Source organism: Camelus dromedarius, chromosome 4 (assembly GCF_036321535.1).
Source record: "Camelus dromedarius isolate mCamDro1 chromosome 4, mCamDro1.pat, whole genome shotgun sequence".
Taxonomy (NCBI): Eukaryota; Metazoa; Chordata; class Mammalia; order Artiodactyla; family Camelidae; genus Camelus; species Camelus dromedarius.
The window spans coordinates 89,331,276-89,575,068 of record NC_087439.1 but is presented as its reverse complement, the minus strand read 5'-3'; the positions used below and the strand labels follow the sequence as shown (position 1 = coordinate 89,575,068).

At 41.0% G+C, this 243,793-nt stretch overlaps 1 protein-coding gene across 2 annotated transcripts; it reads left to right on the top strand.

Annotated features, from left to right (window-relative positions):
• The first annotated feature begins 248 nt into the window (after positions 1–248).
• PID1 (phosphotyrosine interaction domain containing 1) lies at positions 249–205,093 on the top strand. 2 transcript variants are annotated; one of them, XM_031452325.2, is made up of 3 exons: positions 249–531; positions 98,831–98,977; positions 204,337–205,093. In XM_031452325.2, the coding sequence occupies exons 1-3, from the start codon at positions 502–504 to the stop codon at positions 204,811–204,813; spliced, it is 654 nt and encodes a 217-aa protein (XP_031308185.2). In that variant the 5' UTR covers positions 249–501; the 3' UTR covers positions 204,814–205,093. The 2 variants fall into 2 exon arrangements, with proteins under 2 accessions (XP_031308185.2, XP_064341309.1); XM_064485239.1 differs by lacking the exon at positions 249–531 and adding an exon at positions 16,815–16,894.
• Positions 205,094–243,793: the final 38,700 nt, after the last annotated feature.

Sequence of the window (243,793 nt, the reverse complement as noted above, 5' to 3'; positions counted from 1 at the left end):
TCTCTCGGGTAGCAGGGCCGCGGGTTCTGGCCTTCCCCACGCTCCCCTCGCGGGGATTCGGGGCTTGCCGCCGTGCGCCCCCAACCCTCGTGGCCCGGGATGCAGGCTCCCGGGCGGGCGCCGGCCCCGGGCATGCTCAGAGCGCGCAGGTCCGGGCGGCGGCGGCGGCGGCGGGGGAGGAGGAGGAGGGAGCGGTCGCCGCCGCCGCCGCCGCCGCCGCCACCGTGCGCTCGCGGCCCCGGGCGGAGCTGCGCAGTCCTCTCGCAGCTGCGCCAGGACAGCCGGCTCACGGCCGTGCCCACAAGTTGCCGGCAGCCGAGCGCCGCGCCGCCGCCTCCCGCTCGCAGCCTCCTGCGCCCACCCCGCGGCCGTCGCGGGCTCCAGGACGCCCACCCCGCGGACCCCGACCCCAGATGTGAAGCGGGACCGCAGCACCTCGCCCCCCGGCGCGAACGACAGAGTCCCGCCGGCGTCTCCTCTACCAAACCCCGCGGCTGGAAGATGTGGCAGCCGGCCACGGAGCGCCTGCAGGTGAGGAGCACAGGGAGGCCGGGGGCCAGCCTGGAGGAGGAGGTGCGCGAACCCGAGGAGCAGAGCTGACGCCTCTGACCACTTGCAAGCATTTGCCCAAAGCGATCGTGTAAAACAGAAGGATTAGAACCTGATGCTGTCGGCATAGCCCAGCGCCGGGCACCCGGCCGGGGTGAGGGGGTGATGAAATTGACGAATGCATTGCTTCAGGCTTCACAACTTTTGGCTTGGGGGTTAGTGTGCTTGTTAGTATATACAAGGCTAGACTTTCTGACCAGCAATTTAAATTGCATTCCACACAGTTTACTGGTCTGGGGTTAGGATTTTTGCATCCAGATTATTTTTTTCTTTTTTGTCTCCAGGAAGGACAGAACAAATGATTTGTGAAAGCATCTGATGGCCAATATAATTTGGAAATATCAGGCTTGGTTTGGCTTGGTCATACTATGCCACTTATTTTATTTTTTCCTATTCGTTGGCTCTCTCCCCTCATCTCCCCTGAACCCCAAGTTCCCCCAGGTATTTGAAAATCAAAAGTTCAGTGCAGCCAGGAATAGTTATGCCCTGGGTCATCCCATCTGAAGTTTTTCACTGCTGTCTACTGAAATGCCAGACTGCCTTTAATTTGGATTCTGAAGCTAGCAAGATGGGAAGGGGGTCAAAGTAAGAAACGGGCGTTTTCAGAGAGGGGCTCATTCAGTGACAGTTGGGACCCTGGAATCACCCTGACTGCAGGATTTGCTGACTGCCTTCTCTCAGAAATATTCTAAGGAGGGAGGGCAGCTACTCTGCCAGATAAAATCCACGGAATCCTGCAGTTAAACTTTTGGCAGGCTCAGAGCCACATTGTTTCGTAGTAAACTTTGAAGAAGTGTTTAAGTAGTAAAATACAGCACTGTTGGAGGCTGAGTGCGTCTGAAGACTCAGGACTGTGGAGGCCAGGAGCCCTGGCTGGCTTGGGAGGTTTGTCAATGAAAATTCAAAGGGCCAAACACAGATTGTATCTCATGCTGGGAGAGGCTAACCTTTGCCCATGAGTTTTCATACTGAGAACTAACCTACAGAGGGCATTGCTTTTAGCAGAAATAGACGCTCTACAGTCCCTTTCCAAGCCTCCCTGGGCCTGCAGTTCTGGGAAGTGGGTTCATAGTAAGAGCTTGAGACTCTAGGCCTATCCCTTAGGGTCTCAAACAGACTGATCAAGAAAAGAGATCTTTGGCTCTGAAGATAAGGAGGTGGGTGACCAGCCTCCCAACTCCCTCCTTTTCTTATTCAGAGGATCAACATCGGGCTCTGGATGATTGGCCACAAGTGATGTAAATGCATTTCAACAGTGGCATCCCATACCAGTCGTCCATGTGCATTTTTCCTTCAGTTCACGGCGTGAATTTATTCTAAAGGAAGGACTAACTGAGCGGTGGGTAGAGAGTTCCTCGAACCAAGAGAAGGGGAGCTCTTGAGGTCCTTAGAGAGATGAGGCCAGAATTCCTGGCTGTGGCTTTTATGGCCTGGGAATCCGTGCCTCTGCAGAGTTTGTGGATTTTTGTCTCTTGAAGTTATTTCTACCGGCCTGTTTTACGTAGGGACTCCTGTGTGCTCCAGAGCACGTGACCCGTGGCAGGAGCTCGCTCTGGCTTGTGTTCAGCATGGCGATCGTTTCTTGCTAGAAACGTCTTCCTGGCTCTTCTGTGAAATGTGCACATGTGCATTTGGCATGCGCCTGGTTTATTACTGTATGCCTTTGCAATGCATTTTTAAAAATTTTTATTTAGCAATGTCATATTGAAAGAGCTGGGGTTTTTGGCTTTTGAAAGCTCAGGTAAACATGGCTTATCGTTGACTACCAGCCAAGTCACCGTTAGAAGGTACTTATCGACACAGGGCATAACTTCTTGCTCCCCAAATTTAAATTAGCAGACAGGCCTGGTTCTCTTTTAAAAGTATGCTTCGAGCTTTGTGATTTTAAAAGTGAGCCACAGGGAGAAAAATCTTCGTAGTCATGGCTTCTTCCCCAGTAATCAGTCGGCTCTTCTTTGAAACACAGTTTGTATGTTTTTACTTTTTTGCCCCTAAAGGAGCGAGTTGTTGAGGGTGAGGTGGTGAGTGAGTTGCTTGTAATAATATTTTATTTACATTCCTTGTGGTTGTTTTTGTCACGGGCTCTGTTTGCTGTCTGGGATTTTTTCCTTCCCTTTTTTGCCCTCAAGGCACCACCGTATAGGAAAGCTGTTTCCGACTCCTCCGTGAGTGAGGTGCTTTCCTGTGCCCAGATGCTGTGGCCATGGAGACGGGATGGAAAGGGTGTTCTGTGCGAAATAGTGATGACCTGCACACTTTAACTGAGTCCAGCCCCACCCTCCTCCTCACACAAATCCTTTTAACCTTCTCCTACAACCTCATTCATATTTTTTTCTCATTAACTTTTAATGCAGACATTCTAATTTAAATGAGCTTGAGTGAAGACAGTGCTTCAGGGAAATGTTCCCAGAGCTTCGTAACAGGACTAAGGAGTCAATTTGTTGTACACATACCTAGAAACAAAACGGATGAGGGAAGAAAAGGACATTTTTCCTGAACTGACTTTATTTGTTCTAATTAGATGACACCCATTCAAAGGGTATGGGGCCCAGGGAGTGGGGCCGAAATTTGTTTAGACCCAGCAGTCACCCTCAAACTACTTTGAGTCCAGGGAACAGTTCTCTTGCTCCGGAAATGGTACCTTTGATCAGGTTGGATGACCGGTATCAAAACCCACTTCTTTGCCAAACAAAATGATGCAGATATTTTCCGATTTGAAGTTTTGCTGTTTGACCCAAATCCAGTACAGGCGAAGCGACCTGTTGCCCTGAGCAGGGCTGAGCTGGGTCATTTCTCATTCAGTCACACAAACCGCGGCAAGTTCCTCTGCTCCCCTGAATGTTAAAACTTCTGTGGCATCCCACTCAAGCCCTCGCCGGGAGCTTCTGCCATTAAAAATATAATAGGATCAAAAAGGGTGTGAAGATTTAAATTACCACTCCAACTTTTAGAAATGAATAAATATGAATTCTTTCCTTTTTCCTTCTCCTTTGCACAGCAGATTTTTTTTTTTTTTTCCTTAGAGGGGCTCCGGGGAATTACACATTTTTAAAGAAGCAGATTTGAAACATGCTCTTCTCAGAAAAGTGAAAGGGGACTCTTCAGTAGAAAAGAGGCTAAGTATTGGTTTTTTAAAATAGAGATGAGCTTACTTCTGGCCTTGATAGTTTACAATTTGCATGGGTCGCCCAGTTGTCTGAATTATTGGTGCTGTACTAGAAGGGAAGGTTGATTCATGAGAAGTGCATTCCCCCAGCGTGTGTCTCAGGTGAGCTACCAGATACACTTTTCTGGAAACCTGGAAAGGAAGAGAGCAGGAGAAAGATGACTGGAGACTGAATTTGGAACAAAGGATCCAAATGCATCCTGGTGTGTGGTGTAGTTATTAGGAAAACGGAGGGGAATGTGGTGGTAGAAAGGTAAGGGAAACAAGTTCTAGAAAGTTCTAACCGTGGAGTCTGTGTGTAACCATCTTCTCATGAGGCTGTCTATAAAGGTTCCAGTCATTTGCCCATTTTCCCTGAGATTACAGTATCTCTGTGGCAGATCCAGAAAACAGAACTTTTATGCATAAAGCTGGCTTCTGGCTTCTCAGCCTGGACCATGCGTTCTCCCTCATCATTTTCTTTTTCACTTGCATTTTGGTCAATGGCTGAACATTAGAACCTCTAAGAGGGGAGGGAGGAAGGGTAGAGAGGAAACCAGGTCCTGAAGAATCTTCTTTCGGTTTCTTGTTAAACTTTTGGCTGATAAATAGATTGACGTTTTTCATTAATTAATATTTGGAGATTTTAGGAGGTAAGAGTTCTTCTTCCTCTGAGACTCTCTTGCCCTTTCTCTGCCTGGTCACATCGGTCTGATCTTGCCTTGGCTTGGAGGGTGAACTGCTCTCGACTTATTCCTCTATTATTATCCACGTCTACTTTTCCCTTGGGAAGGGAGGTGGAAGAACCTTGTACAAGATTGGCTGGAGACTGTTAGACCAGACCCATGAGGCAGAGAGAAAACCTTGGCAAATCTGACACTTTTCCAGGCAGACAAAATTGATGGAAGGAAAACAGCCAGGCAGATCATGACAGTGGTGGCTTCACATGTGACCTGCGCTCGGAAGTCCTATTTGAATTGTCTAGCTCATGTACCACCCGTGACCATTTTTATCCCCATTTTATAGATGAAGAAACTGAAAGCCGGAGACTTTAATCTGGCCAGGGTCCAGCCGCCAGACGTGAACGGAGCTGGAGTTTGAACCAGGCGGTTTGGCTTCAGGTCCTCTTCACCCCTGTTCTGCCATTTGGAAGGGTCAGGGATGCAGGATGCTCCACAAGTTTTGGGTGATGTTGTTTCTAATAAAGAGAAGGGGGACAGTGCTGTGCTCATCAGCTCAGAGAGGCCACTGTCATATTGCTTGTTGAAGTGGTGTGGTTGCCTGTGCTGACTGAGGGCTACCCAGCTTTTGGTGGCCCGGATCTCTGGGGGAAGTGAGCTGCTCAGTCATCCTCAAGCTGAGATTCCCAAGAGCCATTTATTTGTCTTTTCGACTAAAGCGCATGACATTTATCCAAACTAGAGACCTTGAAAGCTGGCTGTACAGCCCGATCACATCTGCAGTCATTCCCCATTGAGACCAAAAATGAGGGGAAGGGAGGGAGGAGGTTGGAGAGTCCAAGAGCAATTGCTTAGAAATAAGCAATAGCTGCTCTTACAGACACACAGGTCTCTCACTCAGCCAGTTCTGCATTTTGCTGTTCTGTTCATGCCCCATAGTAGGTAAGCACAAAGTGTTAGGCCTTGGCCTTCATGAAGAAAATTTGCACTTCATCATTAATTTGAGGTCTCGTGGAAGCAAAATGCTATCTTACCCCATTGGTTCTCTCTCCGAGTTTGTCAGCAAAATCTCTACCAAATGACTTGCAAAATGCTAGCCTTCGGCCAGGACTCCCTGCCCCTTGGTTATCCATTGCCTAATGGGGCCGTTTCATGTTGACTGTACTAGCTTATCTTGGAGCATTAGGCAACATCTGCATTTTGTTTGATGTTCCAGGTTAGCTCCCCTCCCCACCCCGCACTGACTCCATTCCATCATATAAATCTGTCCCAAAAATTGGATCCTGGAGCAGCTGGCCCTAGGCTGCCCCACGGCTACTGGATCGGGCTCCCTCGTGCAGGGCCATTTGAGTCCTCGAATAGCCGCAGTTCCGGGACTCGTTAGCGGTCAGCAAATAAAGCCAGTCTAGAAACACTCAATGGCTGCAGTGTGCTTCGCTCAGCCCCCTTGGGCACAAATCTAAACGGCGGCTTTGTATGAGTAGAGCAAGAAGAAATAGCTGAGAGTTTGTCTAAGGACCTCCTTAGAGTCTAGTGGAATTAGTTACTATCATTTAATGTTAACTTAAAAAAAAAGTTTTGATCCCAGTTTAGCTGCTATCCAGTGATAAAGCATCAGAATATTCACCAGGTTCCAACTCTCAGGCCAAGAACTGGAAAAGGGTGGTGTCAAGGATAAAGCACAGACTTGCTTTGTGCCTGTGGCATATTTCAAGGCTACCAATGAGTCAGCGAGTTCTCTCACCTATTACTGACGCCATGTGGGTCCCTCATCTTGCTGAGGTATTCTTTCCCACGTCTGATGGCCCAGGCCTCCTCCTCCTTGCCTCATTTGTTGTAACTGAGGTCTTAATTTGATAAGGGAGCTTCCAGCAGTGAGAAAAATATCACCTCCTTCTGCTCTTTGAAGCCTGTGCGTGAGTTGACTCTTATTATTTGTACTTCTTTTGGCTTTCCTAACTGGCGTGGCTCTGAAGGGACTAAGATTCAGATTCAACAGATTCAAACCCTGGTCTCTGTGTTACTCATTGCTGTGGGTTGAGTTGTTTCCTCCCAAAGATGTGTGGAACTCCTAACCCCGGGACCTATGAATGTAGCCTTATTTGGAAATTGGGTCTGTGCAGATGTGAGTGAGTTAAGGTGAGGTCATACTGACTAAGGGGAGCCCTAAGTTCAATGACTCCCGTCCTTATAAAGAGAGACTTGAAGACACAAAGGAGACATGTGAAGACACAGGGAGAGAATGGAGAGAGGCTACCACAAGGTAAGGGAAGCCAAGAATTGCAACCACCAGGAGCTGGAAGAGTCTAGAACCTTTAGGGGGAGGATGGCCCTACCGGCACCTTGGTTTTGGAAGCCCCGCCTCCAGAACTCTCAGAGAATCTGTTTCTCTTGTCGTAAGCCACCCCATCTGTGGTGATGCATTAGAGCAGCCCTTGGAAGCTAACACGCTGTGTGCACTCGTGACACCTGTGGCCTTTGACTGTTCTGTCACTGTACTTCCAAAGGCTGGGTGTGCCTGGCTCTCCTGTCCTGGGACTAAATCAGTGTGTCTATGTGGTATGCTTTTTTTGTGCTGAGTGTTTGGTTTATGGTGGATTTAAAAAAAAAAAAATGAAAACAGACTTTAGAGAACAATTAAATAGCTTCTTCTTTCTCCCTCGTTGAGTTGACTTCTGGTCAACTTCCTGGGAAAACAGAGCAAAGGCCCAGAGGAACGTATGCCCTGTGGCCAAGGGACGGCCTCTGGAAAACGCAGTAAATGGGCAGGCTGGTAGTTAAAACTATGGGCTGGGATGTAGAGGACAGTCACTGAGGGCAGATCTTAGTGCCACTTCTCCTGACAGGCAGGACCGAGGGAGGCCCAGGGTTCTGTTCTCAAACCAACCGGGGTTGCCAGCCTCTGGGATTTGCCTTTTCCCAGTTAGGACCGCGTGTAGAATGATGCTAAAATCCATTTCCAGTCAGCCTCCAGGACAGCTTCAGAGTATGTCTGGTTGATTATTTGTAGCTGGTTGGGTATTTTGTTTGGTTTTTGTTTTTCACTTGGTAACTGTAGGAATTATTTTAATAAAGTACCTATTCCTATTCAGGAACTCAGTTTTAAGACAAAGCGTAAGTGTCATTAGGAGTCATAAGGCTCACTTTCCTGGGCCAGTTCTTCTTTTTATTTTATAAAGTAAAAATTTAAAAAACCTTTTTATTGAAAGTATAGTTGATTTCCAATGTTGTGTTAGTTTCAAGTGTACAGCAAAGTGATTCAGTTACAGAGATGCATATGTAGATATTCTTTTCAGATTCTTTTCCATGATAGGTCATTACGAGATATTGAATGTAGCTCCCTGTGCTATTCTTGTTGTCCTTGTTGAAGCTCCTCTGTTTGATACAGTAGCCAGGCTGGCACAGAAGTTTCCTCTCCTGGGGAAGGTAAGGAGGCTGGATCACTGCACAGCTGCTCTTGGCGTTTGCACTTCTTTGAGTGAAGAGTCACTCAAGGTTTGCAATGCTGTTTGACTTTTTCCTCTCTTCCTCAGTAGGGAGAGATGCTGCCTGGGCAGGGAAGGGGGGTGGAAAGTTGCCAGGAGAAAGGGGCTCCTTAATTGTTATCCTTTCTTAAGAGCAGATCCACCCTAAGCCTTTCATGACAAGCCCTTCCTCGTGGTTTCTCAGTAATTGTGGGTCTGAGGATAAACAGGCAGATTCCGTAGCCCCTCCTGCCCAGCACACGCTTTGATGCCTTTACATCAGGAACTGGCCTTTCTGCAGGTGTGCGCGACATCCTGGTGTTCGAGCCACCTACCGTGTGGGACAGTAGAAGCTGCTGTTTACTCTCTTTGTCTTCCAAGGATGTTCCCTCGGTGCTGAGCTGGGGCTGTGGGACCAGGTACTGATGAGTGGCTATGTGGCTTTGAACTTAACTTCTCGGTAGCTTAGTGTATTAGTTTCCTGGGGCTGTCGTGACAAAGGACAAGCAGGGAGGTGTACAAGCTGGAAGGCGTCAGTAACAGAAATGTATTGTCTCACAGTTCCGGAGGATGGACGTCTCCAATCGAGGTGTTGGCAGGGTTGAATCCTTCCGAGGGCTGTGGGGGAGAATCTCTTCCAGCCTCCCTCCTCGCCTCCAGAGGTTGGCTGGCCATCTTTGACATTTCCTTGGCTTGTGGTAGCATCACTGCAGGCTTTGCATGGCGTTCTCCCTGTGGGTTTGTCTCTCTGTGTCCAAATTTCCTTTTTCCTAAGGACACCACTGGTCATCTCAGACTAGAGGTCCACTCTAGTCCAATATCATCTCTTTCTAACTTAACTGATTATATCTGCAATGACCTGTTTCCAAATAAGGTCACATCCTGAAGTGCTAGGGGTTAGGACTTCTACATATGAAGTTTTGTGGGACACGATTCAACCTATAACACTTCGTGTGGGAGTTTAAAATTTTTTTAGTATCCTTCATATATCAAAATAAATCTCTCTACCTGAATCAACTGCCAAAAGGAAAAAAAAATGTATTTTCCAAGTGGTGGCCTAGATGTGTACTGGAGTGGAGTGGAGGTCTTCCACATGTCAATGTCATGGCTACTATTTTAGACTTGATTTGATTAAAAAAATTACCAAATAATTTCTGCTTAGGTAACAAACTAACACATTAGATAGTTTAAAAGTGTACAAAGAAGTTAATAATCTTGTCTCTCCCCTCATTCTCAATTCTGCCCTCGAAGGAACTTTCCCTAGGTTTTTTGCAAACACATAAAAATATATATATATACACACACTTAGGTTTTTCTCATGTATTTAAATCATATAATCATTATATGATTTTTTCTTCACTTTACAAAATGTTTCTTAGGTTATGTCTTCTGGTCAGTACATGTTGCTCCAACTCATTCCCTACTCCCTGCGTAGAATTCTGTGATGGAGCTGGATGGTAATTTATTCAGTCCTTTCTCTGAATATTTGGGCTGCATCCATCTTTTGTTTGTTTGTTTTTCTCCTGTAAATAATACTGCTATAAGGATCTGAGCACTGTCCTTGTGCTTGTATTTCTTTAGACAGAACTGGTAAAACTGGTGTTGCTGCCTCAAAGAGGATGCATGTTTTAAATTTTAGTGGCTGTCAATGAGGGCATTTTTGAGAGTTCATTAACGTGATCAAATGTTAATGTGGTTTTGACAAAAGTGCGAAGAAGAGTTTGCTGGAGAAAGGGTAGTCCTTTCAACAAAATGATGCTGGAACAATCTATTTGCAAAACAACAGAATCAACAGCATCAACAACAAACCCCAAACTTCAGCCCCTGCCTCGTACGTGTCCTACACAGAGATTCCCCCGAGATGCATCCTAGACCCGCGTGCGCCATGAAACCATGAAACTTCTAGACAGAAACAGCAGAAAGTCTTTGTGACTTTGTATACATCTCTGTAAACATTACTACAATCAAAACTTTCTTTGGGTTGGGCAAAGATTTCTTAGAACAATGACAAAAACACATACAAAAAATAAAAATTGGGTAAATTGGACTTTATTGAAAATTGATAACTTCTGCTCTTTAAAAGATATTTATAAGAGAATGAAAAGATAAGACAGACTGGGAGTAAAATACATGCAGATTAGGTATTTATAATAAAGGACCTGTATCGAAAATTGATAACTTCTGCTCTTTAAAAGATATTTATAAGAGAATGAAAAGATAAGACAGACTGGGAGTAAAATACATGCAGATTAGGTATTTATAATAAAGGACTTGTATCTAGGGTATATAAAGGACTCTCAAAACTCAATAATAAGATAAACAACTGGATTAAAAAAACAAGCAAATGATTTGAACAAAGAAGTTATATGGAGAGGAAATAAACACATGAAAAGATGTTCAACATCATTAGTCATCAGGAAAATGTAAATTAAAAGCACAATGAGGTACAGAAGAGCTAAAATTAAAAAGGCTTCCACCATATCAAGTGTTGGTGAGGATGTGGAGAAACTGGAACTGTCATACGCTGCTGGTGGGGATATAAAATGATTCAGAGCAGAATTGTAGCTGCCTGAGCCTGGAATAAAAAGAAGGGAGTTGAAAAAGGCTTGAGGAAACTTGGGGGATGATGGATGTGTTCAGCGTCTTGATTATGGTGATGGTTTCATGGGCTTACATATATGTCAAAACTTACGGAATTGTGCTGTGTATTGCATGCCAACATACCTATATAAAGCTGTTACAGTGCACGTGAGATTTTCACTGCATGCTGCACACAGTACTAGGTTTTGGGGAATTAAGTGATACATAGTTTTTTCTCTCATTTTTGCAGATTCTCTGTAGCTTTCATTTTCTTTTAACTGGAAATTAAAATTCTAACCCAGAATGTAAATAATAAACTCTTATGTTTTTCTTAGACTTGCATTCTCTCCTTTTCACACATTTCTTCATTTAGTTCTTGAGATAACATTTTCCATCAATCTCAGTTTTCCCATGGATCTGAGTGAAGCTAGTAGTTGAGCAAGGGAAGAAATCTAAACCGAAAGATGGAACATTCAAGGTGATCCTTTGCTGATTCTTCCTCGTTCAGGTTGACCCTTCCTCCCATCCTCCCATCCGCCACCTCTTTCTAGCATGTTGGTTTTCCAACTGACGTTCCTAGTTGGCCCAGTCCTCTGTGGTTCTTTTTAGCTCTGTATCTCAGCTCCTGGCTCCTGCCCTAGTGGCTGGTCGATTCAAGAGATTTTGCTGTTGAAAAGGTGAATTTCTGGGATTGTGACCCCTGTGGCTGGCCGGGCCATCTTCCTGCCATTTTTCTTTCCCTGGTAGAAAACACAGAAAGGATACAGGTTGCAAAACTGGTAGTGGGTCTTGACTCTAGTTTGTGGGTGTAACATGCCTAGCAGATATAGGGTCTGGGGTTCTTATAAACAATTCCTTTTCTCAAAAAAATGGCAACTACAAAATTTAGATAAGATGGAACAACTTTACCAATGGCCACTGAACCTTAGTAAAAAGCTACTGAGAAACATTCATGAAAATAACTTCAGTTTAGAGAATGTTTTTTCCCTCGCAGGGAGGAAAACTTGAGGAATTTGACTTAATCTCTTTTAAAGTAAAGAGCAAGGAATATAAGACTTTGTTCAATAAATACATAATGAGATCATGTGACCTATTTTCCAATCTGAGGTCCTGTTGGGGTGATGAGGACACTATTAATAATTAACTGGAACAGCAGGTGTGAACTGTGATTCAGTCTCCTGGCAAACCAGGATGCGTGGTCACCCCTAAGTGTGGCATGTGAAAATGCTAGACTTCTGTTCCTATGTTCACTTTGGGGGTGGCAGAAAGAAATGAAATGGATTGAGGTGTGAGGGATGGCAGATGGGCAAGAAAGCTAGGAAAAGGGGACACGGGGGAGTTGAGGGGGTAAAAGATGTGCAGACACAAAAAGAGGAAGAAAGGGGAGAAAGGAGGAAGTCACATGGGCACCTAGCGCCGTCCCTGGCGGGTATGCCTGCTCCAGAGAAGTTAGCTGTCTGTCGTGTGCTCAGTGCAGCTGCTGGCTATTGGCTCCTGATACATGATTCCTTTGAGCAGAGACATCAGATGCTCACACCTGCTCAGTGATGCTGAGTGCTTTAGTGGATTATTTGGCTCTATCGGAAAAACAATGCTTTTCAGATGAGCCTGGAAACTTCGCCGGGGGCTGGGGCGGGAAGGTAGATCCAAAGCCACAGGGGCGGGCAGTTAGGGAGAAATGGGAGGTGATGGGAGAATGCAGTGGGAGGGGGCATTTGTTCCAGGACCCACCGTGGACACCAAAATCCGCGGATGCTCAAGTCCCTAATATAAAATGGCACAGTACAGTCGGCCCTGTGTATCTGCTTATGCGGAACCTGCGGATACGGAACCCGCGGACATGGATGGATGGCCGACTGCCTTTAGGCTACAAGTCAGGCTGCCCGTGGCCCATAGAGGCTACTGAATAGTGGAAAGACCAGGGGTTTTTCAATCAAGTGCCTGTGGATACAAATCTTGGCTGCTTCACTTATTAGGGTTTACTGCAGGGCCTCTGATTTTTTGGTTTTTTTTTTTTCAACTTTAAAGTGGGGATAATAACATTTAGCTCCTGACCATCTGTTGAGATGTGGAATACAGAGAGCCTAGCAGGTTGTTGGCAAATTACTGGGAGTCAGTAAAGACTAATTTCTTCCCCAACTTCAGATCCAAAGGCAAACTGAGAACAGCAGCATAGCATTTTGGAACCAGGAGGATGAGGAAGGTTTGATGTTTCCCAAAGTGTGTTCCGTGAAACACAGGCTCAGCGAGATGCTCACTGGAGTCTTGCCACAAAAGGTTCAGTCTTTGGATGGGTTTGGGAAGTGCTTGGTGAAGCCAGTGCTTCAGTTTGTCAGCTTTACGTTCAAGTTCTGTACTGAAGCACCCTGACAGCAGGTGCTCCTTTACAAAGGGACAGGGTTTACTTCCTCCCCTCGGTAGAAATGTATGGGGCATTGGCATCTTAAAGGTTACAAGCAGCCAGTGACTCAGACTCTCTTTGCTCGATACAGAACTTGAACTTAAAGTTGACAAATTGTGGGCCTGAGGTTTGGCTCTAGCCTGTAAAAATGTTTCCTTTGGCCCCTGTGGTGTATATAAAACTTTACAAATTAGTCTCCAGGATTGAAAAATTAGAGGAATTTATAATGAAAGCTGGACTTTTCTCTCAAAAACTGGGAGGGTCAAACCACAGGGGGCCTGGATTCTCACAGTGACCAAACCCATCCAAAGACTGAACCCTTTGTGGCAAGACTCCATTGAGCATCTCACTGAGCCTGTGCTTCACGGAACACACTCTGGGAAACATCAACCCTCCCTCATCTGCCGGGTTCCAAAATACTATGCAGCTGTTCCCCGTTTGCCCTTGGGGACCCCAGTCTAGTTCAGCTCCTTCATTTGGCTGATGGGAGAACTGAATCCCAAGTTCACTTAGGATTGGAATCAGGACCAGATCCTTGGTCTCCTGATTCTTAAAGGCCAAGGCAATAAATATGTATGTGGCTAAGTTTATTGTTTTAGCACTGTCCAGGCTCTCCAGAGCTCACTCTGGGAGCCTGCCCTCAGCCCCAGAAGCATCCTTGCGCATCCCGTCTTCTGCCCTTGAGCACGTGGGAGGGCTTCCAAGAGGAGGTGGGAGGCTTTGTCGACTTTTTAACCAAAAGCAGATCATTGTTTCCTATGTACCCCACGCCAAGCAGCTAAAATTTCTCATTGTTACGGTGTTGGCTCTTTTGGGGCATTTTCACTGCCAAATATTGGAACAGATTGCCTCCAACAAAAGGGGTAAATTTAGAAGGTGGAGAGTAGTTTTAAATTGAATGGATTTCCACATTTCCCTCACAGATTATAGATCTACGAAGAACCATTCAAACACTAGTTTAGGAATCCCAAACTGAAAGGCATCCGTAATGGTGGCAACGCTTTTATGATTGAAGATCCCTGTTTCCACCCAGAACACACTCAAAAGCTTCTGGCAGGTGTTTTCTGATCATCCTGGAAGCAGATTGGCTGCTGCTGACAGATAACCTTTCCAGGTAGGGCACCGTTCTACTTAACTCTACCCATTTCCTGTAGAGTTACGGGATTCTGATGATTTTCATATGGAAAGTTCTTGGAATGAACTCAGACAGTGGCTTGAGCTATACACAATGAATTAGACCTCCCACCCTCCACGATCTACTGGGTTCATGAAAGCAGAAATGCTGTGTGCTTTCTGGTTCCCCAGATTTCCTTCATCCCTCAGAGTTAGGGTATAGGTTTGACACAGTTCTCTAGTACTCTTGCATTTGACCCCCTTCCAATAAAAGTTTATGAAGTTTATTGATAACTACTCTAATAATTATTACACACTCTAATCAGAGCCAGAGTTAGGTCTGTCTGTCTGTCTGTCTGTCTATCGATCTATCCATACATCCATCCTTCAAATTTATTCTAATAGAATCTAGGAAAAAAGGAAAGGATGAGGTTGACTGCAGAATACAAAAGTCCTGGCCCATCTACGAGCTCAGAAAATATAATTACATGTTAAATACTTATATAGTCTTGAAAAAGGTTGACTTTTGGTTAGCAAGGAAGACAGTTCAAATGCTTTCAAAGTACTTTTCGATGAAAGCTACTTATACCTTTGAAACATTAAAATAAGACTGAAGTAAAAGCCCTCAGATACTAGTCATATCATGAAGAGAGAGATTTAGTTGTATCTGAAAACCTAGACTATGGATAGCTACTGCTGAGCCTAAAACTCTTAGCTCTGAGCTTCCTGGCAGCCTGAATGAGAAGAGAAACATGATGAGTTACTTGGCCCTCATTACTTAATAGAAGAACATCAACTCATCTGGAGCCCCAAACTTTTTTCTAAATTGAAGACCCTGGACATTACCATGTGGGACATCATAACACAGACTATTGAGCAATAACATTTTTTTTGCCAAAGTCGCCCTTAGAAGTTGAAGAAATAAACAATTCAGTAGGAATACAAAGACTGTTTATGTGAGTTAATCTCTGTGTCTTTTCCTGCCTGTCTTCATTTCTCATCTTCTGGAATCAGCGCCCCGATTCTGCCTTTGGGAACTCTTCTACCTCCTGTGCAGTGGAGGGACTCCACTCAGTTCAGAGGGGACAGTCAATCAATGTCTTTCTTTAGCTGTGAAGTTGAGGTGTACCCCAGATGTCCAGATTAATCAGACAATTTCTCCCAGGAGTGGGGATCCTGAGCAGGGTGGCAGAAAGGCTGAAAGTAGCCCCATACTAGTAATTCTGCTCCCCACGAGCTGAAGGACTCTAGTTCTCCTGCATTGACCCGGGAGCAAAGGGATCCCTGTCCTTTCTGAGCTTGGTTCTTCTGCCCTCCTTTTAATCCAGCATCACCACAATCACTTATTATTATTTCTTTTTCTGCCTGAATGAGCCATAGTTGGTGCCAATTTCTTGCAGCCACAAAATGCTGATTGATACACAGGTGGATTTTTGTTTTTCTTGAGCGCATTGGTATTCAGTCTTCAAATTCTGTTTCACAAACTGTGATGTATGGAGCAGAGTGAGGGATCCATGCTTGAAGGATCTCCAGGATACCAGCTGGAAACCCACGGATGCACTCAGGTCCCTCCTTATGGGGACACCTTATAAAAGGTGTGCCTGCTTAGTGAAGAAAGGATGCAAACATTTTGCCCCCTGGGATTTCTTCTGGACACACCCTTTCTTTAGTAAGCGCCACTGAACAAAAATACTCCTAATTATCCTGTAGTCCTGGCCCACCTCGTCCATGTTCTGGTCCATCGCTGGAGAAGAATTTTTGTCCTCATTGTTTATAAGGGCGTAGCCCTGCTATTTGGCATCCGCTATAAATCTGAAGGTTTTTTATAACTTGGATGTCATTTTCATCTTCCTGCCAAATCTCTGCACTGAAAAAGCGAAGTGTCATGTTAAGTAATGATCCTTTTGCTGCATCCAAAACAAATAAAGTAATTTTGGTACACATCGTAAAGTGAACCCCTCTTGTCTCTGAGTCTGGGGTAGAAATGGTGTCAGGGACGCAAACAGCTGTTTGGGCCAAAAGAACCAAAAAGAAATGGTCTCAGGCTGTCTGAACCTCAGTTCTTGAGAAACATTTGTAATCGTTGGTGAAAAATGTGAATGGCTCTGCTAAGTTCACTCTAGGACAATGTGGATTCTTTAGTGCAGAGAGTTAAATACCTCCAACTTTGACAGTCCTGACCTTCTGATCAGAGAACGTAATTCCCTAGTTTTCAAGACCTGCTTTGCCGCTTTGATTTAATACAAGGCGGAAATCTTCAAAACAAAGCGCTCTGGATGCAGGAAAAGTTCATCTGACATCAGTTAGCTTGGGCCTCCCCCGCCCCCTTCCCCAGCCCAAGCCCACCCCCTGGTCTTTTCTCTAAGAGCTTGATGCTTTGTAGAAAATGAATGGCTTTGCAAAAGTGCAAATTTGGGAGAGTGTTTTACAACCAAAGAACATTCAAATCAGGATCCCCCCTGTGGGAATCCTCTTGGGGAAACTGAAATTATATTTTAAATACTCATTAAAGAGCCAATATCTGTTTTAGGGTGTTGAGAGACTGTCTGAATGGTACAGCTCAGTGGTTTTCTGGAAGGAGGGCAGTCTAGAGAATGAAGAATACGGAATCTAAAAAGACTTCTAATTGATGTGTCCCGCTCTCTGCTCTGTGACTGGTAAACAGCACGGGCTCAGTGCCGATTTCGTTACTCCTTGGCCCAGAGAACTGGCGTTTTCCTTCCTGATGTAATTGAATGTCCTCGTTGAACAGAGGCTGACCTGTGAGATATGTGTGTGCTCTGAGGGGAGGGGATGCGTGCTGGCAGGGCACCCACGGACAGGGCAAGCATTCAGTGAAAACTTGGAGGGAGTGTTTGGGAAATAAAACTCGATTTGCAGGGACCTCCACTGTACCCGTGAGGTAGGCTTGCTCTGCGATTCGGGGCCACGTCTGTGTTTTCTCTCTTCTTCTCTTATTTCTCTCCTCCTCCTTTCCCTACAATTAATGAGAGTGGAGTTCTTTCAATTCCTGCGTTTCTTTGAACTCTTTGCTAACTGCTGAGTCTTTTAGACAGTTTTTTATAGCTTTCCCAAGGGGCGATCATCACCTGTCCTTTCTCCTATTTTCCTGTTTCAGCGATGATGGGCTTCTGATTGGCAGGAAGTCACAGCTGAAATGGACAGAACCAACTTTGGCTGTGGCTTCAATGCCATTATTTTGGGGGGTTCTTTTTTTTTTTCTTACTTTTCTTTCTTTTTTTTTTGCTTATGGTTAAGGGGCATTATCTTTGCATTAGATAGTCATCCAAATCCATGTCTTGGATTGTGGCTGAAGAGGACAAATGGGTTCATTTTGATATGAAAACAGGAAGAAATGGATATATTGTTGATTTCTTGTAAAATGCATTAAAAGTTCTCTCTTGGAACTCAGAAGATGCCTGCCTTCATCATGTTAAAGAACTGATGCTGTTGATATGTATATTTTTATTTCAACTCTTGGCCCCTCTTAATAGGAAATTTAACGTTGACATGAAGCTCTTAATGCATAATGGTAAATAAGAAAATGTGTGCCAGAGAAAATTATTCTTTATCTCTTGGATTTCTGTGGGCCTGTCAGACTCCGGAGAAATTTTATGTAGCATAACAATTTCATAAGTGTTAACATTTTTTTAACTTCACATAAATAGGAGCAGAAGCCTGCTTCAGGAATTTAAAACTAGATTAAGGTTGGTCAAAGCAGAAGGCGAAGCCATGGTTCCGTTATAACTCATATCCTTGGGGTTCTGAGCAGCGGGCTTAATAGTGGAATAAACTCAACAAAAATACTCTTTCTGTGGATGAATAATTCTTGACCTGTGGATCTTGGAGCTCCAGAGGGTCATGGAATTATTTCAAGATATCTATGAACCTGATGTGAATTATGTGTTTCCTATAGACTCCAAAAATACACCGTGCCAAAAATCAACTACTTTTAATATCCTGCATGCTTTATTTAAAGCAATATTTATTTGAAATCATTATTGATTCGTAGTGGCTTGGCTTTTGGACTTTATGCATATTTTCAGTTAGTGGGTACACCAGAGTCAGTGCGAGTTAACAGCATGTTGGATTTCAAAAGGATAATGATATTTGAAAGAGTTGGGTACTGTAGATTTGATGAATACCAAATACAGGGGTGAAAAATAGGCCGAGTGTCTGAGACTTGTCACCGTGCTTCTCTTCATGTCCCTTTCTTCCAGGTTTTACTTTCAACAAGTGTTTATTGACCTTTTATTTTGGGGTGAGGAGCCACATTAAGTTCTAAGGTGGATCTAAAAAGAGGGGCTCAAGAAGGTTGCAGTCAGTTAAATACTAATGAGACGGTTGTTATCACAGAGGAGACGTCCATCCTCCGATGCTGTGAGAGACAAAAGATGAGGGCCTTTGTTTCTTTTTTTTTTTTTTTAAGATAGATCCATCTGTTTTTATTGAGTATAGTTGATATACAATGTTACATACATTACAGGTGTACAATACAGTGACTCACACTTTTAAAGGTTATACTCCACTTATAGTTATTATAAAATATTGGCTCTACTCCCCGTGTTGTACGGTACATCCTTGTAGCTTATTTTATGCTTAATAGTTTGTACCTCTGACTCTCCTACCCGCTCCCTCTCCCCACTGGTAACCACTAGTTTGTTCTCGCTATCTGTGAATCTGCTTCTTTTTTGTTATATTCACTAGTCTGTTGTATTTTTTTAGGTTCCACATGTAAGTGATATCACCCAGTATTTGTCTTTCTCTGCCTGACTTATTTCACTTAGCATAATGTCCTCCAAGTCCATCATGTTGCTGCGGATGGCAAAAGTTTGTTCCTTTCTCTGGCTGAGTAGTATTCCATTGTATATGTATACATAGTCTTGATCCATTCATCTGTTGATGGGCACTTAGGTTGAGGGCCTTTGTAATGAGTCCTTTTTAAGGAATGTAAGCGCTTTCACTCAAGTTTTACTCAGGAGGATTCTGACATCTCAGGGACGAGGACTGTGGCACGTGGTCACACATTGCCAAGGGAAGAGCAGATATTTTAACTCGGCACATTTTTGCCCCAAACTGAGTTGGAGTTCTGTTGCTATGGCCAGAGGGAAGAATGGCAGGCAATGCGTCATCTCTACCACAGGTGCTAAATTCAAAATAACAGCGGACATGAACGATCTGGTACCCCAGGCTCTGACTCTGTGCATTTCTTTATTTGCCTTAGAACATTCATGCTTTTCCTCCCTGTGGTTTGATGTAATCACACTGAAATCCGTGTAGCTCTCTGGCTTGAACACTCAGTTGCTGCTGGTCTAATACAGTATGAGATGGTTTTCTAGCCCATCTTTCAGTGAAAGCATTTTGTCCAATGGCTTGTGTTGAGAATTGCCAAGATACTAAGAAAGGAATGTGATTACAATGAAAATCACATCTGAGTGTTTCGAAGTTTAAAAGTTTTATGTTTGTTTGGACAGAAGCTATTTGGCTAATTTTATTTGGGAAAATGTCATTTGGTTGACATTGCATATCCTTTTTTTTTCCCTCCTCTTTCTACACACTGGTTGTGAAAAAATTGTATGGAATGTGGCCAAATGAACTCAGGTGTCAGGGATTAGGCAGAGCCTTTTCCTCCTTCCCTTCTGTGGTTAGTGTTTGAAAAGAAGTGTCCTTATCAGATGGTAAGGAGCTGCTTGGAGTCTTTGGTTCAAGTTCATATATGATCTTCATCTCTCTCTGCATCTTTTGATGCATCCTGGACCATTTTCCACAGTTTTGTATGTTTTGGTATCTGATGTCTTTGCTAATGTTGTTTCCTTAGTTTGAAATATCCTTCCCTGCCTCACCTTCTCGCTCTGCCTGGGGGATCACACTCCTGCGGTACAGATGAAACGGACTCTCTCCTGCCTCCCCTGATCTCCAGTTGCCATGAATCTCTCTCTTCTGGGTGTCCACAGTTTGTTCTTGTGTCTCAGTTATCCTCCTTACCTCATTCTGGCTTTTCTTTTTATTAGATTTATGTGTGGACTTCCATCCTCTCAAAGCCTCCAAGCTCTAGAGGATGGGGACTAGGTCTTTGTTCCTCAGTCTGTGTCTGATTGTACCTGGTGTAACGCTTGGAATATGAATCTGGGAATACAGTACAAGCTCAGTAGGTATAATTTATTAAACAGTGCTTCAGTGAATTAAAGATATTTTGTAATTTACTTGCCATCTCTCTTAATTTCTGTGGGAGGAGAAGAGAGAGGTAGTATGTTACGTGTATCACTGTAAGTCAGTGAGGATCCTAAGGGTAGAGCCTGTCTTTTGTATTGAAAGAAGGGGGGGGTGGAGAGACTCTCTCTTGTGTTTATCTTTACTGCCAGCTATTAATGGGGAGGCACGCGATTCTGTGTGCCTGTATTAAGCTCTTTGGAAAATGTCCTGGATCTCCTTGACATTTGAGTCAAAATGTCATACATACATTGTATCTCTCTTGTGACTAAGTTCTTGCCTGCTTACTGCCGGGATATTGTCTTTGTTATATTTAATCTCAGGAATGCAGGAGATGTCAGCAATCAGGGCTGTTCATAATAACCGATAATTAGTTGAAAATATAAAGAGTAGAACCTGCCTTGTTTAGAGTTCCGTCTGTTTCTTGGTAATCGACTTGGTGGAGGGTTAGATGGTAGGAATTTTCAGGTTGCTTTTCCTTAAGTAAGATACAGTGGACTCCAGTTGGGCATCTACATCGGGAAAATTGGAGGCATCTGGGCATGCGAAACACGTTATTTGTTGTGCTAGAAAATTCTCAAAGATAGTTATTTCCAAAGGATACGGAAGTGCAGAAACCAGCTTGGCTTCCATTGGCCAAATATGGTACCATGTTGAGCCTCAAAATAAATAACAGTTTCTGCGGATCATATATTCGTAAATAAAATTAGAATCTATGAAGCCATACTGATAGAAACAAACCAAAAAACAAAGAAAGAAATAGGTGATGAAAGAAAGTTCTTCCTTATAATAAAATACCAACTAATAAATAAAGCAGGAATGATAGAGTTGGAAAATCAAGATTTTGGAACCATGATAGTAATAATCAGTCCAGGCAAGAATTGTTAGTGAATACCAAAACTAGCTGATGAAACAGGATATTTACATACTCTCAAAAATGTATCTCTCAACATTTATCAATTGAAAAAGAGAAACGAGTAACTTTTCAGCAGAGAAATAGGGGCGGGGAGGTATCACCTTAAACAAATAATCAAAGTTAGCGTCACCCAGAACGGGGCAAACCGTTACCACTTGCCTCTCGTGCGGTGCTCTGAGGAGGACCGCTTGCACACTCACTCTTCCTGTCCCAGGGGCATGTATTCTGCAAAATAACTGGCTTGCCCTCTTCAAAACTATCAATGCCAAGAAAGGCAAAGACAGACCAAGGTACTGTTGCAGATGTGACAACCAAATGCAGGGTGTGATCTTGAATTGGATCCTGAACCAGGAAAAAAAAATTTCTATGAAGGATTTCATTGAGATGGTGATACATAATTTTCCTATGGTCAGACAAGAGAATATTGTTGTTCTTGGGAACTATAACCTGAGGTTTTTGGAGGTGAAGGGGGAACGACTTCTGTGGTCTGTATCGTATTCTCAAATGCATGTGAGGGGGGGGGATGGGAGGAGGTAGGGAAGAGGGAGAGATAGAGAGAAAAGGGGGGAGAGGCAGAGTAGGAGGGAGAGAGAGGGAGGGAGAGAGGCAGGAGGACGTGGAGAAGGGGAAAAAGAAAGGAAGGAGGAATTGAATGAATGAAAATGAGAATATATTATACAGCAAATGTGGTTAAGTGTTGATGGTTGGGAGATCTGGTAAAATTTTTCCCCCTGGCTTTATTGAGCTATAACTGACACATAAACATTGCATAAGTTTAAGGTGGTAAAAACATGTTGATTTGACACATTTATAAATTGCAAAATTGTATTGCTGCCACCTCCATCCCTTCACATAGTGACCATTCCTTTCTTGTGGTGAGAGCATTTACGGTCTGCGCTCCCAGCGACATTCAAGCATGTGATACAGCATTGTTAGCTATCATCACCATGCTTGAATTAGCTCCCCAGACTTGTTAATCTCACCATTGAAAGTTTGACCTTGGACCACCAATCTCTCCCATTTCCCCCACCCCTCATCCCCTGGTAACCTCCACTCTACTCTCTGAAGGTGTGACTGATCTTGCTACGTCTAGCAAATTTGAAATGATTTTAATGTAAAATATTAAAGGAAAATGCATCTGTATATGTGCCCACGCATGTGGTTCCCAGTGGTTTTGGGGAGCAGGGGTCCCTGGACTGTCCAAGCACGAGGGCGGGGACTGTTCTGCTTTGCTTCTCACTGCGTATCCTGCGCAGAGCTGGGCAAAAGCAGGCAGCTCAGAAATATTTGTTCGATGGTTGCTTGTACCCAAGGGCCTCGAAGTCCCTCAGGCTGTGCAATATTGATCTTTGCATAATTGCAAATGCCAGTTGCAAATGCTTTTTTTTTCTTCTATTTTCGGGTTCTTTTGGTTATATAGTTATATAGAGTTATGGTTATATATAGTCAGTCATGGCCATGGAACAAGTTAGTTATAGCCAGAGGGATGTAAGCAAAATGGATCGTAAAGGGAGGATTCCTCCTTCTCTGCCCCTTCTTCCTCTACTCTTGTGGGAATATGGATGTAATGGCCGCAGATTGGGAGGCCCTTTTGGATCATGTGAGGGGATCCCTGGGCTGAGGATGGGAGAAAGATAAGGGGCTGGATCCTTGATGCTGTGCTGGCCCGAGGCTGTTTCCTCCAGACCTCATTTCTGTGAGACAGAAGTAACGTCTGTCTTCTTGAAACCACTGCTGTTTTGCTTTTTCGTTCATTTGCAGCTGAAGCGAATCCTAAATGACACACTGTACTTTCTAAAAACCATCACTATGGAGTTTTTGTTCCTCTGTGGAGGTTCGTATTCAGTTCGTCCCATATATACATTCACTATGGAAATTCTCTGGCTTTCTTCTTCTCCTCCCCTTCTTTTCCTTTCTGTTTTCCCTGAGTGGGCTTTTTCTCATTGTGAAAAGGATTCTCTTTCTGACTGAGTGGGTGGGTTAGTGTCTGTGGTTTGGGGCACTTTTCTGGCTGAGGGTGTCCTCCTTCTTCCTCAGTCATGACAAACCTTCTCCGTTTTGCAAATTGCTAACTGGGTCTGAGAAGATTGTGAGGACTGGCTTTCCTAGGAGATTTTTTGCCCCAGCAGACCCAGCTGGAGCCCCGATGTACAGAGGTAAGCACTTGGAATAATCAGAAAAAAAGAGGAAATTTTAACTATTTCCAGTTGCCAAAAACATTTTACTTCAGTTGAAGGATTCGGAGCAGGATTTTAAAATGCTCCTTCTGTCTGGTGAGTTTTGTTTAGCAAATCTTTGTCCTTTTTGGAATCCACTCATGTTTTGACTTGTTCAGTGGAGAGTTCTTCCTTTGAAACTGTTTATTGCCACTAAGGTTTGTGGTGTACTCATTCCCGCAGATAATAGTTGGGTGTGTGTACCCACAGCACAACGTGAACTGACGAGCTGACTTTCAGCTTGTTTTCTGTTAGACTGGTGTGTAAGCAGTGGGGCTTCACTCCTCAATTCCATGTAGGTGTTTCTGTGCACTGAAATTCAGGAACTTGAAAATGAACCTTGCAGGGATATTGCACAGTGTTCAGTTACTTCCTTTGAAGTATTTATTTTTTAAATCTTACATGAATGATGATTGTATTTACTTGCATAATTCCCATAATGTTATTTCATGACCTGGCGGCTCAGCTCTGTAGCTGGAAGCATACTCTCCTTCTGGTGGATGGTATTGACTGCAGGTGCCCTGGCTAATATAAATCTGAAAGATAATTGACAATCGCTTGAATGTGAAGGATTCTATTTGGCATTGCCACAGGAGAGGTTTTCCAGCTCCTTGAACTTCAGCTAGCCTGGGCAGGAATCAGTGATTGCTACTGTATGCAAATTTTTATTTTATTCCTAAAGAATAAAGGGAACATATCACTTACTTCTGTTACTCACATTTTGGTCTGCAGAACAAAACAAACAAAACAGCAAAGGAAATAACAACTAAACAAACTAAAAGCAAAATGCAGAGGGAGGCATGATAAAAATGACTTCAATACTCCCCCGGCTTAAGTGAGCCCAGTGTAATGGGAACATGGCAGGACTAGGAATTAGAACATTCTCATGTAGATTTCAGCCCCACTGGGTACTCGCTATATGACCTTGGGGAAGGACATGAACTTCTGAGGCTCAGTTTCCCCATTCAGTAAAATGAGTCCAATAATAGAATTCTTCTGAAGGTGAAATTAGATCACATATGTAGAAGTGTTTTGTAACCTGCGATATATTCCAGGACATTTCAGCAGTCAGCTAATTAAAGGAGGGGTTTACTTTTACCCAGACCTCCAAGGCTGATTTTCTTGGTCTGGAGTACCCTAATTTGTGCTCCAGGTAATAGTAACTATTAAGAATTCATCAGAATTTTTATGCAATGTGCAAAAATATACTCAGATTAAAATGAGTAGCATTTCCGTACCTTCAGGGTTATTACTGTTAGTGAAAACTTATGGGAGGGAAATTCGGCAAATAAAATAAGCCTCCTTTTCCTCTTGCATTTAAGCGCATGGAGACAACTCTGGCATTTGCCAAAAGGCTTGGGGTGTCACAGGAAGCATCACTTCACCTTGGCCCTGCTTGGAATAGAGAGGCATTTGTCCAAGAGAGAAGCTTTACTAAGTGGTGTGTTCAGACAACACAGAGAAAGGTAGTGCGAGAGACTTGAGCAACCGGTGGATTTTCAAGTGTGTCCTGGAGAAGATGCAAATGCCATAATTAATCTGGACACCTCTTTTAAGGGTAAAGGAAAACATGCCTATTGGCAAAGATGGGCTTTGATACATGGCAGATCTATATGTGGGACCTTGATCATAGACAATTGAAAACAAGTAATGAACCAATTAAATTAACTGAAGCTTCCGGGTATAGAGCCTTGGAATTTGCCAGGACAGTTTCCCTGTTTCTCTAAGCGCCACAGTGGCTCATGGCCATGGCAGGTGTCATACCTCATACTCCCAGAAGCAAAGCATGGGTTGGGGAGGACGTTGCAGGAAAGCTCTGATGGGAATTCAGAGAGCGAAGTTTGGGAGAGGAGGCTCTTCTGAAGAAGTGAGAAAGGACGAGTACGTGATTTCACTTTTAAAAGAATGGAAATTGCTTTTGCTGATTAGACAGTACGTCGAGATTACGAGGATGGAAAGGGGTATTTTGTGTTTGTTATAAACACAGTATTTGGGGAATACAAACTGCAAACCAAAAGGAGGAGGAGATAATTGATCTTCTTAGGAGAGATTACATAATTTTGACTGACTTAAAATAAAGAAAAATGAAAGAATTTTGAGGGATTGACCTTTTTTTAATGAGGTGTTCTGCGGAGTTTGAATTTTGGGAAAGAGGGTCATGAATATTTGTTGATGAAAACAGTCACGCGTGGTAGTTTTGAGGGGCTCCCTACAGACAGACTTCATCCCCAGTTGTAGTTTTCACAGCTGGTTGCAGTTGTTTGGATGATGGTAAGTCAGGGATACTTGGTTCTGTATCTGGAAAAAATGATGCCGGACTGCTTACGCATGTGATTGGAAAACGGCGACCGAGACTGAGGCTCCTTTGGGCTAGGCTGAACACGTGACAAGGAATTCCGATTCCCCTGACTTATATTAAAATCCCAAGTCTCACTGAAACAGTGGTTAAATGAAGTTGCACTGATTTTCTGTGGAGACCTAAAAAGTAACATATTTTGTTTACACATTGCTGGTTTTTGCTTTACTTTTATGTTTGTATTAGAAATGAGCAATTCAGTCCCAGAGAAAGTACACGTGGGGCTTTCTGCCAAGTTCCAGTGCCAAACGTGCGTTTTGTGATTGAAGTATCCAGTGTTCATCTTTGCTTGACAAAAACCAAGTTAAGATTTTTTGTTTTAAACTTTACATGATCTGAGAAGAAAGCATTGTAAGTAAAATGTGTAAGACCCAGGACAAGGTGAGAGGTACTAAACTAGGCTTTGACCAGCATAGCCATAACTTTGATCTTGTAAAGAAAAGATTTTCATTCCTTTTGGTACTGGAGGAAGGCAGATAAAAAATGATTGTGATTAATACGAAATTCCCTTGTTTCTTATTTACTTCGATTGTTGTCCTGAGGTGGTGGGATTTGCTGTGAGGAAAATATTTTGTTCCATTCTTGTTTTTCGTCTCTGGGTTTTAATATTCAAACGCTACACATCTGTAGAATGCTAGCTACAGAAATGAAAAGATGATATTCATTGATTAGTAAACCAATGTTTATTGAGCACCTACTATGAGCCAGATACTATGCTGAGCTCAGAGTCTTGAGGATGTAACAGACATACAAATATGTCAATTATGGTACAGCACATACGTGCTGTAATGCAGACAGAGGGCAGTTATGAACCTTGTGCTAGATGGGAGCCCTACCCAGAGGAGGGGATGCAAGCTATTCAAGGATGAATAGGCATTTGCTAGGTTGAGAAGATTACCCTAGGCATAGGAAGGAATGTGCACAGAGCTGGAACTCAGGCTTGTCCAGACAAGGGAGAACACGGTAGGTGAGGCTGGTGGGGGGTGGGAGAGGGGCTAGGGTAAAAGAATGAAGAAGCCAAAAAGTAGCTGAGGCATGTTTGGAAAGGGTCTTATAAGGGATATTTATGAGCATAGACTTCATCTATTAGGCATTGGGGAACCCCTGATGGCATACAGGAGACTAAGGACTCAGATATGTTGGTCTTAGGAAGATTATTCTGTGTGTGGCATAGAAAATGAATCAAGAGCAGGGAAACGAAGACACTGTTGGAAATGGTGCAGAAAAAAAGGGGATGAAGATGTCAGTGACTGCCGGGGGTGAGCAGGTGGCAGAGGGTTTGAGGGAGAGTTAGGAGGTTGGATTGATAGCAGATTAGGGAGGAGAGGAAATGTGCTATTCAGGTACCTAGCCTGGGCAGCTGAGTGGAATGTCATGCTGCACGTGGAGCCCGCCAGGTCTTGTAGTGGAAGGAGCAGATTTCAGGCGGCGGTGGGATAGCATGGGGGTGGAATCACGAGTTTTTCTTCCAGACCTATAACCATTTTAGCATGTGGGTATGCACTTCCAGTTGTTATGTGCAGTATGCTGAGTCATAGCAAGTGGTGTGAGTTTTGATTTTAGCTGGTCTCTAATTAGGCAGAACAGAAAAACTGTATTTTAGTGGTTGGGTTAAAGTTTTTTTCCACCTCATGATCTAAAGGCAGAAGTCTGTGCCTTCAAAAATAACTACTGAGCAGTAGCTGTGTCTGCCGTTGTGCTTCAGAGGTTCCTGTTGTGAATTTTCACAGGCGAGGAAATGCAGAGGTTAAGAAGCATGCAAAAAGCAGTGAAGGTGGAATCTAATTGGGTGCGTATTACAGGCAAGCATGTTCTTATATTTGATTCCTGAACAATGATAACTTTTGGAAAATTTGTTCAAAAATAAAAAAAAGACTCTATTTGAACTGCAGCAGGTAAATTGTAAGGCATTTTGGTTCTTATATGGTCATTTAGGCTAGTCATTGAAACTTTTCTGCCCATGTGGTGAGAATAAAGCTTGACTTATGCCTGCCATGATTTGTGTTTTACTTAAAAGCTCACCAACTCTTTAGAAAAAAATATAGTTGGAATACCTTTCAGGATTATAATGGAAGAACTGGACACCTTGAAAACCTGTGCTCACATGAAGAATGCTCTCTTTCTGTTTTCCTTGTGCAACACTCAGTTTTCCTTTGACTAGGTAAACAGTATTTTGTAGATTTTTTTTTCTTCTAGGTAAAATAATTTTTTTTTCTCTTGGATTGACGGCAAAACTGAAACAGATCCAACATACCAAAGTGTAAAAACCAAGCCTCCACAAGTTCAAGGCTATCAGCTAGTAACTTCACTGCTTTTTACAGCAAACATCAACATTCTTGTTACGACAGAATGACAACAGAATCCAGAGTCTTAAAATGTGTCATCCACCGTGTTCAGTGTAGAATAAAAAAATTCTGTCAGGAAAATGTAACAGATAGCCAAGGGAAATAGGAGTCAATAAAAACAGACCTCAAGAAGACACAGATGTTGGAATAGCAGGAAAAGACTTTAAAGCAGTTACTATAAATATGTTTAAGGAACTCAAGTTTTTGTTACAAGGAGTGAACAGATGGAATATCTCGATAGAGAAATGGAAACTTACCAAAAAAAAAAAAAAAAAAAAAAAAAAAAAAAAAAGGAAACCCTAGCACTAAAAAGCAAAATATCTAAAATGGAAAATTTTGCCCTATGGACTTAATGGCAGTTGAAAAAGGAAGAGGAAAGGGCTGGTGAACTTGAAAACCGACCAACAGAAGTGACTCCACCTGAAAAACACAGAAGAAAAACATGACTGAAAAAAAAACTAACAGAGCCTCAGCAACTTGCGAGAGACATCAAGCAGTAAAAGATACATGTAATTGCAGTCCCAGGAAGAAGGAAGAAATAGACTGGGACAGAAAAAAAAATTTAACACATAATGTTTTAAAATTTCCCAATTTTAGTGAAAGATACTGACTTATGGATCCAAGAACCTTAGCAAATCCCAAGGAGGAGAAACTCAAAGAAAACGACACTCAGGCAGACTGACTACAAAGCGTTTCATAGTCAAAATGCTGGAAAAAACAAAGATGAGAGCAGTCATGAAAACTGCATACGTACATACAGAGGAACAGCGGTAGGAGTCATCACTTGACGTCTCATCAGAAATATTGGAGAGGAGACAGCGAGAGTGACTTCTTTTAAGGACGGAAGGGAAAGAACAGCCTGTCAAACCAGAGCTCTGTATTTGGAGGAGATGACACCCTGTACCTGAAAACAGGAGTTTATGCTTCCTTGCTTAGTTTGGGAACTTTTGAATCAAAGTTAGACAGGTTTCAGTACTATATGACTTCTCAGTAAGTTGAGAATTCCCACAAAAAGCATAGCATCTTTGCCACCGTTTCCAAACTTTTTTTTTTTTAACCATAAATCATTAATTCACAGAATGTCTCAGGGGATTAGTTTTATTTGTGAAACACTTTGAGAAATACTAAACTTTGGGAATGGAATTTGATATTATTTACTCTTCATTTTTATAATCGTGATCTCTCTAGGATGAAGTGATCTGGGGAAGTAATTGGCAGTGTATCTGTTTGTGTCTCTAATAGTGAAAATGTGACATTTTACCCACCTTGCAAATTTTCTTCCTTCTAATAACACATTTTTGGGCGATTGAGTGGCTTGGGGCTGTTGCCAGGTGAAATATTTTCCAGCAGGGCTGAATTGTTCAGTGTTGCCTCCTTAGACTATTTAGCTATAGCTGCAAATCGAACTCCCCCTGGAGTTCTCCATGCATATTCTATGAGTATAACCGTGCCAGGAATATAGGTTGAGTTGGGGTGCAATGAAGTTGTCATCTTTCATGTCTCTGATGCGTATTTATGTGTAGTCTCATGTGGAGTTTAAACATTAAGTGTTGTAAACGAATGCTTCCAGAAAAGCAAGTTGTAAAGGAGATCCAGAACTACACTGTAAATGACTTAAGCCTTCTAGCTAAAATAAAGTTTCAGTTTCTTGAAATTATTCATTGAAAGACTAAGTGACAAATTTTGTTGCTGCTGAGTGACATGAACTTCTCTTTTAGGATAACTAGGAAATGGAGCTGAAGAGATCAGTCAAAAGGTGTGTTGTGAATTTGGTTGCTGTCCTCATCTTCCCTTCCTAAGCCTAGTCACAGCGACCCTAGAACTCGAACGTGTTCCCTGTCCATGGCTGACTCTGAGATCTCCACTTGGACCACTTGGAGGCTCCCATTGCATTGACATTGATTGACATGTGGGATTTTGCTTGTCTTCTTGCTTGTGGCTGTCCAGGATGTGATGGAAATTTGTCTCTCTCTGGTTTCTCATTTCTTCCAGGAATTTGTGAATCTCAGTCTCTTTTCTTTCCAAATCAAAGAATCCTAACCAAAGACTATAAATTCTTCTTATACCAGTGATTCTCTCATGGGTGATCCCCAGATCTTAAGCATCAATCACTTGGAAACCTGTTAGAAATACAAATTCTTTCTTTCCCCTTCCACTATGTACTAAGTCTGAAACTCTGGGAGTGGGACCCAGCAATCTGTGCTTTAACAAGCTCTTCTGGTGAGTAGGTTTTCCATCCTGTTAGTTATTCAACAACAAAGGTAAAACAGAACTCAAATGTTCTTGGTGGTGGTTGTGGCAGGGTGTTGGCTGAACCTCTTTCAAATCAAGTGAAATATTTTAAACAGTAACAATAATAACAATTAGCAGTCATCAGAAAGAAATAACAGAACCTAATATTTACCGAATATTTTCAGTGTAGGTCAGACCCTCTGCGTGCCTTATCTCCATTAATTCTCATAATTTTTCTGAGGTCAGTACTCATGTGATTGCTGTTTTACAGTGAGGAAACAATTTAGGGAAAAGGTTGGCCAAGGTCAAGATGTTTAGTAGGACAGCCAGGATTATGATGCTGGCCAGACTAGTACTAGCAATAATGTCATGACCTGCTTGGTAAAGCTATCTGAGACTTCAGACAATGCCCGTCTCCTTCCATCCCTGCCCATACGTCCCATGTGATGCTAGAAACCTATTTGTAAACGCAAGAAGTGGAACCAACGTTCAAGTCTTTGCAAGCTTGTGTCTGTCTTGCTCATTTCTGACTTACCCCTTCTCCCAAGTTCATAGCCAAAGCTACTTTGGTCAAGTAGAGTCAATGTTATACTTTATTCCCTGTGCAAACAAATTTTTATAGCCTGTTTTCTTTCAGAAGTTTATCTCCTTCTGGAAGTAACCAATTCACTGACTTTTTATCTTTGGGCTCTAGTTTGTGGTTTTTGAAGCTTTCCAAGATCAACTGAGCAATGATGTGGTTTGGCAATTTAAACAGTTAATACAGTATCAAGCTGGATGATTTTGAAAGCAATTAATGCTTGAATGAAGTCCTTATCCTTCTGAGTTATGGTCCCCGCCCCCTCCCTTAAAAAAAACTTTATTGGATGATTGGAGGCAGGTTTTCAAATTCCATTCCTGGTAATTGAGGGGTTTATTTTACCTCCAAGATATTTTTGCTTTCTGGATCAACAAGGAAATAGAATGTTTTAAAGAAGTAAGACAAACCATATTAAATGGAGAGAAAAGGGCTCTCTAAGATTGAAATTTAATGTCACCGTTTTTAAACATGAAAGTAGAAACAAATGAACCTTCAAAGGTACTAATTAATTTGATGCTGGCTCCCACCCCTCCCACCGTGTGGATTCCATTTAGTTGAGGACTCTAAAAGAAGGACATTAATTAAAATTGGAATGATTAATTTTATTATGTGTAAGTCAGAATAAATTAATTCCAATGTCAGTATAAATTAACTCCAGTGTTGATAATTCCATAGACTTCCTTTCCATGCTTTGCTTCAGTGATTGAGAGTTTGTCAGACATTCCTAAGAATTCAGAAATACTTGTGTGTTTGGCAGGGGTGGGAGGGGGAGGGGATGAAGGGCATAAAAATGCATAGTTACTCAAGAAATGTCAACTTACACTCCAGATTTTATTCATGTTAGGGTAGCCTTTAATTTTAAGCAAAAACATTTATTGGGAGTGAGCAAAGTTTCCCCTCATCCTCTTCCTCTGTGCCTGGATCCATTTCCCTCTCTTTTTTTTTTCACGTACTACATACAGGTTGAAACACATGAACAGCTTTGTACTTGCCTGAGATTCAAAGAATGTTCTTTTTTTCTGTTGCGCAGTGGGTCATTGCAAATTGTTGTTACCTCTCCAATCAAAACTGTGTGCTTTCTAGAGAATAATGCTTTCAACAGGCACTTTGCCAATATGTTTAGGGGGCACTCTTAAATGAACATAAATGGTAAGTGGAAGTGTTCATATGACATTTGTTTACTTTGTTCTTCTTTTCCGTCCAAGTCATTCAGACCTCAAGTGCTGATTTTATGGGTCGATTACATTCTGCAGCCCTGACTGGTGTTAATGACTTCCTGTTTTCTCCTAAGTCCTTCAGTGTAGTCACAGAATGAGTAAACATTTGGGTCAGATTTCCTTTTTCGTTCTCTGGATGTAAAAGGATTCCTTAGTTTCCGCTGAGGGTAATTCTCCTTGTACATGACCTGCCAGCGATTCTTCTGTTTGTTTTAATGTATTCATATTAGGTGAGATTTTAATAATATGCTAAAAACATTTAGATCATCATCTCTGTTGGGGGCAGCAGTTCGTGTGTGTGTTTGCAAAGGGTCAGGCAGTTAGTCTTCGGGGCTTTGTGGCCCACACTCTGCTGTAACTCTGCTCTGAGGCTGCGGGATGGAAACAGCTATAGACAATACGTGAACAAATGGACAGGATTGTGTTTTAATAAAACTTTATGCATAACAACAGTTGGTGGGTTGGTTTGCTCTGGACTGTAGTTTGCTGACCCCTGCTCCGTACTTGCAGCTGCAATTCATCCGTCCTCTGCCACTTGCCTCCCTTCCCGTTCAGCCTCTTGACTCTTTCCTTCTATTCACAGAGGATCCTGTATTTCCTTCCCTTCTTCCCTTTCTTTGCTCAAGCTCTTCCCCTCACCTTAGCCTGCCTTCTTATCTGCTCAAGGGGATTGCTGCTCCTTCAAGGTTCCTAGGATGTGACGGGGACCTGGCTGCATCCTCTCTTCCCCACTGATGACCAGGGTTTATTTAGTTGCTCTGACCATCAAGACCGGCTTCTCCTTCCTCCGTTACCATTCCAGGAGGGCCCCTCTGGAAGCTGCAGTCCCAGTGGAGAAGGGTGACCTTCTCAGATAAAGGCGACCGTTTCTTGGGAAGGGGGAGGGCAGTGGTTTTGCTCCCTGACACAGTGGGGCTTATGGGAGAACTCCCTCCAGGAAGCCCTGACTAACCGCTTCATCTGGAAGTGGCCTTTCCTGCCCCTCCGAATCCCCTAGAAGTTTTTGGACCTATCATCATGGGTGCCTCCTGCCTCCTTCCTCTACTTTCTGTTACTTGCTTTTCTTTGGGGTGAGTTTATGTTACAGAGACTCTGTTCTTAGAAGACGGCCTCTTTCTTAGGAGTTTGCACCTGAATTGACCCCGTCAGTGACTACCTACACGTATGTCATTTTCTTCAAGGTGGACACACATCACGAATATGCTGATAAAGTAAATTGTTTGCAGCCTTGTACAGGTCACCTTTGGGGTAATATATTGTCCCCAGCTGTCATGGAGTCTTGTTGTGAGATGCTATTCAGACTTTTCCTCCAAAATACAGACTTTGGCTTCTACTCCACTGAAGAATTATGAAGAACTGTCTTCATGCATTTTTCCTAGTTTGCTGTGAACTGCCTCTTGCGTCCAGCTGAGCTTGAGTTCCTTTCCCTCTTGCGCTGCAGATGCCTGGACACCATCACGTTGACTCTTTCTTCGTGGCGGTCCTTCTGGCCTAGGTTTCCCCACTGCAGTGACAATTACCCAGTTTCCTTGAATGGTTCTAATCCCGCATCCGTCTGGGCCATCCATTTGACGTACCTGATAGGATTACAGTGTCACTGTCACGACCTCACGACCTCACGACCTTATCCCCTTGCTCAAGAACAATGCTAATACTGGTCAGTTACCACAACAGTGGAGGAAGGGGACAATGCCAGTGTTCTAATGGCTATTTCAAGGAGTAACATCAGCATTAAAAAAAGAAGTGTTCAGAAGCCAGGAAAAAAATCAGTGAAAATAAATCTTAAATGTCAAGTGAAAAAATTCTGAACGTATTAGAAAACATCCATGTGGCCACCGTTGGCCTTGCTGCCTCCCTCCCTCCTACCCGGTCTCCGTGGAAGCTGCCGCCTGCAGACGTCTTGGGCGGCAGACTTCAGGACTTCCTGCAGAGCTGCTCCCCTGCGTGTGACTTTCAGAACCACAACCTCTGGGCAGCTCCTCCGCTCTGCCTGCTGCTCCGAGTGGGGCAGTGGCAGTTTTGATTTATTTGTCTTCCTGAACTCGGTCTTTTCCTTTAATCCAGTGGGAGACACACTGCTTCCAAGGGCTGCTCCTGCCACCAGTGTCAGTCTTTTGAGGACAAGGGGCTGGGGTTGGTGAAATGCACGTGTGAGCTGAGTGGTAAAGAGGAGCAGAGAAAGCTTAGAGGGGGCGTTGAGGATGGGAGGGAGGGCGAAAGCCTGGGGAGGGTCAGGTGTGTGTGGGAAGCTGTTGATCAGAGTATGAAATAACAGTATCATGACAGGCATTTCAGTACTTAAAGCATGGTGTCCTGGACGAGCAGGGTGCAGAAAGCTGGCTTGCAATCACTACTAATGTAAAAATAACCGTTAATGTTTATTGAGGGTTGTTATACATCAGTCCTGTGGTAGGTACTCAAGATACCTAATCTGTTATAATAAAATGGCTTTTCAAAATAGGTCCAGTAATGTGGCCATCAGAGATTCCAGGCTTGCCTACCTGGTCCTGTTCGTTTGCTACTCAGTAAAAGAGATAAACACACACCTGTCGAAGACCAAACGCTCCTCCTCCCCGAAATTCTACACCTTAGTACCTGAAACTTGATAATGTTGGATATGTTAGTTTCCTCTTATTGCTGTAATAAATTATTACACTAGTGGCTTAAAAGAACGAAGAGTTACTATCTTACCGTTCGAGATATCTGAAGTCCAAAATGGGTCTCAAAGTCACGTGTTTGCAAGGTTGACTTCCTTCTGGAGGCTCCAGGGGAGAATCTGTTTCCTTCTCTTTTGTGGCTTCTTGAGACTGCCTGCACCCCTTGGCTCGTGGCTCCTTGCTGCCTTCAGAGCTGGTCAAGACCTCCTCCTATCGCACCCCTCTGACACTGACTCTTCTTCCTCTCTCTTCCATGTTTAAAAGACCCTTGTGATTACTTTGAGCCCACCCGGATAACCCAGGCTACTCTTTCTGTCTTAAGGTCAGCTGATTAGCAACCTTCAGTCCACCTGCCACTTTAATTCCCCCTCGCACTGTAATACGATGTATCCACAGGTTCCGGGGACTAGGACATGGACACCTTGCGGGGGTTGGGGGACATTATTCTGCCTGTCACATTGCGAAAAAAGAACTTCGCAGATGTAATTAAGGTTATGACTCTTAAAACAGGGAGACTATTCTGGATGATCCAGATGGGGCCAGCTGAATCAAATGAGACCTTAAAAGCAGAGGACTTTCTCTAGCGGAGTCAGGAAGATGTGGTGTTAAATGACAAACACAGCTTCTGATTCAGCTCACACAGTGCTGCTGGATGGATCTTTCTGAGTTTTTAAAAATTCCGTCTCTTTTTTGTCCAAGAGCTGCCGTGGCTCTCTTTCATCCTTCCTGAAAGCTCAAAGTTCAGCTTCAAAACCTAGCAGTCAGAGCTCACCTATCCAGCTTTGGATTCTGTGCCTGTGGTCCAGCCAGCCTCCTCGTGGTGTTTCTTTTGGGGCTCTCATGGCTGTGTGCCCTTGCTGTGTTCCCTTGATTACCTACAAGATTGCCTGTCTTGTCTCAATGTCTCAAATTTTCTTTCAAAGTTAAATTCAAGTCATACCTTTCCCATGGCAGCTCCAGGCCATAGGCTCATTTCTCCTTGTAGCATTTATAATCGTTGACATCCAGTGTTCAGCTTCTTTATTAGGCACCATGCATTATTTTCTGGTCATTTCTTGCAGAAGTCTTAACCCTGCAAAGTATATGCTTCTTGAGAGTAAAGACATTTTTCTGGGTCTTCCAGCACCATGTGCCATAGCTAACACGAACTATGTGTTTGCTGATTGACTTAACTGTAAGTGATTCTGTAAAAATAATTGAGACATACGCTTGGTACTAGAGGTTTCCTCATTGCACAGTAGCCACCGCAAATCTCGCACCAGGGGTACTTTTGGTTCCCAAGACTTGAAGACCTTCCATTTCTAAGACTGTTTCTCATCTTGGTCCCCATGTCCATTGCCCCCCACCCATTTTGCCCATGTACCTCCAGTAGCAGTAAGTGATTCAAAAGCCTTGTGATGGCAGGCTGGCTGGCTGGCCTGTCACCCTGCGAATTTTCCCATATTACACAATTTATGATTCTTATCCTCTCGCTCTTCCTGCACATCTAAAACGCCTCATTCTAGCTTCAAACAAGCAATCTGAGTAGGATAATTCCTATTATATTATGAACAACTGATAGGCAATTTTAATTCTGGTTTTTTTAATAACAAAAATTTTGTTTTAAAAATTTAAACTGAGGGATTGTGGCTTGTGACGAAATCCGCTGTCCCTCTTACCCTTCTTGTTCGTGAGAGTGTCCTGGCCTTTCCCCTCTTACAGCTCTGCCTTATTGACAAACGGAGCACACATTTGTTTTAGTGGCCCTCTGAGGCTATTACAAAGTGGACTTGTAAAACGCATCCTCCAGTCTCAGTTCAGAGTGATTTTCTGCTGCGTTGGTTTGTGTTTCGTATTTCACATACATTTCTCAGCAATTTCTTTCCTATAAGCGTGAGTAGAGGAATATACACACGTGTGTATGCATATATTTCTGTTTTTTTGGTGGAGTGGGGGTGGGTGAGGTTGAGCGTGGGTGGGAGAGGGTGGGAGGGACTAAGTTCTGACTTCCACCCCCACGCGCATGGTTAAAGAGGGTTAAAGAAGAGCTGTGGGAAGCGGGTTATGTAACATGACACCCCGCATCTGGAACACTGAGATGCCTCGGTGTCAGTCTGCATCATGAAAACACTATGCTGGGGGAGAACTGACACAGGTCTGGGGACTCCTCTACAGCTGACGGTGTGCTGCTTGGAGCCACACACATCTGGGTTCATTCCTGGCTCTGCTGTTGACCAGCCGCATGACCTTGAGCTGGTGTCTCAGGGCACCTGGGCTCCTTGCCCTCACCCGACAGCCACAGCAATGCTTGCCTTGAAGGGTTAGAGAGCCCACAGGTTACACGCCTGCTGCATGGTGGATTTTAAGTCACTGGCAGGCATTGCTTTGTCTTGAAGGCCGATGTGATGTTTTTGTGTGAGCATCTATCCCAGGATGACTTAACGTGCAGAAGGGTCTGCGTGAAGGAGGACAGGAGCATCAGAATGCGAACATCACATAAGGTGGCCAAATACGGGGCGTGGAGGGCAGTTCTCCACAGACCAGAGGGGCAGGCTGAGCCTGTTTTTTGGGTCTGGGGCTGTGTGCTTTGTTTGAATGGCTCTGGTCTGCTCACGATTCAGCCTCACTGGCTGCCCATGGACTGTGGGAGTTTGCCACAGTCCCCTGAGCCCTCTAATCCGCTCTCGAGCCAGACGGGTGAACGAGGGTGCGGATGTCTCGTGCTGTTCCTGACATATGGGGTTTGGGTTTCTGCAGGAACGTTGATGAGGGTAAGAACACAGTGCCTGGCACGGCTGTGATCCCCCACTGCCCGGCAGCCCTCGTAGCTAAAAAGAGAAGAGGAGTTGACTCATTTCCACAACTGTCTGATGAGACGGTATTGATGAGACTTTTCAGTTTAAGAAACATTGCTAAGTGTTACATAAAACAGAGGAACGGATCAAGGGAATTGACAGCACATGGCATATATGTATCTATACACAAGAGGGCCTGCATAGGTATTTATTTATGTTTGTAGAGTGTATATATTTGTGCAAGCAAAATACATCCCTTCGGAAATTATAGTGTGCTATATTTTGAAAAGTATTTGATTTGATATAAAAAATGAAAGAAATTCACTTTTTTCCTCCCCGGTAACTCCCACAAGCCTTCACAAGCAGATATTACAAAAGCCCCGAAGGCAGCAATAAATTCTTCTTGTTAATTGAAATCCCATTAGGGTCCAGGCTTGTGAAACAAATGTTGAAATCGTCCAGCTGACAAGCCAGACGACTTAAGGGGGCTTTAGACCAAAGGGGCTTATAGAAGTTATTCACAGAAAAACTGCCATTTGTGAAAGAGATAAACAAGCTTTGGATCTGAGTGGTGTTTAATCTGAGTGCGCAGTCGGGGCCAAGGAGGGTTCGTACTGCCAAACACAGGCCTTACTGAAGAATTTCAGCACTTTAAACCCCTAGTGGTCTCTGCTTCACTGACCGAGGTTTATTATTTTTGTCTTTCTCCCTTCTGTCCCTCTCTCTCTCTCTCCTTTCTTTCTAATGCTGGCGTGCATATAGTACCTGCTTTTAGCACCAAATTACAATTCCAAACATCTTTAGTTTACCTGCGGATATATCTAAAACTCCTCTACCATGTATTGGAAATAATTATTCTCTTTTAGTTTGACACCTTTCCCAGGCCAGGGTTAAACGTTGCAATTACTCAGAGAAGTGTATAAACAATGAATTAAGGTGTCAGAAAAATATCAAACGGTCGGGGGCATGGAGTTGTTTTCCTTCATAAAGTCCTAGAAGAACCTTCTCCCAGCAGCCCCATGTCTTTATAAAAGTCTTAGTATGTACTGTATGTGTAAATTGAAGAGCTAAATAAAACTGAATAGATCACCTGGGTCAAGTTATTGACTAAAGCATCTGCTTGAAGCCGAGTTCAGATGTGCTCTGTGTGGAATCAGCATATCGTGATGTAGGGCACCCGAAGCAAAGAGGGCCTCTTCCTTATGAAATTCTGGAGGTTAGATGAACTCCTCCCGGAAAGAAGGCACCCGTGGGAGAAGTCAGATGGATGACAAGAGATGCCCGCCTGAAAATCTGTGGGTCTTGATCTGTAGGTATACATTTGATTCTACAGTGGAACATTTTGATATGAGGAAGATGCTACAGTAATTTATTTATCACCAGATATTGTCCTTAACATTGCTTTAAAATATTCCTTTTGTTTAGGACAATGCAAGGGCATGCGATCAACTTGTGAGTTGGGATAAAGTAAACATGATGCCGAGCTGCAGAGAGCGCAGTGTGACGCCTCAGAGACAGTGGCGCCTTCAAGGTTAGCTTGCTGGCAGCCTTCTGAGGCCAGGGGATACTGTTGGAGGAATTTTGTGTTTATTGCTGGTCATTCATTCGTTTATTCATTCACTCACCAATCGTTACTTAGCTCCCACCATGAGCCACAGTTTTACCACCCCCAGAAACTTAGTGATGGCCCTCGGCTGTACTAGGGCACACTGGAGACACTGGGACTAGGTCGACAAGGAACTCAGTCAACCGTTTCTCCAGCATTCCATGTCGATGAGACTCCATGCCATTGCTTCCAGAGCGATATTCTGCTATTTCTTTGAGATAAGGTATATTTCCTACACCAAGTAATGTAAAACACCAATGAGGGATACGTTCTCTCCTAAAAGAAAATTATATTTTTAACAGGCTTCAAAGCTCCTGTTTTGCTTAAAGCCAAAGGTATTAGTGATGATGAGATTTAAGGCACCAACACATGGTATTTCTGTTAATAAAGGGACCATCCCATTAATCCCTAAGCTCATTTCGGGAAAACACTACCAACATGGCTTTTACAGATACCTTTTTGTTTAAATATGACAGAGTGTGAGAATCTCTATCCACATATGTTTCCTGAGTGTTTATAAACTGCACATATATACACACACAAGAAGAGTATGTGCTCATTAAAGAACATTTTTAAAACAGCAGACTTAGCCATATGCTTGCACTCAAAGAATTTGCAAAAACTCTTCAGGGTATTGCTATTTGATCTATAATTTCTCCTACTTTAAAAATAGGTCTACATATTTGCTATATATATGCACATATTAAATAGTAGTGTAGATTTTAATTAATCAAATTTTTGGTGATCATGTTATCTGCTGAAATTGATGTATGCCTTAACATGGAAGTAAATATAAACATTGTTATTAGCAGTTAGACTGCTCCAGACTTAATGATTCCAGCGACTTCGATGGTCTTAGACCTCAGGATACTTAGTTGACTGGACCTCATCACTGTAGACTGGTGACTGTGATAGGAATATGACTGCTTCTACTAGAAATGCTTCTAACAGTGGCTTAAACAAATAGGGATACAATTCCTCACATAACAAGTGTGGAGACGAGTGATTGGTGGTGGTGTTTTGATTAGCTCCTCAACTATGCCATGACAATTGCAGGTTCTTTCTGCCTTTCCATTCTCTTGAATTTGGTGTGTTGCCCTTTATCCTTATGCATTTGCCTTTTGGTTGCAAAATGGCTGCTGCAACTCCAGTCATCATATTGGTGTTCAAAGATGAAGAAGGAGCAAGTTACTGATCTGCCAGCATTAAAAATGTAGTTGTGCTTCGTGCATAGGATGAGGTCGTTTGACTCAGTGATGTCAGCAGAACCTCCTGTGATGATGAAAATGTTTAATAACCTGTGCTGTTCAGTGTGGTAGCTTCTGGCCACATGTGGCTGTCGAGCACTTGAAATGTGGCTCTTGCGATGGAAAGACTGGTTTTTAAATTGTGTTGAACTCTAATACGTTTAAATATAAATAGTCATATGTGGCTAGGCCAGTGGCTACCACGTTGGGTAACACAGTTTGTCCATTAAACCTATTCGAATAATTTTGAGGAGCAATGCTTACATTTGAAAGATCAAGCCCTTTTGTGGTTAAGTGTGTTTTTATAAAATTACATATTTCAAAAGGATTATTTCCTCGTGTGTCTGTATTTCGTATTTATTTTTGCTTTATAAAGGTAGCTCAATGATCGGTTTCTCTGATCTAGCACAGATTTCTTTAAAGGAAATTTCTATTCTGGAGATTGCTTTTTTATAGTTAAAAAAGTATGACACCGTTGCAAATTAAAAGCCAAAATCTGAACACCCCACTTTTGTCCACATCAGCACGATGGCAGTAACAGCAGAACAAAATAACCCTTAAAGGGGGTCATTGTAACAGTTTAGCTCCTTGCCGTCTGCTGTTGTATGACCTGTAAATGTATTCCCCTTCCACCGTGAAGTGGTCCCAACTTATGAAACATGTGAGTTTACTTTGGACTGAATTTTTCTCCTGGCGAGTTTCATGAGAAAGAAATGTTGAAGACCAGGGAGTTTTCAGGATTGGGAGTCCTCCCGGCTCTGGTTTCCTTGCACACATGGGTGTTGGTGGAGGTTCTGGCAGTGCTCTTTGGCCAGAGTTCCGGTGGAGTGAAAGTGTCCAAGCTGGAAGACCTCATGTGTGCCAGTGGGAAACGTCACGGGGGCTCGGAGGTCTGGAATCCTGGGTGAGTCACGTGGAATGGGGGGTGCCATCCATGCTAAGTCTGGTCAGGAGATGCAACAGCAGCTTGTCTGTTTAGCCTCCAGGTTAGAAGGTTCATGTGACTGCGGTTCAACAGCAACACGTCCTTTGCTTTCTGTGACATTCACAAGTGATGACATTCTCTGACATGACATTCTATACCCTTAAAACTATCATTAAACTAATTCTAGATAGTTGGGAAGCAGAAGAAGTGCTTGCTTTTTGACTGGGCCACACACTTCTCTGGGATGCGGACACTGCCGTGGACATGTCAGGCCTGCGGTACTGGAAGGGCTGTGACAAGCTTGCTCATCAGTGAAGATAAGGACTAAGATTTGTATCGGTGTCCTGGCTGAGAAAAAGACAGAGTACTCAAAGGATTCACTGTGGTGACATTAAGAACAGACTGTCTCCAGAAGGGCGGACCGGGTTAAGGGGATGTGGAGGAGATAATGAAGCACCAGAGACCACATCAGTGGGATGCTGGAAAGGGCCTTGTGGAGCCCGGGCTGCAGAAGAGCAGCTTGTCCCTGGGAGGACCAGCAGCCACTGCACAAAGCCTGCCCTGGAAGAGGGTGAGAGAAGCAGTAACACACTGGATCTCTCTCCAGCTGCCTCGCATCCCCTTCCGATGCTCCTCTGGGCCTGGCACCCCTCAGAAGCCTGAGGGCAAGTGAAGAACACAGTCCTGGGAGGGTGGAAAATGGCTCTTCAGGGTCAAGAAGAAGAACCAGCACTTGCCTATCATGCAGCCGGGGCTGCACACACCTTAGCCAGCTCCATCCCCTACAGTCTCCTCTTTACTAAGAAGACTGAAGCTCAGGGAAGCGAGGAGAATTTCCTCAAACCCAACAGTGGGTTAATGACCAAGTCAGGAGTCCAAGCTCTTTAACTCCTCTGCCGTGGGCGGGGCCGTGGAGATGTAGCAGGAGGTGAAAAAATACGGAAACCAAACCTTCGGGTGACGGTCATAATCATAAAAGTGGCAGGAATGTCCCTGCTTTGTATTTCCAGACGTCATGGCATCTGACCCTCTTACTAATATTCTTGGGAGTTTAAAAGGTTAGGTATTATCATCCTGACTTTCCTAATGAAACATAGCAAAGGCTCAGCCAGATGACTTGCCACAAAACAGCAGCTCAGTCCTGGCACCTGAATATAGGTGTTTTTGATTCTGAATCCATGGGTGAGGCAAGTAGACAGCATTGCTAATTAGAACTTGCTGGCAACAGGACAGTTTAATTAAATTCAGTCAAAAAAAAAAAAAAAGCCCTCAAATGAAAGCCATGTTATATAGACTTTTTGCTTAAATATTAGTCTCCATTTTGCCTTATGGGTCACTAGTTAATTTTGCCTATATTGAAAAGCTCACAGTGAGGGGCCATTATAAAAAAAAGTAGGGAAAATAACTAATGTGTGAATCAAAAACAAGAGGGAGAAAAATAATATTTGAATGATAAAGTAGCAATTTCTAAAAAAATTAAATTCATATTACATTCCAAATATCAAATTTAATTCCAGACATGCTCCAGAGTCTGATATAAATGTTTAACGTGGAGCGACGGCCAGGGGATGATGTGGTGGGAGTGGGTACTGCTGTTGGGTGCTGTGCTTACTGGATGCCAGGTGCAGTGTAGGGACTTTCAAAGTGTTACTCCCCACTTCACAGTTGAGAAAAATGAGGCCCAGAAACCTGCATGTGACCCCTGGCAGACAGCATTGCAGCCCAGCGCCTTCCTCATTCTGACTCAGGTTCAGTGCAGTTAAACACCATGGGGGTCTTAGCATCACTTCCGTCCTCCCCACTAGGGTTTCGTGAAGGAAGGCATTAGCGGTTTCTTTTCCAGAAAACCTGTTAGATTTCCATGAAATGAACAACAATGTAGCTGAAAGCAAACAGTTAAAAGCAGCCGGGAAAATATCTGCATCATTTATGACAGTCAGAGGGTTATATTTTATAACAAAGAGTTTAACTGGTGCATAAAAAAACACTAGGCAGATAAATGGACTAGGGCTATGAATTAGAATTCGCACATTAGAATGTGCTTATGTAGACAAATTTGCAAAAAATTAAGCTTATTAATAATAAAAGAAGTGCAAATTAAAATGATAATGAAGTGGTATTTTACATGCTTCACATGAATAATAGTTTTTGTCTGTTTGTTTTTGTTTTTTAAGACCGAAGCTGGGGAAATAATGAGGTCACGGGTGTCATGGTGGTGGGTTTGATGGCCTCTTTGAAAAAGCAATTTGGCGACAATTATAAAGAATCATAAAATTTCCACACCCTTTGACCCAGCCATCCCACTCCTGGGGATTTATCTTGAGGCAGTTACTAAAAGGACAATGAAAGCCATGTGTGAAAAGGTATTCCTTGCAGTCATGTTTGTAATAGCAAAACATTAGAAGCCACCTAAAGGTCCCAAGGTTCAGTAAACTGTGGGTCTGCAGAGCCATCAAATTAACTATGGAAGCTATACAGTAATATCAGGACACTAATGATGTTAATTGAAGAAGGAATTGAAGAAGGAATGCCTTTAACTGCAGCAGATAGAGTCCATCTAGGGATCGGCATTCAGAGTAAATACAGAAAAAGAAAAATAGCAGCTGTAACACGATGGGGAGGTTAGAGGCTCATCTGAGCGCCTGAACGCGTGAGATGCTTGTGGCGCTGGTGCGTGGGGTTCTGGGTGTGTGCAGGGGAGTGTCCCAAGACCCGGCTGCGTGGGTGTGTTGAAACCAAGCTGGGGACGGTTTCAGACACCATCATAAGGAGCTCGAAATTTGTCCTTCGAGGCACTGAAAAGCCACTGAAAATGCCCTAACTCTGTGTTTTTGGGAGCTCTGACAGCACCGAGGGCTTCCAAGTGGTCAGGAGAGCCTCAGGGCAGAGCAGGATGAGAGGAGCAGAGGGAGCATCCTGAGAGCGTCTGTCAGCTGCTCGGACGCGGGAAAGTGGGAGAGAGAGGAGAGGCAGAGGATGCTGCTTTCCTAGCTTGGATGGGGATGCTGTTGAGAGGAGTGGGCAGAAGGGCAAGATGCCGGCTCCACTTTGAACATGTTGGGAATCTGGTCATTCTGAGGGGTCCTGTTGGGCAGTCCGGGGATACAGGTCTTGTCCTCAGTAGAGAGGGAAGGGTTGACAGTGGAACTTGGGCATGTTGGCTTGTGAGTGCAGTTGCAGTTGGAAGAGTGAAGGGTGCCCAGGGGACATTGGTCCCACGAGAAAAAGGGGTGGCTGAGGGCAGAACCCTGGGCAGGTCCGAGGTCTAGAGATGGATGAAGAGAGGAATGGAGGAAGCAGCTGGAGAAGGAGTAGTTGAAGAGACAGGTGGAAATGGAAAGAGGAGAGGGTCTTAAGAAGGAGGGAGAGGGTGGCGGAGCTGAGTGGGACTGGGAATCCAAAAGGCTGAAGTCTCGTTGGAGGCCTTTGCTTGGGTTATTGGACCTTGCAGTTCAGGTTACAGTGGAACGTGGATGGTGAGGGACGGGGAAGAACCCAGATAACAGAGGTGAGAACTCAAGGGAGGTGACTTAGAAGTGTGACTCTAAGTTACGCAAGACTTTAAAAGGCTCAAAGGTAGAGTTTTCCTAGAGCTTGGAGCATTCTCGGGATGCAGAACTTTCAATGTCCCCATCGGGAAAGTCCCTGGGCCAACCGGGACAGGCTGGCCACCCAACTTACCCCAAAATGTGTAAGCTAAAACCTCTGTTCTCTGAGAGCAATTAGAGCTGGACAAGGGTGCCAGAGGGACGTACACAACGCAGTTAAGGAGCAACACCAGGGAACAAGGCTACACCGAGCTGCCAATTTAGTGGGATGGAGAGTTTGGGAATATTTTTGAAAATATTTTTGGGTTGAAGCAATCTGGTGCGATTCGAGGAAAAAGCAGTTGCTTTTCTTTTAAATTTTTAGTTCAGGACAGAAAGAAAAACAAACAAACAAACAAGTCAGAATGGCACAATAAACCCGTAGACAGTAAAGCACAGGCGTAAACATTGACAGTTTTACCCTAAATGGCTTCCTCATTTTCCAATTACCGTTTTATTTATTTAGTTTTGATTTTACACCAAGGGGAAGAAAAAAACCTATAAGCACGCCTCATTGATTTGCATTCATGGGGAAGTGGTGTGCTGTTTGGTAAGAGAAAGCACTGAGTTTAACAGCCCCTCAGTCCTAAGAAAGACCAGGTTGTCTAGTGGAGCTGACGGTACATGTGGATTTGCTGTTCCCCGGGCTGCGCCCTGACTGCTGCCACCTCCTGGGTGTTGGAGTCCCAGACCCCTGGTTCAGCTCCCAACGTCACTGCCTGCTGGTTCCCTGGAGAACATGGGCCATTGGAGTCCTGGCTTCCAAGCCCTGGGGGCTTGGGATCAACTTCTGGTTCTCTGTGACTCCTTTTCCTCATTCGTTGTACAATCTTTTTGTTAGAATTAGATACAGTGTTTGTGAAGCAAAGCTGCTGCTCCGTCTGGGGTTCTTTCGCCCGGCTCCTTGCCATTTGCCAGGGCTGTACGTGTCACCCGACATTTCTGGGCCTCAGCTTTCTCTGTACAAGAGGTTTCAAGACGCCGCGTGGGCAGTTCAATGCCGATCACGTGTACAGAGTGGCCCCTGCCTGGGCCAATTATCATCATTAGTTGTGTGCCAATCACTTGTTACCCACGTGGCCTGCGACAGTTCTCTCACCCTCCATTTCCTTTTCTACAAAAACAAGGTCTGAACTGGTGATCTCTGAGGTCCTGTCCAGTTCTTGAAGTCATTCATTTTTCCGAGTGTTGTTTGAAGCTTGGACTGAGATGAAGAATTGTGTTGTTTATGTGGTGACTTGAGAGACTGACTTTAAGAGAAGGTTTCAGTTGAACACATCCTGACGCTTGAAAATGAGAACTGAGTCGAGGGAAAGAGACTTGAAGAAGGCTGCGGAGAAGGGAGGGTGGATCCGATAAGTTAGTCAAACTGGAGGAAGATCTGTACAGCAAATCAATAAATCAGGCAAATGTGGGGCTTTTGGCCTGCGTCCCTGCTACCCACATTTCTGTCTGTTACTGTGGCTCCTTCGCCCCCACTTCTCAGTCTGGCCTGTGCTTTGAACCTTGGCTGCCTGTCCACTCCTCTCTTCTCCCCAGAAGCTCAGGGCCTCAAACCTGGAATCTGCTTCCAGACGGGGCCCTTCCAGTCTGTCCCAAAGCCTGACTGTGCAGTCTGTCTGCTCCTCTGTCCTCCAAGAGCCGTCTGCACTCTCCCGCCTTTGGGTGACATCTCTGCCCTCTAGGTCATTAAGGACCCTGACCTTGGCCTTTATGCTGCCCTGATCTGTCACTGCCTAAGCTGCTTTCTGTAATTGATTTTTAAAAGTATGTGCAGCCAGAGTTACCCTGTGAGTATAACTCACACCACTTAATCGTGTGTGGACGTGGGAACAAAAGGAAATGAAACAGGGGAAGACCATCAGTGATTTCTGTTCTATTTTTCTGTTCTTGTTATGATTTCCCACCCCCCGCCCCGCCCCCTCCCCTCAGGGAGTTCATTGCCAGTATCAGCATTTTTGGATCAGAATCTATACAAGCGTATGTCATGAACTGTTGTATTCATTCATTTCTTTAAAAAATGAAATATAGTCAATTACAATGTGTCAATTTCTAGTGTACAGCACAATGTCCCGGTCATGCATATACATACATATATTCGTTTTCATATTTTTTTCATTAAAGGTTATTACAAGATATTGAACATAGTTCCCTGTGCTATACAAAAGAAACTTTTAAAAATTATTTTTATATCTAGTGGCTAACATTTGTAAATCTCAAACTCCCAAATGTTTTCCTTCCCACCCCTTTTCCCCAGTAACCATAAGATTGTTTGCTAAGTCTGAGTCTGTTTCTGTTTTGTAGATGAGTTCATGGTGTTAATCGTTTGTTTTTCAAGCATCTGCTCTATCCCAGATGTCTCAGGCCCCTTTTTGGCCACAGAGAAGGAATTAGGACTTGAGTGGAGGAGAGAATAATAATCAGGTAATGAAAATAAAGGGATATGACAGAGGTGTGGACAAAGATTTTGGAGTGCGCAGCAGAGGAGACAGCCAGCTGTCTGTAGTGAGGCTTGGGGAATATTCCCAGAGGGAGTGACATTGAGACCAAATCTTGAAGGACATTCTAGCTGCAGGAAACAGTATGGCCAACAGCTTGGAGGATTAAAAGCCTCCTTGGCATCTTAAGGAAATGGCCTGGCTTGGGGTGACTGCAGGGCTTGTGAGGAGCCGTGGGAGAGGAGGCGGTGGGGACAGAGCTGGACCAGGCTGAGAAGGGCCTGGGGATGCTGGGGTAAGGGCGGGTCTGGGGATGACCCAGCCTTATTGCAAAATCCGAACGAGTTAAGTCTAAAGTAATGAGAGTTGACTGTGAGGAGCTTGCGAAATAACTACTGAGAGGTTCACGTTGGATATTTCAGTCTGATTTGAAGCTTTCAGAGGTCTCGTTTATAAGCCCATTCATCCGGCTCTTCTGCACAAGCCACAAGCTGCGACCGTGTCTTGACCTTCTCCGCCCTGCCCTGCGCTCAGGCTGGGTTTCATCGTTTCTTTGGCGGCCTCCCTGTCTCCAGGTGGCCTCACCTGCTGCCTCCTCCCTCACTTCTTTGACTCCCAGGGAGATGAACGAATCTTGTTCACATCAGAGCCAGGGCCGAAGGAGAGACTTTGGACAGATCAGTTCTGACTGTATTTCTTCTCTGTGCTGGTTTTCTCTCCAGAAAGGCCCTATAGTTTAATTAATTAGAGCAAAACAAACAAAGCTAATCCTAAACAGCTGAGCTTCATATTTTCAAAGACCCATAAACCTCATCAGCATAAAATAGATTAAATTTGGAGCTTAGCTGGTGCAGACGTTCATTTTGACGGAGTGCTCCCTGCTTTGCCTTCCTGTCTGGAACAGAGTTTTCTGGAGTCATCTCAGAGCTCTGATGGGTCACCCCGTAGATCCTGGGTAGAAATGGGCTCTGTCCCCAGAAGGCTGCTCCAGCAGAGAGGCTAATGGAAAGTGAAGGACACTTGTGACCAGCCTGTCCCAGGAGACTGGGGTATAGACCTCTGGGCTGTGGTTGAATCATGATTTTTATCTATTTGTCTGTTTAAAAGTTAAATCTGTTTGTACATTTCACTGTATGTAAATTATACCTCAATACAAATTCTAAGTAAAAAAAAAGTGTCTGTTTATTTAAAAAAAACTTCTTTTCTTTAATAAGAAATTTGAAGTGTCTTTTTCAGGAGAGGATCTTGAAAATCAAAGGGACAGTGACAATAATAATATTATTTGTGGCTTTGGATCAATTTCTTTTATTTTTTGTGTATCAGTTTCCTCCTTTGAATAGTTGCATGCTAGGTTTTTGGTTTTACTTCCAGGTCTTGTTTCTGGTTTATTTTTCCTCCATAGTGGAAATCATGTTTAATAAATACTTTGTAAGAAAAAGTTTGCGATGTCACAGCAGCAAGAGTTATAGTTATTTGTGTTGAAAGATTTGCCTGAGGATTACTCCCACATTTTTTGAAAGGTCAAAATTGAAGAGCTTCATCCTTAATTCATAGCATATCTGTCAGTTTTCTGTTCTCTTCTCCGGGTGATCATTTAGATGCTGGCCATCTTGATGGTGGGATAGTCTTCCACCCTGTGTTGCTTTCTTATCCACTCATTTTGGAGCTAAAGCCATAGAACCCATAAGCAACAAGGATGCTAAATGTTGGGGTTGAGAAGCAGACTGGCAGTATCACGCTTTGAACTTGGAGGAGGAACCCTCAGAAGAGCGTGAGCACCTGCTTCTCCTGCACAGGACCGTGCATGGCCCCTGGGAATGGGAGCACATGACAGGCAGCATATTTGCTGTTAGCCGTTTTTAAAAGTTATCTTTGTATTTTGTTCTTTTGCTGCTTAGGATCTTGCAAGCAGGGTCACAAGGCCAAGCTTTAAAGATTTCACCTTTTGAGAGCTGTCAGCCGAGGAGGGCTGACTTGGGGTTCTAGAAGGTGAGCGGCCCAAATGAAAAAATGCTCAAGGAGTTGCCATACTGCTGGACAGACTTCTGCAGGAGAAACCATGGGGTTAACAACACTTTATTCTATTGCCACAGGGTGGAGCGTGCACCTGTGTTACACCTGTCCTGCTTTTATCTGTTCTCTGCCAGCACATGCGCATTGTGAACTTCTTTGTTCGTGAGGCTTACAAAATATCTCTAGCACATGTGTACTTCTATTTTCTTTGTTCTAAATCTTATATAATTGATGCATGCGTACAGTCATTATTTACTGCATACTACAAACATGCTCTGATCGTGGCCTTGGGTCCCACTGCCTTAACTCACCTCAAGGCCAGCTCACAAGAGCTCTTTTTATTAAAGCCACGTGTCTGGCTGTCAAAACTGAGAGACAACTGGTTATGGAGGCACACATCCTCTTCCACAGGAAAAGGGGTGTTCTGCTGGCTTCTTCCTGGTGTTCAGTGATTTCCAAACCACATTCAGCAGAGGTGATTCAGGGTTTATTTCCACTGCTTAGAAACCGAAGTAACAAGGCAGTACAAATGGTCGACTGTGTTACTGATTACATTTTAACAGGTTGGAGACCACGAGTCTGTTGATTGGAGATCATGAATATAAGTTCAACTTTTTAATTTAATTTTTTTCTGTTTTTACAATAAAATTTCTCCTGTTGTGTCTATGTACACATTTAGATTTAGGATAAAACTGCCCCTAGTTAGAAGTTAGCTCCACACAGTTCATTTTGGAACTCAATCCTGCGCCTGTCCAGACTCATGACCTTGTCATGAGAACACCTGATGGTGACATGATTGAGTGCTCAATTCATGCCAGGAGGGCCCAGATGCCCCTGCTTGGTCCACACTTTGCTCACAGTCAGGTGGTTTTGTGAGAATAAAGAGACATGCTGTAATCTAGAGTATTGATTAAGTATTTCAGACTTTAAGGCGGAATTACCCTAAACATCACCAAAAGATAAATAACTCACTGGGGAAAAATGTGTGCAAAACATTTGACCAACAGTCTGTTTTATTAATTTCAAAGCACTTTCACGATCAATAAGGAAAAGAGGAGCAATGCAGTAGAAAAATGGACAAAAGACTAATAAATAGGGTCGCAGAAAGGAAGTATAATTTCCAATAAACATGCAAGAAGATGGTCAGCCTCATTCAGTTAAAGAACTGGACAATGTAGCGGTAGTCAGAGTCTGTCTGCCCAAGAGTCAGGTTAGTGGTTTCAAAGTAAGATAAATCCCAGTGTATTTGGAGCAAGCTTAATCGTCTCTTTCATACCTCATTTCTGTTTGTAGGTCTGTAAATTGCTGCTGTGAGCTTTTTGTGGGGAGGGTTTGGGTGATGTGTCCAGAAAAGTAAGGCACGTTCTTTTGACAATAGCCATTTCCCATTTCCTTTCTATAAATTTAGTTCGCAGTTGCCCCAGATATGTGTACTTTTCTATGTTGTTTGTACACTGTTTGTAATAGTAACAACAATGTACCCAAACTGGGAGAAACAGCCTAAATCTCCATATGAGATTAGTGAAATTATGGTGCCATGATTTGATGTAATGGAACACTATAGAGCTTAGAGAAATGAGAGAGAGAGAGAGAAGGAGGACGGGAGAGGAGAGTGGGAGAGAAAGATAGAGACGGATTAGATGTGCTATGTGCTGCTGTTGGGGATATGTTCAATATATAGTAAGAGAAAAAAGTAAGCTATAAAATAATAATACAGTAAAATAAATAAGATTTTTACTTATATGAAAAAAGGAAACAGAAAAGAAAAAAATCTTCTTACGCTTATAACTGCATTGAAAACTGGAAAGAGATGCAGAAGAAAAATGAAAAGTGAAACAACAATAAAATTCTGATAGTGATTGACTCCAGGATTTGACACTGAAATTCAGAGACGGAGGTGGGGTCTTTCATGGTTCACTGTCTTCCCTTCTGTGTGAATTCAATTTCCTTTTTCATCCTGAGCGTGTGGATCTTTAGTGATAGGGAAACAACTTAATAAAAAAGCCCTCCATTCTTTCTCTGTCATTCTCTGGTAATGCCCTAATCCTTCCCCATATTTGGTTCTAGAATTCTTTCTTTTTAGAATCTGAATATTTGTAGATTTTTTTAATTGACCAAGGCTTCCATAGCCTTCAGATACACTTATTTATTATATTATTTAATTATTTTACTTTGATGGAGAGGAAGTTAATTAGGGTTATTTATTTTTAGAGGAGGTACTGGGGATTGAAACCAGGACCTCATGCATACTAAGCATATGCTCTACCGCTTGAGCTATACCGTCCCCCCTCAGATATACTTGTTTCTTAAGAAGTGATTACGTTTTGACTGACTTGTCCCAGCAGCTCGCTGGCTCTGCAGGTGGACTGGGCCAGGTGTAAGAACACCAGGCTTACTCCCTGGTGAGGGAATCCACGCCACAGGTTCTCAGTCAAGAGGAAGGTCATGGAAGTGGACTCCAAGTCAGATGACTTGGGTTTGTCTTGGCCTAGCCGGCTGCTAGAGACATGCCATTGGGCCAACTCTTTAGCTTCTGTTCTGCATCTGTAAAATGGGGCTATTAATAATACCAACTGCATTGGGTTAAATGAATGAAAAGGCGTACCACCTACAAAACACTGAGAAGGGAGTCTGGAACATAGTCATAATCACATCAGCTATTATTCTTTCATTTTATGTTTAGAGGCATGTTCACCTCTATGTTTCAGTTTTCTTATCTTTAATTTTAAGCTGGTTGGACAGAATAAAATGGAACAACTTTCCAGTTAAAAATTTGATGATTTAACACCTGCATTTCTGGTTTACCCCTTATGAAGGCCTACATGTCTTTCAGTTGTATATAGTTGTCGCCGTGTTTGATAGTAAATTTACTGGCTGGATTTTTTTTCATCAAGAGTCTTTGGCTAGCTTAAGTGATGCCACATTATATGATTTCTGGTTTTTTTTTTTCCACTGATAAAAATCATATATGTTCTGTACCTAGTAGGGTCCAGAATTTGTTGTGCTGAGGACTAAGAATGGAGAGAAGACATAATGTCTGCCTTTGAGAGGCATGAGGGCGTGTGACTTGGAGAATCTGGAGGAGGGGCTGCCCATAAAATGGAGTTTGTCAGCTAACATGTTATTGGCTGAGAAGGTGATTGGAGGAAAATTGTGAGCAATTTGTTATTCTTTCGAGGGGCCCTAAGAGCTTAAGATGGGAAATTGCCCTTCCCTGAATCAACATGTTCTCTCCCTTTTTGGATTCTAAGTTTTGCCTTTGTGTTTGGCTCAGATGCTCTGAATTTAATTCTCCTAAGTGAAAAAAGCCAACTCTTGAGGCAGATGGATGGTGGGGACAGATGATCCCTTGAGAGCAATGAGCCCTGAAATGGTGAGAGAGCCTGATGAGTTGCAGGAGGGCTGTGGTTGGGTGGGGTGTTGAGGATGGAGAGGGGCTGCCCTCTGCATTCTGGGCACCCCAACTTGGCCTATTCATCTCACAGATCCCTTGGAAGCTGGGCATTTTACCCATGAAGAGTGGAGGCTTGGAGGGGTTAACTTGCTTGCCCACAGTTACAAAGTTGGAAAGTCACAGGACCTGGATTGGATGGGGTCCAGGTCTTATCTGCTTAACTCATATATATTTTTTTCTCTCTCCCTCTAGTCTCCTTGGTTTATTTTATTTCAAGAAGCACAGAGTAGGTACTTAATCTCTTCCCCTGGCGTCATTAATTTGTGTTGTTGGTTACAAAGGGGATTGGATTTGAGAGTGTTTGGAACAGGAGCTCAGGGTCACGAGGCCAGGGTGAGGGGAGAGCTTGTGTTTGCCGGTGGGTCAGCTGGGAAGCCCAGGTGAGGAGGATGACTGTGATCTGGGGGTTGGATACCCGGCTTCTGATTCTGTCTCTAACACTTGCCTTGCTGTGCTTTGGGTAAGTAACTAAGTCTCAGTTTTCTCATTTGTAAAAGGAAATTACATTACCTGTCTAGCAGGGTTTATGTGAACAGTAAATGGCAAAAGCCTATAAAATGCCCTACGTAGTTTTGGCTGATTGCATGTGCCCCTCCTCTACTTAATAGACCTTCAATGGCAGCAATAACCATGTGGTCCAGCCCTTGGAAGAGAAAGCTTCTGGAATATCTTTGTGGCCTCTTCCTATTAGCGTTTTTACGAGATCATCTTTGCATGGAAATAGCACATTGGAAAGCACCCCTCCCTGAATCGAGCCCCTTTTCCAGCTACGGGAGGCACAAGGAGTGCTGCTTAAGGCCCATCTCCAGTTCTTAGTCACATTCTCAAAGGAGCTTCTGCCATTTGGGGATCCGGGCCGTATTTCCTTTGACAGAGGAGGAAAAAATAAAGAAGTCATATAACATGTGACAGCTATACAACATCCCTCTGACGGCTCACTGCTTAATCTCTAGGTGAACTTCAAAAAGCTGTCCTTTGAAAGGGAATTATACATTTCTCCAGAAGAAACATTTGGACACCTGAGTCAAGGGTACTGAGGTCGAGTCTATTTTAAACATAACCTAGGAAGCACGCTGGTATAGGAAAGAAGAAACCAAATAGGTAGAACTCTTAACCAGGTATTTCTTCTTTGCTTTCTATTTTCCCCCCATAAAATACAAATTCTAAAAATAAAGAGGCCACGATAAAGGCTGGACTTTAAAACACAGACTTAGTGGGTCTGGGGTGGTGATGCACTTAACTAGTCTGGCACCTTCTATCCTTGAAAACCTGTAAAATTAAAATTGATTTCCAAAAGGAGACCCTGAGACCCACTAAGTTTCTTATTCATTAGAGAAATCATCAGTTACTTTCAGAATTGTATTCAACTTCAAGCTGACTAAAATTTTCATTTAATTAAAATGTATAATTTTCTTAAAATTCATATTAGCAAAAATGTGGTAATAGCGTCAACCACTGTGTGACCTTGCTGTTGGAGGGTGTGTATAAAACTGCACTGTGATGCTCTCTCTCTCTCAAAAAGTTACTTTTCTGATAACCTCATCCATCCAGAACACATCCAGAGTCTGGCCCTCAGGCATTACAGCCCAGGCATCATATTCTGTGGACGTGACAGAGCGCTCACAACTGTTTGTGGAAAATATAAATGTGGTACAATGTGCCTTAGGGACAGAGAATCGTACATTTCCCAATGGCCCATGGGAGCATTTCTCCCCTTTAGCCAAGCAGTATAATTTATGTCCACATCAGAAGTAAACGTTATCAATAAAGAACTGCATTTTACTTACACTTTGTTTAAGAAAACCACAAGCATGCAACTAAAGATGTTTTGTACATCACAGTCATCTAAAGATTTGGCACTTAGAGGCATCACTTTGGTATTTGGACCACTTTCCTCAGAGCAGTTCCCACCCATGAATGTAAGGAATGAGTAAATGGGTGCAAGACATAAGGAGTATCTCGATTATGCAGAAACTGCATTTCTCAGATGAAGGGTTACGGAATTTCGAATCTAGTAAATGCTCCTTTGCTCAACCCTCTGGTTTGTGGATTTCTACCCCCTCACCAACCAACCTGCCATATTTGTTCACATATCTCGTTGTGTCATCTCTTTTATGTAATCACGTCACCATCCCCTGCCTTGTCTCCTTCCCCAGCTTTTGAGGAGGGAATACAACATCACCGCCCTAAGTATTCCTTCTTTGTTAGGCAGCTTTATTTGCAAAGGGGTTTTAGAAAACCCTAGTTAATGAAATTTTCAGCAGGGGCTGTCTGCAGCCACAAAAAGCATGATTTAATTTTAATTAAAATATACTAATTAAATCCTATTGGCTGAAAGTGCATGGAAAAAGTGATTAACCCTCTTTAACTGTTTTTGCCAAGCTTTTAGGTGCCCTGCCTGGAGGGGACTGCCTAGTAGCAACAAAGCCTGTCTGGAAGGATGGACCTTTCTCCCTGGCCTGCCGTGGTTCACTGCTGGCTTCTAGTGCCATATTGGCCCATGGCCTTCAGCCTTTTTCTCACTTTCCCGACAAATTATCTGCACATAAAGAAATACAGTTATAACACCAAAAGCTCCATTCTTTGAATTTTATTTCTACCTGTGTAGCAAAAGGTATTGGAAACAGTGCCTTGATGTCTTCTAGCTTCTCCCACTTCGAGTTTTTGTGGCGAACTCTTCCTTCTAATCTAGAATGCCCATCTTCCCAATGTCCTTCCATATTTTAACCATATTTCTTCCCTTAGTGATACTAAACTTTCTGGTGGGGTGGGTGGGCATCTCAATTGGAAGAAAGGGCAATAAGCAAAAATTTAGGGAAGGGGACTCTATAAAAGGTATTGGGAGATATTTTGTGGTTCAAAAGAAGTGTTTATTTGAGAAAATTTTCAAGGTGTTTGTACATTTCCATCTGTAGTAACCTTTCCTTAATAGAAATGTTAAGATAATCCTATTTCTGAATCTGATCCTAAGAAATGTCGTGATAATCTTGTTTCTGAATTTGATCTGATTCTGCGGGCTCTGGAAAATCATAATTTCTGCCCTTAAGCAATTGGTCAGTAAAAATTCAACTAATCTTAATAGTCATGGAGGACCTAATGCAATCAGAATTAAAGACAAGCATGTCTATGAGAGAAAAATGAAAGCATTCCACTCACATTTGAAGTGAGGACATCTCAGGGATGACGAAGGCTCACTATTTTTCCAAGTTAAAGGTGAGACATCCCGGAGTCTGTGTTAAATCAGTCAGGCCTGGCTGCAGTACCAGAGTCCCTAGAATAGAAAGTGCGTAAAACACTGTAGATGTTTGTTTTTCTAACCCACAATCGAAAGCCGGGCTCCTGGACAGTGGGTGGCTCCCTTCCACATGGTGATTCAGGGACCCCTGCCTCTTCCCTGTTTTGGTTCCACTGCCCTTTGGGCTGGCTTATTGTTGTTCGTGTGAAGTGGGAAGGTAGCATGAGGAGGCACAGCTGCCTCTTTATGGTCTCTGCTCATGAGAGGCACATACATTTCTGCTTAGATTCTATTGGCTAGAGCTCAGCCATCAGTTCATCCCTAATTCCAAGGAAGGCGGAGAAGTGTGGTCCAGTTTAGTCCCCAGGAAGGAGGGAAAAAACAGATTCTGGTGGCCAGCCAGCAACCCTGCCACAGAGACCATCTAGGTGGAGGTTTGCAAGTGGCTGGCCAGCAAGCCACCCTGGCCTCGCTGGTGTATCTCCCTTGGCCAACACAGTGCTTGTAGAAGTTTTAAATTGCAGCAAATGCCAAAAGATAAGGAGATTTCATATAAATATCTTGCCTTCTGGCTTCTCTTGGAAAATTTGACTCTTAGGCAGTGTTTACCTCCTCTTCTTGCTTCATTCTTGTCCAGAGTCGAGTGGGGGCTCTGCATTTACAGCGGGCATGTGTCCTTTTGTTGCCGCAGTTCTTGCCACTCCCTGTTGTCCCCCAGAGGATGCTCAGCATCAGTTGCCTGCTTCTCCAATTCCTGCACAACTCTCTGGGATTGGAAACCAGAACACCGATTCACAGCCCCGATCTCTCTCTCTCTTTTTTAACCACTTACTTGTCTGTCTGTCTATGTATCTAATCGTCTACCTCTATTTCTCTATCTCTCTGATTGTATCTGTATTGTATCTGATTGTATCTGATCAGGCACTGTATTGTATCTGATTGTAAGAGACACTCACCCGTAATTTAGATAGGTCTAATAATATTATGTTTGGTGAGGAGTGGCTTCAGCGAGTTCATAGAATTGCAGATGCTGCAGAGAGGAAGGAAGACGGGGTTGGGGGAGGGAGGATGAGAAATGAATGAAACAGTGAAGGGGATGATTTCTATGATCTTGAAAAACAAAAAGCCAAATTCTAATTCTCTGCATAAAACTCAGCCGCCTTCTGCATAAATATGTTCTATTAGCTTTATTCTATCCTACCTGAGATTTGTAATTGGAAATGGAATCTTTATCCTCTAAAACTGGAGCGGAGGGGTATATGTTTCTTTTTGTGATATTGTTACTAGGATCACTTACAAGCACAGATGGGAAGTGGGCAAAGAGACAAGACACAGCCGTGAGCTGCGAGAAGATCCTTCTCTTCTGACTGAGAAGGTTCTTCGTGGGAATTCACGAGGCCACGCCCCAGGGATGCCAGTGGCTGGGTAGTGATGGGGCGTTTGTCGTTCTGCTTTACAAAGTCATGTTGGAGGAAGCCTGAGTCCGGAGGCCACCTGGCAGGGCTCACTCACTGAACTCAACAGGCAGGAAGACTCAGTGAAGGTATCTCCATCACAACCCAGTTTGTGGTGGTGATTAAAAGAGAAGAACACCAGGAACTGAAGCCTGCAATTGCTTTTGATCCAGATACAACTAGAGCTGTGAAACGGGGGCGCATGCAGGGAAGAGATGCTTACAGCCGAGGAGAGTCACTGTGAGTTCATTCTTTGAGCCTGTATATGAGGGTAGAAATGACAACCCGGACTTATACCTGGTAGCAGTTGGCTATTTACTAAGTAAGCTTTGTTTAAAAAACCCCAGCGATAGGTGGTCCGGCATCGTAATCCAGGTATCTGAGGCTCTGAAGATGAAGACTGTGGTTTCTAGTCCCTGCTATAGAGCAGAATCACTATAGAAGATTCTAAGTTTTTATCTCAGACTTGTCTGAAAACAGCTCTGCCTAGCTGGCAGGCAGAGGACTCTGAATTTTTATCAAGTGATTATTATACAGCCAACTTGGTGCGGGTCTGACAATCCACATCTGAGGACCGCTGGGTAAAGTGATTTGCCTGAGGATGGATAGCTCATAAAGAGCAGATCCAGGTCCAAATCCAGCTGCATCTTTTCCTCAAGACTGAGCTCATCTGCTGGAGCCAGCATTAAGCTGTTTGATGTGTTTGGTAATGTTTGATAATAATCGAAGGCAGCAAGAAGAGACACTCACATTGGCAAAGATCTCCTGTGCTCAGGCAGTATTCATGTGTTTTTATTTCATCCTGGGCTAAGACTACAAGGTGAATATTTTTCACTCACATTTTGCTGATCAGGAAACTGAGGCCAAGAGAAGTTCAGTTCTGCATTTATGGCCCCATGGTTTTGTTTAATGAAAGAGTGGAATAAAATTCAAATCCAGGTCATCAGCAGGGCAACCCCAGTCCAATGCTATATAAGTATTTCTATAGATTTCTGCACTTTAAATCTTACTGTAAATTAAACCATGGTTTTAAATTTTATATTTATTAATTTAGTTTAAGTTAATATATTAGTAACAGGAAAAGCAAAATTAAACAGAAGAGTTTCCATTTCATGTCTAAAAGAGGACCAAGCTATTGATCTCCCAAGCCATAGTCAAACATGGTCATCTCCCACCTTGCTTCTCCAAGGATGGGCCAAGGATGCAGTATTAGCATCACCTGGGAGCGCAACAGAAATGCAGACTATTATTAGGTGCCGCCCCACACCTGTTGATCCAACATCTGCATTTGAACAAAATCTCCAAGTGATTCTTCTACACATAAAGTTTAAGAAATTCTGAACAGTTGTTGGAAACCAGATACCTCGTGGAGACATGGTTAGACTCATGTCTTGTCCTTGCCAGTGCAAATGTGAGAAGTGATGGTTGACAGGGCACTAGATGGTCGGTAGGTTGAACTATGGGTACCAGTACGGACAGGAAAATGTTGGATTTGGTTGCTTTGGTAGAGTTGTCAGCATATTTATTTAACTTACAGTGTCAGGGTTAAAGAGCTAGAGTTGGATCCATTTACCCTAAAACATAAAAACATACAGCAGAGTACTCCTTATGTATGAGTGCGTATCCAATGCTTTTTGACCGTGAAGAGGTTTCTTGTTGAAATTCTGCTGGGATGTTGTATAGACTGAATTTAAGAGACTTGTCAGGACATGGGGGCTATTTAACTCAAATACATTTTTTATGCCCTGATTATCATTTTCTGTTACTCATATTCCTTTCCTGACTACTCTTGTATCGAATAGATGGAATATTGAAACACTAAAAAGCCGTATCAATCATTGCTATTATAGTTCTTAGGACCTTTGGTATTTTTTTTATAGTTGTACAAGCTATGACTTATCAACAATAATTGTTTCTTTAGGCAGTAATTTTTAATTTGTTTTTTATAAGGACTGTCCCCAGAGTGTGGCTTGCAGTGGAATCTAAGCAGTAAAAATCACCTTGGCAAATAATTTTGTATATACTTGTATTTTTCGGTCTGAGTAAGAAAAATCTACTTTTTACCCAAAGCACACAGGATCTATTTCGGCATGAGCCTGATAATGAGACAGTAATTGGTGTGTAAGCCGTTCATTCTCCAAGTTTTCTCACGGGGCATAATTTGTCTCTTATTTGTCAGGGATGGGTTCTGGGAAACAACAGTCCCATTCATGATGGGCAAAGCAAATGGACTAAAACATTATCATAGCTGGAATTAATGGGCCACTATGGATTTATGTCAAGAATGTTAATGATTTGTTTATGAATAATTGGGCCTGTCGCATGGTGAAACAGGAGCCTGCAGAACTGCTGAGTGGACAGTTTGCTTGCAGGGGATTCTTGGAGGAAATAAACGCTCTTGCCAGGCCCTTTGCATCTCTGAAATCACTGCTGTGAATTGACTTTGGGGTTTGAAATGGTGGCATTTACCTTACACGATCCCGGGCTCGCTGTTGCTGGTCTTGTGACTCTAAATTTTCCTGAAACAGCATGGAGAAGGATTACCTTCTTAGGATTGAACATAATTTGTTTCTGGTAAAATATTGTGAGAAAATAATGATTTAATTAAATCTCTCATTGAGTAAAATCTCTCCACTCCCCCTCTACCAGATTATGTGTTCTTTTTCGAAAAGCACGTTAATCTGGAAGACATGAATTTGCGGTAGATTTTAATTGGCAGATGAAAGTCAATGATTGCTAGGTAGAGTTTAGGAAATGAAAAATAAGCCAAGATTATATAGTGATTTGTATACACTCATATGTGTGTTTTCGTGTGTATAGTATGTGTGTGTGATGGGTGTGTGTGTGGCTTGCGGTGCAAGTGTTTATGATGTAATTTGATGATGTGTATGTTGGCTGCTTTTTAAACATCCGCCTTTTTACAAATGATGATATTGGCTTTCTCTTAAGAATAAATTTAAAGTTAACTGTTATTCTATTTATGTTAAAGAGATTCATTTTTTTTTTCTTTTTGCTTTGGGATAGAATTAGTATAGTCAAAATTTTCTTGACTTACGTTCAAAGAGTCTTAATAACTTAAGTACCAAAGTAACCGTATATACACTTCTAATTGCAATCTGAGAAGTTTCATACCCCAAATATGACCTAAAGGGTATTAACATACAGACTTCTATATCATTAGAAAAAAATGTGTAATATTTGTCTCATGAAAGTGCCTTCTGCATTTTCTAGCCAGAGGGCACCCATAATGGTTAATTTGCTTGATCCTTACAGCAGTCTTGGCTGTTCTGTGGTTATAAAGCCACGGAGTCAAGTCTCAAGTCAAAATTACTTGTGTCCAGGTCTCAGGTTCTTTCTGCTGTATGATATCGCAGAATCAAAACCCATGTGACCTCACTTCTTGTATCCCCTCTCCCTTCTGTGTTACCGTCGTGATTGTCTAGGTAGGCGGACGAACGTACCAAATACTGTTGAAACAAGATGGTGGGCACAGATGGGCTTCCAGGGATCAGAGGACCCCTTGACACAGTGGGGAAGTTCTGTCTACATCTTGTGCTTCTTGGATTTTCTCTGACTCCTCAAGTGCTCCATGATCTCTCAAAAGATAATTTTTTTTCTTCTAGAAAATTATTAACTTAGCCCATGTCTAACTGGAGAGCCCATGTCTAACTGTAGACCCCATGTCTAATGGGTTGGATGAACATGGGTTGTTTCTCATTCTCATTATCATTTTTTGTATAGTGAACGTGATTTGGAAATTAAGAAACTGGTCTTCCTAAGTACTCACTTATAAGTTGTTCTCATTCTTCTCTAATAGTAATAATACTCTATGTGAATTATACTCCACTCCTAACTGGCAGCTTTGGCAATAAGCAGCAGATACATAGCTTTGACCTCTTCCAACCATTGGAAGGTCCATCTTAGAATGGACTGAGTGTAGACAAGTGTGTATTGATCAGGGCTCTTCCAGAATTAAGAGAAGAACAAGTACGGTTTGTCAAATTTCCAGCTTTATTCAATTCTATTTTAATATTATGATGGGCCTCCATGAAGTCTTTTATCATTAGGCACATGGTGGATGTGGAATAGAGTTGTTAGCAAAGACAGGGCAGACTTAAATTCAAAGGGTACTGTTGAACAGCCATTGTAAACAAGGCATTATTTTCCATGCTTGGGGATGAGAAGATGTGTGAGGGCTGGGCTGGATGCTGAAGGAGCTGGGTGTGTCCATCCACGTGTAGACTGTGGTCATGATTCACTCATGTGCAGGCTCCTTTGTGTTCCACTGCTCACATTTGCATCCGTTGACCGTTAGCATGTTAACCATTTCAAGGAAAGAACCCTTTACTGGAAATGCTACAGTATAGTTGTTTAGCATAGTATTTCCGGTATAGAAAGCATATGTAGTTACATGATTTATTTTTCTTATATGTGTACATCTTGGATTTAGGATTTCCTCCCTCATCCCCTCCACAGATGTGATGATAGTAAGACTGATTCTGCAGACAGCTAAAAACCCATCCCATTACCTTGCAGTCCCGCCTTCTCCATCTGGAATTTTTCACCTGGCTCTGTCAACTTCAAGGTCTGTCATCCTCTAGGACGCTGGCTCTCAAGTCCTCGTATTCATTACAATCACAAGGGCTTTTGTTAAAAATGGAGACGCCTTTCTCCTACTCAGAAATCTCCTACTATAACCAGCATTGCAAAGGATTCTGACGTAGGAAGGACTCTGTACATGGGCTTTCTAGAGGGATCATCAACAACCCTCTGAAACTATTTTCCACATTTGGATTCTGTCATTTTTCTGGGGACAAGATGCAAAATTTTGTGTAGATTTTCAAAAGGGTCTGAAATCCAAAAAGAGTTTGTAAGACATTCTTGGGGCTGAAATGAGGACATTAATTGTAACCATACAGTTGTTACTTTTTAATTTTAATTCTCCCTTTCTGTGGGTGTGGGCTGTCTTTTCACTTTCTTAATGATGTCCTTCTTTATTGAACTATAGTTGATGTATAATATTATACTTTTTAAAAAAATCTTTTTTCCCCTTAATGGAGGCACTGGGGATTGAACCCAGGACCTCACGCACACCACGCACATGCTCTGCCACTGAGCTGTATTCCCCCTCCCCTACTTGTAACCTTTGAGCTTGGCAGGTAAATGGATTGAATTCATAGGCAGTGTGATGGAATCATATTATAATGAGAAAACTATTAGAATAATTCATTTTTATTTTCAAACTAAAAAAGTACTACTTCTGGAATACAGTTTTCTGTACTTTGTCAATAACACTTAAAACGCAATACTAGCTTTGATCAGGTGACTTTTATGGAAAGATAAAACTGATGTTTATAGGTGCAGAAGTACATTACTTACACCTTACCTGAGCCTAGTGTGATGGACTGCAGACACCTGACATTCTTTTAGTAGAACAGGCAACCTGAAACCCACTTCAATTAGCCATCCCAGCCCAGTACCCCTGGAAGTTCTGCAGTTACGCTGAACACCTCATCTACCATTCATTTTCACAAGGATGTGGTGGTAAGAAGGCATTAATAACTCAGAGCAGACGTGGTGTAGATGAAATAATCATGTTATCAAAGTAATTAACTTGAACTCCAAGAAAAGTCCCACTTTGAGGTTCAGAGAGAGATGTGAATAAAAGCCAAATTGATGCCTGCCCTGGATTCAGAGCTTCGTCAGTTCTCTGAAACTTCTGGGTAATGAGGACTCTTTGCAGAGTAGTGTTAAGAACCTCGTATTCTTCAGGCATGTTTCCTATGCTTCCAGACAGTCAAATTAATAGGTAGTTTTTCTTCAGGGATTAGATGTACTTTTCTTTTGAAGAAATATTTGACAATTATTCCCTGGGATTGTCAGGGTACTCTCTGTGAGTGAAGATACAAATAATTTAACTACCAGCTTCACTTCTCTGTCTCTTCACATAATAGCAGGTGGCAGAGAAGGAGCCCAGCTGAAAAATACCGTGGGAACTGGAGTGGTGTGGCTTTGGCTGGTTAAGACAGGAAAGATTTTTCATCTTCAGAGTCAGAAAAAAATGCTTCTGAAGCAAAAATATCATTAGGGAAATGCAAATCCAAACGATGAGATACCTAACCCCTCAAACCCATAAGGATGGCTACTGTCAAAAAGAAGAGAAAAGGACAAGTGTTGGTGAGAAGGTGGAGAAATTGGAACACTCGTGCACTGTTTGTGGGACTGTCAAATGATACAACTGCTGTGGACGGCAGTAGAGCTGTTCCTCAGAAAATTAAAAATAGAATTGGTAATTATTATCCAGCAAATCCACTTCTGAGCCCATACCCAGTAGAACTGAAAGGAGAGTCTTGAAGAGATATTTGTGCATGCATTTTTATTGCAATGTAGTTTACAATAGCTAAAACGTGGATGCAACCCAAGTGTCCATCAACCCATGAGAGGATAAACAAAATGTGGCATGTACATATGGAATGACATTCAGCCTTAAAAAGGAAGGAAATTCTGTACATACTACAACAGAATGGATGGACCTTTAGGACAGCCTATGAAGTGGAGAAAGTCAGTCACACAAAGACAAATACTGTATGATTCCATCTACATGAAGTACTTGGAGTAGTTGAAATCACAGAGGCAAAACGTGGAAATGCTGGGGACAGGGAGCAGTGGAGGAGTTAGTGAAAGGTCACAGAGCTTCAGTTGTGCGGGATGGCAGGAGTTCTGGGGATGCGTGGTGGTGGTGACGGCACAACAATGAGAATGTACTTAACACCCCCGCACTGCATACTTAAAAGTGGTTGAGATATTACGTTTTATGTCACTATGTGGATTTTACTAGGATAAAAACGATTGGAAAAAAAAGAAAATGATTTAAAGATGTTTTCAAACAATTAAAAACTAAGAAAGATATTCTTTCTTAGTTGTCTGTCTCTTGTGGGCTGGAGACTAGTTTTATTTTTATTTTTTCAACATTTAATTAAATGTATTGTGGCAATCATTTTGCAAATATAGACATATTTCAAGTCATTACGCCGTACACCTTAAACTGGTACAGTGTTGTGGTATGCCAATTATATCTCAATACTGATGGAAAAAAATTCACTCCTTTTTATGGTGAAATAGTATGTGGAGACTAGTTTGAAGTGAAAATGCCAAGTGCAGAGATTTGGGTCAGGCTGAGGTCTGCCGGTGGAGACGCCTCAGTGAGCATTCGACATCGGGAAATGGTTAGCCCATTTATTTAACAAATGTTTGTTCAGGGTCCCTCCACGCAGGGTGTCGGGTGATGTGCGGAAGATGGAGCAGCGCTCACACGCACGTTTATTTCTTCTTCTTTTTGAACCTGATGGTTCTCCCAGGTTAAATATGCCTTTACCCAAATAATTGAAATAGTCTAAACATTTGTTTTTTGGTGGTTTTTTTTTGTTTTTTTTGCTTTGACAACTGGTATTTTCATAGTAAGAAATTTATTTCATGGTATAGAAAAGTATGGAAAAGAGAGCCAGGTTCTTAAAGACTCTGCTGTTAATGCTTTGGCATCTGCTCTACATTCCTTTTTCTATATATACGTACTTAGGCGCACACATGTGCTTGCAAAACAGGAAACAGGTGATACATTCTGCTTTGTGACCCTCTCGTTTGGCTTAATATATGTCCTTTGACACGATTCCATGATGGTATGGTAAGTTTTCTGTTTGTATTTTCAATGGCCAGGAAGAAATTTAAGAGATTTTTGGATGTTTTGGTGAACATCATGTCATTATAATGGCGGAGGTAAAGTAAGTCATGAAAAAATACCAGCGTGGTTGACAGTCCTGAATGCAAGGAGATGTGGGTGCTGGACAGTCACCAGCAGAGTGGGAGCTGCGTGGTGGGTGTTGGAACTGAGACTGGTCATAGAGGCAGTGGCAGGTGATGACCACGGGAAGTTTGGGGCCAGGAGACATTTCAGCAGAAGCCTTGTGTTCTTCTTAGATGCTGAGCCTGGCAGAGTCTGATTCGGAATTGTTTATTCACTCCATAAGCATGCCTTGAGTGCCTTCCCTGGGCTAAAATGTGCTGGTTCCTGGTAATCTTGGGTTGAAAGGACCTATTCCTTTTCTCTGAGGAGCTGCTGGTGTGGTGGGGGAGGCAGATGCAGCCAGGCTACAGTGAGGGGTACAACATGTAGAGATTTGGACGAGCTTCTCAACAGGTAAACTCAACAGCCACCAGGCCTCAGAGAGGGGAGTGTTCCTTGACGGCGCCTTTGTGGGCGGGGACCATACTGATGTTACTTCAGCCATCTCCTCTTTTCTCAGAGCCTTTTTGGTAAAAAGAAAAAAGATTAAGTATCTTTGGGCTACACGTCCCTGGAGCAGCTCTCTGTATGTATGCAAGTGATTGTCTGGCCCCAGTAAAGCAGGGAGGTGCGGGCTGATGCTTGCCTGAGGAGTTACAATGGCTTCACCGGTGGCCGTGGCCTCTTTTCCCGCTGGACCCGGCATGAGGTGAGGGACTGAAGCCGCAGGGTTACCGCTCAGTTAATTAAATAACTTCACAAGTGAATCAATTTCCCTTCTCCAAGGTCTCCCTAGTGGTGGAATCCTTCCAGAATGAGGACAGGTGGGCATGAGTTTCAAGCTGACTTCCTAAAAGTGTTGATGGAAATTATGTTAGTGTGTAAATGAATGTGTGTGTAGTGTATGCAGGAACGTTTTGCTATTTGATTTCAAAATTACATTTCTTTGATTATGATATGTGTTTCATTATACAGTCAAGCTCTGACTTGCAAAATACTGAGATACTGTTGGAATACTGCTTAGAATTGATTGGCTTTGATAGAGAGACATCCTTATTTTTATATTAATTTTTTTTAATTTGAAATTTTCCATTCATTTTAAAGAGATATATTCCATACAACCTTAGAGCAGCTTTTGAAAACTCAGTGATGGAAATAGCTTATAGATTTGATAAATCTAAAACTTCCCTGCTGAAGGAAGCTTACCCTAATTAACCTCAGGTGTACTTAATTTTATTATCTGTCTTTATTACTTGAAGAAATTAATTTCATTGTTTTGTTATAATCAACCACAAAAATGCATATTTATTAAAAGTCTTCTATGAGCCAGGCACTGTTCTTGGTACCAGAACAATGCTATCAATACAACTGTGATGGAAAACGAGAGAGTTCCTGCTTTCCAGGGGCTGCTGTTACCATGGTGGGAGACATACAATGCACCTGCCAACAAACAATGAAAATCTCAAATAACATAGTACAATAATATAATGTAACCCAATGTCAGGCCGTGCTAGTGCCGCACAGAGGATGAAGCGAAGTAATGTGATACTTGGCGGAGAGCTGCGTTAGCTCAGGGGGAGGAAGCCTCTCTGAGAAACTGCTCTTTGTAACTTGAATAGTGAAAAGGCAGTTGTCTCATGAATGTCTGGGGAGGGTATATCGTAGGCAGAAGCAACGGCACCTGCAAGGGCTTTAGGTTGGAAACAACCTTCGTCACAGTGGCTAGAACAATGTGAGGGAACAGGACAGAAGAGGACAATGAGATTGGAAAAGTAGTCAGGAGTTAGACCTTATAAGCCATGGTAGGGAGTTTGGAATGTCATCCTATGAGTGATGGGAAGCTGGTGGTGGACCTTAAACAGAGAGTTGACAGGTGATCTATTCTTAAAGAAAGAGGATGTCTGATGGTTGTTTTTTTGGAGGATAGATTTGCAGCAAACAAAAGTGGAGGCAGGGAGGCCAGTTATGAGGCTGTTGTACTAAGTCTAGAGAAAAGATAGTGCTGTATCAGTGGGGGTGAGCAATGGTCGGATTTGGGATCTATTTTGAGTAGACAATAGAATTATCAATAAGTAAGGTGTAGACTTTCAGAGAAAGAGAGAAATCAAGAGTGTCTCCTAGGGTTTTAGCTTAAATAAATAGGTGAATTCACTGGGATGTGAGGGAGGAGAAGGTAGAAAATTTCTTTTTGGGGAAAGAGCTGTGTATTCTGTTTTGACCATAATAATTTTGAGATACGTTCAGACATCAAAGATACTAAGAAGGTAAGTGTATATATAAATCTAGATTACAGAGGAGCGGTCTCGTCTACGCATATGTTTGAGAGTTACTGGGTATAGCTGGGATGGAAAACCACAGAGCAGAGTGAGCTTGCCCAGGAGAGAATGCGGGGAGACACGGTTTGAGAGCAGAGCTCCTCTTCTGGCTTCTTCTGTACTAGACCTTGAAATGTTGTACTACCATATCAACTGCTGCTGAGGACAGATGTTGAGAACAGATTATTGCCATACACTCTGTGAATATTTGAAAGCTATTTATGTTGCATAAATGATCCTCTAATAAATTATGAAATTTTCATGGAAAAAAATCTCATGTGTTTTGCTTTGTATCTTTGTAGTACAATGGAAAGGATGATAGATTTGGAGAGGATTTGTGCAATAGTTTCCAAGAAATATTTGAAAATCTGAGATTGCTTTCTTAGTGTTCCAACATTTTATAGCCTTCTGTTACTTTAAAACCTGAAAGCTATCAGGATTTTTTATTTGTAATTGGTTGGGTTTGCACCAAGAACTCAGAAAAATTTCATTTCAGCTGTTCAGTGCTACCAACTCTTTATAACCTTGGATCTTAAGCCAGAGTACTAGAGGTTGAACTGAGTTTTTCAGAGTCGTCTTTTTGTTTTTTCAATAAAAGAAGGAAATGAACTTGAAATGGTAGTAAAACAGTCATAAAGGGAAAAACGATGATCCAATAAATATCAGTATTCCATTATTTGAAGAATTACAAAGAAAATATTCAGCTTGTGAGTCTCAGAAATCAAAGCAAGGTGAATTTTATTAGCTGTCCTCTGTTACAGGTAAGAAATTTTTACCGTGTCATGGTACCACGGTGTAACTGTTTACCATTCAATACTACATATTTACCATTAAATGTGCACTGTTTCTATAATTTTAATTATGTTGTATTTGACATGTCTAACGGCAAATTTTGTTTCATCTGTACATTAAAACATGATTTATAGTATGCAGTTACATAAGACAGGGTAAAGTGTAACTCCTAATTACTGTTGTTAAGTGGTGCCACATGCTTATAAATTATTTTTGAGTTTTTTAGAGTTGGATTAGTATATTAATGCCTAATAATTTTTCACTGGATAACGGGTATAATTTCTAGGAGGCTTTAAAACAAAAAATAATATCCAAAAAGTTTTTCCTTTCCTTAGTAATTTTATTATATATACTTTGCAAAGTTTCCATGTACCATGGAAAAATACCAATTCTGATTTATATCAATTAAATCAACATTATTATTGTTATTTTTTTAACTTTTTTTATTGAGTTATAGTCATTTTACAATGTTGTGTCAAATCAACGTTATTATTTATATAATTGAAATTCTTTGTGTGCCTTTTTTTTCTGCCTTGATTCCTCCATTTCTGAAATTGGATTGTTAAAGTCTCATAGTATTATTTGTCTGTCATTTTTCTTTTGCATTCTAATGTATTTTGTGTTACATCTTTGGATTGTATATTATTTGACACATAAACGTATGTGATCATTCATTTAAAAACGGTGCTCTTTGTCAATATATAATAATAGCTTTTATGTTGTGTTCTACAGTTGATATTGTCTTACATTTTGTCTACTTGCCCATCCTCTTTATTTTTAACCCATTTGTATAAGAGTATATCAATGTTACTCAAAGTAAGGATTCAATAAAAGATCTTTGTCAGCCTTAAGAAAGAAAGCTTTTCCAATCCTCACAGAAACTTTGGGAGGTAGGTAGTCCATTGTAAGGGTGGAGGAAGTGGAACCTAAAGCATAAACATGACTTGCATGGTACTAAATAATTAATAATGGTAGAGCTGAGGTTTTAAACCTGGTCTGTGTGACCTAAAGTTTGCCTTGTATTGCCTGCAGGCAGTTTTATGAGCAGTATGACACTGCATTGTATGTAGCACAGTCTGAGAAACTGTAATAAGATAATTTGATTCATTTACATTTATCGTTATAACTGATCTACTCATGACCATTTTGATCATCTTGCTGGAGCTTTGTTTTTCATATGTTTCCGTACCCTACATGTTTTACTTAATTTTGCTTAATTTTGTTTTCTCTAGTGATTTAGAAATGATAGATAGTTTTTTTTTTTTATCTTTGAAGGTATATATCCTTTGGCTATGTTTGAAGAATGTTTTTGAAAAGCTTAACCTATACTTTTTTCTTATTAGCATTAACAGTGAAATCGTATGATTTTACTCCAAGGACAAAATAGAATTCAGCAAAATTCTATTTTCTTCTCTCCTTCTACTTTCCAGTCTTTGCAAATACAACCTAAAGGTTTTATACTCAGACTATTATTATTGAATTCTTATTTTTTACATTATTCACCTTCACTTTTGAGAAATAATTTTGACTTTTGTCTTCAGTGTTGTATCAATACATCAATAACTTTTTAGATTCTCCTTAATATTTTTAATTGTTTTAGTGATCAGTCTTCCTATATCACACCTTTACTATCCTTGGATTCTTAAGTTTGGTGTTTCTCTCACTTTGCATCTTTCAGTACATTTATAAGAAAAGAAGGAAATCGGGGTATATTCCAAGCACTTGCAATCTATATAATTGACTTATTGAATGGATTCTTGTTTTATCAAAATTCTGTATTGCTCTGGCTGAAAATATAAATTGCATAATCCCAGGGCTGTACATTGCAAGACTGTATTAGCAAAAGCCTGGAAATATCTCAAAATCCATAAGGAGGGGACCAGTTTAATAAACTATAGAACACACATGCTCTGAATACTATTCAGTTATGAAAAGAAGTTAAGAATTATCTCTAGGACATATTGCTAAGCTAAAAAAAGTGGGGAAGATTGTGTGTAGTATCCTATTATTTAAGGAAGGAATGGAGAAATATGAATATATATGTATATATATGTAGTATATATTTATGTGTTTATATATATGTGTTGTGTGTACATATATACATGATAAATCAAAGAACTACAAAATGGGGTTATTATAGAGGAAGCAAGGACAGGATAGAGGGGCTAGATACAGAAACTAGAATTTTCTAAATATAGAAAAAAGTTGCAGAACTATATAAATATAGGTATAATAATACATAATTATACATAAAATTAAAGCAGATCAAAATCTGTATTCTCTAAAAACTGAGGGCAAAATATAAACAATGAAGGTTACTCTGTATCAAGTTGGTGATTTAACTTCATGGAGAAGAATTACTTCAAATGATTGTAAAACATTTTCATCTGTCCCCCCATCACTGGTGAGATATAATCTAAAAACAAAGGAAAAATTTGCAAAGATATATTAAAATGTTTTTGTTAATCGTTTGTTTTACTGACCTTTTTAATGGTAATAATATTGGTATTGTTATTCTGATGCGATTACATGTATATATGTATATATGTGTATGTATGATATATACATGTATTTTATGCATAGTATATATGTATATGCATATATTTATAACACATATATAAATATGTATCTTATTTGCACAGTATCCTATACTGTATAACTAATTTACTTTATCCCATGTGTTCATACCCTCACACTCACATATGCTAACACACAAATAGTAGGGTATGTATTATATTTTGTTATATATATTCTATATACATCATAAAATGAACCAAATAAGTGATTATGTTCATGTCACTAAGGAACCAAGATTTTAGTAAATATACATTCCAAGAATTAAGCATAGACCCTATAATTTAAAATTTGAATTGGAAATACCTCTGTATTTAATGTAATCTTATTTTTATTTTATTTTAAAAATTCATATTTTTCTTAGTTTTTAAAATCCTTTGTTTCTTAGGGGTGATGTCATTTTATATACTATTGAACTTGCAAAATGGTTTTCTAAAATTTTCTTCAAGTTTCTATAGTAAACAGTATGTGAAAGCCTGCCTCTTCATCATACTTTTTAGAATGACATCTTCTTTCTCTTGTTCTGGGATGTCTTTCAAAGGTTCTGTGTGGGTTTCTTCCTTTTTTAAGGGAAATGCCTAAATTCATAAAGATTGAGTTAGTAATAAATCTTAGGTCTTCTCTTGCTTTAATCCAATTATTTAAGTTTTTGTGTGTGTCTTTTTTTTTTTTTTTAAACTTCTTCTGAACTTGAGATTAACTAGTCATTTCAAAATAATTATTTGAAGACTCAGAAAGTTCAGTATACCCTTGGAATAGCTGTGGGTCTGCTCAAAGCCCAGAACAACAAATTAAATTTAATTCCCTCTTAGAATTTTCCTTAGGTTTTCTGGACCATCTCTCGGTGGCGAGGGACTGGGGATTATGCTTCTTATGCATGGAGGTGATAAGTCCTCTTTGACAGTGTCTTTCCATTTTGCAGCTTCAATGCCTCTCCGCAACATTGCCTGCCCTCTTGGGAAGCCATTTTGAAAATAACATATGGCTCCCCTTTCACTTTGTGAAACCCAGTGTTTAATTTGGCTGGGAGCAAAATTGTACTTGACATCAATGTTACTTGTTTTTATTTCTGGAAAAATGACTCTGAAAGGTCATTTTCCAATGAGGCTACAATATAATTTTATTAAGTGCATCGTATTTATTTATGACATGTTAAGTTCTTCACACACACATGCACACACATTCACATGACATGAGACGTAACAGGACAGAGCCCTTGTTTGTAATACCCCAGAGACCTGACTCACAAGAGCAGTAATGTCATCAATTGTATTTACACGAGGTCTGTGTGGTGGACGAACAATGGCTGCACATTTGTTCCTATTTCTCCCATGGGAACGAGGAGTCTAATTTCGCCGCCTTTGAATCTGAGTCGGCTTTAGTAATGTCACCAACAGGATGTGGCAGCAGTGGCTTTCGGAGACTTCTGAGGCTGGGTCAGAAGAAGCCTTACTGCGGCAGCTTCCGCCCTGGCCTTTCAGAACATGCTTTCTGGGAGCTCTGAGCCACCAGCTAAGAAGTCTACCATGAGTTCATCCTGGAGAAGCCACATGCAAGGGTCTGGTCAACGGTCCCACTTGAACCCCGCCTTCTAAGCCATCCCTCCCAAGACACCAGACGAGTGAGTGAAGCCTTCCTGACCGACCTGTCCACCAGCTGAATGTCACTAAGCCACCCTACTCAGCAGCTTGTGGAGCCAGAGAATCACCCAGCTGAACCCTGCCCAGATTTCTGATCAACTAAATTATGAGATTTGCTTTAAAAATGACATTGTTTTAAACCACTAAATTTTGGACTAATTTGTTATGCAGTAAGAACAAGAGAACCAGAGTAGAATATATACACTGATCTCTTAAATGCAGTTTGAATATAGTGAATAAACAGCACATGGAGGAAACAGCAAGGACAGAATGGAAGATGTCTCGGTTCCAGTTTCTTCCTAATAACCTATGAGCAAATCGACTGATCTCTTTGAGCTTTATTTCTTTTTTTCAGATATGAAACAATTACAATAAGAATAATAAATCTCAACATAATAAAAGCAAGCACTTACTGAATGCTATTGTACAAGACACTGAACTGAGTGTTTTAATGCATTGTTTCATTCAATTCCCACTCCAACCCTGTAAATTATAGTATTATTATTAGTATTTTATCATGAATACCATCTTACAGATGGAAAAAAGGGCTTAGAGAAATCAGGGAACTGCTCATATATGCTCTATAAAATGTATTTTTAACCCTAGTTTTCTATTATTCTGTTTCTAAGGTTCTTGTGAATTAGTTTCCCACTTGTTAGAGCTCAAGAATTTCTTTTTTATTGTACTGAAAGAAATTTCATAGTTTTAAAGTCAAATCAGTTATGAAAGGAGATTGCCAGAGTCTAGTGAGATTTCTCCCCATACTGTTTGTATATTGGGACAATGGAAAGAACTAGAAACGTCAAAAAGTTCCTCTTCTGGTCTTCGGTTGTGTTGTAAGGAAGTCACACTAGAAGGTAGGGGTGCTCCTTAGAAGTGGAAATACACACTGGTCACAGCAGTTGCCACAATCATATTACTTAGCGATGGATCTTGGCAGAGAGCATGAAAAAGTTTCTTCAGTGAGAACTGGTGAGCTGTCTTGTGTATAAGGGACTATGTCTTCATCTTAATTATTAGCAAAATATCAATTACCCCTACATTTTTAATATTTTTTCTAGTTTTTGGTCTTCCATTTTCTTCCAGTAATTTTCTCTTTATTTTTATACTTGTTATAAAGAGTATGTGTTCATGCTCATTGAAAGAAGGAAGGAGGGAAAGAAGGAAGGAGATGAGTAACATCACTGGTCCCCGTTGGGTAACTGTGATTTGTTAGGCATTCTGCCGGGTGCCAGCATTTGTGCTGTTAGCGTAGCGCACACGTGCTATTTCAGATTTAAATTTTTAAACATTCAACATTTAAATTTTGGGGATTGATTGGGTTGTTCAAAGCCACATGGCTAGTGAAAAGATGGAACTGGGTTTTGTATCCATCTCCTAAATCCCTGTTTCTGATACATAATATGTCTCACTATCTCTCCTCAGCCTACTCTTTAGTTGATGAGATTTATTTTACTTACGTTTGATTTACCAATTCTTATAAAAATCCTAATCCAATTTAGGAGTGCTGATTCCCATAGTGCCTAGCGTTTCCTGGTGCTCTGAACCTATTAATTTTGGTTGAAGTGTTAAAAGTGTCTAACTATAAGCTCATGAATGAACTTGCTGAGTGGATTGAAAAAATACGTCTAAACCTTTTCGGTCTTAGTTGCAGGGTGTGTATTAGCTGCTGGACTCCCATGTGTTCATGGTGAAGCCCTCTTTGGGGCACTGATGGCTGTGTCATTTTGTGTGATTCAGTGAGAATTGCTGGGCTCTGCACCACGCCCAGTGAGCCCTGGGAGAGGAACCTGGACACATACAAATTTCCTTCCATTCTCTTGAGAGAGGATCTTCACATCCTTGGAAGCTCACACTTCTCAGAGCCCAGGGCCAGGTGTCTGAGTTGCTGGCTACTTGCATTTGATACCTGTCAACAGTTTCCTCTAGCCCAGCTGTTCAGTAATGGGGGCAGGTTTTGCCCTCCTCCCAGGAGATATTTGGCAAAGTTTGAAGACAGCTGGGAGATGCAACAATCATCTAGCGGGTGGAGGTCAGAGATGCTGCTAAACACCCAGCATCTCCAGGACAGCCCCCACGGCAAAGAATGAGGTGGTCCACATATCAGTAGTGCCGAGGTTGCAAAAGTGGAGTAGGGTTTCCCCACACTGTTTTTCATCATTGCCCCTCAGGAGCCTTTGTAGACATTTTCTTTGAATAACACCCTCCCCAGTGAATTTTAATATACTGTACTATGTAATGGTTTATATACTGTAGTTACATCTGAGCTTTATACATAAAATGTGTTATTTTTAGCCATCAAAACCAGTTTTTGCCCTCAGTTTTTGCAATGTGGCTCCCCATGAGAGTGCATGGCTCAGTGGACTACCTCAGGACGTGAAAGGCTTGTAAAGCACCCAGTTCACAATTCCTGAATGAGACAGGACAGAACAAAGCAAAACAAAAGACAAGCAAACCAAAAAGCCAGAAAGTCTTCGAATTGTTAGGAATGCTTGGAAGCAAAATGTCTGCTCAACGCGGTGTCATCAACAGTCAACTATGAATTGTAAATAGGTGGGCAAAACAGAACCTTAGTTTCTCTTTCCGAGACCTCTCGGTGGGCAGAAAAGCCCTCAAATTTTCCCTCCACACAAACAATCTACAGAAAACTCCATGTTCATAGCCTCTCAGGATGTGCCCATCTCCCCTGTAGTAGTTGGGGGATGAGTGAGCATCTCTGTTGTCCTTCGCTCGTCCTAGCAGGACCCAGCGACATCGGTTTTGTGTCTGCCAGTGTGCCAGATGCTGAGAGTGCCCTGGGGACAGACAGACGTGGGCCCATTGCTCCTGCAGCCTGGGCTGGAGCAGTGCTTGCCCAACTCTTGTTATTTGCATAGTACAATTAACGGCATTTTGATACCTTATGCCACCTCCATAATTTTTACATAGCTATGCTAACTGAAGTATATACTCTCTGTTGTCATTAAACTGACACACCTTATTAGGTGATCCATTTAGCTTAAAAGAAATATTTATGTCATTGCCTTACATGGGAAACCAATAGCATTGCCATAAACAGACGGGGACAATAAAAATAAAGTGGGAAAAATCCTTGAGCTGTTATGTTGCTTCCTGAAGTCTCTGAGCTTGGATCCGGTATCCTTTGGGCTAAAAAGGAAGATTGGTGTGGAAGAAAAAAGGTGTTCAAGATACACCCACACCGAACTGAGACTTTCTCCCTGACGTCGTTTGAAAGAGAACTCAAGTGGGTACAACTTTCTCACGCGGTGATTGAATGCCGTGCAGTGCTGTATCCGTGTACTACCTAAAATCATCTCATCTCCTGTACGTCAGGGGTCTCACCTACATTTTGGTCACAGTGGTCAGGCTAAGCCCAGTTCATTTTCTGTCTTTCCCTTTTCTGCCCCTTGACTGTCCTGCCCCGTGCAGTATCATCAACAGCCAACTGGAACCATTTGAGGTTTCTCATTTCCCGTTGTGTTCTAGTGCCTCCACGCAGAGCAGCAGCTCCATCTTTCTCTGCCACTTGCAGGATGGAATGAAGATGTGTCCCCATTGCCTGTGCACGGCCCCAGGTAGTCCACAGGTCAAGTCTGTGTGAAGCAGGGTTGGGTCCAGCTTCCTGGGTGTGTACCCGGTGAGCAGAGCTGCCAGTGGATTTCTGCCTCCGCCCGTCCTTGGCTAAAGGCTGTTCTTGTATTCTTAGGCAACCACACCCAGCTGCTCTGTCTAAAGGGAAAGGAGATGCTGGTTGCTAGCTATGGAGAAGACTTCTGCAGGTTCTCTTCAAGACTTAGGGGTGAGCAGAGAAGCTCAGTTTTGTCAGGTGTGCCTTTGATGCTGTTCTCTGATCTGAGGAGCACTTGAGGAACAGTTACCAGTCATTGTCATGGAGGGAAATTTAAAATAGAAGAAAAATAGTCTTCACATAAATATTTAAAAGCGTGCTTACTAAAGTCCGAGGGGATTTAAAGAGCAGTTATTTCCTATGATCATCTTGTGTTCAAGGATATACAAATGACTATTTCTTTAGCAGAAGAGTGTTCTGAGTGGGGCTGCTTTCCTTCCTTCCCTTCTTTATTCCCTCCCCTTCTCTCTCCCCAACTCTTCCCTTCCTTCTCGTTTCTTTCAGGGGAGAAATAAATGCACCCCAAAATCTCCAATCGTGGAAATGTTTTCCTCATGGGTGAGGAACTGGGAGACCATAGCCAACCACCAGGGAATGAATGGAGGACGCTCATAGAACATTAAGTCAAGAAGGGTTCCGAGTCAAGTCTTAGCATCTCTGTTTGAAAGATGAAGAAACCTGGAGAGAATGAATGACTTACCTGAGGCACACTGCTTGGGGGTCGTGAGCACGTGTGTTTCATGACATGTAACGTGTGCTGTGTCTGAGGTCACATCCACAGGTCCCAGACATTAGGACTTCGCATCTCTTTTTGAGGGATGCAATTCAACCCATAGTAGGAACCAAGACCCTCAGCTGAGGATGAGGATGGTCAAGAGGAGAGATGGGGTCATATAAGAGAGTAGGAAAGTTGATGATTGATGAATTGCAGAGAGTGTTTTGCAGGCTGAAGTGCCTGCTTGTGGTTTGTGGTCATGAGCTGCGCGTGAGACCAGCCTGCTTGGATGTGTGGACTTTTCCAGCTGTGTGCTCTCTGTGTGTGTAACTTTGGTTTGAGCACAAAATTGACATTCTATCAGTGTTGGGTTTCCAAGGGAGTTTGATGAAGTTGTCATTAAGGTGTATGAATGGGAATTATTATAATGTATGACCTTGGATATTAAGCTGGGGAAGGAAGGCAGGGAGGACATGAGATGTGGGTTTTGGGGAACAGGTGACAGATGAGTGTGTTGAAGTCCCTGTCTCACTGAAGATGGTGGGAGTCACAGGGACTAATAAGAGATCATGGTCAGAGGTTAGGTTGCTTAAAATGGAGCTGCGGGCTAGTGGCCTTTAAATACCTAAGATCTGAACTACGTTTCCTAAAAATCACCTAACTCTTGTTCTAAGGAGTGTCTTTTACTACTTTTAACTATGGCACTCAGTCTCCTTGCCCTTGGCAAATTCAGCGGGTTATTAATTTTCATTATGCAAAAGCAATCTATTCATACAGGTGATGCTTGCTATAATTCTTGCCTTCATCATGTAGGTGAGAAGTATCTCTGGTAATGTCTACCAGGAGAAGTCAGAGCATCATTTCTGAGCTGATCTATTATGGTTCAATGATCCAGGACTTCTAAATGCAAAATTAAGATGCTAAGGATACCGTAATTTATGAATTGGAATCCTTTGATTATCAATGGAGGTGTCTTCCTCAGAAGAATATTTGGAGTAAGTTAATGTCAGTGGAAGTTCTTGGCTTCACTGTCATCTTTTGTTGTTTTATAATGTGGTAGCAAATCTGACTTCCGCAGATATTTACTGAAGGGTAGCTTTGATCTTGTTATCCCCTCCCATCGGATTCTCATTGATGTCTCGTGGACAGCAGTATTTAATATAGTCTTTCCTGACATGACCCGTATCTATTTTTTGCAGTATCTTCTGCTGTTCACCTTTTTGGACCATATCTGTCGGCCAAAACAGACCATCTGCTAGTTCCCAGATACAAGATCTCCTTCCTTTGGGTTCTTTTTCATCCTGTCCTTGGGTCTGTTAACATCCTATTATCTCATCTGATATTCAAAGCCCTGATCAGAGGATGCCTCTGAGGAGGCTTCCCTTTAGTGTTGTAATTCTCAAACATTAGTGCCTATCAGGATCCCCTGGAGAAGTTGCTCAAAGGCAGATTACCCATCCCCATCCCCAGAGTTGGTGGCTCGACAACCCGCGATTCCAGTGACTTTCCAAGTGATGCCAATTCCAAATGAGTCTGGAATCTACACTTTGAGAACTGCCATGCTAAAGGTTTAAAGTCTGTTTCTTAGTAACATCGACATTTTCCCCCCTAACCATTTGTTCTGTCACACTGCAAACATAATATTAGCACATAGTTATTGAGCAATAATTATTTACCCCATGTCTTCCCTCACACAGATCATGCACGTTGGCTAGATCACTCATTTCCAATAAACCACAATATTTACAATACTTGAAATGATATTGAACATGATTTAATCTTGGACGAATCAACCGGCACCTCTGTTTTGTGCATTGCGTAAGGTGTATCATTGTAAATGTCAGTCATAATTCTGTGGTCCTCTGGGAGAAATTAGGTCACTTAAACTTTCTGCAAAAGCTGATAAAGCAGAAATTTAAAAGAGGAAGGAGACTTCAGATTTGGAGCTCGTATGCTCAGTGCATGTGGATGTAATTACGGCCTTTGTGGGCGCTACAGGAGATTTCGCCAGACCCTTGGACCTCGCTCTTGTGTTTGGTGCAGATCTAGGCTTGTGCTCGGCTGGCAGGTGGGCGGGGCGTGTCCTGTGAGGGGCGCTCTTGAGGAGAAGAGGGACAGGGTGAGTCTGGGCAGGGCAGATGGGGCTGCTTCTGAGCAAAGGTCCTTGTAGTCAAGAAGGGGTCAGCTGCTTTTGTAGCTTTGTGCTGCTCCGTTCAGGGCTGAGTCCAGGACAAACAAATGACTTCCACGCAGCTGCCTTTGCTTAAATCCGCTCAGCTCACTGTGTTCTCCTACAGCCAGATCAAATCTGGCATTTATTTTGTATTTAGCAACCTTTGCTTTTAGGAGAGTTAAAGAAAAAAAAAAAAAAAGAAGCTGGACTCTTGCATGATTTTTTATAATAATGTCACATTAAAGGGAAACTATCATTTTTAGTAGATGAGTCACGAGAATGGTTCCGTTTTTTAAAAGGGATTCTGCCACCCGTGTATAAACGGTGTAAGGATGTCTTCCGCTTACAACTTCCTTTTGAGTCATTTTCTCCCCCAACTTCTCTCTTTGGTGGTTCCTCGTCATCACTCCGTTCGAACAGTTGGGCTTCATACTTTTGAATGAGACGCGTTTTCCTAATGGGGCATAAGATCAGCAGCGTGGGGAGCCCAGCCTTCTGCTAATGCCATAGAAGGGGGGGTGGACGTGAATTTGTTCCATTTCTCAAGGCCAGATGTAGTGCTATCAGTGTTAAGTAAAGATTTTGCAACTTGCGGGAATATAGGCTTTTGAATTTGTGGACCTGGTTGCCTAATAGAAACTGCGCATAGTACAAGCTGCATTGGGAATATGGGCTGAATCCAGAAGCCAAAGGTCATATGTCCCCAGACCAGAGTCTGCTGGGTGTGCGCCTGTAAGCTGAAGGGAACTCTGAGCCAAATGGAACCAATTAATATATGCTTGGGTGTGGACCTAGGTTGTTTACCAAGCCCATTCATTGGTGGAAGTCGAGTTTCTTTATCCTTCTTGTTTATAATTTAACTTGCTAATTGTCTTTAAGAAAAAAAAAAGGTTGTGGGAACTTTGGACGGCACTGCAAAAATCCAGATTCTATGAACATGTTGAAGGCAACTTAAGAAATACAAACTTACATGTTAAATACATACCTGCTTTGAATTTGTAGCTTTCATAGCTATTATTTTTTGGAAGAGGTACAGGGAGCTGTGTTGTAATTGAGGTGGCGGATGGAAGGCAGGGGGCACGGGGATAGTAAAAGCCATCTTAAGCAATCACAGAATTCCCTGTTCCCCCTCAAAGTCCAGTTGGCATCAGCAGGGGATTTTATGGGAAAAACTGCACCCAACTTTCCCAAACTTACGTCTGGCAGCAAAAAATACAAAAGCCTAACTGAGTTTGTTTCCTGAGAGAGGAGATGAATGGAACGTGTGTCATTTGTATCTTGAGGTTATGAGACTGTGATTATTCACGTTAGTGCTGTAAAAATATCTTTTCTGATTAACTCTGAATCATAGTATTGAGTGGCGCATGTTTAGGTCATTTTTTTGTGTGTATATGTATATATTTATTGAAGTGCAGTCAGTTTACAATGTTGTGTTAATTTCTGGTGTACAGCATAATGCTTCAGTCATACATGAACGTACGTATATTCATTTTCATATTGCTTTTTACCATAAGTTATTATAAGGTATTGAATATAGTTCCCTGTGCTATACAGTATAAACTTGTTGTTTATCTATTTTATATATATTAGTTAGTATCCGCAAATCTCTAACTCCCAATTTGTCCCTTCCCACCCTCTCTCCCCTCTGGTAGCCATAAGTTTGTTTTCTATGTCAGTGGGTCTGTTTCTGGTTTATAAATAAATTCATTTGTGTGTCATTTTTTAAGATTCCACATATAAGTGATATCACATGGTATTTTTCTTTCTTTTTCTGACTTACTTCACTTATATTGAGAATCTTCAGGTCCATCCATGTTGCTGTAAATGGCATTATTTTATTCTTTTCTATGGCTGAGTAGTATTCCATTGTATAAATATACCACAGCTTCTTTATCCAGTCATTTGTCGATGGACATTTAGGTTGTTTCCAAGTCTTGGCTATTGTAAATAGTGCTGCTATGAACTTTGGGGTGTATGAATCTTTTTGAATTAAGATTCCCTCTGGATATATGACAAGGAGTGGGATGGCTGGATCATATGACAAGTCTATTTTTAGTCTTCTGAGGAATCTCCATACTGTTTTCCATAACGGCTGCACCAAATTACATTCCTGCCAACAGAGTAGGAGGGTTCCCTTAGGTCAATATTTGATAGAAGGTGGCAAATGGAAGCAATGATAAGAAATAGTCTTCTTTATTTTAGATCAAAAGATAATTTAAGACCAGCAGTCCTCAGAGAGGGATTAGCATGGCATGAGGGTGAGAGTGTGTTAGACTCCTGACTTTCTCCTTTCTTTCCTCCCTCATCCTGTTGTCCTCCAGGATGAGAGTGGGAACAGTTTGCCCACCATATATAGTTGAAAATATTTTCCACTTGATTCTGTCTTGTTCTGAACTACTCTTTTAGGGCTGGTAGTTTATTTCCTTTATTATTTGAAAGTATTTGTCTTCCTGGTTTTTGGAAATACAATAATTTTGTTGTTCACAGAGACTTGTGATAGTTTCTATTGACAAGCTAATTGACTGGTAAACAAGAACAGCCTTACTTAAAATTAAAAAAATATATGTATATTTGACAAGCACAGTACAACCTGTAACCATACTAATGAGTCAGTCACTTAACCCTGTTTGCCCAACTTCTTTACCCAGTGTTAGCTTGAGTCTCTCAGTCTGCAGCACAGTCAAAAGCAACGAATAAAGCCTGGTTAAGACTGTGGTGGGCGAATTTATGGTGACTTCGCTGTGAAATTTTGCTTTGAGTCATGTTTACAAGCATCCTGCTCCGGTCCCATATCGCTGTATAACATACCATTGCCAAAATTAGCTGTGTGAAACAAGAACCACCAAGTATTTTGCTCACATCTGCAATTTGGACGGTGCTCTGCGGGGTCCGATGAGGCAGCTCGCCTGAGGCTAAAGGATGCTCTTCGAAATGGCTTATTTATATGGCTGGCGAGTTGGTGCCTGTTGTCAGCTGGGAGCTGAGCTGGGTGGTACTGTTTCCTCTCCACATGTCTCTGTCCTTAGGGCTGTTTGAGCTTCCTCATGGCATGCTGGCTGGATTCCAAGGCATGCTGTTGCAGGAGACAGCGGCTGGAAGCAACCAGTCTCTTAAAGTTTGAACTGGAAGGGACATAGACACTTCCTCTCGAGGTGGAAGGTGTCAAAAAAGACTTTGCAGGCGTTTTTAATTTACCACAGACCAGACTGGACTACTTACCTCTGCCTCTGTCAGTGATTCACATTTATATCTTTTGGCTCTTCTCAAGGATTTCTTTTCCTGTATTATCCTCCCTTCCTTTTTAAAAATTTAATGCATTTTTCAATGTGGGCAAAAATTGGCTCTTGTAAGGGGGAAAAACTTTAGATATTATAATGGGAGTATCTACCACAGAACATAAACGGATACCTAATATATTTGTGGTATTAAAATTATGGGGGTGAGAGAGGCAATTAGAGAAAAAAAAAAAGTCTAAAAATTCTCCTTAGTGGAGGTGATAATGTAAAAACCTTTGAGTAATGCTGCTTTACTTTCAACCTAGATGTGTTATCCTTTCTTCCACAAAGCCTATCCTAGTGCAATTCCAGCAGACTTAATTGTTCCCTTTTTTTGTATACTTACAGACATTTCATTTGTATATCTGCCATGCATTTAAGCTGGTTGTATGTAAACTTTTTCCCCCTTACCTGATTGTGAATTTCTTCAATGCATAATATCTATATACCAATAGAATGTCTGTAATCATATTTGATAAACTGAATAAAATAGACTGAGTGGCGGGGGAAGAGAGGTGGGAAGGCATAAAATGGGAGTTTGAGATTTGCAGATACTAACCACTATATATAAAATAAACAACTTTCTGCTGTATAGTACAGGAAGCTATATTCAATACCTTGGAGTAACCTATGATGAAAAGAATATGAAAAGGAATATATGTATGTTCAGGTATGACTGAAACATTGTGCTGTACACCAGAAGTTGACACGACATTGTAAACTGTTGATACGTCAATTAAAAAAAATGGACTTGGGGAATTAGGTCTTATAGTAGTTTGGGCTCTTCCGGAGATAGACCCTGAGATTTAAGTGCAAGCAGCCTTTTGGAAAGTTCAGGAAACATGGATGGAGAGCAGGGAAGTGGACAGGGAAGGAGAGGAGGCCAGCTACCACATGTGAATGGAGCTCAATACTGCGAGGAAATTCTCAGAAATGTAAAAAACCAAACTAAGAAAAAAAACGTCCCCAGAACTCAGAGTTAAACCACTTGTGGGGATGAGGAGCTGGGGTATTTATACTCTGACTCTCCGTTACTCACTGACTGAGGACTCCCAGGGATGTTCACCCAGTGCACGTACTTCTGTGGCTTTGGGAAGATCCCCAGGCAGAGAGAAGCAGGTACTGATGGTGGAAGTCACAGGGCATCCAGACATGGGAAGGTCTGAGGGCTGAGGGTGGGGCCCCAGTAGTGTCAGCTGTAGCCTTTCTTAGCACTTTGTGACTAAAATAATGGGAAGGAAGATGCTGAATGCTTTTGTCTGAAATGGGAGGACTCTTACTTTCTCAGTGTGAATCTCCCTGGTTGAAGTTCAGCTCCATGAAGACAGGAAACAGGCCTTTCAGATTCAACACTGTATACCCAGCAGAGACCCCGATTCAACAAATGAGAGGATTAAAGAAGAAATGGTAGAATAACCCAGCACCAGGGTTTTTGAGATGTGTTCTTTATCGGGTTCCAATTCAAGGGAGGTCAGAGCAGGTGAGACACAAGGTGGTAATGAAAGCTGACACGTGTCAGGTGCTGTTTGCCTTCAAGAACTCTTAGAAGACAGACTAACCGCAGGGTAGAATTGTTTCCGGTGGTGGCCAGAGCTGCGTATTAAGCCACTGGCTTTTCCGTGACTGTGCAGCTTAGAGTCAGATTCCGATCCACTGAAATCAGACAAGCCCAGTCCAGGTCCTGCCCTCTTTCTTTGTTTAATCATGAGGCATTTCACGTTATCTTGGGTTCAGGCATAGTGAAAACAAGGAATGTTGACTGGTTGTGGCCAGTGAATGGTCTGTGCCCAGATGAGCTGGAAAGCATGGGAAGTCCCTATGCAGAGTGCCTTCTTTTTCTGTTATGGGCTGAATTGTGCCCTCTACTCCCCCCAAAAAGAAATGTGGAAGTCATCCCCCATTGCCGCAAGATGGGACCGTGTTTAGATATAGGGCCTTTGCAGAGGTAATCAGGCCGATGTCATTGGGATGGGACCTGATCCAATATGGTGTCCTTACAAAAAAGGGAAATGTGGCCTCAGAGACAGACATACACAGAGGGAACATGATGTGAGGACACCCAGAGAAAAGAAAACCATGTACATAGAGGCATCTACCACCTGTAAGCCAAGGGGTGCCAAGGCTTGCTGGCAGACCCCAGAAGCTGGAAGAAGCAAGGAAGGATTCTCCTCTGCAGCTGCCAAGGAGACTGTGGCTCTGCTGACACCTTGATTTTGGGCATCTAGACTCCAGAACTGACAGCCAATAAATGTCTGTTGTTTCAAATCACCCAGTTTTTGATACTTTGTCATGGCCGTCCTGGGAAAGTAATGTGCTTTCCATTCTTGTCTTTTTTCCTTTCCTTTTCTTTCTTTCTTTCTTCTTTTTTTTTTTTTTTGGATAAAGACTTTTCTAAATAATTGTCCTCTCCCTCCCTCTCTTCTTCCTACTCTTTGCTTGTTTTCTTACTTATGCTTCATTGATTTAGAGTGGACATTTGCTTGTGGGTTCCCTTGGGTAAGGAAGGAGGTTCCATTCATAAACCATTTGGGGGACAGCAGCAAAGCCCTTCTTCAGATGTCTGGACAAATCGTGTTGTTTTCCTCTCCTCACTCAGTCATTGGTTTGTGCATTAAACATTCACTGTTATTACTCAAAGTGGAGTCAACCTCTTCATTGAAATGGTTTGCCATCTCTGCCAGGATTGGGTGTAGATGAGCCTTTTCTGCTGTTGTAGCTCGGTGAGACCAGCCCAGGAGATGGCCTGTGTCTCCCACATGTTGCTCCTTTCAGAGGAAATTCCTGTGATTTCAGTGGATCAAGTGTGGCCATCGGTCATGGTTCCCATGGCTGAGAGTTGACGGCATCCTACTAGTGATGCTGGGCGATTATCTGGTTGAGGACATGGACCAGAGCTCGTTGCCCAGGTGACTTGCAGCAGTCTAGCTGATGGTAGCGCGCATTGGCATGGAGTCCAGGAATGGAAGAGAGTGAAGTGAGGTGAGAACAGGGTGACTCTGGCATGTGTGTAGTTCGATGGCATTGCTTTTAAAAATTCCAATAATGTTTATCTTTACTCACTTAATCGCTCATTTATTCAGTCAACATTCACTTAGTGACTACTCTGTGTCGGGTGCTTTGCAAGGGACTAGGGTTACAAAGAGGAGTCAGCATATAAACAGGACAGTCAGGTGTCCTAGGTGCTGTGACTGATTGTTGTATAAGGTACATGCCTGTTCAGGCATGAAGCAGGCGGAGAGGTTGGTTCTACCTGGGCTGGGAGGTGAGGAGTTGCAGAAAAGCCTTTAAAGATCGTAACTGAGAGGTGGGTCGACAAAATCTTAGAGTTGCTCTTGTGGATTAATTTGTATTATTTGTTTTTTTTTAACTCTCCTAAAGCTATCATGTATAGGAGGGAGGGTGTAGCTTAAGTGGTAGAGCACATGCTTAGCACACACAGGGTTGTGGGTTCAATCCCCAGTACCTCCTCTAAAAATAAGTAAATAAACTTAATTATCTCCCTCCCCCTGCCAAAAAAACAAAAACAAAAACAAAAACAAAAACAAAATAAAGCTATCATGTATAGCAGATGACATCTCTGTCCTTTGTAGATGACTTTGTTGTGTAGAGATCTCCATGGCGTCCTGATCAAAGCTAACTCTGTCTCGCCAAAGCTCTGGCATGTCACCTTCCTGACCATTTGAAGCCTGGGGACGAAATTATTTTTAGTTTCCTTCCAACCTGCCAGGATAATGTGCAATCTTGTGTCAACCAAAAACATCGTCCTGTAGAGGAATTTTGTCCAGCAAAAGTGAAGTGAGAATAAACCTGAACGTGTCTGGACGTAAATGTGTGTCCATAGCATTTATCTGCTATGTCCTGAAGAGCTGGGTGTTCACTGACGCCACGAAGCCAAGCATTTCAAATGGGAACACGCAGGTGTCCCTGGGGCTACACACAGGGCCTGAATGAAGCCCTATGAGAAACAGTCTTTGGAATCCAAACCTGGAACATTTGGTTTGGTTTCCAAATCTTATATTATTTTGTCTGACTTCTTTTCATTCTTTTATAAGTGTCTCTGTGCTGTTTTGTTTTTATTCTCTGCTCCGTGCCCTCCTTTATCACTTGGGAGGAAGATAAGCCCTGAGGGTGTTTCTGGCTGTGCACTTGCTCTGGTCAGGTTTGTAAAGGCTGCCTGGTGTTTCCCTCACATACTCATGCGCATCACAGAGGGACCCGGATAGGTAGCCATTTGGTCCATGCCTCACCTGCTGTTTAATTACCAATAACTTGCAGTAAACGTTACATAAAATTAATACATGTTGACTTTTTAAATGGTAGAAAATGCAAATTAACAGGAAGAGAGTCAAGGAAAGAAAAAACATTACATGTGATTCAACAACCTGGAAATGGGTACTCTTAGCACTTTTGTATTTATGCTTCCAGATATTTTAAATGGTTGTCTGAATTTAAATGGCAGGAAATAAGGAAGGAAAATATAATTTGAGTCATGTTTAAAATCACAATAGAACCTTGGAATTTCTGATTCTAAAGTCTTCTGTTTCACTCTGTACCTTATCCTGTTTGTTACAGAATGAAGCCCATTGGGCAGTTCTAAAAGGTGATAGAACAGCTACCTTGTCGGTTCTGCTCAGGGTGCAGAAATGATCCGGGATGGCGTGATGGGCTGAGAACTGAGCCAGTCACCAGGTGACTGGACTTCCGGGCGGGCTGTCTTTGAAGCCTGTCGCTCAGGGTGACCTTGGATGAGTTGGTTCACTTCTCTGGGCATTGTTTTTTTTTAAATCTGTGAACTGAGGAAGTTGGTCTAGTTCATCTGGAAGATGTAGCCTGCATTTCCGTCTAGTTCCTCCCACAGAGTTTCACGGTTCATGTGTCCACATTTATTTATAAGGGAGGACAGGACCAGTATATCTGCTAGAAGAGGTGCCTGAGAAGGGAGATAGGAAACTGAGCACAATCAGGTGGCAGTCAGCATTGGCGAGACTAAATATCTGAGCTGGAAAGAAGCAAAGTCTGGAGGAGAGGACCTTTGGAAATGGTAGATAATGATAATATGCACATTGTGACATTTTATATATATCTTCCAAACACAAGGCATTCTTCAGTTCACTGATTAAAAATACGGATTTTCTTATGCCTGTGCCTAAGATGCAGATAGCTAGAAAGAGCATCACTTTCATTCCATCAACAAGAAAAAGCCAGATCGTTTACAAAACCATAGCATCTCTTGAGCTCATCAAAGGGCCAAGGTCATAGTACATCCAATTAGCATGAAATATAGAGAGAGTGAGGCCTCCAAAAACAGACATGTGAGTTATGGCTCAACTGTGGCAGCATGAGGGGAGGATGGCCTATGATACAAGAGGGTGAGAAAAATTCAGCTAAAATTATTAATAATTTTCTAAAGGTCAAGTGTGGGCTTGCACAAGAGTACAGAACCCACGGTGGCTGTGTACCCAAGGGGAACTCACGCCAACTCAGAAACCTTCTAAACTGATCACCGTGAGGGCTTATGAGAAGGAATGAGAGCCAGGCTAGAGGCCAGGGCAAGCCTCCTTTTCTGGTACAAGCCTGGAGGAAGGGTGTGGTTATTATGCACAAAGCCCCACCTGGACTCTTCTCCCTAAGAAACATAGGATTTCACAGTGGAGGGAGGCTGACAAATCCTGTTGCTCAAAGGTAGCAGGTGAAGACCCATTGTACCTGTGGAAAGGAAAAGAAAAAAAATCCTCTACATCTGGGGGAAAGCCAGGAAACCACTCTGGATCCAAAATGGTAGAGGTCCCTTATAGCAAAGTCAAGATCACTGAGAGCATGACTTCCAAAATAAAGGACACAAGACATGCCCTAGAAAGCACCCACTCTCAAGCAATTGCAATCAACATTTGGGGGCAGGGAAAGATTGTCAAGGGAGACCCTCTCAGAATCCTAGGTCTACAGAGGAGTCTGAAAGCTGAGGGTGGAGCAGGAATATCGAGACATACTTCCCAGCAAACCAGACTCCACCCTGAAGACAAAGTAATACTAGTGGAGTTGAAATTTGTAGTACAGCAATTAAAGCCAAACTCAGACCAATCTCAGGCTAGACTGACTTGACACACCACATTGATGTTCACTAAACAGAAGGAATATAGTCCATTTCAGGTAAATGCTATTGCCTGCACATTCTACTGAAATGACATCGAGAATTCAGTGCAAAAAATCAGAAGAAACCATGCATCTCCTCCATTGTGTGGAGACAAAGCCATGAACAAAACCAGACTCAGCAGTGACTCGAGTATGGAGTTTAAAATAACTATGATTAATATATGAAAGGCTCTAGTAGAAAAAGTGGAGGGCACACGTGAACATGTGGAGGAATTTCAGCAAAGAGAAACTGTAGGAAAGAAGGAAATGAAACTGCTAGGGAAGACAAGAACAAGAACAAAAACTGCAACAACAGAATAGTAGAGATGAAGTTGGCCTTTAATGAGTTCACCAGTAGACAACACAGCCAAAGAAAGAATGCGTGAACTTGAAGACTGGCCCTTGTGTTGATTGTATTGATTTCCTGTTTTATATTTCATTGATTTCTCCTCTGATCTTTATTATTTGGTTTCTTTTACTCACTCTCAAGTTTCATTTATTCTACCCTTTTTTCCCCCTTAAAGTTGGAGCTGAGTTTACTGAATAGAGAACTTTCTTCTGTATTTCTAATCTATTTCTAATATTGGCATTTGTGCTATAAAATTTCCCTTAAGTGGCATCCCAGAATTTTTGATATATTATGGCTTCATTTTCATTCAAGTCAAAATAATTTCTATTTCACCTTTTGATTTGTTTCTTCATGCATTGGTTATTAGAAATGTGCTGTTTTGTTTCCATGTATTTGGAAAATGTACAGGGATTATTTTCTGTTATTACTTTGTATAACTTGAATCCTTAACTTACTGGACTTTTTCATGGCTCAGAATCTTGTCTGTCTTGGTAAATGTTTTATGTACTCCTGAATTCTGTTGTTTTTTAGTGAAGTGGTTTATAATTATCGATCATGTCAGGTTGAATGATGGTGTTATTCAAACCTTCTGTATTCTTACAGATTTTATATCTACTTGTTCTGTATCAGTTTTGGAGAGAGAAGTATTAAAATTGCTAACCATTTTTCTTTTTTGTCTATTTATCCTTGTGATCTATCATTTTTTTGGCTTCTTTATATTTAGAGTGAGTTCCTTATAGACAGCATAAAGCATAAATTTCACTATATTTTTTATTTGAGATATTTAGGCCATTTATATTTTATATAATTTTTGATATGTTTAATTTTAAATCTATCATCTTATTTATAAGTTTTCAATTTTTCTCATCTTTTCTTGGTTAACTTTTCCCTCTATTTCTGCCTTCTTTTTTTATGATTCCATTTTATCTTCTAATTATTACATATAAATCTTTGACTTGTTATTTTATTTATAAACTTATGGTTTACAGTATACACCTTTGACTTATCATAACCTATCTTCAAATGATATTAAACCATGTCACATATACTGTTAATCCTCACTTCCATTTTTACCTTTTCTAACCTTTGTACTAGTATGGCAATACATCGTACTTCTATATATGCTAAAATCCCATTCCATATTGTTACTATTTTTAATAATTTTTAAATAGTCAATTATCTTTGATTGAATTTTAAATAAGAAAGAAACTTGTTAATCCATATGGTTAATTCTTCTATACTCTTCATTCACTTGTAGGTCTATATTTTCATCTCTTCTATCTGCCTGATTGACTTTCTTTAACATTTCTTATAGAAAATATCCACTAGCAATGAATTGTTTCAATTTTATTTCACCTTCATTCTATATCCAGAATTCTGGGAATCGAATTCTAGGCTTACATTTGAAATTATCATATTTTAAAGGTGTTATTCTCCCGTCTTCTCACTTGCATTATTTTCAATAAAAAATGAGCTATCATCTTTACCTTTGTTCTTTTGATTTTGATTATGATGTGCTGTTATTTAATTTTTTTCTATTTCTTACACTTGGGGCTTAATGGGATTCTTGTATATATGAGTTTGTAATTTTCTCAGATTTAGAAAATTTCTGGCTACTATTTCCTCAGAATTTTTTCTTGTTCCTTCTTACTTCTCTGGAAATTCAATTTTACATTGTAAATTTTACATTTACAATTTTACGTTAGGATATTTGAAGCTGTCCCTTCATTCCTTGATACACTTTTTCCCTCTTTTCTGTGTGTTTCATTTTGAATCGTTTCTATTGTTATGTCTTCAAGTTCACCAATCTTTTCTTCTATAATGGAATAGCACACTTTGACATTGTATTTTTTATCTTTAGAAGTTAGATTTGGGTCTTTTTTATCTTCAATATCTCTACTTACTTTTTGGAATATATCAAATCCAGTTTTAATGCCATTGCCTGATCACTTTAACATCTGTGTCAGTTCTGGGAAGATTTAGATTAATTGATTTGTCTCTTTATTACAGGTTCTATTTTCCTGCCTTTTTGCATGCCTGGTGACTTTTAATTGTATGTTAGACATTTTGAATTTTACTGTGTTGGTTGCTGGATATTTTTGTATTCCTTTAAATATTTTTCAACTATTTTTGTGGAATTCAATTAAATTACTCTGAAGGACTGTGATTGTTTTAGATTGTCTTTTAAAGATTTACAAGTGGAATCAGAGTGGCATTTCGTTTAATGCTACCTTTTTTCTACCACTGAGACTAGACATTGAGTATTCTACCCAAGTGCCTTTTACTCATGAGTTTTTCCATTCATTGGTAGATACAGTTGACTTTGCACCAGTGTGTGCACCATGGTGTGAACACCAGCACAGTAACTAATTCTTTCCAGTGGTTCATTTCCAGCATTAGTTAATTTCCTTTCGTGTATACTCTGATTATTTAAGGGGACACTCTGCTGAATATTTAAGGGGACCATCTGCAGACTTCCAGAGTTCTCTCTCTGTGCAGATTTGTCCTTTTTTCTTGGTCTCCCTGGGCTTTCGTTTCTGTCTCCTTAGGCTCAGGGACTCTTCTAAGCCCTGCGTTTCTCCTTCCTGCACGGCAGCCTGCAAACTCTTTCAAGCTAGCAAGTTGGGAAATTGTATAGCTTATCTCATTTGTATCGAATCTTTCAGGGATCACGGTCCTTCAGTTGCCTGATACCCAGTGTCTCCCAAATTGTTGTTTCATAATTTTTTTCCAGTTCGTTTGGTTATTTAAATGGCAGGGTCTATTTGGTTCCTGTTACTTCATCTTGATTGAAAATGAAGTGGAAGATACTGATCTTTAGCAGTTTAATTGTACTCAGTGCAATAAGACACTCACACCACCAGGGGCATGTGAAAATAACTTAGAGAACAGAGTTCTAAATGCTTATTCCTGTCCCATATGCATTGTGTGGAATGACCCGACAGATGATATCGCCCATTTATGTTATTGCTGCTCTCTCATTCACTCACTCACACTCTGTTAGTTCAATATTCATAATTTAAATATAGGTATGAATTAATTCAGCTGTACTTTAAATATAGGTATGAGTTAATTCAGCTGTACTTGAATTTTTTCCAGGAGTGGGTGAAATGTTTGTTCTATGCTCCTACAATTTGTCATTTTATGTTGAGGGTTGCAAATTCCAATGCCTATAAGGGTCAAACAAGTCATGTATAGGAGTGAAGTCAGTAAGGCATAAAATGATGTAGTCACTGGCATTTAGTACAGAAGAGAGAGCTGGCACTGGGAGCAGGAGGGACCATGACGCATTGCAGAGGAAAATGCCTAAGTAAGTAAGGGCCACTGCAACAACCAGCAGGAAGTAATTGTTGCCCTAAGGGAATGCAAGTTGCTTTTGTAGATCTTCTGATCTTTCAAAATATGTGGAAATGCAAATTTTATCATATATACCTCAATTTTTAAAATACTATTTCAAATTTTAAGCATAAGGCAGTCTGTGAATCAAATAAAACATATTTATAAGCCAGATATGCCTTCAGGCTATAAGATTGCAACCTGTGTTCAACAATAAATTGTTTAACTGTTAACAGAAAAAGTTCAGAAAATTACAGAAACTACGTAAGCTAGGGAAATAGCACATATGTATTTGTGTGTGTGTGTATGTATGTATATATTTCAGATCAGTAACAAAAGATAAATAAGTGGATACACACACACTCCAGACTCCCCTGAGTGAACCTTCACAAGCCTTGGGGCTGTTTGCATCCTCTGTGGCCATGGAGTTATTTTTATCCCACATAATCTCTTGAGAGAATCTGTGATGTTCAGAAGAAATGCTTCCAGAATTAAAACTGCATGAATAAATATGGGCGTGTGATCATGAGTATTTTCAGTTAGTTTAATAATAGCTATCACTTTAATAGATATAGACAGCCTTTTAAATTTATGAGTTTCTGGATGTAGGCCTTTAAAATTAAGCTGTAACTTTTTGGAATATGGCAGTTACTGGGATAATTTGCAGCAAGAAGGATCATGCCAAATTGTGTCAGTCTTTCTCTGAAATACCAGATCAACATAAATTGCATTAAAAATTAATTCTTGAAATAAAATAGTGCAATTTTGTATATGCCTGCTAGATTTGGGGAGATTATCCAACCCTGTGTCGACTGAAATAAATGCACAACCTAAAAGTTTAGTGTTATGTTTTATTTGGCGGATGTTTCTAAGGACTCGAACCCCTTCGGGCCCAGGATGACAAGCCTCTCAGATCGCCCTAAGTGACTGCTTGAAGAGGCAGGGGAGGCGCTAGGATGTATAGGAGCTTTACAACAAAGACCAGGTAGTTGGAACATTAAAAGATTACTTGTTAACTAAAGAAAACCAGGCATCTCAAGTTAAAGAATTTAGGGCTTTTCTTTGTATGGGGGGGAAGCAAACATTTGGGCTCATTGAATTCATTCCTTTGACAAGCACCGAGCTATCTAGGGCCAGTATCCTGTCCTTTCTTATTCTGAGTCCCCTCAGGGTGCACCATTGTGAGTGGCTGCAGAGGCCGGGCTGCAGGCTTGTCTTCACTGGGGGGTGGCGGCAGCCGCTGATGACTTGATGGTTTCAGCATTCTTTGTTTACCCACATGGTTTGCAGTATTTTTCGTTCACACCTGCTTTACTTTGAAAAAGGACAAAAACGAACAGACAAACAAAACCTTTGCATGAAAACATGTTTAAATGAAAGTTGAGTTTAATTAATTAAAAATTTCCCTTTTTCATTCCTGTAATTACTCTTAATCATATAACAAATCATTTGCTGTTTATTTAACAAAATATTTTTCTCGCTTTTATATTTTTTTTTTTTTGGAAAATGTTAGAATAAGTATTTAAAAGCAGAAATCTAAGAATTTACATTAAAAATAAGCAAAGGATTATTCGATCATATTAAAGGACACAAAATAATATCACATTTGTTTCTTTTCTCATATGTGGGTCCAGAATACAATTTTATTTTAGAGACAAGTGGTGTACAATATAAGGGAAGTACAACTGAGTTCCAGTCATTCTTCCAGAACCCCAAAGTAGTAAAATGAAACGTGATTATGCGTGGAATGTCCAAGCCCTCATGATTTTTGCACACTTGTACAAATTAACATTTGTTTGGGGTACTGGGTTTTTCCATTAATTCCATTCACCCACTTGTTCTTTTTGGTTCTCATGAGAACATTTGCAATATTTTTGAAGCCTGATTAGGGCATTTCTGAGTCAGTAATTTGCAAGTTAAAACTGACCATTATCATCAGCCTTCCAAATGCAAAGATGAACTAGGGATTAAAACTTTAATGCCTCCCCTCTCATTTGAGTGGAAGATAGGGTTCCAGTTATCTTAGAAGAAGAGGAGGCAGGATTTGCTTCGAAAGAAGTTTTATATTTTGGATACTGAATCAATACAAAGGTGAGATATACTCAATTTGAATTGGTAAAATATGTAAATCCTCGCCTGCTAAACTGTCAGAGATTAATGTCTGAATACGAGTAGGAAGCGCCAACTGTAAAATTATACAGGGCATGGCGATTACCCCATCTGCATGATGGGGCTTGATTTAGAGGCTCTATTTTAGGTTCGTACATAAAGCACCCAATGTAGAAAGCCCAGCTTTGTTTAATTTGTCCAGGGCAGTGCCCTCATTTTCTACTACACCACTCACTTCCCTTCTTCAAGAATGAATAACACATTTTCTTTGTGGAGCCCTGTGCATCTTGATTTGGGAACAGGAGCTTTTCCAAGCTATTCTATTCGGTTCCTTTTGCGTTGCCTTTTGATAATGCTACTGGATGATGCTATTTGAGGCTGTATTATCTTTCCTGCGCTTGTTTGCCCAGGCAAAGAACAAATGATACCATTGTTGACAGGGTGTAAGAAGCATTTTGTTGATAGATGAGAAAACTGAGGCCCAGGAAGTACAAGGTCAGGCAGGTACAAGTTCCGGCAGAGCTGCTTGTAACAAATGGATCCTGATTGCTCAACAAGAGCTCTTGCCGCCCACATTGGGTGTCACTGCAGTACAGTGTTTGGCTATCTCTTGAGAAATGGGATTCAACTTGTTTTGGCAGTAGCTCTTAGACATGAAAAATCTGACTTTTATAAGACTTGCATTAGGTTAGTATTTGGTGCTTGATCATTAAGTCTCCACCTATTCAAATAACTAAGTGCAAGATTCACTTTATTTTTTTAATGATGATGTTACTGTTCAGTTCTGCAGATTAACATTTATGAAGCCCTTTTAACATTTTCATGTGTCTCCATTTTATTTTCACAGGTGATTGTTTATTAAAAAGTAGTTTGCATTGGTGAGACTCTGTGAGTTCCAAGGATCAGACACCTAACTCAAGCTCACTTAAGCATAAAAGGCAGTGTGTTGGTTCATACTGTGATTAAGTGGATAGATCCGAGTCAGACGCAGTTGGATCCAGGGATTCAGCGCTGTCAAGTCTGTGACTCTGCTTCTCAGCTCTCCTTGTCTGTGTGGTATTATCATTCACAGACATTTTGCCGGTCTTGTGTTTCCTCTGCATCAATGCCTTTGGTTAGGGATGTGGTGTACTCAGATGGTCAGAACTACTATGAGAAGTAGATGAAAAGATTTATTCAAGGAATGAGTTTATGCAATTGTGGGGGTCTGCTAGGCAAGCCTGAAATCCTTAGGGCAGGCTGTCAGGAATGGTGGGCTGGAACGCTGATACAGACTGGAATTGGTGTTCACAGGTAGAATTTCTTCTTCAGGGAAGTCTCAGCTCATTTGTTAAGGTCTTTGAATTGATTTAATCAGGCCACCTAGATTATCTAGGATAATTTGCCTTGTTTCAGTTCAATTGATTATGAACTTTAATTACATCCACAGAATACCTTCATGGCAATACTTAAGTGTTTGATTGAATAACCGAGCATGGCAGCCTAGCCAAGTTGACAGGTAAACTGATCCTCAGAGTGGCCAACTGGCGTTCTAGTAGATTCTGTGTGGACTTGTGAAATGGAAGCCTTGTCCTGATATAAATTCCAAAACCTGTGCTGCCTTTGTATTGACTGATATGGGACCTGTGTCTGGTGATTCATATTTAGATGAGTGTATTTGTGGAGGCAGGTCATCCATCATTCACTTCTTTCAGTCTTGTGTTTGTTTCACAAGCCATCGCAGGTCCAGAAAGATCAAGTTGGATGAAGTAGTGAGCAGGTATATGCCATCTACCCTGGTTTAGAGATCATTATTTTTATATTTGTACTGCATACTTTTCTTTCATTTCATCACCTGCATTACCTTCCACAAATATCTGTTGGACTTCCGTTTCAGGTGATGTTTTAGGTCCTTGCGATACTTCATTGGTTAAAACAGTTTCTGTTTATATGGCATTTATATTCCAGTGGATGATGACAGACAATAAAATACATTTCTTAGTGGCGATAAGTAGTGATATGAGTAAGAAAGTGGGGAAGGGAATAGACAGTGATGAGCATTATACGGACCAAGCTTAGCTGTGTAATTTACGAGGCCAAGGGCAAAATGAAAATCAATGCCCTCTATTCAAAAAGTAGGAAAAAAGTGCCATTAAAAGTACTAAAATATAAACTTTTTCCTTTCTTCCGTAAATCTCTCTCTGGAATCATTATGGTGGTGTTTCTTTTTCGTTTAATCTTCTATTGAGTACTGTTCTAAGTAAAGAAAAGTTTTAAATTTAGGTTATTAAGATGAATTTATCATTCATCATTATATGGTGCAATGTCCAATTTAAATAAGAGCGGAATCATTCAAATTACTCAATTAGCAAAAAAAAAAAAATTACCCAATTTGCATTTCCTGCTTCATGGGTGAACCTGAATTTGAACTCACGTGTATTTATTTCACTTCTAAAACGTGCACATTCCAGAGACACTTGACCTTTGGTTTACGGATGAGTAAGGAGGGGCTGTGGTGGCCCTGCCTCTCCCTTTCCCTCTACGTCATCATTTTCAGTGCAGGTGGTTGTCTCATGCCAGGGAGTCACGCAAACAAAAAGCGTAGGCTAGGGTTCCTTGATCGTTTGTTTCTTAGAATATAGCTGACTTCATTCCTCTATTGGAAGCAAATTCTCATTCTGAAGTGTGGCCTCCTGGCTTTCTGACTCATAGCCTTCATGTGCTTCCCGTGTGCAGGCAGACCTCAGATACACTGCGAGTTCAGCTCTAGACCTCTGCAATAAAGTGACTGTCGTAATACAGTCGGTGCATACGAATTTCTTGTTTCCTGGTGCATATGAAAGTTGCGTTTATACTCTCCTCTCATCTATTAAGTGTGCAAGAGCATTATGTCTAAAGAAACAATGTGCATACCTTAACTAAAAAAAACACTTTATTGCTAAAGAACGCTAACAGTCAATCTGAACCTTCAGTGTGTCATACTCTTTTTGCAATAGCCACATCAAAGATCACTGAACACAGGTGACCGCAGCAAACATAATAATAATGAAAAAGTTCGAAATATTGCAAGAATTTCTGAAATTTGATGCAGAGGCACAAAGTGAGAAAATGCTGTTGGAAAAATGGTGCTGATGGACTTGCTTGATGCAGGGTCTCTGCAAAATAAAACGAAACAAAAACACAGTATCTACAGACTGCAGTAAAAAATAAAGAGCAATAAAACAAGGCATTCCTGGACTGATTTTGCATCTTGCAGAATTCCTACGTGTTGGGGGTGGGGAGAGGGGGACACATGTTGCACCTGTTTCCTCTGCTCAGACGTGTGCTCTACTGTCTCATCAGACTTAACAAAAAACTTACAGAAATAAAGTTATTAAGAATTTCAATGACATTAAACCAAGAGAATTAAACCAAGCATGGAGCCCTCCTGAGCACAGGGTCCTGTGTGACTGTACAGGATGCACGCCCATGAAACCAGCTGTGTGTGTGTGTGTGTGCACACAAGCACTATTTTCGATAGTGTTAATAAAGACTGTCTCATAAGGCGACATTTACTCAGAGTCTTCAAAAAGGTGAGGAAGCAAAGCTTCAGATACCTGGGGCAAGAGCAGCGTGTTCAGAGGCTCCAGGGCACAAGTGTCTTTGGCTTATTCTCGGAGGTTAGGCAGCCATTGAGGCTGGACCCAAGCAAAGAAGAGAATGATGGGTGGGAGATGAGAGACTTTGGGTCCCTAAATCATGTGTGGGCTTTGAGGCCAAAGTAAGGACTTATGAGAAGAGAGGGAGACTCGGGAGAGTTCTGGAAGAAGGGTGCCAGCCATGGTTAGATTTTAGAAGGATTCCCTTTGGCTGCTCTGGCGAGGCTGGGAGTGGTAGGACCAGTTGGTTGGACTAAGACTCTGTCATGGGCCAACAGATGGGGCCTTGACTGGGTGTATGGATAGATAGTGGCGATTAAATATTTTTGGATTCCGGGCATATTTCAAAACTAGTGCCACCAGGAGTTGCATATAGAATGGACATTTACTTAGAACCCTGGCCTGGACAGTAGATAAAATGGTCCATTCAGAAGTAGTGAGTTTTCTAAAGTTCTACGGCCAAAGCAGGGCAGAACTGGGGAAGGCAGAGCACGGGAGACTTGTGTTTTGTTTTGTTTTTCATCCATTCTCCCTTTTCATTATCTCTCGACTTTCCCCCACGTATCTCCTATCACACCCTCTTCCCAACACGGTCACGGACTTTGCTGAGTTCAGCATGGACTGCATGTCTAGAATCTCATCTACACGTCACCTTGGATGTGCCTCTCAGAACAAACAAGGTCCTGGAGACTCTGCCACCGCCTCATGTTGTCTCGGTGTTTGTGTAGGTGTTGGCTGTCTGCCACAGTTTCATTTTGGAGGTGTCCTGCCAATTTCTTTCTTTCTTTTTTTTTTTCTTCTTGCATTTTCCTGAGCACCTTTCCACCTGCCCTAGTAAAAGAGAATGAAGGAAACAAAGATTTTGCTCCTGGGTTTGCAGTACAGTTGCATCCTGGACAATTCCAAATGATTTAACTCTGGCTTATTTTTTTCCTGCCTTTCAGCACTTTCAGACCATGCTGAAGTCTAAGTTGAATGTCCTAACACTGAAAAAGGAACCTCTCCCAGCTGTCATCTTCCATGAGCCTGAGGCCATCGAGCTGTGCACCACCACGCCCCTGATGAAGACCAGGACCCACAGTGGCTGCAAGGTAGGAGGCGCGTGGCCAGCAGGGGGCACTCTTGGTGGGAAAGGATGTGTAGCCTTAAGGCACTTTTCAAAGTGATAACTTTTCCGAAGAATGAGAATACTAAATGACTGTCAGAATAAGCTCATTGAGTGATGGGAATATGAAACCATACCCTGCTTTATTTTTCTTAGTGATACAGCTCTCTTCATCATTTTGGGGTACATATGAAAGCCCTAAGTTTTAGTCTGCGTGAATCAAATAGTAATCTTGCCATATTTTTCTGGAGCCCTGTGGAACTTTGGGCTTGACTGGAAAATTTCTGTCCTTGATGAGAATTCCTCCCTCTGTATTTGCAATCTGAATAAAATGGATATTGAAGGATAGAAAAAACAAAACAAGTTGCTCCACAGTTGTACTCTCAGAGTCCTTTGAGGGTAATTTTACATTTTTGTTTGGCTTACACTCTCAACGCTTATGCTAATGTCCATGCCTCAGAATCCATTTAACAAACGTTTTTCATTTATGTGAACGGTGATGCTGACATGGAAAGAAAACTGGAAATTCAGAGCATGATTTTGGTAAGCTTTGGGTTCTTTCTCACATGATATGCCCCCCCCCTTTTTCTTTTTAACATGTGTTGATGACTATCATCATTGGTTTCGAGGTAACAAAGAAAATATGTCTTAACACATATTTCGTCATCAGAAATTAGTTTGAAGTCGTGCAAATGAAATAAGGGGCAGGGAAATGCAGGTTTGCCTGTGGATTTCTTTTATAACTTTGTAGATACACTTCTTTCCTTATTGCTTTCCAGGGTAGGGAAGCAAAGCAAAGATCCATTGATCTTTCTGGCCAGAGTATTCAGTCCCCCCTCCTAGTTCTTGCATAGCTGTGGTCAGATTGGCGCCTGCAGCAATCTTGAGCGGTGGTAGGGTGCACAGAACCTCACACACGCCCATTCATCCCACAAGTGCTCGCGGGGTGCTCCCTGTCTGCCTGGCACTGGGGGCAGTGTGAGCGGGACCCCCCTTCCAGCATCTTTGTGGGGTTTAACTGCTAGTTGGAGGAGGAGGGAGGAAAAAAAAAACCGAGAAACGAGCACTGGCTGGTGAGAAAGCCAGTTTGTGGAGCCCTTGTGGAAGAATGTGCCAGGCAGGAAGAGCAGGGGTGCTAATTCCCCGGGGCGGCAGTGGGCGTGTGCATTTTAGACCAGAAAACGATGGGCTGGGGAAACCGGGAAGGGGGAGAAAGTTGGGGTTAGTAGTGGAGTCGGGAGGAGGCCCAGGTCTAAGGAGACTTGAGGTCACGGCGGGGAGTTTAGATTTTGTTCTCCTTGCTGTGGGGAAGTGTCAGAGGGATTTAGACAAGCAAGTTCTATGACTGTTTGCAAAAGCGATTTGAAACTGTGTAATCCTGCTGAGGTGAACTTCTGGCTTCCAAAAAGCCGTTGCCGGTGACGGCGCCCCGGCGAGAGCGAGGGGACCCGAACTTCTGCGGGTCCCGTCGTGTGCAGTGCTTTGGGTGAACTGATGAGACAAAGGAACTGTGAAAATAGTCATTAAATTTGAAAGTGCTAAGAGAGCACATTGGGTTATGCTTCCTTTAGAGGTTTCCTGAAGTCATTTTGAATTCTGTTCCTGTTGGGAAAAATGGTCCCTCGAAAGCGAGATGAAGTTGGTAGGGTCAAGTGTAAGAAGTTTAGTATAAAGTCTACAGAATATGTTTAAATGGAGGGGAAAATGCAGTTTCAGAATTAAAAGACCTAGAGATGCAATCCAGATATGAAAGAGTGGTGTTTGTGTGTGTGTGTCTGTGTGTGAGAGAGAGAAAGAGAGAGGGAGAGAGAAAAAGAGAGGGAGAGAGAGGGAGGAAGGGAGAGAGATACTGAAGGAGAAATATTTGCTAGGAGAATAAAAATCATGGTACTTCTGACAAGGGGTATAGGGTTCAAGATTCACAGAGTAATTTTCTTCTGGGCACTGCTTTAGGTCATGTTCATTTATTTTACTTCTAAAAGGATGTTGAAAAAAATAGAAGGAATTCAGAATATCATGCTAAGAGAGTAAGGGCTGCCCTGGCATGGGTCTGTGGGGCTGGTTAGACAAAGGGAAATCAGCGGTGGTTGCAGGTGGATACCCGGAAGACCTTCCGCATTCAAGGTGAAGAACACATTCCACCGGACTATGAAACATTGATGAATTTCTCCATCCCTAGAAATCTTGGAGAGGGGATTCCAGGCGTAGGTAATCGTAAAGCTGGAATCAGAATCTGGGCCAACACCTATTGAAGTACTTAACCAGCTTTATGATTCTGATTCAGGGAAGAAAGCCTCTAATGTCGCATTCTTCAACCTGTGTACCCTCATACACTGCACACATTTACATTTTAACTGCAAATGGACTGGAGCTACACTCTTTAATTCACACGGACAATGTCACATTTGTGTTCAGAATCCTATTCTTTGGTTCAAAAACAAGAAAACAAAGTCAGATTTTTAAGCCTTGAAATCTCTGCTTAAAGTCTTCAGACCTCCCCCAATTCTTTTTCCTTTTCTCAAATCATCCCGGGGAACAAAGTGCACTGTTTCCTCTCTGATTCTTGCGAGTAACTTAGCTCACAAAATGCCAGCTGCAGAAGGAACCCGCTCCCCGGCTGGGCTCAGGCCCTGCCCGGAATAATGAGCACAATGGAGGGGGGGGGCAGCTGCAGAGCTGGCATTGGGACCCTGCGTCTCCCCACAGTGCTGGGTCTTTTCGCCTGACAGCTCTCAAGTTGGGCTTGTCTGACGTTGGGTTTGGGGAGGGAAAGAGGCAGGAGGGAGCGAAGGAGAGGGGAGTTGAAAACGGATTATGGTTAGCGAGGTCGCGGCCCTGGCGCCTCTCAGATTTCCCATTTGCCTCTGATCTGTATTCTCCGTGGGTCCTGGTGGGATGGCCCTGTCAGGCTATTCATGTTGTGGGCAGCTGGCTCTTTGTGTGTCCCCCTCTACTGCTGCCACTTTTGTTTTCCCTGGAGTGGAGTTATTTAACTGTACAATCCACTGCATACCATTAGGATGCTTGTTGGAGCTGCTCGGAGTATCAGATGCTGTGTCTGATTTTGCAGTGGAGATGGTGGCTTATCTTGGCCCATCTCCCCCGGCCTAGGACCGCGCGATCCTAGGTAGCTTTGGCTTGTTAGCAAACATTTATTTAATTGTCATTGAAAATCTACTATGTACACAGAATTTCAGAGAAAGAAATCAAAGTAGATGTCGTAGGAAAAGCAATTTATAGTCAAGTGGAAGGAATAAGAAGAGTGCCCAGATAAATCTCAAGGACTTCTGGTACTTCTGTGTGCATCAGAAGCATCCGAGGGCAGCTCTCTGGACCTTCTTCCCGGAGGTTTGGATTCAGGCACTCAGCTTACTGGTGGGGAACAAGAGCCTGCACGTTAAAATGGACCATGTCATTTACATGAAAGGGACACCTGGACATGCTTTGTGCTTGAGGACCAGAGAGAAGTGTGTGATCAGAGCAGTGCAAGTGACATAAATGGAGACACACTGGGGGGTGTTGGGAGATGTGGGGGAAGATGGCGAGTGGGGGCAGCTGGCGCTGGTGTAGTTAGACCAGGTTTGCAACCCAGCTCAGCAGGAGGCTGACATCTAAGCCCTGTCATCTTCACATCAGATGTCCCCCCACCAAAGACTGCGTGGTGTGTGCTGCTGTACCCCACAGGCTGTGGAGTGCTGTCCTATCTCGGATCGACTCCCTTCCCAACCTACTCACCAAAGTTCTCAGAGCCTTCACACTGGTGCTGATGCTGCTGATGAAAAGTGGAGTAAAACGCCAGTCATACAGAGGTCGACCCCAAGGTGTATTACTACAGTGAGGAGGCACTGCCCTCTGTTCTTTTCTTGGTATCCAACCATTTGGTCCTCAGGGTGGCCCAGTGGTCCAAGGGCTACCTCTTGTCCCGTTTCACAGGTGAGCTAGCGGAGGCAAAGGGAGGCTCATTCGCCTGTGCCGGGGCACTCAGTGAGTAACGGGCAGGGCCTGGCCTTGAACTTCATCCGTCTGACTCCACAGCCCGTGCTCATCCCCGCTAGAGGCCACTGCCTCTCAACGGCCAGGCGATGGCCCTTCCGGCTGGTTGCCCAGCTATGTCGTGTGCATCTGAGCAAACTGCTCGTCCGCAGGCTTCGGTTTCTGCGTCTTTCATAGGCCTGAACCAGGGTCGGCATATCTCCGGCATCCTCTTACCTCAAAGTCCAAGACTTAATGATTTACCTTGTTTAACTGAGTTCGAATTTTGTCTTTGCTCATGGAAACCAGAAGGCATGTGGAGAGTGTACTAAGAGCATCATGATTTTATCCCAGATAGACCACCTGGATTCTCAAATTTGATTTTGTTAAAAAAAAAAAGACAGTCTATGATGAAAAGTCATACGCCTTGTGGAAAAAAGATATGGAACAAACCGTGAAATATCCAAAGAGTTCCTGCACAGCCATGTGGACACTGTACTTCGTCCACGCCACAGCGATGGTCCCTAGTTACATGGTGCTTACAGTGTAGTGTTTGTTTTTAATTTCTTTACCTTGGAGGCTGCTTATTATGCATTAAAAATTTTTTATGGAAGTATAGTCAGTTCACAGTGTTGTGTCAGTTTCTGGTGTACAGCACAATGCTTCAGCCCTACATGGACACACATACATTCCTTTCCATATTCTTTTTCATTATAGGTGACTACAAGGTATTGAATATAGTTCCCTGTCCTGTACCGTAGAAACTTGTTGTTTATCTATTTTATATATAGAAGTTAGTATCTGCAAATCTCGAACTCCCAATTTATCCCTTCCCACCCTCTTTCCCCCCCCGGTAGCCGTTAGCTTGTTTTCTATGTCTGTGAGTCTGTTTCTGTTTTGTAAATAAGCTCATTTGCTTATAGTTTTAAAGCAAAAATAGCAGAAATGCTGTAACAAATAAGCTAACAGCTAACGGGGGGGGGGGTTAGCACATCTTAGAATGTTTACCTTTTATTTAAAAAATTTTTTTTGAAAGTTTGTGAGTAGTGGTACTTTCTGAGCGTAAGGATTTTAGTCAGTTGAAGATGGGAAGTAATGTGGAGGAGAAATGCCAGGGGAAGGTAAGTGGGGAAAGGTCCAAGGAAGTGAGAGGATACTGGCACAGGCCTCCTGTGTCTGGGTCTGAGTCTGTCGTCTGTCTGCCTTTGCTCTGTTTGGACCTGGGGTCTTCCTCTACCCCTGCTCAGCACAGCCGGGTGGGGTCGGGATCCTGAGCGAGGTCCTGAGGGATGGTCTCCACAGGGGGTGCTTCTCTTGACCTCCAGGCAGCCTGTGGGGGTTGCTGGCGAGTAGGGCTCGTTAAGCATGTGACGTTTCCTTCCACTCCCCTCTGTTTCTGCTCCCTGGTCGTTCACGCCGAGGGCGCCCTTGGCTTCATTCTGCAGCTTGGGAGGAGCTGCCTGGCTTCCTCTGTCCCTTCACCTTTCACCACAAGCCCCACCAGAATCTCACCTGGGCCTGCTCGCCAGGTGATGCTCTGGTTCCCAAATCTCACCTCCTCCTGAGTGAGGCCGTGGGCCTGGTATCATGAGAGGCCCCATCTAAAGCCTCGCTATCTTCTTGCCAAGTTTGAGGGCAGAAATCATCTACCTATTATTCATAACTTAGATGACTGATTTCTTAAATATGTGTAAGCACATTTGACTGTCCTTTATGATTGGGTTACTGCATTCTGTTGATTCTTATTTTGTGGTTGGTTTTATTCTTTTAATAACTATGTAAATTTAAAAAGCGAAAGCTCTAAACTATTCTTAGAAACAATGAATAGTATATATATATATGTTTGCGTGTATATGTGTATATATATATATATATATTTTTTTTTTAAACAAACAAAAAAAATCACTGGACGAAAAGTAAAAAATTCTGGGTAATGGCATTCCCAGAGCTTCAATAATATTCTGAAGTTTTATTTTGTTTTCCCTTCTAGACAAGTCCATTTAAATTTTTTTCACATGAGGGACTTTTAACCCGGTACGTTGGGTGAAAGCAAAAACAGATTAAGTGCTAAATGGAACATGAGATAGATACTTGAAAAAAATATTTTAAACCTTAAAAAATTGATGATTTGTCCTCAAATGCCTGACAATTTGACATTAAAGATTATGTAGAGACATGAAAAAAAAAATCATCACGCAAACTAGTTTCCAAGAAGGAGTTAATGATTCATAAATCATGACCATTTTTACTTTACTCTCTTTGAGATTCTTTGTTTTCAGGAGAGGCAGGGATAGCCCCTTAAGTCTCAGAAAGGCTGTGGTTAATTTATAGTTTCGTGGGACAGAGAGGAGAGTTTCTGAACTGAAGGCTTAGAAGGCAATCCTCAGCGCCTACCATTTTGTGCACGTGTGCAATGGCCCGTCTTGGAAGTAGATTACAGCAATCTCACTTATCTCAAAGACCTTCTGATTTGAATTTAAATATATGTAAAATTAGCATCATGTGTATCTATTTTCCAAGTGTGTTTATTTGACCAGTTATATACTTAATTTGAGATAAAGTCATGTTTTCTCATTTTAGCTAAAGGCTCAGTGTTCCCCTGTTTTTACACATTAACAGAAGGGAGAAACGCTGACTGTACTATGTTGTCATCCTCCTTGAATTCGTTTGATGTTGGTCATTTTGGACATTGCGTGAATCCAGTTATGCCAGTTAGAGAGATTTTCTCCTGGCAAAATAAGTTTCTGGTTGTCATATGAAGACAGAATACAAATAAAATAAAGGACAGTGATATATAAAGTAAGATTTTTGGTTTTATGGATTATTTGCCTCTAAATTCAGAGTAGATGATCTCTTAATTCTAATTTGCTTTCTCTTCATTCTTTCTCAGACTTTCCTATAAACAAATCAAAGCAATCACTCCCGCTTGCATCCCCCAAACGTGGGAGGAGAAAAGTTGATAAGAGCTAACATCTGTTGTTTAAGAGACGAGCTTTTATTTTTCTGCAGTTTTTATTCTTTATTGACTTACACATTTTCTGACTTTCTCCTTCCCCCTCCCTTCCTTGCTGATTTTCTTCTTTAATTTCTTTCTTCATCCTCAAGAAAATATCGTACAGCTTCAGGATGTTCCAAGTGTCCACAGAGACACAAAGAACAAACAGTTTTGGAGGCTTTGGGTTGAAATACCAGAAAACCTCATTTAAATTGACTTAAATCATTGAAATGTATTGGCTTTTGAATCGGCAAATTCCAGTAGGAGGGATGAGGGCAGAAAATACTAAAGAGGGAAGAAAAGAAGGTCCACTAGAGAAAAATTATATAGGCTTAATGACCAGGAGGGAGACACACATACTCTTGCCTGAAGAGGCGCAGCCGGCAAGGAAAATGCAGTGTCCCCAGGGTTCGGAGCAAGGGCTGTGCCTCCTTCCATGTCACAGCCCCACCCTTCCCCTTGCTTTCTTACAGAGGGTGTTTCTGTGTGGATGGGATGAGCCTGAGCTTGAGCACAGGCCGCTCTCTCGGGGCCTTCTTGCCGACAGTCTTGAATGGCCACCAGCTGCCACAGGGTTCAGCCTTCTACTTTTAGGAACTTCCCTCTTCCTGGTGGTGAGGGTGTTCCCATTCCTGGAGAAAGGCTGAGAGCCTCTCTCTTGAGGTGTTTCAGTCCAGGTTTGTGACTTGGCAGCCCACGATTTAGGATTAGAATACAGAAAGAGGCAGCTGCTCCCCTGTGCCTGCTCGCTCTCCCCTCAAGAGTATACTATCCACCCCTTAATAAATTCTCACTTTCCTTCATTAAAAAAAAAAAACAAAAACAGAAAGAGAGGCAGGAGTCCAGAAGACATCGTAAGTTCAAGCTTGTGAAATTTGAGATGTCTGTGGGACCACCAGTGGCAGTACCCAAAGGGCACCTTGTTAAGTAGATGCAGAGCTTTGGGATGTCTGATCCGTCAAGGAGAACGGGGCGGGGAGATGAGGAAAGAGTGAGACAGGGATGCACACACACAAACTGACACACATGGTCATGTTCAGCCTCTCATTTTAAGAATGATGGAGAGAAAGGAGAATCTCTGGGGAAGGAGCATTGGGAACACGAGAGGAAGCCCTCCTCCCCACCAGCCTTGCTCCTCGCTCTTCATCCCCCACACAATGCCCCCCACCCCCGCTCAAGTCACGTAAGCATCAGCAAGAAGCATGGATATAACTCGGGACAGGTGAAGCCCCCGTTATATTATTTTAGGATTGGTCTCTGTATATGCATGTGTGTGTGTGTGTGTGTGTGTGTGTGTGTGTGTGTGTGTGTTTGGGATTCAGACTGCTCGTGCTACTGCTGTGGTACCTAGCGTGGAGGGAGAGTTTATTTATGGTTTTACTGAAAACTTCTTTGACATGAGTGCCAAGTTAGAGCTTTGAATTCTGTACTTTGGTCTCCCACCAACCGCTGTACAGGGTGGTGTCAGCAAAATTCTCCTTCATGAGCTCACTTTTGTTATGTGATGACTCAAATGTTTACATACTGAGGAATGCCTTTATTTCACTGGCAGAAGTGTTTAGAATGTAGATGATTGTTCTGCCTGGACGCTCTTTGGATAGGATAGCAGACTTTGTCGTAAGGTCACCCTTTCTCGTGACTTTCTCTGGGGATCCCTGACAGCTTCAAACTGTTATTTCCTGCTGCCCCCCACACTGTGAGGGCTGTGGCTGAAAATGACCATTTTACTCTAGGGAACCAGATTTGGCATCAAAAGGTTAGCCTTTCTGTGGTGTCAAAGACTACATCTTCCCGTATCTCCAAATTTGTAATGTCACTGCCAACTTCTTGCCTTTAAAAACCCTTAGGAGATCAGCAAAGATTCATTAGTGAAAAATGGGAAAATAATCAAAATGTCTGAAAGAAATAATATTTTTGCTCTACAATACTGTGGAAACAAGCAGCCATTAAAAATTTTGTTCTGGAAATTATACTGATGAAGAAAATGATCATAATGTATCAAATGAATGACAAATCTGTTATTAGGTCCTTTTAAAGTGCTATTAGATCCTATTTTTTATAAGCTAAACTAAAAATAAAATAATTATATGCAAATATTCATAGTAAAAGGCTTACACTAAAATATGAACAGAAATCATCCCTAAATAATCAGATTATAGGTAAAACTTTTGATTTTCTTATTTTTTTTTACTTTTTATAAATTTTCAACAATGAACAAATATTACTTTTGTAATTTTTTTTTGCAATTAGTTTTTAAAAGTAATTATTAAAGAAAATATTCTTTGGATGAGAAATTTGCCTGGAAAGTTATCTGTAAGAAACTCCATTCTCCATGTAGCATTTGGAAAAAAGCTCTCTCTGTGTCACCAACTTAGACGTTTGTTTCTTCTCTTCGTCCAAATCAGAATTTCCATAACTGCAGGGAAAGTGACATTTTTCCATCTTACTTGTGCCTTGTCTGGTGGCAGACTAATCTGGTATGTTCAGTGTAATGATTATAGTTCTCACATGCATTTGTGAGGATGATATATTGGTTTCCTCAGAGTTGCTTGGTGACAACCTTAGTGCTTAAAACAACAGAAATTTCTTCTCTCACAGATCTGGAGGCTGGAAGTCGAGCATCAGTACCACTGGGCAGAAATCACGATGTCAGCAGTTCCACACTCGCTCTGGAGGCTCTAGGGGAGAATTGCTCCCTTCCTCTTCCAGGTCACGGTGGCGGCAGGTGTTCCTTGACTTGTGGCCACATCACTCCAGTCTCTGCCTCTACAACCACATTGTCTTCTCTTCTGCTTACATCAAGTCTCGCTCTGCTTTTCCCTTCTAAGGACATAAGTGATCAGAGTTAAAGCCCACCGGACAGTCCAGGATAATCCCCTCATCTCAAGAACCTTAATTTATTCAAATCTGCAAACGCCCTCTTTTCTTGTAAGGTAGCATTTACAGGTTCCAGCGATGAGGACCTAGTATCTTTGGGTGGTCATTATTTCATCCACTATAGATTCTGCCCTTCTAAATGGGGGAATCGTACAAGTTAGGAACTTTCAGGCAGAAATACAACACTCATGGTTAATTAGTTGTTTAGGTTATGTTGATTATTTCTTTTTTAATTTTAGGGGGGAGGTAATTAGGTTTACTTATTTATTTATTTTTAGAGGAGGAACTGGGGGTTGAACCCAGGACCTTGTGTGTGCTAAGCATGTGCTCTACCACTGAGCTATACTCTCACCTCTAAGTTGATTATGTCTTGAACCTCAGAAAATTCTTTCATTGGAATTCAGAAAACTACTTAAAAAATAGAAAAATGAAGTGGGTTGGTCTGTAGAAGTATTTTGCTCCTTGATGGCACACATTTCTTTATTTTATTTACTTCTTTATAAATATTCCTGAAAAAGAAGAGATACCTCAAAATTTTAAATGGAATCAGATTTCTTACACAAAGTTGTGAGCATTTGTAGTTCGTTATGGTTCAGTGCAGTGAGCATAGTTAACAATGTTTGTAAAAAAAATCCACAGTTCTGCCATAGGAATGAGAATAATGTTTTCCCCCCATCCCCAACAAAGTTTTAAGGATAATTTTGAAAATGATTTGGAAACTATCATGAGTATAATGTGTGTGTCTGAGATAAGTATCTTGTTATAAAGTTATTTTTTCCTCATGATTTAATGATTAGTCATTTTGTCTATGAAACAGTTTGTTGGTTTAGTTCTGCAAATTTAGTTTAATCATCTGAATTGAGGGCTTATTTATTTAGAAAATCTTTTACTTTTTCTGCATCTTTTCCTGGATTGATTCTGTGGATAAAATATAGTTCCTCTGCAATAGAATTTATTTTTTAGGCAACCTACAGAAACACCACACCGAAAGCCAATTAATTTGGCAAAAACTCATTAATAATATGCTTTATGGTTTGTTTCCAGCGGGCATTGTACCACCGGTTAGAGATGGTTGCAAAGTTATGATAACTTCAAAGCTAAAATCTGGTTTATGCAAATATAATGCTTAAATATAAGTAGTTAATGTTTAAAAGACTTCTCGACTTTACATATATTTTTTCTACTTAACATTTTTTGTTAGACCATGTTTTGCCAGTGTCCTAGTCACCGCTTACAATAGAGGCGTCTGCAATGAGGAAGCGAACTATTTCAGCAACAGTCTGCCTGCTACTAAAGGGCTAGTTTCATTTGTTGTCAAATGGAAAAATGAGCATTAAATAAAGAAGGATTAGACCACACAGACTGCGAATATAATCTCATACAAGCCTGAACTGTCTTTGCAAGTGATTTTTCTGGCCTTCAATGAAAACTTTTTATCAAAGTGGTATCTGCCTAGATAAGAACTTGAACTAATAATGAAAAATGAAACAAACTATTTTTAGCTGCCCTCTTTATTGTTCCCTCACATCCCAATCCTGCTTGAAGCAGAAAGGATAATTATTTCAGTAGTTTCTTCTTATATTTACCTTCATATTTTAAATACGACGTTTTCACCCGTTTTAGGTATCTTCTGGCTCTTTTGGCAGATAAAGATTTAACCCTATAATAACCCTACCCACTTTCCTTCCTCTGTCTTCCTGATATAGTTACTTGGGAAATTTCAGTTTAGTCAATAATGTGTGTGATAGCTAAAGGGCCCATCATTACACCCTGATGGTATTTCTTTTTTGTTCATTTTTCTCTGAAATAATAGTTTATTAAGTTTAGAGTTAGTGTACTTTGATATACATTTGTACTTAATTTTCCCCAAATGCTGTGTCAGATTTGGCCTATACCTGTGAAAATGCTACCCAACTACTCAATTACAGAGCTGCTTTGAGTCTTTTTAATCTCCTCCTGGAAGTCTGTCACCCGGAGCCCTTTGTCCTCCTGCACTGGATGGGACTGGTAGTTCCTAGGCAATCTTCACTGCTATAACTCTGCTTTCTTTCTCTCTCTCTTTTTAAAATTATTTTTGAATTTACTCCTCTGTTTTGCAGGAGCGCATATTAAGAAATAAAAACTCTGTACCTTGTATATCTAAAATTTTCTTTACTCTACCCTCGCTTTTTGGAAAGTTTGGCTGGGTATAGAAGCATAGATTAGAAATAATTTCTGCTTAAAACCATGGTAGCACTGCCCAGTGATTTCTGTGTCCTTTGTGTCTTGGTGTGAATCCTCATCTACCATTTATTTAAATGGAAGGTGGTAGATCTTTTCAACTTAGAGACTCTTATTTATTGGTATTTTAGGGAGCCTTAAGTAAAATTTCTACATCCCGTCCTAATTTTGGAACCATTTGAGAAATAAGACATAATATAGTTAGATTAGATAAAAAATACCCATTTTATTTAAACTTTCTTTGGAGGGTGTGGCTTAGATGGATATCCAGAACCATTGGGTTTTCTAAAGCTTTCTAATCTTTGTTGGAACCTCTAGTGTGTCACTGTGTCTTCTCCCATTCATTTTGTCCTTTTGTGCTTATGACTTAAAAATGTCCATTACGATCAATTTAGTGGGGTTTGGAGAGGAGATAAATATTTAAGGTCAACTTGCTATCTTTATCCAGAAATCCTCTCTGAATTGTTAAACCCTCTCTAAATTGCTAATTTTAGCTGTTTGAACTTTCCTTGTTTTATACTTTTATCTAAGATGGAAATGATGATCCTTAACTTACTCTCAAGTTTTAAGACATATTTATAAAGTACTTTGAACTTTTTTTGCAAGAGCAAAGCTGTATAAATGAAGTACTGTTGTTAGTCAAATACAGCTCCCCTTGGTTTAAATGGAAAAGTCAATGAACTGTAGACAAAATGGTGGCAAATGAGATCTAGATGTTAAAGTGGCAATAAATAACCCAGATCATAAAAAGGTCATAAACTGCTCTCTTAAATAGAAACAGCTATTTTTTTCTATGCCATCTTTGAGTATTTCAACTCCCGACTACCAGCAAGTAAATTATAAAAACCACTGCGACAAACAGGTGCAGATGTGTTTCTTGGTGTGCTGGCTGTTCATTTCTTTGTTTTTACTGAAAATATTATACATTCGTTTCTTGGCAGGAGAAATGACGTCTGGGCTTCTGTGCATACCGAGTCCTCGAAATGAGACGTTAGTCAGATTGGCGTTTATGAGTCACCAGTCATCTTCAGAAGCCAAATCCAGGAATTATAAAATAATTTACTCAGGAAGTAATGGGGATAAATGAAGTTTATCGTCCTGGGAAGCAGGAAAGCTACCTTGTGAGCTAATGATCCGACTGAAATTAGGTTTTTTTTCTCCCACGTTGATGGATGAATCCATTCTCTTTGAAACTTGTTTTTGTGACACTTATGAGAAGTGCTCGAATTCTCATTTGTCACCATCTAGCTGTGCTATAATCTATCCTAGGGCAGGAAATGTGCTGCCCATTATCACAAAGACATCTTATTGTCAGTCTGTTCATGGGAGAGTACAAAGCAGGTGGCTACTTTTCTCCTTACATAGCTCACCAGTTCATCCAGAGCCCACCTCACTTGTGTCCAAAAGTTCCTTCTCTGTTTTCCTTTCCTCATTCTCATTCCAGAGGTTTCCTAAAATCCCGTCACTCCGTCTCCCTCCCTTACAGCCCCACCCTACAAAGGGGCCTAGACTACCAGGGGCATTTGGCTTGGGGTTAGGGGACAGCCACAGGGACTTCAGGGCTCTCAGCACACATCTGCCACCAGACAGACAAACTTTTATCTTGATGACAAAAATGGACTCTTTTTCTCTAGCAAAAACCCAGTTCATTCATAGTCAGTATGCCAACAGAATCTTGATTTCACGTCTCCTTTCAGAAAAGAGGCAAAGCAGGAAGGAGGGGAGCATCCTGCCACGTGCCGACCAGAGTCCTTCTGAGAAAAGAGGAGTCAGGGAGGGAATTTAGAGACCCACTAGGACAGAGGAAAAGTTAATTTATTCATTCACTAAATGAATTATTTTGTCTGTCACCAAAATCGTCTACTAGGGACTTGGCACATTTTCTCTTTTATTTGTTTTAATTAATCATTTATTTTTTGTTTCATAGTTTTGTAAATCTCTTTATTTATTTATTTTTGCTTCTATCTGTATTTTTTTTTTTAATTGAAGTCCCGTCAGTTACAATGTTTAGTTTCTGGTGTACAGCACAATATCCCAGTCATGCGTATACGTACATATATTCGTTTTTGTATTCTTTTCGTTAAAGCTTATTATAAGATATTGAACATAGTTCCCTGTGCCATGCAACAGAAACTTTTTGTAAAGTCTATTTTTATGTATACTCACATTTTCCCTTTTAAATCACACATCCTTTTAAACAAAATAAACATTCACTACCGGTAACTATAAATTTATTCATGTATAGGATAAATCCATGTACTGGTTATGATATATTATGTATATTTTAAAAATACATAAAATGGAAATTTTAGAAGAATGAGCTAAACCTGAAATAAACAAGATTGTGTGTGTACCTTGTTCATTGCAGTGGCTTCAGACTGTCATCAGCTTAGGCGAAGCTTCTTTAATTGTAGTGGATGTAAAACCAAATGTCAAATGGCTTCCAAGATTTCAGTATTATTTGGCTGGACTTTCAGATCCAATCAGATCATCAGTTTTCATCCCAGAAGGAAGCAGAAAAGATCGTGCACCAGCAGGAGCTGTATCGGCCCTGCCGTTTCCTTGTTGTTGCCTGGATGTGGGCACGTTCTCTTTATTGTCTTAAATCTGTTGTTTATTGGCAGGAATCTCAGCTGGGTTTTGTTCAAACCAGATTATGAAGCCCATCAGTCTACTGAGATGAGCAAATATGAAGGGTGATGCTCTGAGTGATTACGAGCATGAGGTACCAACTCCTTTCCACCGTAGACTCCCACCCCTGGAAACTTCTCATTCTGTATGTGACACTGATCATCTGACATATGGACTGGCTGACGTGCCAGTGTCAGTCTGTATACTGTAACTTGTTTTATCCCTAACTTAGGGGATTCTATTGCATAGCTCCTGGGCTGTACCTTGGAGGTGCAGGACCAGGAGTCCAGTGGTAAAGACCTTGAGGCTGCTTCTTGGCTTTGCAGAAGATCATGCCAGGGTCATTCACTGATACCTGCAGTTGTTTCAAGAGGAAAAAAAATGATAGGCTGGTGCTGGAATTTTAGATGTAGACCAAGTTCCTTCTTGGGCCTGATGCAGCAGGCGAAAAAGCCGAGACCTGTCAGACTGAGTGATATTCTTAACTAAGAATGGAAAATCAGAATTACCATTTAGTTTTCTTTATTTCTGGACCAATCCAGTGACATTGCTCCTCCTTACTATATCACTAGGGAGATAAGGAAAGAAATCACGATCATTTGTGTGAATGTTAAAGAGATCAAATGAAATGCAGCTCAGCTAACGTCGGTCGAGCTCTGAAATTTACTGGCAACCAGCAGCCAGTTATTACAGCCAAGGTGGTTCATTAGCCGTTAGCACAGCAAACTCTACCTTTATAGATCAAGATGTCTTTGCAGAAAGTAGACGAGACTTTCTCAATGCTAAGGTGTTTAGACTTGGGAGTGTTTTGTTTTTCTTGTTCAAAAGGTCACAACACAGGTTTTCTGGAATAGAAAGATGCTGAGATCGGCACTCTCTGAAATAGGGAAAACTCAAGGTTCTGTGAAAGAAGCAGAGTGTTATTTCCACGAGAACTGGATTCTTCACCTCGCTCATTAATCCGTGGTGGTTTGTCTTTAGGCTTCAGTATTTGACTCATTAATGAATGATTATGCTGTCACTGTGGATAAGGAGGTATTTAGGATTCTGCATCCTTTTTTCTTTCTTTCAAGTGTGAATAAAGATAGGTTAAATGCCTTGACAATGATGCTGAAGCAAGATTAAACACATATGTATTCTGAGGGAGTGTGTGGTGTAATGACAGTGTCTTTTTTCCTTCTGCCTTCTTCTTGCCTTTCTCCTCTTTTTATTTCACCCTTTCTTTTGGTCTCTTTTCTCTCCTACCCCTTTCTTCCCTTTTCCCGCTATCGCCCTTCCTGCTTCCTTTTCTGCTCTCACACCGTGCATCTCATCTGTCCAGAAAAACACCCAAGGGCCTCTGATTAGGTAAGTTCACATTACCTTTCCTGCCCAAACCAATCACTTTGGTCCAGGGGTGGAATGTACTAGCCTGGGAATTTTCTTCTGTGGCGGCGCTTACCCAGATGACCTGGACTTCCAAAGGGAAATCAGATATGTTGGGACCGTGGAAGGGGGAAATGGACACAATGGCACAAGAAGAATGTGTCTACAGCACATAGCTTCCTTTATACAATTATACGCAGCCGATGGCGACGTAGAACTTTAGACCTTCAACCACAGAGTGTTTGGTTTCTGCTCTTGTTTTGGTTCAGTGACCATCCAATACTCAAATGAGTATTTTAGTGAATGTGGAGACAATTGATATGCAGAGAACTGTGCAAGAGGCCCTTGGAATCCATTTGGAAGAGTAGGGGTGGAGTTGGGTTTTGATGCACAGATAGGGGAGCAAAACTGCATGAGAAATCTTGAGAAATTTGGGGCAGCATGGATGAGCCTGGAGGACATTATACTAAGTGATAAAAGCCAGACAGGAAGACAAATACTGCATGATCTCACTAATAAGTGAAGATTATTTAGTGACTACTCACTAAAGTGGTCAAACTCATCAAAGCAAAGAGAAGCATAGTGTTGGTGGCCAGGGTCTGGGGTTGGGGGAGGGGGGTGGGGAAAATGAGGACACGTTGGTCAAAGGGTACAAAGTTTCACTTTTGAAAGATGAATCAATTCTGGGGATCTAATGCCCAGCATGGGTAGCTATAGTTAACAATATTGTATTATATACTTGAAATTTGCTTAGAGGATAGATCTTAAATGTTCTCACCACCCAAAAAAAAGGTAACCTATGTAAGGCAATGAATATATTAATTAGCATTGTTCTGGTGATCATTTCACATTGTCTGCATGTATCAAAGCATCAAGTTGTAAACCTTAAATAGATACAATTTTTATGTGTCAATTATATCTCAAGAAAGCAAACAAATGTTTTAAGCAAACATTTTTTAAGCACTGAGGTGTTTTAAAAGACGACGTGTACACCAGTCGCTCTAAGTCTTTGCACCTGCTGACTGGAACATCACTGTTTTCTTGCCTCTTTCCGAGGGTCCAGCAGAGTGGGTGGGAGCCGCTTTCTGATCTGATTTGACAGTGGAGGCAAAAAGCCATTTACTGCCAGTTGTCCTCTGGGTCTCCAAGAACTCATTTGCATTTCTCCAGGCACATGATTTCTCATTTCTACCGGCTGGGGGCCCAGTGCTTTCTGCAGGGTGCAGTGTGAGAGAGATTCATGCCCCTTTGTTTGCATCTGGCTCTCTTTAGACCTGTGAACAAAGGAGAAGCTTTGTCTGCTCTACGTGGGGAACAGCTGATGCCTTTACTTGTGCCCCGTCAAAGTCTCCCCTTCGCTCGATTCCAGTTTCTCAAAGAGAACAATGAGGAGCCCGTTCCGTGCAGCTTTTGGTGGCCTTGATGTGTACATATTTCTAAATTAGCCAAGCAAAGTGCTTCGTTTATAGAAAGCGTAACTCTTGGGGCCGGTAATGGAGATTCAGTTACCTGTGTAATTGATGCTGGTGCATTAGACCTAAGTCCACCTATTTCATTCGTCCCCGCATAGAGATGTCTTCATTCAGGAAATACTGTATTTAAGCCATTAGCATCTAATTGGAAACATCAGACTGAATTTAGTGCCCTTGATCTGAAACTCAGTCCTCTGGTGAGAGATAAATATCATCTTTCTTGTTAGAAATTAACTTAAGTATGTTTTATGGTAAAGAATGATAACAGGAGAAATGATGATGCTTTATCTTCCACTCTCAGGGCCCCCTGTCCTTTTTATTGAAGTCCATATGTCACAATTAAGCTATTTACCCATACAAATATGCATGGTGCGTTTGACAGAAATCATTTCATTCCCCTCTACTCTTTTGTCCCTGGGACTTCCCAAATCTATTAAATAGAGTGACTCCTTGTGAAGCATCAGGAAAGGGCACTGCCTTGTGCAGTTTATTTTACTTGAAATTGATGACATATGCAAAGGTTTGTGATTAAGAAAAAGGATCGTGAACTTAATTTATTAAAGCTCTTAAATATAAAAAAAGGTCCCTCATTTTCCCTTTTCATTTTTTTCTTCACTATTATGAGCAAAGCTTAATGACAGGAAATAACCATTTGTCTTAAGGGAATTGGATTTTTCCCCTGCATAGAATTCAGTTTATGGCTCATTTCTCTAAGAAAAACATGTTTACCATAAAGATGCTTGATAAGTTCTGGAAGAGGATGTATGAAACTTCTACTTAATGTTTTCCATCACTGCATTATTGCAGTGTATCATTTTAGGTTACGGTGGAGCTGAGAATTTTGAGGGAATATTTGTCTGAATTTTCTCAGGGGTCAAATAGGACTAATAATTTTCCCAGTCTATTTAGGTCCCTGAAGTTCAGGATAATCAGCCACTAGATTTAAATCAAAGAGAAAGTGCCAATTTTTAATTGAGTTTTTAGTGGAGGGTAAATGGTCTATAATCCTTAATTCTCATATAGAGGCAGACTCAGCTGTTTTCATATGGAGGAAATATGTTTGGGGCCTTACCATCTGGCCAAATCCAAGAGGGAGGAATATTAAATTTGTGAAATGATTCTCTTTGTTAACCAGGGAAATATCAGAAAACTCTGTTATACTGGTTTTCCAATGCTACGTAAAAATACCCCCAAATTAGTGGTGTACAGCAACAAACCTTTATTATCGCATGGCTTTGGAGGTTCAGGAATCGGGTGCAGGGTGGCTGGCTGCCTCTGCCTCGGGGCCTCTCCTGTGGCTGCCATGATCCAAGCTGCTGGTGGGGCTGCACTGTCAGGCTCCACTTCCAAGCTCACTCAGGTGGTTGTCCACAGGATTCGGTTCCTTACAGGTGGCTGGGCCCAGGGCCTCGGCCAGGGACCTCCTTATTTCCCTGCCCCAAGGACCTCCTCACAGGGCAGCGCTCCAGCATGGCGGCTGGCTTCCAGTCAGAACAGCCAGGGAGAGAGCAGGGGGCAAAGGGAGACAGAAGGCAGAGCCTTCTGTGACTAAAGCTTGGAAGTGGCATCTTCGAAGCCAGTCACAAGAAGATCCAGTCCACACTCAAGGGGAGAGGACCACACAAGGGCACAAATTCTAGGAAGTGAGCATTATTGGGAGCCGTCTGAGAAACTGCTCCCACATCTGCTGGCCAGCTCTTCAGACCTCATTCCGTTAATTAATCAACAAGCGTAAACTGAACTTGTTCACTGTCAATCTGAGTTCTGCATTTCACATGATTACTCTTCTCTGGCTTTAAAACATGTCCATCCTTAGCTTCAGGTCTCCTTCGCTGCTCTGAGCTTTCATTCCCTGCACCACTCCCCTGACTCCCTCGCTGTTCAGTGTTCCTTTGAAAAGCGGGATGTGCTGGTGACTGGTCTTTCTGTAGCCCCAAGTTTTGCTGTAATTAAATCCTAAGCATTTTGTGTAGAACTTTCATATCAGGTACTACCAAGGAGGATGCTACCTCTTCATGAGATAGTCTGTTTGGGCATAAATTTGCAGACCAGAGAGCTCACACTCTGAAGCTGTGATGGACTGGTTTTTCTGAAAGTGGAACTTTCATCCTCTCCATCAGGGTTGGAGGAAGGTGCCCGTGTATTTTGTGATTGACTGAGCCTAACAGGAACCACATTGGAGAGCCTGTCCAGATCATAAGAAGTTGATACTGGTGTATGTAAGACTAGCTAGTCCCTGCCAGAAGCATCAGCTAGATTTCTTTTTCTGTGTAACAGAGACAAAACATAGGCAATTGACTAAGCTGCTGACTCTTTATGAGCTGCTGAAATGTTCATGAAATGTTCATGAAAGTTCTGTACATGAGGTGCGTTGATTTATCAGACATTCCTGTCTGTTTGCTGTTTGGCTATAAGCATCATGAAAAAATATGATTTCTTCATTACCTTGAAGAGATATCTACACTCCCACGTTCATTGCAATGCTGTTCACAATAGCTGAGACATGGAAGCAGTATCGGTGTCTGTTGACAGGTGAATAAATAAAATGTGGTATATATATCCAATGGAATATTATTCAGCTACAAAAAGAAATAAGTTCTCCATTTGTGATAACCTGAATGGACCCTGAGAGCCTTATGCTAAGTGACATAAATCAGACAGAGGAAGACAAGTGATCTCACTTATATACGGAGTCTAAAAACATGGAACTCAGAAACAAAGAGCAGACTGATGTTTATACCAGGGGCTGGAGGGTAGAAGAAATGGGGAGATGTTGGCCAAAGGTCCAAACTTTCAGCTATAAGACTAATAAGTTCCAGGGATATAATATACAGCACGGTGACTACAGTTAACAAACCTGTATTTATACTTGAAAGTTGTTGTATGAATAGATGTTAAATGTTCTCACCATAACAGCAACAAGATGGTAGTGAAGTGAGACGAAGGATGTGTTAACTGACCTTACTGTGGTGAACATTTCACAATCCATACCTGTATCAGATCACCACATGGTGCACCTTAAATTTACACAATGTTATATGTCAGTGATATCTCAGTTTAAGACTGGGGAAAAAAGAAAATGTGATTTCTGAAGTCAGTCATATATACATAAAACTTTCTAATTTTTCCATGACATTCCCTCCTAGCCTCAGTGATGTAGCTAATTTGGTTGATTATGTCTCATTTGGCAGAAATGGAAGATGAAGGCTTTACTGTGCTCATGAGATGGTTGTGGAAAAAGGAGTTAGAATTACATGTTCTGTGTTTTCATCCTGTTTCTTTTTCTGCTGAGAAATGGTACTACATTTGAGATGTGAAATTTCAATGAGATAGACAAGGTAGGGACTTCTCTCCTTTCCTAAATGACTATGTGGGTGATTTGTATCTGGTTAATTCACTAGATTAATGCCTGTGTAAAGCCAGAGTCAAGGGTTTATCCACCTAGGTAACCTGGTCTTGTTCCCTGGTCACAGAGATTTGAAGTCAGAAGCAAATTCTAATTCCACCTCTCAGTAGTTGCCTATCCTTAAGTAACTTAATCTTCTTAGTCTCTCTCACAGCATCTGTTAAATGGGGCTAATACTCACCTGGCAAGGTTGCTGTGAAGTCCGAATAGGATAGTGACAGGTAGCAGGTGTGCCGTAAAATGGCAATTACTTTTCTTGCTTTTGTTTTTATTCATTTCTAAGTCCCCTCAACTTAACTCGAACACTTTTTAAAAAGATTCTTTTATTAGCTGTTTCATTCATGACTTTTGTTTTAAACACAAATTATCCACTTTACCATTTTAACCATTTAAAGGTGTGTCATTCGGTGTGTTTAGTCTGTTAAGAGTGTTGTCAGCCATCACTACTGTCGAGTTCCAGAACATCTTCATATCCCAAAAAGATGTCTGAATTCCCACCGATTAAGCAGTCACTCTCCATTCCCTATGACTCAGCCCCTGGCAACCACTCCTCTACCTTCTGTCTCGAGCAATTTGCGTTTTCTGCTTATTTCATATAAATGGAATCGTACATTATGTGGCCTTTTGTGTCTGGCTTCTTTTACTCGGCATCGTGTTTTCAAGGTTTCTCACATTTATTGTACATAGCCATTTCACCAGTGTAGGCTGTGGATGAGGAAGAACAATTCAAAAGATGTGCTCTCTGAATGGTGGGCGAGAGCAGTGCTGTCTTTGTAGGAGGACAAACCCCAGGAACCAAACACAGGCTGAAAGGAAAGAACAGTGGGAAGGATGCCAGCAAATTCACTTCTTTTTCTTTTTTTAATTAATTAATTTATTTTTATTGAAGTATAGTTGGTTACAAAGTATCAATTTCTGGTGTACAGCACAATGTCCCAGTCATGCATATATATACATATATTCATTTTCATATTCTTTTTCATTAAAGGTCATTACAAGCTGTTGCATAGTTCCCTGTGCTATACAGAAGAAATTTGCTTTTTATCTATTTTTCTATATAGTGGTTAACATTTGCAAATCTCAAACTCCCAAATTTATTTCTTCTCACCCCCTTTCCCCAGTAATCATAAAATTGTTTACTATGTCTGCAAATCTGTTTCTTTGGTAGATGAGTTCATTAGTGTCCTCTTTTTTCTTTCTTTTTTTAGATTGATATCATATGGTATTTTTCTTTCTTTTTCTGGCTTCACTTAGAATGACAATCTCCAGGTCCATCCATGTTGCTGCAAATGGTATTATTATATTCTTTTTTATGGCTGAGTAGTATTCCACTATATATATATTTCTTTATCCAGTCATCTGTTGATGGACATTTAGGTTGCTTCCATGTCTTGGCTGTTGTATACAGTGCTGCTGTGAACACTGGGGTGCGTGTGTGTTTTTGAATTAGAGTTCCCTCTGGATATACAGCAAATTCATTTCTAAATCATCTTCTGCTGAAACTGCCCCCCCTCCCATTCCCCTTCTTCCTCCATCTTTCCTTCTTTACTGTCTTGTACTTCTTCACCCCTTTCTCCCCTCCCCTACCGTCTGTATTTTCCCTTCTCAATCTCTTTCTCTCTCTCCCTTTCTTTCCATTCTTTATTCCCTCCTCTTCCTTTCCTTTATCTTTGTATCTTCATTTCCCTCTTTTGTTCTCTTTGTGTAAAGGTAGAACTAAAATAGGTGAGTACTAAATATTTCTATTTGTGGAGATTTATCCCAACAGTAAAAGTAATTTACATTAATGTTTGCATCAGTAAAAAAAGGCCAGTACAAGAGCTTGGTTAAAAAAATGATCACATATCTCTTGGAAAGAATACTCTATAGCCATGGAAAATTGTGCTTAATTGAGTATTTCATGACAGAATACATATTTAAAGATAAAATGCCTTTGTTTACAAAATGATACTGCTACATGCTCCTGGGATTTTAACAAACCAAGTAATTATTGTACATGATCTATGTGCATCTTCACACAGAAACATTAAGGTGACATACTTACAGCTGTCACTGTCATTATCGTAGTATGGAACAGTTACTGGTGGCTTTTAGTTTTCCTCTGTGTGCTTTTACTAGCTTCAAAATATTCAACAATGTGTACACATCAACCTTTGGGATGAGATAAAAAAGGAGAATAAACATTGTTATTGAAAGTGTGCTAGTGAAATAGCTCAGCTCTTGGCCATGAAGCCAGAGATCTGTCTTTGGTATAAAGGAAGAACCCTCACTGAGTGATGGCTTTCAAATGGGACGGTTTTGTCCCCAGGAACATTTGACAATATCTGGAGACATTTTTGTCACAACTAGGGAGGTGCTACTGGTATGTAGTGGGTAAAGGCCAGGAATGCTGCTAAGCATTCCAGAATGCACAGGGCATCTTTCCCCTACATCCTCACCAGTGAAAAATTGTCCAACCCACATGTCAATAGTGCTGAAGATGAGAAACCTGCTCATTGGCTAGTTTAAATATTTTAAGTTAGCTCATTGAATAGTGTCAGTGGAAAAAGTCATCACTTGGGCTGTCTTTAGTGAGTATAATGAATTAATTTACTCCCAAATAACACTAATGTGATCTAATTATCTAAGGACTTGAGATGAAACCAGGCTGTTTCTGTCTTACACCTGCTGTCTGCACAATGTTTTTTTATCTGGACTGAGCATCTCAAAGAGAAGAAGACGGGCAATATACTTGAGGTTAGCATGTTGATACTGATTTAGGTCACAGAACCCCATGGAAGAAAGGAATCAAAATAACTCCCATATAGAGGGCATGCAAGTCACGTTTGATGACGAGTGCTGACTGGGGGAATAGTGCCACCTACTGAATTCTCTTTGTGTTTTCTACAGGTTCTGATTAATGCAGGTTTATGCCGGAAGTGTTACTTTCAATTATTGATCTGCGCATCTTCTTAAGTAGTTACTGCCAGAATGTTGAATGATATTTAGTTATTATTGGGTCAAGGTGTAATTAGAAACAGCTGTGAGCAATGGTAAGCCATCCAGCTCCCAAAGTAGCAAACTAAAGTGTACTTGAAGACCTCCGATTGATGAATAGAGATTGTATACAGCAGTTAAAACAAATCCATCTCCAGCTGAATATGACCAGCCAGTTCCCTTCTACCAAGATAATCAGGAAGATAAAAAATGTATTAAATGCACCATTTCCAAATATCACCAGGTTTTTTTTTTTTAAGAAATTAAAGCACATAGTATTTTCTGCAACAACAACATCATTTTTTTCAGAATTTCAGCTTTGAGCTTTACTCTTTGTATATTTATAAGTACACATTTAAAATCTTCACATCTTCTGCCCAAGTAATTAAAAAACTTTCTACAGTGTAGTGTATACATTCTGATATATCTCTTTAATAACTACATTGTTAGATAACCTGAAAAAATTATTTTTTTCATTGTATTTTGAGTTGGATGGATCAGATAATTTGTTCCCATGGTGACTTCTTTATTGAAATTAACTAGTTTGTCTCATAAAATTACATGCCTCTGTGTAATATGCTAATTCTTGCTCCCAATCAAACATTTAATTACATAATGAGCTTGGATTAATTTGTAACCTGAATCTAAAACTTCATTCATATGAAATTCAAAATGGTATGTATTAGAGAGAAACTAAGAATTTGTAGCATTTTGTTACAAAGTTTTAGCAATATATGCCAATAGTAAGCCTGAGAATTTGTGACAAGTTTCAAGTCCAGAAAAGCATACAGCGGTAATGACAGCTCCAAACTGGATTTCTTGTGTTTATTTATTTATTCTGACTTGCAGGTTTGAAAGCCAGTTTTATCTTTGACTGTTCACTTGATTTCTCTGGGATGGTGACTGCCTGCCACAGGAGCACAGAGGGGCCAGCGTGTGAAGGGGCCTCCTTTTCCTAATGTCGCTGGAAGTAGGGGGTTGTGGTCCTTAGAAGGCCACTGGGAGATGTGACCTAAAAAATGGGAAAGGGCTTATTCATCTTCTAATCTCTTACTCTCTGAGCTAAGTGCGTGCATACTTCCATTCTTACAGCCACTTTTAAGCCTTCCTTCTCCCAGAAGTAAGCAGTGTGTTCACCTCTAAAAGGAGATGGTCCTACTAAGTGCCATTAAGGAAATGAAGAACCGGCACCATCTGGATTCCTGGGAAGCACAGAAGTGAACACTCAAGGGCTGGTTCCAAGAACAATACAGATGTCAGTGTCTGTATTGTTTTTTTTTTTTCTAAGATCGCTTAACATCCCCCAAAGAGGGCTTGCTCCCAGACCTAGAGATGGTGTTCCTGGATCATAACCTGCCTTCTCCCTACTCTCTCACTGAAACTGCTTGACAGTGTTTGATTCTGAGTTAGGTAAATATTTTGTATTCCTTTTCACCTAGGCTGAGTCTTGTTTCCTCTTTCAGAAAATGTCAAGCTCCTTTAAGAGCTGAATTTTGCTCGATTGACCTTTGCGATATTTTTTTCCCCCCAGAACTATGCTGACTCCTGAGACCTTGGTTTTTAATTGCTGAATAGGATTAATTAGTGGAATTCGTCTCTGGCTGAGTATTTGTAGTGCCATTTGGGAAAATGGACATTTTGCCTGAGCTATCGTCTGATAGGAAGTAAATCACTCTTAAAATTTGGCTATCATGGTCATTTTGTGTGTGAATGGATAGTCTTTACTCTTTTTATACACACACACACACACACATATATATGTGTATATTTTTTTCTTTAAGATATTTTTAAAGATTTCCATATATATGTGTGTGTGTGTGTATATATACATATATATATATATATATATATATATATATATATATATATATTTTTTTTTTTTTTTTTTAAAGAAGGAAACAAGAACTTTCCAAAAGGTTGACTTTTCTGGCCTCAGCATCACACAGGCCTTCTGTGTGGCTCCATGGCTTCTCTCCCAGGCGGTAAGTTCCGCTGCCGTGGGCACCCAGGCGCACACGTGGGTCAGCAGCCTTCCCGTTGGGCTGAGGGCTCTAAAGCTATTGAGGCCACTCCTTATCCTGCCCTCGTGACACGGTTCTTCAGAGCTTCAGTTCACAGTTCAGCCATAACTAAGGTTCAAGTGCATTTTGTGTAACGACTTTTAACACCAGTCGGGAAAGGGGAGCTGACATTTATTTCGGTGCTAAAGCTGAACAGATGCAGGATCGCCGACCACTACTTACGAGCAAAGTGTCCTTGAGAAATATTCCCTTTGTGTGACGGCTTCAGTTTCCGGGTGGAGCCAGTCGCCGCTTCTCTGCTGTGGTGTGTGTGAGTGATGGTGCTGGTGGGTTGCCATGGTTACCTGAGCCCGCTGGGCAGCAGGACGGATTTTCATTGTAATTAGTGTGAGCAGCACAGCCCAGCCTTGGGTGCTGCTCTTCTGAGGAGCCACCTCCCTCATTAGCTCATGCCATCCTGTCCCTGCACGGTGGTGGTGGAGGGAAAGGCAGGGCGAGGTGGAGGGAGGTGAGAGAGAGAAGCATTCTCCTTCCTTCCCTCTGCTCATCCTCTTAGGAAGACACCATGACTAACTTGGGGGATACAGACAAATCAGATCGTTGTTAGCAACGCGCTTCTTAGTAATACCGTTTGCATAAACTACTCTTCCAAGGTAGTAATGAAAAAACACTTTCTAAATAGCTGAGTTTCGATTTAATCTTCTTATGAAGAACCCAGCATGCTATCTGGCTGAGGAGAACTGCTGGGCAAGGAGATGGAATTAAAGTATCTATCACCATGGTGGCGTTTAGATTTTGGTGTGTAGACGGGCCTGTGATGGCCAATATGGAATTTTCAACAAATCCACTTGCTATAGTGCCACTTGGCTTGGTGGAAATAGTGCGAACGTGGAAGGCTTTGCAGTCAAGGGCACTTGTCTTGAAGTCTCAGTTCTGTATTTACCACACTGTGCATTCCTGGGCAAATCACTTGCCTTCTCTAAGCTTCACTTTGTTCATCTTTTAAAAATATGGTATAAATATATATCTACAGGGCATTTGTAAGCATTAGAGATAATGAACGTAAGTGGTCGGGGGAATGATAGACACTCAATGCGTGGCAGTGATTTTTATTATTATTCTTTTTAGTTTCTAGTTCAAAACTTTAAATCTTAAAAAAAGGAAATAAAGGAAAGCCCACAGTCCTTGAGTGCATTGTTGGTGTAATATTCATTAAGTAGCTTGGGGTTTCCAAGCATTGTCATCCTAGAGTAAGCTTGCTCTAGTCAAATAAAAGCGTTCTTTGACTTTGAACATTTTTTTCTTCTTATCAAAGATTCTCCTTTGAGCCATGAAGGTAATAAATAAGTCCCTTTGCACATTTCAACTTGAAACACTTGGAACTTTGTACAGTTACACCAACATCAGAGAGTCTTTATGTGCTGAGATGCAACAGCTAGTTGAAGGGAGAAAATGTAGTATCTCTATTTGGACCAAGATTTTAAAATATTTTTCTATTTTGAGTTTTTAGAGAAAATGTAAGGGAATGCATTTCTCTAAACTGGATTATGCTTGGAATGCATGCCCGCCCATGTTGAGTCTCTTTACTGCCTCCTTGGAAATACCTTTAGCCTTTGAGAATAAGTGATTAACATCTGGGGGGACTCTGGTGTAAAAGTCCCAATCAGCTTACCTGTGCTTGGAAGCCTGCTTAGTAATTTACTCTGGAACAAAATGTGGAACGCTGATGTCCTAGGGGAATGGGAGACACAGGCAGAGCCCCTGACAGCTCGCACTGTGTAGGAGAGACGTGGTCTCATGGATGGCCCCCACACATCTGAAGGAGGCGTGTGTCCCTTGAGGAAGAAGAGCTGCGTGGAGCCAGACAAAGGGGAACCAAAGAGGACGTACGTGGCAGTGTGTTCTCAGACTGTCTGAGAGATAGAGACAGAAAGACAGACAGAGACAGGCACTGGCATATAGGAGTTTTCCAGTCACATGAGGGGGGGCTGTGTTTGTTCATTAAACTTTTCTCATGATCTAGAACAGTGGTTCTCAAAAGTAAGGGGTGCTGATGTGTTTCCCAGGGAATGTTTCAAAATGTCTGGAGTCATTTTTGGTCCTCACACCTGGCGAAGATTAATGGCATCGAGTGAGTAGAGGGGACAGATGTTGCCAGACACCCTCCGATGTGTGTGGCAGCCTCATAACAAAGAACATTCCGGCCCCAAATGCCCCTAGCGCCAGGGTGACAAATACCCGGTTTAGGAAAAGACACACCTTCAGACCGGTCTGTGTCCTTTTCGTTTATCCCTGCTCAGAATGTCACCTTCTGATGGCTTATTTTGCATTTTAGACACCTTGACTCGAGAAAGGGGTTGTCTTAATTAGCTTGCACTACCATAGCAAAGTACCATGAACTGAGTGGGTTATCCACAGTAGAAATGTATTTCTTACAGCTCTGGAGGCCGAGAAATCTCAGATCAGGGTGCCTGTTGATCTGGTGTCTGATGAGAGCTCTCTTCCTGGTTGCAGACAGCTGCCGTCTTGCTTGAGTCTTGAGTCTCCACTTGGTGGAAAGAGTCAGCTAGCTCCCTGGACTCCTCTTGTAAAGGTACTGGTCCTATTCATGAGGGCTCCAACCTCATGACCTAATTACCTCCCAAAGGCCCCACCTCTGCATACCATCACTTTGGGGACTAGATTTCAACATATAAATTTTGTGGGAAGCACAAATATTTAGTCCATAATAAGGTATCCTAGCTGGTGACTGGTAAGTTCTAGCCCCCAGTAGAAATAAGGTGGCCATCTTGCTCATTCATAAGTTTTCTAAAATTCAAGTCAGTTCTGAGTCTGGTTGGTTTTGGGAATCTGGGGGAACAAGGAGGTAGAATACTAATAAGTAGGTACAATTTCTTGCCCATTTTATAGAACAGAAAACAGAGAGGTTGTGTGTTAGTAAGCATGGGGGCAAAGGAGTCACCAAATCCTTTTCCTTCCCTTCCCGGACACACAGCTAGATTACATTTCCCAGTCTCCTTGGCAGGTAGGTATCCCGTATGACTGAGTCCTGACCACTGAAGGGTGGGAGGAGATGTACCCCTTGTCCAAGCCTAGCCCACTGAGTGTGAAGATGGTCTCCCATTCTCCAGCTTCTCTTCCTGCCGTCCAGATGGAGAGGGTCCAGGTTCCAAGAGGAGAGTGGAGCCACAGGCTTGGTTCTCCACTTGCTGCTTGGAGGAAAGCTGTCTGGCCGGGAAGCTCAGCCCTGGAGAGTTGCTGGAGTAAAAAGTAAACCTTTATTTTGTTAAGCCTCTAAAATGTTGGTTAAAGCAGTTGTTAGCCTGCTCGGACTAATACAGCAGTGAAGTGGGAATGTGGTTTGGTGTAGCCATTATGGAAAACAGTATGGCGATTCCTTTAAAAAATTGAAAATAAACTTACCCTGTGATCCAGCAATCCCACTCCTGGGCATATATCCAGAGGGAACCTTAATTCAAAAAGATACATGGACCCCAGTGTTCACAGCAGCACTATTTACAACAGCTAAGACATGGAAACAACCCAAATGTCCATCGACAGATGACTGGATAAAGAAGCTATGGTATATTTATACCATGGAATACTACTCAGCCATAAAAAAGAATAAAATATTGCCATTTGCAGCAACATGGACGGACCTCGAGATCATCATAGTAAGTGAAATAATACAAAAAGAGAAAGAAAAATACCATAAGACAATTGCAAATATGAGGGAACACTTGGTTTGTGGGCATCTTTTGGGGACTATGTGGAGAAATTCACCTTCACCAAATGTGGCAAGATAGAAAATGAATGGCATTTCTGAACATGCTGGTGTTTGTATTTGTATGTGCTCTTTTCTGACTCTTGTCTTAAAATCAAAGTACCCATTAAGACCTCTTTATCAGTATTTTACACAATGGGTGAAAGCTTATTTGTATCTCAGGCAGTCATTTTTGTGATTTCAGGTTCCTAAATCCTGCTTGAAGATTCATAAATTCACATATGAGCTCCTAAATGCTCAGTGTTGCATGTGAGTCTGGGATTCAGCTGAGAAATGTGGAATACAGAGTTTCTTTTGCCAGACCATTCCCAGTTGGTTATGCATCTCAGGAGCCAAAGCTTATTACTTTCCAAGTTGTAATTTAAACTTGTTCAATTGCCTGAAGACCCATCATTTTCATGTAGCACAATGGGAGAAACTCAGTGCTTTGGCTTCAAATGCATTTCTCTTTTAATTTTCTCTCCAAAATCCTACCTCCTATGGGGCTGCATCATCATTATTTCATAGGAACTTTGAGCAGGAGCATATTTTTATGAAACCTTTTTTTTTGTTTTTTATTTGTGTGTGTGTGTGTGTGTGTGTGTGTGTTTTGAGGGGGAGACATTTGCTGTTGCATCTGGCTGGTGGTGTGGCTTTTTTTGGAGAATCTTTCGAACTCGTGATGTAGTCACATTTTAAGATCTTTGTGGGATGGCTGCAAGGAGCAATTAGGCTTTGTAACTATGCAGAAAATTGATCTGGTAAACATATTAGAGTTGGATTATCCTCCCTTGCTTCCTAAATATCACCCAGAGAATGTGCCGTCCATGACCTAGTCTCAGAGTTTTGTTGCTGAGAGACAGAAGGCTCAAATTTTGCTCAATATGCTCAACATACTTTGACAGAGAAAGCCTTCAATGGTCCGCTTGCTGCCTGTGCGAAGAGCAGCCCCCTCCAGGCATACAGCACACAGAGGGCAATGAGTCTGGCATGTGCCCACCAGGTACGGTCAATGCTCAATGTCCCGTATTTAAATATTTAAGGTATGGGATGATTTTCAGCAAAACTGTCTATTCTCAACTTTTGCTTGCATGGATATGAAGCTCCAAGCTATGTCTTTAGGGCATGGGGGGGAGAAGGAAAGGGGAAACTGCTTATGCCCTTCAGGATAGTAGGGCCTGTATTCTAGGCAGTTTTTTCTTGGGGTTTCCTTCATGTTCCAAGAAGCAGGTTCTGCCACCCAGTCAGATCAAGTTTGATTTGTGTTGTCAGTTATTTTCTCCATAATTGATAGACATTTTTTAAGTATGTGGAGGAAGAACTGGACCAAAAAGGAAGGCGGCTCTTTTTTGCTGCCTGTATTAGTCAGGATGGACTGTTAGGCTGTGATAACAAACATTCCCCAAGTGTCAGTAACCGAAACAATACAGGTTTAGTTCTTGCTTATAGCACATACCCACTGGTGGAAGGTTCTGGTTCATGCTGGCTTTACTCTGAGGCCCCAGCTGCTGGAGGCTCCTGTGTGTGGAATTTCATGGATCTAAGTAGTGGCAATAGAGTGTGGAGAACCACACATGGGTTCTTCAGCACTTCAGCCAAGAAAAAAACAAAAAAGGAAAAAAGACACACACATCACTTTTGCTCAATTTTATTGGCCAGAACAAGTCTCAGAGCTGAAGCTAACCTCAGATCAGAGAGACAGGAAAGTGTGATTGTCCCAAATACCAGAAAGAGAAACTGGATAGCAGTAAATAGTGGTAATATTTTCTTCACCTTCACATCCCAACAGACACATGCTCAGACGTATAGACCTTTAACTCCAAGTCCAATTGTGAAATTGGCCCCCAAGGCAAAATGAAGAAGTCTCATTAGGGGCAATTTAGAAATATTGTTCAGAATAAGAGATACACAAAGAGATTCTTTTCCCAACTCAGGAATCTTTCTTTTTAAATTGAAGTATAGTTGATGTATAATATTATAATACAGGCATACAATATAGCGATTCAAAATTTTTAAAGATTATACTCCATTTATAGTTATTATAAAATATTGTCTATATTCCCATGTGTTGTACAATATATCCTTGTTGCTTATTTTATACCTAATAGCTTGTACCCCTTAATCCCCTTACCCCTCTATTGCCCCACCCCCTTCCCTCTCCCTACTTGTAACAACTAATCTGTTCTGTATATCTGTGAGTCTGCTTTTTTTTGTTATATTCACTAGTTCATTGTATTTTTTTCAGATTCCACATATAAGTGATAGCATACAGTATTTGTCTTTCTCTGTCTGACTTATTTCATTTAGCATGACGCCCTCCAAGTCCATCCATGATGCCCTAGATGGCAAAATTTCATTCTTTTTTGTGGCTGAGTAGTATTCCATTGTCTATATCTTTAGTCGACAGGTAGTGGAAAAGCATTTTGTTTCAGGGGCTGTTCCTTCCCCCTAGACCCAGTTATGAATTAGCATAGTGTAATCTCTAAACAGAAGACATCTAATTTCATCATCTCATTTAAAAAATAAACTAAATGCAGCTCAGCCTGAATTTTGATTTTTCTTTTAATTTTCTTTTCTTCTTTCTTTTCCCCCCAAACAGCAGGTCAAATGTCAGTGAGAAATTTGTCCACAGATGTGAGACATAGTCATGAATCTCATTTTCAGGGCCTGTTGAACAGACTAAAGGCAAATATGAAGTGTGAGAAAAGGACTTTAACATGTGATTATAGCGCCTTAAAGGTGATGCTGTAAGAATTGACTGCCACAGATATAACTTCAGTTCTTTCTTGCTTTTAACTTTACAGTATTAAGATAATCTCTTATCAATTTTTTTCTTCTCCTTCTTTTGTTACAATTTTAAAAAATTTACCGAAAATAAGTAAAATACAGGTTGCATGGGAGAAGTCAAAAGCAACACCATGGCAGTGAAATGGAGCCCTCCCAAGGCAGACGGGGAGGCTATGATAGGAAAATAGACAGCCTAATATCCATCTGCCGCAGCCACCAACAAAAACTAAACTCCCGGCTTCTCTTTTGAAACGCCTCACTAGGCCAAAAAGAAAATAATAAAATTAACTCAGCATGATGCCTGAAGAGTAAACATTTTGTTTTATTTCATCTTTGCCCCAGGTTTTAGTTGAGCAAACACATACACAGAAAGTCTCTCATGTGATCCTCAAGTCTTCTTGTGTTTTATTGAACATGTGGCAGAGCCTGACAGAAATCCGACCTGCCAAGGCAGTGTTCCCTAAGGGAAGTTCATTACCTTGGCCATTGGTCTACTTTGTCCATTAGCATCTTGACGAAAATACTTGCAAATCATAAAGCCGATAAGAGATTTGTACCCAGAGTATATAAAGAAATCTTACTACTCTAATAAAAAAGGACAAATACCCAATTTTAAAAATGGGCAGATAATTTAAATAGACATTTCTCCCAAGGAAAAAGTACAAATTATCAATATGCACATGAAATACAAGACACTCAAAGTCTTTTAACATAAGGGAAATGCAAATCAAAACTATTGCCCGCACTAGGATGGCTAGAATCAAAAAGACAGATAATAACAAGTGTCGGTGAGGATTTGGGGAAAGTGAAACCCTTATTCACAGCTGATGGGAATGGGAAATGATACAGCCACTTTGGAAAACACACTGGCAGTGCCTTAAAAAGTTAGACTAGAGTTATTTTAGCACCCAGAAATTCCATTCTTAGGAACAATATCCAAGAGAAAGAATCCCCAAAGAAATGAAAATGTATGCCTCCCAAAAACTTGTACACAAAGATTCATAGTAGCATTATTCACATTAGCTGAAAAGTGCAAACAACCCAAATATCCACCAAGTGATGGTGGATAAACAAAATGTGGTATATCCATAAAATGGAAAATTATTTGGCAATAGAAAGAAATGAAGCACTGATACCTATTATAACATGAATAAACCTTGAAAACATGATGCTAAGTAAAAGAAGCCAGTCACAAAAGACCATAGATTGTATAATTCCATTTATATGAAATGTCCTAATGGACAAATCTATAGAGAAAGATAGTAGATTAGCATTTGCCTGGGGCTGGGCAAGGGTCAGTGGGCAACGGGAGTGACTGATGATAGGTACAGGGTTCCTTTTTGAAGGGTTGAAAATGTTCTAAAATTAGGTTGTGGTTATGACTGCACAACTCTAAGTACCTAAGAACCATTGAGCTGTACATTTTAAATGAGTAAATTGTATGTTATATGAATTGTATCTCAATAAAGCTTTTCTTTTAAAGTAAGGTGGATTTCACCCAGCTCCAATACTGAAATATAACCCTGCCTTGGAGGGTTTGTTGGCTCGGTAGTTAATAATGCTGTACGTTTCTGATTCAAAGTCATCTGCTAAGGAACTAGTAACAGCTCCCAGCTGTTCCAGCGATCGCCTTCTCAGCACCTCGCTCTGCTCCCCTTCCGTAGCATCCACACTGAGATGTCTCACTTCTTGCTTCCGGGCAGAAGGCTGGCTAAAAGTTCATAATATTTACTAGTAAACTTGCTTGAAATACGGTATGGAAGCCCTCAAGCCTTATTTCCAATAGTGACTATGGTGGACTCGCTTTCCTTCAATATCCTCTACACATGCCGGCTGCCCGCTTCACCAGTGAGCACTGCTGGCTGTGTGATGCTGGAACAGTCTAGAGCTTTCTCTCATCTGAGTGTCTTTGCTCTGGGTCTTGGCTTCACTGTAGGGTAGCACACACTCCAACGATCAACCAGAATTCTCCAGGCACAATGGCCGTGGGGAAAGGAGTTGATGCAAATCCCTTTTAGAGGAAAGAGTAACTTCCTGCTTGGGATTCCAGTGGAAAACCATTTAGTCTCACTGTGCACCTTTTTTCACTATCTGTGTAATGCCATTGGACTTTCTTCATGTAGAACCTCGCTTAGATAAGACTGTTTAAGCCATTAAGCCTAATATATGGACTACACTTATTTAAATATTGTAGGCACATTATAGGTTTTGTTGAGCTAATTAATTAATAATTGTGTAGAAACCATCTCTCTACTACTTTATGCAAAAGACACCTGGACTGTTATAAATTATATAAAGGTTTTCACTAACTTTTCAGCTATAGAAACTATCTCAGTTTGGATCTACTGTAAACTATAAGGAAAGCAAATGTGATTCTATTAGAGATGTTTAAGAAAGCTGCATTTTTATTAGAAATGACAGTCCAGCTCTTTGTACAGTTCATTCTCTAACTTCATTCAGGTGTCTTCTTGATGAGACCGTTTTGTTGTCTCCTTCCCTGATCACCTGTCAAAAACCACGAAGTCTCTTATTACTCTCTATCCTCTCATACTCCTTTGTTTTCTCTACAGCCATAATCACTGCCTGTTTTCTACTAAATTTATTTCTATACTGTGTATCTCTTCTATAGGCTGTAAGCCTCATTAGGACAGGACCTTGTTCATCTTTCTTGCTTTTCTGTCCTTAGCACGTTGACCACTGTCTGGCTTCTTGCAGGCACTCAATAAGCGTTTACTGAATGAACAAACAAATGTCACACACATACACACTCACACACTTCTCTCCCCAGAATATAATTTGAGAAGAGAGCCCCACGGAGCATAGAATGAGTGAATACTCCCATTTCTCAATTGTAACTACTCATTACCCAGCTTCTAGAAACCTAGGATCATGCTGGCCAAGTAGAGGGAATGTCGAAGTTTGGGAGGACCTTATCCAGCTCCTTTTCCTGATGAGGAGACTGAGGGTCCAAGTGGTGAAGGGACTTGGTCTCTTGATCACAAAAAAGGGACAGAGCAAAAGCTATACCTCAGATGATGTGATTCCTAGGTTGCGTAGTTCTCGAAGTTAGAGTGTGTAGAAAAACTCTGAAGTCATAGTGGAATGTTTAGCCCTTCTAGTGTTTACTGATCATGAGGGTAACATATTTTAATTTCAACACAGATGTCAGCTAGGGAAACTTGCTCCTATGAGATTCAAATATAACTGGCTGAGACCCCATCTCCCATGTGGTACTCAGAGATTTACAGGTGAAGGGAGAGGAGAGATGGCTCTCTGTTCCTTCTCGGTCCCAATTAGTTCAAGGTCATTGACCTTCTTGTATTTGCTGCTCCTCTGCCACCTCGTCATGCCCCCAAGTGGCTGCTCTAGGAATTTTGTTAAATCAAAGGAGAAATGACACCATTCCTTTTTGGGGCAAGAGTGGCTTCCCGTCAGTGGTGGCTTTAAAAAAAGAATAAGTCACACGAAGTTAAGCATTTGAGTTATTCTCACCGACTGACTACTACTGTTTTAGGATGTTAACTATTTTAGGATGCTAAACTCTTCAGGCATTGTCCTGACGAAGTAATGCAGTGCTCTCGTAGAGAAGGATGGTGCATTAGGGAGTACACCCACTTCGGTGGGGATCTTGATCTGGCCAGGTGTTAACAGTAGAGATTTACACAAATTCATTGATTTCTTTAAGCTATAGCTTCTGGACTATAAAATAGAGAAAATAGTACTTACTCTGTAGGGGCAGTGAGAATTAAATGAGGTAATATATGTGAAAGCTTTGTTATAGAAAGTCCCATGCAAATAACATCACCATGGCCACAGCACACTCTTTTGTGGTAGTTTTATTTCTTTAGAAAATGACTACGTGAACTCCCCAAGCTTCCTGTCCAAAGGCATTGCTCCTTAGGAGCTGAAACTCTGAAAATAGTATTCCCTCTGGAGTGCAAAAGGTGGTTCACGTAAAGAAAACAAAATACGTGTAATAAGTTAGAAAGCAAGTTGACTATTGTGAGTCGTGCTGCTGTGAACGATGGGGTGCATGTATCTTTTCACAGCAGCACTATTTACAACAGCCAAGACATGGAAGCAACCTGAATGTTCATTGACAGACGACTGGATAAAGAAGTTGAGGTGTATGTGCACACACACACACACACAATGGAATACTACTCAGCCGTAAAAAGAATGAAATAATTTCGTTTGCAGCACCATGGATGGACCTAGAGATTATCATACTAAGTGAAGTAAGTCAGACACAGAAAGACAAATATCATATGATATCATTTCTATGTGGAATCTATAAAATGAACTTATTTACAAAACGGAAACATTCTCACCGACAACAAACTTATGGTCACTAGTGGGGGACGTCGGGGAGGGATAAATTAGGAATCTGAGATTGCAGATCCTAACTACTATATATAAAAAAGAAAAACACCAAAATCTTACTACTTAGCATGGGGAACTATATTCTCTGTGATGTTAAAGAATTTAAAAAATTATATGTATATAGTGGATCAAAGTGCTGCACACCAGAAACTAACACAACATTCTACATCAACTGTACTTCAATTTAAAAGAAAAAAGCAACTTGAGGAATAGTCTGCCCCAGATGGATTATTTTGAAAAGGTAAGCGTAGTTTCATAAAATTGGCTAAATACTTGTGTTCTAGACTCTTCTGCTGCTGAGATAGACAAGATTTCTTTTCATCGTTACACTGGTCAAGATCTCAGGTTTTTATTGACTTGGAAAAAAACCCCAACATTTCACTGGCAGAGATCCTACCCTTCTTAGGAGGATTAACATATTTTGCCTTCTGGATATATTTTACTTTAAATCCTTTTATGTTGAATACTTTCCTGCTAAGAAACAACATGTTAACACTACTTGAATGCCTATTCAAGTAGGCCAGCAGACATTTGATTGCTTTCTCTTTTGTGTTCCTTTTGCCGTTACAAAGCTTTGCCATCATAGCATCTCAAAATATGGGATCAGTAGGGTTGCCTTTCTCCTTCCTAGAAGAAAGACTGGGATGGGGAGCTATTAAATGACTCACTGTTGGTCTCAGGGCTGGTAAGTGATCGAGCTAGGATTTTTTCCTTCTCTGTTATAATACTAATGACATCCTCCCGGCATTCTCCTGACACACATGCATGGGAATAAGTAGAAATGAAGAACCCTTTGTTAAGCCCGGAGAAATGCACTAAAATATCGTGTAGTGCCACCAGTCCTGAGTGGGGGAGACTTTTCAGATAAAACACCACTTTTTTTTTTCTTTTGTTAATCTGTGTCTACATTTGGAGGACAATGTAGATGGATGGATGGGAAAAGAGATGGATGATGTGAACACAGAAGGAAATAGAAAAAGAAATTGACCAAATCTCATTTCCTTCCCATGTATTAATTTTCTCATTAAGTTTTTTTTTTTTTTTTTTTTTTTTTTTTAGTGCTGGCTATGTGCCAGGCTCTGTTTTAGTCATGGAAGATACAGGGGTGAAGAAAGTTGTTCTAGCCTCATGGAACTTCAGGTCTATTGAGAGAGCCAGGAAGGCAGTGGATTATTACCCACTCAATAACTATGATTGCAATGAGTACATGCTTAACAGGAAAATACAGGATACCATGAACCCCTATAACAGGTCATCTCAAGTGAGCATGGGAGTTGGGGAAGTCTCCTGAAGAAGTACTGTTAGCTAAGATGAGAAATCTGAGCACAGTGTGGCAGGTGGTGAAGCCTTTGTGGCAGAAAGGGCGGAAGGAGTCCAGGCAAAGACAAGAAAACGGGCAAAGATCCTGAGGTAGCAAGAATCTTGGCATCTCTGAGACACAGAGAGGCCGAAGTGAGAGAGCAAGTGGAGAGAGATGGCAGAGCTGAGTAAGTAACGATGCTCTTTGGCCCTGGTCTTGGAAGAGCCTCGGTGATGATGCAGAAGGCGCTCTATTGCAGAGCAGTGGGAAATGATGACAAAGCTTTGAGCAGACAGGAGGCATCAACACTGGCTGTAGAGAAAGGAAGGATGGAGAAAGGCAGGGCTGTATGAGAGACCTGTTTGGAGATTTTTGCAGTAACTCAGGGGAGCGATGATGTTGGCTTTGACTGGGGATGTGGCAGTAGAGGGAGGCATGTTAGATCTGAACTGTACTGCAGAGGCAGACTTGATTGGAGGTGAGGCCTGAGGGAGAGGAAAATTTCCGTGATGACTCCTTGGACTGGGGCATGGGAGAACGGTGGTACAACATGACTCCTTTACTGATAAGAAGATGACCAGAAGAACAAGTTTTTTTTTGTTTGTTTGTTTGTTGGTTGGTTGGTTGGTTGGTTTTTTGGTGGGCGAGCAACACAGGACTTATCTTTTGGACCAACCAAGTTTGATATGTGAGCCACTAAAATAGACATCAGTCTTGACTGTATTGATCCAAGGCTCAGAATAGAGACATAGCCAAATATACGTAGCCAAGCTATCCAATTAGAGATGGTGTGTAAATCCATGTGGGAGGATGAGGTCATCAAAGAGAAAAGCCAGATGAGAGAAGAGGGCTCAGGCTGTGTCCCAAGGGATAGCTGCTTGATGTGTTAAGATGTACATTACAAGAGATCATGTCTGGTAAGGGTTAGGGAAGGCATGACAGAGTTGCAGGCAATATTTAGAGATTAGGAGAAGAACCTCACAGAGGAACCTGGAAACATGCATCCAGGGTGGCAGGTGAAAAGCCAGGAGAGTGTGATGTTGTGGAAAGCAAAGCAAGATGTGTGAGATGCTGCTGAGGGCGGTGGAGGGAGGATGTGATACCATTAGGATAGTGGGTACCTAAGTCAAATTGGGCTCGACACTCAAGCGTAAGGTCTCAGGATCTGGTTTTTCTCTAACGTCTCAATGGCTCATTTCTAAGCTCTGCAGAATTCCCCCTACTGAATTTATCTAATGACTGAAATGATTTATTTTTTGGAATTTCATTTGCAAGCCAGTTGGAAGGTAGAATGAACCACATGAAGCAATGAAAAGCTGAACTCAGTTGACTTGCCTCTGGATTTGGAACCAGCAGAAATCCACGCAGTAACTTTTTCTAAATGCTGTTTTGGACTGTTAAATTGAAGGTCTTGACAAAATAAAATATTGAAACTAGCCTTTCCAGGATTACTAGATGAAGCGGGCCATGTCTGGTGTGTCATTTTTGTGAGCTGAGGTTCCCGTAGTTCCCCAGCAGGCTTTTGAGTCCTGACTGAATAGGGCAGCGTTGAAAGAAAAAGATTTGGGTGAAAGATTTTTTTAAACAGAGATTAGGAAATAATACTACTCAAAGAATTCATACCGTGTATTTCCTCTTCTTGAATCCTCCTTGGAGATGGGTAACTTACAGTACATTTTTGAAAATGCTCAAATTTGGGGTTGGTTTTATAGAACCTCCTTTAACCTTAAGGACCTCTCACAGCTGAGTGAAGAGTGTAGCTGCTTTGTCTTGGTTGACTGGTTGAGTTTTTCACATAAAAGAGCAGCGTGAAATAAGAAACTGGAATCTCACTTGGCTCTAAGTTGTAGATATTTATTATTCTTACAAAAAATTAAGATGAATGCAAATCTAAACTCTTGACTTTTTAAACCTTTCAATAATAACATACAACAAATAAGGAAAGAAACAACAACCTTTTACCTTTCAAGTTAAATTAGGTCTGTAATTGACTAAGAGGCCAGGAGACTTGGTTTTTATAGCTCCAACAAAAATTTATGGAAAATACATTGTGCAGATTCTTAGAGATTCTTAAGACACAGATCCTGACTTCAGGGGTTTCACATTTCAATTAGAGAAGGCAAGTCCATAGAAATAATTATAGATCAAGGGGGTAATTTCTATTACAAAGATGTGTTTCAGGAATTCAGAGGAAGGACGTGGCATAGTATAGGGAAGGATTCACAGAAGATACAACAGTATGAGCTCCGTCACATTGAAGAGTCAATGTGACAAGTAAAAGGTCTCAGAGGGAGGTCATTTGGCACGAAGTTACATCTAGCAGAACGGAAGAGGATGTCAAAGTAGAGAGGGCCCAGACTGTGAAGGATCTGCAGGCCAAGTCAAGGAGCTACTGAAAAATTTCAGATAGTTGCTTAGCAGGTAATTTATGCATTAGGGGAGGACACCTGTGGCCAAGGTTAGAGTGAGGAGCAGGTCTGGAGGCAGGGAGACTGGAAAAGATACTATTGCAGTGGTCCAGGGGCGCTACGGAGAAAATGAGCAGTGGAAAGATGGCTGTACCTCTCAGAAGCACCTCTAAGGAATGAGACAAAAAAAAAAAAGACCTGGGCTTTTATAATAAATTCAGTTTTGTCACTATCTTAGAGTTCTCCGGAGAAGACAGAGAAATTTATCTGAAGAAACTGGCCAACATAATTGTAGTGGCTGGCAAATCTAAAAGATACAGGGTGGGCCGGCAGGCTGCAGACCCAGGATGTGGTGATGTTGCAATTTCAAGTCCAAAGGCCATCTCCTGGCAGAATTCCTTCCTGATCAGGGAGGTCAGCTTTTTCCTATTCAGACGGTCACCTGATTGAATGAAGCCCATCCCGTCGTGGAGGGTAATCTGCTTTATTCAAAGTCTGCTGCTGGAAATGTTAATTTCACCTAAAAAATAATACCTTCCCAGCAACACCCAGAATAATGTTTGACCAAATATTTGGGTACTGTGGTCCAGCCAAATTGATTCATAAAATTAACCATCACAGTAGCTAAAGGCTTGGGTGAGTGAAAGCAAAAATTACTTTCAATTTCCGGGTCCTCTCCCAGCTCCCACACATAAAATTATGACATTGGACTAGGTACCATCTAAGATCCATTCTAGCTTTGAACAAAATACTTTTATTCTTTCTTTGCCACAAAGTCAAGAATGGATGTTGCCTAATTCATTCTGAGATTCTAGAATTTTAGATCCACAAGAGACCTTTGGTAGCTGTCAGTACGTTCATATTACGGCTGAGGAGGTAGGGTGACTTGCTCAGCTATGCAGATAGGTGATTCCATTGCTGTCACGTCAGCATGCCATGCCGTGCAGTGGCAATGTTCTGCCAAAGTGCACTGAATCAAATGTCTGTAGCTTAAATCATGTTTGAACTCTGCTAGGAAATTTTCCTACTTAAAAGACCCCTCACCTGGGTTCTGGTGGGAAGTCAGATATTAGCACGCATTATTGGATTTTGCTGTGGTAGAGATCCTCGGTATGGAGAGAGAATTTTTCAAGACCACAAAGTGAAACGTTCATGTTACGAGGCTGAATCAATCAATGCTAGGCAAAGGGAGTTTCATGAGCAGCGGCGGCATCTCTGAGCTGATTTTAGGGGCCCATGGCTCCCCTCCAGGTGCGAGGCTTTCAGAGATAAAATAGCTCATTTTAGAAACACTTTACTCCTTGTATTTAAGAGAAGCATTCCTAGATGCGAAGTGTACTGACGCAGCTAAGTGTATTACTAGAGACGTTTAGGAGTTTCAGTGGTGAACCCTAATACGGATGGAAAAATCAATCATCAGAAGTCCTTTCTTGTTGGCAGAGAAATTAGAAGAATGCCTAATTGATTCAAGGCTTTTTTGTTCTTTCTGACCTGCCTAGGGTGAGATTTTGTTTAATTTTGTTTTGCAGAAGGTTTATGTGGACCAGTGTGGGCTGAGAGCTTTGAAAGGATGAAATAGTTTTAGCATCGAAACAATAGTTGTGAAGCTCTTAACACGGCTAGTGGACATTTTTGAATCAGTTATCACATGCCATCCAATGGTTGGAGCAATGTACAATTTCCTGTCCTACAGCTCGAAAGATTTTAGGACCTTCAAGCTCTAATCTTCTCCCTCAATCATAGCAATTTGAGCAGGACATTCATCTTTGAAGCCTTTGGCTGGCTTTTCTCTTTTCTTGCTTAAGCTCACTAGAATTTTGTCTCTGACGTTGTGAGACAATTTTTGAAAGATGATTTCCAAGTTATTTCAAATTACGTTCCTTCTTATTTTGGTGTCATTTAATTTATCATATAATCGGGACTTTAGGCTCACTGCTGCCCGTGGATGGACTGTTTTAAATCTGTTTCATTTCTTAATAAGTATATCCCTTATTAAAAGGCTTAAAAGGATTTAAAATAAGTCCATTACAATTTTTAATCCTCTGTCTCATTTTGGAACATTATTTCTGTTGCTTTGTGGACATGGAGTATTCAATCTGTGCAGAAAAACAAAAGATAAGAAAAGGAATTCATTTTCTGTAACTTAAGTTGGGGTATCGGGAGGCAAAATGGGTCCAGTTTGAATTCCTTTGCCTTAACCCCATATCTTTTCTCCATCCTTTTAATTTTTTTAAAAGGCAGATTTCAAATAAATATATAATACTCTAATTCCTATGTTCTCAGGGCACCTCTCCTGCCTCCACCCACCTTACTCAGTTTTGCCTTCCCCCAGCACAGACCTTTCCCTTTAGATGGGACCCTCATCCTTGTCCTGACCGCTCCTGAGTTTGGTTCCTGGTGGCTTGGCTTTCCCAGCAGTGGGTGCACTGCGGTCACTCCCACACCCAAATCTGGCTCTAGTCTCTCCAGTCCAGCTGAGTCCTCATCCACCCCCGTGGCCAGGCATCCCTGGCACGTGCCAGAGGACAAGGAACAAGGACGCAGAGCACATCAAACTGAAGGATCTGGTTACTGCTGTCAGAGGGCCTTTAACATCGACCTAAGAGTGTTGCCGTGTTCCAAAGGCACGGGGCTCTGGGCTTGTCTTGCGGGTGGGAATCCGGGCATCTTCCCGGTGGATGAGATTCTCACAGCAAACAGAGGCAGGTGGAGCCGCTCCTCCGGGTGTGGGGCAACTGATTGGAGTCCTTGTTAATATGTTTTGTATAATGAGGTGGAGTACCTTAAACTGCTCAGATATTGGAAGAAAACACTTTGGTTTGTAACATAGGGCAGCTGCAGTGACAGAATCTGTTGTCCCTGATGCGCGGCAGCCCTGGCTGGACAATACGTGCAGCTGCTGTTTACTCATCAGATACAGATCAGCTGGATCTGCCTTTTGCTTCACTTAACCCCGCGGGACTCCAAGCCTCGCCTTGGTGTAGTGGATTCCAGGTATCACATCTGTGTTCTTTGGATGCGTGTGTTCTGATTAAACAAATAAAATACAATCATCTCAAATAATCATAAAAATAGATCACGTTTCCCTTTTCTATTCATGAGGATTATGCCACTGACGGCCCCCCTCCCGTAACTCACCCCCCGGGGTGATTTTGGGGGTGATACTGATGGAGGTCCTAAATCACCCATTGTCTCCCGCCTGATGCCTCCTGGGATGGGGAATATGCATTCGCAGGAAGACTGCTGGGAGGTAACGATGCAGTTTGTGTCTCCCGGCTGGCCCACGTGGGATGCAGCTCCACTGCCTTCGATACATTTACATGCCAACTAGTGTGTGGCGGACACACAGGCTTTGCTGCTTCCCTAACTGCCTGGAGAATTCCATGTTATTTTTCTGACTCCTTGCCACGAACACACAATTGCCACAAACACACAACACACGAACACACATGGACACTCCTTGCCACAGAACAGACTGTATTAGAACTCAAGAGTTCCTGTAGCCTGCAGAAACCGAGCTCGTGTGTGCCCCTAAAGGTCTCCAATGCCTTGTCTTAGAGAAGGTTCAAAAAAATCTCCTCAAATAGGTGATTTGGGTGCTAAATTACCGCCATGGCTTTCATGATGATTTTTTAGCGGAAAATGATTTTGAAATCCAACGTCTGCATTTATCCCTATTTAATCACCAAGACCTGCACGTCTTGGTGTTAGTGAGCCTCTTCTCAATATATTTAATGTACTGAATAATAATAATAATTATTATTGTTATTATTGCACTGAATTAATCATGTGATATGACCTAAGCATGTCCTATATACTTTGCCATTATACAGTTTAATTGATAGAATTGTCTCTTTCAGAAGTGACCCAGTTTTGTCTAATATAATAGTTTCAGTGCTCCATTATTGACTCTGATTTGTGAGATGCTCCAGGAAGGGAGAGTTCTGGCTTTCTATTTTCACCACCAGTAGCAGGAAGATGAACTGCCCATCACTCATAGAGCAAGATCCTTGCTCCTTAGCATGGACCACACAGCTCTCTTCCATGGACTGGTCCCTGCCTGCCCCTCCAGCTTCATTTTAATCACTCTCTAACTGCTCCTTTGTGCTCCATGGTTACCAGACCCCAGATTCCTTCATGCCTCTGTGCCTTTGTTTGTGCTGTTCCCTCCCTCAGACTGCCTTTCCCTGTCTTCTTTGCCAAGACTCCTCTGACTCATTCTTTAAGACTCTGTGTAGACACCACTTCCTCCAGCAAATGTTCCCTGGCCCCCCAAGGTGGGCCCTTTTGCACCTGAGACCTCCCTTTAATACGGCACTTGCTGAAATCAACCATGTCACTGTCTCCTCTGCTCTGTGCAGGATGGGGTCGTCATTTGTCACCAGTGCCTTGGTGTCATCATCTGTCACCAAGGGCAGTGTGCTCACAAATGGTGGCTTCAGAGGGTGATCACCAGCTGAGCTGTCATGGGAGCATTGGGCTCTTCTAATAAACTGAGTTAATAATGGATCAGAGCCACAGCTGCAAAGATAATTAAAAAACGTGCTGCTTCTGATCCCTTGGATTTCTGGATCTAACTCTTTCCTAGGAGTCTGACCCAGTTAGAAAATATTACACTCAATAAATACAGTGAAACACATAAAATATTCTTTTTCTTTTTTTTTCTTTCTTTCTTTCTTTTTTTCTTTTTAATTTCAAGACCATCTACAGTTCTCTTGCCAAAGTCAAGGGAGCTGAGAAGGGTAAAGCATGAGTGTGGGTGTGTATGTTTCATGAATTTCTGGCCTTCCTTGTTTCGAGGTGGTGTAGTTCCACAGCCACTGAAAACACTGTCAAGTAAATACTCCAGTGGAGGGCACCTCGGATTTTAACGTGCCATCCAAACACCTGGGGCTCTTACTAAGAATGCAGATTCTGACTCAGTAGGTCTGGCAAGGGGTCCACCGCTGTGCGTTTGTAGCAAGTGCCTAGGACACATCAATGCTGCCAGTCCATGGACCACATTTAGCGTACGAGGTGGTAGCATTCAGATGGTGTCTCAGTGTTTTCATCTGGTGAGACTTTTAAAGCAAAATTGTTTCCTTCTGTTTCAAAATGCTCCACTAAAGCACCACAGAAGATCTGACTGTCAGAGACCTGAGCAAAACGCACACTGCTGTCTTTCTGGGCTTGTGCAGGACGTATGGAGTCTAGGCAAGCTCATATCATGTAAACAGGATATCCGGCTTCCACTTTCAACTCTTTTTCCTGGTGGTCAGGCTTAGAGTGAAGGGAGGCATAGCTCACAGCTTGCCGTTCTCTATAATAAACTCTTACTAAGGTAGCCGGTCATTTGGTGGCATTCCCCAAACCAGCTGATGGCCTCCCATTCCTACTGGGTGAGGAGTAGACTCTCCTTGTAGGAGAATATCTTTGTATCTAGATCTTAGCAAACCTTTCCCACTGGTTCCAGAAAACCCTTATGTGATAGCTTCCTAGGGTTTCCATAAAAATGACCACACATTTGAGAGCTTCAAACAACGGAAGTTCACTGTGTCACGTTTCTCGAAGCCAGAAGTTGAAATCAAAGGGTTTGACCTGGCCATGGCCCCGTGAAGACTTCAGGAGAGAAAACTGCTTTACCTCGTCAAGCTTCTTGTGACTCTTGGAATTCCTCGGCTTACGGCCGCATCACTTCAGTCTTTGCCTCCATCCTCATGTGGCCTTCCTCCCTGTGTGTCTCTTATAAGGGCAGCAGTCCTTGGATTTAGGATACACCCTAAATCCAGGATGTCCCTAGATCCTTAATTCATCTGCACAGACTCTATTTCCAAATAAGGTCACATTCACAGGTTTTGGGGGTGGGGACTTGGACATATTTTTGAGGGGGATACTATTCAACCTGCTGCACCTTAGTTCCCTGAGGCCATTGTCGAATGAGGATCTGAAGGTTGGTGCAGGGGAGTAAGACATGCGAACACCCTATTCTGTGCAGAGCAGCGTGGGACGTGCTTTGTACCTGTGTGTGTGAGGAGGGGGCTGGGAAGGTGCCCATGCACCTCGTTCCAGCCCGCCAAGGAACTTGAATGATGATTAAAGAGACAGAAATGAGCAGGTAGTAGATCTTTACATGTGACAGAGCCTGTGCACAGAACTTTTGAAAAGTTTTTATTTAAATTTTGCAACTATGAGATACCTGTTAATGGATGTGATTATAGATTGATTCCTTCATTTATGAGTTTTCTTTTAGATAACTGGCCTCTGTTTATTTATTTATATCTGCCTCTTTCCCCCTTTTTATTTATCTCTCTACCTCTGTACTAGCCACTTTAATTCCTCTTTTCTTCTCTCTGATTATCCACTGACCGAGCTACCTAGCTGCCCAGCCAGCTATCTATTGATCTATTCAGTTATTTTTATTCTATCTTATTCCAGAAAGCACTGAGACATTTCTCAAGAATATAGATTACTAGTGCCTGTAAGTCTTGATTTGTCATTCATTAATTACTTAGATAATAAAAAGAATTTAGAAGCCAGTGAAGGTATTAATTCATGTGAAGGTATTTCTAAGGCAGTTGAGAAAGATCATTCAGTTGATCAAAAATTCAGTGTATACACAGCTTTTCTGTTGCCAGCTGATTACATAAAGCATGATGTATTCTCCTTGCATAAAGTTTCAAATTTCACAACCTATCTCCTTGGCCATCTAGTTTTACAAGGAACAAGATGGTGGAGGAAAACTAAATTCTTAATTTAAATTCTCTTGAAGATGTAAATGAGTTGTTCAGCTGTTTGACATTAGAGAGTAGGGAATTTGTCCTCATCTTTCAAAACAATGACTAGTTAACAAATGAGTTAACAAGCAGCTACTGGAAAATACACAGAGGGCAAAGTGCTTAGTGCCTTCTAGGATGGCTCACTGTGTCACAATAGGCTGAGCCCCAGTTGGTCTTGAGCCATCCCACAGGATTTAGCTGTTTTATTTTAGGCTTCGTTTCAGGATCTGGAATCAGTTAAAATCAAATTTTCCAGAAATCAATATTTGCCTAGATTGGATTCCAAGACTCATAATTGTGTCCACAGAAAGGAATATACAATCTATTCGCTGGTGGACAATGAGAGCCAAGCCAGAACCCAATAATTTTAAGTGGCTGCCTTTAAAGATGATAATATGTATCTTATGCCAGACTTACTAGTCTTGAACTATTCCATCACCAAACTGTGCTACGTCGGGTTTTCAAATTATTTTGGTCCTAACGTATGAACTTGAATTTAGATCCTTTAGCAAAATAATGGACAGCCACTTATTTCTTTAGATTCTTCCTTACATACCCAACCTACAGAAATTCCATCGCACAAAAAAGAGAGAACGCATTGTACAGTGTGGTGTTTTAGAGTGAGCTAGGCTTTGTCTGCCTGGAGCACATCCAGGCTCTACTTCTCACCAGCTCTGTGTTGTGGAGCAAAGTAATTCCATCCTCTGTGCCTCAGTTATCTCATCTGTCAAATGGGGTTATTTAGAGTCTCCATGTTATAGGGTGGATGAGATGGTTAAATCCAGAAGTGCATGTGAAATGGTAAACAGAGACTTGCTTTAAGGCAGCTCCATCCATCAGAAATATAATATGAACCACATTGGTGATTTTAAATTCTGACAGCCTGACTAAAAAGTGAAAATAATTTTAGCAATGTATTTTATTTAACCTCATATAGTCAAAGTATTTTTTATTTCAATATGTGACTAAAATTGTTTATACGGTATATTCCTTTATCTGCTTCTGGCTGCCACTCCTGATGATTCTAATTCACTTGGTCTGGGGTCCAGCCCTGGTCTGGGTGTGTGTGCAGAGCTCCCAGCTGATTCTCACGTACAGACCAAGAATCAGAGCAGTGTCTGAGGCAAATCACTTTCCCGTACCCACAAAATGGATCATGCTACTGGCTGTAACAACTTAACAAGGTTACTAAGAAGAATCCGATATGATCCTGATATTGAAATGTATTGTGAAATATAAAATGCCGCAGGAAGGGAAGAGCTTTTAGTTATCAATAATTATGTCAAAGCATTCCTAAATGGAATCTCCCTCTGGAGATATGCTCATTACCTAGGAAATCTTTCCTTTGATTCCAACTACTCCTGTCTTTTTCCTTGAAAGGAGGTGCATTTTTTCCCCCTGAAACTGATGTTTACTTACTAGCACTATCTTGGTGCCAGACTGGCTGGATGATGGGCAAAGCGTGTTATTAGAGGTGATATTTGCTAGAGGCACATGCCAGCTCCATCTGTTCCCTAGCATTCTCTGGATCTCGGTTTCCTTATCTGTCACTGGGATGATACATACATGGCTGGGCGCTAGTGAGGGCTGATATAAATCATGGACATAAAGCATTTAGCTCAGGGTCTGGCCTCCCTCCCAGGCGTTCTGCGGGGCAGTGGACGTGTGTGCAGTTCGGGGGACTCGGGGAACCAGCAATGCACGTAGCCGCTCAGTCACTAGCAGCACTTGAGCAATTACGGTAGCTGGTGAGCACACACTTATCAGCACTCACACGCCATGGCCCTCCCCTTGCACATGTTTACATAAGAACTCTTTATGACTTCCCATAGATGCGATCTCAGGAGATTTGGCCTCATCCATGTTCAAATGAACGATTTCCTTCTGTCCTGAGGGGAGAGGTTGGGTTTAGCGTGGCTGAATTGGTTATTCAGCTTTTAACAGCCTGCAGCCGGAAGGAAGCCCTTTGTTACTGATTGAATCTCCCCTTTGGGGGTGAGGGGGAGGCGGGAAGCTGCCTTTCCATGCAGTGTGCTGTTTGAGTGAAGTGCGCCCAGATCAGATTGGAGTCTAGGCGAAGGGAAGTGCCCCCGCCCACCTTGGACTTACCGAAATTCCTTCCTATTATTCTAAAACTGAGATAAATTAAACAATAACTTGTTCCAACATTGTGGACTTTCTTGCACCAAGATGCTTTAAATGCTTGCTGACGAATAAAAACAAAACAAAAACCTTTGTTCTACAAAATGCACCCATGACAAAATTATCCAGTGGGTCCTGGTGGTCACCTGGCTGGTTTAGCACACATTCTGTTTAATTCTGTTTACAGTTTGAGAACTTGGAAAGAGCAGTGCATTTGGTTCTCTGATGCCTCTACTTTTCTAGGTGAAGAAGTTCAGATTTATAGAGAGTTGGGGACCCACCTAAAGCCTGGCGCCCATCATATTCACAGCTGGCACCTGTGGATGGCCTACTTCGCTAGGTGGGGTGTGAAATGTTCATGTGGGGCTTCTCATTTCATCCCATCCCTGTGAGTTCAGCACTAATAGTATGCTCATTTTATAGGTAAGAGAATCAACTCAGAAAGGTAAGTCACTTCTCCCAGGTTCCATATCTAGGAAGCAACAGAGACCAGATGAGAACCTAAGAATCTCAGTAGGGCATTTCTGAATGAGCACTGCCTATATTTGGCTTATGTAAGTTGGAAGTTCACTGTGATAATTAACAATTTACTGAGGGTTCAGAGCAACAGGGGAGGTGTCTTAAGATAGTGTATGATTAACTCCTAATGAGTGACACAGTCGATAATTGCTATATGAAGTCATATTAATTTGAATCCAGTGTATTTTTAAAAATCAGATAGAACATATAGTTGGCTAGTCACAGTTTCATAACCCTCTGCATTTTCTACCATGAATTGAATTCTTCATTTGTTCTGCGTTGTATTGTTGCATACGCTGCTCACATTAAACATCTTGAAGACACTTGCATTTACAGTGTTGTTTTGTCAGCTGTCACACAGAAGCACATGCAGAGGCCATTGAGGGACAGTTTATCTGAAAGGTTGTCTGTAACACAGGTTGAACCAAATAAGTGAGGGACTGTGGCAAGAGATGCAAACTCCTTCATTCATTCCTTCATTCGTTCATTCATGGATTGAGTCCTATGCATTTGGTAACATTATTTCAGAGGAGGAGGTGGAAGGACAAATTAAATAGCCACCTCTAGGAACCTGGAGTCTTGTAGAAAAGATAAATAAGTCAGTTAAGGTAGAATTTCTTGAACATGGAGGTAAAAGCCCTAATAATAAATGTTGGTCTGAAACAGGAGAGTGTCTTGTTTTCTTTGGTGAAGCAAGGGTGGGCAGTGTTTTTAGCAACTGCTGAATCATCAGTCTGGGAGGAGTTTCTTGGTTTGTAAAATCCAGCAAGTTAGTCCAGACGACTTCTGTATCCGGTAGCCTTGAAACCCTGGTAGCTTAACACAGTGAGCTTTTCTTGCACCAGCAAAGTCCAATATCGATCATCTGTAAGGGGCTCTTCTCCAGGGTCCAGGGTCTCAGTTCTTGCCATCTGGTCACTCCAGGCACCGCACCCAGGGTCTATGGCTTCCTTCCCTGGATCTTTTGCATCTAGTTGACAAGGGAAGAGAATGTGGACCATGTGCATCCTCTTGAAGATGACCTACGTCAGCATCATGACCACACTTTGCTGCAGAGGGCTGGCCACTGTCATCTAGCAGAGTGCTCAGGTCCAAGAGAGGACTCTGATGTTGGTAGGCATCAGAAGTCTCTCCCACACTCGGAGTTTTTTTTAATAAAAATCTACTATCTCTGAAACATGTGCCACTGCATTCTTTTATGATGAACATAAGGAATCTTAGCCCTAAAGAGGTGAGACTCTGTTAACATTTAATGTCTGATGAACAAGATTCATTCTCCCTATCAGATCTGAAGTTTGAACTCTCAGGTAACCCCCTCTTTGCTGGGTTCCTTGGTGCCAAGGGACTGGATAACATCTTGGCTACAACTGCAAGGAACTCTGTGGCTCTAGTCGCTGGGAGATGCCATTTTTGCCAGTCCCTTATTGAAGGTGTCACCAGAAGCCGTCCTGTAGATAATCCAGGATAATCTTTCTATGTTAAGGTTGAATGATTAGCAACTTGTGAATCCAGAATCTGTCAATATATTATATTACACGGTCAAGGGGAGTTAATAGATGGAATTAAAGGTTTCAGAGAGTGAGATGTGGGCATCTTTGGAAGGCCATCATTCTGCCTGCCTCAGGCTCCACAAACCTCTTTGCTCGTGGTTTTAGAGCAGTAATTTGAGATTAAGTGGAGGCATTTGAAGCTGGTGATGGAGAGCACAGTCACTACTATCAGAGGGTCTGGGGACATCTTGCTTCATATTGTAGAAATCTGAATCCTGTCGAGAGACCAAACGACACTCGGAGGGTTGGAGAATTCAGGTTTATTATGCAGGCAGGCCCAGGGGAGTTAACACTCCTAGCTCTGGACCCTGTCTGTAGGCTTATACAGGCTTTTATAGGGTTTTAGTTTTCAATTAAGTTTGTGGAGTATGCAGATGAGGTGTTAGAAATGGACCAATCAGGAGTGAGCTTTTGGGAACCAATGGAATTTTAGGAGTAAGTTTCATTTTCCTAGAAGCAAGCTGTTTTACAGACGCACAAAAGCGGGAAGGCAGTGGCCCTGCCTGGGAGGTCTTGCTAGTCCCTTTGTGGGTTTTGGCCTTTCAGAATCACTATCTTTGTGGCCTTGGGGAAACTTTAACTTCTCTGTGCCTCTGTTCCTCGAGTTATAAAACAGGCATGATAGTTGGACTGCCCTCCTAGAGTCATTGTGGGTTTAAATGAGATAACACACACACACACATTTTGCACAGTGTGTGGGCCATAGTTAAGAGCTAACAGACCAGCTATTAGTAATTATTGAATTACCATTGTTGATCACCCAGGGCAGGGCTGTGGCCTGTGCAACTAGCTTCTGCGTGCACCTGTGTTGGCTTTTGCATTCTCTGGGTGGAAGCAGAGTTGTTTTTCAAGTTTCTTACAGAGAGGCATTAAAGCCCTTTTAGAAGTGGAAACTATGCATATAATTGTATACTGACCTGGCACTGGGTACTGATGTCTTTGCACCCTTGTCAATCAACTTCGCCAACTGCTTGGATTGTACAAAACACAAACTCTTTCTTGGGTGCCAGACCACTTGACAGTTTGTTCAGTAGGAACAGATTATCAGTATTCTCTGAGAAGTGTGGATAGTGAAGCTGGTCTGTTTGATAGAACAAAGGGCTGTCTAGCTGCTAGACTTTATTCTGGGATGTCAGACTTCCCTGAGCATCTGTCTTGTCAAGGAGCAGGTAAGAGCACGGAAGGGTTTCTAACGTGGACCCTTTTATGGCTGATTATCCCTTGCAGAGAAGACCCAACTCTGCCTCCAATTTTAATAGTTGTCCACTACCAAAGCAGGTCTGGGGTAGATTTTATCTGAGTACCAAGGCTTTTAGTGGACTAAACCATCTTGGGGAGTCAAAGGATTATGGGTCTACTTCTTTATGAGTGGGCATGAGGAGTGATTTCTCTAAGTTCTCTAGAAGTAGTTGATGAAAGAGGAAGGAATCTGCTGTGTGTGTGTGAATGTGTGTCTTTAAATATTGTTAAATTGTTTCCTGTGCCAGAAGCAAGAAGGAGGCAATGATTTTATTTATTTACTATTTATTACCTGAGTTGCACTGTTGCTGTATGTGAGAAGCCTGGTTCTTATCCTCTGAAAAAAATGCCCTGGGTCATTAGGAACTCATTGTTCTCTTTGTAGTTTTCAAATTCCCTTTACTTGAAATGTTGTTTGATGTGATAAAAAGAACCTATTTTAAATTGTAAACTAGTACATATAAGTGTTTCATGAAACTGTTAATGTATATGATCTCACTGTAAACTATTATAGTCCTATTGAAATTGAATTTGGAGTATAAAATAGTTCTAAGAATCTGACGTTCTAGTCTTACAGTGTAAGAAGAAAGACTTCAATAGAAGAAGGGTGGGGGTGATTATACACCTTCAAATGTGGACGAGATCAAGGAAGTCCTTTCCCCCAATCATTGTATCCTTCCTTCAGTTTGATCCGTTTAGGTAGTGAGGCGATATCTTGACCAAGAGGCAAATCTTCTAGAAAGGAGCCCCAAATTTCATGCTTTGATCAAGTGTCACTTCCTTAGGCTGAATTTTAACTCACAGTTGGACATACATGTTCCATCAGAGTGCCGTTCTACAGTGGGGTTTAAATGTTACACTAACCTGTTTCCTCCAAGTTTCTAACCTAACGAACTCGCTCGCTTCTCTGAGTTTCTTATGTCTCTTTCTTTATATGTGTGTAGTTCAGTATTCATGGAATCCTGCAATAAGTTAAGCTCTTGGTGCCCTGCCTTCTGGTATTGAATTTCCTGCCTCAAAATGGTCTGTGTTGAAGCCAATGGGTGCAGATCTGCCCACGTTACATGGTTAATCGAAACCACATCTGCTGCCCAATGTGTGGGAAACTAGGAGCCAGTTCTGTGTTTCTACCCACCTTCCCAGCCTCGTCCGCTCCCTACTTCTCTCTGAATTAAAATTAAACTTTTCTTCTTTTGTAGATACATATTCAAAAACTTCTTCACCTGATTTCCAACTTTCTGATTATGCAGTGCAAGATTTGGGGTGAGGGTAGGGCAGAGGGTTGGGGGGAGATTGATCTTGTAAACTGTGCCCATGGCTGAAGGATGTGGAAATGGTTGGGCAAGAGTTCTCAGTCTCAGAGTTCCCAGGCATAAGGTGACTTCCCCAGGGCAGCCACAGTCGTGGGTGGGAACTGGTCCTCTAGCTTAGTTTGCTCTGGCAGAAAGAGAAAGTCCTCAGCGTCCCTTTAGCATCAGAGAGATGCAGTGGAGCAGAAAGCCAAAAAAGGGTGTTGGAAATTCAGTCAGGAAAAGGAGTAAAGAAAACTGGGAAAAGGCATCAACGTGGTGAGAGTGAATTGCCCCAGGCTGCCAAAGAGAACAGTCTGTTAACTCCTAAGTCACTTTAACTAGGAAGCCTGTGATGCAAATAGCAGGAGCGGGTGGAAGGTGATAGCTCAGTGGTAGAGCACGCGCTTAGCAAGCACGAGGTCCTGGGTTCAATCCCCAGTACTTCCACACGCAGAGGGGAAAATAGCAGAAGAGCTGCTCTCAGACAGAATGAAGACGTGGAGCTGTGGAGAGACCAAGTGAACTTGACCTCAGAAAGGGGAAGAATTGGGAGATCAAGGAGGTGGCTGTAGGAGTCATAAATGAATGAGGGTTAGGACTTCACTCTTGCACTTTAAATCTTACTTAGAATATATTATTATCCTCATTTCTTCTCCACCAACCTCAAGGAACAGCAGTTGCTGTATGTTTTAACTACAAAGAAGATGTTTCTTCTGAGAGAAATAGAAAATTCAGTGCCCGTAAAGGGCACCTACAGCTAACAGGTGGAAACCGCTTAAGAACGGTGTAATGTGGTCTAGATATGAATACATTGGACAAGTAGACTTTATTTAAAGGCTTTGAGAAGTGCCGTCATAAAGCAATGGTTCCCCTTTACAACTTCTTCCACATTTATTTAGCCATGATATACCTCTCCCTCCTTTCATCTTTCACTTTTGACAGAGGCATTGGTTGGTGAAAGCATTTAGAAGGAATGCTTGTCTATATCTTTCACTTTACAAATGAAGAACTGGGCCAGAAGAACACGTGACTGTCCGAGAGTCCTTATTCGGCCAGGACCGAGCTGAGATTAGACTCCCAGTGTTTTGTACAGAAGCCAACCATCGTGAGCTCTTGACCTCAAAGACTGGTGTGAGTCCCACCCCCCCCGTAGGCGCCCTCTGGGTGTCCTACGATGTAGACTCATACTTTGATCAGTCCCTGAAGGATGGCTTTGCACTTTTGTTGGACCTCAAGCTCATGCCTGTGGTAAGAGACCCAAGGAGCCCTGGCATTATAACAAGAGTTTGACCTCAGAGAATTCCTAGTTCTCATTTCAGAGGGATTCAGATCAATCTCATGTTCCATCTAACTTGTGGCAAAGGTTTTGCTTATTGAAGGCAAATCTTCTGAGGACTTCCCGTCGCTTTTCTTTTCTAGAATCGCACCATTGTGGTTTCAATGCGAGTTCCATTTTCTTCAGTCAGAGTAGAGAGGAGAGCTCTAGGCTTCTGAGGTTAAGAAAGGAGGGAGGAATGTCTGTATGTTACTTACGAGGGAAAACGTGATTGGAAGGTGCTTCTGCAGAATGACTTGATACAGCCTAAGGAGCGATAGCAATTAGCTGCAATCTATTCCTAATTATGCTCCCTCTTTAGGCTGCTGTTTTATTTTTTCAGAAGAACTGTATCTGCCGTTGCCAACTAAATGAATCCTTTTAGGTGAAAAAGCTGTGCGGTTCATACACTATCTGATTCTCACGCTTTAGATGGAGATAATTGGGAGAGAGAGTTAGTGGCTTCTAATTAGAGGCATATACTTTCCCTTATAACTGCCAAGACACCCCGAGACGGCTATGTTAGCAGTGCTATCCCCAGTTAATTTGCTCAGGGCTTTCAAACTTTTCTAGACCCTTATTTAAAGCTCATCTGACTTTCTTCAATGTATTCAGAACTCAGCACTCGCATATGTGATGGGGAACGTTGGACATCACGTAAGACAGGGGTCGTTTGTTACTTCAGTGACACTTTCCCCGCAAGTCAAACTTCCTCAGCTTGAGAGTTTCGGTCAGGCACTTGCACACCAGCGAAAGTGAGATTTCACGCTGAAAGTCAACAGAACTTGATTTCCCTAAACACTTTATGTGTTTCTATCTTGAAAGTTTCTTAAAGGCTTCATTTTATCTTGGAGCAGTGGTGGACTTCAAACATGACTGTTTTTGTAGAAATGTTTTATTTTTTTAATCAAACACGAGGTGATTTTAACAAGCTATTTTCACAGCTGAGTTCCCGGCGCTGGAGGTTTATGGTGTGTTTCATATGTTCTTATTTTGCTCTCCACTTTTGACTTGTTTATTTTTCATGACACATCTGAATGCCTTCTTGTAAGCAGGACCCTCTGCTGGAGATCCAGCTGTGGGGGGTGATTAGTACAAAGGCACATTACAGGCATCCTTTGTGAGGGGTTAAGAGACACGCTTCAGAAGTTATTTTCTTTTCTGACCAAGCGTAGGCATGATGTTTTTCCTCCCCTGGAGATACAACCCAGACTTGAATTTCTGAAAGCTCTGAGTATGTAGGACTCCTGTGCTTTTGATATTACCCACCTGATCCTCTTGAGAGAGCCTCACAGTATTAGCTCCCGGTTGAACCACTAGGTGGGAAAGATGATTCTGAAGCTTAAGTCAAGAACGCTAAGGCAGGCATCAGTTTGGTGTGTGACTGTCACGCTCTCTTCTTTAGGTCATGTGGTCAACTTTCAGGGAAATTACCCCCTGACCTGGCCCTCAAGTGGGTGAAATTGAGATGTCTTTATTGATGACATGTTAAAGGAAAATTGCTGAGTGAAAAGTCTTTCTTTTGAGTGAAGACTGTAAACTGTCTTCACTCCGTTTAGCAGGGATATTGCCTCCAAAGCACATTATTTACACTAATGCTGACACTGTCCAAAAAGGGCCGTACCCCCTTTACTCAATAAAATGAGCATGTAAAGGAGGCTATTATCAAAGGCTAGCATTGTAATTATATTTCTTAATTCAAATTAATCACAGATTTTTTCTTTCTAAAGAGGAAGAAGGAAAAGCATGATACTGCCTTAGATCCAGCCTCTCAATGAACGTCTGCTTAAACTTGTAAGAGTAATTCCAATACAAGTTTGGCTACTTTGCTTATAGCCCATTAGACCATTTTGCTTATAGACGAAATTGTAGACTTTGCTTATAGACATTTCTTCATTACTTATATGACTCTTCTGTAACATTATTTGACCTGCTTCAGACTTCCCCTGTCTAAGCACATGAAAGGTACAGTTATTAGTAATTTACTTCCTCTTACATTGGACTGGTGCAGAGATGTCTTCTTCTTAACCTCAAAACTTGGAAATCAAACTGGGTAGAACCAAATAGATCGGAAAAATCCTATCGTTATCACACATTTAAGGGTGGGCAGTAACTTTATGGCTACAAATCAAAGACTTTTTATGACTGTGCCCATATCCAGAAGAAGCATTTTTCAGTGAAGGGCTGATAAAGCTATTTGAATTGGGTAAACGCTGGGTGCAGTTCGGGGTGTGCAGCACATGATACACTGACAGATTCTAATGTCTATAATGAGCATCTTTGTACGAACGGTTTCTGATATGAAAAGAAATTTGCTTATCAATGCAAGGAAAGCCATTGGTATGTTAATTTTATGCAAGCTTGTCTTCACTTTCTAATTCACTCCTCCCAATAATGGAATTGTAATTGGATTTCGGAAGGAACATGCATAGAAAGCAATTTAAAAGGAATTCGTTAATCAGAAATTACTCCAAATTAGTGCAATAAAAATGAAGACATGTAACCTTTGTCCAAAAATGCAAAATGGGCAATTTTCCCTAAATGTTATAATTTGAGAGAGGCTTGCCTACCACAACATGGAAACTTCAGCGATGCTTTGAATTTTTCCATTAGAAAACTGAAAGTTTTCTCTCTTTGTGCCAGGCATTTTTCTCTCACCTTGGCCTTGAGACGCAGACAACTAAGATAGAGGTAATACATCAAGTCACTGATACCTTAATTTTTCTAAATGTTTTCTGTTTTTCTGTCTCTAACAGGGGAAACCAGAGTCTCTCTGGGTTTGTGTGGTTTAGGGATTGGGGAAGAACACAGGAAGAGTCGCTGCCCTGTCGTTTGAAGTGGGAAATGGGAAGGAATCACAGCTTCATGACTCACTTGCTGTGTGGCTTTGGCATGTGACAATTACTCGGTCATCATTGCCTTCATCTCTAGGATGCCATTACATCAGGGTGTGGTGGGGATTTTATCAAGTAATACATGTAACATAATGTATATAGCATAGCACCTGGTCAGTAAAAAATGGTGAGTGACCTGACATCTTTTGTAAAAGACAGTACTTTGAAAAATTTGAAGAAAAAAGGTGACTTTTTCCCCATAATGCCAACAAATAATAATAATGTGACTTAAAAAATAATAGCAGCTTACACTTACTATCCATACGAGGCTCTTTGCCAGGGATGTCCAAGTGCCCTTTTATTTTATACTTAACAACAATCTGATGGAGCAGGTACAATTGAATAACCTCGAATAATCATCAGTCAAGACAGGCGGTTTCTGTGAGCAGGTAGTGAGCGCCTGGAGGCTGAGAAGGCTTCAAGAATGATAGCTCTTGATCTTCTCAAACTTGGTAACTAATTGGACCAAAATAAGCCCAAGGTTTCGTGTTTCGGAAGGGACAATATTTACTGAGTTTCACACTTCAGTTGACTTAATGCTTGTGGCAACCTGGGAAAGGTGGTATTATAGGAGGAGCAACTAAGCTGAGGGAGGCAGAATGCGTGGCTGATGGCCACACAGCGACTGACTGACACACAGTGGACTGTATCCAGGACCCGCTGACTCCAGACCCGCGTGCTTTCCTTAGGCCATGCTGAGGTGCCGCTCATGGAAACGAAACAGCCAGTATCACGGACTTGGGTTTAGAGGTACATTCAGTTAGCTTGTTATTGTCATAGATTCGAGGAACCGTTATAGTGAGACTGGCAAGATGGCATTTGGATCAGCTCTGAGAGATGTGGATTTAGGGGCCATTTCCAGATCAGTGATCAAAATGGCAGGAGGAGTAGCCATGAATCACTGCAAAACGTGTAGGTAAATCTCTCTCATTCTCCCATTTCTTTGTGTGTGTGTGTGTGTGTGTGTGTGTGTGTATGCACACGTGTTTTAGGGCTTCTCCACTTTGGCACTAGAGACATTTTGGCCTGGATCATTCTTTGCTGGGTTGGCTGTCCTGTGCGCTGTAGGATATTTACCAGCATCCCTCGCCTCTGCATATCAGGTACCAGTAGTACACTCCACCCCCATCACCCAAGGTCGTGACAACCAAAAATGTCTCTGGACATTGCCATATGTCCCCTGGTGGAGGGGGCAAAGTTGCTCTGGGTTGAGTTTCACTGCTGTGTGTGTAAGAATAGGTACATGCATACGTCGGGGGGCACGCACACATCCATATCCATAAATACATACGCACATAGGAATTACTGGGGAGGAGAGCGGATAGACTGTGTTCATAGCTCTGATCTCCAGTTCTTCACACCTTCCTGTATCCATGCCCTCTGCCATGTAATCTTACTAAAGAGACAGAGTATACGATCCCATCCTTTGAATCTGGCCCCTCTGTGTAACTTGCTAGGTCAACACCGTGAGGTGGAGTTGATGATTGGTGGTTCAGCCCCTCAGCCTTGCCCTCCTACACTGTGGCCATTGTTGTGAGAAGGCTGTGACCGAACCAGCCCACTGGTCCCATGAAGAGGCGGAGAAACAAGACAAAGAGCAGCCAAGGTACCCTAGTCAAGCCTGCCTGAAGCAGAGCCCCCAGCCAGTGCGAAGACTCATGAATGAGCTTCACGGATCCACAGACCCTCGGCTCAACCCCAATGAGCAGATGCATGAGAAATAAATAAATAAATACGTCTTGTGGCCGTCCACCGGCGCTTCTTACATTTTTGTTACACAGCAAAAGTGAACCGATACAGGGAGGGAGGGGAAAGAAAGACCAGAAAAGCAGAGGGAGAAACAGGATTTAGAAAGGAGGACCAGAGGAGAGACAGTATCACAAACCGAGAAGAGGGCTGATAGTGACAAGAAGACTGTTACTTGGGCATCATTCTTAACCTTGAGAGAGAGCAGTTGTAGCAGAGTTGAGCACTGGGATTGGAGCAAAAGTCAGGTTATAAGAGACTGGATGAATGGTGAAGAAGTTTAAACAGGATTTGTAGACTGTTCTTACCCAGAGATTGGCAAGGAAAAAAAGGGTTCAGAGAGACATACAAAGAGCTGTTCCTAAAAAATGGTGTTGTGAGCAGTGTATTGGACTTTTGTTATATTCGAGGACATTTTCTGGCATGTGTCTGAGTGATCTGGTTTCCTGGGCATCTCCAGGTGCACTGTTGGGACCAGTGTTAGCTCTGATACATAAGCAGAAGGTGAACGTGACCTCAGGAGCCCCCAGTCAGCACTGAGAGGAGAGAGATGCTGAACCCCTGCTTAACTGATGGCACCCTCGGGTCTTGCCCATCGCACACAGCCCCTAGGGGTTTCGCTGAGGGAGACTGGATACAGTGCTGCTCAGCTTGGACCATGGTGAGGGCACCACCATTCCTTGAGACCTAGAGAGAAGGCACGTGGGACTCTTCAAGGCAACTGAGCTGGCAGTGGCTCGCTCTCCCTTCAACTAATTTCGCCTGGTCACTGTTTTCCCTTTGTTTTCTCTTTGGCAGTAGGAACACATGAAGGCTGGTTAGTTAGTTGAATTGCCTAAGCCTCTCTCATGCTTGTTTTTCACTTGCTTCCAATAGACAGATACTCTCTGAGCTGGGCTGTCTGACTTTCTTACTAGAGTGCACACCTCTTAAGTCAGGGTTCTGCGCCGTTCCGTCCTCACTGCGTCGGTGTGCAGTGGAGACCCTTCAATGACTAAACGCTAAGTCAGTGCTTGAATGTTAAGACATGTGCTCGAGGATTATAAACCCATACTTGAAACAAGTAGGAGACAACTTTCTGGTAAGCTTGTCAGATCGCTGTGTCTGTGAAGCAAGAGACATTCATAAGAACAAGAGATCTGTATACGCTGGGGTAATTGGCATTGGCTTCAAGAAGGCTGGTCGTGCCTGGGGCTGTCCAGGCTGGATGTGATTCAGCTGCACGTGCAATAGCATTATGCATCTTCAGTGTTTGTTTGTACCAGGTTTGTGAAGGACAGAGCAAGTCAGCAGACACTTACTTCTCACTTGTGCCAAAAAAATCCAAATGGATTCCAGCCGAAGTGTTCCCATTGCCACTCACTGTGAATATCAAAGCTGATTTGCAAGTTGTCTGATTAATGTGACTATCTGATAAATTTTGGAGAGTTGGTTGATATTTCCTGAAAATGTAGTAACTCATCAGCTTTTTTTTTTTTTTTAATCATGGGAAGTTTTTGTGATTCTTACTTTGAATAGATTTTCTTTTACTTCTCACATCACACTTGGCTATTTTTAAAGGCAACTGTATGTATGCCCTTTTTGCTAGTAAACATTTATATGGATTTTAGTGAACATGCTTTTAGAAAATAATATTTAATTCTTATATTCCAAGATAAAAGAATACATTTTATCCCTAAGAAATATTAAGTTAATTGTGTCTAATTGGGAATATGTTTATTTTTGTATTATAAGATATGTAGTAAAAACAGTTTTTCACAGGTAAGTCCTACACAGGTCTTTCTTCTGTGTAAAATGTTTCTCAGGAGAAATTGTAGGAAACAGAGAATGAGTAAATGATACAAGGATGAAGTCATGTCAACCAATTATCGTAGCTTTCAAACTCAGAACACAGTAGAGGAGCCTTAGCAAGAGGGGGTGACGTTAATGGATGCTACTAGCTCTCTCTTACTCCCATTACTGCCCTAAATTCCTTGGGTACCAACAGTCAAAGCTATTTGGCGGTAACACGCTGCCTAGCACACAGCCCATGCTTGATGAATTTTGTGTGGGTGACTCACGTAATGAATGCATGAGTGAGGGAACGAGTGATGATGACTCACCAACTGACTTTCCTCCCACTTCTGGCCGGGCTTCCATTTCAGCCTTAGTTTCCCGAAATACAGCACTGGTGCACTGATTAGGATTAATGGCAGAAAATAAAAAGCACTAAGTCTTTTAAGCAGGAAAGGGTTTAGTACAGGGGATGAAGTACCGCCAAGTTGCCAGAAGGGTTGGAAGAGTGGGATTCAGGAGGCCACTTGCATGTGGAGTTCAAGGACACTGATTTAGGGTCAGGAAGCTTGAAGCTACAAGCCACTGACACTATAATTGCCTCTTGACAACAGCCCACCTCCCATGAGGTGGAGACAAGGAGACACAGCCAAAGCAGCTGGGCCATGATCTCCATCCTCCTTCCACGTGTCACGAGAGGGTAGGGAGAGGTGCGACCCAGTTCTCATGGGTGCCTGACTCATTGCCTTGTATGTATTCAATAAAAGTTGGCTACAATGAATTTAATTAAATTAATCTGTTATCCCACCGATTCCAGTTTGTCTTACTTGAACGTTTTTCATAGATCCTGTTCTTTGACTTCTAAGTTGATTAACTTATTTGATTAGACACAAAATAACCAGGAGGAATACGTTACTCATGGTCTGATGTTCCGGTGTTCTGACTAGGGACCATGGGAGAAAGTTGTGTGGGGTCACTGACTTTGTTTTAGGGTGATTTGAGCTGAAGGGTCTGGATTGAGTTTGAGCTTTGCACGGTCATTATAGTTGAGATCAGATTTAACTGGGATAAATTAAATAATAATCTTTGACCAGGAAATAGCAGCAGGAACTGCTCATGTAGCTTGCAGATTTGGGGTGCAAAACTGTTTCAACCAAACGGGTCTTTTATTTACCTAGAGAACAGAGGCCGCAATCAATCTCAATTTCTGCCTCCCACTCTCATTTATTTCCCTCCTTTCTCCCCTCTGCCCCCGTTTATCCACCACGGAAGGCTTTATTGCGACCCACACCGAAACACACCTTTTAGTTGCCGATACTTGACATTTTCCAGCTGGCAAAACAGAAATCACCACTGCAGTCTCAAATCTACATTGCTTTTCTTTAGAAACAAAAGCTCCTTTTCTGGACAAATTACTGAGAATTGGCTCTTCAGTATTTCAAGGATTAAGTGCATCATATTTGGAAATTAATTATGGATTCCATATATGTTGAACATTGTGGCTGTAATTAATATGCCTCCTAGCATTTCACAGATTTCATAAAATACAGTCTGCAGGAAGACTTCCCTCGTGTAAAGCATTGGGAAAGCCTTTATGCTTTTACTTAATTAGCATGACAATAAGAATTGCTCACTCATGGGAAATGCCAGAGTCTCGGATCAAGGTTATTTCAATGCCTTGATTATTACCCTTTCTTTTCTCAAGGAGCTCGGTCTTTTCAAGGTTGATACAACAAAAATCTTAGTAGAGATTAACCCATAGGGTTTAAGTGATTGAGAGCTAAGTGTAATTTTGAGGAGTGGGTGCTACCAAAATACATTTTATCCAGTGCCTTTCAAAGTGTATAAATAAGCCATTGCTCTCAGTCGTCCTTAACTAGGTAGAGCTTACTGGAATCAGCCAAGGAATAGCTGCAGGCAGCCGGCCAGGGTGAGAGTCACTGACTAGCTGTGGCTCCTGATGGAATAAAAAGACTGAGCAACCATGAAGTCTCCTCTCTCTTTCCTTCACTCCTTTATTTTACGTTTGTATGTCTTCTAGTATGAAAACCAAGGCTCTTTTTCCTATCTGTCTTCTGTATGCCAATCTGAAGTTAGATTTAAGACATTAAGTGGGGTTTTCAAGGGCAAAGATTGAGTCTCCAAGAAAATTATGAAATTTTATTATCACCAACAATTCTTTGATCCTAAAGGCAAAAGAATTTACTCTGTGGTGGTTCTAACATGATAAGTTACCACATGGCTGATAAATATAAACGGAAAGGAACCTGACAAAGGTAGATTTCTACAAAGACAAGAAAACAATCTCAGGTTGTATTCACGGGAAATGGTGAACTAGCTTTTGGTAATTACTCAGGGAGGTGAAAGCACAGGGCTCCAACGTATTTGTTGCCTCTGTTTTTTATTTTTGTTTTTGTTTTTTTCCTTTTGTAGTTGTTGATAACAGAGCAAATCGGAATTAAGGGTTGGGTGTAATTTTGAAAATTACTGTCCAGTCCCTGTGTATTCAGCCACTGGCACTATTATGTATTTAGGTTCCGTTGTAGCTCTGTGGTACCAAATTCCTTTCTTTAATGATGGAAAGTTGAGAAGGAGAGAGGGTTTCTTATCATTCAGAGGCTCTCATTTCTACTAGGAGGATGTCCTCCGTCCATACCTTTACTACATCACTAATACTGCGTTGTCTTATTTCCTTACATTCCTGCACCCTAGTCACTAAGGAGAATTCCTTGGGGCCAGGGAATCACCTCCTTCCACACTGTATCCTCGGGGCCAAGCATACAGTAGTTGGTCAAGAAATAGTTCAAAATGAAGGCATATGTAACAAAAAAAATCATTGCTGACTTTCTCCAGATGCTTTTCCTCTCATACAGACCCACCCACCTGTTTCATTAAGAATCTTTATAACCTTCAGAGGGGATGATGTTTAGAAACTCCCAGAACTGTTTACAAGAAGCTGTTAGTCAGAGCGGCTCGGTTCTGCCTCTTGGGGGTTAATTCCTGCTCTTGGTTGTTCTCATGGGCTTTGTGGTCCTGCAGCTTCTCCCGAGGGATTTCCACACACAGCCAGGTTAGACCCTCGGCCGCAGAACCCTGCAGCGCTCTCCCGTGGGGCAGGCATTGACTTGCTCCCTGTGATTCCAGCAGGCTGTCGAATAAAGTGCTCCGAAGCAGAGGGCTTTGAGATCAGGGACGTCTGAGATCCAAAGCCTCATCCTCCCCTTGGCTACGAGGCCACGGCAGTGTTCCTAGACTCCCTGAGTCTGCCTTCCGTGGCTGCACAGCTATTGTTACGATACTTTTAAAATTTAAATAAGGAGTGAAAACTTGGCTTTTAAATGTATGTTCCCTGTCAGTGTTCAAGGTCATGACAAATTGAAAATCAAGGTATAAAGGACGAAACTCCTTTGTATTCATTTTCTTTAGTCTTTGTTCAACTAGAACATCCTGATTCTGTGTGTGTGTGTGTGTGTGTGTGTGTGTTAGAAACTTTAGAGATAGTGCATTTGGTTACCCAAAGGTGACTGTTTTTAAGCAAAGTTGCATTGATACGTAACGTACGCACTGAAATGTCTGGAAATGGAATGTGTACAGCCTGATAGATTTTCACAAAGTGAACCCATTTGTGCTACCAGCACTGGGATCAAGACACAGACCACCACAACCTTCACCATTTCATGCTCCTTCTCGTCACTACTGGTCACTACTGCCCGAGCACGCGTGCACTGTCCTGATTGCTAACGGCATAGATTGGTATTCCTGTTTTTGAACTATATATAAATGGAACTACAAGCAAGTCTTTCATGTCTGTTTTTTTTTGTTTTTTTTTTTTTAATTTAGCATCATTTCCTTAACAGGGACTCTTAACATTTTTCTGAGTTCCACCACACCGGATCTGAAGAATGCATGCATTCTCTAGATAATGATAGATTTTTTTTTTTTTGGTATCAAATATCTGATGTGATCAGATTTTTCCCACAGGGGGAAACCACCTAGTGTAATTTGATAAGCACTTACACAGTGAATTCCATCAACGTTGAGTGCGATGTGTGTGCCTCCAACTGTGAAATCTTAAATGCTTCCGCTGTCTTCTTCAGCTAATCTGGTATTCTAGTTATTTGAAAAAGCTAAAATGCAGCAAACCTTCTGACAGCGGTTTGTGGTTGGAAATTGCATGGTAGTCATTGTTGTCTTCTCAGTGTGCATTTGTGTGTGTGTGAATCCACACGTTTGCGTGTTAACAATGTTGTGATGGAAAGATTATCACATATCTACATATGCTCTGCAGATATGAGGTGTGCTACCCTTAAAGATGGTGTTTCCGTTTAAAAGAGTAAACTTTCCGATATTCTGTACAAATTACTGTCTCTGTCTCGCCACTCGCACCAGGGGACTTAAGTTGACATCTTGAGCGAGTGTATCTTTGTTTAAACTGTTACCTAGCCTCTGTCTCCCTCTCAGTAAGGCATCAGTTAAGTTTTTTACAAAAGTGAAATCTAAGTTTCTGCTGTATTTGCATTTATGTCACTTAAATTCTCTCTGTTTTACTTTTACGAAAACCTCTAATAATAATAGAAATGTCAGCTTTTGAAAAATGGAAATAAGCATTCGTCCAAAAAGAATTATCTTTTAAAAATAAACATATATTGCTTTTTCATATTCACTATATTTTTGAACAGGTCCTGAATTTAAATATAATTAAGCAGCTCAAAAATGTATGCAGATTATAGAGCCTAGAACATAATCTATAAAATATTGGCTCTTACTTTTAATGTTGCTGATCTGAATAAAACTGTATGATTTTTGAAGTAAAAGGCAATTTTCCCCTAAATTGATTTGGCAAAAGTTCTCAGTTTTCTTTTGAAGGCTTCCTCTCGCACCCAGTAATTTCAAATTTGCCCGACTCATAGTATCATAAGGATGAACAGGATTTGGTGATAATGCAGATCAACTGAAATTGAAATGAGTTTTCTGGTCTGATGAACCAGGCATCTGACTGACTAAATGAAGGGCAAAGGGGCACGCGTGACCAGTGGGATTTGCTTTCCATTTACGTCACAGGTTCCTTGCGTTATTAAGACATCACAAATACAGATTTTTAAGCAGTGTTTCTTTCTGGCTATCCTACCATTTGGCTAATGTTCCCACAGTAGTCAGTCACATGATTCTAAAGCATCTAAATGTTCCAGAGCTTGAATGCCTGATTGGTTGGCCAGTCCGTTCTCTGTTCAGTTCCTTTTAACACACCTTTATTAAACACCTCTTCAAAGCATGGAGCCTGAGATTGATGGCAAGAATGCAAAGGTGAATGAGATAGCACTCCTGACTTTAAAGACTTATGCTCTCATGGCGGTCAGAGAAATCCAGAATCGATCTGTAAGATCTTTCATGAAATTTCTGAAGGACTGGAGAAGTCACATCCAAATCGTGTGACTAAATTTCCTTCATTTGCATGAAGACACTTGCTCTTTGTTTCCCCCAAAGATGTATAGTGTGAGGGTGAGGGATATGTGGATGCAGTAGGACTGTTGTGGTGTTTCTAAGCTATCTGATCATTACAATAATCACAGTAAAATAGATTGCAATCATCCTAGTTTATTTACAGAGGAAATCGGGTACATTATTTTATTTCATTTGACTAGTTAGGGAGCTTTGTCTTAAATTCTTAAAAGAGAGAGAGAGATTCAGAATCCAGAAAATATAAGGAAAGAGGAAAAATGGACGAAGGAAAAACATCTTTTTAAAAAGAGGTGACTTGATTTCCTACTGGCATGAACCATCTCCTTTGAACTACTAAGGAAAATAAAGCAATATTTTTCTTGGGCCATTTCCTAAGAGAGAAATGAACTGCTTGCTAGCTGTGAATTATGCAGCTTTAATGCACTGGAGAGAGAAAATGTGTGCCTTTCTCAAGCGACTTGAGAGTTAACGCCCTGCATTTCATCTGACGTGCGGTGTTATTTTAGACTTTGCCGCAAAGCCCCCATCTTGCTCTTTGTTCTTGAAAGGTTTGCCGTCTCAGCTCTGAATTTGTGAACCCTTCTTTTAATGGTTATAAAACAAACGGGATGCTGGTTGAGAATCAGTCGCCTTAGCCTTGCTTGGAAGTCTGAGTCTCCACATTTGTTATTAATCAGAAACATAATTATGTTTGGAGCAAGGAAAATAAATCATTTATCATGGCAGGCCAGGATGAGACAGTCCCAATTCATATGGTTGTAAACCTACCAGCTGAGTCAAACCGTGATTGCCAGCTCAATCGTTTTAGGTTGACCTGGAGGCAAAACGGCACTGTCAACACCATTACCAGTTAGAAAGAAAAGGTTTTATTTTTCCCCCTACTTATTGGCATGATGAACAGTGGAAATGTCCCATGTAAGTGTGCCAAGTGAATATTTCCAGTCTGTATGCAATGATGGCCGTGTGGGCACTGAATAAGTAATCATGATAAATAACACAGTAGACATGCAGTCGCAGGCAGGCGAGCATTCTCTGGCTTCAAGTCTCACCTTGTGCCCTGTTAACCCCCAGGCAGCCAGTGGCATGAGCGGGGAGGCCAGATACCCTCATCGTGTGTAGCTCTTGCTTGGAGCTTGCTTGGAGCAACTACAGTCATAAACACTGGGTCTGTGTCAGCCAGCAGAATGTAAATATTTAAAGGGTCCGATTGGCAGTGAGCTGTTTCAAGAGCCTTCTGTTTATAATCATTCACTGAAGTAAATGTTTCCTATTATTCAGTCAGCATGGAATAGGATGCTGTGTAAAAAGCTGGCAATCTGGAATTAGCTGCTATTTCTTCAATATTCAGCCAATCTTTCACTCACATCTTTCTGCCATGAGGGTTGCCTCCATGACAGGTCCCAGATGGTGCTGCCTTTTTCAAGCTAAGGCATGTGATCTAGAGAGTTGCAATCTGAATGACCTCTGACTGCTTGGGGTTTTTTGTTTGTTTGTTTGTTTTTAAATTTTTTTCTTATTGGGGGGTAATTAGGTTTATCTATTTATTTAATAGAGGGACACTGGGAATTGAACCCAGGACCTCATGCATGCTAGGCACGCACTCTACCACTGAGCTATACCTTACCCCCTTGCTTGGGTTTTTAAGCGGTGATTATACTTGAAATAAGCATGTGAGCTCTGAACAGACAACATTCAGGTGCCAATAGCTTCCCCAGGTCAATTTCACTTTCATTGGACCAAAAGATCTTTTCCTAGTAGGACCATTTCTGACCATCAGCAAGGGATAATAAAACACCCGCATATTTTGATTGTCTAGCCAGAGGAATAGTTCTGAATCAGTCAAGTTTATTTGCTAGTGTCATGCTTTACACTTATATTTTAAATAATAAACCTTCTGTTCTTTATTTTAATTTTGATCGCCTCAAGTGCTCTGCCCTCATCCTAGTGTTTCTGTGAACACTGATTCAGCTATGGACAGAGACTCTGAGACGCCTTTCCCTTACCTAATTTAACATTCTATTTGCTGCTAACAGTGGATCTAATTTTTCTTTATGTAGTGTAGGCTAGCAAAGGAGGCTGCACTCTTGGTCTGGGTGTGGTGGCATTCCATCCCTTGGTCAAATGGATATTGGATGAATGAATGATTGAATGTGTGGGGCCCAAGGTATCAGAAAATAAAGTGTTAAATTGGATTACAGAAAGGGAAGGATTCTCTGATCATCAGGGCACATTTCCTCCAGGGTACCTTTAGTGAATTTACCATCCTCAATGCTCTTTTCTTCTCTTATCTTCTGGTTTTTGTTTCCTGTACCTTGCTTTATGAAATCACATTAGGGTGAAATGATCTGTTTAGTTTCAAGAACCTTCATGTATGCCAGTTAATACATAGCAACTGAATAATAATTATTCGAGGGCCTGTTCATTCTCTGCTGCTGCTATAACAAATTACCACAGACTTCATGGCTTGTAACAACACCCATTCATTATCTCAGAGTCTGTAGGTTAGAAGTTTTGGTGGGCTTGGCTGGGCCCTCTGCTTAGGGTTTACAGACCTGAAATCAATGTCAGCTCAGTTGCATTCTCATTTGGAAGACCTGAAGAAGAATTTACTTTCAAGGTTATTCAATTCAGAATTCAATTCCTTGTGGTTGAAGGATTGAGGTCCTTGTTGCTTCACTGGCTATCAGGCAGCAGTCACTCTCTGCTCCTAGAGGCCACCTACATCCGTCCTCGTAAAGCCCCCTCCGTCTTCAAACCAGCAGCAGTGTTGGAATCTTCCTCATGCTTCAGATCTCTCTGACTTCACCTCTGCTACAGCAGGAGAAAATTCTCTGCTAAAGGGCTCCTGTAGATTAGACCCACCTGGATAATTCCCCTTTCTGAAGGTCAACTGATAAGTAACCTTAATGACACTGGCAAAATCCCTTTTGCCTTGTAATGTGACATGATCTCTAGAGTGACTCCAGGGAATGAAGTCAGGGAGTCCGTCTTGGAATTAGAATGCTGCTTCCCACAGTGGGTGAAGCAGAGTAAATATCAAATTCACTGCAGAGAAGGTTTTTTTTTTCTTTTTAACTTTCTGGCAGGGGTGAACATTCCTCTACACAGTATCATTCCTCCTTTTCAGCATCATGGTCCACATTTCAGCCTCATCCTTTTTGCCTCTAGAGTCTAAAAGAGGCTCCAAATCTCTTACAGATGCGAGCGGTAACTCAGAGTGTCATGGCGACATTTCAGGAACTCCTAGTCTTGACTCCGGCAGCTCTAGACCTGGAACTACAATTTTGAGATGTACTGAAGAATACCGAGGTTTCACACACATTTTCTGTTAGGTTGAGCTTATAGTTTTGTGTTTTCTTCATTTGACTGAAGCATTGCTGAGAATTTGTTTCCCTGAAAAACCAGCTGGAAGGATAGACTGAAAGTGTCTTCTTGATGTGCTTCACTCCCACTGAACTCACCTGGCTTTGAGAATTTCTGTGGTATTTTTCCTGAGCTATTTGGCAAGTTTTTGTGCTTTCAGCTTCATGGCCCAGTAAATAAACCACACCTTCCATTTGTCCAGCATTTAACTTTGTGCAGCATGAAATTCTTGCCTTCCCTTGATGAAACAGACACCGTTCATGGCAGGAACTGAGATGGCTGTATAAAGCAGCAAGTCTTATTTTGTCATTCAGGCAAGGAGGCTGAGGGGATCTCATGTTGCACCTTCTCCCTGCTCCAGTGATTTCATCGCGCTGCTGCCAAATGGTTCTTCTTAAAATACCATTTGCATCTACATGCCATTCCTCTCCCAAGCTCTTTGGTGGCTCTCTGCTGGCTGCTAAATCAGCTCAGTGCCTCCTGGCCAAATTCATTTTTCCCTGTTTTCTAGATTAAAGCCTCTGCTGTAGTCAGGTTATACCTCAGTGTTTTCTTTCATGGACTGCTTCTGAATCCATTACATACCTTGGTGCTGTACACCTTACACTGCATGATAATTAGGCTTTACATATGTGTTCTTCCCTGCAAGACTCAAAGCTTCTTAATCATGGTAACCACGTCTTACCTCCCTTTGTAACTTTGCGGGTTGCCTAGGTCTGCCGTGTGGTAGGTACTCAAAAAACATTAGCTAACCTGATTTGAATGTACCTATCCAGTTTATTTATTTACTTCTTGAGTCCCTCCTGGGCTCCTGCACTGTGCTAATGCTTGAAAGATGCAAGATGAATAGAAGTGACTTCTGGCCTTGAGAAGATCCTGTTCCTGGAGAAAGACATGATTTAGATCATTCTATGACAAAAGCTCTAACTGAGGTGTATATGCAATATAAGCACAGAGATCAAAGTGCTTTATTCTGCCTGGTAGGACAGAGGAAGGCTGGATAAGTACCTTGGAGGAGGTGGTGTTCGACTGCATCTTAGGATGAGAGGGTATTTCCAGAGTGAGACTTGGAGATAGGATTGGGGATGGGAGAGCCATTCCAGGATGAGAACACAAGATGCGTGAACACAGGTGTGTGTGTAAGGGGATGGTGACCAATAACGTAACGTGCCTAATGTGTTAGCGTCTGAGAGCCAGGGGTGAAAGGAGGGCCATTAGGATAGAGACAGAAGCCAGATTAGAAAAAGCCTCAAATGCCTTGAGCTTTGCCCAGTAGAGAATGAGCAGCCATGAAAGGGTTTTCAGGAAGTGACATGATGAGATTAGCATTTCATTCCTTTCTTTCATACAAGCTTTAGGAAGATGAGAATTTGCCAGGCAGTTCCCTGGAGGCACCTGCCTCCTTGGAGTCCCTGCAGCAATTCCCGGTGGCTGGGCTGCACAGCCGCCTGGATCTCAGCTCCCTCCCTCCATCCCTCCCTCTGGCAGTAGAATCCCAGGCAAGCCTTCTGCCCCAACCCCACATCATGGCTTCCGTGCTGTGCTGACTGCTCCTTATCCATCTCCTTCCTCTCTACCTCCTTGTGGCTTCAACCTCACTGCCCTGCTCTGGAAACTGATACCGTTTCTGCTTAAAAGTCCTCTTTTTTTCCCCCAGTACATTTAGGAAACAATAAATCCTTGATAGATTTAATCACTTGGTCCAGGGCTCTGTTCTTTCAACTTCTAAATTTATTGATTCTTGAAAGAACACAGAGAAGGAGTTGTCTCACCTTATTTCTCTACATGCCACTATTTTATCTCCTCAAATGGAACAACTTGAGATGCTAAAAATCTGGCTCTTGAACTTAAGGGAAGGACAGGAAACATTTAATACTCAGCTTTCTTTCATATGCCTTGAGTGCCACAGGTCCTCAGTAAGTACTTGAATGCAGAACTTAGGGAACAAGTGATAAAGGCCAGAATGGAACCAGAGAAGGTAAAACAATGGACTACATGGTAAAAGGTGGTTTCATGAAACCCTTTCAGCACTTTCTCAACTTTTGTTCCTCAGAGGATATGTTCTTGGCAAGATGGAAAACTATTTAAGAGAAATTTTTTTATTAAAAAGCACCCTCCGATCCTTGAGAAGTCTTGTTATATAGGGCAAAATAGAAATAATGAATAAATACTTTTGATGAAATAAACTTTATAACAACCATGACAAATGAGAAATGTTCCAAATAGGCTTCTCTGGAGCTAAAACAATTTCAGAGCCAATACTGTGACCCCCCTCACTTAGGCTTCTGATCAACCTGGGCTTTGCTTTACAGATTTGCTTTGGTTTCTGATTTACAGTAACTTAAAAATAAAAACAGAAGTAGATCTTTTAAATAAACTCCTTCTGGTTCCTTTCAATTTAGTTTCTCCCTTTGTATATTAAACTGGTATTCCCAAAGGTCCTTGAGATTGTAAACAGTTCTACCTTGGAAACTTAACATTGCTTGTTTATGTAATCAATGTTATAAAAGCATTTTTATTTAAACTACACTTACATCAGGATTTTCCCCAGTTTTCTTCATTATTCTCTGCAAAGTGATATTTCTTTTTTTGGCAAAAAAGTTGGGGAATAAGAGTTAAAATTCATTATGACCTGAAAATCAGTGCAGATTGGATTTTGTAACCAGCCAATGAGAAAGATTTTCAAGTTCTTCTTGCCTGGAAAAGCTTAGGTTCAGTATTAGCACATTTCATATTATGTCACATGAAGGGGGACTGTTTGACTGGGTCTCCATCTATTTTACCTCTGAAACTCCTAGCATAGTGTTTGCACTAGTCTTAGAGCACGTACCACTATCTGTAGCTTATCTGCTACTCTAACCTGAGGTCTTCAAGGGCAAGCTCTAAGGCGCTTTGGGTACCTGGTTGCGCCCAGCATGGTTCTCTGTGTCCAGTATGGACTCAGGGATACTGCTTTGAGGAAGTCACAGATGTGTTTTCCTAGCGTTGCATATGTTGATCTCTCAACTGCAAAGGAGGAGGGAGCAGATCGGAGAAGAAGGGAGTTACAGTATATTTTGATCACAGAGAGTAGGAAGGGACAGCAGATAAACAAGGACAAGCAAAGGTCAAATAGATCATTTGGGATCTGGGCTAGAGTTTAAGGGAAAGAGATGCGTGTATTACAGATGTGCATTTGTGAGTTGACAGTGTGAAAATCTTGGAAGTCTCGAGAGGAGGAATTCTTTCAGAGAGAAGGTTTAGATGACAAAGAACAATGGGAGAGAGATAAAGGAAAAGCAGGATTCAGCCAGAGAGACCACCCACAGTGGGAGGACAAGTAGGAACCAAAGGCGGAACAAGAGAGGGTGTTATGAGAGGTGGGAAGTGAAACAGGGATGGTGTCATCTGTAAAATGAGAACAGGAGAGATTTCCTGAAGGGCAGCAGGGTGGTCCAGGAGAGTGAATGGGAAAAAAAGGCTTGAGATTTGACTGTGGGGAAGTTACTGAGGATTGAGGAAAAGAGCCAAAGGATTTTCAGGAGTGGAAGCCATACCTGGGAGGATTAAGGAGAGATTGGGTGTTGAGGAAAGAGAGCACTGGTTCTGAAATTTTACTTAAGACTCATGTAGGAAGCTTGTTAAAAGTATAGATTCCTGGGCCTTACCCAAAGAGACTCTGATTTAGGAGGCCTGGGCATGGGTTAATGGAGCTGCATTTTTAACTAGTCTCCCTCCTGATTTTGAATTATAGGTGGTCTGCTGGACCACTTTCTGAGAAATACCACGACAGAAGTGATCAGTGTATCCTGCTGTTTTTGGAAGTGAAGCAAGGAAAGGAAGCCAAGAGACAAAGCACTGGGGAGAAGTAATAGCAGGGTGATGCAGCCTTGGGAGAAGGGATTCTGATTCAAACCCAGAGAGGAAGGGACCAGTGGTAGAAAACAAGGAAGATACCAGGATGGACAGGGACATGTATGAGACCAATATCCGTAAGTGACTTCTCAGGAAAGAGGAAGGGCTCAGGAGTTGAGTTGATCTTTTGTGAGGGTTAGGTGCCTAGTTTGGGTGACCGTGAATGGAGAGGAGCATGAAAAAAGTACAGTGAATGGTGGCTGACTTCCCTGTGACTGTTGTCTTTGTGACCTTGCTGTGTCCATAGCAGACGTTTAGTTGTTCTTTGCACCTTTTGCACAGTCATGTGGCCATCTTGACTGCAGACATAATTCAAGTCACTTTTTAGTATTTCATTGCATTTATGCTTCACAATGCAAACATTTAAAATTATGGGATTTTTTCCCTATAAAAACATCCATCTATAAATCCATCAGCGTTCTCTAACATGTGGTGGCATGACAGATGGGCAAGGCTTTTGTGAGAAATACAAAAGTGACTAAGTAGTATATTAGTATATTTTACTAGAATACTAATATAGATAAAAATATCCCAATGCATATACATTATATAATTATAAATGCTATGTTTTTAGCTTCATGGAGCGAAAAAAAGTAAAAAAAAAAAAACAATAGTGGTTGAATGTGTTTTGTCCCTGTCTTTGCTTAGATTTCCTCAATAGGCAAGTTGAAATCTCAGTGTATGTTTTGACATCTATTGACAGGCTATTTATAGGCATCTATAGAAAACAGATTATATATATTTTATAGATATGTTGTATTATATATATTTATTTTAAAGTCATTTATAGAAAATAGAGTTGTTAGTTTTTTCATAACTTATTTACATGGTTTATCATCAAAATTATTTCTTAAAAGCTATTTCATATCTTGGACAGCTTTTAGATCAAGCTAATCAGGTCCCTTCTACCCTAACTAATTAAAAAGAAACAAATGCCATCTGACCCCTGGTTAACTATCTAGGCACACTTAACTGAAGGATTATGGAGAATCATGAGATTGTATTCAATGTTGAAAATTAATCATCTCTTACATTCATTAGTTCTTTGCATGATACTTTTACTAATAAACAATACCGTATTTTAAAAAAAACTATGAAAAGCTCCCGTGTATGTTGATTTTGGGTCACTTGCTTCTCATTCTCCCCCCCCTCCCCCGTTCCCTCCCTTCCTCTCTCTGGGTTTCCACTAGTCTCCAGTTCTAAGTCTATTTTATTGCTGCTTCTCCACCCTTCTTTCTTATCTAAGTAATATTTACCCCTTTGCTCTGGATTTTCAGAGATGGGTCTGTGTCCCAGAAAATCTAGAAGAGTGAGTAGCTGTTGACAGAAATCAAGTATCTTTAGCATCACTCACTGAACAGACCAGCACTTGCTGAAACTTCTTGTACTGTTTATATAAACAGGTTTTACCATCAGACTTGCTATTTACAATTCCTATAAGATCTGGACATAAATCTCAGTTGGTCAGTCTGAGAGCTGCTGATTTATGTTTTAATGATGTCTATTTTGGAGGCCCCTTAAGAACAATGTATTTAATTTGTGTGATGCAGGAAGATAGTATAGCCCCATCACAGGAAACGTGTGCTCACTCACAACAATGTGGAGATGATACCGTTTATATGTACTTACATATACTGATCCTCTGCGCTATTTTGCAGCCCCTAAGATGAGAAAATAAGGTTTGTTTTGATAAAAACTTACATGCCTTCAGCTCTGTTCCTAAGAGCCAAGGTCTTTAAGAATGCAAATACTCTACTTCCTTCAAAATTGCCTTAAATGCTAAAAGTGTATTCACCAGCTTGGGGCAAGTTACATTAACCTCAGTTTTGCTTAAATCCAGTAGAAACTTGTTTGGGACCTGAAATAGTGTTTGGTGATTTCTTTAAAAGGCGGTTCCGGTGCTGCTGTGCTGCGTGATGTGTAGACGCCCTACTGAATACGTACAAGTCAGGACGGAGCAAGTTGTCCATCTCCCTGCTGTAAAGGGATGGTGTTAAATTTACTGCAGACAGGAGCGTACTGCTCTTGTGAGAAGACAAGTTTACTCCAAACTCCGTCAGTACAGAGCAGGACAATGCAATGAAACCAGAAGCTAATCCTCTCATTTTTGGGTAAAGCTTAGTTTTACAATAATTTTTTTTTTTAAGCTGGCTGTAGTTATTTGGTCACATGCTAGCTTAAAGATGGCACCAGTTAGCCAGCTTGTGAAGCTAACCCCACTTTCGGCCGTGCAGCTCAGGTTAAGCTCCTTGCCGAGCCGTGCTGTCCGCATTGCAGCCCTGGGAAGGTGGCCCAGGCTTTTCTGCTTGGTTTCCAGGTTTGCAAGCACTCTGGTACCTTTTAGCGCTCCTTGGAAGATCTTTTTCCGCTCTGTTGTAATCCTTCCTAGTGGATTATCTCCTGTCTCAGTGTTCACGGTGTGCTCAAAGCCTCCATCGTTTGCTGGGTACCTTGACTTGAAAACAGCAGAGGCACCATGGTCAAATCTACAAGAGTACATGGTTTTAATGTGGTGACTTTAAAGCCATAGCTAAAATCTCAGTGAACCTGAGTGTCCATCACACTAGATTTGAGGTGAACATTTATGGCTTTATACAAAGGTAGTGGACATCTGGATGTTAAAATGATAATAGTACAATTTGTAAGATTTAAAAAGAAAACATCTCCAATTTGATATTATTTTCTCTTAGCCTATTGTGGTTGACTAATTTTTAAAAAGTATAAAAAAATGTTTGGTCTACAATGAAATAGTGAGTTGTACTATTTGATTCTTTGACATTCGTAGAGCTAGATTGATGGACTCAGACATAGTTTGCCTTTGGAAATGCAAATTCAGCTGACAAGAGAAGATCGTAGCTGTTACTTGTGTAGATTTGTATATGATCCCATGGGTGTTCCAAACTATAAGGAGTGATCCTAGCCATTTTGGAATATCAAATACAAAATTTCAATATTATGGCTGTTAGATAAATTAAATTACTTTTGTAAGGATGGTGTGGAAAATGTTTCCATTTATTGAGAAATGATGTTCAGAAATAAAATGGGGAATTCTTTTTGGGGGGTAGGTGATTAGGTTTGTTTGTTTGTTTGTTTATTGTTATTTTTTAACGGAGGTACTGGGGCTTGAACCCAGGACCTCATGGATGCTAAGCACACACTCTACCACTGAGCTATACCCTCCCTGCTAAAACAGGGACTTCTTGTAATGGGCCATTACTTATTCTTCACCATAACATCTTTTGCCCTATGGATTGTAACAGTTTCAAAAAGTTGGCTGTGGTTATGAACTAGGAGGTGCTGAAGAGTCTTCTTCTACTTTTCCTCCATAGCCTCTTCTTTTCTAGCTGTATTATTTCAAAAACAGAGCTACAGTTTCTTCCTGGAGGATTTAATCACATCCAATAGAACCTAACATGTCTGTCTTTCTGTGTATGCCAGAAAGGCATTTTAAAAACGAGACAAAACACCACTGGTTTTATATATATATATATATATAACATCATATATATATATGATGTTAAGGAATGCTCAGCTGAACTCCCTCTGTTCTCAGTTTTCCCCATCTGTCAAGTGGGACAGTAAGAGCATCTTCCCTCATTAGGCTTGTTACTAAGTGACTAAGGAATGTACAGCCATTCACAGAGAGCCTGGTACTTAGCAAGAGCTCAGAAAATATTAAACTAAAACCACAACCAAAAGCAACACCAACAGCAAGAACAACAAAACCTCAGCGAGGAAAACACCCTCCCACAGCCAATGTGATATGTCATTTCAACACGACGCTGCTTCAAGGACTTGAAGGGGTGGAACGGGCTGCTGCAGGTGGGAATTGTAACTGCACCCCCCCCCCCAACCCCGGTCAGTTTACTGGATGAAGCTCTCCAACTCAGAGGTGCTTCTGACTGAGGTGTTTGTTTTTCAATCACAGTGAAGATGTATGTAAAGAACATAATTTTCTATGGTTCTTTAGTGTTAGTAATAGTTACTTGTTTTCCAAGAAAAGAACCCAGGGAAATAAAGCATTAATAGCCACACTTACTTCCCTTAATGGAATAGATGGGTCTAAACGTAGATGTCCATTTCTGGAAGTCACATCGTATGAAGAGTGAGGAGTTCTTTTCCCTGAGCAGTATATGGATTGTTCTGGAAGGTTTGTACACACCTGTAATGAAGAGTCTGATGCCAGTTTGTGATGTTTGACTGCTGACAGCTTTGTGGTCTTCTGCCAGCCTCTGGGTGAACTGATAAGAGAGCCTAGGTGCTCCCTCCTTTGGTGCCAGTAGGAAACCACACCCAGAATCCTCAGCCCTGCCCCAGCCCCTCACCAGTTTTGGAAACCTCAAGCCAGTGTCCTTTCCTTGCTGTCTTAAGCCGTTGTTGGACTTGCTTTTGAAGCCTGCCCTCCCCTCCCCACGAGGCCTCCTCATCCCCTCTTGGGGGTCGTGTGTGTGGCGTTTTCAGTCTCAACATTCTCACCAGAGTTGGAGTGGAGGTCCATCCTCTTCCTGCAGAGTGGCCACAACAGTATTGGATAGACGATGTCTTATCAGAGCTTCGTATCTGCATTTTATATGTTCTTTGTATGTTCTAAATATTGTCAGAATGGCTTTATTATTATTCTATTATTTCCTTCTGAAAATAATGACAGGCAGGTGGAATTACACCTGTTTGTGTGCCTGTATGCTTTCCCATCCAGGTTGTGAGGTCTGAGAATACAAAGCCAGCCTTTTGCTGAATTCTGCATCACTCCCTGCACTAGCGAACCTTCACACGTGGGCATTTCTCAGTAAATGTTGGTTGAGGTGTTAAATAATGATCAAACTATGTCTAAAATGCATAGATTGTACCTTGGAGAAATAGCTGCCAGGTGCCATTCTGTTGCCTTTGCTTTATGCCTGTCACCTCCAGTCCTGACAGTAGGGAAGGACTGTTTTCTCCATTGCCTTGAATTCCTTAGCTAGTGAGTTCTAGAATGCTGACTCTTTTCTCAAGGGGGAAATTATGATCTCAATGCACCTTGGAAAATTACCCTCAGGGTTTTAATTCTTTTAATTTAAGGATTAATGTGCACGTGTGTATCTGTGAGTGTGCGTCGTGTGTAAGTGTTTGTGTTTTACTTGGATAGGGAAAGTCAGGTGGGGAAGGATTTAAGAAATTGTGAGACAAATGGATCTCATGTTTCTGATGACGGTGGACACCTCCAGCACACAGCAAAGCCAACCATTTCTATTGTTTACAGAATCCCTGTGCAAGATCTGCTTGGTCACAAGAGTGGGAAAAACAGTTACCAACATTGCTTATCATGTATGTTACATCTATTCTGCTTTGGGAAAAAAAAATTCTTTTTTCTCTTTCACGAAAGATTGCTCTAGAACTTAACATTATTTGTCCGAGTAGGGCAACTCCAGAATCCTGAATTCTTTCGGAAGGTCAAGAGAGGAGTTCCCCTCAGGGTACTCAAGTGTGTAGTTTAAATTGAAGGCAAAGTTTCAATGCAAGTGCCGGGTACTTCCCACTCAGCAAAGGTCTTTCTTTCCAGGCATCTTACTCAAGAATGCGCTGTTAATCTGTGCAGGTTGTTAAAGTCAAAGGCAAGCTATCAGTATGGGGCCAGTGACTGGCATCCGGTGACGGCTCTCTGGAGCCTGGCTCACTTAAAAGGCTACTCTGGGTTCATTACATTTCACAGTTTTCATAGCCACCATCTGCTCCCTCCACGGAATTGCTGTACCATTCCATGGCACCCGCACGTTTTCCATTAGGCTCGCTTCAGAAAGTCTACGTGATTAGACGGCTCTCTTTGGAATCAGCATCCAAGTAAAGTAGGTTTTATTTCTGTTTAATTATGTTTTTACTCGTAGAAGTAAAAAAAAAAAAATAGAAGATTCTAGTAGGCTCATGTGCCGTGATCATGACTCCAAAATTTCTCTTCGTCAAATAGCTGCAGTTTAAATTATTTTAAGCCATTGATGGTAGTAGGGAGTCGCAGTGTGGCTCTTCAAAAACACCAAACAAGTAAGCTTTTTCTTTTTCCTTCTCTGACATGGTGACTTTGCTTTGTCAAAAATTGGAGAATGTACAGATTTAAAGAATTAATCCTGAGACAATTATGCTTTGAGGAAGTTGGAAGAAAGTTCAGTGCTTACTGCCATTCAAAAGAGTTTCCTTAAAAGCATAATAATTTACAGGCATTCCAGGCCATTCCCTTTCCTCTAGACTGCCTGGTAGATACCCAAACTCCGCTAAGTTCATTGTTTCCCTTCCCAGATTGTTTTTTTCTTCCACAACTGGCACTACCCTCTCCCGCAACTTGACTCACCCAATATCATCACCTCCATGATCACCAACATCTGGTCTAGCTTGATTTTACTTTCTATTAACTTCTTCTCGTCCCCATCTCCCTAATTTATACCAGTACCTTCTTTTACCCTAACTATTGCAGTAGACTTTTCACTTGCCTGCCTGCCACCCATCCCCCAATCCATTCTCTCCATTGCAATAAAAGGATCCTTCTCAAATAAAAGATCTGTGAATGCTCTTTGCCCATTTGAAACTCTTGAACGGCCACACCTTTGAGGTCAAGATGGCGTGGAAGCTTCTTCATGTGACTTACACATCAATTCCTTCTCCAGCCTCAACATGTCCTCCTGCCTCCTTTAGTTCTTCAGGTCTCAGCTTCAAATCCCTTCCTTTGGGTTTCTTCCCTGCTCCCCTACGTTTGGGTTTGGAGTCCTCCTCTGAGCCTCAGGGTACCCATTGTTTCCCTGAACACAGGAGCTAGCGCACTGATGGTTAAGCGTATGTTTATATCTCTGTATCATCCACTGGACTGCAAGCTTCATGAGACCAGGGATTCTGCTCCCTGTGAGATCCCTAGCATCTAGGAAAATGCCTGGTGCAAGGTATTCAATGTTTGTTGAATAAAGGAGATTTCACCTCTGGGAAATGTTATAAGGTGAGATTAAAACGTCATTCAACAGAATTCACAATTGGTTTATTGAGTTGTATTTACTAGAATCCCCCTGTGAAGTGAAGACATCATGGCACTTTCCTAGTAAACTTATCAGCGGGGCTCATTGGGCTGATTCAGTGCTCAGTTCTTATGTCTTGTAGCATGGTTGAATATGAAGCACAGTGAAACTGGGTTCAATGTTTGGGTTCAAGCCCCAGCAATACCCCTTAGACAGGAGGACTGGACTGTTTGACCTCTCTGAGACTCAGTTTCCTCCTCTGAGGTGAGATGACCCTGAAGCTTACATGCGTGATCATATGTAAAAACTCCTAGCTTGGTGCCTAGCGCATGGCAGGTATTCAGTAAATGTTGGTTTCATGTGTTGTCACGAGTGAGAGCTAAGAGATACTGACATCTCATTTTGGTCAAGATGCTTCAATATTTATTACATGAATTCGAGTCACTGTGTTTGATATAATTTACCAATCCTGTCTTAGAGTCCTCCTTTTACTTTAAAAACTGATAATACAGTTTTAACCAACTTAACCAAACACACACACACAAACCCTCCATTTTCATCAGTTCTAGTCTGTTTCTCATCTGTTTCTCCCTTTGTATCTTATCTGTAGAAAATGCATAGTTTACTCAAGGAGAGCAATTACTGTGCTTCTAAGTTGGCTTTTTTGTTTTGTTCTGAGCTAAGGAATCTTGAAATAACTTCAAATTTATATTAAAAAAACCATTTTGATGCTGAAGAAAGATATTAGTGTTATGTCTTTACATTGTAATTTCACATGTAATTTCAATTTTGAAGTATGATCACCTTTTTGGTTTTTTGGCTACATCGCTTTCATGAATTTTTGAAGCTGTGGTAATGGAGCTTTTTTCCTCTGTAGGCATATGTCACGGTCAGCAAATGTATCTTAAGGACGTGATACAATCAATGGCAGAAGAAATCAGATTCAGTCCCTGCCCTCATGGAGCGCCCTTCCCTTTCTTCTTCTTTTTTGTTTTTCAAACTTACTCTCAATTTAATTAACGTAATGAATGTGATCCAAAGCACACCTACTGACTTGACATTCTTATCAAGTCTCACGGAAAGTGCAGTAACGCTGAGGTCGAATGAACATGAGTGACTGGCAAAGAGCTATCATTCTACAAATGTACTCGAGAAAAGTTCCCGGAAGAGTTCCCAGATGTGTGTCAGCAGGAGTGTCTGACATGTGGGCATCTTCATGGTGTAACCAGCTTATAAATGTGAACATTCATTTAACCAGAAGGGACTCCCTTTTTCTCCCCACTAGCACTCACCTGAGTTGCAATCAGTAATGATACTGCTTGGTGTCTTCTCTGCTGGAAACCAAACAGCTGCTACGAGAAACCAAGACAAATGAACAAACCAAGGAGGACTGTTGAAGAGTTTCTTCTGTGAACTTATTTTTCTCTCTTTCCCAGAATCTGGTGTTGGCCACTAGTGAACTAGAATACTCTAAAGGTGGTGAGTAAGGATGCTGGGTGTGTTTTTGTTGATTTCCCAAGAAGATACTCAGCAATATTCTACTGTATATTTGCCCTGAGATGATATGGTGTAGAGTAGGACTGGGAAATAGTTCCCCAGTATTCAGGTGTCCATGCAGAGAAGCAGCTCTTGCAAGTCCATGGGGATGATGTTTATTCTGGTTACTCTTTACATTCAGCCGAGTGTAACTGACCTTGCGAATTGCATTCTGCCTCGGAGGAAGAAAGGCTCTGCATTTCTAATTGCCTTTTAATTCTTTTGTAAACATTTAGGTCAGCAAAATATCACTGTCCCATTTTCGATGTACACTGAAAAGTGATTTTAAGTATCTCCTGCTCCCATCTAGTTCTTAATGAATATGGGTAAAAAGCGCTGTGTCCATTCTCTGTGCATCAGTAATTTTGAGATAAGCATTATTCTATGTGTGAATTCTCAAATGCCTTCTCAGCCTCTCTCTGGAACATTGAAACAAAGCCCACAGATGGTTCTTAAGGCTGACCAGTTCCACTGACTAACGGAGTCTGTTGATAGCGTTTTAACCAGGCTCTCAGACATTGGTGATAATTCTAACAGAATATTTAGGTATTTTACTTGCTAAATCCTGATATTTCATAAATAATTGTAGTTATTATGGTATAAGACATTTTTTCTCACTCAGATTTAATTCTGTTTTCAGTGTTTATATTTTGCTGAAACAAGAAAGTGAAGGCTTGTTTGCAGAAGGAAAGAGCACTTGGCAGAACCAAAAATTTATTTACAAAATGAGTCTTTCTATTAACTTTCGTGTTCTTCTGGGTTGTTTTTGTTTGTCTGTTGCTGGTTTAGCCTCGGTGGTATTCAGCACTTCCTGAGGTCAGAGAAAATAATAATTTCTGTCTGTTAATGTTAAAGTTGTGTCTGTTACTTTCCATGTGGAAAAAAACATCCTGGAAAAATACTGTGTCCAATGAAGGCAGTGATTCTTTGGCCAAATAGACAACTTTGCCTCTTGTTCCATCAAAGGAAGAGGCTTCTCTTCTGGTCGTGAACATTCAGGAAATATGGGTCTTTAATATTAGAGTGTATTAGAGGATGGACCCCTAGGGACCCTGATGTGAATTTATTTTAAGCATGCCACAATGTAACTTATTACCCTGGAAATTGATTTGAGCAAGAAGTGTGTGAGCATCTTTTGACTCTCAGATTGCTTGGTGGTTGTAATGGGAAACGGAAAAAAAGAAGCAAACCAGGTGAAAAGGATTCATTTCATTCTGGGCTGTAGTCAGAGATAGATTTTGATTTTTTAAAGAGATTCATTTATATGATATTATGCTGAGGCCTTATTAATGTGCTACATCTACTATTTCAGAGTCCAGTTTCCTAACGAGAGATCAATTAATTATTCAGATGACTCTCCCCAGAGAGATATGTTCAGAGGTCAAAGACAAGTAGATAGTATGCCTCGCAGAAGACGAAGTGTATCAGTCATCAGTGGCCACAATGTTGCTACGTAACAAATCATCCTGAACTCATTTGCTGGTTAAACAGCAGTGTTGTGAACATACATGGCCAAGGGTTTGGCCATTAGTTGAATCAGTCAGTCTCCCACATGGTAGGTCTTTCTCTGTGGCTTTCATTCCACTACATTCTTACCCTTTGATTCATCTGGATTTGGGAACTATGAGACAGATTCCTGAGAGCAACCACTGAGATTTCATTGTGAACGAGGAACAGTATCTCTGAATGGATGTGCTCTACCGCTCAAAATAACTAGATTGTGTGCAAAATACAGATAACTTGCTTCTTCTGATTAATTAAGAGTTCACTGGAATTGGAGATTTTTCTGGATTTGAATTCCAGCTCTTAACAACAAATTGTGTCCACTTGGGCAAGCCACCCAGCTTCTTCAGCTTCTTAGCCTCAGCTTGCTCATATGTGAACTGAGAACCCTGACTCACAAGATTAGAGTTGAGTGTTATACCCTATGTGGAAATGCTTTGCATTCTTTTAACGGGCTCACAATGAGTTATCATTATTGCAACCAAGCTGTGCAACTATAAACGTTCTAACCCAGCATCCATGTCTATATTCTCAGGCCTTATTCTGGTTTTTAGTACAAAATGGGTAGATACAGTGATAAGTTTATTTGGTGAGGTATAAGCGTGGTGTTGTCTTCAGTTTATCACATGCTGTATTTTGAGTATTGAACCAAATATGTATTATATGTACAAACAACTTAAAAGACATCAGTATTTGGTTTCCTTTTAGTTTGATTCTATGAGCAGGAGAAACCATAGTTATGGTCAGAGTCGATTTCTAATTATCTGCATGTAGATTGTATCAGAAGCAACACTACCTTTATCCATTTACTGACAATATTTTCTCCTCTGCTTATTTTTTACTTCCCTCTTTTCAATGGTGGCTTAGCAGGACCCATGGAAAGTCTTCTAAACATGTGAATTGACCTTTGTTTATCTTACCTTCCTCCTCCTCAGGGAAGGTTGAAGCAGAGAGATAAGTCACAGGTGGCCTGGTGTTTGGCATCCTTCTCAGGAGGGCACCTGTTCCTGCGGCGCAGGGAGGAGTTGCAAAAGGTAGCGCATGTCAGCCAACGAAGTTGCTGGAGATGCTTTGCCTCTCTTCTTCCTGTCCCGGGCGTCTGTGCAGGGTCTCACAGTTTACTGAAGATCTGTAAATTTTGTGGGTGTGAGCACCAATCATGAATGAGAAACATAAAAGAGCACGAGAGTGAGTTAGGAATTATTTACAGCACGTATTCAGTCACCATGTCTGGTCCGTCATTTTCTCTGAAGAGTCTGGTTTCCTTCCTTCTCTCCACTGCACAGATGCTGACCTCTGTCCCACACAATGCCTTTGTCCTCCAGGGTAAGTTTCTGAAAAGGCAAAATCCTGACTTGCAGGCAGACATAAAATAAACAAATGTTCAGAATATATGATACTCATCAATCAGTGAGGGAACCAGGCAGAAGTTATAGCCAGTTCAAGAGAGAATGTGAAGACCAGGTTTACTGATAGATCAGGAATATTGAAATGAATGTACAAATGGAGCCAAAATCCGAGGGGGCGGTAGTGGGCATGGGAGTTACTCGGATCACTTCTGGACAGGACCGAATTTGTATATCTTTACACAAAAATTATTTTGCATTGCTATCACTTACCTACAACTCAGAGTCGTGAAATTCTCCCATAGACCCAGAGTCCAATAACTCAGAAGGCTGTTCTCTAGAGTCCGGACAGTGCATAGTTTTCCACTGAGGCACAGTGTTTTTCTCTGCGGCTGGCTGGTCCCATTGTGGTTGCCTTTGACCCCCTCCGTCAGATTAAACTTCCACGAGCATTGCTTCCATCATTTGACTCACCTCTGCCAAATTTTCTTTGGCTTACTGACATTGATTCTATCTAGTCCGAACTCTTACCAGTCATCAAGTTCTTTCATAATCTCTTACATCTCCAGCATTGCGTGCCATTTTTCTCCAAAACACAAACCCTGTTTTAGTTAGACAACCTTCTGCCCTCCACATGTGCTCGGGTTTAATTCCTCAGCCGAACCTTCTGCAGAATCTCTCTCTTTAAATCTGTTCAACCCTTTGTTCAGGGCCAGTTCACCTCAACTTTGTTAAACTTTGTCTCTTATGACCTATGTTAGGTATGTGGATGGTACCCAACAACCCATCAGTTAATGATCTGCTGTTTTGTATTATCAGGGATCACTTCCTGTTTATCAATTCCAACTTGACTGCAAACTCTTTTTCGGTCACATCTCACCTCGCCTAGAACTTTTATGACCATTTAAAACCCCCCATATATACTTTTTCATCTTGATTACCACCCATTTGTATTATTAAAACAAGAATTGAATAATTGGGAAGAGATGGAGAAATGTTTCATTTCTTAAAGTTATTCTAAGGTTCCGTGGACAATTTCTGAATCTTAATCTAAAAACCTTCCCCAAGAGATCCCCTTGGTATGGGTCTGCCTCAACTGATAGCATATTTTTTTTTTAAATACTGGTTTAACCTTGAAAAGAATGTATTTCTTGGGAGCAGACAGTTAACTAATGTTCTGTTAGACTTTTGTGGGACAGGTTTTTGTTGCTCCAAATCATAGTTGACTAAAATGCCATTTAAAATCATTTACTTACGGAAATATAGTTTTCATGATAATTATTGCTGGCACACATAGAAGAATAAAAGTTGTTTGAGACAAAGATGTATTTAAGTTGTAGAGCCCTTTATTAAACACAGTTTCTACTTATAAAGAAAACTTTTAAGTTGCATAAAGTAAAATGCTGCTCATTTCTTATTCTTAGTCCTTTTAGTCCATTATTATTCTCAGGGTCCCAGCTCCTGAAATGGTTACCGAATGCCTTTTCCCTGACGTCAGCTAGGTGCCGCATAACCTCCAGGTAGTTCTCAGTTCAATTTTTCTTCCTGTTTGAAATGAGCATTTCCCACAGGTCAAAACAGACAATGGATAACCAAGTAAATCTATTTCATGTACAAGGGCTTCTGGAGAAGAAAATGGCCCAACACATAAATCTGTCTTCAAAGCCTTAAGTGCTTTATTGATCTCCATTTGTTGAAAGAGAGGCTCTCGAAGCCAAATCCCAGCAATTAGGCAGGAAGGCCCTTGGTCATAAGCAGAAACAGTCAATCAGCTCTTCAGAAGAGTAGAATCTTATTACAGAATCTTATGGTATTTAAAGGTATTCGTTAAAATAGTACTATCTTTAAAACAGAAAATGTAGCTGGAGAGTTTCTCCCTATATCCAGCATTATATATATATATTCATGTATGACTGAAGCATTGTGCTGTACACAGAAATTGACACAACATTGTAAACTGACTATACTTCTATAAAAAATACAAAAAATAAAAATAAAAAAAGAATAAAAATTATAGGGACTCAGAGAGTCCAGAAGAGTCAAAAAAAAAAAAAAAAAAGACTAAAATCCCTTTGACAAAAACATTCTCACACATATGTGTGTATTTGTATGTCATCTTTTTCCAGCAGCCTCAAGAAGATGATTTCCTATCTGTCCATTTTTTCTGGGTAGTTGAAACCTTTGGAGCCACAAGGATTAACACATAGACATTAGGTTAATTCCTAGTACTGAATATTTTGACATTGTAATATTGTTAAATTGCTTTAGCAAAATGATCCTTTGCTAATGGAAGTGGAAACAGCCCGCATTCTCTGCGTGATCAGCAGTGGGAGCCTAAGCCAGGAAGACTCCAAGCTTTCGTGGGACTCTGAGCCCACACATTTCTTGTTGAGCTGGAGACTAAAGGATGCTCCTGACTATTGCTGGGCAGCGAGAGCCTTTCTGAAGGGAACTGTTTAGTTTAGCTCTATCTGTAGACAAGATGGGAAGGATTTCTGCCAGTGCTACAAGAGGGAAATGTTACCTACCAAATGGCCTAGAAAGCAGGGAGAAAGAGGATTTAGGAACTGGAGGAGAAGAATCCAAGCTGGACCAGCAAGCTGTGGTCACATCAGTTTGTAACGATCCTAAAGGCAACCTCCTCCAGGTCTGGGTTTTTTTTTTAAGGTGAGACTTTGCAATGTACTGGACATTTATTCTCATTTAACTTTCTCCTTGTCACAACCCAATACTGTAGGTATTATTTTTTGTATTACATAAAGGACTGTTAGTTTCGATTGTCTTTTTTATTGTCTTTTTTTTTTCCCATAGCTTTGGTCTGAGCTTCTGACACAGCGTAAAAAGTGCAAACATTTGTTAAAGGAATCCTCACTTTGTAGATGAGGAAACCAAGATTGAGGAATTTCCCCAAGACCATGTACCAGTTAATTAGCCCAACTCCCTGCTATAAAATCCATAATTCAAATAACAATAAGGATTCAAATATCTTAGGATTCCAAAGCTGTTGTTTTATGCATATTTGTCTGTTTAAATGGCATAAAAATTTCTCTGTTTCCTTTTTTTTGTTGTTCCTTTTCTTTTTATAAAATTCTGCGGACAGTTTGAGCTTATTTCCTCCATGCAGGAGGAAGAAAGAAAGGAAGAGGCGTTTGCACATGAAATAGCCATTAAGTTGCACAAGAGTTCCTTCCAAGCCCAGGAACTGTGGTGATAGTCAGGAGTGTGTGTTGAGAACCCTAGAAGAAAGTTAGAAACTTGGGGACACTAGAGTCAGACCACTGTTTCAGTCGGCTCTCCTGCCTACCTTCTGTACCAGCTTTTCTCTTATATTGTATGCACTGCTGACCTGATGGGTTTCTAATCTATTGTGCAGAGCAAATGATTATTTTCTTCATAGAAAATGTTAACAGGTGCTCACAAAACTTATGATTTAAAGAGCAGTGATTGACATTTAAGCATGTGAATTTTTGTCTTCAGTTACGACCCTTAGACCACCGCCATGCTCGTCATGGTGTCATGGTCATGGCTCACGCCTGAGACAGACTTCAGTGACTTAGTTGCAGGCTCACTGCAAGTTTGAGATGGGACACTGAAGGGCTTGATGGATTGTGGCCAGACAGGAGTGTCTCTGAAAGGGTCCCGCACAAGGATATGCACACATTGATATTTACATGGCGCCAACATAGTGTGGCCTCAGCTTCATGGGACTTTTCCAAATCCACCATTATTTGGTAATCACCATGCTGAGACCTGAGAGTGTACTTTTCAAGCAAATATTTGGAAAGATGGTCTTTTTAGAAAGGAACTATTAAGGGCCAATGACTTGACTCAGCATAGTCCAAAAAACCGTCTAGATGTATTGTTGGTCTCACCCCAGGATGATGGGTTTGCTGCCACAGTGGTTCTGAGCCCTTTATTTTCCAGTTTAGAGATTTTCCAGATTGATGCTGTGTTAGGACTGTGCTGGAGAGGCTCTGTGTTTTGACAGCGAGCGAACTCTCCAAGGTTTTCATCAGTCATGGCCCTCATTGTGCATTGTAATACGGGAGGAGGGAGACGTGACGCTAACGGCTGCTGCTCTAATGGGGGATTTCACAGAGAGGGATGCCTGCCTTTTGTGCATTGAAAACAATGTCTCTTATCTTGCTTCAGGGAACGCACTTCTGTCAAGATTCACAAAAATATAACCTAGAGAAACTGGAGATGTCATCTTGGAGAAGTTCTATAGCCGGATGACTTACTGTTTTGGCATTCTTTCATATTTTCCCTTTTCCATAATTAACATTTATAGAATTTTGACTGTACAATTATACATGGATAGGTGCATGTAGGGGTATGAATATATATCAATACTTATATGTATACATGTATATATAGTATATATCTCAGCATGTAAATTGTTTTCCTAAGATCATGATAAACTAAATTGATTGTTAGAGAATTAGAGAATTCTGGGAAATTCTGCTTCCAGGCAAAGGCTACTCATGTCATTGTAATGAAGCAAATTGTTCACAGAATTATGCGTGTTCTTTGTAGATGATTTTTTTGCTTTCCCCTACTCTGATCAAATTTGAAAATGGAATGCATATAGTTAGAAAGTTTCTTAGGATCTTCTGAATTGTAGAAAATGAATTTTAGGATCTCTGAGATGTTAAACTTGGGAAAGAAATCAGAATGTGCCTCGTATCATCTTTTCGTATAGGAAGCTCTTGGTTATCAGTTACCTGAGCTATTGATAATGGCTCCGTGGGCAACACAGAAGTTGTTGAAATGCGTTTGGCTGCTTATGTTTGCTCATGGGTGCGTTTCTGATGTTTTGGAATCAGCCTGCATTTTAAATAAATAACCTTGATTGCCGTTGTCAACAGTATTATTCATCATTGTTGTGGACATATTGGTCAGTGGAGAGAGATGTAAAACAAAAGGGCGATACACATATTGAAAAGGAAATAAACCACCCTCTGTAGAAGCAAAAAGGAACAAGGAAATTGAACATGTCATTCATCAAGGAAGAACTAAAGATTGCCAATAAACATACAAAAAATTAATCTTACTAACAATAAAAAAAAACAGGATAGCATTTTTCATCTGCTAAATTGGCAAAGATGCTAAAAAGGATGATCATCATTGTTGAAAAATGTCTGGTATGTGGACGGAATCTCATACATAGCTATTGGGAATAAAAATTGGCAAGATGTTTCTAAAAGGTATTTAAAAATATATACCAAAATCTTAAAAACATTCATATTCATCACTGCCATAGCTCTACTGCTAGGAATTTCCTATAGGCAGTGTGTCTTTTCTTCTTTTGCATTGCTTAATCCTTTTGAGAATCAGCTTACAGTGATGATTCCACTCCTGGGAAAATGCAAATGCACAATCAAGTTTGCATTTAATTTCTTGGGTCTTGTGGTGTTTGCCAAACTCCAGCCAAATGACAACACCCTATATTGCAATATTAATTTTGCATGACACCCAAAATACTGTTACTTTAAAAATGATAAAAAAAATCATAAAACAAAATCTGTAAGACATCATATTGAGTAGATTTCATGTATAAAACTGCAAAATGAAACATAAAGTAAAATCTGACATTTATAAAAATTAAAAACTAGCGTAGTGCACCTGAGCATTTCAGTATATGTCATCCGTCACTTGCTGCTTCTCTGCTTCCCCTGGAGTCCGCGGAGCTGGTGGGGTTTCAGCCGCCTCCTGCCCTGGTTAGCGTCCCTGCGCGGTGCTCTCTCAATCTGTCTTTGGGCTGCTGCTCTTCTTTACCCAGGGCTTTTGAGTGGCAAGTTTTGCTTTGTTCCCTCTTTCTTATCAAGGAGACGTGTTTATGAGAGAATAAATAAATGCCAGCCCAGGATGGATCTAACTGCCCTTTGCAATTGAGAGACCTGCCCCCTACAGGGGGTCCCTCCCACTAGGACCAAGGGCTGCAGGGTGGGATCCATGTGGGTAGGAACAAAGTCTGGTAGTGAAGAGGGCTGAGATGCATTCGTGGTCCTAGTCCAAAGGGACCCTTAGATCAGGGGCTCTCTAAGACTTAAGTCCATGAGGAGGGTTTTTTAAATGAGGGGAAAGTTGCTAGACCCTGTTCCCTCTAGCTTCAACAGTTCATTCACACCCAGAAAGAGACTATCTTAGAGGTATAAAATCCTCGCTCCTCATGTCATAGCAGAAGTAATCTGGCACTATAGGGCTCACCCTGAAAAGCAGAATCCGTTTAAATCACAGTATGTGTCATAAGGGGACCTTTTGGTTTCTTTATATCCCCAATCTTAGTATGTAGAGTCTAGTGCTCTTTTTTTCCCCCCCTTTTGTGGTTATGCCATCTCTGGTTGAGATCTTGCACCAAGTAGAGCAGAGCCTTGAAATCAAGCCATTCACAAACCTTTGCTCAGGCACTTGAGGGGGAGAGTCTGAAGGCAGATCCCATTTTGATTCAAAGAGGTGGTAAGAGAGGCCCTGAACAGCTAAGCTTTGGATCCAGACTGCCTGTGTGACCTCTGCCCCAGTGACTGAACCTCTGTGTCTCAGTTCCCTGGAGAATGAGAACAAAATTGGGAATGAAAACAGGACTCATCTCCCAAGGCTGCTGTTAGTTACCACTCCATGGATGCTAGGCAGTATTTTTATTTTCATATTGTGGATGAGACCTGTACATAAATAATTAAAAGCCTTAACTAGTTCATTTTAACTTAATTTCCTGGTGGCATAAAACTGAATATTATCTTTTTTTTAAATTTCATTTTGTTTTTATTTCTTTTTTTTTCCTAATCAGATTATTACTTAGTGAAGTGTTGGCTTCAGTGAAGAGGTTTGAGCTTTGTTTTGTTTTTATCTTATCGTGGGGTCAGGAGGCCATCTGTACCTGGCTGAACTAGGGCCCAGAAGTAATTAGTACAGAAATGGCTTCCCTGCCCGCCCTCCCCCGGTGTCTGGGTGCTGCCAGTTTGGAACCAGAGTGAGGTGGGAAAGCCTTCTTTGGGTATGTTGTCCAGGAAGGAAGTGGAGGAGGATGGCTTGATCTGCTTCTGATTTGAATTCCTTTTGCTGGAAGAGTGTGGGTCAGATAGAAAGATCAACTCAAGAGAGACTGCACCGCTCTGGGTACAAAATGCAGCTGTGTAGGTCCCAGTGACCAAGGGTGGCCCAGAGTAGGACAGAGGCCCATTTCCCAGGTTGACTCTAATCCTGGATGGTTCTGGAAGCCCATGGTTGAAAGCTGGGCAGCGCTCTTGGCATGAACGTTGGTGGTCCCCTCGAGGACACGGAGGTGCTCCAGAGGCCTGCGCAGTGGTGAGTGGGAGCCAGTGAGATCAGAGCTGGGAGTAAGGATGCAGGGGTGCCACGTGGCTCATGGCACAGGTACGGGCTTTAAGCGGCCTCTCCTTGGGGACACCTCCAATCACTGACTGTTCTTTTATTGGGAGCTATTTTGCAGCGATCAAGGTCGTCGGAGATCTTGCCACCTTAATTTGGGCGTAAATAAGCTGAGTTCGTGTTTTTATACCTGCAGTCTGGGGAGGTGTGGGAAATTTAAGTCTCATGTGATATTGAGAGGAAGTAGACTGGACTGTAGATCAGGTTTAAGTTGGTGGATTTCCTATACATTTTGAAAGCAAGATGGCACCATCAAATTATAAATTTCTTGTCTAGACCAAAATAGAACAGAAGGATCAGATAGTTTGGAGGCTGAGTCTTTCCTTGAATCTAGGCTTCCTAGTTAGAAGAATAAAAATCTGACTTGTCTTCTGCTTTGGGAGGAAGATTGGAGGCAATGATGAAATTAATTACTTTAGGGGTAGTTTTTCATTACCTGGGGCTTAGATTATATTCTTATTTCATATTTTTTTCTGAAAGTCAATTAAGAAGAAATTAAGATTGGTTTCCATAAGATTTAGCCAGGTCTATTAATTTTCCCATGATAAATGTCAACGAAAAGAAAAACTGAATCCTGTTTCCTTGTGCCACAAAGTGCATTTTCTCAGTCTCTTTCTCTCACAAGTGCATACACATGCATGTGCATTCTCACACACACGCACACACCACACATTTCTAATTTAATGATGCTGAAGTTTGTTTTATTGCTCAGCCACAAAAAAGAATGAAACCTTGCTGTTTGCAACAGCATGAATGGACTCGGAGGGTTTTATGCTTAGTGAAATAAATCAGACAGAGACAGATGCTGTGCATTATTACATATACATAGAATCTAAAATCTAAAACAAACTGTGAATATAACCAAAAAGAAACAGATTCGCAGATATAGAGAGCAAACTGGTGGTCACCTACCAGTGGGGAGAGGGAAGGGGGCAGAGGCTGGATGGCATAGGGGATGAAGTGGTACAAACTCCTGTGTATAAAATAAATGAGCTACAAGGATATGTTGCACAGCACAGGGAATATCGCCAATGTTTTATAACTATAAATAAAGTATAGTCTTTAAAAATTGTGAATCAGCCTATTGTACACCTAAAGCATATAATATTGTAAATAAACCACATCTCAATAAAAAGTAAATTAAAAAAGAACTGAAGTTTCTTTTAGCATCCACACACAGAGAAAGCTTTGCAGGGAAGGAATTTTAGGCAGCTGGTGGAGTGTGTGTTTCTGTGTTAGGACTAAGGTCTGACGTTGGGGAAGGTAGCATTACTTCCGGCTTGCTTGGTTTTTAACTGAATCTGTTCAGTGGAGGGGAGCCTGGCCTTGCTGCAGTGTGGCTCCTGGTACGGTGGGGGCTCCTTTGACGGAATCAGTGAGAAGCTCCGGGAGCCATTTTTTTCCTTTAGCCCCTGAAGTGAATTGCCACCAGGACGAGCAGGATGACTGGACAGAGATGGGCGATGCCAAGTTTGATCCAAGCTGCCGGCACTTGAAGCAGGCGGCAGAGGCCCTCCTGTCACAGCAGGGGCCCCATCTGTCAGTTCTGTGAGTGCACAAATTCGAGGCATGTTAAGTGACGGTGCCGCAGTTTGCTGCTCTTGGCAGGGGACCCGGAGACTGGGACTGACGTGTCTGCTGGGGAGCAGGGCCGGCATCTTGGCTCGGACTTGGGACACTTGCCATTTAACTGAAATCTCCCTCCAGCTTCCTGAAACTCTTCATCGTAGCTGCGTTCAGAAAAGGAAGGCTTCCTTATCATCACACGTGCTCTCCATCCTTTTGTTTCCTTGTGCAGCCCGTCCAGGCGCGCTGGCGCTCGCTGGTCCCCTTCTGAGCCTGTGCACAAGTTCTCTGAAAAGCACTGAGCATACAGAATAAGACATCACTGCCAAGGGTGGTAACAGAGGCCTGACAAAGAAACCTCGAGCTAATAATCGAGAGAACCACCAAAACAAACAAAAACACCACCCGCCTCTAAACTTTTCTGCCTGCTCCTGGTTTTTTTTTAAACTAGTAAGGAAAATTAATTTTAAAAATACTTTCAATATCAAGTTGAATGTATTTCAGGGTTTTTTTGGATACTTTTATTATTTTTTCAGGATCTCAGTCATTCACTTTAGGAGCTGAATTATTATTATTGCTGTTGTTCATTAGCCATTATAAATAGACCAACGTCAAAAAGGAAAAGAAACTCTTCGCATGAATTATGCTGAATTTTAAGAGTTTGAAAATTATAACATTATTACGCCATTAAAATGTTGGAGGCTAAGGAGAATTGATTTTTTTTATTCCTTTAATATTTAATGGGCTCGAGCCATGTGCCATATGCTGTTAATAGGCCACAGGCCTCTGCGTTCTGGGAGTGTGCACTCTGGAATGGGCTGTTGTAATTGGTCGCTAGATATTGTTTACACAAGGTGACATGGAGGAACCTTGCAAGAAGCACAAAGAGAGAGTCCCAGGGACTCGGGAAGAGTGAGGCCACCTGCAGAAGAGAGGTGCCAGGACCCACTTAAGGCACGTCCTCTCTGCTCTGAGTCCCTGACAGTTCAAGCCGGTGCACCTCCGTGCGAGGCTCCGTTGGCCTGTCGCCTTAGGAAATGACCAGCACACAGTCATCTCATCTTCCCCCTAAGGGTGAGTTGGTGTTGAAGGGGAATCAGTCTACCTCCCTTCAGAGACTTCACAACTTCGATTCGTGAAATCACTGCTGTGGAATCCCTGGGTAGAGGTGGAGAGTTGGTGATAATTGGGGAACATTTGGGGCTCTCTCTAAGATAAGGAGATGGGCTCCACAATGGCAGGGACTGTATCTGTCTTGCCCCATGGCTGTATCTTCTGTGCCAGTGCTGTAGCTCCAGCCTGAGTCCACGTGCAAAGGCAGGAGAAGACAGACCAATGTCCCAGCTTAAAGACAGTCAGCCAGAGAGAGCAAATTCTCCCCTAGTCCACTTTTTATTCTGTTCAGGCCTCTGTAGGATGGGGCCCACCTACACTGGGGAGGACTATCAGCTTTACTCAGTCTAGAGATTCAAATGTTAATCTCCTCCAGAAACAAGCCCACAGACCAGATCTAGACTACACCCAGAAGAACATCTGACCAGTGTCTGGGCACTCCAGGACCCAGCTGAGCAGAAAATCAATGGTCACACCAGCTTCCTGGTAGACCGAGGAGGGATGAGCTGAACCAGCACCAGTGCTGTCAGTGATGGGACTTTGAGCTCCCGCGAGTCCACGGATTGTTCTTTAGGTGCCTGGAGATCTTGTCACATGAAGCATCGCAGCCTTCCTGTGGGGCTAGTGATGGAAGAACATGAGAACGTGGGCGCACACAGAAGACACTGGAAGAGCAGAGCGAGTGCAACCAAAAAAGTCAATATGCGAAGACCCACATGTAAGACCCAATGAATTTACAGGGAAAACTTTCACCTTTATAAGAAGCTACTAAAACAATGAAAATAAGTTCTTTGAAAAAAAAGTGTCATGCTTTCCTGGCCTGACTCTGTGCGTCGTAGTTTTTGTATCTTTGTTTTAGGTATGTGAGGTCTCCTTGACCTTGCAAAGAGTCAGTCACCTTGCAAAGAGCCTCAAAAATTATGGACGGGACGTCTTCTTTTTCTGCCTTGGCTGTCCACACAGACCTCCCTTCTGATGCGGTTCACGTGTCTCCACCATGAGTTGTTGGGCTGCATTTTCTGTTGACCTGGGCTGATGGCCTCCGTGGCTTTGTGGTTCTGCTGAGCAGAGCAGAGCAGAAGGGAGCGATCCGAACCTGTCTGCTGGAGGGGGATTGCACCTGTTCATTGCTAGTACTGCTCCCCTGTGGCTGAAAATCAGACTCTCTTGACCACAGAGCAGGTGCTTCTTGAAAAGTGACAGACAACTTCTTCCTTTTCCTTAATCCGTGAAGATTTGAAACCTTTGCTCCAGTGCAAGTACACTCTTAGTAAAAACAAACGTGCTTACTGAAGTGGTCGTTCATCTCACAAAGATCTTAGGACGCCCCTTCATTCTTATCTATCCTTTTCTCTATCTCTATCTATCTTTATATACATATATATTTATATATAAGGTTACTCTCTTATATATAAATAAAACACCAGAATCAGAGAATTAACATTTATACAATACTGTTATATAATCTACAGACCTTATTCATATTAACAATTGTGAGCTAATGTACTCTTTACCCAAAGAAAAATAAATGATGGTCCAGGATCCAATCCAGGATTATGTGACTGGTCTCTTTAGTGTCCTTTAATCTATAGCAGATTCCTTTTTTTTTTTTCTGTCCTTTTTTTATTTTTAAAGTTTAAACAGTGCCTTCCGTTTGGGTTGGTCCAACATTTCCACATGAGCAGGTTCAGGTGACTGGCAGGGAGGTCACAGAAGGAAAGCTGCGTCCTTCACAATGCACATTACTTTGTCCCTTGGTTGTGATGGGTTCTGCTAAGTTTCCCTCCTGAAAATTGATTACTCTCCGTTTGTAATTACTAGGTGTCTTGTGGGGAGACACCCTGAAGCTATATAAATATCCCATCTCTCAGCAAACCTGTAGCCCCCAGTTTCAGCATTCACTGATGCTGCTTCTTGCTGGAAACGTCTGTTACTACGGTGGTTGCCAAATTGTGGTTTCCTAATCATCTTTACCTTGATTAGCTTGTATTCTGTTAGAAGAACTTTTCTTTTCCCACCATTAATTTATTCCTTTATCTATTTATATCAACATTGATTCATGGGTTCTTACTTTTTTTGGGGGCTGTAGTCATTACTATCACTACTTATTTTGGTGGTCAAGTTGTCCTTGGTCTGGTTAACAGGAGCCCCTTTCAAAGCTGGTGCCCTGTCCTTTGGACATATTTCTGCCATTTTTTAGTACTTTCTTACTTCCTGATTCAGCATGGTATTGCAGGATCATTTCATCCTTTTCATGTGCCAGCTCCGGAATCAACTGTTTCTCTAAGGAGGGCTGGCTCTTTTCAGTGAAGAATGGTATTTAGAAACCAGGATTTGGGTTTCAGGTGTAGCTTTGCTACTGGCCTGTCACTGCTTGCAGTCTGTCAGTGGGCACTGCTGAGAAATAAGTGTGTGTGTGAATGTAGGCATTTGCACACAAGCATACCTCCGTCTCAATGTCAGGGTCTATCACATATGCAGCAATACACAAGAGTGTCTGTTTCTTCACAACATTGCTAGCATAATACGTGCTATACTTTTTAATCTTCACCAGTCTGATAGGTGAGAAAGGCACCTCGGTGTAGTTTTAGTTTGCATTTCTCTAATTATGAGATCTTTTACATAATAATCAGTCAGGTAAGACCTATTTTAGGGGTTACATTTCGTTTTTTACAAAATGCGTAAATATTCTAGTTGACCACACATTTTGAAGTACATAACAAATATTTCCATCATACATTTAAATAGTTACAAAAGATCTAATTTACATCATATTTTAAATGCGAGTTGACAAGGAGATTAGACCAGGCCATTTCTTTCTTGTTTAGGGTCATCTTCCCTTTCTCCCAAAAAGGGAGAGAATGAATTTCAGAACTGTTTTTTATATATTGATTTCACACTCTGTCATATTTCCCCTATAATGTAAAACTATTTGACATTTTCAAAAATTATTTTCTGAAATATAATATGAGTTTAAGTTCAAATATTTCTCTGGTTTGAGTTATCCTTACAATAAATATGCATGTTCCATTGGTCAGAACAACATATGTTATAAATTTTGATAAATAATTATAAATAAAAAGTAGTAGACAAATTACTCAGTGCAATGGATGAGATGACATTTTTAAGTGAAATTTTTATTGAGAGAATTGATTCACATTAAATTGTAAGAAATGGTCCAGAGAAGTCCCATATACATTTTACCTACTAGTCTCCAATGATCACACTTTGCAAAACTATAATATAATATCACATTCATAGAATCCAGCAATTATTCAGGTTTTCCAGTTTTCCTTGTACTAGTTTGTGTGTATATGTGTATTTAGTCCTAGACAGTTTTTGCACTTGTGTAGATTCATTATCCTTCCCTGCAGTCAAGATAATGAACAAGTCCCTCACAACAGTAACCACTCATGTTTCCCTTTTATAACCACATCCCCCGTCTCCTGCCACTCACCTCCATCTCTAACCCCTGACAACCACTAGTCTGTTCTCTATTTCCCAAATTTTGTCATTTCAGAAATGATATATAAATGGAATCATAACAGTATGGAATCTTTTGGGATTGTTGTTGTTTTTTCACTCAGCAGAATTCCCTGGTGATTCAACCAAGTCGTTCCATGTATCAATAGTTCATTCTTTTTTCTCACTGAGTAGTATTCCAAGGAATGGATGTACCACAGTTTATTAACCTTTCACCTGCTGAAAGGCATCTGGACTGGTTCTGGTTTTTGGTTATTACAAATAAACCTACTCTGAACATTCATGTAAAGACTTTTGTTTGAATATAGGTCTTCACCTTTCTGGAATACTTTGTAATTCCATATTTAGTTAGCCTTGGCGTACCTGTCTTGTTTCAAACCTCCAATGGTTTTCTATTAAGAGCTCTAGACTTGTAGTCAGTAGACTGATGTGTTTATTTCATTACCTTCAATTGAATGCTGTCTCAACATTATTCTTTCTAAATGTTTGGGGCCTTTTCTGGTCCATTCCTAACAAGTTGTGTGCTAAAGAAAATGAATTGATAAAGCACTACAAGAACAGAAATTGGTGACATTTTTTACCTGCCACCAGTATTTGTCCCTTTGATCCATTTGTCAGGATAACTGTCAAGCAGCGTGCTTGATACTGATTTATCATTTTGAGAATTTCTCATTGTGAACACTTTAGGGCCTAGAGAGCTCTCCTGAATTTTGCTCCCTTTCTGGTATATTCCACTGATTAGAAAGCAGAAGGGGAGACATCAGACTTGTCACAAAATAAATTGTTCTTGTGCCACTGAGTGGAACAGTGGTTTGACCATCCTTGGGCCAGCTCACCAGAAGGAAGCAGATGAGGGAATGTGTGTTTTAATGTGGTGTCATTTTTATTAAGTGACTTTGTCTTCTGAAGCACACTTCAGTGCCTTCTAGATAAATTGCTTCTGTCTTTGACAGTGACAATGACAATATTTCCAGGCTTCACATATCCAAGAGCCAATTGACAGGACAAATTGCACATGGGGACTGCTTGATAAATGCAAGATGGGACACAGCCTCTCAGATCACTCTGCATCATTGGAACTAAGTTGTAATATAAATAACAGAAGTAAATCTGTCACTTAAATACCTAATTGTGAGACATGCTATATTTAACAGCTGAAGCCATGTTCATCTCTTTGTTTGAGTGCAAAAATAGCACATAATTTTTCCTTCATGTTGGGTCTTAGTAAATTTGCTTTTTTCCCCATGATATACATTTATATAATAAAAAAGAAGCTATCTCTCCTAGTAAAAATTTCATTAATGTTTTTATAGTTTTTATCAACATAGCCCATGTGGATACTTGGGAACAACCGCTAAACAATAAAAAAAAATATTCCCAGTATGCATAACCTTAGGAAAATTACTGAAATAAATAAATAAATAAGTGGCACTAAGCAAAGGCACATGTATACACGTGCTCAGGGGAGATGCCTTTTAGAAAATCTCCATCCTACTGCCAGCATTATTACTACTACTGAAAAAAAGATTAAGAGTAAGTCTGTAAGCCTTTGTGGGTTGTCACCATCCCCTTTATAAAGTGTACTGTTAAAGTCAGAGGTAGGCTTACCCTACAGCCAGGCTCACCCCCCTGCCTCTTAGTTAGCCGACCACACCTGGCCAAACAGATACAAAGCAAAAGACTTTGGAGGATGGCCTTGTGGGGAATGGCAACAGTTCCTCCTCATCCCTGTCCAGCCACAAGACAGCTGGGTCGACTCCTGCCCTGATAAGGGTGAGGTAGATCTGCCCAAAAAATAGGCACCGGAATGGTCCCCAAGGCTTACTCTGGAGAAGAAACCCTAGTATCTATCCAGACATCAGGGCAAATGTAGGGTATCTGACAGCATTCTAACTGCCAGCTCATCTTGTTTGGGAGGCAAAGTCAGCCTTGTATCTTGTACATCTGTGTCTTCCTAGCTCCCATAAGGTTCCCCTCTCCCCTGGGACTCTTCCATTGGCCTACCTAGTCTTCTACCTTTGGGGATGTTTTTGGTCTCAGACCTTTTTGAACCCAAGAGAAGTTTTCAGATCCATCAAAAGCTCTCCCAGAAGCATAATGTTCATCTCCCTAAGGCCAGCCTTGCTTACGTAACACAACATTCTGTAAACTCACTCGTAAGCATCTTCCGCATCGTTGGAATGTAAGCCCCCAAGAGGGCAAAGACATTTATTGATGTTGTTCACTAATATACCTGGTTCCTAGTAGGTTCTCAGTGAACACTTATCAAATGAATGTACAGCTAAAGAAATGTAATTTTCAAGCCCAAAGCTTATATCATCACTTCCATTTTTTCTCACAACATCCTACATTTCACTGTGAACAACACTTATCCTTTAACATCTTCTTCGTGGCCTAAAGCATGTTATACCAGTTCAAGGTCATGGTTAGCATTACCGTTGTCTGCATTGTGGATTGTTAGGTACATTGGATCCATCCCCACTCTTCAAAGTGCCTAGTGGCTTGTAACTCCTCTGTGACCAGCAAGGAAGGACGAAATTCAAGCTGGGATCATAAATCTCAGGATTTTGTCCTTTTCCCTTTCTCTGAACATGCAGGTGAGAGTTAACGTGAGAAAAGAAGAGCTTGACTGGTATTTGGCTCTTGGGGAAGAGCGGCTCTTCTTTTTCTCATCTCTGCCTTGTAACCCAGAGGCTATGAGGATGCCCAGTTAAGTTTTCTCCATCCTGTGTTCATATCAAGTTATTCTGTGTCAGCTGGGGAAAGGAAGTCTCCTGCAGACGATGAAAGAACAGCAAGATCTTTTATACCCTGAGTAAGGCCTTTGGAGAATCTTTGTTCTTGGCGTGTCATCCTGGAGAAAACCTGTAGTAACCTGAACCAAAGCTGGGCTTCTCAAGTTGGGAGGCTGGGTTTACCCAGCCTGGAAAGTTGAAGGCCCCCAGGAGACCAGATGCTTGGGTTCTCACGTGCTCATCCGTTCCATTTCCCATCTTCATTAAGGGACCCCCGTCATTACCCTTTCCCATCCCTCTGTCTGGTCTAAGCTGAGATGAATCAGGTCCAAAATAAGGGTTTTTCAGGTCAGAATGAAAAATGGACTGGCTACCGAGAGGAAGGAACGGAATGGTGCCGGCTCTTCCAGAAGGAGGCACGCTGGGCAGCCAGGGTTTGTTTTGCCGCAGATGAGGAAGGAGTGGTGATTCATGAATGGAGAGCTGGCTGGGGTGTTGGAAAACTCATGGATGGGAAGGAGAGATTCTGAGGACACCAGTCTCTCCTGATCTGACACCATTAATGCTGCAGACACTCTCATGGGCCCCTTGGCTCCATGGACTCTGTGTGTTTTCACGCGCCGTGATTCTTCTCCAATACCTTCTTCAGCTAGGGTCAGGCAAACTCACTCATGCACAGTGCAGACGTCTGTGTCTGGGCATCCGAGTATGCCATTGAATGACACAGAGGGAAAAACTTTTCATTTTTTGCTCTGTTTGTTTATTTCTCTCAGAATGATTCATTCCTCATCTGTTTCTTGCCCAATGCCTGTTTCTGCAAGCGTGGCCAAGATGCCAGTATCTACTGCCTATTTCCAGCTGGTTGTAACTCCTCCTAAAGAAGCTTCTTGTCATCGTCCAAGTCTCTTTGTTCCAGCACCTTAGGAGGTGACATCTTGAAAAAAATCTGTCTACCGTTTTGGACCTTTAGTGAATAATTTTGTGACTCTGTTTCTCGTCTGCCCTGCGGCTCTGGGAGATGCAGGTATTAAGGATGAGGCTCAGAAGGGACTTATTCATGTAGGAAACATTCACCTCTTTCATAGACAGGGCGGATAACGGTCCTCATTCACAGACGCTGTATCTGTGCACAGTTGTGGAACCCCCGGGTCAGCCTTGCACACTGAGTCCTGTGTTCTTACTCACAGGGAGGAAGTGCCCACAGAGGGCCATGAGAGCAAATTTCCCACATGAGGAAGACTGGCACGAAGGGGTCTCTCTCTGTATATAGATTCAGAGTAAATCTCCGAAAGAGTATTGACATAAAAGGACACATGGATAATGAGACATGTGTACTCGTGGTCCCATATCCACAGGGGGCATGCCTGAGTGCATGGCATAACTGAATCTTGGGTACTTTGAGACAAATGAAAAATAAAGTTTTTACTGTTGCCCTTGAACAGCAAAGCCATCAGGCACATCTCTATTTAACTACTCATACAAAAATAAAGAGAGAAATTCACTTTTTTTTAAGCCTAAATATTTTTTTTCAGTAACTTAGAGTCAACAATATGGGTGAATGCCACACTCTGGAGACCTTAATTGGAGAATCAGGAAATGCGAGGCAGGCAGTAAATAACTGACTTATTAGGGGGGAATTGCACAGAGTCGGGGTTCCAGAACTCAGGCCGGTAACGATGATAGCAGGGCTGATTTTAAAGGGTCATTCTGAGAGGAGACGGTGTTGATACATCATTTCATCATTTTGCATTCCATTCTCAAGGACACTCTATTTAGAGAATTCTTTTGATTCCACGTCTAGGGAAACTATTCAGGTCATTTTTCCCCTGCATCTCTTTAAGAAGTGCCAACTTGTTAACGTTATTTTTTTGTATTAATGTAATCTTGTAGAATATCAGACCATGTTATCAACTCCCCAAAGGTAACAAAACAAAGTTTCATTGACTTCCCAAGGTTCACCAGTGACATAAGGTAGTCTCTCCGACCCATGTTTTGTGTTGCCCAGGTCTTACGGGGACCAGAGAGTGGTTCTTTACTGGAACAGTTAAGGAAGGTTTGGGCAGGGTTTTTTATCAAAGAGAAAGCTTGCATTGCCAAGGATGGAGGTGAGCAGGGCCCAGTAATCAAGTAGCAGGACTGGAGCTGTTACCACCAGAGAATCGGCTGTTTTCTCGCATTTCAGATGCATGTTTGTGAATTCTGTGCTCAGCAAAAGGGCTTATCTGTCCATCACAGCCTTCGTGGCCTCCACTGCAAATCCCAGTAGAAGGCAGACATTAAGCTGCATTGCTCGGGCGAACAGCCGGTGTGGTCGCTGGCCCTTGTCCGCATCACAGTTGAGAGTCGTCGTCACATAATCCACTCTCAGCCGTCCTCCATCTGCAGGCTTAGTGATGCTTTGCAAGATGAAGCTAATGGAATATTCAGGATTAGTCCTGGGAGAACATGTTTATGCCTCTCTTTTCACAGCAGACTTGTGGCAGGATGCCAAAAGCCTGCAGTTCTTTGGATGAAAAGTTTTATTTTCTTTGATTTCATTGTAAATAGATTATACTTTTTTTTGAGTTTTAGAAAACAGATAATAGATGTGTTATGCACTGATGCTATACACAATGTGTCTTTATGTCAAGTAGATAAATACATGACCTTATTTTTTGTGTTCCATTTTACCTGAGAAGTTTAGGCTTTTGAATCTTACTTTCTGCAGTTATAAAACAAGAATGAATTTTGAAGACATGCCTGATCCTATACTGACATGGAAAAGAGTGTCATTACAAAAGCGCCAGACAACAGAATGCTGCTGTTTCTTTGGGAGGACCCACTGCATCTAGGATGTTCATACAAATCTGAAATTTCTCTTATAGTCCAAAGATGGGGCAAATGAATAAATTGCTGAAAAGTGAAACTAAATGGAAATAGTTCTCATCAGATAGCAAAATGGTCTAGGAATTCAATCGGTGTCTTTTAAAATCTAACTCTATTATAGACATTTCAGTACCTTTGCCAAGTGGTCAACTTGTTAGGAAAAGTATAAATTCTAAAGATGGTCATTCTTCTAGGAAGAAGAAAGATGCCTCTCCATCCTTCTGGGGTGACCCTGTGACTGTTTGAGAACAGGAATGAACAACTAGAACCAAGAGCCTACCATTGATCTCTCTGATTTTCTTCTTTTCTTCCTTCTGCAGGTTACCTATCTGGGTAAAGTCCCCACCACAGGCATGCAGTTTTTGTCAGGCTGTACAGAAAAGCCAGTCATTGAGCTCTGGAAGAAGCACACACTAGCCCGAGAAGATGTCTTTCCAGCCAATGCCCTCCTGGAAATCCGGCCATTCCAAGTGTGGCTCCATCACCTCGACCACAAAGGTGAGGCCACGGTGCACATGGATACCTTCCAGGTGGCCCGCATTGCCTACTGCACTGCCGACCACAACGTGAGCCCCAACATCTTCGCCTGGGTTTACAGGGAGATCAATGATGACCTGTCCTATCAGATGGACTGCCACGCTGTTGAGTGCGAGAGCAAGCTGGAGGCCAAGAAGCTGGCCCACGCCATGATGGAGGCCTTCAAGAAGACTTTCCACAGTATGAAGAGTGACGGCCGGATCCACAGGAACAGCTCCTCTGAAGAGGCGTCCCAGGAATTGGAATCCGATGATGGTTGAATGAACTTAGGATGCTTCAGCAAAGGCAGCATTGGTCCAGGAATTCCAGGCGATTGATGAATAAGCAATGATTCAAATTTGGGATGACAAGACTGCCAAATTATTGGCCAACCAAGCTTTTTAAATTCAGAAGAGCAAATCTACATCTAAAGAAATGTATTATTAAAGTAATTACGTTACATTGAAATCTGCTGCTGCTGTAACTGTGAGGAGGGCGGGCGTGTGGATGGGGAGGAAAGTTCTAGACTCTCTTCTTCTTCTTTTTTTTTTTTTTTTTTTTTTTTTTTTTTCGGTTCTCATTTTCCAGTGCCTCCCTGTAGGAGATCTCCATGCCAATTTTCACCACTCTCAGGCAAATACTCTGCGGCTGTTATTTGATGGATCATTCCAACTTGCCTTATGAAACCCAACAAGAATGTTGAATGCACCTATAAGAGCCCTAGCTGTAGGGGGAGGTGGTGAGCGCCGATGCCGCCAGGAGGCCCCCAGGTTACAGGAACATCTCAGGCAGACCTGAGAGCTCCTCTCCCCTGGCTGGCTTCGGATTCTCTCCTCAGTGAGCAAGTCAGCACAGCCTTTACCGAGCTTTACAACTAACAACCTGATAGCTGGCAGTTAATTCACAGTTACAGATAATGCTTTTATTACATAAATGTATCCAGTAGTACCTTCTTATTGTATTCACGTCATCTATTTTCTTAGCATACTTGCAACTACTAAGAGCCCCTTTCCTCCTCCCGCCCCATCCACCCACTTTGCCCGTCCAGCCCACGCCAACATCCCTCCAGGGATGGCGTCTCCACTGACACCGCAGGCCACCGAAAGGGAAGAAAATAACCAAGCAGGTGAAAGAAACAATCAAAGCAGGCGTTTAGAACCACCACCACCACGACAGAAAGTCTGGCAAAAGGGAGTGAGTTATCAGCAAGCGAACGAACTCCATGTAGGCAGCCCTTTTTTTTCAACCTGGATTTATGGTCACTTGCATAGTTGATGGTGTTGTCTGAGGAATCTTCCACGGCAAGCTTCACATCTGATTTGGTATCACTAAGGAAGCCCTGCCCCCTCACTCAGCGTGGCCCTCGTGTGGGGAGCAAGCTGTGCAAACTGGACTTACGTACAGAACCTCTGTCCGTTTGATTCTAAAGGGAAGTCTGACCTTCTGCTCTTACAATTGGATTGACATCTTAGGGTCAGTTTGGTGTTTCTAAGGAGAACGTCTCACCAGGAGAGCTTGCGTTTTCTCCCTTCCATGGATCTTTCAATCTCATAAATGCAAAGAGTCAACATTCAGTGATGTTGAAAATATTGGTTAAAATAATACATTTAAGGCCGAGAGCAGACGACTAGTTTTCCAGGTGATGCTGCTCCTTTCTTGAAGTCTCTTCTTAATCCTGGTACTAAGGTTAGGGGCTCGGGGACACCTTCCAGAAGCCTTAAAGGAGAGTCTATCAAATTCAGCGAGCAGTGGTGTCGGTGTTCCGGTCTGTGTATCTGTGTGTCCGTGTACGCGTTTGTGTGTGTGTACGTGTGCCCCCGAATGTGGGTTCAGTCTTAAGGCACGTAGAATAAGCATGGGGTCGAATCGAGGGGAACGCGCCTCTTGGAGATATGCTTGTTGCTTGACAACAAATGTAAACTACTCTTTAGCATAAATGCATTCATTCTTTAATAAAAAATATGTTTGCATTAATAAAGCTGAGGAGTTTCATACTTTATATGTTTTTCTTTTTTCAGGTAAAGGAAAAAAAAATCCCTGAAGGACAATACAGATCAAATTAAATAAATAGAGGATTATATCTAAAAATATATTAAAACTTGAGCATCAATAACTCATTACTTGATTGTGCTTTAAAAAGTCTTGTTTTATTTTCTGTTGGTCTATTTATGTTTAATTGCTGCCCCTCCACTGAGATGGGAATGTCAACAGTGGAAATTATTAGTTATTTAGTGTGATGGGCGTATTTCAGAGGAGAGTTTTCTGGAACATTTTGCAAATGATGATTATTTCTAAAATCTCAGGTACCTCTTTGGAGAAGCTGCACTGAAATCGTGGAAGGTAAACACGGAGTGATTCCCTTAAACCACACTGATTAAAAATGTCTCCTCCATTTCTCAGAACAGCCCCATTAATCCAGCAAGGCAGGTGGCCAGGGAGCCTGGTGTCTTGAGCAAGGCTCTTTGTGGAATCAGTAACAGATATAGAGGCTTCTAAAGTGAAAATAGAGGAACTGCTGCAGAGAGGAACTCAAGGAAGAATTACTGCCTCACTCCTCTGATGAAAATGGCGTTTTATTTCAAGTCGAACTTTTCCCAATTTCAGATTCACTCCATTGTCCTTGAATATGCTTTGAAGATGAGGAAAGAAAAAAAGAAAGACCCCAGCCAGCATATATTTCAAAACAATGTTATTTTCCTCTCTCAGTGAAATTTGGATGGCAAGTGCACATATAGTTATTCACAGCAGAAAGCATTTGGTGGTATTTTTTCAAGGCACTAAGTGTGACGTGCTGAGTAATTGGCTCTGATAATATTGGCATGAGGTTTTTGCATAGTGCTTAGTAAGCAATTTAAAGATAAATGTGCAATGACATCTTTCAAGTAGTTAATGAAGTCTTTTGGGACAGCCAATACTAATTTCCCTAAGAGGGGTGATTCAGACTTGCACTATCATTTTTTAAGCTTTATTTCCTTGCTTTCTATACTATGCTTTTTATACTGATGCTCACAAAACACTTTTGTGGACATTAACTCCTAAGCCCCTCAGAAGGATCCTGTAGGTGAATGTGGCGGTTCCTTTAAGGACAAGGAAACTGAGGTTCAGAGATGTTGCATAACTTGGCCAAGGCAGCACAGCAAGGCAACAAGCACAGCTGGGGCATGTTTGATGGAGACTAAAACCCTCTGACTTCTGATCCAGGGCTGTTGCTCTGTTTTGGATATTTTGTTTCCATTCCTCTTAAAACCCTCTTGCTTATTTTATATTAGCATACTAAGCCACTGTAAATAAACATCCTTTGCTATTCATTTTTGAAGTATTTTTTATAGCAATAGAAAGGGTTTTAAAAGCAAACAAAGGCCCAAGTTTTATTTGAGCACACATAACAGAATGTGAGATTTTGCTTCAGTATTTGATTGGCTGTGGTCAATGGGCAAAATACTCTCTCCACCACTAAAGAACCAAGATGGCTATTTTGTTTTCTTTTTCTCAGGGCATGTTAAAACTTCGAATCAAATCTTTCTATCACCAGATTCTATAGCATCCTGTAATTTCCTTTCATGTCATTCACTGATGTTTTCAATAATGTATTTATTTCTATAATTGTGTAAATATCTGTTTAAGCATTCTGGGGTGGAAGTGTCTTTAAGATGGGGATTTTGTTCCTTTTGTTTACGTTTTATCCCCATCTTTTATCATGGGGCCAGGCACCTGGGGGAACTCAGCAAGTTCCTGTGAGCAGGATGGAGAGAGGGATAGACAGATGGAAGGGAAAAAATCACCATATGAGTCTTGGATTTTTAAGTTCCAGCACAGAATTCTGGAATCCTGGAATGAACCCTAGAGGTGCTCTTGCCCACTTTCTTCAAAGGTGAACAAATGTCTTTTTACTGAAGAAAAACACCATTCCTTACCTAATTCCAGAACGAATTTGTGGCTGCTTAGAGATAGAAATGTTCCACGCAAGCTGTATGATGGAAATAGAGCAAACGCTACCCCGACATAGATAATGCATTTTAAGTCACCTGCATTTAGTAGATTACAGAATTCTTGTCATTCATTTGATTTTGTTTATTCCTGTGGCTGAAAAAGAAGAAAGTGATGGAAGAGGGCGCTTTTATCTTGACAGTGTGAAGCCTATGAATTTAACTGTTTCCCCCAAATTTATACTTCAGAGAACATTTTTTTTCTTTGTCTTCTCTTCTGCTTTTTTCCACTTTGCCTTTCTCCCCTCCTCCCTTAACTATTTACTTATGTACATAATGCCATCCCAGACAATCTGTGATTCTAGCAGGGAAGAGCATGTATGCTCTGCATCTGAGATCCTATGTTTTGGTCCATGATCCATTGATGAAAAATTTGACAAGGTTGTTGAACCCTGTGGATTATCCTAAATTGCTCTTAATTTGTTATTATTTTTTCAGTCAAATAGAATATGATGACACTTTAATTCTTCATAGCTTACTATTTCTTTCTTAGGTACGCCTACAGTGTGCTATCTCCTCACTCCTAGAAATGCCCTTGACTAAACTGCAGTGAAGGAAAAGATTCCCCTAACTGTCAGATTCTTATTGGTCTTCAAGAAATGTGCTTGTTAGATACTAAGACCTGGCTTTTGAAGTAATTTTATGGGATGCGTTGTTCAACTGAAGAACTTTAGCCGCTGCTTCTGAAGAGGTTCCAGCTGGTAATTGTCACCAGAAAAGAACTGTTTGTGGCATAAATTCATTCTTAGAAAGAATAACAATGAATGGGTAAAGTGAATTGCTAAGAGGAGGAAAAATCTAAACCATCTCATTTTGCACATTTACAAATAAACGACTTTTGTTGAAAATGACTCTAAGATACGATCTTCTAAGCCTGAGCAAAGCTGACATTCACAGAGAGATTTGGGGGGCTCTTTCTTATGGAATGTCCTAGTAAGATTATCTTGGGTTTTGGTTTTACACCCAGAATTAGGTATTCCAACAGAATTCGGAATAGTTTTTGCCTAGGAAACTTACTGACTTTCACTTAGAAACAGTCTCAAGTTCCTACTTTTCAATTGCTTGGCTTAGAGGCTGCTAGAAGATGCTGAAATATTCTGAAAATGGAATTACTGAAGTGTTAACACACACTGTCAACCCCTTCATAAAAATTCCCAATAATTGTCAGTGCTTTCATAACCACAGCTTCATTTAACAACTATGTGGAGGGGGGATAATTAGGTTTATTTATTTATTTTTAGAGGAGGTACTGGGACCTCATGTTTGCTGAGCATGCGCTCTACCCCTTGAGCTATGCCCTCCCCCTAACAACTGTTTTCTTAGTAAAAAGTGGTTTTAATCCTTTTATCTAAACATGCATATTAGATGTTGAATCCGTTGAAAACATGTGATTTGTGAAATAAACGTGATGCTACACAGCATGCTTGATTTCCAATCTGTCATTGTGTGGCAGTAGTTGCCTTTCCAGAGCATCCCTTATCCTTGGAGGGCAAAGCTTAGGAGAAACATTTAAGGAAATACCTACTTGCAAGGAAGAGCCAAGAGTTGACTCCATTCCAGGGTCACTTTTTTTTAAAAATAGATTTATTGAGATAATACTCACAGTCCATACAATTCACACACTTAAAGTATAAATTCAATTTTTTTTTACTATACTCACAGATATATGCAACCAACACTACAGTCAATTTTAGAGCATTTCTTGGGGGAGGAGATAACTAGGTTTATTTATTTTTTGATGGAGCTACTGGGGATTGAACTCAGGGCCTCGTGCAAGCTAGGCACACACTGTACCACTGAACTCTACTCTCCTTCCCTCCACGGTCACTTTTTAATGTCAGTTTGGGGCCAACTGAGACCAAGGCTCATCACAGTTTTGAGCATAGTTTTTCAGATACCAATTTTGCACAGAAAAAAAATCTAACAATAAAATTTTTTATGTTCATAATTGGATTACCCTCATATAGATGCTATTATGGGTATAAACACATTTTAATTGGGGAGCTTAGGATGGAATTAGACCTTTAATTCAGTCTTTTGCCAAATTACCTTATTGCCTTTCTCCATTTTAATAGCAACAGCTTTTCCTAGAATTTAGAACCACACTCTTAGTACAGTAAAACCTCATTAATTTAGCTGGAACTAATTAGTAGTTTGTGCTTTTGGCCTTGAAAGCTTCACTTTTATGCTTATTTTTAATAAGCAAATAAATAGGATGAATTAACATTGTTATTGGAAATATTTGCCTACTTGGGGAAACACTGCTTCTGCATATTCTAATAACAATTTACTAGACATAATTTCAGCATAAGTAGAAGCTGGTACAATTGAAAGTAAGATTCTGATGTGCTGATTTCAAGCTATTCTTGATTTATTAAAGTGGGTTCTCCACAAAGCAACAGATGGTTAATGCAATTCTAGGATTCAGAGCCCTTGAAAGTTAAAAAAAAAAAAATCCTCTTTTAAAAAAATACGCGTTTACATACATCTTTACTTTCAGCCAGTATAAATGTTTGGTCTTATTAACCACAATCTCCCCATCCCACCAAAAAACTTAGAGTGACTGACTCTTCTTGTTTCTCATAGACACATTGCTATCAAAATAATTGAAATTGAAGATTTTTTTGAACATTAAACTAATAATTTTCTCTTTGCTACTAGTTTTTTTTTCGAAATTATCAAGACGCTAAATCTTTGTGAATCACCTTAAGAAGCATAGTACCTCATCAAGATCACTTAAAAAGTCAGTCATTACCAAATTACATTTAGTAGTCTGGTTTGTATGTAAAGTTTAACACTTAATAATTTTTCAGATCTGTGAATGGCTTGATGACTTGCAGTGGTCACCACCCATCTGATCATCATATTAGCTCTGTCTGAGTGATGTATGAGATTCCGAAGGTGACAGCACGTGGAATGGAGCCTGTGATTGGGGGCCGGTGGGCAGCATTGGAAACCAGCCCGTGTTCCCGTAGTGTGCTCTTTGGCATGAGGAGTGGTGTCAGTCCACAGCAAGAGGCACCTTTTTGCAATCCATCAGCCAAGAGAGGTGCTTTCATGTAATTATATTCTCAGACAGGACATGATTTTTCTATCAGGGTAGAAACTTATTTTTTCCTTTCCATATTCTTTTTTTTCCTTTTCGTATTTTTTTTTTTATTGAAGTAGTGTCAGTTACAATGTGTCAATTTCTGGTGTGCAGCACAGTGTCCCAGTCATGCATATACGTGCACACATTCATTTTCATATTGTTTTTCATTAAAGGTTATTACAATATATTGAATATAGTTCCCTGAATATAGAAGAAATTTGATTTTTTAAATCTATTTTTATATATAGTGGCTAACATTTGCAAATCTCAAACTCCCAAATTTATCCCTTCTTTTTCATGGTTCACCTTAAAATAGCAGTCATGCGTTTTACCTGTATCTTGGTTTTTAATGTATTTTTTTTTCAGACACATGAAACATTGGACACATACTACACCACATGTTTCACAAACCAAAAGAAGGCATACAAGGACCACTGGCAACCTGAGGGACCATCAGTAACTCTTCACATCACATTTTGGAGAAGACCATCTAATCTGAAGGTGCCTAACTTTTAGACTTAGAATTAAAGCAATCGCAAGCTTTGAGTCATCACATTCTAAGTGTTATTGTATGAAAAATTGTGTTTTAAAGAATCAAAAGCATTGTTTCCTGAGAGCTGTTTCTTCTCTATTACTCTTGAAGGAAAGATGTGATGCATTGCACACATTAGGCAGCCTCAGAAAATGGGGGAAAAAAGTATCTGGGGGACCCAGGGATGCCAGAAAGCCCTGGCACCTGGAGGTAAACCCTGACGTCACTCTTGTCCTGAGGTGGACCTCCAGGGCAAAAGTCTTATTTATTTTTCCTATTATTGCAACCCTGTCCTTGACACAAGCCTTTCCCATGGCTGGAAGTGTCATGGAGGAAGTAGGCTGATGTCAAAAACCAGCAACTCCTTAAGAAGAGAGGAAAGAGCCCTGCATCACCCACAATTTGGTTTCAGTCAGACCAGCTCTGTGTCCTCAGAGTTTTGGTCTTCTGTTGGCCAAGTGCCTCCTGAGAGCACTATATGCCTGAAAGGCCATGGTGACAGGACGCTGTCTAGATGACTCATTTATTTCCGGGCGAGGAAGGACAACCAGCTTCTGATCTGAACACAGAATCTCCAGTCCCACCGCTCGTCACACCTCCAGAGCCACGAAGTTTATTGAACAAGTTTCTGTTCTAAAACTCAAATTTGATGATGCCAGACTTTTGCTTAAAATCTTTCCACGACCTCCTCATTGTCTGCAAGGTAACCTAGTTCACGTCCTCCGTCCCTCCTTCCCTTCCTGTGCTCTGGCCTTAATTTTATAGGTGAGCAGGATAAATGAGCTCCTTCACAAGCTGGTTGTCACCTGCTCTTCCAGCCTCAGATTGAAACCCTTGTTCTGCGTTGCCCTGGGAAAAGAACTTAACATTTCAGGCCTCAGTTTCCTCATCTGTTAAATGAGAATAATAGGTGCCTGACCCACGGAGTTGCCATGTGAGTTGAACTAGAGACCGTGTGTGAAGACCTTAGCCACGGGCTGCTGCCCTGCGGGCTGCTCAGTTAATGCTACTATTTGGAGGTTTTTATTTTCGCCTCTCACTCCTTCACAGGGACCTTTTGGATAACCTAAAGAACTCTTTGCAGTTCTCCCAAAGTATCCCGCTCCCCTCTTTGCCGATTCTGCTCCTTCCTCCAGGCTCCTACAGACTTGGGAAGGCACTTCTACAACCGCCTTCACACGAGGCTATTTACTCGCTTCTAAGTTGACTCCACCCCTGATCTGAGAGCTCTTGGAGCAATGCTGGCCTGTGGATCTAGCCTGACAAAAGCACATGCAATTTAAAACATTTTAATATTCAAATGAAAGCAACGGAAAATAAAGAAGAGATGTTAATTTTAATAATAACCTTTATTTAACCAAAATAGCTAAAATATTATCATTTCAACACCTAATCAATATAAAATGCATTAAAGAGATATTTCACATTCTTGTATACAAATCTTTGGTACTCAGTACACGTTTTCCCTCTACAGCACGTCAGATGCGTGATTAGCCACATCTGACGGGTGCTATTTGAGACCACACAGTCCCAGAGGGTGAGGACTATGGCCTGAGCCTCTCTTTACCCACAGAGCCCATCTCAGTCGCTGACACACAGAAGGGCTTGTAAATGCTGGTTAAATGAATAAAGCAGTGAACACACACAACCCCATTAGGTATGTAAGGGTATTTGCTTGCCAATGAAGTAACACACACTGAGTGGTTTAAACAGCTGTGGCCTCACAATTCTGGAAGCTAGAAGGCTGAGATCAAGGTGTTGGCAAGGTTGGTTCCTTCTGAGGCTGTGAGGAAGAATCCGTGCCATGCCTCTCCTCTAACTTCTGGTTGTTGGCTGGCAGCCTTTGGCATTCCTTGACTGCCGCTCTGTCACCTTGCTGTGTGTCTTCGTGTTCACATGGCCTTTTCCCTCTGTGTCTGTGTGTGTGTGTCTACTTGTCTGTCTCCAAATCCCCCTTCTTTGATAAGGACACCAATCATACTGGATTAAGCCTTTATCATAACTAATTGCAACCGCAACGACCCTGTTTCCAAATAAGGGTACATTCTGAGGTCCTGGGGATGAGGATTTCGACATACGAATTTGAGAATTGGGCACAATTCAACCTATAACATTAAGGCAGGTAATAGCATTGTTTTCAGAGCTCATGGTCAGAGGAGTAGAGCAGGGCTCCACCTCAGATTGCTCTACTCTAACTCAACACTTTTCCTCCTCCTGCCACTGTAGGGAGCCCTCTGTCTGACCTTGGTTTCTCTTGGTCAGCCAAGGTTGTGGTTGGGTTATCAAGGCCAAAGCAGGCAGTCCTTTGAAGTATGTTTTCATTTAAATGTTTTGTTTTCTTATGAAATAAAACTAACATGGTTCTCAAATACACAAGCATTTCAAGGAGATGAAATTCCCCTGAATTTGCCCTTTCCCATCTTCCATTTCTCTATCATAATTGTTTCCTTTTATCGTGTTGGTGTCTGATAATCACTGGTTTGGGTTGTCTGCTGAGGGAAATGAGGTTGTGAGCAAAAAGCAGTTTGAGGACTAAAAAAAAAAGAACGTTTGAAACAGGCAGGATGGCTCTTTCTGTGTGTGACAACATGAGCCAACACTTATGGCCAAGTTTTCCAGGCCAACCTTGGTCTAAGCCAATGCCTTCATGGAGCTCCTGGTGTTTTTCATTGGGAATTGGTGTTTTCCAGGCATCACAGGGTGATCCAACTAAAATCCCCACATCACAAAAAGAAAAAGCCTTTGAAGGCCAGAATTTGTGATTTGCCAGTAACATGGGGGTTGTGGTGCCTGTCCACGCCTGCAGCTCCAGGTCACGTGGTTGTGCCTCACTTTTTCTTGTAAGCATGTGCTCCGTGCCATACTGAAGAGTCAGATTCCCCGGCTTTATTGTAGAACGTCTTTCCGCAGCATTTAAAGAGCTGTTTCAATGCCACCCTGTTAAGATAAGCCCATACCAGTATTCCACTGGCCAGCAACCAAAGAACTTCCGTGCAGCCGGGAGAATTTATTACAGAAAATTATTTTCCAGGCTGATTATTCAATTCTTTTTTTTTTTAAAGGTCAGACTTTGTTCTATTATGATTAAAGTTTCCTTTTAATAAATTGCCTTTTTCTCCACAATGGGCTTTCCTCCGAGGACTTGGGAAACTTTTTTCTTTCTCCTTTTCTCTGAAAAATTAATGAGCCTTGCAATTCCTTTCAACATAATAGTATCGGTCGTGCTGAAGTTTCTCTTTGTTTTTAGGCAAATCCAGCTGACACTAGAATGTAGCTAGTCTCGGTGGCTCTCTTAGGAGACACTGAAGTGCTACGGCATGAGATTTGAAATGATGCAGTCTAGGCTTTCTTTTCTAGGCTCACAATATCCTAGAAAAGGGAAACACAGGAATGCACATTTGCAGGTTCTTCCTGAATGCGGTGGTGGAGTGAGAGTCACGTGCAAGATGGTGACTGACAAGTTATTTCATTCAGGCTCCATACTGTCCATGGGTCGCTCTGTGGACTCCACCAAAGGCTGAGGGGGCAGTTTAAAGAGAGAAGAGGATTTTGAAGGAAATAAAATAATAAGAGCTAATACTTTTGAGCACCTAAAATGTGCAAGATCTTTAAATACACCATCTTAGTCATAGAACCCCACATGGTCAGAATTCTTATTCCCTCATTATGGATAAAGAGTTGATTTTGAAAATGCCTTAGGAATTTGGCTGAAGCCCACAATTACTGGGAAGCAGGCTTAGGACTGAGACTGGGACCATCTGACCCCCAAACCTACAATTTACCTACATGCTTCAAGGACGCGCTCAAGTCACTTCCACCTGCAATGGTCCAACCACCTGGACTTTGGGTCTCCCAGATTGAGTCCCAAACTTCTCTGCCAGATCTGAGTGGCTCATGCTCAGATCTGAGGACCTAGTGGGTCAGTCTGGCCGTTAATGACTTCTCCAGCCTCACTTTCAACACTTGTGCAGCCAGCAAGCCCCCGCGATGGCTTGTCACCAATAGGGCCCCTTTTCACAAAACCAAAATGCTTAAATTCCCTTGGACAATTTTGATGGTTTTTTCTGATCCCTTCCCTGACACCCAAGTGTATTTCCCTGTTCTAATTAGAAAATACATTTCAGTCCTCCCCTCCTTCTATACACTTCAGAATCTGATCCTTGAGCCTGAATCATGAGAGATTTAAATGAGATAAAAACAGAAGTGAACATTCTATTGAGGGCTTACCATTGATCAGGATTTAAACTCTTTATGGTCATTTTCTAATGTTAAGCCTCACAAAACCCATATGCAGAGGGGACTATTGTCCTTATTTTGTAGTTGAGGGAAGTTAAGTTTAGAGAGGTATTTGCTAAGTGTCACTATTCCAGGGAGCCAGTCTGAATCTTGAGTCCACATGGCTTATCCAGCCTCTCAGGTGAGTAAAAATCCTCAGCTCAGGGCCTGACACAGGGCATCCTCCAACCAGGTAAGTCACAAAACTATTTCCGCAGCCTGGCTTTCCTGTAAATCCCTCTTCTCTGGTCAGCACCTTTCTTCCTGGTAAATTAAATTATACCTTGGAGCCAACTTCAAAGGTTTTAGTCCTCAAGGATGGAAGATTGAGAAGAAAGATCTTCCACTGTCTTGGGCATCTTTACATATTTACCTATTTCAATCCCTTATGACGTTAAATTTTTCTGAGACCTAAAGAGATGAAACGATTTCTCCCACTTGACACAAAGCTAGACTGAGACTCACATCTTTGTACGGATGGCATCTTCCCAATTCTTTGTACAGAAGGCATCTTCCATAACATGGCAAAGATCTTCTCTAAATGGTCGAGGTTATAGGTGTCTATAAAAACACCATTCCTTTTATATTTCCTTTAAACGTTTCTTTTCTCATCCAGGAAGTTCAATAGAGGAAATGCAGAATCAATTGTGAATTAAGGACTCTAGTGTCTAGTGTTACTATCCAAATAATTAGAGTATACAAAAGGGAAAAATATACTGAGTATAGCTGGTTCTTAATAATTGGTACTTTGATCATTCCTCACCCATTATTATAAATGTGTCACTTAATGCACTGACGTTTAATCAAACATACCATTTACTCCAATGCATCTTGAATGGTGGAATGCTAATCTTCATGCCCATTAAAAATGCAGGCCATTGTATCATAATTATTGCTCAGTTTTTAAAGCCATACAATTTTCAGCATCTATTATATGGATCTGCCGTCAGTGTTTTTGTGCAAATCAGCCTGAGAAGTCACTCCTGGTATTTAGTATCGTCTCGTCTTCATCATTTTACCTTTGATTTCCCAATTTTAAAAGAGACTGTTGATATTTACAACAAGCAGATTGTTATTTCCAGGGGAGATATCATGGCTCTGGCTTTACTTAGTGGCCTTCTCTTTTATAACTTCATTTCATGATCAAAGAAGACACGTTTATAATACAGAAGAAAGGATAGTCTCAATATATCATTGTGCAAGAGTGAATTTCTCATGCTGATGTGATTGGGGAATGGTTGTTCCTCTTGTTTGCCAATAAACATGCAATGCCTTTCATAAACATACATAAATATATATTTGTATATGCATGTCATATATATGACTTATGTATGTGTATTCATATATATGAGTTATTTAAGAATTATTTTTGTTGCTTTCTAATTCTTTGATCTTGAGGGAAAAAATTATGAACACAGTATTGGTTTCCCTGGTGAAAATTCTTCCCAGAAGACACGGTATGGTCTGAGATATTTCACTAACAGCAGGCAGTACACAAAGCCATTTCTACGGGAAAACATGCCATCTGGAATAAAACAATTTGTGGAAATGCATGTCGGTATGATTATGCTCTCCTAGGTGAATGATGATGATAACTGCATTATCAAAATAGTTTTTTAGTAGGAAATGGAAGACTATTTGGAAAGAACTGTTATGGATAGCTTTTGGTTAAATTTTCTGGCAAGTGCTTCATGCATTTCAAAGTAAGAGAGACTGAACCGACACCATGTGGCTGCTTTCATGTGCTGGATAAAATGTGGGAAGGACAGAGGGAGACTGGAGTATTAACATAATCGAGCAAACTGTTTTGTAGAGTTATCCTTAAGTAAACCCACGATCAGCTGACTCGCAGTCCTCTATGCCTCAGTGTCCTGGTCACCCTCTGGTTCCTTCTATACTCACACCAACGGCCTTTGCACATACTGCTCCCACTGCCTGGAGCAGATCACTACCTGTTCTCTGTCTCCCAGGCTTAAACCTATTCCTTATGACACAGATAAAACTTCTTTAGCCTGTAAAGGTGTGGTCAAAAGTCCCATAGAGTCCTCTACCTGCGTAGCACCTTGGGTATGTTCTTTCTAGCACTTATCATCGTTGTAATCTTGCTTTTATTGGCATGACTCTCGGGATAACGGCAGTCGATTCCCCACTCGGTTTTAAGTTGGCCAAGCACCTACCACAACGTCTGCCGCTTAGACGGGGCCCATAAATACTTTCTGAATGAATTAATGCCTTGGCTTTAGAATGCGATGACTGTGACCTTGGACCACCTTGCTGAGGCTCACCGCTAGTTTCACTAAGCAGCCAAGGCTTGGCTGGTGGGGCAGCACACTTTGCCGGCTGCACTTAAGTGTGGTCGGTGACTGCGGAGCGGAGATTGCATCTGTTTGAAACTATCTGGGCTGTGTGGGGATCGAAGTCTGCAGATTAGAGCAACTGATTCCTTAATCAACAGGGTCAAAATGACTTCAAAGAGATTTCTTCATGGGAGAGATTGGGCAAGAGGAGGGTCCAAGCCTGATGTAGGAAATGTTAAATCTTCTGTTCTGACTTTATGAGGCTGTTTCTACCAAATTGCAAATATTTCCAGTTTAGTTCCAGGTTTGTGCCCAAAGAGAACAGTAATGACTGGGATTACAAGTTGTAAGAACAATGAAAGGCCATGGGGATGGTTTATCAATTTTTCCTTGATTGGGACCTAGAGAAGTCCAGGGACTTGCCCATGATCCCTGGGCTAGTGGCAGGGTCAGGGCTGGAATCCAGCATTCTTATCCATCAGGCTCAGATCCTGCTTCTTACGATAGCACGTCTGCTGCATATAAACCCGGGTCCACTCACTCATACAGGTGGCTTGCCTTGTCACCTAGAAGAAAGGTGACCTGAACAAGCACTTAACTTTTTGGGATCTCAGGCTTTGATTTCCCACTTGTAAAATAATGGACCGTGCTAGATAATGCCTAAAGTAGCTTTGAATTACAGATCATTTGTTATTCTACACCAACCCTCTGCTCTTCTCAAACTATGATTCTTTGGACATCATTTCTAAGCCCAAGCCCTGTACTGCAGAGTATAATATACAAGTTCAACATTAACCGTAAATAGCAGTTGTATTAGTTATCATACGTACACAGAACTAACACTTACAATATGCAAGACACAGTTCTGCGTTACATATAGTACCTAATTTAATCCCTACTGTGACTTACGGGAAACACTAATATTAATTTACTCCCATTCTACAGACAGGGAAACTGATACCCAAGGTCTCAGAGATTCTAAATGGCAGGGCTAGGATTTGAACCCAAGCAGTCTGGGTCCAGAGTTTGTGCTAACTTGGTTTAGAGACAAATGGACAAAGTGAATTTTGACTCTTATATTTAATTTGTTTATATATTTACTCTTTTTCCAAAAGGGTTTGAAGTGCCTTACAGAGGTACACACTATACAACACACACAACATGAATAAATAAGGGGAAGGGAAAATTAATAAATAAGTTTTTCCAAATAACTATTTTTAAGTATCTCCATGAGTTGTAGAAGTGTCATGTATTTTGCAGATTAAGCTGTTTTCAGTTATATGGTTTGCAAGTAATTTCTCCTGTTCCATAGGGTGCCTTTCCACTCTGTTGATGATTTCTTTTGCTGCTCACAAGCTTTTTAGTGTGATGCAATCCCACTTGTTTATTTTTGTTTTGTTGCCTGTGTTTTGAGTTTCATATTCATGAGGTTGTCGCCAAGACCGACATCACGAAGACTTTCCCCTAATGTTTTCTTCTAGGAGTTTTACAGTTTCAGTTCTTCCATGTAAGCCTTTTATCTACTTCGAGTTGATTTTTGTGTGTGGTGTAAGATAAGGGCTTAATGTCATCTTTTTGCTTGTGGATATAGAGTTTAACCAAGACCATCTGTTGAAGAGAGCATCCCTTCCCCATTGCGTATTCTTGGCGCCTTGGTCCAAGGCCATTTCCTCTCCTGATTCCCTCCCCAGCCTTGTCTGTAATGAAGAATTGCATCCATCTGGCTCACTTGCCCTCTGGCAGCATCTGGTTTTAGCTAATGGGGAGCACTGGCCAGAGACTGGAGGATGAGAGAGGGCGATGTCAGTGTACTCATTCCCCTGGCTTTTCCCCTGCAAGGCAATCTTGAGCCAAAATAATGAGAGAAAAATTCCCCAAGCTCTGTTTTAAGTACTATTGTTTTTTAAACATAAACTTTTTTGGTATCAGATTTCATTTTTGTACAAGACATGGGGTAGGGATTCATGTTAATTTTTTAATATGGCTACTAGTTGACCCACCGGCCTAAACCCAGTTCTTTACTACTAATTTGAAATGCTATCAGATATACACGACAACATTTAAAAAAAATTTTTATTTTTGTATTTTTTGTGATAGGATTATATTTTTTATCCTATTGGTTGCTTTATTAAATACAATATCTAACATACTTAATCATTTATTTTGTTACACATAATTTATTCCTTAATTTGAATGATAATGAACTTAGACAATATTTCATCCTTCCTCCTTTCCCTTCTCTTCCTCTTCAAAATTATCTAATTTTAATTGAATGTTTTATTTTCCTCAGTGTTTACCTTATATCTTTACACATGTACTTTTATCTCTATATACTTGATTTATTGGTTTTAAATACCCTTTTTTGACCACAAACTATAAATTAACTGGAAAGCAGCATATTCATATAACCTCCATCCCACATTCTCTCCAACTCCCTCTCTCAGCTTCTATCTAATCATTTTACAAACATTGTTGAGATTTATTATGTACAGATTGTTCTACACCCATAATTTATCTTTGACAAAGTCCTGTAGTTCAGAATATTTAAAGTTCACCTTGAATCATTTTTCTATTATCTTCCTTTCAAATATATTATTTGCCCACGGGTATTTTTTATCAAGAAATTTATTTAAGAAGAGATAATAAGAATTTTATTCCTGAGTTCTAACATGTCCAGAATTTTTGTTATCTTTACTCTTGAATGGCAGTGTCTTGGTATAAAATTTGTGTTTAATGCTTTCTTTCCTGGAGGACTTTGTAGAGTACTCTACTCCCCTCTTGCACTGATTCTCTTCTAGACCTAACATGGAATGAGAAGATAATATATGACTAGTCAGATTTCTTCTCCAGTAGTGACTGGATTTTTTTCTTGGCTTCTTAAAGTTTCTTTATTGCAAAGATAGATAACTTGTCCTCAATACCCTTAAATTCAATGTTGACATTCTAGTCTAGTGTTTACTGGGACACAGTGTATGCCTTCAATCTGTGGAGACATATTTTATTTTATTTAGGAGATTTAACAAATATATCTTTTCAATATTGTTTCTCTTTCACCATATTGGTTTTCTTCTTTGGGGGCATCAATGAAACTTTTTAAACTCTGTCTCCAACTTAATTGTGTTTGATTATTTTTTCTTAGTTCTGTGTTCTATGCTTTACTGCATTTCCCTTTACGTTGTTCTAAAAAGGAATTCTATTTAGGATTAGTTTTGTTCTTTTGCTTCTCTCTTTAGTTCTATTTCATCTTTTTTTTTTTTTTAATTTTTTGTCTTCCTATTTTTTTTCTTAAACTCTTTTATCTCAGCTTTGAGATCTTGTTTTATATAGGCAACAGCTTACACTTTTCTTTAAGTTCATGATGTTTAGTTAGTATTAATCTGGTGCTTAGCAACATAATTCTGCTGAGTCTATTTTCATCTGCCATTTTTTTCTGTCCCTTTTTGTATTAGCTAAAGCTGCCATAACAAAATGCCATAGACTGGGTGGCTTAAACAGCAGAAGTTTATTTTCTCACAGTTCTGGAGGCTAGAAGTCTGAGATCAGGGTGCTAACATAGTCAGGTTCTGGTGAGAGCTCTCTTTATGTCTTGCAGACGCCACCTCCTCACCATGTTCTCACATGACAGCATGGTAGAGAGAAAGAGAGAGAGAGAGAGCTCTGGTGTCTCTTCTTATAAGGGCGCTGATCTCATCATGAAGGCTCCATCCTCATAACCTCATCTAAACCTAATTACTCCCCAAATCCCCATGTTCAAATACCATCACACTGGAGGATAGGGCTTCAACATATAAATCTGAAGGGACACAGTTAGTTCATAATACTTCCCTTCCTTTCTTTTGTAATATCTTTGTATATATGCTGTACCTTCATTTTTAACTTTATAGGGAGTATAATGTGTCTCAGTGTTTCTCTAAGTGTGGTTTGCAGAATCTTGGTGGTCCCTGAAAACTTCTTCAGGGGTTCTACAAAGTCAGAACTATTTTGCTAACAATGCTGAAACCCTATTTTCTTTTTCATCATTTTGACATTTGTACCACAGGTACCAAAGCAATGATGGCTGAAACTGTTTGTCCTGAACACGAACTAAGGCAGTGGCATCAAAATGCACTGTCAGTCACTGTCATTTTCACAGTGGTAATTTCACAATTAAAAAAAAATTCCCAGTTTTAGTTTTCTGTAAGAATGTGTTTAATAAAAAGCAGAAATCATTGTTAATTCTATTAAATCTTGTCCTTTAAGTACATATCTTTAAAATATCCTGCACAATGAAATGAGAGTTACACATAGAGCTCTTCTGCTGAATATGAAAATATGATGGTTGGCTCAAAAAAAAAAAAAAAAAGAGTTCCTTATTCATGGAATAGCATCTTTACATGAAAGGATAACTGACAAAAAACCTAACATTATTCAGATTTGAGCATTTGGCAGATATTTTCTCAAAAACAAATCAAGTGAGACTGTCACTTCAAGGAAGATAAGTGACAATATTTGTTGCCAAAAGGAAAAAAAATCAGACTTTCAAGCAAAAACTAGAAGTTTGGAAATATTTTATTGTGCTATTCTGGGCCTGACATCTTCCCAACACTTAACAACTTTACTGATGAGTTTAGTAGTGATTTTAACGATTCGATTTCTCAATATTGCACAATAAAATGAGTCAACATTTAAAAGACAGATCTGCGTTACTCAGTGAACCAGACGACCAGTGCATGATGTTACAAAATCATGCATGAGTAAAGGAGTCATTCAAAGTACAAGTTAGAGCAATAGGTTTTAATACAATAGAGTAAGAAAATTTTGTTGTTGTGGTTTCACATTCCGCACTGCAACTACCCTTTAAGAAACTACAACTTTTCAAGTTCTGACATCTTAAAGGGGAATATCCACAATTGTTTAAATGCTGCTCCTTTTCCAAATGCACGTTGTTTAAAGCCAGATTTTCTTCATATATGTCAACCAAAGCAACATATCCCAACAGATTACATGCAGAAGCAGATATTAGGATCCAGATTTTTTTCTATTAAACCAGACATTAAAAGATTTTTTAAAATGTAAAACAATACCATTCTTCTGACTGATTTTATTTTGGTTAGCAAAATATAGTTATACTGCATTAAAATCCTTGTTAAGAATGAACTTATTTAAAAAACGGAAACAGACTCACAGACATAGGAAACAAATTTACAGTGACCAAAGGAGAAAGGGCGGGGGAGGGATAAATTAGGAGTTTGAGGATTAGCAGATATAAACTCCTACCTATAAAATAGGTAAACAACAAAGTCCTACTGTACAGCACAGGGAACTATAGTCAACATTTTGCACTAACCTATAATGAAAAAGGATATGAAAAAATACATATATGTGTGTAACTAAATCACTATACTGTAAACCAGAAACTAGCACCACATTGTAAATCAATTATACTTGAATCATTTTTTTTAAATAGAAAAAAATCATGTTAAAATTTAATGGATTTGCTATGGTTGATTTTAAATAAGTTACAAAAACGAAAGTTCTTTGAAATCCTCGATAATTCTTAGAGCGTGATGAGGTACTGAGATCAAAGCATTGGAGCTGTGCTGGTATAGTGGTTAAGAGTGTGGAATCTATGCCCAGATTTTCTGGGTCCAAATTCTGACTATCATTTTCTAGTTATATGACCCTGGGCAACTTACTTAAACCCACTAGGTTATTTACCCTTTCTGTGCTTCAGTTTCCTCATCTGAAAAATGGGGACAATAGGAGCACCTGACTTACAGGGTTGTTATAAGGATTAAATACATGTAACATGCCTAGCACGTTGCCGGGCACACAGTATCGCCATATGTGCTACTGTGAGGTTCATGTTAGTAATAATCATGTCATCATTACTCAGGTTGGATTGACACAATTATTCTTGGACAGCTATTTTATGAAATTTAATTAATAAAGGAGCAAAGGCTGGGTCATAAGCTCTTGAGAATTCTCCTCCACATTCACGGTTGTGTATGTGCATTACCATAGCCTTCGTTCCTTCCTAACTGACTGAGTTGAGATGCTGCAGGTTCCTCATGAGGTGAAGACCTGCCTCTTCTCCACCTGCCTCCCTGGCTGATAGCTTTGGGATTGTTTGACTTATCAGGTGGTTCTTCATTCGTATCTACTCTCCTGCTTCTCGAAACTTCATGCCATGAGGAGCCTCACCCAGCCACACCTCTTACTCTTCTTTGTCACTGAATCTAGAAGAATTTTTTTTTTTTTGAGATTTAGAGAAGTTAAATTTGTTAAATGTTCTTAAAAATCATAGAGGAGGCCATTTGTTACATTATCAGCTACACAGATTTATGTGATACTTTATTCATAGCATTTAGATATATATTTTATAGCCCACTAAGTCCACCCTTATCCTTGAAGGAATTCAAATTTTGAAATTTTTGTAATTTATTTACCCTAAATAACTGAGAAATGCAGAGTTATAGCTCCTTTTTTTGAGATAAAAGAAATAAATTTACTATTTTTTCTATATTAATTACTGCCTTTCTTCACATGTTCTGATGAATCTCAAATCTTTTCTCCCCCCAGAATATACCATTAAAGAAAATGATTGGCTAGAGGTGGAGTGGTGGGGGAAGAAAATCATCTATAAACTCTTATACTGTGTTGCAGAGTTACCAGTTTGATCTGGTTTCATCATGATGGAATTTGAATTTCACTTTAACACTCTTTCCCTCATTTTTCTTGCCACTTTAGGGACATTTTCAAGAAGAAAATGTGAAAGAAACAAACAAATCTTTACTCCACATGTAAGACTGGGCATGTGTTTTAACATTAGCAAACTGTGTTAACACAACTCGTGGAATCAAGCATTTTTATATTCTGAATGTGTGTTTGAACTTCTGAAAAGACAGAAACCATAGGGAAAGGGTCATATAAAGTTTTTCTCTTCCTAATAAATGATATCTGTGGCTTGATGCTGTTCCCTCACTGAGCCAAGAGGAGTATATGACCTAAGGTGGTTTCAGCTATAAGGTCTAGCCACATGTATCCTATGGAAACAGCAAATCAAGGCAAATACTTTCTTCTGAAGAACTCATTTTTGGGACCTTTTCCTGATTCACACTCCAAGGTTACCAAGTGTAAGTTCCATGTTGTATGTCTCCTTTTCTTTCCCAGAAATAACATCATTTATTTGACCTCAGCCATGTCTCTCCCAGCAAGATATGTATCAAGGATGGAATAGAAATGATTTGGAAACATTTAAAAGGGAAAAGAAAAATTGGATGATTTTGAGAAGGGTATTTAATCGACGTAGCTTTACTCAATTATACACTTTTGCTTTTCTCTGGTGTTTTAGACTTAGCAAACATGGTTTTAATTTTGAATCCTACCTGTTATTAAATGATTTTCCACCAAACCAAAAAAAAAAAAAAAAAAAAAAAAAGAATATGTAATGGATTCCAGATTCAGTGCAGCTTCAAGAAACATAAGATATTTCAGAACCCTGGGGGATAATGAAATGCTAGAAAAACTTCAAAGCAAACCCCCAAGAAGAAATGCTCAAATTCACATCTTGAGCTCTCTTGGCTATTTTTCTAACTGTGAAAGAGGTCAGCCTTACCCAGCCATGGAAACAGGTGAAAAGTGGATGGTTAACATAGCAGAACACTTTCCACTGCTACACTTGGGGTTGCTTTTTACCTCTTCTCCAACCAACTGAGAACTAGAACGTGATTAATGTCTGTTCTTCTCTACCAGATGCAGAATGAGAGCCAAACTGAGCTTCAGTCGTCTTGTTTAATCACTGTTCCCTTCATGTGGCAGTGACACGCGGTGGGAGGGGGTGTGCTGCGGGCCTGAGGGGACAGGCCAGGCGGGGCTGGCAGGCTTCTGTGGAGAGCCTTGTTCATGCTTCTTCCTCCTGATCCGTGGTGGGAGTTCAAGCTGACTATGGTGAGTCTGGGTTTAATTTCTTAATTGGAACAGATGTCAACTAGTCACAACTGACCAACTCTATTGCTATAGGTGATAAATACATGATTGTTAGAACACTTAGGAGAGCTGAAAAGTGAGCATTCCCTGCCGGAGAAAGCCAGTTTGATTGGAAGGGTTAGATGTTGGTAAGAACCTGCTGGATCATTTCTCTAACAGGGTTTCACCCAAAGCTAGAACAGCCTCTATCCCTGCTTTAAAGTGACATGCCACATTCCTTCTCTGACAGATACTGGAGATTTTTGAATTTCCAGAAAGTAGGATTAAAGAATTCAACCCTCACTTTTAGATCCAAGGTCTGCTAATCACATTTTTAAGGACCTGGCCACTTCACATATTGGAATCCTGTGCTACCATGAAGGTAACTATGGAAAACAACACAAAACAAAACCTACAAAGGCAGGAGTGAAATAAGACAGAGCGGTATTAGGTGACGTAGGTGGAGGAGGAAGCTGAGTTATAGGAACCTCACTGACAACTAGATGGCCTGCAACATACCCTCCCAATACCCTTGGCCAGGAAGAAAATGGTGGTCCATCAATTTGTATGACAGTGAGTCTTGGGACCCCATACATTTGGGTTCAAATCCCAACTCATTAACTAGATATTAGGTATCTGAGATCTTTCTGTTACATCTTTACAATTTTTCTGCAAATATAAAACTATTCTACAATAAAATATTTATTTACAAATAGGGTACCTTTTGTTCAAAAAGCAGGGCAGGGTTAGGGAAATATGTAGACAAAAACCTGGCTCAGGCAGGCAGAAAGACAAAGGCATGGTGTAACATGGACTCAGCTCGAGCCAAGCCTCCACGTCCTTGGTGCATGTTTCATTCTCCCAGTGAACATCATTCACAAAAACAAAATTCAAAAACAAAACTATTAACAGTTTCAAGATGGTGACTGCAGAGCGTGAGCTTGGGGTCCTGTGTGATTGCACTGGTCACATGCCCATAATGCTGGCCCTGCTCCAGGTATGTCCTTGGCCTTGCCAGAACCTTCCATTAGCTCTCCAAAGAGAAGCACAGGACAAACCACTATCTGTGATTCAGGGCAGAAATTCTTAATCTTTTTTGTTTCATGGACTCTTTTGGGGAACTTGGAGAATACCACTGACCTCTTCTCAGAATAATATTAGCACATTAGTACATTATGCAGTGTCTTTAAAATATGTCCCTCCACAACGCATAATCACCATTTTTTCCTGCAGATTCTTGTACACTGCAGCTGGCCAACTATAATAATTCCATGCTCAGTAGTCCTTTTCTACCAAAGAGTTCAGCCATGTGTTATCATATTGATGATGTAAATGTCTACAATACATTCCAGTATATCTTATTTATAATTATGTGTTGGTCAATATTTGGGTAGAGTTTAGTCAAAGACCACTCCACAGTATAATGTTCTTATTTGAATTAAGCAATAAGAGCATTTACTCTGAAAGTTGTTTTTTTTTTTTTTTTTTTTAAATGAACATGACTCTGATGCTTTGGAATTTCAGTTGTCTTAGAGAATGCAAAAAAGATCTGAATTCATAGCTGGCTGGGTCTCCTAAGTTTGGCTGAAATTACACGATTAAAAAAATGAGGAGAAAAAAAAGAGAGAATGCAAGAAAGAATGAAAAGAAAGTGGAGTAGAAGACATCATTTCATTTTCCAAAACTTCTAGAGCAATATTTTAAGGTTAAAAATAAAATTGAAGGAATTGCTAAATTTTAAACAGAAGTTAACAAAAAAATAAAGGGACAATTTTTGCCATCCAAATTGATGTAATTTTATTCTTAGTCCGTTGGGAGTTGAGAACCCTCCAATAGTGAGTGTGCATGAGTCTCACAATGAGCAGGCTTGGACAGTCCTACTCCAGTCCCCTCTTGCTCCGTGGGCAACGGAAAACTTGACTGACATCTCATCACAGAAGAATGAATGGCCTGTTAGGTCATTGACAGCTGGGCCTGTAATTCCAGGTGGTGATGGAAGTACCAAAATTGAATCCCAGCAAGGCTGTACAGAAGAATTGGGAGTAAGATGCTGTGAGTAAGGTGAGCACTGATAACAGTCTTGTGGAGAACCTGGTAAAGTGTGATTACTTGGCTGACGCAGAAGCACAAGCCCAGCTCATTAATGTGTGGGTTCTGCTGTTGAGGCCTGAGCCCATTTTGTCAGCCTTCAATAAGGACTGGAAAATACATCTAGGAAAGAAGATAAAAACTCATTTTCCAATCTTTTCATTCCTTGGAGGAACACAATCATTTCTCATTCATATCAATTCTTTCATCTAAGGAGCATGACGTGTGACCTCAGATGTTTTCCAGATGCCTAATGGAATGTGTGGAGGAGGAAAATAATTTTATTTTGTTTGGTGCGCAAATTCAACTGTGATACTTATATTGTGGAAGAAAACAAACAAATGGGATCTGAGAGCATCTTTTCTACAGTATGTCATTTTATATAAGAAATAAAAATAGAAGTTATACAATAACACATAGTCAAAGTAAAGATGCTATCCAGGAAAAAGTCTTTTTTATTTATAATTCTCTCTTTTGGGTTATTTTTTATCCTAAGCATGAACCACCTAGAAGCTTTTAGGAGTTCTTCAGCTAATTAGCTTATTTATGATTCAATGATAAAATTATATTTTTGTCCCCCTCCCAATCACATCCAGACCTTAATATAATTTAGTAATTTATTACTTAGCTGTGGTACTTAAAACATTTTGCTTCTTAAAATATTAAAGATCTATATCCTACTTACTTCTAAAAGGGCTCAAGGTAGCTAGTAACCTTTATTAGTATAACCAGGCCATGGTAATTTTTCTCCTTGCCTATGACATGGAATTCTGTCAGTCTCCATGAATATAAATTACTTCACTTCCTGCTTATGCAGCTGATGAGGTGGTCATGAAATTCAAGAGAAAATCATTTCCCAGTTCTTCAAACTGACATCACTAATTCCCTGGCTTTTTGTGACTTGGCAGTCAAAGTGTAAGGTAATATCTTAAAGAGGAAAAAATCCCAAACTTACATAAAGTTGACTTTCTGTCCTGCCACAATATGACATGGTATCCTCCCAACTATAAAACACTTTGAGTCATCTGGACCCTTATTTACTCAATAATTCCATTATTTAATATGATGGGTTGTTAGAAAGATAATTTATGAAGTTGTTGGAAACACATTGACTTCAGGTCCTGAAAACGTTTTTATGCTGAATAAAATGAAAATACTACACGCGATAATGGTTCTGGTCAACACATGGAGGTGTTTCCTTGCTGGTTTCCCCTCAAATGTTCTAGCCCATTTCCACCTCTTTGGGGCCATATTTTAGTGGTAATATTACACGGAGTTCTTCAAAATAGAGATCCCAATGTAAGAGCAGAAAATACAAGCAAGGTGAAGCAAGTAGAGAGAGCATGCTAAGAAATGTTTTCATCCTGGACCTTCCCATCAGGAGATCCCAGTCGGGTTACTAGTGGTTATAACCAACTTAGGTATTTGGTGGTAACAGAAGAACTATGGATGGATAACCATACAACGCCCACATTAACATCTATCTAATTTCTAAAGTGTCCTTGAGAATATCATAAGACAATGAATTTAAAAATTCAGGAATCAATATTACTGTTATTTTTCAATAGGATCTTAATTTCTTGAAAAAAGTCATTATTATTATTTTTTTTTTATCATCAATGTTATTATTGCTGGTTGTCCAGGAAAAGAAATTCTAAGTTATGGACTCCAATGAGTATGTCTGAAAGATCCACAGCTTTTTCCACCACTGTCACCATTATGATAAAAACAACAGTAGTATCAAAACAACAGCAATTCTGGTGAGAGTTGCTACCATTGAGTATCCCCCTCGTGTTAGGCTCTGAGCTGTAAGCAGTATTACTTCTTTTCATCCTATTATGGAAACAATGAAATAAATGATCAGATAATCTGAGTGCATTGCCAATGACACAGGTTATTTAATGGCCAAACATTTCAACCACAAGGATCTGGTCCGCTAGGCTGTACCTTTTTTTTTTTTTGGTAGTTTGTTCATGCATCAGTAGAAAAAACATTTTAACTAATGGTCAGGCCTCTCAGAAATTCTACTGACAACAAAAGCAATAGTAACAATAAGGCATGCTACAGACACACACACACACACACACACACTCACAGTACCAACCTTAAGAAACTTCCTTGGATAGTCAGAGGTTAGGGAAAATGGAAAGTTATTTCTCCCTCTAGGAAAACCTTGTGGACCTAACCCCTCAAAATTAATTACAGCAAATAAAATAAAGACAAAAATAGCATACTCCACTTAAAGACAGGGCTAAGTTGTGAGAATCTGGATAAGAGAAGCAGTTAGAAAACTTAATAATAGGTTTTCAGATACTTGGGAAAGACCAGTTACTTCCCATTTCCACTGCAAGCAGAAAAAAAAAAAAAAGAAACTTGGCTTAAAATATTGCATGGATACAATTAAAAACTAATAATTAGTTGTGGAATTAAGACCTAGGGTAGGATAGTGGTGATGCTTACAGACTCTAAATAGAGAGAGCATTATTTCCTGGAAATCATTATTTAATACTTGAGAAATAGTGCACCACAGAGTTTAAGAGTCGGGGTTCTGTAATCTGACCTCTTGGCTTTACCGTATTTATGAGCTGTGTGAATTTGAGCAAGTTATTAAATTTCTTAAACCTCATTTTCCTCATTTCTGTAGACGGAATATATTATCCATAACAAAAGTGTGGATGATGCTTTTAGCACAGTGTTTGGCACCAAGTTAGTACATCTTAGCTATTATTGGTGCTGTTGTATTTAAATATGATCTGGCTTGAGAAAAGGACTGTGTGTTCCATTGTGTTTCCATTCTCACTCAGGCAAAAAGGCATGTAATGAACACTTGTCTTTTTTTTTTTTGGCTACCTAGAATTTAAATACCTCATATTTGGCAGAAATTGTAAGATTGGTACAAGCTATGTGGAGGCAGATGTTCCTTATCCCAACACCTTGGTGTTAGAGTAGAGACATGTGACCTTGGCTGGCTGATGAAATGCTCCAGATTGGGTTTTGAGTATGGAAGAGTGGTGATGAGAACAGAGGTCACCGGAGATTGCTCTCTGGAGGTGTGGTGTGAATGAAGGTATAGTGGATTCCCCGTGTGTGCCTGGGAATGTGGAACAGAGTGAGGCAGTAGACAGTCTCCAGGGGTATTGGCACCTACCGTAGCATCCTAAAGAGACTATTTTTGTGGTGGAGTCATGGCCATTCCTAGCTTCCTTTGGCTCCTGTCTATATTCCCAAGCTTGGTTCTCTAATCATTTTGACTCGTTTATGATATATCCATCAGCTATATCCATAATAATTCTTCATGACAATTCTGCAGCCCCAAAAGCTCAGTGGCATTTAACATAAATATTTGTCTCAAACTCCCATAGATGGAGGTTGATAGGAGGTTGGCCCTTCTAGGCTGGACTTAATGGGGCTTGACTCCAAGCTGTGGTTAAGTGCAGGTCTGCTGGACATTTTCCTCATCTCCCCTTGACCAGCAGCTACTGGTTGCATGTCCTTCTGATTGTGAGAGGCAAGAACGCAGATGAGCAGGCCCAACTGAGCAAGCTCACTGTGAGTATATCCAAAGCAAGTCACATGGTTAAGCGCAACATCTGTAGGGTGGGAGAATATACATTGCCTCACTGTGGAAGAAACTACCAAGACAGAGAGTGGCTATTGCAGAAGCTAAGGCTGAGTATGTGCGGAAGGGTAAAGAATTGAGGGCATTAAAGCAATTGAGCACATAGGAGTTCCTCAGTATTCTTTCAACAAGTCTTTTTTGCTGTTATTAGTGCTTTTTTCTATTTTTTGTAGCAAAGAATATGTATACACACACACGCATATATGTATATATATACATATACAAATATAAGCAAAGTAAAGGGATTATTTATAGACTTTGGGGGAATCTCAGATTATTATCTGGCCTGCACAGAGCTGAAAGCTGTGGCAATCTATTATCTTCCAATATATTAAAGGATTAGCATCTGGCAGACTATGGTACACAGTCACAACATGATTTATTAAATTATTGCCTGTTGTGAACTGGAATTGAGTATCCATTGAAGGCGCTAAGTGACCACTGCTATAGAGTATTATAAAAGACATGCCTTATCCAGAGAATGCAGGGTGGGGTGTTCACATTAACAGCACTGGATTCTGTTAAAAAGAACCATAACTCAAATGATTCTGTTCTTGTCTTAGGGCACAAACTCAAAACCCAGAGCTTTCTATGACTGTTTTATATATTTTATACCTCCAGTCCTGAGGTCTTAAGCTAAAAGCAAATGCAGAGAGGATTTTGCGTTTTGTCAAATTACAACATTGGTTCAATATACAATGTTTCTAGATCTCTTAAGGCATGGATTGAGAAAGAATGGGCTTCTGGGAATTGGAATGGCAGCATTTGGAAGAATTGGAGTTCCCCAAGCCTCACAAGGCTGCCCTGTCACCTAAAATAAAATCATTTTCATTGTCTAAAGTGACTGTTCCAGGTTGGCTTAAAAATGTCTCCCTTGCCTGTTTGGTAGAGGACTTCAATTTTCCCCATTCTCTTCCCTCTCACCTCTGGTTGTGTCCAAACCTTTAAGTAGAGTCAGACTGCAGCATGCCTAAAGGGTCTGAGGAATTCTAACACATACAAAAAAATTGTATTGTTCTTTGTTAATTTGTATCAGCAAAATAATCTGAGCAGTATGTGTGGGAATGGATTTCAGGAATACTAGAACAAATAGGGAAGAATGTAAATGCATTTCAGACTAATTTACTTTAAAAATCTGGAGAACAGAAAAGATTCTGGATTCAATATGCTAGAGCAGTGGAAGTGGTTTTAAATGTAGTTTGAGATGTCATATATCTTCTGTTTAACGAAGAGGGAGACATACTGGGGTGGATTTATTGTGTATAATCCATTCACCACTTACATTCTATCTATAGCCCAAGGGAAGGTAAAGAAAACTTCCTAAATCCTTAAAAAAGTCATTTGTAAAGAAAGTGTAAGTCATTTGGAAGCAGTTCTGAAAAATAGTTTAATGGTATTCTCTGTAAGCTGATGATAAAGTTGAAAGACAATGCAGTTCAAGTGTGCTCTGTGATTTCAGTGCTATGAAGGTATGTAGAATGTGTGACACCAATAAATAGCACCTGATGACTTGAAGCACGGTGGAAAAAGCACTCATACATTATGATCAGCGGGTGAACTAAATGTTCTGACTCAGAACGTGAACTTTGATTATGACTGTCTGGTCACGGAATCCCAGGGACTGAAATTAAAGCTTGCTCACCAGGCAGCTATTTGATTTGGATAACCTGAACGTATTATGAAGAAAGAATTTGAAATTTCCTTCAAAATCACAACTCCTTATCAAAGTCCTACATATGAGTCAGTTTCCAGATCCAAAGCCCTAGTAAAGTGGATGCCTAGGGACCCATAAAGAAAGACCTCACAATAGTGTCACATGTGTGTAGTGTGGATCTTTACTTGGTCATCTTTAAAGGGAATTGCAGTCATTTAACAAGATTGCACTTAGTGGTTTGGGGTTCTTTACAACTGCCTCAGAGAGATCCAGAAAGAAACTTCAGTCTTATTCAGAATTTGAAGGGTTGAGTGGTAAATGGAAATCTGACCTAAGTCTGTCTCACATTAGGTCCACCTTTGAGCTCATCCTAAAGTTATTTTTCTAATTGTTAAATATACAAATAGATAAACAAATATTCAGCAACAATGAGAATTCTCACACATTTGCCGATCCATAGAGTAAGTATTATACATTTGTAACAAAGACTCTCAGTCCTTACCAACATGGTAGGTATAAAATTCTGAGTAGTGAGAGCAGTGGTGGACACATAGAACCACCACTCCTAGCTTCTGAAAGAAACAAACAAACAACTGAATAAAACCCAAACCCACAACATAACTAGAAAACAGAGAACATCTAAACTTCAAATAACTTACAGTTAGAAAAATAAACATCAAATTCTATCAAGCTGTCTCCTACTTTTCCTACCACACTGATTGTGTAACACAAAAACAGTTCTGGAAAAACTGCATTAAAGAAAGTGTAGGGGAATTTGTGAAAAGCCTGAAATTGATTGAAAAACAATACCAAAAACAAAGTTCACACAGATACAAAAATATTGAAATCGCATGCTGTTTCAGAGCACAGTCCATAGGGAATAAGTTGAAAGTGCATTTGGATTTAGAGTCAGTCTTGGGAAAGTTATGTTTCAAGGGAAAAAGAGGTTTAGAGGGAATGGAGGGGTGCCTTTTTGAAACTGAGAAGAAAAGGGGAAAAAAGCAACATGAGAAAATTCAGTATATTTCAAGATTAAAAAGTAAAATCAGAAAAATGCGCAAAACTCCTCATAACTTCACTCTCATCTATACCCTTCTCCCCCAAATCAGTAAAGAAACTATTCTTTGCTACAGGGACTGAAAATATGCTTTTGAACCTGGACTCTCATAAAGAACCCAACCACCAGCCCTGTCCACAGAATATAGAAAGACACAGTCTATCTATCTACTTATCTATAAGTACTTTAAAAAAAATCTAGAAAATTAAAATCCACATATTTCAGCTAATGAACAGAGTTTATTGAACTTTAAAAAGAAATTTAATAAAGACAAAATATACCTGAAATAAAAACTAAATTTCAAGTTTCCTAAGGAAGAATAAATGAAATTTAAAATGGTATAAGGGACATTTAATACAAGAAAAACAGAGAAGATAATAAAAATTGGATGAAGAAAATGGTCAAAAATGTCAGAAATAAAGTGGTTGAAATGAAAGGCAAGCAAAAAATAAGATATATATATAAAACTGGACTTCTGAAGAAGATTTTGAAACAGCAACAATAATGGAACAGAAGTAGCATTTAAAAGTATATACACCACATCAATAAAAGAAAGGAAAAAAATCACATGATTATCTCAATAGAAGCAGAAAAATCATTTGATAAAATTCAACAGCCATTTATGATAAAAACTCTCACCAAAGTGGGTATAGAGGGAACATATCTCAACATTAGAAAAGCTATTTATGGCAAACCCACAGCCAGCATAATACTGAGTGGTGAAAAGTTGAAAGGCTTCCCACTAAAATCTAGAACAAGACAATGATGCCTATTCTCACCACTTCTATTCCACATAGTATTGGACTTCCTAGCCATAGCAATCAGACAAGAAAAAGAAATAAAAGGGATCCAAATTGGATGAGAAGAGGTAAAACTGTCACTATACATGGATGACCTGATAGCATATATAGAAAACCTTAATGGCTCTACATGAAAGCTACTAGAACTGATAAAAGAATTTGGAAAAGTAGCAGGATACAAGATTAACATATGGAAATCAATTACATTTATTTACACTAACACTGAAATATCAGAAAAGGAAAGTAAAAATACAATCCTTTTTAAAATCACATCCAAAAAGTAAAATACTTAAAAAGAAATCCGGACAAGGGGGTGAAAGTCTTATAGATGGAGAACTACAAAACATTGAGTAAGGAAATTAAAGATGATTTAAAGAAATGGAAAGATATCCCATGCTCTTGGGTTGGAAGAATCAATGTTGTTAAAATGGCCATACTATGCAAAGCAATCTACAGATTTAATGCAATCCCTATCAAACTACCTAGGAGATTTTTCACAGAACGAGAACAAATAATCCCAAAATTTATACGGGATCACAAAAGAACCAAAACTGCCAAAGCAATACTGAAAAAAAAGAATGAAGCTGGAGGAATAACCTTCTCAGACTTCAGATGATACTACAGAGCTACAGTAGTCAAAACGGCATGGTATTGGCACAAAAACAGACATATGGATCAATGAAACAGAATAGAGAGCCCAGAAATAAACCCACAGACCTATTGTCAATCTTTGACAAAGGAGGCAAGAATATACAATGGAGAAAAGACAGTCTCTTCGGCAAGAGATGTTAGGAAAACTATATAGCAGCATGTAAATCAGTGAAGTTAGAACACTCCCTGACACCATACACAAAAATAAACTCAAAATAGCTTAAAGACTTAAACATAAAATAAGACACCATAAACCTCCTAGAAGAAAACATAGGCAAAAGATTTTTTGACATAAATCTTAGCAATGTTCTCCTAAGGTAGTCTACCCAGGCAACAGAAATGAAAGCAAAAATACACAAACAGGACCTAATTAAACTTATAAGATTTTACATAGCAAAGGAAACCATAAACAAAATAAAAAGACAACCTACAGAATGGAAGAAAATATTTGCAAATGAGGAGACTGACAAGGGCTTTATTTCCAGAATATATAAACAGCTCGTACAACTTAAAAACAAAAAACAAAAAACAAACAACCAAATCCAATCCAAAAATGGGCAGAAGACTTAAACAAACAATTCTCCAGTGCAGACATACAAATGGCCAATAGGCACATGGAAAAATTCTCAATATTGCTAATTATCAGAGAAATGAAAATCAAAACTACAGTGAGGTATATCACCTTACACCAGTCAGAATTCCATCATTCAAAAGTCAATGAACAATAAATGCTAGAGAGGGTATGGAGAAAAAGAACCCTCTTATACTGTTAGTGGGAATGTAGTCTGGTGCAGCCATTATGAAATACAGTATGGATATTCCTCAAAAAACTAAAAATAGACTTACCATATGACCCAGCAATCTCACTCCTGGGCATATATCCAGAGGGAACTCTAATTTGAAAAGATATATGAACTCCAATATTCATAGCAGCACTATTTACAATAGCCATCCTAAACGTCCTAAATATCCATCAACAGATGACTGCGTAAAGAATTGGTGGTATATTTATACGGTGGAATACTATTCAGCCATAAAAAATAAAATAATGTCATTTGCAGCAACATGGATAGACCTGGAGATTATCATACTAAAGTGAAGTAAGCCAGAAAGAGAAAGAAAATTACCATGTGATATCACTCATATATAGAATGTAAAAAAAAAAAAAAAGGACACAAATGAAGTTATCTACAAAACAGAAACAGACTCACAGACATAGAAAATAAGCTGTGGTTACCAGTGGGGAAAGGGGATGGGAAGGGATAAATTGGGAGTCTGAGATTTCCTGATACTAACTGCTATATACAAAATAGTAAACAAGTTTCTTCTATCTAGAACAGGGACCTATATTCAATATCTTGAAGTAGCCTATAATGGAAAAGAACATGAAAATAAATATATGTGTGTATATATATGACTAAAACATCATGCTGTACACCAGAAATTGGCAAAACATTATAAACTGACTATACTTCAATAAAGAAAAAAATAAAAAACAAAAGCAAAAGCAAAAATGTACAATTTGTTATTTTCATTTTCAGTAATGATTAAGGAAGTTCCAATCAGACAGTTTCCTCTGCAGATGATAACTAGAAACTGAAGAAATACAAAAGTTAGTTACTGGAGAGGGAACAGAAGCAGACAGATTCTATGGAATCCAAGCTTGAAAGCAAGAGTTTTATGGTGTAAGCTGTCTATGTTTTCTCTTTCAGTCAGGCAGGTGCAGCTGCTGGGGGCATTGGTGGAAAAACTAGTCTTTTTGGCTAGAGAATCCAGAAGATGTAGACTGGGACAATCTGAGGGAGAGATATTTCCAAATGAGAGAGAGCCAGAGAGGAAATACTTGATTTATGTCTGTTCCTATCTCTGCATGATTTATGAACCACGGATGGTTAGAGCAGTATATCCAGGATACAATTTGTAATTACCTGACATATGAAGAACTAGGAAAATAGAATCCATTTTCAAGAGGACAAACAATCAATAGAGACCAAATTTGAGATGATCCAGATTTTAGAATTAGCAGATAAGTATTTAAATAAATAAATACACTTTAATACACTTGAAATAAGAAATGAAAGAAAAAAAACCACACAGACTGAAAATGAAGGGATAGAAAAAGATATCTCATGCAAATGGAAGCCAAAAGAAAGAAGGAGTAGTTAGACTTACGTTACTGTAATAAAAGACAAAGAAGGTGATCATAAAATGTTAAAGGGGTTAATCCAATAAGGAGATATAACATGTAAATATTTTTGAACCCAACATAAGAGCACCTAAATGTATAAAGCAAATATTAACAGACCTGAAGGGAGAAATAGACAACGATACATTAATAGTAGGAAACTTCAATATCTACTTTCAACAATGGATAAATAATCCAGACAGAAAATCAATAAGGAAACATTGGACTTAAACTACACATTAGATTAGGTGAATTTAACAGAAATTTACAGAACATTCTATCTAAAAGCAACAAAATATACATTCTTTCCAAGTGCATGTGGAACATTCTCCAGGACAGATTATATGTTAGGCTACAAAACAAGTTTAAGTAAATTTAAGATCAAAATCATATCAAGCATCTTTTTTAATCACAATGGTATGAAACTAGGTATCAATTACAAGGTTAAAACTAGAAAGTTAAGAAATATATGGACATTAAACAACAAACTACTGAATAATGAATGGATCAAAAAAGAAATTAAAAAAAGAAGTAAAAAGTAATCTTGAGCCAAATAAAAATGGAAAGACAACATATGAAAGCTTATAGGATGCAGTAAAAACAATGGAGATTTCATTAGCAGTCAATGCCTACATTAAGACAAAAGAAAGAGCTCAAAAAAAAAGAACCTAATTTTACACCTCAAGGAACTAGAAAAAGAACAAATAAAGGCCAAAGTTAATAGAGAAAAGAACACAACAAAGATTAGAGCAGAAATAAGTGAAATAGAGACTAAAAAAGTAATAGAAAAGATCAATGACACAAGAGCTATTTTTTGTGTGTGTAAAAAGATAAATGAAATAGAAAAACTTTTAGCTAGATTTACAAAGAAAAAAAGAGGATTCAAATAAATGAAATTAGAAATAAAAGAAGAGACATTGCAACTGATACCACACAAATTAAAAAAAAAAAAGGTGCTGATTTTGAAAACTTCAGAAAAGTTGTAGACCTTAAGTCAATTGTTGAAATAAGACTAGAATAAGATGAAAACAAGGGGAGAATAACACTACATTATGTAATATATGCTATATGTTACAAACATGTTCTGAAATACAAAATAGAAAACAAAATATAATTCAGCCAATTAAAATTGGGGATGACAAGGCTAAGGGAAAGAGAAAATTTGAGTGAAGTCATCAATTGTTTTGTAAGCCATAGGTGAGAGTTTAGGATACCATTAAAATGACAAAGAAAAGAGTGAAGATTAAAAAAGGAGATACAGATCAGGGCATTAACAAGATATAAATATAAAGGTCACTGTGAGTACAAATCATGAAGAGTCTTAAATACAAAAAAAAAGTAATAAATAAATAAATGATGGAGAAGAGGAGGCTCTTCTTTACAGTAGAAACCAACCTTAACCAAACCAATAGATATCACTTAAACTAAACGTCAGACCAGGTGAACTTAGGAGACATTTACAGAACATTCCATCCAACAGCAGCAGAACATAATTCTTTCCAAGCACACATGGGACATTCTCTAGGATGGATCACATGTTATGACCAAAGGGTCAAAATTAACATTACCAGTAATTGGATTAATCAACAACATGTGCTTCCCAATATTAGGCACTAAGAAGACAGCCTCATTTCTACTGCATTCCTGCCAGTCAGGCATAACTTGAATTTAATCACAAAGAACTACCAAACCACCACAGACAGGGACAGTCTATGAACTAACCGATTTGTTCCACTGTTTTGTTGCTGTTGATTTTACTGTGAAAGACATTATTGTAGAATTGTCTGTGCAATTAGATAATTACCATCCATGTTAATTTCTTGATTTGATTTCTTTATTTTGAAAATTAAGAGAATTCTATGCTTTAAGAAAATGTATGCCATCGTATTTAGGGGTAAATGGGCATCGTGTGTACAATTTGCCCTTAAATAGTGAAGAAAAAATAAGAATGAAAGACAATAATAAAAATAATGAGAAGAAGAAAGAGGAAGAAAGGAGGAGATAGAGGCAGAAATGAAGGAGGAGAAAGGATCAAATGACTCTGAGTGAAGAGCCCCAGAAGATTTTTGTGCTATTCTTGCAACTTTTATGCAAGTTTAAAATTAGGTCAAAGATAGAAGAAAAATAAACATTTTCAGTGGGAAAAAGTCTTATGAGATAGTAACTGAGGAAGCTCCATAATGTAAGACTTGAAAGCTGCATGGGTGGTAATTGCAACCATTCAACTTTCCAACTTGACCAGAGGGGAAGATGGATTTGTCTTGCAGAGCCCGTTAGTAACTGTAAGTTTAATCAGAGGATGACACCAATTAAAGCTGCTGCTCCATATGTGATCTTCTTATTAGAACAAATCAATAGAGCCCTGGGGATCTGTCATATAGCTATTGATTTGGCTTTTGTTTTTTCCCTGTGCTGATAAAAGAGCAGCTTCCAGAGATAGCAGTGTGAACGGCTGCCTTTTCTTGGGATTATATAAATCATTCAGCTTTGTCCCAGGTAAACATCTCGACCACCAGAAATGTGCTTCAAGGCAATGGGAATGTGGAATATTGGAGGATGGAAATTTTGATAATGACTGTGGCCTTATGATAATTACTGATATAAGGACTGAAACATCAACTCATAGTTCCTTCCTTAGTGAGTCAAATATTTATACACTTAACTAATTTCCCTTTTATTTTGACTCCTTCTCCCTTACTGTTAATACTGGAGTTACTTTTGAATAATGCTCCTATTTTGTTCATAGTGCATGGTATCGTCATGGAAGTGCCTTATAAACAGAACATCACCTGAGAAGTTGAAGAGGATGCTGGACTTTGAGCAGATGCAGGGGCTCATAAAGCTTTATCATCCTGTCCTTGGGACTAAGGTATGTTTTCAGCAGTATGAGTACTGGCTAAATTTCAGTGGGATACTCCCTTTTTAATTAAAAAAAAATTTAATTTAATTTTTTTGGAGGAGGGAGGTAATTAGGTTTATTTATTTATTTTTTTAATGGAAGTCCTGAGAATTGAACCCAGGACCTTGTGCATGCTAGGCACACACTCTACCACTGAGCTATACCCTCCCCACGAGACTTTCTTTTTTTTAAGCATAAGAATGAGGAATTTTTTCCCCTCAATCTACAAAACAGCAACAGACTCACAGACAGAGAACAAACTTATGGTTATTAGGGGGTAAAAGGGGTGGGAAGGGATAAATTGGAAAATTTGCACCTCCTGGGGAGTGATGGAAATGTTAGCTATCTTGATTGTGGTGGTGGTTCATTGGTGTATACATCTATCAAAATTTATCAAATTGTGCATCTGAAATAAGTGTAGTTTACTGTACAGGAATCATATCACGATAAAGGTGTTATTTTAAAAAAAAAATTAAGAGAGGGAAAAAAAAAAGAATGAGGAAAAGGATTTGTAGGGTTATTCCATGTGCAAAGGTAGATTGTGGAGAACATTGTCATTTTTCTCGGCCCAGCATCTAAACTTTGAATCACAGAAGATTTAAAAGCTCAGGATATTCAGGGAGTGTTTGTGGTCAGCTGCCGCAGACAAGCACTCCGAGGAGAGGAGTGATGTCAGCAGCCTGTGGTAGGACTTTGGCTGTGTCCATTATCCCTTGGTCACTGACTATTTTCCAAGCTTGGTTTTGAACATTTTTAATCATTTTGTGAACTACCCAATGTAATTCCAATAAATCCAGTGTCTGTTTAAATTAAAATATTTTATGTAATGCAAACTAAGCTATTGTGGCAAAGAACCTCATAAATAGACTATTGGGCTGCTGCGTAACTGTTGAGATGAATGGAGCTCAGAACGGTCAGGCAACTCGTTTCCCCAGCCTCTTGCAGGGAATTAGAGTCTATCTTGATGTTCACATCTCTAGGGTGTTGTTCTAGTCCTAGTGCTAGAAGTGGAATCATCAGCACCATATCCACATGCCGCTCTTAGGAAAGGGGAAGAGAGTAGTGGAGGGCAGGTAATTTTTTTTGTTTCAAGAAATGATATAGAAATTACAGAGATAATTTTTTCTTGCATTTGATCTTTGACAATTTAGTCACATGACTACTCTTGGCTAAAATAGAGGTTAGGGAACAGAGTTTTTAGCGGGGATGTTCTGTGCCTTAATATAATTGGGAAGAGGGAAAGCTTCTATTGGTAAAGTAAGAAGGGAAAAATGGATCCTAGGGGACAGTCTTTATGCTGGGCCACATTTGGATGGAATTAGTTGCTATTGTTTGCAACTGAAAACCCCAGTCACATTATGAAAGTTGTGTTAACTTTAAGTTAACTACCTATGCAAATATTTGAAACTAGGAATCTGTTTTCGAAGGGAGATATGGTCAATATTTAAATGTTCTCTAGCTCCTCCTTTAACTTTGATGAGTCTGTCCTCAGTACACTTAAAAGATCATTCTGTCTACAAAAATTTAATTTTTTCACACTATGACTGTGTAAAAAAGAACTTTCAGGTCATGGAAAGTTACTAAATATTAGAATAATTCATGAATGGAGAGACTAAATTCATCTGTATAAAGGATCATTTAAAGTAAGATGTATTCTTTGTCCCTCCCTCTTTGAGTCAGTTTGCTCAGGCACTCAGGAACATACACATATTATGCCTATTTCTAAAAGGATTTGAAGTGGCTTGAATTCAAAAAGTGCTAGAAAAATTAAAGCAAAAACGACTAACATGAGAAGAGTAAAAAGAATAGGTAAAATTAATGAAAGCGTGTAAATGGAGGTGGGATAGGAGTTCATTAGTCAGAACAAAGAAAATTACTGCAAATGAGCGGAGAGATTCACACTAATCTTTCCTAACATCTAATCAAAGAGAGATGCTTAGATGTTCAAATGGGTGTGTGTGTGTGTGTGAAATTTCTGAAAGTATAATACTGGACTAGATAAGTCATAGAAAGTCAACCAGTCACTGCTGACATCTTAAAAATTTGCTCAGATTATTAAAAATGTGGGATCTGGGAGAGTACTAGCATAGCATAGCAATGAAAAAATTAGAGGGTACTAATTAAACAGTCACCTTTGAAAAGCTTTTCATTTTGATTTGACATCCTCACCTATAAATTTA

What these genes read in the sequence shown, in the direction of transcription:
- PID1 (XM_031452325.2), top strand. Translation starts at nt 502, where the DNA reads ATGTGGCAGCCGGCCACGGAGCGCCTGCAG. An exon ending in CGGCCACGGAGCGCCTGCAG is followed by an intron (nt 532 to 98,830) that starts GTGAGGAGCACA and finishes CCTGCCTTTCAG; the next exon opens with CACTTTCAGACCATGCTGAA. An exon ending in GGACCCACAGTGGCTGCAAG is followed by an intron (nt 98,978 to 204,336) that starts GTAGGAGGCGCG and finishes TTCCTTCTGCAG; the next exon opens with GTTACCTATCTGGGTAAAGT.